This window comes from Camarhynchus parvulus, chromosome 1 (genome assembly GCF_901933205.1).
Source record: "Camarhynchus parvulus chromosome 1, STF_HiC, whole genome shotgun sequence".
In the NCBI taxonomy this organism is placed as follows: domain Eukaryota; kingdom Metazoa; phylum Chordata; class Aves; order Passeriformes; family Thraupidae; genus Camarhynchus; species Camarhynchus parvulus.
The window spans coordinates 112,690,324-112,978,681 of record NC_044571.1 but is presented as its reverse complement, the minus strand read 5'-3'; the positions used below and the strand labels follow the sequence as shown (position 1 = coordinate 112,978,681).

Sequence of the window (288,358 nt, the reverse complement as noted above, 5' to 3'; positions counted from 1 at the left end):
CCACACAAATATTCTCTCTAATTTATCTAGAGTATTTAAAATAGTTTTCCCAAATTCAAGGGAAACATTTTCAGGCTGGCTATTTAAAGACTACCTAGAAATAGGACTTAATTCCTACTTAACCTCAGTATCCCTCATTTCTTAACAACAGTGACCTGTAAGTATTTTTCCCCATGCTCCAGGTACAAGCATCTTGTACCTCAGCTCATCTGCATTATTTCTGTTTTTTTCTAGAGATCCTCTTCTACTGTGGTGCCTACACTGAGTGAGGTTCAGTTAATTTCAGCAACAGTTTAAAAAAAATACAGTAGTAAAGGAGGGGATGTATGAGGTGCAAGGCAAGACTACATGGAACAAGAGTTACAGGCTGCCACAAGGTAAACTCCAGCTGAAAAAAAAGGAGAAAATAACTCTTCACTATGAGCAAGGTGAAGCCCTGAAATAAGCTCAAATATGCTTCATTGTAGAAGTCAATAGCTTGGTTACACTGGACACTAGGCTTCCTGACTTAACTTTGAATTTGGTTCTGCTTGAGCAGGAGGTAGGGCTTGGAGTCCTCCAGCTAACCTTCCTGTACACCCATGAGGTTTATCTTTGTAATTTGCTCATTTTTTCCATCTTCTCTCCTGTTGTGACATTCTCTGATCAGGGAGTGACATCTTTGAATACCTGTTACATCTTTGGATGGAACAAAACAGAATCACTAACTGAGAATTCATAATGTGAAAATTCACAGCTAAAACTTGCTGAAAACAACCTTGAGTTTGCAGTTAGCCACTGAATAAAATATCTTGTTGCCACAAAAAAAAAAAAAAAGAAATACTGACTGATTCAAGGATGGGTGCATCTGTTCCCTTGTTTGTATTCAAAGAAGATTGTTAGTAGTCTGTCATTTGTAGGCTTAAATTTCAGGAACAACTTTGAGACTATGGCCTCATAGGGTTGTACATATAGACTCTTTCTGAATCTAAGTGAGCAAGCTGAACCTTCAGGAATTTTTTTCTTCTGCTGCAAAACCATATGGAAACTTTCAGTCCACATTCACAGAGCCTTTATGAATTTGTGAAGCACCTTGGATGAATTCAAGACTAGAAAAAAGCTCTAGAAGTCTGCTTAGTAGAAGGTTTTATTGCTTGCTCCTATGAATGCAAAAGAGCCCAAGGCTGCCAAAGCAGGATTACACATTGAGTTCCAGGTTGCTGTCACAGATACTGGCTGAGAGGTGGAATCCCTGTGTCCCCACAGCTCTCCTCAGCTGATGGCTGCTTTGCTGACACAGAACCAAACTGGGGAACAAGGTAGAAGAAATGTGGGCTCAGGGTGATTTTTAGCATTGTGCCACAGATGCCAGAGGAGAGAACCCCCTTTGAAACTGGCAATACTCAATGAACATCACAGAATTTCCAGTTAGGCAAAAAACATCTCAAAAATAGCTTTACCTGCTGTATTCCACTTCCTGTCAAAATAATTTTCACACACAACTAACCTAAACCCAAAAATGCCTTTTCTGATAAGGCGCTTTCCTCACTAGGGTTCCAGTGAATGCAAGCAGCACTTCTGTGCATGCCTGAGCTAAGATAATTAGCATCAACTGTGCTGTGAAGTCAGGATCTGCAGAGAGACTGCAAGCTCAAGAACTGAGTCAAATTCTGAAACACAGGAGCTGTTTGAGCTCAGCCATTTCACTATTCTCCAATTTGAAGAGAAAGACCACTGAGTTATTATTAATTCAGCAGTTTCACAGGGCTCCTTTTCACAGTGGGCCATCAATCACAACACCTAAAGTCAAAGCACACTTTCACTAGTTTGGTGTTTGCAATCTTTCACAGCAACTTAATAAAACCAAGAGGAAAAAACAGATGTGAGAGATGACTCCTTCAGGAGATACTGTCTTTCCTTTTGCTTTATGTCCTCCAATTGTATAACATACAGATCTATAATTCATAGGCACCAGTTAGGCACAGTATACATTAGTCACATTATACATTAAATACTAATAATAATCCATTAAAATATTTGTTATTTTCTCTCACCAAAACTGTAGTGCTGCTGAAGACTAACTTTGCAGGTAACATCACTGATGTATTATTAGATTATTTGGTGTAAAACAGCTCCATGACAAAGTTTATGAACACTCCCCCCAAACCTACAGTGCACACCTTTTATGTTGCTTTTTTTCGCTAACAAAATCAGCAATCTTCATAGCCAGGAATGGTTAAAGTAAATCATCATATATTTGATCCCATTTATAAGAACAAAACTTTTAGCTGTACCTCTAGGAGCCATCACCAGTTGGTGTTCATACCATGACCATAAAAAAGCAGACCAGAAAATCCAAACACAGCTAAAACACTGAAGAATAAAAGTACTGCAAAGGTGAGGATGAAAACAAGACACTTACACTACCAGAAGTTCAGACTTCTCAGAAAATCCTGCATCTCAGACTTCAGTGTCCACTGGACAAGTTAATCCAACTCCAGATCTTAACACCTTTAATGAAAAATAAAACCAAAACCATTAGCTACAATAATATCTGAATCAAAATTTTTCTTCAAGGTGCTCATGTGGGCAGAGTTCCAAGAGATAATTCTTTCAGCCTTAGCTTGTTCCTAAGGATACATGAGGCTTCATTGAATTAATTTAGGGGGCACCTGAATAAAATGTTTATCTGTGGCAGAAATATCTCTATGTTAGAATAAAGGTAAAGTAACTACCTCCACTGCAGAATTAAATACTAATTGCTGTTGCCAGGCAGCTCTACATTGATTCTAGGCCATTCAAATTTAGGTTGTCCTGGACAACTCTAAATGCCTTATCAAAAAATGAAAATTCATGTATTCAGCCAGTGACCAGCTATCGTAAACCTGCACATTAGGGTACATGGGTGGAAAGGAGCTTAATTAGCTTTCACATAGAGAAAACAAAAGAGTGAATGTTGTCCCTTGCCCCTCACACAAGACACCAACTGAATTGATAGCAGAGTCACAACTGACATTGATATCAGTCCCTTACCTAAAACTCTCATACCTTCTCCCTGATTGACAGAGGACTCAAAAACCTGATGCTGAAGATAGCAGCAGGCACCAGCAGTTTATTAAAGCCTTCATACCTTTTATCTGCTGCAACCCCACAGGCAGGACCACCAACTCCTTCCTCTCACAGCAGGACCCACCAGATCCAACAACTCCACCTCTCTTCTCCCAACTCTTTAAACCTTTTCTCTGCCATGCACAACACCTGTGTGCCCTTTTACTCTTCTGGGATTGGCCAATGCACATCAGCAATCCACACCTCTTCTCCTTCAGTGCTGCTCACCTGCCTTACACAGCTGCACTCCATTAGGGATGAGGCTCAGCCACAGCCCTGTTCCTAATCTTCCATAATCTGTTCTCCTACAAGGGAATGGCCATGGATGCTGTCTAGATAGACCCCAGTAAATCTTTTGACGTGTCTCCCACGGCAAGTGGCTGCTTATTGTTTGGACATAAAAGAAAGAGTTTTTGTTAAAAATGTGTGATTTGTCCCAGGGTTAGCTGGGACCATTAAAACAAGCATCAAACTCCACCTCAGTATGTTGCACCAGCCCCCAGTGAACACACAGGCATTCCCTGGACTCAAGATATTAACAAGGATAACTTAATCTACTGCTGTACCAAAAAGAAGCTACAGCCCTATTACTCCTCCCTTCAATTAGCACCAGGGAAAATGTTGCTTTAGGTCAGGTAAACTTGATTTATTTCTTTTCCACATAAAATTCCAAGGAAGACACAAGGGCCACAAGAGAAAATACAGGAACCTTGTTAACATCTTAGGCAGGGACACAAATAAAATAGCAATGTGAATGGAGAGATAGATATTGAGCTAAGAGTTAGAAGATAAGAGTTTCTACCCAAACCCAACCACTTCATTCAAATGACCTTGAGAATGAGTTCTTCTCTCTGTGCATCTGGCTGCTCATCTGCATAAGCAAACAACAATGCCAACTCCACTTCACAAGGTAGTGGGAGATCAAGGCATTATTGGAAACCAGTTTAATGTCTGTACCCAGGTGACATAACTCAGCTGGAATGAAATTTCCTCACGGAAGCAACTAAATTTACAGACTAAATTTACAGACTTTAAATCTAAATTTAATTAGATGACAAAACTGATTCCTCTTCTCCTAAAGTTTGAGGTGAATAAATTCAGAAATAGCAGCTGGTCAGGATGAGGTTTAGTCACACTTTTAGAAAAGAGAGGTTTTTAGAAATGTTATGGAAAAGTTCAGCAGCTGTATCCACAATCACTTTGAATGTATCACACTAACTAGATCATCAACAATTTCCTTTGGCTTTTTAAACATAAGACAGGCAGAAATAACCTGATTTACATAATTACAATTATACACAGTAATGAGATTCCATCTTGTAGATATAACAGCTTCCCCAAACACAAAGGAAAAGAGCAGATCTGCAAATCTAATCCTTAAAAGAAAACATTCTACAAAATAACAGTTAATGTTGCTATATGTACTATAAGATTTAGAAACCTATCCAAATGCCAGATAAATACAAAAATTCTATTTATTCTGCATGCTAATAATTTGGACATCAGTAATTTTGCTGAAATCCTCAAAAAGAGCATAATTTGCCTTTTTATTTAAGCAATGACCCTGCAATCTACAATTTTCTTTCCCTAATCAATGTCAAACTTTGCAAAGATACACAAAGGGAGCTAAAGGCTCACTTATTAGTTGCTAACCCTATGTACCTGTTGTTAAAACTCAAGCAGGGGCAAGCTATATAATTTTTAAAGTAGTTTTGTGGCTAATAACTGCTTAGGAATAGAAGTTTTGATTCAGGGTTCATAACCAAAATGGGCTTGTCCTGGCTACCAAAAAGGGTTGTCTTGTTAGATGGAATCAGAATAGATAATGCAGAGGGGAAAAAAGAACATTTCCCTTTGTGCTCATCTCTAGAAATACTTGGGGATATCATTATCAGTAAGGGCTGCTGGGGTTTGATCAGTTCAAGGAATATATTGTTGGGTAATATTGAGCAGCTGACAGGTTACTACTCCATGAAATGCTCTTAGCCCACCTCCTGGATTCCTCTTCCTCCAGCTCTTGTCCCTTTGCCCTTTTTAGTTCATCTTGTCAGAAATGAGAAATGGCTGCACTTGGTTTAGTCTGTGGCAAACAAGAAAGGCAGTCTACATCTGAACTTGAATTTTAGGTCATCATAACATTTCTTCACTTTGAGGATTTTCTGTTTCATGAAGTGGACACCTTTGTTGAAGGGAATAAAGAGACAGGGCTTCACACCGAGCAGGGACTGATATCATTGGAGAACAATGCTCCCCACAAACCACACATTGTACAGGCACGCACAAAATGAGCTTTCATGCAGCTTCTGTCAGTGCCACTCAGCCCTGCCTGAATGGACAGAGCTCTTGTGATTTATCTTCCATTCAGCAGGCAATACCCAGTAGTTTTTCAGCAGTGATGGATAAGATCTCTTGCTAAATATACTGCTGCTGCCTGCTGAGCATTGTTGAGCCTGAGAACTGAATGGGAAGGAGAAGCTTAATCTATCTCACACATGGAGCTGCAGGTTAGGAGAGTTACAGGAGGTTTAGAAAAGCAGCTTAGAAAAGCACCTGATTAATTTTGGATTTTTCAGGTAGAGGGAATATGACTATCCTATTATTTTTGTATTACATATATAATGCAGTGTTTTAGCTGGCGTCTGTGCAAGAAGGATGTATCTGGGTTTCAAAGCTGTTCTGATTTCCTAAACCCTTCCAAAGCTGCTGTATTTGCAGGACATTCAACACACAAAGTGTAGCCCTCTATATTTTCATATTTTAAGATATTGAGATATTTTAAAAGATTTTATGTACTTACTGTGTAAACAGAGACAGACTAGAATAGTATTTTATAGCAGTGCCCATTCCCCCAGCACAGGGATGCTCAGCAAGCCACTCAGGCTTCACTCCTTCACATCACCTGGCTTCTGAAATACAGCATCCTGTGCTTTTAAACTCAAGCCACAAAACAAAGGCCTCCACCTTTTCAGAGCAACCAATTTATGTCACATACTTGTGGCCTCTGGAGTGCAATATAGGGGAAGTGGAAATACTTGTGGGCAGAAACTTTTCCCTCTCCTTTTAAAAGAGGCTCTATACTCATATTTTTGGGGTGAGCTCACATAATCCTACATGGCAGTAGGATTATGATCAAACCAAGAATGTTCTGAGCAACAACTTTTTAGATGTAAGGCTGGGCATGCAAGTGGAAACATAAGTTTCAGAGGGTTGAGGCAAATGCACAAAAATTACTTTCTGACTCAGCTCTGATGTATCTTATTAGCACCTTGAGCAATAGTGCCTCTTTTAATTATTTAAATAGAGGGACTAATCTCTTTATGGGGGAAAATAGCAGTTCAGTTTGGGGGAAAAAAAAGAATTTAATAGGTGTATCCTCTCCTGAGGGACTTGATAACCTCAGGATGCTGAGAAGGGTGCAAAGGGAAAGCAGAAACTTCACTTTGACCTGCTTGTCAATGCCCCTGAAACATCATCTTTCCCAAACAACCTAGGATTTTATTCCTTAATTGTGTGCCTAAGTTGATTTTGCTCTTCATAAATAATGCCAACATTTAAGCACTGCCCCATCACCAAAAATTGTGGACAGGAGCTGGTGAAATTAGAGCTGACTGCTTGTTCCACATCAGTTAATATATTTAAGAGCAAAAGCCCATGCAGAAGAAATCCCCAGTCAATGTGGGTAAAGAGATCAAGCTGTGCTCTGGGTGAATCTCTCCCTTGGCTTTTTTTAAATTTTATTTCCAGGAAACTTGAACAACAGTGTCAGCAGTCTGCTAAGAATTTCAAGGTAGTCAGTAGAATGTGCTTTGAACACAATTTTTTAAGGTACATAAATGATCTGAGAAACTCAGATTCGTGGGCTATAGGTATTTATTGCCAATTTTAAGAGTTCATTTCCAGCATTTTATCATAGGACATAGGACACTGAAGTAACTCTAATAACCTCTTGTAAGGAAAAGAAGGGAGAAAGGTTTAAAAAATTTCTGCTGACAGTAATGTCTATTTCAGATACTTAAATATAATGATGCCAGTAGGTGATGCTTTAATATTGCCAGCTATAGTCATTTTGGAAGATGTTCTTTTGTTTCAGGAAGATCATAAGTATGGTGACATGTGATATATTTAGTGCAAATGAGTACTTAAAGAAGCAGCTGTTAAAAGATTAAACAGTCACATAAAAACTTCTTAGGGTTTTATAGAAATTAAAGCTGTCTCCAGGTAATCTAATTTTATATGCACTTCTTGTTCCATTTTTTTTAAGATTTTTTTTTTTACCTTGGAAAATCAGCCAGAAATGTTTAATGGTAAAAAAGAGGCTTCTTGCCAGAATAGTAAGATTTTCTGCTTCAGGTCTTTTCTTGTCACTGACTGAGTGGAAGACAGCCAAAACCCACATTCTGTTTGGTCTTTCTCCTGGGCTTAGGGTAGATTGTGATCTCTTCATCATCTCTTTATATGGACAAAAGGGAGGCCTCAGATAAGAGAGAGCCACTGGTGGCACTGTCAGGATTGTCTTTAACGCATGTTTTTGTCTAAATTGTGTTGTAGAGAAATGCCACATGTAATAATCTCCTGCTCCAGCCAATTTAACTTCAGAAAGCCTGTCTGATGAGTACTTAAATAGCCTGAGTTTTCGAAGTCTGAGCATCTTGGGGTGAACTTCCAGTACCCTCTTCCAGGACAAAAATTCCCCGAGTCTTTCTGAATGCATACCATTTGTCAGGGCCTCCACAGTGTGGGAATTTCCAGATGGGCAGGAGTGACTTTTCAGAGCTTTCAAGGTTTACTGATTATTCATATTCACCATCTTGAGGGCAAATTTCATCTGAAAAATTCAGAATTTTGATTCAGTATGAAAGTGGATGAGGTTTATTAGTTAGGCAATTAAAATATCACAATTCCCAAATGGAATTTTAAGTTATTGGATATGTTTCAATGTTTTGTTTGGAACTGGTGAGCCACATATTTCTTAAACAACAAAATAGAAAAAAAAAATAGAAGATGAATATTTTTAACTGCTTCCTTAAGAGATAACTTTGTAATCTGCAAGGGACATTGTCACTGAAGTTGGGACTGTCACCCACATTCCTTCATCTGCAGGGTGCTTTAGTGGACAGCTACTTTCATGGGCTTAATATTTCAATTTAAAATGTGCTTTATGTAGTATATTCTTACGCCTTTCCTTCATGGACGCAGCAAAGGGGTTCTAGCTGTTTTCTGGTTGAGGGTTTGGGTTTTATTTTTTCACTCTGGATTATCTATCTGCTTAATTGGATGAGGGTTGTGCATGTTGTTTCAGTGAGTTAATTTCTGGAGCATTAATTATTTGATAAGCTCTAATGAGGATTTAGGCTTGAAGACTGCCATAAATTTGAATATTAAAAGTTTAATAAAATAAATCCAAAAAGTTAGCTTTTCTTTGTTTTTGACAGCTTTGGCAAGAAGGTGGGTAATTAAGAGGAAAGCATTCCATACCATTTGCATGAGAATAGAATAGACAGAGAGAAGGATGACATATTTGTCCTCTGCCTTCAGAAATTAAAATCTCAGGGAAGGGAGATTGCATGGCTATTGAAGCCACCTCTTGGATATGATTTCCCACATTACCCCAGTGTAAATGAGAGGACAAATCTGCTCTAATTTTCTGGGCCTCTTGGGTGCTGCCCACCCCATCTTTTGAATTGCTCCAATCCCAGCCATATTCCTGGCAGACTCGTGCTGAGGCTGGCCAGAAACCTGCACAGGGCTAAATAAATATCCACATCCCAACTCATTTCAGAGTGTTTCAAGATGAATATCTGCACCTTTATTTTTTGTGGCCTTGGTCCTGCTGGAATCCTTGTCAGGATTTCCACGAATGTACTTTAAACTGAGATGACAAAGACTTGGGTAGGAGAATTATTCCCTTTAGGTCTCCTGTAGGCAGAAGTTTGCAGACTGTTTGCAATCATCTCCCTTTGAAGTTCTGAGCTCTTTTTGCTGAAATGGGGAGAAACAATTGCAGGACTGCACGTTGCTGTAATGAGCTCTGCCAAATATTCTAGAGAAATTGTGCCAAAATCTGAAAGTTTAAGGAAGGTTCAGTTTTGCAGCAGTGTGAGTCTGTAAATAAAGTTTTATTTCATGGTGTTTTCCTGTTTAGATAAATGCTAACAGTTTCAAGTCTCCTTGGAATGAACAGCTGTGTTGGAACCATTCCACCAATTAAGCTCTTCAGAGTAGCTCCTATGCCTTGATATTGAAATGGTTTTATTTGGAATATGGCACTAGACTGTGATTAGTTAGTGGCACGGAAATTCCATGCTTTAATTTGAAGTAAATACCTGCCATTCAGGTGGTACATTTTCAGCTATGATTATTAATTAATTAACAGGTTTCCTCATACTCCTTTCATTGTGTTGTATTTTCATGTGGGTCACCATCCCAATTAAATATAGAGTGGTTTAGAAGAAGTAGGTGATAACACTGAATCTTTGCAGATGGATATATCTGATGAGACACTCAATTTATTTCTCTTTCCTGGCAATTGGTGACAGCTTTACAAAACCAGACCACTTCAGTATTAATTACACAGGTACTGCCATGGTTATTTTTTCCAAAAAGAGATTCATAGAGCCACAAGTTTCACTGTTCTTGTTATTCTTCATTTATTTCAGTTGGTCTTACACATTTAATGTTTGGTGCAGAAGATGATTTACAAGGTGTACAGGTTTATCCTTAAACATCCAAACACTCAAAAATGGGTAAAAAAAGAGAGAAATTAAGGAATTATTGCTTCTCTGAGACATAGGTTGTCTTTGCATTGCTTTTATATTTTTATGTGAGGGAAAGTTGAATTTGTCCTCAATGAAAATAGGTGTCTTGTAAGTATTACTGGGTTTGGATATGACCTTACAGATTAAAATTAGCACCCTCTCTTCTAATTATTTTTCATCTATTCTGTTGGTTTTAATTTTTCTCTCTTCTGAGTTTATATTTGATTCAAAGAAGCCCTTAAAATTAGATTATTAAGTAAGTAGTGTTTACAGACCCCTTACATTATGGAAATGGCTGTCATGAAGTGGTCATGCAAAGTAGTAATAAGAAAAGAGTTACTCAATGCCTTTTCCAAAGCACATGCTCAAACTTTGAGTGCTCCAAATTAACAACTGAACTTTTATGAGGATTTTTCCTAGTAGAAGAACAATGCAAATTTACTTCTGTCTAAAGATGATTGTGAAAAGTTTCATTACAGAAAAGCCTGACACATCCTTCCAGGGAATGTGCACTTGCTGACCTGGTTTCTCTTGCTGTTCTGGCTGTAAGGTTTGGAAGAGAAGATCACAGATACACGGAAAATGGACTTGACATGCAAGTGTCTCTAATGTTTATTGGGCATATCTGTTTATAATCTTTTCACTTTTGGGCTTTATGTTGCTCAGGGAAAAAATCATAATCGTGTCAATAGCAATTGTACATTTGGAGCACTGTACAACTCTGCTTTTAATCATGAAGTAATTGCAAGAAATAAACATTTATAAGTAAACTTGGAGTGATTTGTCTATCATTGATATGCCTTTTGATGTGTCTGACCTCCCTTAAGAAGAAAATATCTGAGTCTTCCTTGTTATGTTCCATCTATTATGACTAATTTCTGCTGTTTGAGTTCAGCATCCACGCTGCTTCTTCAAAAGCTTTGGTGTTTTGGCAGCAAAGTCTGAATTATCTCTGCAAGTTCAAATCTTGGCCACCAACCCACCAGCCTAAACTACATGGAATTCTGGGCAATGTTAAATTTTCAACAGGAACAAGACTGCAAAAGGACTCAGTTTTCCTTCCCCTCACAGCTTTCTGGAGGGTCTGATAACCACTTCTCAAATTTCAGGCTTTAGTTTAAACTTACCTCCAGTTGCTGTTCTTGTGAAACAGTCCAAGTTAGGAGAAGACTCTGAATAAATAAAATAAAACTTTATTTTATTTAAAACATAATGTTTCAATATTCAGGTGCTTATACACACCGTATCAATCTCTAATCATTCAGATTTTTATAAATTTGCAATCAGTTTATGGCTCCAGCTCATCACCATCTTCTTTTCCTTTATTTAAACATCATCTACTGATGGGACCACATGTATTTACTCATTTTGTTAGAGATTATGATGTATAGAAGACAAAATCTCTTTTCAGTCTAAGATATATGAGGCAGTCAAAAGTCTTAACCCCCTTCTTATGTGCAGGGATTCTGAAGGGAGGAAAGTCTTGTTTTGAGGGAACAATATACTCAGTGGTCAAGATTTGGCTTTACCTGCTTGAGTAGCTTCATTACAAAATCAAAAAAGTTCTATGCTTTCCTTCTAAATGTTAATTTAGGGTACTAAAAGTCTTTCATAAATATCACTTTTATTCCCTTGAAGCTCACCATCAAATAGAAATATTTTCGGGAAAAAAATTTCCATGAAAATAAAGTTTCTACCACAGAAACATTTTTTCAGTTATAAATTTCAATTTCCTCCAATCAGATTTAACTTTAGTAGTTATATTTGGATTGAGTACATGGCGGTAGAACTCTGCAGAGACAGCTACTGGTTCTGTAATCACAACTTGCTCTGATTTTCAGGGGGAATTTGATCCAAGTCATTCAGGGGTGTATTGTTTTCTCTGCTGTGCTCAGTTCTGCAAGCACAGTTTCCCTCACTCCATTGATAACAATGAAGCATGTGAAAGGAAAGGCCTGTGGAGTAGAAAAGATTTCATTAATCATGAATCATTACATTTGTCAGTTGGCAAAGGGAGACTTCCTCCTTTATCCCTTGAATGAAATTAGGTCTGGCCTAGCTGCAGTTAGAAATTCAAAATTACCTTGGCATCTCTCTGTTGCTGTTTATATGTCCACCATAAAATGGCAGACGGCATTTTATTAATAGCAGATGAGCTGAGCCTTTCAAGCTACCTTTTTTTCTGAGATTTGGTTTCTTTGAATTTGAAATGACACCTACCTACATGATTTTGTGGTGTTTCTGTATAATTTTCTTATTTAAAAAAAAATAATATATGCTTCATGTGGTTTAACTGCACCTGCCACTCTCTTCCCACATCTGAGGTGGCTAATAAAAACCATAATAAAGATGAAGCTTGAAGAATTCATAGTTTTTACCTCCTGCATACTTTGTTTTTGTTCTGGGGGTAGCAGCAAACAGGAAGAAATTGACTTGATACACAAATTCTGACTTTTATTGTAGATCTAAGTTTAAACACTACCTTGGCCAAAGCAGTGCAAAATATTACTGATGTTTCCAGGCCGTTCTCTTTGGAAAACCTGAATGTCAACCAAATTAAACACATGGAGGGAATCTGACATCCATATTATTTGTTTTCTTTTTTTTTTTTTCCATCTCTCTTGCTTAATATGCACACAGCAGACACTTCCAAAGGAACAGGCCATGCATACAAAAATACATACATTAGTTTTGAGTGACAACGACTTAGAATTTACTCACTGAAGGGACTACCACTAGTCATAAATAGTTACACCCACTAGATGAAGTCAGATCTGTCCCTGTGATAGCCACATCAAATTCTGTACAAGTCCAATTCCCCCTCCCACAGGCAGGTTATTGACACTAGAAGCTGTAGTGTCTTTTTTTCCACAGCATATAGTTGGAGTGATGTTAATTGAAAATCTTATTTTTTCCTAGGCCTGCTATGGATGTTCTCAATTCCACCCGTATCTGGAAGGTTTCTATGTTGCATGAGTGAGAAAATGATTTTGTGTTGATTTTTTTTCAAATTTACAGTATCATACTCCTTTGAAAAGGGAAGAGGAAGTTCTGCAAATATCTTTATTTTCCCCTTGCTATTCCTGTAGCAGCTCAGATAGAGCTTGTCTGTTCCAGGACTCACAAATCAGTAATTATCTCTGTTTGAGATGAAGTGCTCTGTGCTATCCAAAGTCCTGCAAGGTAAAAAAAAAACCCCTATACTTAGGATAAGAAATTCTGGAAAAGTGGTGAACTTGAAAAGAAAAATAATGACAGTATTTGGTTCAGCATATTAGACCATATTTAGTGTGGATTTAATAAGGCAGATGGAGTTCAGGGCAAAATACACGTAAGATAAACTATTGCATTTCTCTGAGTCAAAACTGAGTCTGCAAAGTAACCAGGACACATTGGAAATGCTGCTCTCATATCTGGTAATATTTCCTAAAACTAGAAGACATTTAAAGTCAGTGGAGTCACAGACTCCTAGGCCTTTATTGTACTGGAGGAGAACATACCAATTTTATGTATCATTAAATGGGGAAAAGACCCCAAAGAGCCATCACATGTCAGAATGTTGACATGAGATTTGCTTAATAAAACTCTTTTCATTATCAGTACTGTTTTTCCAGCTTTTTATACCACAGAAAGAGGCAGTTCAGCCACCTCTGACAAGTTTTAGATAATTAAATAATAACTAGTTAGGGTATTCTAAGATATTTACTTGCGTAATGGAAATCTTACAAATGTAAAGGAATAGCTTGACTGTGCTGATCTTCCCTTCTAATATTGTTGGATTAACTAGTGTTATATCATTGTTTTTCTGTTTTTATTATCACCACCATCATCTCATTTTCCTCTTGTGGGTGCAATCTATTCCCATTAAGTGACCCGTTATTTTGAATTAATATTTTATTGTCTACACACTGCTTTCAGGCTGTCTGCCAAACCTATAAGGTACCATCCTATATCCTAAAGTGCTTTAAATCATTGCTTTTTTTCGGGTCATTAACAAACTAATAAGCAGACTATTTAACATTGATGCTAAATGCGAATTGTCAATGACAGCAGCCAGTGGTATCCTGCTGACAAGTGATAATGTCATTTCAACGTGTCCTCAGAGCATGGTAATTACTGCTCTATTCATGAATGTATATGGCTTGATGTTTACCTGATTTGAATATGAAAGGCTTCCTGAAAACTTCATACGTGGTCTCTGCATGCTGAATGCACTGGATGAAACAGATTAGGCCTAACAGTCTGCAGAAAACAATTAATTCAAATCCCTGAGTTGACCTGAGGCTGCCTATTGTGGTCTCCAGACAGCATCAGCATTGGTCTGCATTGTTAAAATGTTGCTCTGGATTCTATGTCTCCAAGATGAAATTGATATTGAGCAGGAATGGCAAAAGAAATTAGGCAGGACATAGATTGCAAAGTGACCAATAACCCTTAATGTTATTTCCTTCACACTCTGTAGAAATATGTCCCACATGACTGATGGTCAAAAATCTGTTGTTTTAAAAAGCAATTTCAAAATATGCACATGAAAGTCAGCATTTCTCATTTTGGTGCTAGATAATTACTAGTTCTGTACCAGTGTTGGCTCTATTGAAAGAGAAGAAAATATTTCAAATTGTTTTTAAACAAGGACAGAAATAACAGAGCTGGCAAATCTGGCATTCAGATTTTAGCAGACAGGGGTTGGGAGGACTCTGAGGCCTTGGGATCTGAAGGAATGAAACATGGATGCAGTAGGATGTTAAGATTTTACCTTTTTATCGTTCTGGATTTATTTTTGCATCATTCTGGAGTGCTAGAATTTCTTGTAGCCTCTCCATGGCAGCTGTTAGAAATGCTTCAAACTGTACAAATGCAACTTTTTCTATCTATGCTTGATTTCTGATGAAGAGACAATAAAAGCATTTCACGCAAAATATATTTGACTGACATTAAGATAAACTCCCAAAATACTCAAAGCTTTCCCAATGTTGAAATAATCAGAACTTTCCTAAGCAAACAAGGAAACAGCAGAAATTAAATGAATTACAGTCCGTATTCTATTTTTGCCTCACCAGGAAAAAAAAAAAAGGCCTGAGGAAGCAGATTAAAATCTAGTAAACATCAATTTATTTTTTAATTGCATTCAGAAAGGATGCCTTAGAAACAGATCTAATTTGCTTCCTTGGAAAGCTGTTCTCAAACCTCATTACCTAGTGCTTATATACCTTCTTTTAATTTCTGTTTTGAATATGCTCATGACATCCTTTGTTCTTGAGTTGGCTTTGTCCTTTTACACCCTGGCTTTATTATACTCCTTACTCTGCTCTTATTATATGTAGAGACAGAAGTCCCATTCCCTGTCAGCTTTTCATAGAGCTGAACAAACCAGCTCGTTTCACCTCTCCACATAAAAATCAGCACAGCCTTTCCCTGCAGCTTTTGCCCTCCCTGTGCATGGCTGGCTGTGATTTATCTCTCACTGGGCCCTAGGATTGCTTTCAATTCCTCCTCAGACATGTCACGCTCCTGGTTCATAATGCCATGTGATTGAGGAGCATGCACAGCCTTGTCTTCATTGTTTTGTGCTGATGGCCAAATTTGTTGGTCCCCAAAGGCACAGCCCTTCACTTTGTTTTATGCAGTTTCTTTTATTCTCCTCCTTAAGACCATGCAGTGCTTCCTGCAGGCCCCTGGTAGATAGCATTTCCAAATGTGGAGATGCTTGGTTAACATGTAATTAATGATCCCAGCAAAATTTGTCCCCAGATTGCTCTGTGAGGAGCTGCAGCACTCAGCTCCCTCCAGTCAGTAGCTCTTCCCTTTAACGTTATGGGGGGCACAATCCTCCTCTTGTTCTCTTAAATTCCAGCCTAGCAGTGACTTTGATGTGCCAATAAGTCAAGATGCTTTGCTAAATCCCAATAGAGGATCCCTTTGTTCTCTGTTCCTTCTAGGAAGCCAGGTATGCTATGAAAGAAAATATACAAGGTCAGTTAGGATCAAAATCTTTCTTCTACATTTGGCTGTACTCTACCCTTTCTTCTTTAGGGCCTGAGCCAGAGTTTTATGTGTTATTAAAACTTCAGTCATCAAAGCATTTCCTTTCCAAAGTTACTGCATTTGCAGATTTCTAATTACAGGCAACTCCACGCATTGTAATACATTACTTAAACATCCTTGCTACTGTACATACAACTTCATATGCAGCTTGTTCCAATCTTCTAGACTGGATATTTTCCAGTCCCTCTGGCTCACATCAAGCAATGCTGTTACCAGTTGTATCTCTGTTTCCTCTTGATATTCTACTTTAAGCAGTCTGGCACTGATGCTGGCTCTTCTTGCTTAGTTGTTGGATGTCTTGATGTCCAAGGCAGCTTTGTCTGTCTGTGGAACTCTTTTCTTCCGTTCTGTATAGGGTCTCAGTTTGCTCCCAGTTTTCTTCTTGAGATTTGGAATCTTTCCCATCTTTCCCCAGTCCTTCCTCACTTTACAAATTCTTCGTAATTGTAGCATCTTTCCCTAAAAAGAGCCAAATCCTCTTGGAGATTCATGTGCCTCGACTACTCCAGCCTGGATTCAGCTGAATTCAGAGCTTGGTAAATTTTTAGTCTTCTCTTTTCAGGACCAGACCAAAAAAGCGTAATCTGATCATTTTTCTATTTAGGATGAACTAATTTCCAAGAGCTTCATTCAGGGTTATTCTATAAACTCTTAGAGGAAGTGCTCAGCTGCTTATCAAGACAAGATGTCATCTCTTCACACTTCTTTTTGGCAGAATATTTCCCAGCTGAGCTCTGCTTTTGTGGGCATGCATCTGGGGGAGCTGAAAATTTCCTTTTGTGAGGCAGAACTTCGTGCTGTTCCTCTCTGCTACAACCCGTCCATATCCAAACCTGGCTTTGGCACAATTTGTTCCAGGTCTACCAAAATGACAGCACCATTATCAAAGTGCCCTTAATCTAAATGGATTATTTTATTCATTTTATTACAAATGAATAAACTTGTAGGAAACTCAAGCTTAAACAAAAATGAGCTTTAAAAATTTTTTCTTATGATTTTTTATGGACTTAATTTTAACTTTTATAATTCTATTTTACATAACTGTGTTTTTCAGCAGTGTTCTGAATTGCAGGTGGTATTTGTCTCTTCTAGATCACTGCATCATTTTCAGGGAAAAAAATTGGTTTAATTTGCTTTTTTTTTTTTTAAATTCCATACAATATTTGCTGTTGCCAAAACAAGCTATTGTGAAAACAGGAGCTACAATTTCTTTCTCTACCCCTCTCTTCCTTTCTTCCCTCAGCCCTCAAGTCTGGACTCTGAGGAAAGAAAATGCTTCTTTGTACTCTGTTTTTAGGTGGATGTGTAGCCCATTATAATCTGATCCTGTATGATCAGCCCATCTACTGAGAGACTCTGTTTATTCCAGATGTCAGCTCATATTTTGTCCTGGCTCTTAACTTAAGTCTCTGTCATTCTTCCTGTTATAACAAGCCCAATCACATATTTAAATACCAAATCTGCTGAGAGGAACATCTCCTGCAGTGGGATGTGCTGGCACACTCCAGTTATTTAAACAGAACTGTAAAGGCCTCTTTCCTCTCAAAAACTGTTTGGTGGATCCAAATAATCAGGGATTGATCTATACTTTTTTTAAGTAATGGAGAAAGGGGCACTGAGAAAGCCTGCAGGTTAAGATGTGACTTCCATAGGAAAGAGAGGGAAGAGAAGGAAGGAATGGTCAAAAAAAATTTAAGAACTTGAAGAACTGTGCACCAAAGTTTGTTCATGAGCAATTTTTTAAACAGTGAGAAATGCCTGGATTCCAGGTGTCATTATTACTGGCCCATTTTCCAGATACTACTCTTAAGAGTCAGAGCTTACTTTTGGGGGCAGGAGGGGAAAAAAAATCTCCTAAGGTTCTATCTGGCAAATAGTTTTATAATCTTGTTCCTGGTGAAACACAGATGGCCTTTCAGCAGCAATCCAGATGCTCCTGCAGGAAGCTCAGGCTCTCTGTGGAGCCATTTGGAGGGTATCCGTGGGTGCTGCTGCCTTGGAACAATGCAGCATTTCTTCTCTGAGAGATGAGCTGAAAAAAGCAGGAATCCATTCCTGCATGGATGGGGAATTAACTTCTGACATGGGAAATAAATTCTGTTCACACCTGGAGGGGTGGTTGGGTCCACCTATGCAAGAGCAGGATGATGCATGTGGATTTTGGGATATAACCCTTGGTGTTGCAGGCACTCAGCAGCCAAAATAATGCATTAAAATGTGGATTTTAGCCTGGTATTGTATCAGTTTGCACAGAATATGGTGCAGAGTGCTGCAAAAAAAGCATCAGTTTATACTAAATATAAGTTACAGCCTATTGAAGAAAGCAGGGCTTAAATTTATAACATGGATAGCTAAAGGCATCTCTTGGAAAACATATGTAGGAAATGTGCTCATTTTGCCCTGGATGCTCAAATACAGAAGGGAGTAAAAGAGCAAAGTAGACAGATAATAGAATTCAGGAACATTGCTTCAATGAGACTACTAATAAGCATGAAATTGAACATCTGCTTAAGTGCATGTCTGGGTTATAGCATAAAGATAACTCTCATAATTGTACCCTGATATTTCCATAGCAGAGATTGGAGTGCATGATAACCAGCATAATGCAAATATAAATGTTATACTCTGGAAGAAGCTGTACAATTATTTTACCTGTGATTGATAGGAATGGGAAAAAAAAAAATCAAGGGTCCTGTAGTTTACTTTTTTTTGAAGAAAATCCTTTGAATATATTAAATATTTGGTGGAAATGCTATCGTGACCTGAGCACTAAAAATTATGTCAAAAAAATATTTTCTGGTCCCATAGTGACTTGTAGTGGTGGTTGGTCTCTGAGTATTTTTTTCCCCATGAAAGAAATCTTATGCTGACAGTTTAGTGTCCATGCTGTAGAAAATGTCTTCTACAACAAAGGAAATAATAATGACAACAGAACCAACTATTGTACAGTGATGATTGTTTTTGCAATCATAAATTAAATAAACTTCCCTAAGAAATCTTTCAGATGAGACAAGATGTCAGGTAAGCTTCTGTTGCTCAGATGGGAAAGACCTGAACTGAAAATCAAAGTGCTATGGCAGAAAGAGACTTTGTGCATGGGAAAATGAAATGTTAGTGATGTAAAGCAACTCTGTAGGTAGATTTAAATAATTTTTTGCCTCACTATGCTGGTTTTGTATTAATCTATAGAGATTTTGATGCTTTATAATTTGAATTTCAGGTCCTGAGCTTCGCATAAATGAAGTATTCCTTATATTTTTGGAACTACTTTGCTTGAAATTCCTTAGGCTTGGTGACTACACTGAGTAGATAATGTAAGTTTGGGTCTTTTATTTGTTTTCTCCCAGTAGAATGCTGCTAAAAAGGGCTGTGTCTGTGTGAGACCTCATTGTCATTCTGCCATGTATTGCTTTGGGGCAGCTGCTCTATTATAAGCCCACATAGTTATGAGTGAGAGACTGCAAATTTATTCTTCTAAGGGAGATGCATTGTTTCTGACAGATACAATTAATAACTCTGGCTTTTGAGATGGGATTTTTTTGTCTGTCTGGTATGGGGTTGTTTGTTTGTGTTTTTTTTTTTTTTGTTTTAATTGAAAGGTTGGTTAAGGTCTATGAAAATATTCTGTATTTTTATATGGAGGATACATGAGTTTTATCATGCATTTGCTCTCAAACTTCTCTGAATGCTATGAATAAATGTAGGAATGACACTTCAGTAAGAGAGTTTCTCTCAGTTAAAATAATCCAAATTAATCAAAATTAGTGGATTGGCATTGTTCTTAACAATGACCATCTTCAATATACTTTTCTCCTCTAATGTTTATTTTTAAATAAAATTATTCTAATACAGTATTTTATGGCAAGGTCATCACTGGACACAATCAAAAGGAAAAGCTATAATGTATAAATTAACATGCTCTGCTTGGGAAAGCAATGTCTGCTAAATAATTATTCACAGGACACAACAGAAGGGAATATTTCATTGACTAAATGCAGATAGAATCTTAGTTTGCACAGAAAAACAACAAAAGTTCTGTTTACCACAGACCTTGGCTATTAGGACATTGAAACGGATATTCAAAGTGCTTCCAGGTAAAAAATTTTGTAAAAAATCACATGCTTCTATTTTAAGGAAAAATTGCTTTGAAGACTGAGTTGCCTCATTTTTTGAGAGTAATAAACTCAAGAAATACAGGCTTAGGATCACCTGAGCTGAGTTTATTGTAGTGTGGAAATAAACTGTTTTATGTTTTAATGCAGTTGTCATCAGATTAATTTCTTTGGCTCTTCTCTGGATATTCCTGACCTTCATCCAAAACCCAATTGCTTCTTTATCTCCTCGTGGTGGGACTACCCTCAGGGCATGGAACAAAATGTGTGAAATTGTATCCAGAGAGCCTCTTTTCACGGTGACCATCCTCTGTAAACTCAGCCTCTGATTTTATGATAGCAGTTAAAGGAGCACCCCAGATGCTCTCTGACCCTCTTAGGTGGCTTATGGGGTTTTAATAGGACAGCTGAGAATTAACTCCCCAGTAATCATCACAGGGACATTATGGAGTCAGAATCATGCAAGATTAGACCTTAGGTCACCTCACTATTGGTAATATTTTCCCTTAAGTGTTAGAGAAGTGATGGGAGTAACACTTGGAAATGCTTCAGAGAGAGGCTGCAGCTGTTCTCAGAAAGCTCTTTGTCATCACTGTAACCACCTCCAAAAGCTGAAATGTTCCCCCAAGCTGAACCCAGTTCTTCCCAGAACTGTGATTTATTTGAGTTTTATCCAGGTTAAATCAAATAATTAGCTATTTGTGGTGTGTTGGCTCTGTCTGAGCACAAAGTGACCACCAAAGTCACGCTGCCACTTCCCTCCTCAGATGGACAGGGGGAGAAAATATCACAAAGTGCTTGTGGATCGTGTATAAGGACCATGAGAGATCCCTCACCAGCTGCCATCATGGGCAGAACAGCCTGGATTTGGGGAAATGATTTAATTTTTTACCAATCAAAGCCGAGTAAGGTAATGAAAAACAAAATCTTATCATCATCTTCACTCCTCCCTCCTTCATTGGCTGAGGAGTGAGAAATTTCACTATGAAATCTTGATCTTCACTGTGTTCACCAAATTTGCCTTCGTAGCTTTATAAATGGAAGAATGTTCAAGTTTTCTCACAGCTGACTGAAATGCTGCTCCCTGGTGCAGCTGAGCAGGTTTGCTTGATCTCTGCTTCTGTCCTGAGGTTCCTGAGATTAGCTCTGTTTAGCAGAGATGTATGTTACAAATTTACCTCACTACTGTGACAACAGGTTTTGGTGTGGCTTTACAAAGCCAATTAAAGGATTTACAAGTCCTCTTTGCATTAAAACTTTGCTTTGCCTTGGCTTCCAGCTAGAAAAGCAGAAGCAAACCATGGGTTTTTCCCCATAGCTACTTCTAGATTACAGCCATGTAATTCAGTCTGTGTGGTTTACTTTGGAGTGCTCAAATCTCCTAAAAGTTCCTAAAAGCAGCAGCTTTTCAAGGGAGATGTCTCAAATCCATACCAGCTCTGTGGTCCAAAATCTTCTTTGCATTGCCGGAGAGGGAAAGGGAGAAGAGAATGAAGAAACAACTCCAGGGCCATTCTGAGCCTTCCCTGAGTAAAGCTCTGACTCTGCTGCCTGTCCTCCTCTAGGGATTTGTGTTGTGTAGAATAAAATATCCTAAACCTCAATATTTGCAAAGATCTCATCCTATTTGCAATAAATTGCATTCCTCCTCCTTATTCCTTCCCTCCCCATTCAGAGTATGAGCTGAAGTAAGGTTCATGTTTAAAATAAGTAACATAATTGGGACTACAGACAGTGTCCTGACACTGCTCAGGCAAATCTTGGTAGTCTGGAGATAGACTGAGGACTTTCTGACATTATTTCAAATATGCAAGAAGGAGAATTCACCATCAGAAAGGCCCTGCTTCCATTTTTGCCCTTTGGAAAAGGTCATCGATCTCAGGATGGCCTAAAAGGCACTAAAATTATTCTATTGAGCAAAAATCCTCTTAAAATGCACCCTAACTCGAACTTTCTCCAGTGTATGGAATTGGGAATAGCATAGACAAAGCATGGCTAACCTTGCCCACATTTGGGCAAAGTAAATTTTTATCTCTCACTTTTAGTTTATCCACCTTCAATATCACAATGTGTATAGAGATTAGTAATTTACTTTTAAAAAATGCTTTGGGTTTATAAAAACTTTAAAAATCTCCTTTATTCGCTGTATTATACCACCACCACCCTCACCTTATTTTTTTCCCAACTAAATTTCTGCATGTCTTCTAAGGAAGAGTGCTTATTTAAATTCCCAGGGAAAATCTGCAATCTTGTGCTCATGGATGTGTGGAAAGCATACATTTATCACAATCAAAGGAGAGAAGGGAGGAAGGGAGGATACTGTCACTTTATTTTTTCTTCACCATTAACCTCTTAAGTCTTTAGTAAATTGGCTGTCCTTTAATCATGTCCTTAACAACCCCTGATTAGCTACTAATTGTATGTGCACTTGATCACTTGCAAAATCCCCTTGTACTCTTTTTAGCTTCCTTTCTCTCAGATTATAGCAGCAAGAATTTATCTGGAAATACTTCATTATTTCACTAGTTCTCATTAGGAGTCCAAAGGTCATATCCCTAGACCAATATGAAGTTGATTTTTCCATTTAGTCAAGGTAACTTCACTTAATTTAGCACATAGGCTCCCAAAGATGACATTTTGTTCCATTTCCTATCTATTCCTTTTGTTCCCCAGAAGTTTTTATTTTTCTTCTGAAAACAGAAATAAATTAAGATAATAGCTGGCAAAGATTCATGTTTTTATTCTTCTTCTTTGGATCTTCATATTCAAGTTATGAAAATTTTACTTTATATATATTTTTTTTACTAAGAAAGAATAGCACCTTATTACTTGTATCTGGTTTATCTTCCTTATGGAGATGATGATAATTTCCCAAAGTTCATGTCTATAGAAATCACTGCTTAAAACAGCAGCTTTCTGCCTGCTCAGCTTTGTTCCAAAGGCTCTATTTTTTTAAATTGGCAATTTAATAATACCCAGAGAAAAAATTCTATCAATTTGCATGGCCAACTGTTACCTCCATATTTAATTGCTGTCTAATATTTAATCCGTTTCTGGTTTTTCCCTTTTACTTCCTCAGGACTACAGTGGAACAAATCCAGTTTATTCTCTCTTTGAGCAGCTCCTGTACTGCAATTTCAGTGCTGTAGGAAACAATGCTTTTTTATTATTGTTTTTTTAATCTTCTGCTTTGCTAAATACATTATTTGACTTTTATCTACAATGAATTTATCCAGAGCTTTTTCAGTACAGAAATTTGTAGTATGTGTAAAAAGAGGCCTGCCTGTGGTCCTGGTAGTTTGTGTTGTTCTATTTTCTAGATTCTCCTGAAAAAAAAACTACAAAAGAAGAAAAAGGAAAACCATGCTGGTTTAGTGAGAGACAGCCAGAAATGGTTTGATATGAAAATTCATTTGATCTGCATCAAAACCCTGTCTGGATGAAAAGGATGTACTTTGTACACCACTGAAAGTATGTTCCTTGTAGGATGTATTATTGCCTGCTGTGCCCATCAAATTGAATTAACACTCAGTGATCTGGTGAAAAATGGAGCCTGGATCAATTGTTTTGGGGATGGCTGAAGGAAAAGTGATGTGCATTCCACCCGCCTCCCCAAAAATCAATGAGACGTAGCTGACTGTGCATCTGCGTTGTCATCAAAGCAGCTCCAATTCAGATTTGTGTTTAGTGTGCACAGAGGAGTCAGCACCTACAGGACAATAACTGCTATTTTTAGCCAAGATTAGCTGCTTCCATACCTGCTTCAGCCATGCAAACAGATCACCTGCTGCACAGTGTCCTCTCAAAAATAAATTGATAAATAATTTTTAAAGTTTTAGTAATTAGGAGTTTGTGTGAGTGATGTTCCATGAGTTTTGGCAGGAAGCTCATTCCCACCAGTACCATTTGTCATACCCCAAGCTCTAAAACAGTCTTGAAACCTCTCAAGAAATGAGGAAGGGGGAAATGAAGCAACAACACGAGACACAATTTGTAAAGAAAGAGCAAATGATTAAAAATTGCAAGTCAGATCTATTCCATAACCTCAACGAAACTCTCTATGACAACATTGTTTAATATTTCAGCCTCAAATAATAAATAATTGTTTACAAAACCTGCTGAAAAACCCCAAAACAAACCACACCATCATCCAATCTATGAGAAATGCTTTCTTCAAAATCTCTGCATAAACAAGATATTTACCATAATTTAGAGAGACAGAAAAAAATTATTCCAGAAAATAGATTCCTCTTAAATTAGGCTTGAGATTTCCTAATTTTTAAGTCTTCCTTCTAGCTACAGAAATGAATATTTTCTACCTACATCAAGAAAGCTTTTCTCGTGTGCTCTTTCTTCAGTTTTCTCAGCAAGGTCTTGAACAAAGACATCATTTTGATATAGAGTTGTACAATTCAATTTAAGGGGTAAATGTTCAAAAATTTTATACTATAGAAAGAGTGTAAATATATAAGAATATATAATATAAAAAATATAATATATAATGGTCTGGAGCAGACCTGCCATATTTTTTAAAGGTGAAGGAGTTACTGCAGATTCGTTTTGTAGGAGGAATAATCTCTTATTAGCCAATTAAACAAATGACTGATATTGAGTACACAAGGTACAAGCTCTCCTTTTTCACTGATGAGGGAAATACTTTATCACCCAATTGATTGTGACTGAATGGATGAGGTTGTGCATTGAGCAACTGCAAAAAGGAGGAAAGATGATTACACCACTTGAACCAGGCTCCATTTGCAAAAATCAATTCTACCACGAGAAAAAAAAAATATTTGTTGCTTTTTATCCTGGTGAAGGATTGATACTTAATATTGCAGAAAGCACCCAGCCCCTGGCTGGCACTCAGAAAATATGTTACATTTGCTTCAGCTGTTGTGCCATTCCAATATTGCATGTAAACAGAAAGAAATTATGTACATTAATTTCTTAGAGGTGAGAAATTATAACACGGGGTGATGATTACTCTGCTAATGTGTATTTATTTATTAGACATGTCAGAACGTGCTTATGAGTGATATCAGCAGGTAAAAATATTTTGTGTACCTCAATCCAAGGCTGCTAAACCAGGCAGTGCATCTCCCTGTTTAAGCTGGTTTTGGAGTCTACTATAAGAAAATTTTCCTCGTTTATACAACCCATGGACATGAATTGTGGCCTTGGTAAGATTTCAGTGATTTCTCTACTCTAGCGTTACACTCTCAGTATTCAGTATTTTATCCTGCAGTCAATGCAAGGTGACTTAAAAATATTTTTTGTTATAGTTAAGGGGCAGAGTGTTAAAATATACTTCTAGCATGACGATTGAAAAATCAGTTAATTAGGGGAGTCTGAACTCCTGTGCTTTAAAACCACTTGTTACTGACTAAAGTGTAATCAAATCAAAATTGTCAAGCCCCTCCATGCTCTTAAGTGACCAAACACTGCAGAGAACGCCGGACTCCTCCCTGTGCATTTGCTCATTCAGCTCTCAGATAACCAGTGTAAGGGAACAGAATATAAGTACATAGAGGTAGTATAGAAAGTAATCTTACCCCCTAAAGAGTTGCAGCTGGGTTAATTATTAGAGATTGGGAACAGGCCTGATGTTAACAGGCCACACCTGTAGCCAATAAGAAGAGTGTTATAAAAGAGTGGATTGGTAGGAACTGGAGTCAGTTAGCTGCTGTGAGGACAAGGAAGAGTCAGTGCCTGGAGGAGCTGCCTACAAGAAGCATCAAAGAGGTATGAAACTCCAGCAGTATGGAACCCTTGTGATTTAAAGACAATAGAACCCTTGCATAATATATATGACAACAAACCAGAGCGGTCATCACACCTTTCCAGTCTCTTCAAAACAAGCCAACAAAACCCTCTCAGGCAGCAAACAGCACAGAGTATTTCCCCTTTCTGGCTGAGTGCTGAGCAGCATCTTCTTCACGGACACCTTGAAACAGAAGGTGAGTTTCTGGTGTGTGAAAAGGCAGGAGAGGAGGCAGACCCAGCTTAGGGCTGGCTCACTTTTTTCCCTTCCAAATAGTTTTGATCCACCTCTGACCTCACCCCTGCACACAGCAGTGTGGCTATCTCTGAACTCTCCTCCTCCAGATGTAACAGCCAGCTGGGGTTTTCCCTCCCTGCTTCCCCAAAAATAAAACTCATCCTTGTTTCCTAACTGCCAGCAGGAATAACTCTACCTTCTTCCACCTCTGGAGCTTAGGAGAACAAATAAGAGAGGTAGAAAACCAAGTGGGAAGAAAAGAAAGGGCAGGAATGCCTGAGGTGAGAAGTTTTTTTTATTTCTTGTAGGGAAAAACAGTGGTTTTCTGCAGTGGGCAAGTTAAATGTATTTAATTGTGAAGCACTTTAATAGTTATGTGTGTTTAGTGTATTTGAACTGGAAAGGGCTATTATGCTTGGCCATAATATAAAAGTAAATTGTAACTTTTTTTAATCCAGAAAACCGCTTAAGCTATTAATATTGGTCTTTATGGACCCCAACAGAGGTGTGGAAATCTCATTAGGAATGTAAATGTCAGGTAGGACACTTAAAAACCTCATTATGGAGAAGAACCCAAGTACCAAAAGTGACATAAATTACTGCCCAACCTGAATATTGCAGAAGAGCAATCCTGCAGAGCTCTGTTATGTCGTTTGATTGGAAGGACAATTACTACCAGCTTTATCTTGATATAATGAAGATGAAATGTACATTTAACTAGATTTGTGCTTAAACTGACTAAAAAGAAAGTAAGGTAGAGAAATGTAATAAGTCTCTTTAAATATTGAATAAATCTCTTAGGGTAATAAAATCCTTTTGTAGGAGTTTTGTGTACTTTAATGGTTTATCTGTTCATAGTAGTGCTTCAGATTGGCATGTGGTAGAGAATTACATGGATATGTCTATTTCAAATCTGAAATTTAGCACTGCTCACCAATAGCTCCTTTCTTAATATAAAGTTAGCTATTAATTCTGTTGGTCTCCATAGTTTTGGTTGTCCAACACTTCCCTTGGCTTTGGGATGGAGAAGATGGGCTTTGCCTGGCAAGAGCATGAGCCAATACCAGGTGATAGTCACAATGTCTCATCCAATGTCTTGTGCAGAGGGTTGGGCTGGCACCATCACACATCTTTAAGTGATTTCAAAGCCAAATGGCAAGAAATTAGATGTTGTTGTTGGAAGATGAACACTCATGACCTGTTGCTGTAGTGACGGAGATTGGATGGTTTGGTAGGAGGAAAGATAAAATGTGGAGGGATAGAATGTAAGAAAATATAGTGCAGAAGGTAATCTCACACCTGAGGAGTTGCAGCTGTACTAATTGCCAAAGATCAGGAACAGGCCTGCCCTTAACAGGCCACAGCTGTGTCCAATAATGATGACTGCTATAGAAGAGTGGGTTGGCTGGTGGCGAAGAGAGCTGGAGTTTGTTGGCTGTGCTGTGAAGAAGTCAGTGCTGCAAGGAGATGCCCATGAGAAATCACCAAGAAGGTATGGGAGCTTTGCAATAAAAGGGCAACAATAAAATGAGGAATTCACAGGAGGTATGAGTTCAACAAAACTGCTTTTGGTTGCTCTGTACCTTTCAGCTGTGTCCTTGCTCTGTCTTTCTCTCTTTTCACACCTTTCCCCATTACCAAGGAATCTTTGGAGTACAGAAGGATTGGCTCTTTGCTTTGAAGTAAACAAAATTATACAGGACTGCTTGCAGGTGATCAGTTTTGATTATTTTGATTTCTCTTTATTTAAAATGCTCCCAGAAATCTGATCGTGTCAGAGGCTAATGAGAACACAGGGATTTATTTTGTCCACCATATCAAGATTAGCCACGAAGTGATAAGGAAAAACCTACCCAGACTCATTTTTATGCCTAACAGGGGCATAAATATCCAGGAAGCATCCTTACACCTTCAGCAACTGAGCTGTTCTGTACAATCAATGGCATGCATTTATTTTCTTTGTTTATAACTCAGTGACAGAAAATCTGTCCAAACAAGGCATAGTAAGTATGTTTGGTGGGAGAGTTTGTGGGGTTTTTTTGTTTCTTTTAGAGTGAAGGTGTTGTTGGTTTTGTGCGGTCTTTTTAGGAAAGAAAGCAGAACCAACAGGAGATGTAAGTAATGAAGGTACTGGGCTGAGTTTGTTATACCCATAAAGCATAAATTACTCTGAATTTAGCTTTAAATATTCATTGGATTTGCTCATTCACTGCTGTCCATAAAAACCCATCATATTGTTTAGCACAATTAGGCCTGATTGTTTAAAGAGTCTGGACTGAAATAGCATTAATTAGCTATGTCATGCTATTATTCACTGTCCATAAACTTGCTGTTACCATTCAGATCATGCTTGGATTTACTGGCAGAGCAGAACCCGGAAAAACATAGCAGACCGTAGACTTTATGAAGCTGTTTTGTTTTTTGCTGATTGTTTTTTGATGGAGGACCTATTGCAATGTTATCTTCATAATCAGGAAGCCTTTCTATTTTTCCTTTTTTAGTAGTCCATATTAAAACTTCAACCTTGACTTTCTGGGTGCACAGAGTTGGTCTTTGCCTTTTCCAAAGATCCCATAATGGCAATTTACAGGCACAAGACATACCTTCCTTCTCACAGATGTTTTACTTTGCCTTGCTTTTACATTCACTTTTCCCTTTTAGCCCTTAAAATGAGCACATATACTGAAGCAACACAAAATACCTTAAATATCCAAAGATTTTAGCAGTTCATTTAAAGCAACACAAATTCAAATACAGAGGAACAAGTGTGCCATGCTATGATTCAAGTCACTTTGGAAAAACCAAAGCTGAACAAAAATGCAAGCATTTACGTTTATTTACATGAACAAGTGCCTGTTTGTGTACAGTATGCTGGGGATTAAAAAAAAAAAATTAAGAGGTAATTTTCTAGTTGTAAACCCCAGGCATTATCAGATCCCTACACTCATCTAATGGCAATATCTCTTTGTGCTTGGATGGAGCACCAGCTCGCTCCTTTGGTGTGAGCAATTACTGTCATAAGCCATAAATCTGCCTCGAGAAGTGACAGTTTAAGCTCAGGATTGTTAATGCTGGCTCTCTTAGAATAATGGTTGCTTAACATAACACTTGGAGCTTTACCCATGTGGATCAGAAAGAGGGTTTTGAGTGAAAAAAAATTGTTCTGTCTTCCAGATGAGCCTTTGGCATTATGCTGCATATAAACTGCAGTTATTTCACTCAATACAGATACTTCTACTGAGCTCATGTCAGGTCTTCATTTAAAGACACCAAGAAGATAAGAAAGAAGGTATGTTTGCAGTTTAAGGCAGTCTTCTCCTCTCTTAAAATGGTTTTAATATCTGAAAAAACCAAACAACAATGGAGAGGCATAATGGTAAACATGAAATTCCTCCTTTAAGAAATGAGCCTTCTGCATTTGCTGGGAAAGCTTTCTTGTGTTGATATATTTGAAGAATACATAAATTTCTTCTGCATTTCTCTAGTATTTCTGAAAAAAATTCAGAGGGGCCCAGTTAAAAAGCAGGCATCATTGAGAAACTTCATCAGTCCCTATGTAGATGATACAATGAGGGCAGATGGAGTGTTTACTCTTCCAGTTTTTTGTCAGGACTCTGGGATATGCAGATTTTTATATAACTGTCATTATTGAATCCTGTGGAAATTTCCAGCTGACATAGTCCTCAAATTCTAGACTCAGCTTGTTTTTTGGCTTTCTGATAAGCCTGGCAACCTTCACTGTCCTTCCCTAATCACAGAGGAAAAATATTGGCCTCTTGAGCAGCTGATGGAATTAATGCCTGATGATTTCACGATTAATGTAATCTTTATGCAGCAATTTCCACTGTTGTCCAATATCCACAATGAATCTCTTCACAGCAGCCATGAAATATGTTAGAGAAATTGTAACTTAGTGGAGAACACAAGATACACATCTAATCATAACTTTCTGAATGTAAATCATATTCATGCAAGGCAGGCAGATTTTATTGGTAGGAGAAGTCAATAACACTAACGAGGAAAAATTCATTCTGTCAAACTTGTAGTACTTTTAATGTGCCCAATTTTTGCTGGGTGCTCTTAGGCTGCCTGTTTAATTTAGATTTCCAGACACTTCTAAACCACATCCTGGATGCAAACACTACCACAGCCACATGTAATTTTAAATCAGAAAAATCCCTCACAACCATAAAGGGCTACAAGGAAATCTTTCTTTCATTTCCTTTCAACACTATTGACATCCAAGAAAGTCTCAGCAGATGTGGTTTAGTCAATAATTCCTACTGGCATTACTGGTATGATTTAGAAGGGAGAGTGAGTTACCTACCCAACATAATAACTGTGTTAGGAAGGATGCTATTTGTCACACCGGGCTTTGCCTGCCTACACAGCAGGAGATGAGAAGGCAGCTTGCCTGATTTTGGGATTTTTTCCCCTCCTTTCTCTAATTTCTCTAAATCTAGTTCTAGTGAAGGCAATGGAAACACTCTACTCTTCACACAGTCTTCAGCTTTCACAATTTTCTATTTCTGTATCTAAGACTTCTCTTCATTCAGAAATCTCAAAATATTGTAAAATCCGTAGAATTTGAACTCATTTTTAAAGGGAACCCTCCAGCATCTCAAAAGCCTTCAAAGCCTGTAATTAGTATCTGAATAACATGAAGCAGACATCTCAGAGGGAGATTTTTGAAAACCTGGATCAGGACAAGGCTCAAATATTCTAAGTTTTTGTGAAGGCTGATAGGAAGAATGTGTTATTTCCTCCTCTCTGCAGTTGTCCCTAATAGTTTGGTGTGGATTAGCTTCTGCAGGCTGGCATATAAACCCACAGCTTCACCTCATTGAGAGTTAATTTTTATATCTCTAGGATAATTTTAAATTAGAATTCTCTAGGATAGAGGAATTCTAAATTAGAATTAATTCTATTTTGAAATCTAAATTAGATTTTAAATTAGAAATCTCTAGGATAACTTTAAATTAGAAATCATCTCTGTGCTCAAAGTCTTTTCCCCTGTTTGTGCTTTAATATTCCAAATCAACCAAAGACTCTTGCTTTGGTGAATTATCCTTTATCACCTTGATGCTGGCATATAGGATGGGGTGAGATAAACAATGGATGAGCTGCCACATTTCTACAGCTGAACATCAGTAAGATGGAGGATTTCCTGCCTCAAGGTCTCCGCATTAGCTAAAAAAGAAATTTCCTTTAAAGTCACAGAGGAGTTAGAGCAGTATAAACAGTGAGGCTGCCAATTCATTGCTCTAGACTTCTGTCAGGAATCTGAGTGAGCTTGGTACTTGATTTTGACGTGCATGTTTATTTTACACCACAAGGTTTGCTTTTTCCAATCATACTTCTCCTCAGGGTTTATTTAGTTTTGCCAATACTAACAAAACTATTTGTGTGGTACCTGCTGAAATATTATTGAAGACATCTAGCAAGTCATTCTACACCCTCTTCTTAACATATTTTTAACTCTACTGCATAAACAGTTAACTTATTCCTGAAGGAACGGCCTTCCAAATCCCAAGCCACTTAAGCATTCTCTGATTATGTATTTGCTGGATGTCACTTGCTAAATTCTGCTTTCTCAACATTATTTGAGCAAAATGCTCTGGCTATCAGAACATAATAGGGGTGTTTCATGTACTGCAGCCATCTTACACTTGTCTGAGCCTTTCATCCTTCTGGCACTGCTTTTCCTTGTCAAAATGTTGGTTGAAGGCAATCATTTGCTAGACGTTTCATTTGGTAATGGCTTTTTGGGGGTGGGTGTGTGAGGGGGTTGGTAATTGGCCACTAACTTTAAAACTGAGGACTCCTGAGGTGGACAAGCAGGATGCTGTTTCTGTTGGATAGACCAGAAATACCAGTTCAGTGCAGAGTGTCTCTGCATGCTCTTTCTGCTTTAGGGTACTCTAAATTTACGAGGTCTACAAATTAATCTCATTTTGAAGTTAATATTCTTAACAGTTTCTACTCCCTCTGCTTTCTTTTCTTTTGGCTATCATTGATCAGTGCTGAAAATTCCTGTAGACTCTTGTGTGCTTCAGCGTTTTTTCTGCCACAACTGTTACTATGCATTGTGTTTCCCAGGGACCGATTTCACATGGGATTGGTGAATCAATGTTTTCTGCCAAATTCCATGAGTGTTTGGAAAAGTGACAGTATTAATTGAAAAAAGCTGCTGGTAGTTCAAGCCTGTTTATGTAAACAGGGGCACTTTTTCTTTCCAGCCATGAATCCCAGTCATTTTACGGTGGGATTTTAGCTCCTGGCCACTTGAAAGCTCTCATTCTGAATGTCAGGTAAGTCTTTCTTCAGGAAGAATATTAGTTCCATTCCAGGTGTGAAAACATTAATCTGAAAGAGGTCAGCAGAAGTTATCACCCTTCTCAAAAAGACTCCTTTTGATTTTTCTGATTTGGGATGAATCTTGGAGAAAGGAGAATAGATAAGTTTTTGGTTGAGTTGAAGTATTCCCAGGAAAATCAAATAAGTGAGGACATAGATAATTTTTCATCACCAGCCTTATATATGGATCCCCAAATCTTTGTATTTGCATTCCAGGTTCATCTGCTTGGAGGACAAGTACAGGTCTATAAAATATTTCAGGCTTAAGTGATTTATGAGCTGTATGATAGAGAACAGTGGGTAAAATTCACTTGAGTGAGTGAAAATGGAGTCTGTCTTTAAGTTGATAAACAGACTTCTGCTGTAAAGCTGTGCTGGTTTTTTAATATTTTTCCATTGGATAAAATATTTAAATTCAGGTTTGAAAACATCAGAAGACCATTTATTGTGAGGAACCCTGACCTTCACACAAGAGTATTTAATTGAGAGCCTGTGTAAACACTGCTGTATCTCCTTCTCATCTATTTTCTGGGACACATGTGCAGATCCAATGGGGTTTTTCTGTCTTCTGCAGTTTTAGGAAGAAGGAATTACATCTGGGATGAGCCCAGAATATCCCTTTTTACCTGCTTTGGCTCTGATAACCTAAGGCCCTGATGCTTGGACTCTGTCCTCCAGCTGAGTTGGTTTCCTTGCAGTGAGCTGCAGCATTTAAATCCAAGCCACCTGGTCAGAATATTTTAATATTTGGCACTGAAAAGCTATTTCTAGTTCAGGCCAGGCTTCTAATTTAAAGTGGCCGTGCTGGTTTTGATGGGACATGGCAAACACTGAAGTTCTGCATCAATCCAGTCAGTCCAGATATCAGCAAGGAGGTTCCAGCCAGAACTCAGGATAATGATCTGTGTATTTATGTGGTGGTGGTTTGTTTTATTTCCTTTTCTCTTGCCAATACCTGAGTTCAAGATCTTCAATTTATCCATGTAAGGGCACCTTTGCTGCAGTCATGCTGCTGGCTCTGGTATAGACATAGCCTGGGTCTCGTTTTACATAGGAAAAAGCAAGTTTTCCTGGCATAAATAGGGTAAAAACTAATGGTTGCATTCACTTTTCTTCATTATCTTCATCATTTTGCTGCTGCTCTTAGGTAATGTGTCAGCATTTAATCATAAACATCTCTGTAGAAAACGTGTGCTGACAAACATCACGTTATACTGCAAGTACACATCACATTTCTGAGCAGGTTTTTTTTGTTTTTTCCATGACTGCAGGATTTTTTTTCTATGGGTGATGTTACTTACTGACCTCTATCTTTACTTTTGTCCAGTTTTGGCCCTTATTTTAGAAGTAAACCAATCTGCACAAATTTGTTTTGGGTATAAATAGTGGGGGTGGCTGGTAAAGAAAGCTTCTGTTTGTGAACATCGCGTGCTCAAAAAGGAAAAAACACAGATCTGGTGTTTTGGCAGTTTTATTTGATGAAAATAGATTTGAATACAAGATTTACTAAGAAAAAAGGAGGACCATAACACTTGCCTTGCTTGTATGAAACCCTATTTGTGGATAAATTTTCAAAAATTTGATCCTTTTTAATTAAGCTGTGACTTGGCAATTGAAGGGGAAAGAATAGTTTGGACTAAATTGATTAAAAACATAGAAAGGGCTCTTATGGAATTTTCCCCTGAATCTAAACCTCTTGATGTATTTGAGTCAAGTCATTATGTGCCACATTCACAATTTATACCAGCTGACTTTAAGGGTGCTTCATTAGTGCAATGCCAGTGAGAATTTTCCATTCAGTGGAAACCTAATGAATACAGAAGATTTAACAACTTTTGAATCCCCATTAATCTAGAACATGAAGAATCATAAATAACAACGAAATTTTCACTTAAAATGTAATTTATCATGTTAGTGAACACACAGGCTAGAATTGTTACATCTTTTTGGTATATTGGGAAGAGTTAATGAAGGCAATTTATATGTAATATATTTCCTCCAGTAAGTAACTATTACTTATTGTACACCTACTGGAATTGATCCTAAAAAACCAGCAAATTTACCTAAATTAAAATCTAGTTCTTCAATACCACTGTCCTTCAGATGAGTTTTGCATGAGCTTGAATAAAATTTTGATATATAGAGGCAGGGTGTCTTTTTTATGCAATGCTTGTAGTAAGTTGTTCCTCTGTAAATCATGAATGGATTCAGAGTTTTTACCTTATTGCTGGCTCTAGTAATGAATTTTGTTAATGGGAGCTGTTGGAAGAGTTCTCAACCTAAAATTCTTGAGTGGGAAATTTGTTTTTAACATTCCTAGATAAATGATCTGATTCTGGTCTCCTACTTTTTTATCCTTGAGTGACTCCAGTGCTTCTGCTTTAGTTTTTATGCCATCCAAAGCTATGACTTGGCTCAATGGGAAACCAAAGACCTAAAGTTTAAATAATTTGCACTAGTTGGGCATTCTTTGGGGATCTGTAATATTTCAATATTTTTAATCTTTATATCCAATTAATTAAATTCTATTAGGAACCGCCATGACTGCGGGAGTTGTACTAATGCTGTTATGTTATGAGTTTGCATCCCAAGTTTAAAGCCAAGTTTGAAATCAATTCCTGTCTGCAACTTTTTTAGCAGTCAGACTGAGTTAAGATGGTTGAATAAACCCACAAATGTCAGTAAGTAAGGACAGCTTACCATAATTTCTTAAAAAAATCCTAATGTTGCCAATAAGGAAAGTCACATGCTGTGGACACAGAAATCACAGAAATTCATGTACTCTTCTAAAAGCCTCTAAAGTTTCTGTGCAGCTCTCACACTGCAGCTCCATGAATATGTAATGGAGTTTTTCATTAACATAAATCTTTATGTATTATGATGTCAAATGAGTGAAGGTTCCAGCACAAAAATTTTAAGCATTTTGGAAGGAGAGTGATTTAAAAAGAGATGACAGACGGGAATCTCAGCCTCCAGTCTATGTATGCTCCATTAATCTTAGGCAGTAAAATAATATAAATATAGTGACAGGAGAGCCAAATTTGGATTTCAGTTCCATGAAGGAGTATTGAGAATGCTTTCTGTCATAAGCTAGGCTAAAATGGAGAAATTTTTGAGTCTACTATGTTTGTAGAATATTGTATTGGTTTCCAATTTGTAGCATTATTGATTTTATATATACAAATATATATGCACACATTTCAAAAAACAAGTAGATTTTAGGGAGTGATTCAACTGTCAAACCACGCTGATCTGACATTTCTTTAGCAGCATTCAGGTGCTGCTCTGGAAGTGTGGGGCCCTCAGCCAGGTGTGCTGTCCCAATATCCATGTTGAACCCCTTAGGAGGATCTAAGACAGCATTAAATTCATATATTTAGGCAGCTGAGCACCATTGTGGTAATCATATGCATAATTTCTATGGCTTTCCATTTGTATCTCATGGAAAGAATAAATTTTCAAGTTGTAAAATTAATTCTATGAAGAACTTAATGAAGTAGAGCATTTAATTATTTAACTCAGTTACTTTCACTTTGTTAGCTATAGAAAATTTCTTAATTTTAGTAGCTCTTTGTAATGTCTTAGATATTTCCAATGGCAGAAAGGATACCAAGTTAGGTGGTTTAAATTGCTGGGAGTGTTAATAAGAGGAGTAGTTCAAGAAATTAAATTCAGATACATTGAGAAAAACTCATGCTTCACTGTTTTCAGATATAATTTTTAATGCTGTAAAAATGATACACTGCACTGAGCAGGTAAGATATGCAGACATTTAGTTTCAAATAGGCAGGAAAATGAGGATGCTTGTGAAGAAAACTAGCGCTGAAAATTAGTAAAAATTATTAAAATGCAATAAGTGAAAAAGATCTAGCAGAGCTGTGGTCTTACAAAGAAGGAAATGCAGTAAACCACGAGGAAACCCAAAGAAGAAGACAATCAGAACTGGTTCTCCCCGGTGAGGAAGAGAAATACTGACAGAAGGAGGTGTGACAGCATGGCCAAGTCAGCAGTTATCAGCTGACTGATATATGATAATCAAGGTATTTTCCTTAATATTTTGGGCACTAGTTTCCCCAGTTTCCATAGTTAAAGCATTAAAACTAGAATGGAGTAAATGCAGAACAGGTAATTGTTTGGGTATGTACAATTCCTGTGTTTTCTCTTTGACATGGAGAACACATTGTGGTAATGTTCTTGTTGAGCATTACTGACAGAAGCTGAGGCAGACAAAGCAAATAAATTTAACATGCAAATGGAGGCTCTCATGAGTCAGCCCAGTGTCCTGTTTGTCAGTGAAGGGAAAATACAGTATGGGAGATACAGGAAATCAATGCAACTGCAACACCTTAACCACTCTGAGATTCTGAAGGTCAGACCAGTCTGAGTTTTTTGCATTCACTTCTGCTACAGTCCTCCCTGATAGGGTTGTCTTACAAAAAGAGAAAATTCCTTAAACTTGCATGATTTTAATTTTGTAACGCTGCAACTTATGGCAGCTCAATAAATGTTTTTCCTTAGAAATATGTGATGTGATTATTATCTCGTGAAATCTTAGTATGAGCAAGGGTATTTAGAAAGGAAAATCATGCTCTTCTAGAAAAGAGAGCAGAAGAAAAGTGATGATAGTTTCCAGTTCACATATGAGACTGGTTCCATAATGGAAAATCACAGAAACTTTGCCTGGAAGGGGCCTGTGGAGGTCCAACCATATGCTCAGTGCAGGACTGTCACCAATGGGCAGGTTACCTCAGCTGTGGCTTTGTCTAGCTGAGCCTCAAAAACATCTGAGGTGGTTCCAACATCTTTCTGGACAGAAAAATGAAGAAAAAGTTTGCCCATAAATCAAGCTGAAGCCAGGTTATGAGCTGCTCTTCTTCAGCCATTTCTTTGTGCAGAGCTGAGAGAATATGGAGCGTTATAACTGATAATTTCTTTATTCTGTTTAATTTTCAGATATGTAGATCCATATTATGTTGCTGAAGAGCTGCGTTATTTCAGCACAACTCCACCTCTTCACTGGGTGATTTATCCACAGCAGCAAAAGGCACTGTCAATAAGCCACAGGTACAATTTGGATGAGTAGGGGAAATCTTGGTAGAGAGTAATCCTTTATGCACTAAACTGCTATTTTTCAGGAAGGATTATTTTCATACACAGCTGCACAGAGTAGATGTCAATATATAGAAGAGAAATATGCCCATTTCCTTAACAAATGAGATTTTCCTTGTACTTTTCATCTGGACAGCAGACCTGAAGGAGCTAAGTACAGCAGGATATGTTCCATATTGCAGCACTGCTGGATCACTTCCCTGTTTCTCAGTTACCTGGGTGCGTGAACACGTGCTGAGAGTGCAGCACTAAGGTTTTAGTGATTGATGCTGCTGAGAAAAAGCAAAATGTGTCAGTTTTCTCTACACCTGGTGCAAAATAGATGCAGCATGAATGCCTCTACAGAAATTTCCTGAGGGCTTCAAAAATTGGAGTGTGAGGGATAGAATAGGAATATGGAACCTATAATGTCATAAAGCAGATATTTTTCAATGCTATGATTGCTTTTCTCTCTTGGCTTGCCCAAGTCAAGCACTTGCACAAACAAGCACCTGCTTGGTTCTGTTTGCTGTTTCTGAATGCCGTGGAATTTTGTTGCAGAACAAGAGAGTTCATTTAAATGGTGGTCAATATTTCTAAATAGTTGGCTGCAGTTTTAAAGAGCTACATAGGTGCTGATCTTACATCATTCCTGTGAGACGTGTGCAGTACAAAGGTGAAGCAAAATGTTTTCATGAGAGTAAAGCAGAGTTGTTGAAGGAAATTGATAAAGTTGAGGTTTCTTGTTGTGTGAACTTTGTCTTGCTTTATGTTTGTTAACTTGGAAAAATTATTGTCCAGGTGTGGATTCTGATGTTCACTAGAACAGAAACCACCTAATTTCCATAAGATTAGGATGATACACAAAGCAGAAGGTGACCGAATTATCACTAAAAAATTCAAATTCTAACTTGGGGCTTCTGTGCCATCACATCTTGCAAACACTACTAAGCAAATCACGGTAATATTTAGTACCAGTCTTGCTAAAATCTGGATAAAATAATCACCATAAAGCTATTTGTAAGTTTTCTCACATTTCTAAGCTCTCAAGACAATTGTTAGAGGCCAGGAGAATTACTGAGTTATTGATGCTATGAACACTAACATACACCAAAACAAACAACAATTTAAAAATCCTTCCATGTCCTTGGAGGATAGAAAATATTAATTCTGCCCTTTTTAGCATTTCTGTAATGTTTGGGAGTATCACAGGACATATAAAAATGAGGCTCTACCTTGTGATAGTCAAGCCATCCTCAGCCCAGAGATGGAAAAAGTACTGAAGATGCAGTTTTTAACTATATTTGGGTTTTTTAAATAGCAAACATTCAAGTCACAAGTGTATTTTGGAATTCCATTTTCAGTATTTCTGGAGTTGCCTGTTTACAGTCCAAGTTATCCCTTGGTGGTTGCAAAAAGAAGGGAAATTATGTAAATGTGAGGGAATACTCACATCCCCAACTGCTTACTGACTGAAGAATTTTTAAAAAAATTTACGCATTTAAATCTGGTGTCATTTTTACAGAATTGCTACTCTAGACTAGTTTGAAAGTGGTAATCTGTCACTGGAGTGATATTCCCAAGTTGCTTCATATTTGTCTTTGTTAATAGGATTTTCTAGAAGTGAATACTTAGAGCCCAGCCCTGTGTTTGCTTCAGGTTGGACAGAAAGTTTCACATGAAAGGAACTGGATCTTCTCATGGTTTTTTGGGAAAAAAGAATGCATGTTTTTGCTTCATCTGGTTGCACTTAAGTTCATTAAGCTGAAAATGAAATCTGTCAAAGAGAGTCATGTGTAGCTTTGTTTGTTTATTTGTCTTTTCCCTAAAAATGCCTGTAGCAGGAGTTTTAATTCATCTGCAACCCTCTCCAAGCTGGGATTTCTCTACAAAAGTGTGCAGAAGTTGTGTTTTTTTCTTTCTTAGTTTTAGTTCTTCAGATTTTGCAGCATTCTCTCTGTTTGAATAGCAAAGCAGAAAGTCAGCCCTTTATAGCATGTAATCAAGCTTTTGATATGCTGAGCATTTTTCATTAGTATAGGGGGAAAAAAAATTGCTCCCTTTGTGTGGTGTTTTGACAGTAAATACAGTGAATACATTTCTTTCATTACTCCAGGTAGACTTTTGTGAAACCAACACTTCAAACAGAGATTTGCCTTTCTTTGCAAAGGACACGGGTGAAGTATAACAGAAAATTAGAGGTGGTCTCTGATGCAAGGGACGTAACAAAGATCACATTTTTGCTGCACACCCTTGCAGAAGTCTGTGTGTGACAATTTCTGACAATCAGTGCAAATCAAGCAGCGTGCACCACGCTGAGCCTGGAATCAGCATTCACCACACAACCCTCAGGAGAGAAAGAGGTGCTGCTGCTGGGGATGGAAACTGATGTGGATGCAAACTCGGAAAAGTAGAAAAATAGATCCCCTGATGACAAAATCACACCTGGTGTTAAAGCCTAGGCTCTCATTAAGTAATGATTATTGCCTGCTGTGTATAAAAATAGCCAACACAAATAGCAGAGCTTAGCAGTGCTAATTTAATAGTTGACTGTGCTTACGGGTGTTCAGTGGAGCAGAGAGAATAATCTGCTGAGAGTTGTATATTGAGAGATTTCAGTCCCTCTTTTCTGCTTCTGGAATAACCACAAACAGATCACAATTTCCTGGAGTTCATCTCTTCAAATATCTTTTATTAACAACTTTTGCCAGATACAATTGACTGGGTTGATTGATCATGAATATTCCCAATTCAAACTGCTGTGTGTGCTTGTGGTTAATCAGATAAGTCATATTTTATCATTTTTGTTGACTGGCTGGGTAAATTCACAACAGCTTTCGGGGAGCTGAACCCAGCCATGTGTTAAAGGAAGCAAATGTAGAAAAACCACACATACAATTAAAGTATATTTATCAAAACACATTTTCATTAGTTATATTCAAATTTGATAGAAAAAGGTCATAACAATGTGCATCAACGATGAGGAGAATGGGACCTGCAACTTTGCACTTCATGAAAAGTTACATTTTGCTACTGCAGATGTGTATTCTAGTGGGTAATGTGTATGTTATATTTCCTCCACAATTTAAGGTGAAATAAAACTTATCCACTGCCTTTTCAAAGTTGGAAGGAAATGTCATGCTGGAAAGGCATAGAAGACTTAAATACTGTATCTTTAAAATGTAAAATGGTAACCAGCTAATGCCACCAAAATATAGCACAGTTTGGGATTTTACAGATCACTCTAATGCCCTTATGTGATTTATGTATGGTCTGTCTCACAGAGGAGCAAGAATTTTGAATATAAATTTTTCAGTGCTTGGACCAATGGGGAAGCCTGCGAGGTGTTAACTTGTTGCAGATCCAATGTACCTCAATTATATTTAACTTGTATATGATCACTGCTGAATTTTATCTCTTGTAGCTGCTAAAGCTAAACCAAACTTCAAAACTCATCAGATTCTATGATTCTATAGGTTATCCTGTGGTCATGCATTTGTTTGTGGGTGCTGGAAGACAACAAAGATGAAATAAGAAGTGAAAATAATCTTGGAACGTAGGTGGTATTGATTGTCTCATTTAGTGTTTTTCCAAATCTTTCTATACCTAGAAGTTGCTTTTTCCTTACAAGAAACTAGGAGTCAAATTAGCAATAGTTTGGAAACAGTAAATGAAAAGGATTCTTGAAAAAAAAGCTATCAGAATTTAAATACTAATTTGTAAAACTGGAAATTCCCACTCTGAAATGAAGATAAACACCTTTTTCTGGGAGCAATTTTTTATTGATAGCATTTACTTTTGCTTTTCTCCATTTGCTTTCTGTTCCTCCTTTTAAAAAGAAAAAAAAATTAGATAAAATATTGCAAAAGAGCAGATGCATTTGCTGATTCAGTTTGCTGAGGGAGTAACTGTCAGCCCAGCAGGAAAGAACAAGCAGGAGGGGATTCATCTGCTGGCTTAAAATTGTTCATCAGTGTTTCTCCCAAATCCATGAAACCACAGCTCTACACCTCTGATGTGAGGTAGCATAAGAAAAAGCACCATCAAATGAGTAATTGGGACAAAAACTGAATTTTTATACCCAGAGGTGCTAAGCATTTTCATCACTTGGTGATTCACTGACAAGCGTCTGCATTCCATGCTGCCTAATCCCAGGCTGCTTTTATTTGCATGTTTAAATTTGAACATAACATTTATTTGGCTGCAGAACTAAAAATTTACCCCAAAATAGATCTTCAGTTCCAATTATGGCAAGTGTGTCTTTAAAACACATCTAATCAGGGCCTTCATTGCTTGGAGATTTAGTACAACAGCTTAGTACATCTTGTTTATTTAGGGAACTGATATGGTTTTCAAAATATGGGTAGCAAGGCATGGATGCAGCTGACTTAATATTTTTTTCTGTGTCAAAGATACTGTTTGACATAAATAATAATATTCTCAGTTAAATAACAACAATCAGAATTACTGTATGGTCTAAAATGCAACCAGAGGTGCCGGAAAGCCTCTGTCTCAGTGAGCTCAGTTATATTCATGCATCATCTTTTTTTTTTTAGATGTCCTCCAGTCGTTCCCAGCTGGGTCTCCTTCAGCCAAAGCTGCTGGGAACTTGAGGAGTGAACTAAAAAATGCTCTGTTCTCTGCTATCCACCTTAACTAGAAATGATTCGAACCTGTTTGATTCAGCACAATGTGCTCTCTCCTTTACCCCTAGGAGGAGCATGTTTTCTAAGGATGGGTGTTGGATGACATCACTTATTTCTTGGCTTTGGAGAGACTTTTACTTTGTTTACATAGCTTTCCTTTAAAGCAGAAACACATCCAGGGCTATGTGGGTGCCTTTCTAAGTGACTTCTGCAGAGGCAGATATTTGATACAACTGGTCCTGACTGGGTTTTTTCCCCCTTGGTCTTTTTTCCTTCTCCTTTGTACGCTCTTAAAATGTCCTCTACTTCACTAAATAATTTTACTCAGTAAAGTCCCAGCTTGTGTCTGTCTCAGCTTTGTTTTGTCTCTTTGGACTCACATTTACCTCTGAATCTGCTGTGTTTATTAAAGACCAGAACAAACCTGCCTGATTTTCTGAACTGCACCTGTTGGCTTTATACAGATTTGACTTCTATCTTCAAATCTGTTGAAGCAGTGGATTTATCCAGCAGAATTTGTGTACTCCTTCTTCAGGAAGACAGCATCAAGGTTACAGAGACATCTTTAAGACTTAATTGCAAGTATCAGGATGAAGACAGTGATCCTTCCTTGCATCTTGCCAAGCCATAGGTAAGCTGTGATATATGACAAATATTGTAGCCAGAGATGACACGCAGTTCACTAAGGAAGATTTAAACACTGTAGGGTGATGTAAACACAAATGACTGTTTTCTGGAGTCACAGGGGTGATTTATGACATCTATGATTTCTAAATAAAGAAATGAGAATATTTCATGGAAAGCTGTCTTCCCTCCTCTAATTGAGTGACAAATGGAACAAAGCAGAGAGATTCCCTGTCACCACAGGTATGGGCTGGCCTGAACTTTTGCTCTGTGGACATTTTAAAAAATTCCCAAACCCCTTCAATAATCTCCTAGAGTGTTTTATGTTACACTAGTTATATTATTACTATTTAATTTTCCTGAGCTGAGAGCTCATTGGTGAAGTTCTAAACCAGTGCTTCATTATATTTTCTAATTATCTATAACAGTAGCTATCTAGCTGCTGTTATTTGGCTAAAAATGAATTTCAGTATATGTTGGGGAATAATATTAACAGCAAAAAAAATTGGGTTTTTTTTAAGTTATTAAATTTTTAGATTGACTGAAGTGAATTAGGAAAAAAAAATCTGAAAATAGAGCTTTGACTCATATTACTTGATCTGAAATGATCAGTTCATCCTGCTAGGTAGACCTTTTATAATTTGACCTTGAGTGAAAGAGCCTTCATTCCTGATAGAAACTAATTGTATGTCTGGTGTTCAAACCATAGTGTTGAAATTAAATTAGCACTGCACAGGAGGGGATCATACAAGGAAAAACACACTGTCTTAATGGGCTATAAACCTGAGTGAAGCACTGTTTTCAAACCAATGAAATAGCTATAAAGTCATCTTTGCTCTTTATGATTAAATATACTCCTGAAAGTTATAATTTATACCTTAAATATATAAACCACAGAGAGTGAAAAACTGCATGTTTCAGAAACATGACAATAAGCCCTTAGTTGAGTTTTTTACCAAATATTTATGCTGAGAGTTGAAATGAAAAGTTTTCTATATGTTCTTTGAAGGGAAGTCAGGTTTCATTATATTAGGATGAGCCTTTGAGCTGTGCTTCTCCTTTTTAGGAGCACGTGTTTTAAATTAATGCGGTTTCCATCTCCCTTTTTTTGCAGCACGCTTCACTTTCACAGTGCACACAGAGATCTGATCTCAGCTTGTTTGCTCTGAAGATAATGTAAGTTTTGCCAGTGACTTTGACAAAGAAAAGCACTTTGCCCAGTAATTGCTTGTAATATGCAGATATAACTAGCTATAATAACATGTGCTGTATTTCAAAAATGGAAGGAACAAGAAATGTAAAGCCATAATACTGAAGAATTCTGGGGCTTTGCAACACCCCCCTTTTATACTGGTGACCTCTGGCGATGTACAGCACCCTTGAAATGATGTAACTATGAATTTGGGTCATTTCAAGGTTGCTTTACACAATGTAAAGAAGCCTTTGCATACCAGGGGAGTGGTGTTTGAGTATTGTCCTCAAACTCTTCTTCTGTAAAGAGCAATATGATATTGAAGACTCCTCCAGGAAAAGAAACACAGCTTGTGGTTGTGGCAGTGAATCTGTTCTTGCATCAGGCTGGGATGGTCTGTGGTGGTGAGCAGTGAGCACCATCACCAACCACATCCCCCTGTGTTTGAGCTGGGTATCATCCTGGACAGTGCTCAGAGTCAACTGTTCATAAACATCTTCATGAACCACTGGAAAGAGTCTGTAAACTGAAATTATTGTTTGCTAAACCTCATCAATGAGTATGAAAGCCTTCCCTAGTCTAGATTTGGGACTAAGAACCTAAACTGATATGATCTTTACCTTCTCCTTCCTCTGTTTTGGAAATGCTCTTCAGCAGGAGGTGATGAAACTTCATCACTGGAAGGTGCTGAAGCTTGTGGTGCTTCTGGAAACAAATTTATCTGTGCAGGGTGAAGGCAGCTTTCTAGAAATGCTAAAATTCAGTCATTTCTGCTATTCTGCCTCCAAAGACATTTAGAAAGACACAAGAATTACACCTGCTGCCACTCCTGGGACATGTATTTAGTGGGAATTCACACCCCACACACCCATTAAAGCCACATTTCTGAGTCTACTTGTTAAGTGGAAAAGTCTCAACTTTTATTTAACCAAACTTCTGTTTTCAGAGATAGACTTGTAAGTGTAAAATCAAACTGAAAGGAAGAAAAACAAACTTCCTGTCTTGGCCTTTTGTGGAGGTTAGTGAAGGAGGGAATCTGTTCACCACTGAATACTTTGGATGCCCTTTTTTACTTTAATCAGGTAAAATGCATTTGTTTTCTGAGAGTAAAAAAGCACACAAAGTAAATGAAAGCACTTATGGCATGACTTAAGGATATCCATGTTCACTTACAGCCACTTTTTAAAATCAATAAAGCAGATCAGGATCCTCTTCTACTCTTGTAGTGTAATTTTGATGTTGCAAATGTATCTAAGAAAGAGCTTTGCTTATCAAAAAAGTCCTGATCCTGCAAATTTTTGTGAATGAACAATCGTCTGATCCTCTTGGGTTTTTTCTGGCTGAGTAAACTGAGTAAAAAAGGCTGCACCCACCTTAAAAAAGTCAGTTTTTAACTATATACATTCCAATTCCTTTGTTTTTTACAGCTGAGAGGATTTGTAGAGAGATTTTGATGAAAACTGTAAAATATTTGCTATTAACATACAGCATCTAACAGAAAAAATGTTACTCAAGTACAAACTGTACCAGTTCACACCTCTGGACTCTCATTTCTAATTTATTTCTTGTCAACAGAACAAAATGGATTTGGCATCTTTGTTTAATGTTCACACCTCTAAACTGCTGCTGTGGCTCTTTCCAGCAGGCACTGGAGTTATGCTCCAGTGAAATTAAAGGAATTTCATTTGCTTCTATCTTTGGCACCTGAACAAGGGAGTTGATAAGAAAAAGTTTTTGCCCATGGTCTCCCAGCTCAGCAGTGACATGAGGTCGTGTCTGTGAGGTGCAGCTGTGAATCAGGAAATGATTGAATAGATTCTATTTTTCTGCATTAGAGAAAAAGCTAACAATTTTTTCACAAAATTCAGAAAATTTTACAGGCCCTACTGGACAAAAATTCAATTCCATTTCTGTGTTGTCTCTGTCACTTTACAGTGGATGGCTGCTTTTTAGCACTGACTAATAACTACACAAGACAAATTCAGCAAACATAATGATATTGGCTTTCTCTGTTATTTCTCTAAAAGCAAGGCCTATTTCTTTAACTTACAGAAGCAAAAGCATCACTGTCAGTAACCAAATCATTTACATCAAAAGCCACATTTTGAAATGCCAGAAAAATCAAGCATTCTTTGTTTCAGACTGAAGGTTTTCTTAACTTTCACAGTGCTGTAAACTGTTGTTAACTCCAGTGGGATCTGAAGGTATGTTTTTGCTGTTGGTTCCTGTTTCAGAGTGTTTGAAGTGAACTGTGATCAGTGTTCATGTTGAGAGGAAAGTTGTCTGGGAGTAAGGATGTGACTGAACCACTGTATTTTCAGACAAAGTTGGGTTTTTTCCCATGGAAAGTACTGGAAGTATGTAATATTTAATTACATGTAAGAAATACTTTCACTTGGTCATCAGATAAGGACTACTGTGGAAGCATTTAGGGGCTTGAAAAATAATATTGGCAATTTACAAAAAATATCTTTCAAGAAGCATTTGGCAAAACCCCAATCCTATTCCTTAAAAAAACAAATGAGCTACAAATATTGGGTTTGATGCAAATTGACAAATCACTCCAGCAGATCTGAGCATGAATATTGGTATGGACAAACAGCTTGGCTGGATAAAAATGAAAATGTGCATATTTTCAATTTATAATGAGATCTAGAGAATACAGATACCCTCCAGACTGAAGTGCATGGGATGAAATTTGAAACACGTTTATGGAAAAATGCAAATATTTTGCGCATGAATTATAATGTGACTGCAACCCCGTTGTTTATAGCTGAGAAGGAAGATACACGATATACCCAAAGTGAAAACACTTGTGAGTTAATGGCAAGTTTTTCATCATTCTGCAGAAATTTAACATAAATCCTGACAGTCCTTGAATTTCCAATCCATGCCCAGAGCCATTGGTCCAATTCAGGTTTCACTGATCTGTTGTACCCTGAGCAAGGGCGATGCAAAAAGTCCTTTCCAACAAAGGTTTCCATTGTATGGCTTCAGCCCAAGGGTAATAAATTGCAGCATCAAAATTGGTGATGATTTTTGGAGGATCAAATCAATTGTACTTGAATTTAAAGGTGATTGATGTAGCAGAGAATCCAAGCCCTGTTATTTTACACAGTTAATTTTGAATTAGTTGAAACCTAAGGGTGGTACCACTTTCTTAGAGATCCACAAATAGCAATGCACAAAGAGAGGTTTTCTCCTTTTTGTTCCAACAGTGCTCTTGGCTAGGAATCTTAAAAGGAGCAGCTCTACACTTTTAACACTGTATTTTGATTTTTTTTGTTTTGTTTGGTTATGATCTGAGGGTAATCTGACATCTAGATTGGCTTCACACTTTTCTACAGGCAATGAGTGACAAGAGAGGAAACTGAGGAGATGGGAACTTCATCTAAATGATATGGAAAAGCAGCAAGACATCCTAATAAGCCACATTTATCCACGTCAGAGCAGTAGCAATTATAATTGGCACAATGTTAACTCAGTTTCAGAGTCTAACGCAGCACATGTTTTGTCTCTTTTCTTGAAGGAACAGAAAATCCTCACCAGTATGAATTTAGTTATAGCACATTATGAACTTTTAGGCAGGGAAACATGTCCAGAACTTGGTGGGAGTCCTCAAAGGGAAGTATTCATGACTTTTTCAATTTTTTTTTTGTATAATCCTATTATGTGAAAGTGAGAGATTGCTGGAAACATTTTCCCTCGAAGAGGAAAAAAATTGTAGTCACTTTCCCTTGCAGATGGGAGGTATCAGGGAAGCGGCTTTAACCATGGAAAGGGAATAGTTTTGCTGCAAGGAGTAATATAAATCAGATGCATCTTCAAAATTAATTCTACTACAATTTTTGTTTTTGCCACTAGTTTCAGAATCTAGGGAAAATAACACATAAATAAATGAAAATGTGGCTGCTTTCTACCTTAGGGATATAGAATGGATTAATTTAATTTAATTAGATGAATGTGCTGCTTAAGTGGAAAACATTTCCTTGGTGGAGTAAACACACAAGAAGGCTGAACTTCTGAAACTCTGTTGAAGTTCAAGGTAAGCTCCCTAGAATAAGTTTTCCTTTGATTCCTTTAGAAAGAAGAAAAAAAACCCCAAACAACAAAGCATATTATTCATTATCAGAAATGAAAGGATTTTTCCTAATTTTATAGAGCTGTTGCCCTGTCACATCTTTTGGTTTTCAAGTTCAGATTGTATCCAGTTTTAGAATTGATTTTTTTTTTCCCCATCATAGTCACATCAACTGTTTACTGTCCTTCTTTCCAGTAAAAACATGCAGGATGGTGATGAGTGTCAATATTTGCCAAGACTTCAAGTTTTTCAGACAGGAGAAAATTCTATGACCATGTCTATCATGCCCAGACCATAAAATTAGTAGTTTTTCACAAAACCAAATGGGGAGAAATGTGAATTTACCAACAAAGACATTGCTTACAGTATGTGTGCAACTTTCCTCTTTGCAAAATCTAATTATTTCTTATTTCTGAGGTTAAGGCATCATCCAGACTAAAAGTCCCAGTTTGGCTGTGATTGTGTGTAATTGTGATTTAAAATTTCATGTTCTTTTAGTACTAATGAAAAACAAATGGCAAAAGTTTTGTTTTCTCACACACAAACAAAAAGATTTTATCTCTGCAATAAGAATTAGGATGATTTTCATTCTCTTACCTACTTTATAGGTTTGGTTTGTTTATGTAGCTGATTTTTGTCTGCTCAAAGCAGCTCTAAAACAAACTTACTGTGTTCTGCCTTCTCTGTTAAATCTGGCACAGGAGATGAAATCAGTGCTGGGAAAGATTATTTCTTGCAGGAATAATGAAGCCATAGGAACATTGCTGCCCTTTTTTTCCCTCCTCTCTTAGAGTGGATTTGGTTATACCCAGTGGTTTGAAAAAATCATACTCTGTAATGTCCCATGAGGAATTACATGCCTATTCTTGGATTTATTTGTAAATACAAGCTCAAGTTCTTAAATTCAGTCTGTGGATAAGAAATCTCATCAAACAGTAATTCCACTCAGGGCAGCAGGAACTGTCCACACCTGACTCACTGCAGGCAACAGGAGTTACAAAAGAGAAAAGACAGAGATTTAAACTTATAATTTAGGGGTATGGATGATACTGCCTGCTCAGGAAGAAGTTTTGAAATCTTTCTCTGAGAATCATTTCAGGTGTAGTATTCCTTGATAAATTATTCACTGTATTAGTCACAGTCTCGCTCCTCTTCCTGTGCCCATTATTTCATGTCTCTTTCCCTTTTTTTCCTTCTCTGATTCTCTGAGCAAATGTCTCTTGGACTTCACTGTTCTAGTGAGAGTTCATTTATGTTCACAATAATTATCTTGTTATACAAGTTTATTTTAAATCACACCTGCCAAATCCCTACCACCTGTGGTGGGGCTTACAGTTACCTGGATCTGCCTGAGGCTTTGCAGACCTTCACCCAAGACTTTATTGAGTAATTAAAAGTTACTTTAAAATTGATTATCACAGAAGAGAAAGCATTGTCACTGTGGGAATGTGCAGCTCATCTGTTCTTCTGACCAAAGTGTCACGTGGGTACAAATTGTAAATCTGAAATCAGTTATTGACCTGCTCTGGGTGACTTAAACTTTCTGCCCGGTGAACCCTTCACCAGAGTTGTTAGATCATCATTATTCTAAGCTATATGACTTGTGTGTGATAGGGTTTCTGTGGTATCAGAAATAGTAATTAAATAATATTGTGATAACCTTTGCAAATGGGCTCATTTGGATTCTCAGAGCAAATAGCACCACTGCAGACAGTGTTTGCATCTCGCATGGCTGGTGCTTTTCTGACTGAACCACACAGATTATCAAAATTCACTGTTTAGCATACTTTCCTCAAGAATTCCAAGTGGATTTTTGTATTTTTTTCAAGTTTAAATTCTTGAAGTAAATTTATATTTAAAAAAAAATTACTGCTGGGAAAAAGTCTGGAAACTCATGTTTGTATTTCCAGATGTGAAAAAACCCAGAGAGAGGTGTAGCAAGCTTCCACTTATAAAAGTTTGAAAATGAGCTAAGGAGAATGTAGAACTTTTGGAAGGTGTCAGTGTGGTTCAGTGAGGAACAAATCTTGCAGTTGCACAAAGCAGACAAGGAATTTTGCAGATTGGCTTAAAAAAAAAGTGGAGTTGTACCATGTAAAAAGTGCTTGATTTCTGCCTCAGAACAAAGCGATATTTTGGTCCTTCACAGTGTTCCTTGTTGGTATTATTTGGGTTAAGAACATTTTAGGACAAGGTTCCTTAGCTACTCTCTTCCTGCTCTGCATGGTGTGAAGAAGTCAGAGCTAATAACAAATGTGGTGTCTCTCTGCCAGACTCTAGGTGTAACATGTAAAATGTGGGACATAATTATCTATACATCTACTAAGCATATGTGCTCTCTAATTTCTCTCTTGGCAGCTGCTAATGTAATTTTGAGCCATGGTGGAAGGAGTATAATCACCTTGGGGTCAGGGAAAATGTGCATTTGAGTGACTAAATGCCCCAGTTGGATCAGGACTTTATTTGGCTGCCCTGCCTGATGTATCCCGAGGTGCAGAAAGGCAAACGAGGGTCATTGTCACTCAGGGCTCTTCAGTCCTGGTGGCAGGTGCTTGGCAAGGGACAAGACACAAGCCTTGGGGGCATTTTGGTCATTTGCTTTCTGGGGGCTTTTGGTGCTTATGCTTTTTGTCCGTCTTAATTTCATTCCTGACCTGTCTATTTTTAAAAAGTCCTTGCAGTTCCCCATGGTGGAACGTGGCGTTCTGTCGTGTTGCTGATGAGCAGTGACAAAACAAATCTCAGCTCTCTCAGGGACTCTTGGTGCATCTGAGATTTCACCTCCTTGAAAAGGCTTAGGAGGACAAGCCATATGGATCTTCTTCTACACCTGCCCGCTGTGTCTCACAGACCTGTCTGTATCCCTGTATAAAATTGTGATAACTCCAGCTGCAGCTGCTGGGAATTGACTCAGATGCACTAAAGACACCTGTGGGCCCAAGGCTCCAATTTCAACAGTGAATCCTGACTTCACTGAACACAAAGTAACATATCCCTAGTTAGCATTGCATCTGTATCCAGACAGAGGATGCCCAACTTTATGGCCACATTTCAGAACATGAGAATTCCTTTATCCCATGGGAGAGATGTAGAGGAAAGAGGAGACCCCAAATCAATGCTACCTTGGAACAGGCCTGGCACAGCAGCCCAGGTTCATATTTTAGAGTGCGAAGAGCAGCCTCCATCACCTGGCTGCTCAGTGTCACATCCCTTGAAGCTGGGGCAGCCTCTGCAAAGCTTGGCAAGAAGCTCCTACCTTTCCTGGAGCTTGGGAGAAGCTGGGAGCCCTGATGGCCTTCAGCTGGGCTTCCTGAGAAAGTCTGGGATCTGTGCAGCTTTGTCACCTCACCGTGCTGGTTCTTTCTCCATGTATGCACATTTTCACCTCACGCCCTGCTAAGGAGGTGGGCATTGCAGTAACAGTGGATTGGGACTGCCAAGCTCTGTCATTGCTTAAGGCAGGCAACTCCCTCACCTAACAAAGATTTTTATTGCAATCAGATGGGACAGGGAATTAAATGGCCAAGCAGTTTGTCAGCAAGTCATGATGAGTATGACAACTCTGCCTGATTACATGGAGGGTAGAACTGCTCAGAATTGCTGTTGTACTGAGGAGCAGATCAGAAGAATAAGTGCAGCTAGGGGTTTGATACCTGCCTGTGCTGTCTGGGAAATGTCACAACTGCAAAGAAGCACGGGAGGGACACTGCAGGAGCATGAAGGAGAGGCAGAAGAATCAGAGGACCCGATAACTGGAAACTAAAGAGCCTGGCAACTGCAGATAAGCAGATGCTTATTACTTAATCTGTGAAGAAGTGTCATGAGACAGGTAGTGGTGCTGACGTGGTACAGAATTTATTTAATGTGTCCTTTTTTGTTTTGCTTCTCATTCCTCTTTGGAGCTTAGGGTTGTGCTGTTCCTGTTGGTACAGGAATGCACTGATTTGAGTGCGCTGGTCCTACAAAGCTTCCAGACTTTGCAGTTAGTGGGCTCTGTAATATCTGCAAATCAAACTGAAATGTTGGTTTTTTGGATGCTGAGCCGCTGCTCATGGTCCTTGTTGAACAGATCTCAAGGATGAAATTCCACTCATTTCTGCAAACCTGACTTTTTTCAGGACAGCTGCAATGCGAGCTGAAATAGAAATATTTGTGCCATAGAGCTGGAATATAGCGTTTAAAAAAAAGTCTCTTACAAAATCTGATGCTCTCTAATAAATATAGTGATAACAATAAAAAAGCTTGATGTAATTATACTTGATTCAGGTCAAAACTTCTTTCTGTTGACAGAGACACAAAGGACTTGGTAGCTGTAAGAAAGCAGATGTTTAGAGGAGAAAGATTCAAAGACTGCAGAGAGAGAGAGAAATAAGTGGATAGAAAGAGAACACATTACAGATTTTAACCACAGAAGACACACTGGAGTATTCAGCCCCAGGAAATTCAAAGAAGGGGGTATTTACTGCAAATTTAGGAACAATGTGGTTACACTGTAGTTTATATCTTGTGGCATTCAAGAAAAGTGGTTAGAAATTATGTATTCTGTGCTTAATGAGAAAAAAAGGTTTTGCTTTGTGCTTTGTAATGTTGAAAGCATTAGGATCCATAAACAACAGCATAGTTTAATCAAGTTTTACCATTAACTCTTAGAATTATTCCAGAAGTTCCCAGCATTCTGGCAAAGTTTCCCCTCTGTCATCTGCACCCAGAATCTTCAGTTCTCATCTGATGCTCACAAGGAGTCACCACAGAGATTGTAATTTCCCTCATCGCAGTTCTGCATGGTGAAACTGCTTTTTAGTATGAACCAGTCTCAGCTACAGCCTTTTGATACCATCATCATTGCCCTAAAGTAGATTTGGGATGGTGTCTTTTAAACTTCTGTAATCTTGAAATCATCCCTATTTCTGCCTTTTATGTTTTAATTGTAAAGCTAATTTGTGTTTCATATAGAAACATGAAGCATTTTATTCCAGTACAGTTTATTCTCAAAATATCCACATCCTGAGGTTTGTAGTTCAGTTTAGTCACGCTTTCGTTTGTTCAGTTGTCTTTATCATGCAGCATCTCTAGGGAGTACCTCTTCTGGAACATTCTCAGGTCATTTGGAAACTTTATCTGCATCATCATCATCAAAAGTACTGATGCTAGAGAAATGTCATTTCACTGGTGAAGTGCTGACAACTGCTCAAGATGTTGATGATAGTCTGTATTTTACTGATTTAATTTTTTTTGGGGGAGAGAAATTTCCATTTATAAGTAAGGAATAAGTATGCTGGGGAGCTTCACTGTCAGACTTTGACTCGCAGCATTTCCTGCAACACCACAGTATCAAGGTTTGAAAAAAGTCAGTTCTTAATCCTTTATCAAAGTTCTGACAGTCCATGTAAAATGCTTTGCATCTCTTTCTCGGCTGCATGATTTGGTGTTTTACATTTACACATAAAACACATTTTTCTAGTCTTAAACTTTCCTGAAGAATTTGTCTACCAAAACAAACGTTTTGGGGAAAAAAAATTGTGTATTTCCAGTAGAAAGAGTTGGGTTTTTTTTCCCCCTCAGTGTTTGCTCTGTAATATCTCTGGTCTAGCGCAGGTGTTGTGAGAGAGTTTAATTCTTTGCTGAATGAGGATAGTAGTTATTATCTGCCCAACCATAGCTTTAATTTTGCTGTGAGCACTGTAGTTAAATGCTTCTTAAATGTTTTCATTCAGAGAGCAATTTAAATATTATTGTTTAAAATTAGTGATTGCTTTACATTCTTAAAACCTTATTCTTTTTATTCCTTTTTTGAAGCAGTGAGTATGAGAAGATGATTTTGGACCTGACCAAGAACTTGTATTTTATGCACAGGGTCAGAATAAGTTTGCTTTTGTGTTAATTCTGGGATAGTTTCTTGGCTGGAGAGATGAAAACAAATATGATATTAAGATATAGGAACAAAGGTTTCTAAATCAGATTACTTTAGCATATGTGTTCTTTTAATATAAAATGGAAAATATCTGAAAATGTCATTATCCAAAATACACAGCAAATGTTTGGATGCCTTCATTGCATCAAGTCCTTATATCTATGTCAGTGCATCCAGGAACTCCTTTCTTCCCAAATAAGCTTTCAGGCATCAGAACAAAGCAGCAAAAGCCTTCCCTCTCATCTTTCTTCTTGCCCCCACTGTTTTTAATAATGTCTGTCTGACATGCCAACAATCAGGCACATGCTCTGCTGCTGCTGCTGTCTCCTCTCAGCTGCCTGAGAGGGATGAGGAGTGGAATTGCACATCAAGGATCTCTTTTGTTGGTGGAGCAACCAGGAGAGCGTTTCCAATTTGCAGTTTGGCACCGGCGCTTCAGAAGCACCAGGGATGTTTGATACCCTCTTGGTTGCCTGCCACCAAACTTGGGGATCAATCACTGTGTTGTGACAGGATGCAGAAGGAAAAAAAATCCCCAAAGCACACATGCACATAAAACAAACAAACAAACAAAAACAAAAAAAAAAAAAAAGGAAAAGGGAAAAAGAGTGGGAGAAACCCAATTTTTGTTTTGAAAATAGTAGGACATCTTACAGATAGAGAATTTTATTGCAAAATGTGAAGGAGGAGCAAGTTTGTCTGTGAGTGTGAACATATATATTTCTCTTTCATAACATCTCACAGACAAAATATTTCCAAATTTGATTCCACTGACAGTTTTTGAGTTAAACCAGGGATTGCACTCAGCCATTCTTAGGCAACCACTTCCAAGTTAGTCCAGGACTTCTTGTGGCAGATCTGCATTCTTCTTAATCACTTGCAGTCAATCAGATTTTAATTTGTCTTTGTCTTCAGCCCTGCAAAGTTTGGGCCTGAAATTTTTTCTGCTTCAAGGATCAAAGAGTGTTTTCCCTGTGTGTGTCAGGCACACTTATGGAATGCTCTCGTATGTTTATTTAGCTCCATAATTATTCCATATTAACAAAAGCAGATTGTTTCAGGAATGTTTTTCAGAAGAGCCTGTTTGAAATCAGGCTTTGTTGGAATTATGGCACCTCCAGTTCTGCAATTTTCCTTTTGAAATACATTGTAGGAATTCACTAGAAAATCTATAATAACCCCATTCAGGGATGAATGGCTTATTCTGCTTCTTATCTTGTTAATCAATATTGTTAACTAGCTGTGATGGACATAATTAATGGAATGACCCTAGCCCCTCCTAATTAGAGATAATTGCCTTGTTCAGTCACATTCACTCTCCAAAATATAAGTGTGTGAGCATAAATGTCATAATTTATTTTAGATTCTGCCATGATCATTATGTATTCTGTTTTCTTGTTACCAACTCATTTTAATTCTTGCTCACCCAAAAAAGTTGAAAGCCATGAAAGGGCCCTCTTACCTCTCTGAGCTGGATGGCCAAATAACACATTATTCTATTGCACACTTACAGTCAGGAGGGTAAAATGAGGAGGGTAAAACCAGAATTCCACTGCTTGGCTCTGGCTTCCATCCATTGCCCAACAGCTTCTAAAGATGAGAAATGTCTCAGCTTGAAGTTAAATGGTGCTTGCATCAGAAAAAAACCCTGGATTTTGGTATGCATTTCATGTAGCCTTTTATCAGCTTTATTATTTGTTATGCTTTTGCTGAGCTTCCTTGAAGAAGAACAAAAGGGTACACTTATTATGCAGCTATTTCATGAGAGCTATTTAAAATAACATTTGAGGAGGAAAAAACAAATCAAAATGAATAAAAGCCTGGCAAACACATGATGAAACAGAATGAATATCAGAGCTATTAAATTAATAAGCTTGCAAAGCATTATTTATGGTATCTCAATGGAAGTTTAGAAATTGATAGTGACTTCTCCAAATTAATTGAGTACCTTTGTTGTATTTCAGGAATACAGATTCAAACTCACCATGCCCGTTCCTTGTGGGGAAGATTGTTCCACCTGCCAAAAAAACCTCAGGAGTTTAATCTGATTTTCATCTTCTCAAGGTAAACAGTGGAGGTATTGACTCAGGATGGCATTCATTCAGCAAAGCTGTGCAGTCTCAGATTGTCTGCACACAGTTGTCCTTGCTGTCACAAGCTGCCCATTAAAGGAGTGTTTGAAGCAGCAGCCTGAAGCAGATTTGACCTCTCCATGGCCAGATCCGCACAAGTGCAGACACAGAATTTGGTTTTAAGGACTGACACGTTCAGGATGGACTCAAAGCTCCTGCCAGCTCAAAGGCCAGAGGAGTTTCTCCTGTGAGGAGCATCTCACATGCTTGGGGCTGGGGGACGTCCCTCAGCTGTGTCCCCAGAGCCCTGCAGAGCAGCACAGGATCAGGCACATCTGCACAGCAGCTGGAAGGACTGGAGGGGCAGAGGATGGAATTGTCTTAGAGCTTCCATGTACAGATTTTTTGGATATTACCTTTGCTGTGTTGATTAATATTCACTGCAAATCAGACAGAGGTAAAGGTGTCCACTTCTCCAAAAAAAGGGTGTCAACAAACCAGAGCTGCCTGCTCAGAGTTAGCTGGCTGCTTCCTGATGGCTTTGAATTGTGGTGAGTGGCTGAAATTCCAGTTCTTCCAGCTGTGGCTGGGTATCCTCCTTGAGTGCCTACATTTCACCATTAAAAGTATATCTGCTAATTCTTCCAAGATTAACTCCTTCTGTACAACACTAGTTTTCTCCAGATTTAACAAATTTGGTTACTTCTGTTATAGCTTCTCATGGAGAAATGACAGCTGGAGAGACCCACTGGGAAGTGAACAAGGAAGATGGAGGAGCAATGACAGAAACAATCCCACCCCTGACATTGTTTCACTTTGCTATTCCATTTCTCTTCCCTCATTTTCTTCTTCCCCTTTTCTCTGATCAAGTTTTTCCTGGAATTTAATTTTTTTCAGTGACAGCTCTTTTATTTTTCTTTTTCAGAACAATTCTCCTGTGTTAAAAATTTGTCTAAGCAATGGTTTCCAAGTCCCTAACAGCTCAAATTTTACAGTAAAATAAAAATCCCATGTATAATGTGGTGAAGGTTTTAACTTTGTATTGTTTGGCTTATTATAAGGGTCCTTCTCTTGAAGTGCTCAGCTTGCAACTGGTGTGATTTTGCAGAGAACCAGGTCCCTCCAGTGTGAGCTTTAAACAATATCTTGGATGAGAGCTCATGATTTCCAGAAAACATTCAGTGATATGTAAAGGAAACACTAGATTGGATTGAATAACAGGACAGGAGCAACCAGTTCTGTATTAAATCTTTCTTGCAAATCTACTTCTGCAGGTGGATTTTCAATTATGCCAATTGCTGCAAATGTTGTTTGCCAGTACCAAGCATCAGTTCATGGTAAGCAGTAAAAGTTCATCAAGCTGTTTCTTTTTCCCCTCATTGTGCCACTTAGAATACTGATATCTTACCAAGAAATAGTAAAATTTCCAACCAGAATTTTGAAGCTTTGCTTCTTTGGCTGGCAGTCATCGCCTGGCAGGTGTTTCACACAGTGAGCAAGGCCATCCACCCATGTCCCCCCTGCTCAACTGCAGAACCTTGTGGAACCCTACTATAGATAACTACCAAAGCTTTGGGCTTCATTCCTTTCTTCTGAGGTATTATCAAAGCACTGTTTTCCCTTTTCATATTGTCCATGTTGGCATTTTTGTTTCCATTGAAATGTTCCTACCTTGAGCTGCTGAGATGAGCAAAGGTTTCATCTGCTTAGGGTTTTTCTCGGTAAGGGTGGAAGACCCAGTGATTTTTTGGGCTGAAGGAGGCAGAGAAGGGATTTTTCCTGATCCAGTTTCTATCTGTACATTAGGTTTTGCTTCTCTTGACTTCCTTTCATATCTTATTTGTTTAATACCAAGGACTTCATGGCTCAAGACTGTATTCTCATAGAGCTTTAAAGGACATTGTTCTTAGCTGGTATTTCCAGACACTGCTATAATGCAAAAATAAAAAAAAAAAAACAAAAAGAAAAGGAAAAAAGGATAAGATTATATGTGCTGTTTATATTCATGTTTGTACCTGTAGGGATGTGTTGATGGGGAGGTGTGGTGAAATGATAAAAATGTTATGAAAGACAGTTATTCCTTCCTGTGAAATCAGGAACTCCTAAAGGCACCAATTTAATTCTGAGAGTGAAGTGAAAAGGACCAGGACGATGCAAAGGTAGCACAAAAAAAGGAATTGAAAAATTATAATGGAAAAATCTATATTTCAAGTACTGGCAGGAATATATTTATGCATGGAGAATATTCTGTGATTGATCTGCAATAAAACTGAGCAAGACACAGAAACAACACAGAGATGTTCGTGTCACTCTGCAACATCCACTGGAGATAAATATGAAATACACTCATATTTCTTGGGAGATCTATTTTAAACCTTCTTCCTTCCAATGTGCTCTTAACTTCAGTAGTGGATTTGTAACAAATTCCTTGCTTCTGATGGAGTCATGTTCATCTTCTTGACCCATGAAATGGCTTGAGAGTTCTGTCCTCAATATTAAAATGGTTACCTTAAACCAAAAAGCCTACAGTTCCCAAAATACATGATGAGAGACAAGAACCCTGATTTCTCTCAGTCAAATCTCTTGATCCCCTATTTTCTGTTACACAAAGAAAACCATCTGTCACGTTGTCATTAAACTTATTTTTCTATTAACCACAAAGTAGAAAAATGCCTGGTAAATTGAATTTGCCTCAGTCTTTCACTGGGTTTATTATTTTTTTAAATAATTGGACTTAGTGATGTTAAAGGTACTTTCCAACCTTAATGATTCTGTGTGTGCTGGAGGAGAGGGGGTAGAGAGGATTTTTACTTTCTCATTCTTAATGTACTTTTATTTGAATGCACAAAGAATTGACTGGAAAGAAGTACTGGAAAATATATTAAGCAAAACCACAAGGTTTCTGAAATTCAGAAACCAACAGCCAGTATTACCATTGTGCCTCCTGAGTTTGAAACACCAAAGTCACAATCCTGCCATCAAATTTTGCATCACCTACCTTGAATTTGACATCCTATGTTACTTTAGGGAACTCTGTAAATATTATATTTCTTGATAAAGGCTTGAACTCTATATTATTTAGTTACAGTTGTTCTGATTTGCTGTCAAAAAAAATTTAAAAAATCATTTGAAGATATTATTTTGCTAAATTGCATTGTCCGTTCAGGCTAAGGTAGATAAGGTCCAGAAATGAGACACAGGTCAAAAAGAACTTTGCATCTCTTAATTTTCAGGGCCTTACAGTATTCTTTAGTGGAAGGAAATTAGAATCATTTTCAGCACATGGAATGGAGAGGAGATTAAAAATCAGGAAAGAAATCTTTCCCTCCCATCTTTTGTGGCTATCTGATATATCCATAGTTCAGTAATACCAGTATTTTCTTTTTTATTTCAGAGCCTATAAAAAATTAATTTAAAAAAACCAAAACAGAGGTGGCCAGGGGAGTTCAAGTGAGACTTGATATTTACACTCAAGATTGAAAGTCCGAAATGAAGAGCTGTGTAAGGTAGTAAATGGTATCCATGATTCATTGCCCAAAATAACACCTTGCAAAGGAGATGATGTCTGAGATCCCCCAGAGACAAAAGGAAAATCTTCTGTGATATGATTGGCCTCTGCCTCTAGAAAACAGCATGATTTATAAAGTATTTCTTGCTTTAAGGCAAGTGATAGCAGAATCGGGTGAAAATAGTGGCAAGGCTTTATGATAGAAATCTTATTTTCTGTCCTGGCTTTTAAGATTAAGGCTCAAATTTTGTGACACTTGTGTCACAGGACCCCATCAAAACTTTCAGAGGAAACTGAGTATTTGGCAATGCAGAAGGCAAACTGAATTCCCTTCTGAGAATATGCAGAAGTCATTGGGGTGTCTGCAGGCTGATAGACACAGTGAGGAGAGTCTCCAGAATTAAGAATTAGTTAAAACCCTTACATTTATTAAATCATATTCTCTAAGATTCACAGATTTGTTCAGCTTTTGGAGGGAAAAAATCACAAATGAGATAATTGTCCTGCAATTATTGACAGAATGGGATACTCAGCAGTAGGAAAACTAATCTGGAATTCAAGTCAGGGTAAGGGAAAGTCATTAGCTATGCTGTGTAAAGCAGACATATACAATCAATGTGTGAATGTCACGTTTGTCAGGCCAAAGTGATGGGAAAAGACTTCTACTAAAAGAGAGAAAATTGAACACATCTATAACAGTGCAGGATAGTTCATATCCTGTTGTAATTGCAGTGCACTTCAAGCAGAATGAGAATAGCAAGGCAGGGGGGAAAAAAACCTCTCCTGAGCTTTGCAGCAGCACAGGAACGTGTGACAAAGGTAAGGGCTTGGGAGGTGATGTTGTGAAGAAACCTGAGGCCAGCCAAAGAAGATCGGGAAGATGGTGTGGGGGAAAAAAAACAAAGAAAAAAGCAAAAAAACCAAAGCTGAATTGAGCTTTAGGCAGCCAGGGAGAAAGTATCTGTAAAAGAACCCCAGATGGTGCCAGAAAGAACTGATGGTTCTGTTCCTTCTGTCTGTTAAAATGTGTCAAATGTGCAAGATCAAAGTGCACATGGTGATTTGATGGCAAACAGAGACATGTTAAAAAATGAAACTACTGTGGGAGCTGGGATATGCATTATTGATAGGTGTTTATTGGGTAAGATATTTAAATATTGCATATTCAGTATTGCTGCTCGGTCTGGTGGTGTGAGGTGACTGATGTGCCACCAAGGGCAATCCTTCATGGAGTAAAAAGTTGAAAAAAACCCCCAAAACTGAAAATGGAAATAATACTACCTCATTACCAAGCCAGGAATCCCAGATTTATTTCAGGCTGTGTCAGGTAAAAAGTCTGAAAGCTTCTGAGGGTGCACAGAAGAAGGAAAGTTTGAAGGTGTGAAGTAGTTCTTGCTTGAATTCCTGAGGTATTCTAGGTACTGCAGTCATTGTCACAGATTCCATCATAATAATAATGATGATAAATAAAAATTGTGAAATAAAACTCCAAAGCACCAGCTCACTGCATATAAAGCAAGGGCAATAGCAGGTACAGGCTTGCCAGCTCTGTGCAGGACTTTGTGAAGGGTCAGAGGCGGGGACAGTTTGCTCCAGTGCCACATTTCAGACTGCTGTGCTCTCCATCTCTGGTGCTGCTGTGGGTTAATCTAAGTGCTAAAGGAGCTGAGAAGTGGTGCCAGAGAGAAGAGAATTCTGTATTCCTGCAGTCAGTTTGGGAAAACCTCTCCCTTCCCTCTCACAGGGTACTCCAGAAACACAAGCAGCAGCAGCTTCTCTGTGTTAAAGGGATCGAAACAGTAAATTTTACAGCACAATTCATCAGTGGCGTCAGTCAGATTTAAGAGAGAGAGAGCAGGTTTTAGAAAAGCTGCACAGATTGCTGTAGCTGAGGTCAACAGCAAGCTCCTGGTGCTTTTAAAAATTGATTTTACTGAAATCTTACTCAATTTTCTTAGCAATAAAGGCCTCCAAGGATTTAAACTGCTGTAAGCAAGAGCAGTGTTTGGCCCTGATCTCTAAGTAGGCGTGGCTTAGCTCCATTACAACTCCAACTCAAATAATAACATCCTTTAAAAATGGAGCGCCCTTCCTAACATTTTAGTGAGCAATTTTTTCTTTTCTCTTGTAAAAGCTGGGAGGTCATAAGCTTAAACTCCTGAAGTCTCCAAGAAACCTATTTGCCTCCTTTGCAAAAAGGCTAACATGAAATCAGACAACATATGTGGAAGGAATATAAATATATTTGCTTATCTAACAAACCCAGCGCAGATTGCTTAATAAAAAAAAAAAAAACAACCAACAAAAAAACTCCCCAAAACATAAAAACTTGGCAAAATCAGCATGGCTTGGTTATTTAATTCTAGACAAAACATTTGAGACTGTATAAAGTAATAGAAAATACTGTCTGTTATTCTAGAGCTCACAAGAATCTTTTGCAGTCTTCTTAAGGAAAACTAAAGGGCAGGTAACTCAGCATGTATAGGTCTGAAACTGATATAAAAGTAAATTATTTAGAAGTAGGTGATAACTTGGATTTTAATTAAAAAAAACCCAAAAACCTAGAAACAAAAATTAAAAAACATCACCCAAACAGCAAACAAACAAACAACACTCCCAACCAACCCAACAATCAGAACCCATAATATAAAAGATCCGTCCCTTTTTTTTGCCTTCTCTGGGTCACAGAGCTCAGGCTTTTGCACTTTGCTGGAGGTGTTTCCAAGGTTCTCCATTCTTAAGCAGGGATGGAGGTTCTGTTCCTCCTTCCACTTTCCTGTGATTTATCTCAGGGTTCTTATTTCTGTAAATGCTGCAGTTTTTGTTCTCTCCTGGGCAAGGGTAATAATTCACTCAGCTGCCATCTTAAACTAAAGCATTATTTAAAACAAAGTCCCATTAAAGGGAGCACATCCATAAACCCAGCAGAGTACACAGGGTTTGCACAGCTTGGGTTTCAGCAAAACCTTCCCCTCCATATCTCTGACAAGTCCCTGAATTTCTTTCACAGATCCACTGCAAGGCATCTCCTTTTTTTCAGTTTATGTAAAGGTCTAATTTTATGTTACTTTTGATGAGTGTCCTCTTTTCTTGAGAAATGCACTTTGATTCTAGTGGGTTTTGGATTTTTAGTTTTGTAGCTCGGCATTGCCAGTAGCGTAAGATCATTTTAGGAACTGAATGGGGAACTATTTTCTGCTAATTGTCTCCAGCTTTTTCAATAATTTGGGGGCTTTTTTTATTGTTCTTTTTTATAGTTTTGGGGGTTTATATTACGGTTCTTTTTTCTATGCATTTTCTACAGCTGCCTTTTCAGCTAGAACCTTCCATGCATTTAGGAAAATCCTGCAACTCTTTGTAATAAATTTCCCCCACCATACTGTATGAATTATTTGTTACTTCTTTCTTTTAATCCTGCTGCTACTTCCCAGTTCCAAAGCTGATGCATCCAAAGGAAACGATTGAGTACTCACTGGCTAATTTCTCTCATTAAAATCTCTAGAGAGATGACTCATTTCAATGCTGGTAAACCTTTTCCAGAAACTTTAGTTTGGTAACACAAATGACAGAGACTTTCTTCATTTCTGGTATGAAAAAAGTAACTCGCACATTCTTCCAGGTTTTGGTGACAGCTCAAAGAAATGAGGGAATTTCTTTAAGCAAATATTAAAGCCAACATTTAAGTCATGAACTGTCTGTCTCATGACAAATAACCCTGTGAATAAAGGGGTTTTAAAGATTGAAAATTTAGTTCAGATAAACCAAATCTGATATTGCAGTGGGAAAAGCTTTTTTTTCATGTTCAAGAGGACAAGAAATCTTTGTAATACATTCTACTGACATAGACAGCACATCTCCTGCTCAGAATAAGAAATGTTTGCATTTCCAACCCTCTTTGGTGAGTTAGAAAGGTTGAGGAGCTCCACCCTTCACTGCAGAACTGCAGCTGGCTGCAGGACTGGAGGGGAAAGCCTAAAATATCATAAAATATCCCATTTAATGGATAAGGGCTGGTTGACCCAAGGTTGACAGAATGTCCTGCTATGGGTCAGTTGGGCTAGGAGACTACTAATGAGCCATAATTATTTATTGCATGTGTTGTCTAATAATTATAAAGAATAATATTTAGATAATGTTAGCTTAGCCTTCTGCAGAAACTGCAATTCTTCATTGCCCAAGTGGCCAAGGAGATTAATAAAAAAGCCACCTCGTGCTTTCTGGCAAAGTAATTAACTCATTACAATCAAGAAGAAAACACTGGAAGATTTGAGAGCTTCTCAGCACGCACAGGGTGTGCTGGGGTGATGGGTCAGGAGGATGGGGACGTTTCACAGAAGCTGAGCTCATCCAGCAGCACAGGTGTGACTGCTGAGAACTTGTTTTGCACCCAGCTGGCTGCAGCTGGGAGGAAGGATGCTTTAGGGGGCTCTAATTAGGGGCTACTTTGGCTTTTCTGGTGTATTTCTCCTGTATTGTGGTTAGAGGCTGAGAAATGTTGGTACAAGTTGGGCACGTGAGGAACGTGTCTGTGGAGGAACTTCTGAAGCACCTGTGTACCCTGACAAATTCTGAGCCTATAAAGCTAATAGCTGATTATTATATAGCTAATAGCTAATTATATAGCTATTATATACTAATAGCTAATTATAGCTAATTATTGCATATGATGCTCTCCTCAGTTCCCAAGCTCTCCCCAAAGTCCTGAAGGAAGCAGATTTTGAAGCAAACAGGAACTGTCTGTCCCCATGCAGGCACCAGAATTGGGAACAAATCTTTGGAACCTGGTTGTCCCCTTTTGAAATGATTTTTCTCTTGGGTGGAAGCATTTAGTTGGGAATTAGTAACCATATGTACAACATGCAATCAAATGCCCACCTTGCTGTTATGAGCAATAATTATGAATGTAATATGTATATTATTAGTATGAAATGATTTTGTGCTTTGATGCTGGATGTGAAGTTGAGGGTTCTAGGATAATTTCACTTTATGGTCTTTCCCCCATCTTATTCTATCCCCTGATGCTTCCCTGGATATGGACAGAAGTCATGGTGCCAGTTCCATGGGATAGAAGAGGAGAAAACTTTGACTACCAGGGAGGAGATGAGGTGATTTGAGAATAAAGCAGCAAATGACCAGAAAATACTGAAGTACCTCAATCATCTCCAAAATCTCAGGTATTCTTTACTGAGGCAATAAAAACCAAAACCAACAAACGTAATCAACAATTACATGCAAAAAGTTCCCTGTGGAAATGAAACTGTTAAGGAGTTTCTCACATGTTGTGAACATGAACTCTTCAGAGTGTTTGCATTCTGCTGTTTAAAATTGCAGTTGGCCATGAGTATATCTCTCTGTTTTTTAGCTGGCAAAAATAGACGACCTATTTTGCTGTCAGTGTGCAAGCCTGGCTCTGCAAAGACAAGGGAATTCTTCCAATCCAGCTCAGCCAGATTACAGAATTTTGCCCGTGTGCTCTCCAAGTGCATTCCCCAGATTGGAAGTTGATCCCTGGTATTACAAGCACTGTCATATTTATTTTAAAATGTGTCTGCCTATTTTTTGTCCAATCCTGCCTCGCACTTTCTTCTGGAGGGAAAAAAAAAAGTCAGTGAGTTGAAATACATGAGAATAAATAATTCCATTTCTTGGTTGTCTTTTTTTTTTTTTTTTGCCTCACAAAAGAAATTTCTGAACATTCTTTGTGACCTGCAAGAAGAAAAACAAACTGATCCAACTTACCATTATGCACCTTATTGGAGGTCTGCCAGTGTCTCCATAATACAGTCTGGTTTTACAGGATTCATGGATTTCTACTGTAAATGCTCCATCCTAGAGCTAAAATTCAGCAAGCTCTTTCATGGTAGCAATACTCTCTCCTGCACATAAATGTTGCTTTTCTCTGAAAACTGGCAGTAACGCTGGTGAAGCTTTTCTTTTATGGCTTCTATAGATTTTTGTTTACAGATAGGTAAATTCAGTGTAAGTGCTTGGACTGTCACCTTTTTATTGCATATTTAACAAACGATTCAGACTTTATGGGGAAAACTTGCAGCTCAAATGCATTTGCATTTTGCTTTTCTACCCTTTTCCATCTCCACATTTTTTTTCATTATGGGATTGGAGTGCAGTTGTTTCATAATTACAAGTTCAGCTTTGTTGCTGCTCAAAGCTGAGTTTTTTATGCTGTCTAGTTAATCCATTTGTCTGGATTTTCACATAATTATTATGTAAGTATTGATTGGAAAGGGCTATAGCTTAGCTTTACATGACTTATTTAAAGTAACTTTTCACACTTCATTATCATTTGTTTTTATTGCATCCTGCCTTTTGCTCTTTCACATCCTGCATTTCCTCATCTGCTTGCATTTTCAGGGTGACACTGTGCATTAGGAGACCTTGGAGTTATGCTGTAAAACCTCTCCCAAAGAATATTTAAACTAAGGAAATCTACTTGGTGGCTCGTGGGAGAGTTTTTCTTCCTTGGTCACCATCTCCGAGAGTGGCTCATGTCAGACTTAGGATGAACTCAAGCAGCAATGCTTCAATCTATAATATTTTTTACCTGAACACTAAATGTTTAATATTAAAACAGATGCATATATATATATGTATATGTATATATATATATATATTCACACATACATATTTACATATACATGTATATGTATATGTACTAAGGTGGTTATTTGGAAGCCTAACTGATTACCGAAAAAAGCTGTCCCTGTCATGATTTATGTGGAAAAATTATGTCACTGCAGGTCTGTGTGAAGGGAGGTGCATCCACATCACAAACAAGAACCTGCACAAATAAATCCCAGAAATTGAGGGGGAAATGTTCTCACGCCTCCCAACAATCCCGTGGAGGCACAGGCGAGGCATCACTTGGGGACCATTGTTCTGCCTCCTCCCTGAATAAATAGGGGACTGTCCAGCCACCTTTCTTTATGAGTAGTGAACCTGTCATTAATTTTTTTTTGTTTGTTTTTAAGGAAAATACTTTAAATCTCTAAGATTAGAAGTTTCATGTCATTCAATTAATTAAACGACGCCACTCAAGAGCCATAAACATTAAAAAGCTTCTTGGAAGCAGGCTGTGGCCCAGTCCATTGGATAAATTGATTGATTACTTCTGTGGCTATTCCTAATAATCTGTAGCATTTTTTCATTAGGCAGAAAGTTGTTTTCCTATTTAGTATGCAAACGTGGCATCCGGAGCATTCTGCCCATGTGTTATGATTTCTTTTTTCCATTATACAATCACAGAATGTGTCACCTCCCTGTTTACAAAAGAAAAATGTAAGAGATAAAATTTGTGTTTAGTAAGGATTTTGATCTCCAATATATTAAAGAAATTAAAGCCCAGGCTTGGCAGAAAATCATAAATCATAGTTATGTGTTTCTCCAGAAGGATTTTATGGATGCTAGGGCAAAGATATTACCATGTGCACTCTGGTTATGTAGAAATGCCACTAGAGGCTATTTTCTTTCTTCAAAGGTGCCCTTTAAGCTCACAGAAAATTACTCTTAATAGAGTAAACATGCAATTCGCACAAAACTAACACAATGTGCGTCACAGAGAAAAAAGCCTAGTGAGAAATTTGTAATGAATTTAATCTTTCTTTCCTGCTGAGAATTTTCCCAGGTTTGTGGGGTTTTTTTAGTGAGGTTTTTTAAAAAATGCATTCTTTGTTTCAAATTTTTCCAAGTATTTCTGCTATTCATTTTTTCACTTGGGAGGTTTTCTTTCTGGAAAGTTTGATACTAAAATTTGTATTATATGGATTGTGTTGATAATTATACTTTTCTTCCTATATGAGATGGGTTCACTGATGCTGACATATTTACAAATTTGGAAAGTGATTGCTATGAGTAGCCTCAAAACCTCCCTTCTTTGGAAATATTTTTTTCCACTAACTGAAACCAGAAGTTTATTGGGTTTTGGGTTGATTGCCATCTTTGTTCTTCCCCACTCCCCACCGCCTAGATTTGTTCTTTCTTTACCCTTTTTCTTTCACCTTTTTCTCACACCTTAAAAAAAATCAACCTGAAATCATGAAAGAAAGATGCAGCTTCAGAACTAGTAGTCCTGAGGACTTATTAGGGGTTTAAGCATGTATCTCTGTTGTATGACAGAACTCAATGAAAAAAAAGTTGTGTATTATAAAAAAGCTGAGGAAAATGTTGGCAAAAAACTCCTTCAAACTAAAGCAAATTAGTTTTTAATATTAGGAAAAGTTATATTTTGAGAAATGTGAATTTCTGGTCCTCTTGCTGTGGAAAAACATTTTTGTCCAATGAATGAAAAGGTGTGGTCAAATGAGATTTGAGAGGGATAAAGGAGGACAGGAGATGTTTTTCTCTGGGCCACACATGGTTAACTGCATGACCAGACCACCCTGCTCCTCCCTCTGCCCTTGCAAGTTTCCTGCTCAAGAGCTCTGGGCATTTTTTCCATCTTTTGGAAGTTTGACCACAGAGGAAACAGGGTAGATGGTAAATATGAGTGAAAGGAAGGGTTGGAGACATGAAACAAACGGTATTAAATTTGATGATTCTTTAATTTGGTTGATTGAATAACCAAGCCTGGAAACAGGAAAGGAGATTAATATGATGTTAATTTTCAGTATTCATGTCCTCCCCTGTGCTCTCCTGAACCAGTAACCTGTCTGAGATGACTTCTCACAGCCTTGTCTCTGCTTTGCTTTGGTTTCCATACATTTCCAACCCCTTCAGTGCAGTGTACAGTTAAACCAGATGTTTGGGGGGTGCCAATACTGTGCAGGAGAGACCTTGGCATGGGTCCTGGCTTGCAACAAGTCCAGCACCTCCTTTTCTGCTGCAGGGAAGCTGCATCGCTGCTGAAGCAAGCTGGTGATTCTGGGTTGTTTGATGAACCTGGAGCTCAGGTGCTGCAGGCAGCAATTCCCAGCTGTCCTGCTGGCACTGGTGACCCTGAGGACACCAGAACAATGAAGAAAGAGGCTGTTCAGACGTTTGCCATACTAGTTTGAGAAACACTGGGGATTGGTTTCTCTGCTATCAAAGGTTTTTGATGTTGATTCTGAGATGTAGTTCCACATCTGTTGCCAGAGGCTCCTCTCCTCCCATCCTGTTGCTTGCTGGGTGTGAGTTAGCCTCTGTACTATGAGGATGCATAGCTTTGGTTTGGAGTGAAATATTTATTTGACCTCAGTATTATTCAGATATTTTCCCATTTTCCACAGAACCATGTTGGGTGGCTCTGGAGACCTGAGACGAGTCACTTGGGAAGGAAGTTGTCCATATTCTGAAAAAAAAAAAAACGGTCTGCAGAAGGGGAAGCTTGGGAAGCGCTGCTCAGCAGTGATTCCCCCTGAGAGCAGCAGAATAGCAGCTCTCTGCTCTGTATTCTGACAGGTACTCTGGGGCCTCTGATGGGCTGCAAGGGCTGAAGGAAAGGTGCAAGGATGAAGAAAAAACACTCATTTCACACGGCAACTTCTAGAGTAGAGCTACGCACTCCTACAGAGAGCAGCTCTCGGCTGGAAGCCCCTGCTCCAGTTTGCTTTAGTGATGGCAAAGCCAGCCCGCTCTTGGGGCCGGCCTTGTGGCCCCGCGTGGTGCGGGCTGTCACCGCGGGCAGCCAAGGGACGAACGATGGAATTGGCGTTCGTTCCTGCACGGCTGCAGCCTCAAACTCCCGAGCTTTTACCGCTGCTTTGCCGCTGCATTCCTCCGGGGCGAGCCCGGTCATTGGACACGACCGGCTCGTAGCTGGCTGCAACACCCACCCGAGGCTCCCGAGTTACGTGACTCGTGTCACCCAGCCCTACTGCCGAGCCCCGCTCCGTGTGACGGGGCACCTCCCGGGGCCGGGCCGGGCTCGGGGGCACCTCCCGGCGCTGGGGGCAGGCTCGGGGTTATCTCCCGGGACTTGTGGCGGACTCCGGGGCATCTCCGCGGGCTGGGGGCGGGCTCAGGGTTATCTCCCGGGGCTGGGGGCAGGCTCGGGGCTATCTCCCGGGGCTAGCGGGGCATCTCGGCGGGCTGTGGGCAGGCTCCGCTGTGGCAGGCGGGGCGGGGCGCTGGGCGGGGCGCGGAGCGGGGCGGGGGCTGCGCGGCGGCGGCGGCGGCGGCGGCGGGGCCGGGCGGGGGCGGCCCCTCCCGGGCGCAGCGCGGAGGCGGGCGCGGGGCATGGTCCCGGCGCCGGGGCCGGTGGCGGCGGCGCGGAGCGGGCGCGGAGCGGTGGCATGCGGCGCGGAGACATGCGGCTGTGCCTGCGCTCTGCCCCGCCGACATGGACCGCCGCCGCCGCCTGCCGCCACCGCCGCCGCCGCTGCTGCTGCTCCTCCCGCTGCTGCTGCTGCTGCTGCTCCGCGCCGCGCTCGGCGCTGCCGGCCGTCTGAGCGCCCGCCCCGGCAACGAAGGTGAGCCGCGGCACGGCCGGGTGACCCGTTTCTTCCTCGTTCTTCTTTTCCGCTATTCCCCCCGTTCTCTATTTATTTTTCCTCATTTTTTAATTTTGGGGTCTTTTTGTTGTTGTTCCCCCCCGTTATTCCTCCCCCGCCCCGCTGCTCCCCGTTAAGGTGGTCCCGTGCGGCAGCGGCTCCTCGCCCCGGGAGCGCGGGGCTCGCCCTGGCACAGCGCGGCCGTGCGAGGGATGGATGGGTGGGTGGGCGTGGATGGATGGATGCATGGATGCATGCATGCATGCATGCGCGGGCAGCCGCCCTACGGTCCCCCGAGCAAAGCTGGCGAGGGCAGCGCAGCCCGTGCCACCCCGGCCCTCCGGCAGTGATGGGCAGCCGGAGCCGCAGCCCCGGGGCGGGGAAGGGGCAGCGGCCCGGGACCCGCAGCCCCGGCAGGTGCCCGGGGCGAGCCGCCTCTGCCCCAGCCCCCGATCGCTCTCAGCCCGGTGATAACTCCGAGCCCTTACTCGTCTGCAGGGCTGGTGGTTGCGCTAGTCGTCCTGCCTTTCAAAACTTTTAATTAATCCGCAAAAGAAGCTTGTTGCCCTGTAAAACCTCCTCCTGGTTCCCTAGTGGGTTTGTGTCAGATCGCGTTGTTTGTATCGGATGTGTTGTCAACGCGTTAAAGTTGTGTTTGTGTGTGTATGTGACTGTAATTTTCCGAGGAAAAAAGAGTGAGTGGTTTATTTTCTTTTGGTGTGTTAATTCCTAAGATGACACTTGCTGAAAACCCATGCTAGTTTCAGGGAAAAAAATAAATAGTGACAACCAGACACTGTGAAACTGATTGAAATACTTGAAAAAAAAAAACCCTAAAAGACCCCTGTCCTTTCCTTACTAAAAAAAAAAAAAAAAAGGAATGGAGCTTTTGCTTGCTTGCAGTGAAGGCACTCGGCATGACCAGGTTGTCCAGTGCAATTATCTTTCGGGATAACATCTAGAGGGCAAAGATTGTGAAGAACTTCTTGCACCAACAACCGTGTAAAACTCACACCTGCTTGAGTTGGATGTTGTGTAGAGAAGCTCTGAAACCTGTCAGAGCAATTATTTATTTCTCCCTTACAAATAATGCTGATGTAGTTACTGATATTCTGGGTGCTTGTGCGATAAGGCAGTGAGATAACAACTTTCCATGATTTTTGGAAGGAAAAAGAAATATAGTAAAAAATAACTGAGGAAAGATGCAAAGTCCTGGGTAATCTTTAATCAGTTGGTTTCATTGCTAGGAGGTAATTACAGTGCCATTATACAAGAGGAGCAGTATGTCATCTGCTTGTATGTTTTATGCAAATTTGTTTTGTATGCAGTGCTTTATAATTTTTTTTTAATGAGCGTGCTTTCCACTTTTAAACCTCCAGATAGAAACTATTTTGTAAATATTGTCATCTCTCAAAAATAATTTTCAGAAATGAAAGCAAGAGTGTGGGTAGGGGTTACTGTTGTCTTATCACCATTCCTCTTAGGGAAGGGTTGCGGTTCTGTCAGTCAGTGGAGCAGCTCTGCCTCCATGGCAGTGGAGACACATTCTGCAAACTGAGAGTGACTATGCCAGAAAGATATTGGAGCGTTCCAGTTTGCAAAAAAACCCCACTTTTTGTGTCTTTGTTTCGAGCCACTGGCGCTGAGAATTGAGAAAGGAGGGAAAATATGGGTATCATACGGAATGCATGTTAAGTACACTTGTCCAAGTCAGCTTTCAGCAAATGCTGCCTCCCTTCTCTCTCTCAGCTTCAAGAGCTTGTACAAGATGAGCAATATTTGCAAAATTGGTAGTGAAAACAACAGTAAAAATGCAGTTACAGGAGAGTAACCTGCTTTTGAGTGGCGTTTTTTTTTAAGTATGTGTTTTGCTCTGCTTTTAAAAAAGAGAAATACTTTCAGTTTTCTTTAAAAAAAAGAGATCAACTTTTAAGGGCTTTTTAGTTGGTTTTTTTTTTAAACCCCATTTAGGAAAGCTCAGTAATCCTTTTATTTATTTACATTATATGGATTGATCATGTGAGCTTAGAAATCTTAATTCTTATAATTTGCTGACCCACTAATTTGATGAACGAGTGTTAGCGTACAGCTTTAAATCATGTCAGAAGATGACATTTTTCTCTATTAAATAATCTTTTTCTAACCACTTCATTTACATTTCTGGTGTTGTTCCCATACATTTCCTCCCAAAACTAGAGATAGATGTTTCTATATTTCTCTGGCGTATTTAGAAAAGTTTCCTTTTTCCACCACTGAGAATAAAAAAAAATATATTTTGGACATCATTTATTAATGTAGGCACATAGATAAAAATGTCTACCTTTTCCCTTACATTTTATATTAAAGCTACTGTTGAAATTCTCCCCATAAATTGTTTTAAGAGTGGATGGAACTAATTTCTGGTGGGTTTGTGTAGCTTAGTCTAACTTCTAGGGGATGTAAATGTTGCAGTGGGCACGTTACAAGAGTGTGGGCAGAGAAATAGCTCCTGAATTTATTTGACTTGAAATAATATTTTTTTTTAAATCCAACTTCACTTAACAATTGTAATTAATATGAAAACTCGTGACTGTTGGTGGTAATACTACAGTGGCAGTGGATGGGATGAAGGGAGAAAAGGATGAAAGAGGGGCTGAAGACAAACTGCTGTCTTACTGCACTTTGTGGTGCTCAATGCTTTCCTTTTTTGTCTTTTTCTTAGAGAGCTTGAGATTTTCTTAATTTGCTTCATCCCAGAGAAATTTTATTTAGGAATTTTTCTGGATTAAAAGTAAAACTTTGCCCCAAGTTTGTTTTCAAACTCTGCCGTGCTCATGAGAAATTTTCCCTACACAATCACAGGAGCCCAAGGAGTTCTCTGAAGCTCAGATTTATCTGTGTTTGCTGGTAAAAGGTGTGTGCTTTTTTTCTGTGGGGCACGACAATGTCAGGAAGATTTAACATCCAACTTTTCCAGTTTGGAGTTTGCAGACTGAGCCCCGTAGGTGCACAGAAACCTCAGGTTCTCCTGTTCCACTCTGCTGGCTATTCTCTGCTTGCTGAGGATTGTGTTTCTTTTTTTCTTAGAAGGATGCAGTTCTCTTTCTGAATAATTCCTGTGGTATCAAGAAATCGAGTGAGTTCTCTCGTTCTTTAATTTAATAATTTCTCCTCGGTCTCTTCTGTAACTATATTGCCTGCCTGAGGGTACCAGCCACCTTAATTTCGCTGTTTTATAACCCACAACAGTTAACACTTGACCTAGGTCATTAACAGGATTATCAGCAAATTTGTTTAAGCTTTTACTGACAACCTGAATTGCTTCAATAATATTTTGACTGTGCAGACAGGAAACTTCTTGTAACCTCTCAATCTAGCATAAAATTAATTTCTTGTGAGCACAGCTACCAAAAGATCAATATAGGAAATCTGCTTACAGTACTTGGCTTCAAACAGTGCCTGTTTTGGGTTTACAGTAAGAAGGTTCCAATCAGCCTCTCTTTTCAGTCTGGATTTGGAGCTGCAGTTTCATCTTTCGAGCATTGATTGCCATCTCAGAACTTTGCAGAACCACACAATTATGCACCGTTTTTATCTGAGCGGGTCTCTGTTAACACTTAAAATTGCTAAAGACAATTTACTGTGCCTTTGTAGTAGTGACAGCTCTTGGTGTGGTTTTGAAAAATGTGCTGCTTGCACATGGAACAAAATCCTTGCCCAAGTCTTGCATGTGATTTTGGGGAAGGCTGACAATACTGGGAACTTCTCAATAGAATCAGAAGGGGGAAATGCTTTTCCCAAATCTTACTTTGCTCTATGTCATGTATCGTTAGGTCAGGGTAAGTCTTCATTTCTTGTGGCACTATTCCTGCTGCTGCCCCTGGCTTGCAATTGACTGTTTATCTGCAGAAGTTAAAAGCAGGTTTAGAAGTCTGAATGTGATGCCTTTTAAAATTTAGTTTCAGAAAGCTCAGAGTCATGGGGGGCTAGACAACTGTTTTTCATACAGCTGTGTCGTATTCAAAGCTTCTGTGCTTAATCCTAAACTGTGTCATTGGACAAATAATAAACATGATTCACACCATGGTGTGATGGTTTTAAAGCTAGGAGAAGGTGGATAAGTGCATAATTTTCTGTCAACGTTTTTGATAATAGACTGTAACATGTGGAATAACTTATTTTCTTTACCGTTTGTCATTGGGCTTTTTTTCTTTACTTACTGCTATTTCAGCATAGTGTATTAAAATGAAAAAAAAAATCTCTCCATTGGTTATGGCAAACTTAAAGCAGGTGTTTGAAATACAAAGATGTGCAAATTGGGCACAGCAATTAATTCATATTGTAGTTAATTTGGACACAACATACTTGCTGCCCAGCAAAGCACTCAGGGCAGAGAAATGGGTCAGAACTCTTCTGTACCCTCAGCTTCAGCAGAAAGGCACCACCAGATGGGCAAGCATCGAACAGATAATAGGCACACCAAGTTTAACAGTTGTTTACACAAAAGCTTTGCAAATCAGGAGTGTGTTCTAACTGAACTTAAATTTTTCATTCCCACCTGGGAGGATGTACAAATTAGTTTTAATTTTTTTTTTTAATTATTCTCTGCTGGAGTTAGGTAAATTGCTATTAGTATACTTACTTTTTGATTCTGTTGGAGAACTTGGGAGTTTTCCTCCAGGAAAATGTCTATAATTGCTCTTGTTCTTGTAATCCCCACTTGATGAAAGTTTAGAAATACAGATGCAGGTGTTCCTTTTCTCGTTTTCAGAGCTCTGGATTTTATCACCAGTGAGGGTCACTACAGAGCTGTTACCAAATACCACAGTCCTGTTTGTGGAGTTTTATACAGAGCCTGAGTTAGTGCCATAAGATACCTGTAACTTGTGTAGCTTTGTAGCTGCTCTTTGATTTTTCTGGGAAAGAAAATAAAAATAAAGAAGTAACTGCTGCAATAATCATGCCTTTACTTACGGTGAAGTTCAAAGCTCTGCTCAGTGGAGCTGGTATTGAAACCCAGAAGGTAATTTTGATACCCTAAGGTGCAAAATTGGATGTTTCCAGAGTTGTTAGATAAATCTCCAGAGGTGGGGCAGAGGGTTTTCCCTAACCCCCTGCCTTTCTAAAGCACAATTTCATCATCCAAAGAGTGCTTTTTCTGGAATGGAACATTTCCTTTCTTTTGCATTGTTAGATTTGTTGAAACATTACTGAAAATATATTTTCAGCGAGGAGGAAAAGGCTTGTCATAAGAAATGATAGAGTGAAATAGAAGACTTTTTAGTTTACAAAAGCATCTGGCTACTGTAAAATGATTGTTTTTCCTAAAAATTCACCACAGTGGGGTAGCCCTTATTTCTGTAAACACTTTAGAGCAGTAGTTTTTTTTTTTTTTTTTTTAAACGTATTTAAACTTGTTCTAAACAAGAACTAAAACTTAAAAAAAAAATAGGCTAATTCAGAAGATTAGATATGAGCTCCCAGGAGTGTAATTTTGGAAACAGAGTGTGGTAGCAATTTGTGGGCTCAGGATTGTATTCCCCAGCAGAAATCTTGTGTCTTTTAGTTTCCTAGGCACTTTCTAAATCCAAGTGCAAGTTCTCATTTTGCAGTGTGAAACAGATGCAAGATTAAAATTCAGTCCCTTCAAATTTCTGCAGTGAATGAATGAAAGAAATAAAGATGTAGAAATAAAGATAATCCTGCCTGAAAGAAACCTTGGGATGGTGACAGAAAAGTTCCAGTCTGTAAGAGTGAGCGGGAACCAGCACGTAAAGCTTTAAATTTGCAGAGATGTTATTAAATCAGACACATTGTAAGCAGAAACATTTGTACCACTCTCCTTTTTTTTTTTTTTTTTTTTTTGTTCATTTAACTACTGTGTCCTGCTGTTTCAGGCAAAATATGGAGGAAAATCCCATTAATCTACTGGAAAAATATTGATGAAAGAAGAATAGCAGAGCAAACGAACAGTGGTTGAAACTGGCTAGCAATTAAGAGAACAATAGGTTGAATGTTAAGATTCAGTCAGGGCAGTTTAGTGTAATATGGTGTGGGAATGGGGCTTTTTTTTATTTTCAGCTGGTTTCTCATAATGTTTTTATATCTATATTTGGATAGAAAGATTTGCATGGCATTTTTTTAAACAATAATTAAACCTGCTAAAGTATAGCTGCCTCACCTAAGAGGGCAGCAATTAAAATCTAAAACTTTTAAATTGGTGCCTAGGAATGGAGGGGTTTGTAGAAAATCTAGAGTGACAAGTTATTCTTTAAATAAATTACAGTTAAATCACAAAAATATATTTCGGTCTGTGGTGGGCTTCCCCACAAACTTCGTGCAGTAACAAATAATAACAAGTGACATGGGATTGCTTAATTTAGTTGCTGAGAAGTTAGAAAGCAGCTAGAGGGGGTTTGTTCTTGATTTATTTTTTTTAAGAGGCCAGGCTTTTTGAGAGACCCATTTTAGAAGGGGAGAAAAGGATTAAAGGAAGAGAAAAAGTATACAGAGATGAAGAAAATCAGATCTGAATATTTAAAAAATCCAAACTTCCCCTGATTACTGACAAAGTTAGGGACCCAGCATTCAGCCCTGAAAGGGATCCAGAGAGTGAGCAAAGCACAAATTAAGAAATTCCTTGCCTCCCTGAAAGTCTGAGCTTTGTTTACATTAGTAAGCTTCGTGACTCTGATTTACCAGTGGTGAATTTCAACAGAGGCTGCAGTTAAGAAAGGGTAGAGGCATGTTCACCATTCTATTTAATCTTGCTCTGACAGTGCTTTCTTTAAAAAAGAGAAAAAAAAATAAAAGAAAAGAAAAGTAAGGCAAGTTATGTCTGCCCAGCCTTAATGTTCATGGAGAAAACTGACGTGAAGCCTTTAGGTTCTGAGATGGTGAGGGCCTTACCCTACAAAAAGCTTTTCTCCCATGATTTACCCCAGAGAACAAATGTCCTGGCAATGCCTGAGCACTCAGCATTCCTGGAGTATGTGGTTCCAGCTGTGGAGAATGTTCTGTCCTCACCCAAACTCTCCAAAGAAAACCCAGCTGTCGGGAAAACTCATCATGTTCTTTGTTGTGAGCTCACCTGCCCACCCTTCCTCTCATGGCGGTGCCATTTGGTTTTTGTCCCTTCCCTTCCAGAAATCAACATTCAGCCAGAAAGAGTCGAAGGCAAAGATCTTTTTTTTCCCCTGATTTTGAGGGCTATGTGCCCAGTCCTCTTTTTACTAAAAGCTGTTTACCGGATGCTTTGACCCTGTGGATGCCCAGAAGAAAAGGCAAAAGAGAAGAATTAAATGTTTAATGACATTGCTTTTCCTGAAAGGTGGGCTAGAGCTAGACATAGGGTGTTCAAAGAATTAAAACAGAAGTTTTCCATGCAAACCAAGGACAGAAACACTGGAGAAGAAGCGTGAGGAACATGCTTAGTTTATGGAATAGGATGGAAACTTGATCCCTTTGTGGTAAGGTGGTGGAAGCAGAAGAATAAGCAGAAGGCAGGGGTCTGAAAGTGTCTTGTGGGTAGATGGGAATAGAGCAGTCATTTACCTTTGTTATAAATATTTGTGTTTCTCACATATGGAAATAGTGAAAAAAGATGTTAGTGGGGTTTTGGTTGCAAAGGCAGCAAATGAAGTCGGGGCAATTCCATTTTTCATACAGATAGCTCAGCACACATGTTCTGCATTAATTACCTCCATAAATTCTGTTAACCTGGCAAACAATGAAAATATCATGTTGGTGACATCACTGCATTGGAAAATAAAAATGGGTTCAGCATCTTGATTTTCTCAGCATGACATTTGAGGAGATTTCTTATGCTATTGGCGTTTTACTCCTGCAATTTGCACCATGGTGTTGAGTCATTTGCTCTGTGGGTTTATTTTATCTGTGGGGCAGCCATGTAAGGGCCCAAGCATTCCATGCAAGCTGGGGATCTTTATTCATGGAGGTAGAGAAACAAAGCTTGACAAAGTTATCAGGGCACACTTGAGCATGTGGCTTTCCAAATGTAGTGCTTCAGGATTCTCAGAATTGTTTTACAATTCTTGACTTCTGTGCTTTAAACTTAGAAAAACAAAACTCAACCGAGCCCAACCCAACTCTATTTATTTTTGTTTTTCTGTGCCCCATGCAAGGAGTTCCTTAAAAGCCAGATTTTTTTCTGAGTTGTGGCATGCTGCCAGTTGATTCACTAGGGGGATATCACAGCCTTTTTAACAAATGAATAGCCATTTCCTGGACTTATGCTCTGGTCCCTGTCTCAAAAATTTCTGTCCTCCAAAGGGGTATTGATCACTTGCTGTGGATTTTGTTGATTTCTGCGCTTTGAATATGTTTGAACTGCAGTAAAATTTGTGAGAACCTTGGAACTTTTAGTTGTGGGTGTTGTGTGTGTCGAAGAGTCTTTTTTGTGACACTTCCTGGTGTCTAGAATTCCAGAAACTGAGCGTGTCAAAGTAGGTTTGGACTTCTCAGCTTACCTTAAGTGAACTTGGACACCGACTCAACATTTATTTTCCCCTTTAAGCTGCTAAAAGTCTTCCCGAAGGGGATCTTTGTCACACTCCAAATCTACCAGACCTTCGGAGAGCTCAATTCTGTAAAACCAGTGAATACTGGAAATTACTTTTTGTTTCCAAGGGAATGTAGAAGTAAAAAGAGTTAGATGTGCAGTGTGGTTAAAACTTTCTGAGAAGTGCTTTAGGACTTACTGAAATGATTTGAGTAATGTTTGCTCCTGAGTTTTGGCTAGACATAACGTGGTGCCATTTTATGTGCCTCAGGGTTTGGGCACCCAGTGGGACTGACAAATATGACACATCCTACAAGAGACCCACTTCTATTCTGGGCTGATAAAAGGCAGGGATTGGCAGGGTTTAGGTAACTCAATCTCATCCATAGTTTCTGGATTTTTTTTTCCTCTGAGAGGAGGAAAATAACTTGGGTTTTAAAGGGAATTTAAACCCTTTCAGCACAGTAGCTCCCATTTTGCATTTGCATATTTAACATGGTGCCTCAGTGGTATCAGATTTAATGCCAGAGTGGTGGAATGGAATGAGATCTGTAGGGTTTGTATCTGAATGTCAGTTCAGCTAAACTCTAATTCAGGTATCCTGAAGCTTTCTGCCTCTTGCTTTTTGTAGGAGGCACTGGAACAGGACCAATTGGAACTGTTTAAAAAAAATTGCAAAGAAGCCAAGGCGACAGTAATTTGGAACCCATTAGGTTAATCAATTTTTAATTTTTATATCCTTGTCTTAATGAAAAGGACTGGCACATATCAACTTACAGGAAATAGCCTAATAAAACTGAAACCTTATTAGGCCCCTTTGATAAACAGTGCATTCCAGCCCACCACCAGTCATATGTTTTTGCATACTTGGAAATTGAGCTTTGTGCCACTTTAACCATATCAAGAGAACGCTCATGTTTCAAAGCAATAAAAAAGAAATAAAAATCTGTTTTGCCTATGTTCATCACTGAGAATGGGTGGATGGTTGTCCCTTTTCCACAGGCAGGCTCCATGCTTAGCAAAATGAGGAAGACCACTGGAGAGCTTCCACTTAGCATGGAGTGCAGGTGATGTTTTTTATTTGTAGGCATTCCTGCATTGCTGATTTCTGTCCTGCATTCCCTCCTTCATGGCAGCCTTTTGAGAGAAACCTGCAGTGAGGGGTTGCTGCTTTGGCTGCTTCTTCTTCTTTTTCAGCTGTAGGAAAAGCTGAGGTATCTAAATCTGGCCTCAGATGCTCTTGGGGAGTGCGTTTGATAAGAAAAGTAAAATCTGGGAGGAGGAAAATTAAATTCTTCCTATTCAAAAACTGCGGGAAGCTACCATGAAATTAAAATTTGCCAACTCATCCGAGTTGATGGTGGAAGCTTTTATCTTCTCCAGAAGCAATGTTCTCTAGGGTAATTTGACACAATTTACTAGTTTTTTGTCTTTTCATCTGATATTTGTGACAAAATCTCATAATTTTGGAAAGTTTTTACTTAACACTTAAGTGAAAATAATGGAGGCTTGGTCTTTCCAGTATTTTCTGAATATTCCTGTGTTCAGTATTGCAGCAACTGTTTTTTAATTCAGTTTGGTTTTTGTTTGCTTGTTCATCCCTTGCCCTCACCCTGCTGGAGTCCTTCAGTCAGCAGTTTGACCACAGATTGAACATGACAGTTGCCAAATTTGGAATGTTCTGCACAAAATCACATTTGTGTTGTGCAGTGTCACAGCTCAGGGAAGGAGGGCTGGAAGTGCAGACCCCACAGGGCTGTGCCTCTCTCAGGACTGCAGCCTGGCTTTGGGCTCGGCAGAAATCTCAGCTTCAGGAAAGAATTTTTCAGTAAATGGGCCAAACTGTTGGCGTGTGGGTTGGGAAAGTGCTGCGGAGTTCTATTAGCTGTTTTTATTTTATTTTCTTCTGAGCAGTGCTAACATCCTCACTAAAATCTTTGAGGGAAAATGCAGGACCATAAAATCACAGGAGGCTTGACTTTTATTATTAAACAAGCAACAAATCAGACTACTTAAAACCAGACTTCACTGCTGGACACCCTTTTTTATTTGTTGTCCCTTGTCCCTTCCCAAAGGTTTCTTGGTCTGCCTTAGCTGGTTTCATGGCAACACCAGCATGACAGCTGATCCTAGCTAGAAATTAAAATTGCATCAAGGTGCAACTTTGGCCTGAGTTCTGCCCGCCTGTCTATAAATGTTGGTTCTAGCCCCAGAATAATCACAAAAGTGATCTGCTGCCGCTGCTAGGATAATGGAGAGTTGGGAAGGCTCAGATCTGTGTTCGTAGATGGATGAAAATACAGGTGCAAGCCCCCTTTGCTGGGAAGGGTTCACCATTCCAAATATGTTCATCAGGCTTTGTGCTGACTCCACTCTGTCCCACCCCAAAACCAAGTTCTGGCTGACTTTCTGCCACAGAGTATTTTCTTTGCTGCTTGGGATTATATGGCACATTTCAATTAGACAGTCACCAGTTTTTAGTTTTGGTTTTGTTTTGTTGCTGCTGCATAGCAAATTTAATTTTTCCCATTTGTTGGCATTTTTTTAATAACCAGCCAGGGTAAAAACTCAAAGTTTGTTGCCAGACAAGAGAAGACAACATAGTGATGTGAGGTTTTTTTATGCATTTTTTTAGTATTAATGTAAATGCTAATTAGCTGAAAAAATATTTAAATATCTCTTGACATTGGCTATTGCTCTGTATTTTCTATTTTTTCACTGGTGAAGTTTGTAGGTGGTTCTCTAAATATTGCAAGTTGCAGGGTAGTGTCCCCTAGCAGGCTTTCCTCATTTCTTCAGCAGTGAGGGGAATCTCAGAGTGATTCTACCTGGCGCAAGATTTGTTTGTTTACTTTCATTCTTGCGGGAGGTATTTCTACTGTATTCAGCTCATTGTGGCAGTTATTACTCCACGTGTTTCTGGAAATGCTGCAGCTTTCAAACTGTGTTCAGGAATCAGTTTAGTTTTAGGGTTCTTTTCTTTCCCTGACATCCCTCCTGATGAAACAAGCTGTTAGTGAGCCCTGGACCATCACTCCCAAATCTGGAAGCAGTTTCTAGTAGCAGGAGTGTCATGTTCCACCCAAGCCTCCATTCATCTGCTGCTGATGCTGCGAGAGGAGAGTGAGGGAGCTTTGTGTTTCACATCCACATCCCTACTCCAGTTCTGGGGAGAGATTCGATTTACCCTCTGGAAATCCTCATGGAGGGAGCCGATAATGCTTTCTCCTGTGGCTGTGCATGGGGAAGGCCAAGAGAATCAGGCAGGAAAGAGTCTCTAGAAAGAGAAAATGTTCTTAATTGGCATTTTAGGGATGTGCTGCATAGGCAGAAATACTGCATTGTAGTGTGGAGAGCAGGGCTGTTTTACAGGAGGACCAAATCACTGATTTTCAGAGTCAGAAGTCATGGCTGCTCATCTTAATACCAGTAAATTCTCCCTTAGAATTACCACTAGCTTTAAATCAAGGTAATTACATGATGGGAACCAGTGCAGGACACCGAGCTAGTTAGACAGCACTTTATTTATTTACTTAAAGTTGCTTTATGAGAGCTCCTCTGTGTCTCCTCAGCACAACCAGGAATCTTTTCCAAGACATTCTGTTGGAAAGAATGGTCACTAGCAAAGAAACTGTTCAGCTTTTTTTTAAGAGTTGCCCCTGGTAACTGGCTGGTCAACCTGAGGGATTTTTGTAGGAACCAGCTGAGTGATGGTCACACAGTTTTGCAGGAGGAGTTGGTACAAGGAGAGCAAATGAGTTGTGTGAGAAACTCATAAACTTCTTTCATCTAGTAAATATATGGCTGTAGGCATTTGTAGGCTATTTAAGTATTGGCTTTCATTTAACTTTAGTAGTATATGGGAAAAAAAATGAGGATCACACTGAAAAATGCCTGCCAGTGAGGATCAGACTGAGTACATCTTCATGAAACACTTCATTAATTGGTTCACAAAATGGACCTGACCAAGTGGTGTATTTTGTTACACTAAAGGATCTATCAGGATTAAAAGAAGTTGTGATGAGCTAATGTAGGAATCGAGTCCTTGGGTGAAGTTTTCCATTTTTACTTTTTACCTAACTATCCAAATCCATGAAGAAAAATAAATCAGGCTATGAATTTCTAACCCATTCTTTATGTATTTCTTATGCCTTAGTGTAGGGAAATGCTATTTTCTCCTCCAATTTCCAGATTAATAGGTACTGCTAGGACATACAATGACAAAATGAACCATTGCTTCTCCCAGTCATTTTTGTCTAGAGACCAAGATTGCATCTTCTAAGTTCTGCGTTATTGTTTCCTCTCTATCAAGGTGTGCAACTCTCATGAAGTCACAGGGAAAATGTGTCCTAGAAGCTTTTATCAATAAAAAGGTGTTTTTTTTCAAGTTACTACTTGAAAGGAAATATGTTTTTTGCATTTTAGATACTATTAAAGAACAGCGCAACACCCATCTGAACCAGAAGCTTCCTGTAGCCAGTGTCAAAACCTCCCTTGAAAGGACTTCTAAAATGTAGTGAAACAGGTTTGAGCATGGAAAAGTAGTGGTTCCAGTCTGAAGGAAATGAAGAAAGTGAAGTGAAGGAGAGAACTGAAAAATTATTCTTAACTTCATAGATTTGATCCTGATGATATCAGGTTGTCCCATGGCTGAGGCACCTGCCTGTTGTGGGGGACATGGAACATTTAATTGCCATCCATGTCCTGTTGTGATGCCTGGGATGGCAAGCTGGACCTGCAGGGCAGATCTAGAGAGGGGGAATTTCCACCAAGCTGTGGATCCATTGCCTGGATGTGTTTTGCAGATGAAACTCAGTTTGGACTGAATTAATCAGTTTCAGAGCGGCTGCAATCATGTTTTCAAGGAGCTTGTCCTGAAAGAATAAATAATATATAACTAATATAATAATATATTCATATATATTATTTATTATATATAAAATAGATCACTTAAGTTTGCTCCTGGGTGATTTGCCTCAGCCACTTCTTGCCAAGTGATTTTCCTCAGGAGTCACACTCTATTCAGCACTGTGCAGTGCAGATGCATGGCAAACAGATCTGTCTCATCCCGGGAGATCCAGAATCTGTGGGAATTTCTACTAACAAAAAATGAGAAGTGCACTTTTCCTTTTGAATTTTTATTGCTGTTTCCTTTTTATGGATGCAAACCTTGCTGCAGAGTTGCCTGCCTAGGGCCCTGTGCACTCAATAAAGGACTGACTGATTTTTCTTTGTCTACATGATTGAGGACTTGTTTCAGAGCTAAGAAATATGTAGCACTGGATTATGTTCTTTCTGTAAGATTAGTAAAGATATTTTGTTCATTGATGTAGATAAAACAGTGCTATTGTTTTCTTTTAAAGGGGAGTATAACTGCAGGGGGAAACATTTTTCTCACATAGATGGCAGAGCAGCTCAGTCCTGGCAGTAGAGCAGTGCACATATATCCATACAAAACACAAATATGTATGCACAAAAATGTAGAAAATATGTTTATTTATGGTTCTTTATAGCACAGTCTTATTTCTAATACTGTACACCTGCATCTCCTTCTGCACATTCTAATTAACAGTAAAAATAATGCCTTCAGAGCCCTTTTTTTTTAAAGTGGTGTCCAAAATTAAACAGCAGTTAAAAGGAGAATGAAGAAATAATACAAATAACTTAACTCAGCTGATGCATAGACATTGTTCCTCATTTTTTGTTTCCTGTTCTTCTGTTTACTTGGAACACCTATGTTCAGGCCATCTGGTTCTAGTGACAGTGATAACCCTTCAGGTTAACAAATAGAAGCAGAAGCTGCTACAGTGGCTACCTCTAATAAATCTGTCATTGTCAGGTGTTAAAATGTCCTAGCATATGCTGAGATTTATTTCATTTCTCATTATCATTATTTCCACACTGAAGGGGGAAAAAAATATAAAGGGGTGTGAGGGGTGGTGAACACACCCAACAAAAGTAAGCTCAGATTGCAGATCATAAATATTACAGTGTTGCTATGAAGTATTAATACTTCATTAGTTGATATTTATATAGAGGTTATTTTCTTTTATACAGTATTTAGTATAAATGCACCTTTTCTGCTTCATGTTGATAAAGAAGTGGTTACTTAGGGAAGTGTGTGATCAAGCACTTGGAGGGTGTATGGCCAAGATGAGGAAAATAATTTACTTTTGTGCTTGTAGGAAACAAATAAATGCCATAAGAAGAATATCCTTTAATTTTGATATACATATTTATTTTAAATACCCGTTGTGTTTAAAATAAGGTGTAAATCCACTGAGATTTGATTGACTGGAAAATGCCTGTGAAACTGTTTACAAATAAAATCTTCCTTTTCACACTGAAAATTGTTGCATGACTCAACAAAAACCCCAAAAACCAAACCAGCAAGATTAGCAATCGATTGATGGCCCTCTTTAAAGGCAGGTTTGTCTGAACTTGTAACATTGTAAATAATTACTCTTGTATCTAATGTGTTACACATGACATTTAGCAAACGCTACTGCAAGACAATTTGAGAACAAATTAGATCAGAAGCAAGAAAGAACTGCAGGAAGGACTTTAATCAGCTTTCATTATTTATTCCTGCATTCTGAGAAGATTATAGATGCCAAATGGATACCTTTAATCAGATAATGATTTAAATATTCAGATCTCACCATTTCAGTTAGATACAGTGACCCAAATTTCAGACATCCGAGGGGAAAACTGTGGTTTGTGCAGCTGATAGAGTTCTGTTCCCACCCCCTGCTGCAATTAATTTAGCCCTGATCCCTTGTTTGTTTTTTGTCACTTTTCTGGTTTTCAGAAGTTGCCCTGTCTGCTGTTCATAGTGTTTTAAGCTAAAGGAGATGATCCTTTTCATTTGTCTGTCTTTTTCTTCTGTACAGCTTCACCGCCTGGCCACCTGAACAAATCATCTGCTCACAGGGTCCTCAAATAAACACAGCTCTGGGTGTGGGTAACTGAGGTTAACTGGGCAGAGGCAAAGGAAACTCACTCCTCTTCCTTGTGTCTTCTTTTGTAGTTAATCTGCTGGATTCAAAAACAATTCAAGGGGAGCTGGGCTGGATCTCCTACCCGTCACATGGGGTGAGTTCACTGGAGTGTGAAATGGGAAAGTGCTGCTGCAGACCAATGTGCTATTTAACCATTGTTTCCTCTTCAGAGGACACTGTGCAATAAGGCTGGGGTTTTGGAGATGCAGAAATAATCTGCTCTGAACTTGCAAAATATGGCTTACACAGGTGTGGGGCCTTCTCTTTAGAGCACCCATCCCACTGCAGGTAAACCCCTGGCAGGGCTCGTTCCTTGGGGAGAAACATGAAAGCAAGAGGTGCACTGAACAACAGCAGCAAAAAGTTCTCTTTAGGTACTGCTCCTTCTCTGTCATAAAGTGTATTTTTAAAAGAGATCATGGCTCTGCTTCATGGTGTTACTTGCTAATTTGCTCAGATGGAAGTGGTGGGAGGTGAGAGCTGTGGGGACATAAGTGGCTGATGTAAGTACTTATTTGTAACTTTTGTGATGCATTGTTGCTAAACTGTTCAAGTCATGAGATAAAGTTTTACTACAGAAATGTCTACATAATGTTCTGGAGGTGGTTGGTGGTTGTTTTGTTTACCTTGTATCCAGATCTCATGAAAGTAGGTGTTCTATTGGAAGATTTAGAAGTGCAGTCTTAAAGCACCTGTGCTTTCCAATTTGCTAACTCCATCATTTCTACAAAGTTTTTCCCAGCAAGATTCTTTAAAAAAATTTTTTTAATAACATCATATTGATGACTAAATGGTTCATATCTATGTAGTGAAGCTGATATGTGTTCACTCCCCACCTCCACGTCTCTGTGGAATGTGTGTATGTGTGTAGGAACATTCCACCTCTCTCTTTCTGCATTACATCATGCAGATATCCAGGATGACTCTTGCATTCCTGCATTCTGTTTCCCCCAAACACACAAAAAAAAACCAGCTTGGCAGTTGAACCCCCATGTCCAGAACCCCCATACCCTTGCCCCTTGCTCTCAGAGAAGGCTGAGCCATCAAGTTTTTGCTGAAAGAAAGCACCTGTGAGACTTTCTTTTGCTGTTCTTTGTTCTTTCTTTTTTTTCTTTTTTTTTAAAGCTTTGGGCAAGCTGTTGATTCACCTTTATCACTTTTACAGAATCAATGTTAACAGTGCCTTTGCATCTCTGCCTCATGGGATTCCTTTGCTAATGTTTAAGTTGTGCCTTCTTGATATTAGGCATTAAGCAGGTGTTTAGCAGTATTTAAGGATGAAGGTTTGGTTCATTTTTTGAGTTTATGCATGGATCTCTCTCCGTGTCTCTGGATAAAATTGCTCCATTCTCATGGGAAAGAAGTGGGAAGAGGGTTCAGGTTTCCTCCTAGTGGCTTTTTCTGCTGACTTTTCCCAACAAGAAACATCTCTAAACAGGATGTCCAAGAGGGAACTCTCCAGCAATTTCTAGTTCATCAGTGTGGTTTTCTTTTTTCACTTGCATTTTTTTTTATGAAGCCTTTCTCTCCCAGCTCCCACTGCTCCTCTGCTTTGCTCTCCTGCTCTGCTCAGCTCCTTGCAGCTGTGCAGATCTGCTGCTCTGCTCCCTGCAGCTGTGTCTCTCTTGCCTTGGATGCCTTAAACAGTTGGTAGGGAGTGATGCAGGGTATCATGGGGGCTATAAGGAAAACAGATGTGCTGCATTACCCCACCAAAAAGGGCCCCTGGATCTGTCAAGGTCAATTTTATTGGCTTTTGCAAGTTTTTGTCAGGTAAATCCAGCCCAAGTTGTTGTTTGCGTGTGTTTGTACATGCTGTTCCTATTTACTGCCATATCCTCGGATATAGAAGCCAAAGTAAATCATGGAATTTCACTGATGTTCTTGTAAGTTAATGAAATTCCTTGTTAAAAATTGCGTGGCAGTAAATTAATGTAGATCATATGCTGTGACTGTTTTTGGAAGAGAGTGGAGCCTCTAGACTGTAGTCTTCAAAATACCTTGAAATTTTAAGCTTACATATTGAAATATAAATGTAAAGTGTAGAAATAACAATGTTTATCCTATCCCAATTGGCATTTTGCTGTAAAATGGTGACAACTTGAGCATCGTGTGAGAGAGGCGCCTTCTTCTTACAGCCCTTTATTTATAGTCAATTAATTAAACCTGGTAAATATGGCTGTGTCTGTCTCTGAGCTAAAATATGAACTTAAACTTCAGTAGAAAAACATTATAATAAAGATGTCACATCATATTGAAAGATTGCTAATAGCAGAGCAGTGATTTAGAAGGTAAAGCTGATAGAGCTGCACTGGAGGCTGTGACTCACAAATGAGAATATTGGTGTCGTGCCAGTTCCTCTCGAGCGTGCAGCAGTGTTCACATAAATGTCAGGACACCAAAGCTGGTGACTTACAGAGTTTTTAAAAATAATTTAACTGAAGTGTTTAACAAACCTCTTACTAGGTTAATAATTTTATCCTGTTGATACATGATATTGATTGATTTCTGGCAAAATGACCCGAATTGATTGGTTCTTCTTTATTTCTGTAAGTTCTCTCGACTTGGGCATATGTAATAATAGCTTTCCACAAATTCCTGAATATTCATGTTAAGGTTTGTAGCTCATTGGTATTCAGGGGTTTGTGTGTCCCACATGAGCACGCTGTAATGGCAGTGGTTTAGACTCTGGTGAGTAATATCACCCTGGAAGAATGTGATCTCTCCTTGAACCATCCCACACAGCCACAGCCTTGGCTCCAGGAACACTGATCTGGTCAAGCTCATTAAAACCCTGTCGGCACAAAGCATTGGCCCCTCCAGATAGCAAGGCACAAGAATTAAAAATATAATAGCAGGTTTTGCTGATGCTTGAGCATGATTGGCAGCAGCCACAAGGCCCCTGTCCTGTGCCACCATCCCCAGCACCTGCCCAGGCAACCTTTTTGTGATGCCAATCAGTCAAACCCCAGCTCCATTTCTATAGGTTTCATTAAAAGGGAAAGAAAGAAGAGCTACTTACTCTGTGCAGAGTATATTATTGATATGCTGATTAAGCATAATGCAAATGATCATTAACTGTAATTCACATAAATTACAGCAGCACAGATGTGGGGGTTGGGAGGATAAAGCAAGTCACTTTAATAATATACAATAGAAATGTGATGGATAATTCATACAGAACAAAAGGAGTACAGTCTAAACTCTGCTCTGCATATTCATGGGAGGAATTTTATTGGTTTCAGCATCATTTTTTAGGGAGAAAGATGTATCTGACTCCTGCTCCATAGTGGTTTTTTTCAAACTTCACCAAAAATATCATTCGTGACACAATCTCAGTCCATCGTTCTGCAGTCATGCAGCTTGTGACTCAATCTTTATGTGTTTATTAGTCAAATTTATGGATCTGAAATTTTTGGTCATGCTTTTTTCATGTAGTCAGAGAAGAGTAACAGAGAAATCACTCTTATCTTGTTTGGTTTGTAGCTAGAGAAAGGAATGCTGTGGCATTTTTTTTACTGTCATGTAAAAGATAATGGTTCAAAAAAGAAACTAAACCCCATCAGGAAAAACAAACCATAACAGAAACAAGTCTAACAAAAAAAAAAAAAAAAAAAAAAACAAAACAAAAAAACACAAAAACAAAAAAACCACAAACAAACCAAAACCACCCAACCTCAATGAGTTCTGTACATTAAAGTTAGTAAAATGCAGACAAAATTCAAAAGGCTGATTGGAAAAATAATGATGGTTTCTGATCTTGACAGCTTTCCAAATCCCTGAGTTTCTTCAGAAACATCAGATTTCTTTGAGAGCTGGCCTTACTCAGTACCTAAAACTTTTGGGCATGTATTTGGAAATCTTGTGTGAATAACTTGGCTTTTTCTTAATGGTCACTCTGATGGTCATTTGAACAAGTCAAGTTGATCATGTCAGTAATAGAAACTGGTTCATCAATATTTGAGGAGAGAAGGGTAACATTCCCTGCTTTCCTAATAGCTGGTGTTGTGCCAGGCAGGCTAGAGCCTGTGTGACTGAGATTAATGAGAGTTTTTCCATCAACCAAAAATTGGGTTAGAATCAAAATAATCTAAGCAAAAGTGAGGAAAATGCCTCCTTTCTTATATTTCAAAAGCCTGAATGTAGTTTGTCACGTTAGGCTGCATTGCTGCCTATCCCGGCTGCTGGCAGCCTCCTTGGTTTCATTTGTTCTGCTTTCAATAGTTGGCTCATGTGTGGCACTCTAAAAACTTTTGGGTCTTTTCTTTTTGGGGGATATCATGGACAGAATGGCTGCAGAAGAGGCTGACTTATATAAGCATTTGGATGTCCCTTGTGACTAGGTGAAGGTGGAGGAGGATTTGTGCAGGGTACATCCTGGCTCTGATGAAGGTGCTCTCAAATAAATGTTATTCAGAAATCAGTTTCTCAGCCCACAGTGGCTGGAAAGTTTCTCTGTTAATGCAGAAGACATTTTGAAGATTAATATTTCCACGAGGTTTGCTTTCCTGCAGCTTTGTGTCTTGCTGTTAATTGCATCCTGTTCTGTGGAGGGTTTGGATTTGTTTGGTTTTTTCAGTAGGTCCTTAATGCCAGTGGGTTTCCTTGTGCCTTTCCTTCAGCCTTCCCCTCAGCTGGGCACAAAAAACCATGCAAAGTTTTCCTTCCTTTCACAAGTCTCACATTTGCACACCACTGCAGAATCTCAGGGCAGCTGAACTACCACAAAACCTTGAAACTGGCCAACAAAAAGACAAAAATTTATCAAACGCCTCATTTTAGGTTTTTTCTGATGTTGATTGACATCTTAGCCTGTGTTCATTTTTTTGTCTGACACCAAACTTGACAACTTCTAAGCAGTACTGTATATAAAGTGGGCAGTGTTGCTGAAATCACTAAGTGGTTGTGAAAATTAGTTTCAAAGTGAACCCAGTAATATCAAACAATTGGTATAAGACAAAAGACTGAAACTTAAAGATATCTTTGTAAAATAAAAAATTAGGTCCTTGTTTTAAAAATGAAAACAATCATGTTATGCTGTATACTTTCTTTTTCCCATCCATTAGCAGTAGAATTTCCTTAGTACTTCTTAAAACAATGTGTTCTGGTAAAATCAAGATTTATCTGTTTTGCCTGAGCTCTGGTCTCCTTACAACCCCATACTGTTACCCTGCCTTCCGCAATTTGTGTATCATGTCTGAAATGCAGGCAGACTGTTGTGACGGTTGCAAGTCAAATGAACCACTTGGGATTCTGGTTTTGTGATTCATAGGCTTTGTTTCTTCTTACAGTGAGTGGCTGATTGGAAAAATTTTTTTTTGGTTAATATGCTCATTTTTTCCCTTATGTGCTTTTGGGGTGCACTGAAAGTGTATTTGTTTCACTCAATTCTCCTTTTTTCAAAATAGTGAAAACTTTAAAAAGTAAGAGCTTTCATAAAAGTTTTTTTTACCCTCAGTTTTCTGTAATCAAGCATGTGCTGTTTCTCAGTTTTAGATTTCTCGTTTTCTTCCTGCTGGAATAAAACCCTCTAAATATTCTGCTGTAAAAGGAATGATTTTTCTCTGGAGAGGGACAATTAAAAATCTGCCTGATTTCTGAATTTTTAAAGACTCTTCATTCACCCTCAGCCTTGAATCAGAGTGCAATTGTGGTTTCTTCAGTTTGTGGGTGCTGCTTTTACAAAAAATCTGAATTAGTAAAAAAAAAATTGTTCGTATTATACTTTTCCCCCTTTCTGATAGATCTTTCTTGTAGCAACATAAAGGTGAGAGGTAGGCCAGATAAATATGTAAATTCTGTGAATATTGTTATATTTTGACTGATTTTGAATAAATGTGAGTTTTGTTGATATTTTCAGAGGCAGTGTGTAAATAGTCCATGACAGTGTATTTTAACTGGTTTTGACTTGTATTTCTTCTGTGCATTATCTTCTGCTGCTTGCACTAAGCATGCATTTAAAAGGGAAGTTTAATTGAAAAACTTAAGTGGAGTTGACTAAAGAAATAATATAAATGCTTTGGGGGAAAAGAAAGACATTAAACATATTACTTCAGAATTTTATGCATCCCTGGTCTTGTTAGGAATTGTTACCAGAGACAAATGCCTTCCTTTTTAAAATGTGGAGCACTGGAATATTCTTAAGATTTTTTCTTTTTTTTTAATATAATTGTAGTCTGCATTGCATTCATTTGAAAAATTCAATGTGATCATAATGGTGCTGTGTTTTGGTACATTTTTAAAACAGCTTTTAAATTGATCTAAAGTAGAAACTGTGCTAGTTTCAGTGATTATTATTAAGGGAGGGAGGTTTTTCTTTTTTTCTACTTTTTACTATGTTACTTCAAATTATGAGATTTCTGTTAAACAATAATTATAACAACAAGAAGAAAAAGTACAATAAGGGCAATGTCCTTATAACATATTTTATAATGAAAATATGGACACTCTCCCCATATTTCATTAGCTTCATCAGTCCTTTTATTTACTGGTAATAAGGTTATTGAAGGTTGGAGATCAGTTTACTGTGGTTTCAAACAAAAAACAAAAAACAGAAAGAGCAAGTTTTGGCTTTTGCTCCAAGAGTTAAATAAAGATCTTATTTAAAATTGCAAATGGAGATGCTCCAGCTTCCATTTTTTCCTTTTAACTTTCAAAGTTTAGAAGCAACATCATTCTCCTCATGGGCAGAATTTTATTTCTGTCGGCGTAAGTCCAGGCCATTTGTGAGAAGTTGTCTCAAGTGGTCTCATCGCCACGAGATATTTTTCATTTTGTGAAGAAACGCTTACTTCATAATTTTATTCTTTTGTGCTGAATTTATTTGCATAAACCAGAACAGAACAAATGCAGGAACTGTCATGAAATGCAATTTTATTTATCACAGGGGCACACTGCAGTCGGTTTTAAGATTGTTTTTATAACATCAAGTCCACAAGACAAGCAACTCCTGTCTCCAGTTTAAAAAACCCATAAATGTTTTCTCCTGATAGCTTTGCTGTGGTTGTATTTATGGTGTCAATACTTTGGGTAGGTGGTTTATTCTGCATTTTCTTTCTTTTTCCCCCAGATATCTGTAAGCATTCAGTGTGAGATGACTGTAGTTCTAGAAGTGCTTTTAGAAGGTATAAAGTGCTTTTTAAAGGAGTTTGGGAGTGGGCACGAAGGGCGCTGATGGTGCAGGGTGAATGAGCGAGACTCGCAGGATGTTTCAAGGCAGGAGACGTGCGTTGCTTGATTTCCCTCTTCCCCCTGTCTTTTTGGAGTTATTTGTGAAAATAGCCTGAGGGTTGTGGTAATTAATTTCCTAATTTCTCCCGTTTTGTCTTGCCCGGAGCGGCTCGCAAGCCTGGCTGCGGGCGGGGCAGGAGGAGCGGGGGCCGCGCTCAGCGCCGGGCGGGCATTGCCGGGAGCGTTCCCCGGCCCCTAAAAAACATCGCCTGCCCTTCCCCTTCCTGCTCCGACCCCAAAAACATCGCCTGCCCTTCCCCTTCCTGCTCCGACCCCAAAAACATCGCCTGCCCTTCCCCTCCCTGCTCCGACCCCAAAAACATCGCCTGCCCTTCCCTTCCCTGCTCCGGGCACCCTCACCCCGGCCTGAGCCATCGCCGGCCCCGGAGACGCTGCGGCACACACAGGGACGGGCTGCGGCTCGGGCAGAGCCGTGTGCGGTGATGATGATGGAGGAGTAGTGTGGTGGGAGCGTGCACCGCCTCGCTGTTCCCTTGTCGCTGGAGGAGGGTGACGGGCTTGATGGGGAGCTGGGACAGTGTCCCCGTAACACTGTGCCCAGCGGGGATGTTGGTGTCGCTGTCCCGCACCGGCGGGGAGCGGCGGGGGCTCAGTCCGCACAGCCCAGCCCGGCTCGCTCCGAGCGCAGCATCCCTGCCTCCCGTCCCGGCTGCTATCTCCCAAGTCCCCATCCCGCTCCCCAAGTCCCCATCCCGCTCCCCAAGTCCCCATCCCTGCTTCCCAAGCCCTTCCCCGCTTCCCAAGCCCCCATGCCGGTTCCCAAGCCGCCATCCGCCTCCCGTCCCCGCACTGTGTCCCGGCAGGTGGCGATGTCCCTCGGCGAGCACCGGGATGCTGTCCCGCACCTCCCGCCCGGACAGGCTCCCCAGGATTTAGGCAGCTGCTCTGTGTCCCTTGATAAAGCATCAGACCTCAGCCAGCAGCCGCTGTTTTGGTTCTCGGTGCTGTTGTTTTGGTGTTTGGAGCAGAAGGTGTTACGGTGGAACTCATGTTTTGTGCCGATATTCTGCTTTTAATCAGCAGTGGAGGCTGTGTGCTGCTGGGGGCTCTGTGCACCGGGTGGAGATACCATCTTACACATAATAAGGTGATGAAATCTCAGAGTTTCACTCCGTGACATCTGGCCATTTCATCTGCAGCTTGGTTTCTCCTGCCTAACTGCGATTACTCAAACTTTATTTCCAGCTGTTGGGTTTCCAGAGGCCCCGAAGGGCGGCTGAGACACACAGGGTGATTTGATTGCTGGTTGTTAGCACGAGGACAGGGGGATGAGAGCTGTGCTGCGATGTGGTTTGTGTGCTCTTGCAGTAGGCAAGGAGGGGCAGTCAACACCATCCTTTCTCAAGAGCCTGACAATTGATTTTAGTTGGACTCTGGGTGGGGGGGGGAAATTGAATTGCTCTGTGTTCGTATTTTTAAACAAAATAAAAGCCTGACCCCAAAGTGAATCTCTTAAATCTAGAGGAAAGTTTCTGTTTGCAGTAGCTGAAACTTGGTTTCTAAATTGGATGTGTAGGTTTATATACTGCACTTTCTGAGTAGAAAGGTAGGAATTAGTATCCTATATCAATTGTTTATCTTGGAATGTTAAAGGTAGATTTTGACCACTAATCCTTTAATTAGTGCCTGTTCAGACTTCACTGATATCAACAAAAGCATTAAAGTCAATTAAGTTGGTTTAAGTTAATTCACCCAAAAGTTATGACTGATGGGAGAGGGTGATAGTGTTGGTTATGAGTCAGGCTGCAAAATGGCATAAATCAGAATCTACTTTTCACTTGGAATCTCCATTAAAATGTTGTACTGAAATGTGTTTAATTTTCAGAGATGTAGATTTTACCAGAGACAAATTAAAATGTTGTTTAGGAGAGTTGCCAGGAGGCCACCCAGTCTCCTGCTCGGTGCAGGATAATTGCTAAGGTTCTATCAGGTCAGCAGCTCTGGTTTCGGATAGTGGAGTCTGAGGCTGGAGATATAACAGCCCCTCCAGGCAGCCTGTTTCAGTGCTTCTAGTGGGGAGAATTCTGCCAGATACCTAACCTGAATTTCTCAAGACACATTTTGTGGCTGTTTTCTCTTCTTACACCATCTGCTGTTACTAAGGAGAGTTTGTGTTAACTCCCTTTCTAGTTGCAGTCTGTAATGAGATCATTCCTTAGCTTTTTTTCTTTTTACAAGACTGAACAATCCCTGTATCTTTGCAATGTATTTGTCCTCCAACTTGGTATTGAACACTCCTATTAGGTGTGATCCCATACTCACTGCTATCCCGGCTTCCTTAATAGGGGGGTTAATGTGGAAAACCTCTAGTAGGATGGTGGAAAAATATCCAAGAATGGGATGAAGTAAGGATGTAGGTGCTTTATATGTGTAACTGATGGAGTGTTTCAGTCTAGAAACACCTCACAGCAATGCTGCAGTTCAGTTTACATTCCTTTACAACCCGGGGATTTAACAAGTATAAGCTAAATGGGTTCTGGAGGGATTTCTTGGAAAGAAAGATAACAGCATAGTGTGGCTTATTTCTTCACAGCTCCTAAAATTAAGAAGTCTGGCCTTAAACTAACTTGTGATCAAAAAGCTCTTATAATAGGAGGCATGTTTGTCCAAAATCAGAATGCTTTCAAGACCTTTACCAATCTTAATAGCTCTTTCCATGATAGCAGAAAATCCTAAGGTTGTATTTTCTGCTCAGAGGGGAGATTTTGACTGTTTAAGATTCAGTAACAGAAGTGCTTTTTGGAAATTGAGTGTTTTGGGGTTTATTTGTTTGTTTGGGTTGGGGTGGGTTTGTTTGTTTGGATTTTTGTTTGTGGGGGGTTTGTTTGTTTAAAAAACCCATCTTCTGTGGGTAAACAGGATACAAAAAAATAAAAAGAGCTGAGGAAATCGGCAGCTGAACTGAAGGCACTGAAGGTGAGAGCTTTGGGAATAGTGACATTAAACATTCAGCTCTGTGTGGAGAGATATCAGGTGTGAGGATGAGTGAAGAATCCAAGAATGGAGTGAGATCTCCAGAAAGCAACCTGGATTTAAATTGCTTATGGAGCTGTTTCTGCTGCCTTCCATCTGCGAGGCTTGGAGCTTCTTTCCCATGTGACAGTAGGGAATAAAGATACCACAACAACCTTCATGTTCCAGAGAAAAGACAGGACCCTGTGGCTTCTTTGAGAGGGAGAGAGCTTGGGTTAACTCTGGGTTTCCCTGAGACTCTGACTTCATATTTCAGAGGTGGATTCAGTGACATTTGTGCCTGTCGCCTGTTCAGAACTCTGCCTTTGTGCACCTCTGTGAACACTCACTTGGAGTCCAAACAAACAGGATTCCCACTTCTCCACTTTTCACAAGAATTAAAATCCCAACCAGGGCTTCAGAAGTTAATTTTCTTCCTGCCTGTGTAGTTTGATACATCATGTTGAGTGCATTCCATCAGACTTATGGGATGTGTAACCTGGCAAAGCAAACACTGCTACTGGAACTTGAGCGTTTATGTTCCCTGATATCCTTGTGTTACCTGTTTAACTTTCACTAATATTTCTGTGACACTTTATTAATAAACATAATGTATCTGTGATGGTAATTTAATTTTACTTTGAAACCTGGTAATAAATGTTTGAATTGCAGAGCTTTTCTGTAGAAGTGTTTTAGCCTGGAGAAATGTTTAGAGGAGAGGCTGAGCTGCACTTCTGCTGATGGCACCGTAATTCAGCGCTGTGTATTCAGAAGTAAATGGTTTTCAGATTAGAACATCCTCTTACAATGAAAATATCCAGAGGGTGAATGTTAATCAGATCTTGTAGAAAAGTTCTGTGTGGATGAAGGACAGGCAGAGGTGGTGAGGTAATGCACAAAATAAATGTGCAACCCAGGTGGAAACTTTCCCTTTACAATGGGATTGACTTGCCAGAACCACCAGCAGTCCTGAATTGTTACTCCTGTAGACTGGAACTAACTGGAGTATCTAAAAATACTAAAGGCAGGTGTTGGTTTTGAAGCACAGAGGGTATGGTGGGATTGGCAGATCTGGGAACAAACCCCTTACTGAACATCAGCACTGTCACATTTTTAATTCAAAGAGTGTTTTAAGAGAAAGTTGTGCTTTGTCTGTCTTGTGCTGCAGCAAGCAGAGGGTGCATTGTGGGCTGCCCCACTGACTTCCTGAAGAGTTTGGGATTTTTGTATTAAACTACTGATAGAGAAAATGGAAGCAAAAGCTGAGAGAATGGAAAATATTTTGAAAATAGTAAATGTTGAATGTTGGTGTTCTTAAGATTTTTAGGAAAACTTACAGATACTGCATGATACATTTTGAAAATTCAATTTTGCATGTGACTGCAGTATTGCAATGTCTTGATTTAGAAGGTGGAGGGCAGCATTAAACCCATAGAGCTAATTTACTGGGGTAAACCACTATTAATAGAGAAACAAAGTGAAAGGTCTGTAATCTGTGTTATATAGGCTGAAATGTGGTGACTGAAGACAGACCAAAGAAAATACAAAAAGTTTTACTTGATTCAGAGTTATGTTTTAATCTGAAGAATGGCAGGTTCCTATATAGAAGGTGAAAAAGAGGAATATAATCTGTAATTAAGTATATAATTTGCATTTAGTGTGTAATTGTTTGTGTTGTGTCCTTTGAAAAAAAAAAGAGGATTCAACAGTGGAGCAAGGAAGTGTCTGAACTGAAGATTCATGGGTTTGTGTAATGCTGATGTACAAACATTTTGCAGGGTTCTATCTGCCACCCTATTTTACATTTAACATAAAATGTATATTTAATTGCCTCTGAAATGTTTGGAAGTGAACTTTTTAAAACCATATGCCTTTTAACTAGTGCGTGGTAGAGGTGTTTACAAACACTGGCCAAATGTGGTGTCGGTTTGTTTAACCTGCTTCCCTAGTTGAGTTCAAGGCAGTACTGTGACCAAAAGTAAACAGGTTTTGTCATGGCTACTTGCAATGTGTTGTATTTAGGAATCAAGTTCATTTGGTAACTTTTGGCAGGGTTTTATTTCTCTTTGTCTATGCCTTGTTCATATTCAAATTGGAATGGTGCTGAATTTCCATTGTAGCTAAGAGTAAAATATGACTTTGTGTAGGCAATGCTCCTGCGCTGAACATAACAAAGAGATGAGTTAATGTAAAGGTTTTGTGGTTTGGATTTTTTTCTAAATGTGAGTAATGTTTTGTAAATGCATGAACCAAAATGAATATAAATTACATTTTGGCGTCACGTGCTAGACTTTGTGGAACAAAGTCATGGCTGGAAAGGACAGAGGTGGGGTGAGTGTCTGAAGAGGAATCATTGGTTCAATGTGACTGTAAATGCCTTTGTTGTGAAGAGAGAATGAATGCAGAACTGTAATAAGTAACCACTGATGGCTGGTATGAGCAATGGATATGGTATTCTGGGCAACTGGAAAGGTTAGGGAATGGCTAATGGCATTATTAAAATGATAATAAAGTAAGAATGCCAAAAGGTCAAAATAAATAATCAAGATATATTGTATTATCTGAGAGAGAATGGGCAAATAAAAAGAAGAACAAGTGAAGAATCTTAGAAGTAACCCAGAATAATTTGATTAATTTGGAGTTTGCATAAAACCAAAATTAGGTTAAAAACATTGTTTCAGTGTCCACAAATCTCTAAAAATGTGTAAACAAAGAATAGTGCAAGAAAGGTGGTGTTGGGATAACTGACAGAGAATAGTTTAGAATTAGGTTTTTTGGTGCCGCTTGACATTTTGTGCACTGAAATGAACACAGATATAGTGGAAAACAGGAGACCACAATATAATAGATTTTAAAAAGGAGCAAAAGAAGGTGAAACTGAGGGAGAGACCAAGAGGAAATTCAGGAAGAAGGAGAAGAAAAGAAAAATGAAGGGTGCAATCTTTAAAATACATAATAATGTATGAACAAGTTGCAAACTGAGAAAGAGACATGTATGGGTTATAGGTTATTTTTTTCCTCTTGTTTATGAAACTAGGAAGAGAATCCATGTTTACTTCCTGCTCTGGGGTCTGTAGGGAAGCATGGTCCTTTCTCTTCAGAGGGTTGTGTGTTCCTGAAGCAGTGACTCCTTCCATAGCAGCATTTCTCCCTTTTTTCTTTTCTTTTTAAGTATCTTTTTCCATGATTCAGCAGATACCTTAATGGTTAAAATAAATACAGAGTCCTGGTCAAAGATATTATAAGATAAAGCAAAATTCTAATAGTTCTTTGCTTACAATTTTAGGACAGAGAGTCGAAGTTCTCTGTGGTCTTTTTTTTCTATGAATGCAAACATCTTTATAGCCATGCACACACTCTTCTCTGATAAAGTAGTTGAAAATCAAAAAGCTCTACAAATTTATGTACATTTAATACTCTATGCAGTGCAGTGCATATTTCATAGCCTATCTGTGAGTTGCATTAGGTCCTGACTGTTCAAGGTTTTTTATCAGGTCTGCTGTACAAATCTTGTCTTTTCTCTATGCAAACAAGTTGGTATATTTTAGTGTTTGCATGATTATTTTAAAAGTCTTATCCAAAATAAACTTATATTTATTAAACTAGAACTTCTGCTGCTGGTGAATCAGAGCAGCCAAATGCAATATATGTAAACACTTGTGGAAATCAGATTTTTATTTTACTGGAAGTCAAAGAAATTCCAACCCCTCACAAATCAAAGAAGCTTTGCTATTCCCAAAGAAAGCAGCCAGTATTAAAAGAATTCAGTTTAATTCAAATGAAGGCTATAGACCAGATCATTGTATTGATATCAAGTTCCTTGTGATTGATGGTACAAGAGTGAATAAGAAATTAATTTGATAGACATTGATTTTGTACTGCAGTGTATTGACAATGTGCAATGTGATATCTGCTTTACAGAACTTGACTACTTTCTTATTGCTCTTAAAGGTTATTCTTTATTTCTCTACTTCCTACATTTTTATTGCTCTGAAGAAATGAACATTCCAACCTTTCTGTTTTGAACAACTCATTTGGTTTCACTGGCACGCGGTGATTTGGCCTGGACCACTCTCCTCCTTTTGAGAAATTAAGTCTTCATTAAATCTCTTGCTTTCATAGTTTTCATAATAAAATAAGATTTAATGGATGGCTACTTGTACAAAAGTTTTTACTGGGTTTGCAGAGTTAAAGTCTAGGGGATAACTTCCTCTACCTTCTACCATTTAATTTTTTCCTATGTCTTCTTGAAACTCTATTGCCTTTACTCCACAACTCTGAATAGTTTCAGTTTCTTTTGAAAAGTCATCAAACTACATAAATGCAGCTTGTTGCATAAACTTTGGAACTTGGAAAGCATTTGGACATTAATACTGAAGGCAGTCTCAGTTTTTTATATTGCCTATGGCTTTTTGTGCTTGTAGGGATAGGAAATTTAAGAGAGTGTTGGACCTACAGTTGTAGAAGAGTTTTGTGTAAGATATGTCATTAGAACTCTCCAAAGGTCTGTCAAAAGAGTGACTTGCAGAAAAAAAATCCACATTTTTAAGTTTTTGTAACAAATTGGGATCCTCAGCCTGCTTTGCATAAGAGTGTGCCATGGAATTTGCGCAGAGTGGAATACTGGGACAGGTGGAAGCTGGGGACATGAAAAATAAGTTGCAATTTTCAAAAGGCACCATGCTACTTTAGCAGCTGGAAGTGTAGCTGGAATTGACCCAAACCAGAGTTCCAGTTTAACAAATACAATTGTTTGAGTTTGGTGGAATTATCTGAGGAAAGAGCTGGAAAAAGGAGCAAAAATTAAACATTTCAGTCAGTGAGCTGGATCATTTTAGAAAGAACTGCATTTTAACATGGAGGATTACTGTGCTTTTTAAAATGTTATTATGTCACATCTCAACAAAACCTAATTTAACTTTCATTCTTACTTGTGGCTTAGGATCTGTAGGCCATCCACATGATGTGTTTATGGCTGTTATATTTTTCAGCAGTAACAATGTCACATCACATTTTTGAGTTTTAGCATTTTAATTACGCATATTTGACTTGAATTGCTTATGCACCTCCTTTAATGATCAAGTCAATGTATATCATAAATCAGACAGACAAAGAATCATCTTTGGTCTAGTGTCTTTTATGACTTAGAATTTGAGACTAGAGTAATTTTATTCTGTTTTTAAATTTGCATGACCCAGATGTTACTTCTGTGTCAAGAACAAGCATGAGCCTCCCTAGAATATTTCTGTCAGAACAAAATAGTTACTGTTGTATTTCAATCATTTCCATAGCTGGTGAAGTTCATATCATTTGAAAAATTTATGGACAATATATTACAGGAGAGGACTGCAGCGTGATAAGACAGCACAGGATATTAAAAGAGATTATACATCCCAAAAAAAAAAAAAAGGAGAGATTTACTGCACTCAGGAACTGCAGTGTGGATGGGGAAAAATGAGAATGGAAAATTAGCTCACAGATAAAAAACCCCAAACAGTTGAAGGTCAAACACTGACAAATTTTGCATTTGAGTGGAGCTTTGTCCCTTTGCCCACTGTTCTCCTGCCCTGTGTTTCCTGCACAGGATAAACTCCCCCACACCCCTCCTGAGCACTCTGGAGCTACCTTGGGCCGTGGTTCATGGAGGCAGCAGAGCCCTGCAGAATGGGAATGCAATCCTAGAAAAGAGAATCTCAGTCTGCTGTGCTGCTGTGAAATAAGACAGCCGGGTGGGGTGAGGGGGTAGTCTGCTTATTTGTTTCTTTTCACCCTAAATTATGTGTGTTTCACTGTGTGTAATTGACACCATGGCTCACAGCATCTCTGAATTTGTTCCACTTTCTCACAAAATACCTGATACTTCATTGTCCTGGGGTTTTAAGCTTCCTTCCAGTGAATAGGATTTTATTTTTTTTTCCTAGATACTGTTTTGCTCAAAGCAGATGTTTTATGACAAGTAATTTGAGGGTGTAACATGGAAAAGACATGAAATAAAGCTCCTTGAGTGCAGCATTGTCTGGAAGAAAAGAGTAGAGGCATGTGGAAGAAAAATAATGCAACAGCATCTCTGTGATTGTAGTTGGAAAAATGAGTGTGTTTATTTTGATGAAACTTACTGAGAGATATTTATTTAAGATGCCTGTAATGTTATAGTGCAGTTTGTAGTATAATCTATTATATCAATTTGTTTTGTGGTAAGATTTCATTAGTTTCTAAGTGATATGTGGATGTTGTTTACCTATTCATTTTAGTTGTTGTGAAAACTGCTCAAAACAAAGCTTTTGAGTTGTTCATAATAAAAATACTTCTTTGAGGAGCATTTAGCAGTCTATACCTCACACAGAAGGGGCGTGTGATGGACAGAAAAGAGCTGAAAGATGAGTTTATGTCTTTTTCTCCTTGTGGAAAATAGAAGTCGAAGAGGTCACTTAAATTCCAGAACTTAGTCCTCCACGGTAGAATTGATTCAGTCTTGAAGGACCTGGAGGTATCTATTCTGGGGATATCTATTCTGGAGATAACTATACTAGAGATATCTATTCTGGAGGTAAATAATCTACAAATTGCAAAGCACTTCCTTACTCCTTAGAACAAACCCAAGCAGATTGGTAAATTACAAACTTCAGTGGTGGGAACTGTGAACTGACCACTGAAGAAAGTTGGACGCAGAATTGAGGCATTGCTGGTTTTTTTTCTTCTCCTGTTTAGGAAACTTAGTAAACACCAATTTAGGACATGTTGGCTTCCTTTGTCTTCTGCCAGAAGTCTGGTGCTGGTGCAGAATTGTGTGTGTCAGCTTTAGAGCTGATCACACTGTGTGTAATTCATTAATATTTTAAGAACATCTGATTTTAATTGCAGAGCTATTTTGAGACTAATGTTTTAAGAAGCTCTCCAGAAGACAGCTTGACTTCATCTTTTCCTGTGTGTGTTTTCTTTTTAATAACATCTTACATTTTAACTTTTATTTTTTTATATCTCTGCTCTGATATTTTTTATTGTCTTGCTTAAAGAAAGTCACAAAAGATCACGTAAACATATCCTTAGCTCCAAAGGGTTCAGAGCTTGGCTGGTGTGGTTTCTTCATGTCTTCCACTGTTTGCTGAACAGTGGAGTATTTTTGTCCCTGAGAAGTCTGATGTTTGCGCGCCTGAATGGAGGAATTTGTAGATGTTTTTTCATGATTTTTAATTGTAAAAAATGTAATTATCAATAAAAAAGTTATAATTTTTTATTAATATCTCTGGCTACTGTTACACATTTTCTGTGGTGTCAAAATGCAGCATGTGCTGTTCCCAAACTGGAGAGTGGTTAGGAATTATCAGTGGTACATACACTTTTTTTTTATGAGATACATGTTTCTTCCATGGGAAATATTAGGTTGGGTTTTCCTTTTAGTTAAGCTGTTTCTATTTTAAACCTGCAATTTGAATAGTTAAAGATGCACAAGAGCATGGGAGGTACATTAATTACAATGAATGGAACAAGGCTCTGGTTCTGCAGAAGCATCTACATTGTGGATCCCACTGGAATTAATGAGTTTCCTATCTGTAAAATTAAACTGGCACTTTTGAATTTGGGGGACCAAGTGTTTTATCAATTTCTTCTGGTTGTTAGAAAAGTCAGTATTGTCGAAGTTCTCTTCTTGCCTTAAGAAGGAGTCATAATAGGGAAAGTTTTAGGGACTGCAAAAGCTTTAGTTTTGGAGCATCAGGATTTACTTTGAGGTTGAGGAATTGTGCTTTTCTAAGAACCTTCTCCAGCAGTCTCTTAAAGTGAGGTTGCTGACCTTGTCTCTGAAGTTTTTCCTGTTAGCGAACTTGTTGTCAGGCTGTGGAATACAAAGGCATTGCTAAAAAAGAAGGAACCTTGTTGACATTTTATTGGGAGTTTTTAAAGCGTCAGAAAACTTTTAATAGGTAGGTTAAATGTGGGCATTGTATTAGGAAAAAAAATGTAATCTTGAACTAATTTAAAGTCCACAATTAGTTGGGATCACAGGTGGCAAGAAGAAGTTTTAATGATAGCCTGGCCCAGGCCTTGAGGTAAATGATGCATAATTATTCATAACTGCTATTTTTGGCTTGCTTGCATTTGTCCTAGACCTCTGCCTGAGGAAACAATTTGAAATAATTAGTGTGCTAGTGCAGTGACAATGATGAATGAATCAAATGCATCTGGTGCCAAACATGGATCTTGATAAGAAGCAGATAACTTTGGCAACTGTGGATTTTTTGTTTTTAGATTTCTGAGACTGGGAACAGTTTGTTCTTGTTTTGGTTTTTTTTTAGACTGACATGTTCAACATAGAAAATTACCACTCACTGGGCCATGATCAAAGTGCAGGAGGAATTCCAGCACTGTGAACACGAAGCAGGTCTGCACACTGTGTGTGCAGCTATTCAGGGCTGGGAAAATGAAGGGGGGTATTAAGTGGAGCATTTTGAAAACTCAGGTCAGCAGAGCCAAAAGTTAATGTTAAAGCAGCAAGATGCATTGCTTATCTCACACAGGTTGCAGGCACATTTGATGTCAATATTCAGCAGCGTAAATACAGCTGTGTATCATTATCAGAGCAAAGCTAAAGCAGAAACAGAAAGATTGGGTTCAGATTCCTGCATTGTAGCTTAGCTAGTGCTTCTGAGGTCCTCAGAGGTGTTTTCTTTCTCTGGCTTGAATACTCATTTCTATCTGTGTAATTCACTATATATGGCTTTTCAGGTGCAGGTGGATATGAGGCTCTTTTGAAATTAGATGTGTTTAATGAAGAGGGAAAAAGTTAATTTTAATTAATATTCCTTTGTCTTCTGACTTCCACACATTTTTATCTTGTTGGACTAGTGAGCAAATGTTTACTAGTTTTGAATTTGTTCCTAATGAATTGATTAAAACAGGTTGCAAGGTAGTGCTCAGGTCAGTGACTCCATACCTGAGCTGTGAGCAGCAGTCTTTCCGTCCAGAGATTATTTGGCTTCCACTCACAACCTTGAAATTACAACATTGTGAGTAAAGTTCTCTGCAACAAATGTGGCTCTAAAGAAAGATTTTTCAGACTGAAATGCAAGGTATAAATTTAGGGGAGAGCTGACAGCCTGACAGTTGATCTTTTTATTCACTTCTGTGTGTGCTTCAAGTAAAATTGTTACAATGAGGATTTAAATTTTTGAGCTTGTCGACTGCTGCTGCACGTGTTGTGTTTTAAAGGAGTTTCTTGGTGACAGGCATTTCATGCATTTGATTAGACCTTAAACTCTGTGCAAACTTCAATAGAATGCATATAATAAGTTTTCTGACTTCTAGCTGGTCTTTAACCTTCTGCTTCTACATGTAATTAATGTTTTTCTAGTGATTTTTCTAATGCCAATCCTAATATTTCACCAGAAACTTACACCTATTTGGGCAGTGAATTCTATTAGGTTGAGGATGCCTTGGCAGAATATGGGTCTAGAGGAGATTTTAGCCTATCCAAGCAAAATCTCTTCCTGAGAGAAGCTCTGCTGTGATAACAAGTTTGCATGATCAGATACTTTCTCTTGTAAACCTCTCTGAGAGCTGTGTTGAAATCACCTAAAATCACAGAAGGTTTTTGTTTGTGTGTTCTTTCATCTCAGTGGTCTCTGGATTTCCTGCTTGGAACTGATGTGGGATGAGGCTGGGGAAAGAAAACATGGGGAATCACTCTATGTTCAGAGCCTTTAGCCCAGAAACTTAAATAAAAGTAAATTCAAGTATTAAATGCTGATTCACTGCCTATGCACCTTGTTCACTCAGGCAAAATATTTACCTAGCAGGGGTTATTTTTATCTTAAATGCCAAAGATGGCAGAAGTAAAAGGTGAAATGAATGAAAGCCTGAGCAATTCAGAGTCTCTTGAATTGCTGCTCAAATCCTCTCTTGAATTGCTGCTCAGACCTCTCTGAATCCAGAATTCATTCATTCCCATGACTGTTGAGCTCCTCTCTGAATCCAGAATTGCTGACCCAGGTGTTCTCTCTGCAGAACAGCTGTCCTGAGAGAGCTAAGAGGATGCTGCATTCCACTCTAGAAAATCAAGGGGACCCTTGACCTGTGGCCAGAATCTGGAGTAAAATTTTCAAAATCTCTCTCCAGAAGTATCAGAATCCAGAGCAGATCTTGCCATTCATCAGGATTTCCCACTCTTCTAGAAATCAAGGGTCCTATGGAAGAGAAGCATAATCACGGAATGAGGTGGTATCACCATGTCTGTGCACCCTGGAGCACAGGTGGATTTCCACACCTCAATGTAATGAAATGGGAAGCTTACCACATTTAATTAGGTAAATAATTCCGTCTGGAAAGATTCTTCAGTGGTCCTAAAACTAACTAGATTTTTAGGTGGTCATAGGAACAAGAGTAATTTACTCTTTACCTATAAAATTACTCTTCACAAATCACTTCAATATATTTAATGTGGTTTTTTGGGGTTTTTTTTCTGATATAAACTAATCAGGGTGAATGATGTCTTCTGAGGGAAAAAGGTGCTCTTATGCTGAGTAGGAGGAATGTTTGTTTGGGGGTTTTTGTATGTTCTTTGAACAGTATTTCATGTGAGTTTTTCTTTGTGATGGGAAAATCTTTGTGGTAGGTTTTCATGTAATTTGGAGTTATTGGTTTTGTTATTATTATTTTTTTGCAGTGTACTCCTTTCCCATAAAAAACAAACTGAAAATGATAATTTCTCTGAGGCAACAGGATTGAACAATGTACTGGCTTTTCCCAGATGGAAGCAGAATGCAATAAGCCATTTTGAGGAAAACACGTTCTTTGAAGTGAATAAATTTATTTATTGTTAGTATTTAAATCTGTCACAGTCAGTCTATGGACTGAGCATGATAATAGCTGTCTCAAATCCTCTTGTGCATTCCACCATTTGCACAGAGTGTGGGGTGTGTGGAGAGGGTTAGGTAATAGATTTTGGTTTTGGTTTGGCTCTTTTGTTTTCTGGGTTGGATTTTTTTTTTTGTTTGGTTTGGTTTTAGTTTTTTGTATGTTTGTTTTGGTTTTGGGGGTTTTTATTTGTTTGTTTTTGGGGGGGCTTTTGGTCTGAGCTTTTTGGTGTTTTTTAATGTTTTTTTTTTATATGATCTTAAACAGAAAAACAAGGTTGTTCAATGTGTCTCCCTCCTGTTCAGTGCTGTGGCAGGAGCTCCTTCTGGAGTTACCCATCTTCAGGTGTTTTGAGTTTTCTGCTGGGCAAGAGGGGACACTGGCAGAGGTATTCAAGTGTGACTGACACCCAGTGAAATAAAATAGAATTATTTAATCTAACTCAGTGCTGGTCCTCAAGCCTGGACGACAAAAATCACTCTCGTGTCCTTGCTGAAGTTTCATTAACAGAGCAGAGTGCTGCTTTGACACATTAATTGGTTGCCATGCTTTCTTTTTCTCCAAGTCAACCTTTCCTTTGGTCACTTGATTGAAATTACTGATAATTGCAGGGCTGTTAGGAGTCTGTTTGTGCAGAATGGACTTAAAGGGGCTTTGCTGTCCAAGGGAGCAGGCAAATGGTTCCTATCACCTGGGAGCTGCTGGGTTGTCCTTGTCCCACACTCCTCCCCTTAAAAAAAAGGGGCAACCAAGCAGAAAAAAAGCAAAGACAAACCCAACAGAATACCACAAGAAATTACTTTTAAGGAAACCAGTTCTTCCTCACTGGAAAATAAATGAGAGAGTGAGAGTGGGCTGACACAAAATTAGCATAGGGAATATTTCTTTGCCTCATTCCTGCATTATGGAACAATTTGTTGTGTTCAGCAGTTACCAACTTTCAGGAAGAAAAATGCATTTTTAATTTTTTTAAAAAATGACTGCTGAATAATGTATTGTACTCCTGCAGGAAAAGAGTAAGATTTTGGATTGTTTGAAACTTTCTGGTTAAGTGAAACAAAAAAATTGCACAGGGTAATTTAAACTGGTATAGCTTCCTGGATCTCAGGGGTTTTTGTATAGATGTTTAACATTGTGCCATATTTAATATTTTCCTTTCCAGCTGTAAGACAAAGAATCAAATTAATTTTCTTCCTAACAGACTTCTTTGGTTTTTTGTTTCTTAGCCAATGAAAGCCAGCAATGCTTTCCACTAAATGTTCTTATGACACTTTGTTTCAACTTTTCTTCACTACTTCAGTCAAAGGCTGGAATTTCTGTATAGTTTCTGTATAGTTTTGATTGCCCTTTTCTTAGCTCAGGCCTCTATTTTCAGAAAATAATGTCATTAAAAGATGACTCACTCCATTTGTGTGCTCAGACATTTGTATTCGAGTGTTACAGAAAAGTCCACTTGAATTTTCTGGTTTGTAGTTATTTTAAGCCAGGACATTACAGATGCTGTTTAGTCGGATGAAACATGAACTTCTGTTTTGAGAAATGTTCTATTCTTTCTGCTGTGATAATTCACTGTGGAGAGGCATGGGGCCCTCTCTCTCAAATCTGTGCTATAAAATAGCATCTACCATTCAAACAAAACTTATTATGGGCAGAGATGAGTCATTGTTACATGTTCCTATTATGCCTTTCACAATGGAATTGGTCCTTCTCAGTACTACCACTTTTCAAGTAATAAAGGTAGCAGTAAAAATACTTTCCTGAACTTGTCTGCTACAAAAAAACTGCCATTACCTCACTTTCAGAAACATTAAACTTTTTTTTTTTTCTTCAGGTGACCTACTTTGTAGGGTAGATATTTCTGAGAACTCTTCCTTTTTCCACAGCTAATCTGCCTTTATTGTGCAAATCTCAGTTTATTTGTAATTTAGTGCATCCTAAATAATTTCAATCCTATCTAAATTTTCGATTTTAAGGTAGTGCTGTATTTTGTGATCATAAACCAGAAACACTTGCATGGATTTAGGTTGTTTCTGTGACATAGGTCTGTTTGATTCCTTCCTTGGATCACACATGTGCAGTCACCCCAGAACTGCTGTTCATGCCTCAGCTTTTAGCTTTTACATTTTTCAGATTCTGTGCTGCTTTATGGTGTAACTCTGAGCTTCATATGAGGGGATGGTGAGCTCTCTTCACAGAGTAGGGAGACAAAACAATTCCTTCTCTAGCTGAGGACCAAGGACAAATGAGCCAAATCTCAGGCCCAAGAGCACAAACAATGTAGGCTGGAGAGAGAAAAACAAGCAGGATGGGACTGCATGGGCTAAAGCTGGAATGGGACAATGAACTCCAAGATGCAAATATGGAGGAGAACTGATCAAAGTGAGAGACCCTGTGACTGCTTGTGCATTTTGTGACCATTTTGGTTTATCTTGGGTGTAGCCCTGGCTGGGCTCTTTTGCTGCCCAAGGTGGATCCATTGAGGCCTTTTAATAAATCCCTGCTTTATTCTTTAACTCTGTCTAACCTGTGTTCTAGGGCAGCCTTCACAAGTCATCATTGTCATGATTGAATTAACATTGTTTAAATAAGTGGCTGCTTAGTATGGCCTGGAAATAGTTGACAGAGATGGTGTTCCTGCTGTGGAATGAGGATACCTTCCTTGCTGATGGGGAGACAGGGCTCTTAGGGTACAGGAACAGAAAATGTGCATTGGGTCTGCGGAATCACAGAAGGTGTCTGGGAAAGTGCTTTTATGTAGGAACAAAAGGCCTTGCACAGGTATTCAGGACACACTCTGTTTTCTCATGCTTGGCTGGAATGGGAGTCCTCTCATCATCATTTAAAGAAGCAACTCTGTGACCTGTGTGCATGCACAGCTGCTGAGTTACTGATTTAACCTTAAATCACCTGCAGGGCTGGACTGTTTCGCTGTGTTTGTGCTGTGATTGCTGTGCTTTGCTGCTGCTGAGATGGACAATTTCACCTGCACGGTCAAATGCTTTGTGCCACACTCAGGGGGCTCTCCTGAGAATCACCATGAGGTGGCTGTGAATTATGCAGGAAAGCAGCAGTGCTGAATCCTTGCTGCAGTGTATTGAGTGATACCATCCTGGGAGGGTGTCCTGGCTTAGGGCAAATTTGGGAGAAAACCTCTAAAAGGGGTTCCTCTAGAACACAAATTCAAGCTGCCTCTCCGCCAGCTGGTACAGGAAAAGATTTCCTTGGAGAAAAGTGGAAGAAACTGTTTAACAAGCAAAGCATTTACAAGCATAAAAAATGAATAATATTGTACAGTAGAACCTCTGGCTGTTCTGAAGAGATGGCAAATTCAGCAAGTCACCTTTGTGGGCTGTAGTTTGGCTCAGTTTGTTATTGGTCCCTCTGGTGCTGGAAATGCTGCGGCCCAGGCCCGGCCTGCTGGGCCACAGAGGTGAGCTCCCAATGTTTTCTAGGTTTTCAGTCCAGAGCAGGGCTGATCAGTTCCAAGGATGAGATAAACCACAGTCCAGTGAAATTCTCTGCCTCAGCTAGCTAAAACTAACTAAAAGCAAAGGAGAGCTCTGTCCTGCTGTCTGTCCATGCTGCAGACAACACAGGAACATGGAGGAGCAAGTGCAGTTTCTGATTATAAACTCTGCATTTCTTCCCCTCTTCGCTCTCAGAACCAATCTTAAAGGTGCAAAACTTATTTCTGGGCTAAACAGATGAATGGGGATACAACTCAGCATCATAAAGTCACCCCAGGACAGAGGGGAAACAGTCCAGAAAGTAATTATGTGGCTCTAGATGTCTCTTTACCAAAGTGATCATTTTTTGTTTGGGTCATGGTGAGCTGATGATGTGGCACAGGAATCCAGTTTTGCCAAGGAAAAGTTCTGGGTATGTTGTTCCTCCCACGCTTCAAGACTTGGCACTTCCCTTGCTGAACCTCTTGCAGTTCCTCTGAGCCAATTTCTGCAGCCTGTCAAGGTCCCCCTGAGTAGCAGCACGACCCTCTGGCATTTTGGTCACTCTTCCCAGTTTTGTGTCACCAGCAAACTGCTGAGGGTTCTCCCAGCCCCATCACTTAGACCAATGATAAAGATGTTGAACAGGATTGGACTCTTGGGACGCCTCCAGCCAGACTTCGTGATCACAGCCTCCTGAACTTGGCTATTCAGTTTCATTTCACCTCCCCCTGTCTGCTCAACTGTGTTTTCTCAGATTCTCAGTCAGCTTGTTATCGGAGAAAGTGGTGAAACTGTGCTGATTCCTCCTGATGGTTTCCTTGTCCTTTGTATGCTTGGAAGTGATTCCCAGGATTGCTTTTTCAATTATCTTCACGGGGATGGAGGCTGATTCCTCAGGATTTCTCTACTCCCCATCCCTCTCTTCCTGTCCCAGCCTAGGAACTGGCATTAACACTTTGTGATTGTTGATCATAGCAGGCACTTCTGTGTCTTTATTTAAGGCTGTTTGGTTGGTTGGTTTGTTTCCCTGTGTTCTGTTTTGGTGTGTTTTTGCTAGGTTGACATGAAGAGAGATTTTTCCTCATATCAGCTCCCAGAATGGGCGCTTTTGGAGCAGGACAGAGCAGAATCAGCAGTTAAGCTGTGTAGGGCCATGACTTCCTTGCTGTGCAAGTTCAATTTTCCATGTGGTGCTTAGAGGTCAGATGCACATTTCTGTACTCTTCATAAGAAAAATACATCAGAGGGAGAGACCATTTTAGCCAGGTATTCTGTTTGTGCTGTTTTAATTTGCCTTACCCAGACAGTGGTTCTTTCTTAAGGGCGGTGAATTTTAATTTATGTTTTAGAACATCGTATTAGACCATCTTGAGAAACATAAGCTTGTATCCAAAATGTCCCAGACTGAGCAATACAAACAATTTATCATTTTTTATAGAGGTCAAAAATGCTTAATTAAAGACAGAAATTACAATATAAAATAAATATTGTGGTATATAGAGTATGGCCTTTATAACAAAAAGTTATGCTTTACTATTTTTAAAAAAAGAGTTCTTATATTTTTAACTTCTTGGACTCTCTGCCCGCATAATTATGTTTAGCAGAAGTTCTAAGTCTAAGCAATTTCTTCTAAAACTGTGGTATCAGTAAGCATATAAATAATATTTTATTATTTCCTTTCCAAAATCTCTGTATATAGTGAACAAAATGTTAAATGTGTTTAAATTATATTTAGGCATGTGAAAAATGATTTTGCAGCTTTTTCACTGACTTCTTATACTCAATTTAAGTAAATAACTGTCTTACCAATAATGGCAACAAAATGATTTTTCTATTGGAAGTGTTCTTATTTATGGAGTGAAATAAGTGCAGTGTAATTACAGTAAACACAATTTCTCATTTAGTAGAAAATATATTGCATCTAAAATTAGCAGATTGGAATATTCCAGAATGTTTAATGCATAAATTATAAAACTCCTAGGTATAAAGTGTGTGTTTAACATCACCTGCATAAAATACTCCTATAAGTTCAAAGCTATGTTGTGGGGTTTTTAGTTTGGTTTTTCTTGTTTTTCCTGACAATTGAAATGGATAAACAAATTTCCATTTTTGGTATGCTTGGGGCACAAATTGCTGTTTTCATGACAAAAATTTTAGTCTTTACACTTGGAATTTTGGTATATGGAATATGAGGCTTGGTGTAGTCAAAGATAATGTTTATTTGATGGTTTATTTGTTTGCCTGACTCCTTTGCTTTTGGATGCAGCACCACTGAGGTTCATCAGCAGTAATTTCATTCAGTATCACCTCAAAAATAGAACTTCTCTTGTTATTGCTATCAGCTTCCTGTGTTCTCCATCTCTTTTTCTGCTGCTGTAAGTGGCATGTGAGTTCAGTTCAAGCTGGAGTTCTCATTTCCCAAAACATTCCCAGTTGGGATGTTGGCTCTGGGACATGTGAATATGAAACAACTCTGAAATGCACTTCTGGACTTCATTGCCTATCAGTAAATCTGTGTTCCTGCCTGTATTTCATGGGTTATAAATCAGCAGTGATACTCGATTTTTCCTGTTTCCTGTGGCTTGAAGCCCATTCCAAGTGTTTTCATGTCCTGGGTTTCTCACTAGGTCCCATCCATCTTCTAGGGAAGAATTCTGATGCCAGCAATGGAAGGGATTCTGACAGCTCAGGTTCTTTGTGGGTTTTGATTTTCACTCTCACAATGTGTTCAGTTGGACCCTGGGAAGCAAGGGACTGAAGCTGAAGATCTGAAAGAGTGTTGCATACACGTGGTGGCTTGGCTAACCAAGTATATTAAAATGTAATTTTTATCTCTGCTTTATGGGACTTCAAAGACTTAACTCACCCAGAAAGGCTGTGATGGCCTTATATCAGAGTCTTGAAATTGAGTCTTTATCAGAAACATAAATAATTTGACACTGTCCCTGGCCTTGGGGCAGGAAAAGACCAGAGATAGGGGGAAGGTTGGTTTGTCTGTCTGCCTTTGGGTTGTGATTCACCCATTTCTCTGGAGGTCATTGTCAGGACATCCTGGACGGCCATGTGGTTACTTCTGCTAGGCTACCTGGATGGCAAATACAGGGGCTCATTGTATTCTGGTTCAGAGTAAACTTTCACCTCTGGAGCACAATCCAGCAAAATAAATAAAACACTGAAATCTTTGTCTGATTTTTTTTTCTTTCCCTCTCTGCAGTCCCAAATGCAGAGAACCGAGTCAAACATACATTTATTGATGCACATTCCCAGCAGACTTCCATTTATCTTTAGTGTTTTGTGTTAAAAAATAACAAACCTCTCTCCTGTGCAGTTGTTTTCATTTTGAGCTTTTCATGTGCATGTAATCAGTGTCTTATAGAGCAGTGAAAGCTTAACTTTATTTTCTAACAGCAGGACCAAGAAGTGAGGCAATTTTGAATGTTTGAATACCAAACTTGCAGTGCAGTACAATTGAGTGTGTTCATAATCCAACATTATGACAAAGAAATGAAGCTTGAGGAAATAAAAGTAATATATGGAACTATTTTTGGCATTACAGCTAATGAACACTCTTCATCTTTAGGGTAATTCTCTGAACCATGTTTAATCTCTGCAGTAAGGTATTGGTGCCACTGATAATTACTGTAGTGCATTTCTGGAAGCATTTTGTGCTCCACTGTACCATAGTAAGCTAGAAAATGAAATTTAAGCCTCATATTTACATGCAAGGCCTAATGGAAGAATTTGGTGAGTAGAATTATAGTTCAGGAGTTTCTGTTCCTATTGATGTCTCTCAACCTCCCACAGAGCAAGTACACAAATATACCTATTTAATGAGATTTGAATTTGAGGTTCTTTGTGGGCCTTCTCTAAAATATGACAATACCTTTTAGTATTGGATGTGTCCTATTCCAAGAGACATTTGGCTCTTCCTTGGACTTTCAATGACCTGTGACCAGATTTTTTTTTTCAAGTGCTTGTTTGTGTATTCATCAGCTGTTTTAGCTAATGTTCTTCTTTCTGTTTACTCAAGAGTGGAATTGAACACACCTGAAAGCTGTAAAAGTATGATTAACTTTTGGGGGTTTTTTATGGTTGGTTGACTTTGGGTTTTTTTGTTTTGTTTTGTTTCTACAGGTAAAACTACGTATTCTTGTGGCATGCCTTTTTGTAGTTCCCAGTGTGGACAATTTATCAAGTAACAAACAGAAATTTTAGAAAACTATATATCTCCAATTTACTGCTACAGTATAGAACTGTGAACATCAGCTAATGCCATTGCTCCTCAAGAATCTTTGGTTAAAGTCCTGGTTGAGTTACTTCTGTTTATTTATCTCATATTAAATTAGGCATGAGTTCTTCTTTCATCCCTAGCCTGACACAGGAAAAGTAATTGTTTAATGATGTTTTAGAACCTTGAGAAATCAAGAGTGTCTTAGCCAGAGGTTGAGAAGATATCTGGACTATCTCCAGAATTCCCGGTCTAATTACTTTCTTCTTTATCAACTGAAACAAATTTATCTTCAGAAAATATGAAATGTCAATGAAATATATGTTCCTGTATTAAACATATTTTTCAATTAGAATAACTGGAAATATGTGCACAGAATGAACTTTTCTTAATTGTATGGTGAGGAAATTAATTTCCAGTGAGTTACAGTAAAAAGATAATAATTACCACCTCTCTTTTGACTCAGCAGTTGACAAAAGAATAATTACCTTTTTGGAGGTATTTTTAACTTAGCCTTTTAAACATAATGACTCTTGTCTGATTTTAGCGTGTGTTTAATTTTCAAGACCCTATATGATAGCTATATTTAAAAAGTAGTACATGTGCTATTTTTATTTACTGCCTTTTTTTGCAGTACTTCCAAGCAAGGGATTGGAGGCAACAATATGAGTATTATGCTTTTCAGGTACATTCATGACTATTTTGGCTTGTCCTCATTAAAGGGGAGGTATGATGGCTGAGACAGGATTTCAGAGGCTGTTTTCTTCTGTTTGCCTTCTACAGAAATAAAGAGGCAACTTCAGAAGGAAAAATGTATTTTATTGACAACTTAGAAGAATATCATAGTATAATTTAAATGCCTTTACTGAAGAATGCAGTTTTCAATGAAAGGATAAACTCATGAATGAAAAGGAAGCCTCCTTAAGTAGTTACTAAGAAATTATTCTAAAGATGGAAACATGAAGATATGTGAATGTATAGTTGCCCAGCTGAAAATATATAAATAGAGATAAAGAGAACATATATAAAGGATAAGGATAATATATCCTTTATAAAGGATATAAAAAGAACACTGCCATATGAACAGAGTTAAAACCAAAATAACCCAAATACCTTTAAATTATGGTAATTACTCTGAGCAGCCTTTTATGGGATTGATTGTGGGCTCCAGCTGTCATGGAAGTTGTTTGAGTTTTCAGATTAAATTGTTACCTCACATGGAGCTATGAAGCATTAGCTATGTGTCACTCACCCAAATTAAAGGTTTCCATTTCTAGATTAGCTCCCCATCTGGGTTGTGCCAGGGAGTTGAAGATTTCTGTGGAATCAAGGTCTTTCAGAAGGGGCAGAGTCACAGCTCTTGCCTTTATGTGCAGGATTACATCCAGTGTTGGGATCTTCAAGATTTTATTGTGTTGGAAGCCAGAGATCCTGGAGCTTTTCCTCAGCTTTTCCATGAAGATGGCTGTGCAAAATCCCAGCTCCCTTGAACTGGAGGTCCTCTGGAGCTGGAGGGAGACTGCTCCACTCAGCAGGAACCTTTGCAGTGTTACTTTGGGGTGACACCACGCTGGGGTGGCTTTGCCATCATCAAATCTGCTGCAAAGCTGGAAATAGGGACACAAACTTTACAGCATACAACTCTTACATTTCCTTTCTCAGCTGTGTTGTTCTCACCTCCTGCTCAGTACAGGGTTAATCTGCTCCTACAAGAGGGCTAAAATTGTCCTGCACAAGATTGGGAATAAGTTGCACCTCTGGACTGGCTGGTGTGGTGTGACTGTGTTCTGGATCCAGCATTGCTGTTTCTCGTCTTTCTACATTGCCAATTTATTTATTCAGGGCCTGTGCAAGGCACTGGTTGAAGGACACATTGCTCCAGGAGCAGCTGGAGTAAGGATGCCTGGTTTTTTTTTTTTTTTTTCCTTCTGTTCAGTTTTGCACTTAGAAAACAAGCAAATATTGTTTGGATTAAAGGGGGAAAAAAAAGTCTGCTATGTGAAATTTACTCAGAACTCTGTATCCCTCTTTGGTTTAATCATCTAAGAACAAATGAGATTTTCTGTTGGGAAGTAGTTTTATATGGATTTGTGTTCCTTGCCCTTGTGCAGTAGTACTGCCAATTATATTTATTAGCCCTAAATATTAAACAGCTGGAAGGATTCCATTGTATATAAATAAGACATTTGAGACCTGGAAGGTTGCCATTTCTAATACAGCCAGCTGGTGCTTTTTACAGTTACATTCAGCACAACACTACTGAATTTCACTTCCATTGAGTGTTGTGTTAATGACAATAGGAGAATGTGGGGTGGTTTGGGATTTCTCTAGGAAATGCCATTGTGTAAAAATACATTGTTCTGAAAGACTGGCTAGCAGGGAAATGTTATATTATGCACCTGTTTTGTGCATTTTGATGTAAATATTTTTTTTGTTTATGTGTTTTGCTGGCAAATCCAAAACAAGAAACTGCAGGGGCTTTTCAAATGTGAATTTTTAAGTGTTCTTGTGCCACAGATGTTTTTCACTTTCTCTGTTGTGGTGCTGTTTTCCTATTTAAGTAATGGTTTCATTTTTAAAAAATCCTGCTTGCTGATGCTTCTGAAAGTATTTGCTCATTCTTTGATTTTATTTTTTTTAATGCAGGCATCATTGTTATGGTACAAGAAATAGCTAAAATAGTAACAAAATTATTGCCCCATTATTAATTTGTTCCTAATCTATTTGTTAGAAAACTGAGGCATAAATGTGGGTATATATATATATTCCTGTTTAGGTAACAAACAAACAGTTTGGAGAAGTGGATTCTTCCCACTTTTGATTGACTGTGTCCTGATTATTTCTTTGTAATCACTGCCTGTGTGGGTGGCTACATCCAGTTTTTGGTGCTGGGTAGTGCTTTGGGTGAAGCAGAGGATGGAGCTGGACAACCTGATACTTTTTATTTGTGTTAGTATTGAAAATTTACAGGAGCTGATTGTTATGAGCTAAATGTCATGTCTAACATTGTGTGAAATAATTCCTTGAAGACACATTTTTTTCACCAGACTGTCGCATCCACAGCTTTGTGTGAGATCTATCTTGGGTAAATTTCCATCTCTGAAATAGCTACACTTATAGGCTGAATCTTACCTATTTATTCAATGCTTGTGGAGAAAGGTTCTTTTATAAAAATTATTGTTCAATACAGATTTGAGCCATAGGGACTGTTGTTTTGAGAACTTCACAGAAAATGTGCTTAACCTGTGAGATAAATAAGATTAAAACCTGCTTCTCCAGGAGATATATAGTTTAGGGAAAAAATGAACCTGTAAATGCTTTTCTTATCCAAGCTCTGAAGGGGTGTTTGAATGCTGGATTCAGATGTCTGTTAGGAAGTCAGATGTTTTCTTCCTTGTGGTGACCTTTTTACCTCACTGTGATTAAGAGGCTTTTGCTTGCTGATGGGTGAGAATCAGCTGTCCTTACAAATTTGATGATGAAGTACTCTTCTGTCTGCCAGTTAGAGATGGGGGAGAAAAGATGCTTTTCCTCATCTTTCTGCAATTTGGTTTGATCATGAGTTGAGTATTCCCATGATAAGGTATGCACTCTTGCTTTCTCAATATTGTTTATGTGTGCTTAGATTCTGTAAGACAGTTATTTATTATAATATTTATTTTTATTTCGCAGTTCTTTAAAAGTTCAGAAGCATAACTGTATGGAACAGAGATCTGACTGGTTTGGATAATTTGGGATAAATTTGGGGCTAGGTGTATGGTAAAATGCTAGACCTCAGTTTTTCATGGGGAAGTTTAGTATCTGAGTACTCTAAATGAGTTTCTCATGTCGCCTGAGCACTCAACAGACAAGATATTAATATTTTGTCTTGGTTGTAATTCTGACACTCTTGCTTAGCTATGAAGAATCTCAAGTTCTAGGTTGAAGCTATGAATGCACCACAGTCTGTCTTATGAATGTTTGTGTGATGGAAATGATAATTTCACTGTGTGTATAACTTAATCAGAAAACTCTTGCAATGCAATTTATTCTTCCATTTGCAACTTAGAAAAAACTAAAAACCTCTGGCTAGAGCCAGTGGCCTGAGGTAATTTCATTGATTTTTGAATGTCAAATGCAGAAAAAAAATTTCCATGGCACTTTTAAAGTTTCTTAAAATCCCAAATCAGATCATTCTCTGTCCTCTGATCTCAGTTGGTTGGTATTTATGGGCCTTGAATCAGCATCTTTGGTGATGTTATGAGGAAAGTTTCCATACTGATGAGCTGCCCTGGAATGCATCCTCCTATAATATGGTCATCACAGGGTTTTTTTAATAGCAACCTTTCAGAGCTCTTGCATCCTGCTACTATTTTGTTAAGCTTTTAAACAGCATGTGGGGAGGTTCTTTTTTTTATTTAGACTTGAATTATTTTAATGCTCATCTCAATTTGGAGTTTTATACTGTGTAGTTAGTTTTATAGCAATGTGATGCTGACTGAAAAAGGGGTTTTTTTTTTTTGCAATCACACAGTTGCATATATGTTGTATTGTAAATCACAAAATATCCCTCTGTTTCTTATTATAATTCAGATTTTTTTTAATTATGATGAATAAAAAGACACAAAAAGTGATGTCACAGGCAGGATGAAAGAATTGAGATCACTCATGTCCTAGATTCCCACATTGAGAGGGAGCTTTTCATTGAGGCTGCTCATGACATCCTAGAAACGTTCTACATTCACTTCTGTACATTTTCTTTTGTAAAGAAATTGCATTTCCTTTTGTGAAGAATTGCAAAAAATAAACCAAAGCCTTAAGTCCAGCACAGTGCCAGATCTTGGAGAAGAAAATCCTTTTTGGCCCAACTTTGTCACTCAGAGACATGAGTTAGACCCTCTCACTGGGGATCTGGAGGTTTTTCTCCACCACTGAAAGCAATCTCTTGTTTCCTGTCATTAACAGTATCCAAAGAAGATTTTAAAAAGTGAAAAGCAAACAAAAGAACATTTTCCAAAAGCCAGAGTACATGCTGGGAAGGGAGTGGTGCTATGGCACTTCTGGAAATGCTTCAAAAGTATTGAAAGTGCCTGAAGGCATCAGGGGAATATGACATAAATACTGTGTAATAATAAGAATTCAGAACTTGTGGCCCACATCATTCTGTCATAGAGTCCCTGAGACTTTTTGATAAACATCTTCCTAAAAAAATTTGAATTTATCATTCCTATTGGACTTGGAGGAGGATAATCCTGTCATTTCATCGTTCCAGAATTTAGGACTTGCCTAATAATTTCCTCTCTAGCAATGGACAAGACTGATAAATATCCATTAGTTTTGTACAGTATTGAAAGAAAGAAATTCCAGCTGGGACAACTCACAGTGTAATGCTTCATGGACGAGAGCTGCACAAGATTTAGTTTTTATTTGTCACTTTAGTGTCATTTGGTTGATAATAAATTAGGCCAATGTCCCCAGGTTGGGTCTGTTTTGTCCATGGCAGTAACTGGTGAGTGATCTCTCTCTCTCCTTATCCCGACCCACAAGTGTTTTGTTGGATTTTCTCTCCCCTGTCCATCCGTTTTATTATTTTCCCTGCTTAATTCCATTCCTGAATAATAATAACTGTCTATTTGTTATGTTTAAATTTTTTAAAAAGAAGTTTTGTAACTACTATAACTTTGCAGAGCAAGTTGAACACATGAATTGCAAGTACCAAAATAAAATTAAAACAAATATGAATACAGGTGTTTGAGAAACCTTACTTAGTAAAAAACCCTCAATGTTCTTGATTATCTGTTTATCATTAAGATCCCTTGAAATGGCAATACAGAGGTTTACTGGGAAGAGTTGCAATGTATGAACAATGCAAATGTACTGCTTGTTTTATACTTTGATAATGATAATTATTGAATTTCCAAATGTACTCAAATGTTGTACATGTTGGGATTTGAATGCACTTCCTGTAGTTTTGGTGAGTTATTTAATCGTTTTCAAATGAAATAGGTACAAACTCTACAGTTTTATAACTGTTAAAGTATTTTAGTCAAATTAGCACTGAGAGAATGGCATTTCCCTTCAGCAATGCTGTAGTATTAAATGATAGATCTAAAATTTTGTTGTTTATGTAAGTGGACTAACACAGACTTCCAGGCAATTTGATCTTCATTGAAAATTACTGAAATTATTAATTGAAAATTGTGGATGAAGAACATAGTAGTGATACTGCCTTTGTTATGCAAGTCCTATATCTACATTCAAAAGTCTGTTGTATAAGAAGCTTCTGGCAAAAAAATTTATCATGAGACTTGTTCAGAAAACTAACATCTTCCTGTGGAGATGTTTTAAACTGTGCCAGTTCCTGGTTTTGGCTCTATCTCCCTCTGGACATTTAAAATAGAACTGATTAGAAATTATGTGGAAATGATAACCACTGAATGACTTCTGAATCAGTGCGAGCTGCTTAAAATGTCTCTGAAATTTGGTCTCATTATCTAATCCTATCTAGTTTCATTCAGGTGTTGTTACTCAGTATTTACTTGTCCAGGTAAGAGCTGCAGATAAATCAGTGCATCCAGCTTCACTGGAGGCAATTATGGCTCTTTGAGGCATGGTTGGATCGTTGGCTCAGGGCCTGTGCTTGTGCAAGGACATCTGTCAGAGGAGGGCCCTTCACTCAGTTTTGGGAAGCTGGCCGAGGCTGGGAGCCAGGGTCCAGCTGCCTCTTCTGCAGGCGGCAGCTCATCCTTGTGCGGCTGGTGCCAAGCTCTCAAGTGGCCATGGGCTCCAGTGTGTTAATTTTGATTTTAAAAGTCCCTGCACTGCTGGCTCTTTTTGGAAATAGATTCTGTTATGGCATGCTGCAGCATATCAGCTGCTGTAGACACATCCAAGATTGTGTTTTAAACTCTGTTGAACTAGTCAGGAAGAGATAAAACTTGTGTATAGTCAGGTCTGTAAAGTGAATTGCAGTAAACTTGGTTTCAATTAAAGGAAAGAGTATTTACACTGCTTTTATCTGCTGGTTTAATGACATGGTTTAAAATCACATCTTCAGTGCTGTGTGGAGAATTTCATTGTGCAGACCAGCTCTTAGTCAGATCAAAACTTCCTTAAATTAGTGGGTTGAGACTGAGAACTCTCAGATGCTACTCTGATATGTCCATGTTTTTTTTCCCTTTCTTTGTATATGTGTGTGATACACATGCATTGTAACCCAAGAAACTGTAAGCACTTCTGCACCATGGTTTTTGTCTTTATAGTGGGAATAGTTCTTTCCTCTCCTACTGTCTGCATTATAGTGAAGTCCTGTAACAAAAGGTGCTTCTTTAAAACAAGTAATTATTAGACTGAGATCTTAAATACAAAATTGATATTACTTGATTTTTGAGGGAAGATGTTCTTCTGGTAGAAATTCTTCTTTGTCTCCCTTCCTCAGGAGTGGCAGGGACTTCTGACATTGATTCTCCAGTTTTTGTTGTGTGTTTTTCTTATTTTTTCCCATGATTGGGTAAATATTCCTCTTTGGTAGTGTGACTTTGGACACCAGGTAGGACTGGTACATGAGTCATTCTCAAGTAGGAAGCCCCTTCCTTCATGTTTTGGGTCAAGAGAATTTATCAGCTGAGGACTGCTGTAAAAACAAATCATGACCCTGTGTTCTTCCAAAACCATTTCAGTGTCACAGTCTGTGTGGGCCACAGAAGAACCAACTAATCAAGTTATGGCAAATTGGTAGTAATTCTTAGTTCAGCTCAACCCAGTTTCCAGAGTTATTGTTTGTCCAGAGTACACATATCCCAAGGAAAATCAATTGTCATGCTTTGAATAAATGTAAAAATGTAACATTTTATTGCAACTGTATGGAATTTCAGTTGGAGCCCTTGGCTTGTGTTTAAACTTAAAAATAAAGCTGGTTCCAACAGTGCAAATGTGTGTTGTCCTTGAGGATCTCCTCCATCTGAGGTGAGTGTAGTTGTTGTAGAGGCATGGAATTGTGGGTGAAAGGACAGCACTGCTCATTGTTTAGGAAATCACAGGCTTTTAGTAATGCAAAACCGCTGTAGCATCTCTTTCATCCACCTTGAAGTAACTTGGTAAAAACTGACTTGTTAATGGGGAATTCTATGTTCATTTAAGATGTTCCTAGTTTTTATTAAGAAAAAAGTAAGAGGAGGTTCAACCAGGACCTTATTGTTTATTTTATAGTGATGCCCAAGCAAAGTTATTTTTGCTTTTTCACAGCTTTTGGTCTAAACATTATTTTTGTTGGCATAATAATTCATCTAAACACATTTTCTTTTCTTCTTTTTTTTATTTTGTTGATCCAGTGGGAAGAGATCAGTGGTGTTGACGAGCATTACACTCCGATCAGAACTTACCAAGTGTGCAATGTCATGGATCACAGCCAGAACAATTGGCTGCGGACGAACTGGATCCCGCGCAACTCGGCTCAGAAGATCTACGTGGAGCTCAAGTTCACCCTGAGGGACTGCAACAGCATCCCCCTGGTGCTGGGCACCTGCAAAGAGACCTTCAACCTCTACTACATGGAGTCTGACGACGACCACTCGGTCAAGTTCAAGGAGCACCAGTTTACAAAGATCGACACCATCGCGGCCGACGAGAGCTTCACCCAGATGGACCTGGGCGATCGAATCCTCAAGCTGAACACGGAGATCCGTGAGGTGGGGCCCATCAGCAGGAAGGGCTTCTACCTGGCTTTCCAGGACGTGGGCGCCTGCGTTGCCTTAGTGTCAGTGCGGGTCTACTTCAAGAAGTGCCCTTTCACCGTCAAGAACCTGGCCATGTTCCCAGACACGGTGCCCATGGACTCCCAGTCGCTGGTGGAGGTGAGGGGCTCCTGTGTCAACCACTCCAAGGAGGAGGAGCCCCCCAAGATGTACTGCAGCACGGAGGGAGAGTGGCTGGTGCCCATCGGGAAGTGCTTGTGCAACGCTGGCTACGAGGAGAGAGGCTTTGCCTGCCAAGGTAACCGTGCCCTGCGTGCCCGTGGCTCTGCTCTGAGCTGGGGCTCCCCCTGCTCCCTGTGTTGGGCTGTGCTCCTTTTCTCCAGGTTCTGGATCCCTGCAGAAATACCAGTCAGTTAGGTGGGAAAATTGCTGTGCAAATGGGGTTTGGTCAAGCTATGTTAATAACGTAATCTGCTAAAAATATTTGGTAAGAGTCAACAGCTGATTTTTAGTAGCACATTGTGCTGCAAATCTAGCCTCTCATACCACTCTTGGACCTTCTTCCAGTTTACAGTGGTCTTCTTAAATGTTTGTGTCAAAAAAGTGATTTTTTTACAGTGTCTTCTTGTCTTTTATGCTTTGTGTCTTGATATATGACTTTTGCCACTGAGCTCTGTTGATTAATTGGGATTGGTTGGTAAAAAACATGTGGTATTGCTCCTATAGCAAAATTACTAAATGCAGATACATTTGGAAGATTAATAGTTAAAGTTTATTAATAAATACTCATGTATTTTAACTCAATTTTCTCCAAACTTTTGATTTCTGCAGACTGTGGTTGTGTGAACAAGAGTACACTGGCGATTTGGATTTTTTTACAGAAATGCTCTTTAAAATCTTAGAGAAATGTGTGTTGGATTTACTAATTTTAGTATTAGCAAAGATGATAGCAGCTAACATATTTATGCTTTTTGTAAATTTATAAACGTTTTGAAGTTTTGTGCAGATTTGGTCTTTTCACAGTGTGCCTTGAGGGGTGCTGGCTGTGGCAAAGGGTCTTCTGTTAAATACATAAGTAAAAATTAAACAGTACTGACTGGCAATCCCATGGTTGGAAGCAGAATAGCTGAGATGTTTACTGTGGGGGTGTGTGTATGTGTAGAACAGAAAATTTAAAGTATTCTGAGCCTGGGTGGGACAGTCCCTACTCCTTTTTAATTAGTCCTACAGCAATACTTATGTCAGACAGTTAAGTTGGGGGGGGTTACTGAGAACCCAACAAAACATAGCCATGAGTTTTTCTCAGAAAATGACAGGGGGACATCTGGGGGAAGGGATAAGAGTGTTCTTTGATTTTTCTTTTAAGTGGATTTTAAATAATCTTTTGCCCTTGAATAAATTGAGTAGCCAGGTCCGAGGATGCTGTTCTAGGGTTAGATACTGTTACTTATAAAAAACAAAGTAAGCCTGAATTCAGGGGAGGATATTTTATTGTTCAGAAATACTTTCTCCGGGGCCTCCTACAGCACTTAGAAATGCTAAAACATGAGTGAATCCTTTATCCTCTGTGTATATTCTTGCTTGCTGCAGAGCCTCTGTTCCTGTAAATGGTTGGCAGCTGTTGGTTTAGAGTTTCAGTCACATGTGAGCACACACTACAACTGCGCAAAAGTAAAGCTAGATAAATTAAAATAAACTTTTATTAAAAGCAAGTTCTCAAATGCTTGAGGCAGGCCAAGCAGCTCCTACTGAGTTCTGCAGAGAAAATCAGATCATAGAATGAATATATTTTTCTGGTTTGGTTTTTTTTTCTTTTTCACTCACTGTTGATCAAGGGGGTTTTATATGATGAAGCCATTAACAATAGCAACAGGTCCTTCTGGTTTATTCTGATTTAACATAGAATGTTCTGCTAACTTTTATTGGAAGTCATATTGATCAGATCCTTTCAGTGTGCTGTGATTGAAGTAGCTCTTTAAAATCAGGAACTCAAAACCTCACATTTGTTGGCATCGGTGGCGCAGCAGGAGTTGGAAAACTCAGAAAACCAGTTCAGCTTTGACCTCAGGATCAAGGCTGCTCCTGCATCTTTCCTTTTCTTTTTCTTCTCTCCTTCTCTTGCTCCATCTTTTAGGGTGTTTAAGGATTTTTGTGTTTGTTTAAGGATTTTTCTGTTTGTTTGGGATTTTTTGGTTTGTATTTTTGGGATTGAAAGGGCAGTAGAATCAGGATTGTGGCAATGTAACCCCAGAATGGTGTTACAAGCATGGGCTGGAATGAAGACACGGCTTAGGAAAAATAAGTTTTAGTTGAAATCTGAAGGAATAAGTAGTAGTAGAGGTTATTGTCTTCCCAGTGGCTGAAAACATCTAAGATCTCAAGCTCAAGATCTTAAGAAATCACTGCTTGATCCTATGTTCAGACTGTTTCTGATTTTGTTTGTTTCCATAATGCTGGTTTCATAAACAATGTCATTTTGCATTAGCAGGAGATGATCACTGAGAACTAAAATGAAGGACCTTAATGGTGTAAGATGAGCCTATTTAAATTCCATTCAGAACAGCTTTTCTTTGTACTTGGAAAATTAGGCACAGTCATGGCCTCCCAAATAACACAAGTGTCACCAATTTCCTTAACTGCTTTCTTTTCTCTGCATAACCAGGAAAAGTCAACATAAACTCAGACCATTTTTTGTTATTGGTCCATGTTTTTGTAACACATTTATGTGTCAGTTGTGAAAAGCCAGCTCAGCTGATGAGTTCTTTCTGGGTGGAATATTGTTCTGCTCTGGATCCTGTTGACTGATTTTTTTCCTGTACAGCAGCGACGTCCCTACCTGTCAGTCAGCAAAAGAATTTCACTGTGACCATCCTTGTCCTCCCTATTGTGTGTTTGTGGAGCAAAGATTTCCCAAAAATTATACACTTGAGGTTAACAGCTTAAGATTTAATTCCTCCTCTAGTAAAGGCTTGTGCACCTGCTTGGTGTTTTGGAGGGATTAGAGTTTGTCTGAAATAAAGTAGGATGTGTTGGGGAGCAAGTCGGAAAAACCACACTTTCATACCCATTTTTCACCTTAATTAATACATATATTAGTTAATTAAAATGGTATCTATCATACATTGTAGGCTGTTTGTTATTACAGGTTTTTTAGCATCACAGTGATCCTGTCTATTTAATCTTATTTTAATATTTCATGGTTGAATGGGCCTTCTTCCTCACAATGTCTTTTATAAATTGTATTTTCCTGTCACTTTGACCAAACTACATTTTCCTGGCATCTTCTCTCTTAGAATCAGTGTGTTTTAATTATGGGGAAAACCCCCCAGCTAGTGGAACTACACACTAAGCTTAATGCTTTCTAATAATCTTCATCCTCTTCTTCAGTCAACAAGGAAAAAAATCATCATTTCAATTTGTTCCCCATCAAACAGGCAGAATAGATCAGGTTAGATCTGTTTTAATATTCTTTGCCTGACAATGACTAATGGCATCCTCCTAAGGAAGCTGAGAGAAAGTATAAGAAACTAAATAAAAGTGGTGCTTTCTGGGGTAAAGCTTCTCAAAAAGTCAGCCAATCTACTGCTGACTTTTTAAGATTTAAGACACATTTTGCAAAAAGGACTATGTACAATAAGAGTCAGTGACCAGTGTCTTGGTAATTTGTCTATATTTTGACTCATTTATATTTTTAATCTCTTAATTTTTGTGGCAATGAATGTCATATCTTGCCTTGTGTGGAAACCATAACTTCTTGCTGTGTTTAATCCTTCTCTTTTAGAGTCACTGGGATAGTCCCTGTATAGTGAGGAAATAGCTGCTCCCTTTTCAGCTTCCATATGAACAAATTCCAAGACCTCTTTCATGTGTAATATCTCTAATACCTCTTGTCTCAGCTTTTCTCCTCTAGTGGTGCCTTCTTTTTTAAAGGACAGACTGGTTGCTCTGTACCTCATTCTTTTTTGACTGCCTCTGTACATATTCAATGTAAACAATGTTGTTTTTATGAAAAAGGCAGAGTCTTGTGTGCAGTATTTAAGTTTCAAGTGCAGGAGGAGATCAGACAATGGCTTAGAGCTTGGAACAGCCCAGAGATTGAGTTAGAAAGGGGCATTCACATCACCTGCCCAGTGAGGGACCTGTACATGGAAAAGCTTTTATTTTGAATGCTATAGAAAAAATAGATCTCACTCTCTGAAGGCTGGTTAGTTGGGGTATTGATACCAAAATAAATGGGAAAATATAAGATAAATGGCAGAAAAACTATCTGTAGTTCTGTAATGATCTGGATGGCTCCTCAGGGAAATGGAAGCCTCATTTCAGGAGTTTTTTTTAAAGAATTGCAGTAGCCAGATGATAAAGGAAATCCTGCACTAACAGGTTTGGACTAATAAATCTTTTCCATCCTGAATGTGTCTATTCTGGTTCTTTCATGCACTTCATGAAGACCAGTTGGACATGAAAAATGTTATTTTTCATTACAGTATATTTAATTAGCAAGCCTGCAGTGGGCAATTGTTTATCCCTGTGGGACCATGAGTGAGCTTGAATCCTCTTTTGAAGGCTTCCAAGAGGTGACCCTCTAGACCAAAACCAAATTTTCTGGCTCTGTTTATCAAATGAAAAATTTAAATTGGTGGGCCTAAACAGAATGACCCAAAAAGCACAGAATAACATTTTCTGCATGGTGTTGTTTCAAGGTATAGTTCTAAATTTTAGTTGCTGGAATTAAGTAAGTCTGAACTTTAAATGTCTTATGTAAAGCTGTGTAATAAAGTTGTACGTTTTAATCATGAGTGACTGATACATTTTCTATAACAAAGTTAGAAGGAAAAAGAATGTAACCCAACAGTTCCTCCTTATGTGTTTAACTTTTAGCTATTAATCAGATGGATTGAATGAGAGAAAAGGGAGTGAGGGGTAAAGGAGGGAGAGGATAAGTTCACCCACTGTGCCTGCTTATTGCAAAAATGACTTCAGAAAATTTCCCCTAACACTAAATTTTTCAAGGTTTCAAGCTGTGCAGTGAGCATCTCCTAAATCATATTTCTCTCTCTGAGTTTCTGGAGATATGAAAGGAATGCCATCTGTGGCTGCTAAATCTGAACCATCACATCCATTGCTTAATTCTTTGAGTGGAATGACTGCTGCACTTGAGGTAAAAATATGTAAAACATCATTAATACCAAGGAAGCAAATTTCTCCAGACTTCTTTTTTTCCGCTATGCTTTAAATAACCATTTAGTCTCTGCATAACTAAATCTAATTTTTACTTTTCTAGATCAGTAAGAAAAAAATTATGACTTTGCATGTAAAGAGAAAAAGATACTGTGAGGAACTACTGAATTTTGTGCAAGTGAAAACAGAAAGAGGCCACAAATTCTTTTTGCAACTGCAAAGTTTCCCTTGGAATTAATTGAGTGGCTTGAATGTGTTACACTGCAAAAATGTGTGGCCTTAACTCTTAGACTCTGCACAGGAGTAATTATATTTGATAAAATATAGGCACTGATCATATGGAGATCATACAGTATAATAATGGTCCTATCAAAAAGTTTCCTTTTATGTGAAATCTGAAAAAACTGGAGATATAATTTTTTTAAGCAGAGGTCTGAGGTGTGTTTTTATTCCTTTGGTTTGTATTTTTTTGATTTTAAATAGCAGGACAGATGCTTTTTAAAAGGGCTCTTAGTCTTTCAAGCTGGTAAACTAAAATGACAGCAGCTATAAATTATGAATCACTTTATTTGTAAAATATTCATTGTTTTGATCCACTTTATATTCTGTAAGTACATAAACAGAGCACAACAGTGAAGGATTTACCTTCTAGCTTAGAATTTATTTAACTCTTACAAAAGTTATGTTGAGGATGTCCAGATGATTTTTATGGGAGAAGAATTACGTTATATTCAATACTTGCTAAAGATCCCAGCCAACTTTTTATGTAATATTTTCTGACAGTTACAAATTCGGAAAATATTCTCTAGTTTGTTCCTAGTAGATATAAAAATGCAAGTTTTTAAGGCAAAATTTATTGGCCACAAAGTTGTGATATTTGAATGCATTTGTTACACATCCTGAAGAAAAAAACCCCCAAATTCTGAAATTACTGAAAAAGAGATTATTTTTTGATACAATAATATACATATTCTTTCATACATGTAAGACAAGGGTTCTTTTGGCCCTTTTTAATTTCTTGAAAAAGGTTGTGATAGAAGTATTTAAAAACATGATTATAAATATTGATATAAAGTTTTTAACATTCGGTGATCAGAAGCTTGAATGTAATATTACTGTTAAGTGTTCTTAGAAAACTTAGCAATACATCTCTCCAAGTTGTATTGACACTACAGTGTCAATATATGGCAGGACTAGATAATTTAAAATTGAATTTTTGTATTTGAAACAAGGTGGGAAATAGAAATGTTCACTCAGAAATGATGGAAATATTTGCAAAAGCGTTAATGAATTACAAAATGGAACATAACACTGTTGTATGTTTGTTGAATCCAGATATGTCACCACTTTATAAGTGTTTGTTCTGCCACTTTGTGGGTGTGTTGGCAGTTTTTTCCTTGTCTCCCTTACCTGCTTTTCAAGCAACACAGTGACCGCCCCACTCCAAATCCTGACAAGGAGACTCCTCAAACATCCCACTGGAACCCAAACTTTCTCCAATTTAACAAGTTTGTGAAACATTCACTTGCTCTTATCCACACAGAAATATTTGCCTTAATTCTCTGACACTCACCTCTTCAGGAGAACCACCACTGAATTTATGGGCAGGATTTTCCTGCAGGAATCTCCTGGATGTCTGTCACTGAGAATCCTAAGGGATCTTGCTGGCATTTCCTTAACCTTTTCACTGGAATGGGTTCCCTTCTTCGGAGGTTTTAAGATTAAAAGCTAAATAATGAGTATCATCCTCAGCATGTTTTGCTCACCATGCCTTGGGTGATTTTTTAGTTTTGGAGTTGCATGAAGGTTGCATTGTCACTGGGAATTCAGGAAACTTTTTCCATTGAAAACTTTTTCCATTGGTTCCCTGCCACTGGCAGAGTTTATTGAGCCATTTGACAATCCCTTATTAGTTCCAGAGTGGGGCTTATAAAGGCTAACAGGGGTTTGCATTACCCCTGGCAGCTGGCACTAGGCTTTAAATAGAGAGCAATTGCAGCAAGAGCTGTGAGTTTTGATAACACTCAGCTCTGAAAATGCTTTCAGAGTAAGGACCATCTTGAAAGATGAGTACAAGATGAGGAGAGTCTTCTCTAAGTCTGCTGCTCCTCAGCGTGAAGCTCAAGATGTTGTCAAAACACGCTGTTGGCAGACATCTAAATAACCAGCAATTGATAGCAGACTTTATTGAAACACTCAGACTGTGGGAGAAGTAGCAGCATTTGCTGTTTCTTGGATGACAAACTCAATAACATTCAGTTCATTTGTAGTGTCTCATCCTCCTTGCGTTTGAAATTCTGTTATTCTGTCTGAAATTCAGTGTTATTTTTTACGGCGTGCCAGGAAAATAATAACTTGGACTTCACACAGCTTGTTTAGGGAGAGAAAATACAAAGTTCACTGCCTAAAATTTGTTTGTGGCTTCAGCTTTAAGTATCTGATACCCTGGCAATTAGTGTAGGTGGTGTTCTGAGGCAGGGATAGCCCTGAAAGATGACAAATCCTTCCCAGGTCAAGGAGGTGAACTATTTCACCGTCATGGCTCTGTGGGTTCAGTGCCTGTCTACTGTAAGGTTAAAATTTGATGTGATAATTTAGAACAGCTGCTCTTTGACAGGAAGATTCACTTTCAGCAAGGGAAGGAAAAGCCATATGGTAAAAGCTGATGCTGTGCCAGGCCTGAATAGCTGCAGAAGTGAAACAGGACAGTTCTCTTCAACAATATGCTTGAAATAAGGCATTTTGCTTGCCATTGGTGTTTCCAATCCGTGTGCTTTTTTGAATTGTAACTTAATTTTTTAAACTTTTTAGAAGTACTTTTTTTCTAGCTATTTTTATATAATACTTTTAATAAACAATCATGGTTAATTGACAGAAAAGGATGAGGGGCTTTAAAAATACACCATTTATTCATAGCCATATCCAGACCAGTCTTTGTACTCTAAATACATATCAAAGTTTTATAGAATGATTGCTTCAAAATTTTCAAGTAAATTACTATATATTTTTAGAGGTTGTGTCCCACACTTGACTAGAGATGCTTTTAGCAGAGTAATTCACTTAAGTGACACTGCTTTTGTTCACATACTTAAATTTCAGTAAACTGAGCATGTGAAATAGCCTGAAACCTCAAGAAATTAGTAATTCCCTGTGCTCATGCTAAACAGTAGTGGTCAGTAGGAATAGGGTGGTCATCAGGAGTTTGAAATCTTATGGAGAATTCATCTCTCCTCCAATATGGAGGAGGGGAATAATTTGTCACAAAAATTAGTTCTACATGAAAAAAACAAAACACTGACTCTTTTTGATGTGGCAGGAGAATAACAGAATAAATACTTAGAGTGCCCAGCTCTTACCTTGGGAAAATGCCACTAAACAAGTGACCAAAAATCTTCCCTCAGCAGTGCACTCCCATCTAGAAATAAAACTTTTTTTGGTGTATCCCATTCCCCTGCCTCCCCCTATAATGAGGATGGGACAAAAACCTGTTGTTTAAAGAAGAAAAAAATTGTCTTTCCTTCTCCTGGGAAAAAAATAGAAAGAAAGATAAAATCTCTGAGGTGATTCTAGTAAAGCAGTAAAAATATGTTGAAATGGTCATCTGTTACCCAGCTGAGCTAAGAAAAGACCTAAAGTGTGGCAGACATATTAAAGTAAAATATTAAACATGTTCTTTGATGTTTTGCAACTCAATACCGAGGTCACTTAGGCAGAATTTGACCTAACCTGACCAGCCCCTTTATCTCTGTAAGAGGTAATTCTGAGATTTGGGTATGCACATATAGAATTGTTTATTTATAAATGTCTTCTGTAGCAATTTTTTAATGCCACATTAATATTAGGATGGTGTAGAATCCAGTAAGTAAAAATTCCTCCATTGTTTTCCTAATGAAGGGCATAATGTAGTCCTTATTACTATTACAAAAAGAAATACAAGCAAATTATTCGATAATATATAATTCAGATTTAAAAAGAGCATCTCCAGCTGCTGTAATGTGCCTCTTTAGATGCCAGAACAACTTGAACTCTCTGAAGGTCTAACAGGATTTTTTTTCCCTGATTTTAGTAATGTGATCCTAATACTGAGATGACAGCTCTGGGCAGTTTATTTTAAGAAACTACTCTTCAAATCTGTTCTAGGAATTTTCAGGTTTTGCTCCCAAAAGGATAAAATGGAAAACTGAAACAGGGCTGGGGGACTGTGACTTGAAGTGGAGTCAAGGTGTATTAACCACGAGCATGAGATCACGGCTGCAGCTGCAAAAGTGGAGTTACCCTGGGCTGGAGGAGGAGGAGGCTGGATGGGAAGCAGGACATTTTAGCTGAAGAAGTAGCTGGTTAGAAATCTCAGGTAACCACAGCTAATGAACCTTCATCTTCATTAATTAATCAACCATTCCTTCAGCTGCCACTTTCGTGCAGTGTGTAATGTCTCTGGCTTTTTTGATTTTGAGTGTCCAGAGCCTTCACCTCGAGCTCATAGGAATATTTGTAAATGCAGAGGATGGAATTAGGAAAACATGAATTTTTTATGTGTCCATGGCATTTAACAAGCAATGCCAGTCTTGTTTCTCACCCTGTGTGAGGGGATGAACTGGCAGTGAAATTAGCAGTGAAAGGGGAATCAGCTTCTGTGTCTTTTCTCTGCCCACACCAACCACAGCAGATTGTTGAAGTAAGCTAAAAGCATTTTTATAAGAGGGTCAGAATAAGAAAGAGAATGAGAGGAAAGAGACTAGAGAGAAAAAAGTCATCATAATAAGTAAAATACACTCATTTCACTGAAACCTAAATGCTGAAATTAGTATTCTCAATAAAGTTACTAAGTAAGAGGCTCTCCTGAGAAAAGAAGGAATACTGATTTTAGTTCAGACAGGAGTATGAGTCAGTGGTGTCTTTAAAGGAGGATGTAAATCTCTATGCAAGTTTAGTCTGTGCCTAATTACTAAAGATATTAATATTTCTGGGGAGAAAATGTGATGACTTCTTCAAGTCCATGTTTGGGTGGGTCTCTGTCACAGTCTCACATGGAATTGGTCTGCAAATAATAATATTAGAATTGTCATAATGATAGTGCTACATTGAGAGATTTAAAGCTGATGTGAGGTGCAGTAAGCAGTGACACATCTCCTGTGTTTCAGGGAGCCCTGTCTAAATGAAGCTGAACTAGAAAATGTTTTTTTGCTGTTTTCTCAAGAGCCTTCCTCTCAGAGGAAGGCATGAATTGTCTCTCTGAATTTTGTCTGTCCAGCATTTTACTAATGTTTCCCTGATTTTGCTTTGTGTCACTGAATTTCTAAGGGCTCTGGGTGTGTACCTAGCAGTTTCTCAGAAATTATGGAAATAACCTGGGGGGTTGGACTGGAAGATCTCCAGAAGTTCCTTCCAACCCTGACAATTCTGTGATTCTGTGAACTTGAAAGCCAAAAGACTGTGCCTTGTTCTGAACTCAGTGGATGTGGGGTTTTTTGAGCTTGAAAAGCCTCTGTCCAGTGGATTTATCACTGCTCTTCAGCATCCTTAGTAGAGGGACATGAAATAAAGCTCTTTGTCAGTGATGTGACATAGAAACCATGGTCACATCCATGGCTTCCCTTTGTAGGGATGACTCAGAGGTGCAGTTTATCATCCTCATCCTTTGGGAACTGCTGCTTCATGCCATATTCATGGGCAAGCAGCTGCTGTGGCCAGGAAGGAGCTGTGTGTGTGCAGCAGAGCTCTGAGTCCCCCTCTCCTGCTTTCTTTGGCCACTTCTAGAAGGTGAGAGGAGGATATCAGGTGATAGATCCCTCAGAGGCTTGGAGGAAGAGGGTAGCAGTGCTTTTTGGGCTGGGTTAAAGTTAATCCTTGTTTGCCCTCACACTGCAGCCATGGTCCTGATCCGTTCTAATCCACAGCAAATCTGAAATGTGATGGCAATAACACAGCTCACAGGAGTTTTCACTCAATTGGATTTTGAGTTTTGCCTCTGATCCACAGCTGCAGTGTGATAACAACCTAACCTTTTAATTTTTAATCTCTTCCCTGAACAAGTAGGCCCTGCTTCCCCCCAAAAGTTAAATACTAGTCTTTAATTGAAAAATACACAAAGCACTGCCAAATCCTGTGGTAAAAGCAGGTGTTCAGGCACAAGCCTGTTTAGTAAAGAGCTTATTTAAACATGGATTAGAGGCTCCTTTGGAATTGAATGTGTTGTTTTTTTTCTGTGCAATAATTACTTTCCAGAGCCTGTGTGTTTAAATGACTGCCTTAAAACCTAGCATGCCCTCTATCCCAAATTCTCTCATAATTAGGGATTATTTTATAGCTTGTCAGTTATCCATCTGCTGGGAAGCTTCCTTGTCTGTCATCCACAGATTGCATTCATTCAACCTACAGGTGTTTTCTTGGTTGTGTATGGTCTGGAGGAAAGAAGGCTCAGGGGAGACCTTTACTCTACCTGAAGGGAGGCTGTGGCAAGGTGTGGCCTCTTCTCCAGGAAACTGCAGGACAAGAGGGAGCAGCCCCAGGAAGGTTCAGGTTGGCTAGCAGGAAGAGTTTTTCCCTGAAAGGGTGAGCAGGCATTGGACTGGGCTGCCCAGGAAAGTGATGGAGTCCTCATCCCTGGCAGTCCTCCTGAAACACCTGGACAGGTCAATGCCATGGTTTGGTTGGGCTGGATAGTGTTTGCTCAAAGGTTGGACTGGATGATGCTGGAGGTCTTCTCCAACCTTGGTGATTCCGTGATTGTGTGCTCCCCTGAGTTATTTTTCTTAGGCATTGGATTCTGTTTTGTGCTCTTGTCTCCTGCATTCATCTTTTTGCTAGATTAGAATTTTGAAGGTGGCAGGAAGGGGATTTTATCCTGGATCAGTTTGGTTAAGTCTATCAGATTCCCAACCCCCCTGCCCAAACACATGTGAACACAAGGTTATGCATTCATAACCTTGCTGTGGGATTCAACTGATTTTGTGGGATCGTGTGGGAGACTGTGCAAAAAGTTTCTAGGAGTTAGGACTTAAGAAATTCTCTTCACATCTTAGAGGTGATATGTTTTGATACAGTTAAGACTTTTGGTCTTTCCTTGCAGATTATAAATCTGCTTTGGGGCATTTCACTTTGTTTTGTGGTGTCTGATGATGTGTTTGTTGACTTTCTATGGACTGTTTCTATTACTTGAAAATCTGTCTGTGTCCAAAGGTTGACTTAAAAACAACTGGAGGAATAAACAGTGTTATATATTCTCTCTGCAAACAATTTAGAAACACTTACTGGTTTTGGATAACAGTCACATCCTGCAGTAATTTGATAAGGCTTCTAGTTGAGGGAAAAAAGAAAATGTATCCTTTTTCCTTCCACCAGTAATTGTGAAGATTTTTGGAGTGAGATGTACTTGACTGGAGACTCTTGGATGTGAGCAGAATCATTCACACCAGGTCCCATTAGGAGTCCCCTTTATGTCAAGTTGAACACATGAAGAGATGTGATAACTGCAATTTTGTGTAAAGATTGAACAAAAAAAAAAAAGATATTTATGAAGAGAACTGTTGGTAGAAGTATTAAGCATTCCCATTGGAGAGTCATCAAAAGCGTGCCTGCGAGGCTTTCACTGTGAGGCAGGGAAATGTTTCCTAACAAATAAAGGCTTGTTCATTCTGGGGGAAATGAAATGAAGAGAAATGAGTAGAAATGACCAGTGGCTCTGGGAGTCCTTTTTCCCTGAGAAGCAGGAGCAGGTTCTCTGCATCAGAACCCATCCATAGGCTCAGAGCATTCATCCCTCCCTTCATGGCTGTTAACATACCTTTCCACCTCACCTTCTCACGCTGTGATGGACCCAAAGAGCTCTGCCCAGGCTGCTTTTCCTGCCTGTGTGCTGAGTTCCTGTTTTGCTAAGAGGCAGTGGGTAGTGGGGAAGGCAGCTCTCCCACCTCAGGGCTGGCAAGCCCTCAGGCTCAGGATTGATGCTCGTGGCTGGCTCGCAGTGGGAGCCACTGGAAGCAGTGACATAGACTGATGATGGCACACCGGAGCTGCCAGCTGAAAATGGCAGGGGCCCCAATGAGCAGGAATGCTTTCCTCATCAGCAGAGCTTGATTTTTGCCTCCTGTGAAGGTGGGACATTGGGGAATGGCTGCCTGGTGGAGGATGTATTTTCTTTTGTCTTTACATTTCAGATGTAAAGTCTCTAACCACATATCAGGGCTGCTGCGTGTGCTGTCATTGAAATCAGTGGTGAAGTTCTCATTGTTTTAATGGGAAGAAGTCAAGAATTTCAAACAATTAGCTCTTGGATGGATGAGAATGTGTAGCTTTTAGATAAAACGCTGCTCCTCTTAAATAACATATCTCTCTACAGTCAGGAATGCAGTGCAATACATTAGTGAATACATTTTTGTATGTGAAATACAAAATCAAATACAAATCAGATCATGGAATTTGCAAAATTATGAATTAATCGTTCAGTTAATTTACCAAGCAAAGATTTTTAGCTTTGTCAGTGACTCAAAATCACTTCTTTGCATTGTGATTTAAACAAGACAGTTAGTGTGCTAATAATATTAATCAAGTGGGATTCTTTTAGATTCCAGCCTCTATAACTAACATCAACATGAACTTTGAAATATTTCAATGAAATATATACCATTTGTTTGCTGTTAATTCTGGTCAATGTTATACAGTTAGAAAACAAAAGCATTTGGCTGTGTGACTTTACTAATAGCTAGAGTCCAACTTTCAAAAGATCAATTTAATAAACAAATATGTAATTAAAGAGATTCTTTACCACATATTTGATCTAAAAATAGAATCTCCCAAAACAATAAAAAGGCAGCAGCTGAGCTTCACCAGCTAGTATTTGCAATAATTTTCTGTGTTCAAATGTAATTTTGTCCAGCTGAAATTTAGGTTAGACTGTAGAAAGCTATGTACACCCTGGTGTTTTTACAGCTCTCATTATTCAGGATACAGCCCTGCCATTGAGAAATTTAATGCAATGTTTGTACATCAAGGCTTTATAAAAAAAAAAGAAATGTTTTTTATCAGTTACAAAAAATATTCACCAGTGGCCCACACGTTTTGTTACAGAAGAATTATGATAACCTGAAGGCTTTGTTTTTATTGCTTTTGGGTTTGTATTTTACAGAGTCTTCGTGGTCCCAGTTTCATTACAGCTAAATGCATGAAAAATGCTCCAATTAGCAATATATGGAAATGGTTTGCAAATGGTTTACTCGTTCCCTGTAATTTAGGAGTTTGCATAAATTACTGCATTCACAGGACTGAACTTCCAGCATGCCTGAGGGCTTTGGGTCTGGGCTTCTGGTTCAAATCAGTCTATGCAATACCTTAAGAGAAAACCTTTTTCTGCCTTGTTTTTTGATCTTGATGTATATTTTCTTTCTGTCATACCTATATCTCTGTACAGATATAGATATATATATATAGAGAGAGAGAGAGAAGAACTGGAGGTCTGTTCTCTTTGCATGCCTTGAGAGAGCAATTTGCAAAACACAGAACAGGGAGATTTATTTGAAAACATATGGAAACCATGGGGGTGAAGCCTGAAGAGGCCACTTGGCCCAGCATGGGATGCTCCACCTCAACCTGAACAGAAGCTGCTGCATCAGCCTGGGTGACCCCATGCTGGGGCTGGCTGCCTGCAGGAGCTCAGCTTAGTGACCAGGGAAATCTGTCTCTCAGTCCACTGTCCATAAAGCCAAAACTTGCCAAAACATAGAAGAATTTTGCCTAATGCAAGTTATGTAATCAATAAACAATGAAACCAAAAGCAATGAAAAACAGTTACACATTTAATCTAAAAAAACATGGTATTAAAGAAAAAAAAAAAGGGCATGTAGGTGAATTTAATTGAATTGATGAATTGATTTGTTGGTGTAAATAATAATTGATTTTAAATGTAGGAAGTCTGTTTTAAAATTCCGTTTTAAACAACAAGCTACCAAGGCATGTGCAGTGAAGAGAAAGCTTGGTGCATAAATAAAGTATTAGAATTATGTAAAACCCCTAGAAGCTCTTGTGTCTGTAGCCAAAAAAGCGTATGTTTGCTGGGCTCAAGCTGAACTGTGATTAGAATACTTACATTTTGGCTTTTCTTAGGCTGGTTTTCCATGAATAAAGCTCAAAATTCATTTACAGCTTAAAAGTAATTATTCAAATAATGCACTAAATTATTATGATCTGAATGGGTGGGTTTTAAAAATACTTTATAGTTTGTGTCATCTCAGCTTAGTTCATAAGTGTTATGTATTTTTTATGAGAGCTGAAATGTTCTCTTTTTAAGTGGCAGCCTCTTGCTCACTCTCTTTAATTCTGAATTATGAGTTGTTTTAATCAGATGCCAGTTTCTGGCAGATTTCTTGAGCTGAGGTGCTCAGTGTTGTCCTCTGCAGTTTTGTTTGTAGCTGTCTCCCTCCCTCTTCATTCTTTTTTAGTGTCCAGTGGTTGCATAGCTCACCCATACTCCTACTTTTTCTTCCCCCTTGATGCAATATTTTCTTATCACCTGGATTCAGCTGAGCTCAGGACCTGTCTGGGTGTAGCTCATGCTCCTCACTTCTAGAATTTCTGATAAATACCCCTCAGTAGCTTTTCTGGGGGAAGGTGACTCTCTAAGAATAGTGTTGATTATTACTTCCTGACCTTCTTCAACCTATTCCTGATTTAAGTGAGTTGAAAGGATCACTGTTACAGAATCAGCCAGTCTGCTGAGTTTCAGACCTGCTAGCTGCAGACTAGAGAATTCATTTCCCAGTTTTGGGAGCTCTTTTTTGATGTGCTGCCCTCCTGCCTTGTCTGAGTTGAGCTTGCCTTAGTCCCAGGCATGCTGGGGACAGGGCTGGGGACAGTGGTGACACCAGTGTGACCACAGGACAGGGCAGGCAGCACTAGCACTGCACAGGTACTGCTAGAGCAGAGCCATCTGTGAGCTCAAAGGATTTAGGGTACCTGGCACAGTGCACCCCAAAACGGTAAAAAAGGTTAAATTCCTGTAAGGGCTCAAGTTATTTCTATGTCTTCTCTTTTGTTTCTCTATTTTGTAAAATTTGCCTGCCATATAAGGTCCACGCAATCTGGTGGTGGTTGTAAAAAAATGTATTTTTAGTGAAGACAGACCAAGCCACAGCTCTGTGTTATGGAAATACTTTAGCTTTGTTAAATGAGAGATTTCCTGCTCCCCCTGCATCTCAGTGGAGAGTGTCTCATTCATATTTCATCGTGCTGATGATTGTGTTTGCAAAGAAGTCTCTTTGTTTAATGATCAATCAGGGAATTTAATTCATTAATCTGAAAGCACTCTGAAGCACAATAAAACATCATCTACATTTTACAAATAGAGTACTAAAATAGGAAAAGATGCAGTTGCTTGGTCACATAAATCTGTGAGCAGCAGAACTCAGATTTCTTGAGTCTCATCTCTCTGCTTGCTTCATGAACCGTGGCCACCTCATCACTGTTTGGGAATGATAAATGCCTCCCATTTATAGGCACATATGCATGTTCTGGTCATGCAGTAAACAAAGGGGCCTTTCAGTATTAATGAAAGTATTCACAAGAGGCCAAGCCTGTGGTCCTTGTGCAGACAAAACTCTTGTGGGCTTGTGTCAGAATTCTGCTTTGAGTGATTGCTAGACCAAGCTCATAACGTGTGTTTAAACCTTCTCAGGGGAGGAAAAGAGCTAGCATGAAACAAAGCAGAAGTGAGGGTTGGGTTTGGTTTTTTTCTTTCAGAATGAAAAAAATAAATGTAGCATCACTATGGATGAGATCATATGAGAAAGCCCCTTGCAAGAGAAGTGAGGTGACTTTTGCTGTTCCTAAAATGGTTTTCCTTTAGGTCACTGAATAAGTTTTAACTTTCATAACTTATCTTCCCAGAAGACACATTGCTTTTATTTGCTCAAATATTGATGTAATAATATAATGGGTGCTATTTCTTATGATTATCCTTAAGATAAAAGTTTAGTGAAGGCTCTCACATTCTGTGTTTCTGCATACAAATTCATTGTGCTTTGATTTTGAAATTTTAAGTTCCAAATCAAAATTCTCAAAGATCTTTTCCAAAGTAAAATGAGCTACTCAGGAGGAAACAGAATAAAATAAAATATATTTGAAAATAAAAAATTAGGCCATGTATCACAAAGTACTTTCAAAGAGGATGTAGGGAAAGTTTATTCTGTATCTCTAGATTTTGGGTTTAATTTGATTTGTTCATTGATTGCTTGGGGTTTTTTGGTAATTTAAACACACTCCAAAAAATTAGCATTTTTGAAATAACAGGTGGTAAGCTTCCAATAAGCTGATTTTTTAGGATGACATTTATGGATGTGTATGCTACAGCATAGGTGGTTCATTGACTTTCTCAGTCACCCAAGTATTTATGCACATGCACACATCCTGTCACTTTTAAGGAGGGATTTCAGTCTTGATGGACCCGTATTTTTAAACAGAAAATTGTTTGGTGAAGGATTTTCCAATCAGGCTCTAATCTTGCATATCTGAGTAGCTTTGAATTCTTTCTGGTTTTGGAAAAGAAATACCTGTCCTGTTTAAATGCTCCTACTGAAACCATCTCTGTCCAAAAAACAATAGGAGCCAAATTCAAGCAGGGATGACTTCCCTGTTCCTAAAGGTGTCATAGTTTTAAATTGGCATCACCGGTCCCATTAGTAAAGGTGTCAACTTTTAAATTAACTACTAGTGCCAACAAAGTTTGAGGTAAGAGTTTTATCTCCTGGGAAAGAGAAAATTCCCACCTTCCCATTCCCTTTCTATCCTAAGAGTACCAGGATTAAGGATGTACTCCTTCTACTTCCTACTCTACCAACTAATGTAAATTATCCACAGCATGTTAGGGTGTGAGATAATGGTTTTATCCTCACATTTTTAGAGGACATTTGTAGTTATTTCCTTACTTAAGCCTGTTTAGTTGTTGTCTAATTGCACTTTAAGGTGTAGTACTGGCAGCCTTGAGACACTGGGCATGCTGAAAATGCTGTCAAAAATTATTAAATACAAAGGCACCTTCTCTGGCTCAGGAAGTCCCTTTACCACAAATACCTGGAGTGTAGGGAAATATTCTGAGGAAGCATCAAAACCCATTTGTCTTCTTGCTGGACTCTTTTCAGGCAGAGGCAGTTACAAAAATAGTCTCAAGTAACAATAGAATCTCTGTGGATGTCTGCTCTTATTTTATGAAATACTTCTTGTAGTAGTTCTTACACTTGTAAAGGTATTGGCTATGAAATATTATCCATAAAGAAGAAAAATAACTTTGCTTCAAAGTGTCATTGAGAGTAAGCACATGTAAATGCAAAATGGGTGTTGAGTAGAGAAAGAAAAGTAGCACCAGAGGTGTCAAGTCCCAGTTTGTCTCTAAAATTAACTGGTATTTTACATGTTCAGTGCCATGGTTCTTATGCTATCCACTGGTGGGGCCCAATATATGAATATTAATAGGGTAATATTGAACCAGCTCAGGTATATGATGTGAGTTACTCTTCCATTTACACCACTGGGGTCTAACACAGGTGTGAATTCATACTTCCAACATAATAAATCTGAACTTCAAAAACTGGAGACCAAGGGGTCTCCTCCCATCCCCATCTTTTTTGATGAGAGAAGGTTGTGGATCTTGCATGAGCCTTGATTTTGGTGGAACTGAAACCTGCTCCTGCTGTATAAATGTGTTTGATAAATGACTCTCATGCTAATCAGGCACAAGGAGGCAGGAAGGAGGACATCAAGTGAGTCTTTATCAAACCTGCCAATATCTCAGAGAGATTATTTGCTTTTCCCTGGAGCTATAGCAGAGAAGTCTGAGGACAGTGAGAGAAACATCTATGAGGAGCCTAGATTTTGCTTTCATGGATACAGATATAGTAATATTGTATATTATTTTTCATTGTTTTTATTGTGTAAAATGAGTTTTACTCCTTCATTTTTAAACAAACAAAAAATCCAAAATGGTTAAATTAAATAAGAAATGGATTTTCCAGATGTCTAAACCATTCAACTAGCTGGAATACCAGATCCAGACTTACCGAGCTCAGTACTGGTATAACATCTTTTTGTGCCCTTTCTGAAACAGCATACTTAATCAAGGCACTATTTTCTAATAATTTCTGTGCAAAGTAATTTGCTTTGTTCTTGTCTCTCAAGTGACAGATTGCTGAAGTTGAACCTTTGCTCAGACACCTCTTCCACAGACAGTTTCATATTTCAGTGAACGTTTCCCTGGCCTGGTTGACTTGATTTATAATAGCTGAGGTTAGTGGGAAATTAACAATTAATTAATTTCAATGAATGTGTAATCAAGCAGAGTGGCCTGAGCTGTGGAGGTGCTAATAGGTCTCTTCTGGATGTCCCTCTCCAACCAGCTGAGCATTTAGGGTGTGGAACATCCCAGCATAGGCAGAGTCAGGGTTTTGGGGTTGGGTCTCCTCCTGGTGTTGAAGGTTCAGGAAGGAAGTTTGACAGCTTTTTAAACACATTAGTGAGACAGGGACATCTCAGTGAGTTATTTGAGTGAATCTTTGGTACCTGATTTTGGTCTCTGGGGTGCTGTGGTGTGCTCACTTCTATCCCATGCAAGCTACAACCTCTTGCATGGGAAAAAAGTTTAAAGCAGCTCATTCAACAGTTCAAAGGACCCCTAAATGCTCAGAGATCTGAAGTATTTGCAGAGGAATTCATCATAAATTTGAATCCGTTATCTAAAAAAAAATAGAAGTCCCCTTCATATCAATTTTTATATGGTAGGGAGATTATTTTCTGTTAACTTCTCTTTTCAAAAGGGAACATGGGAGAAATAAAACATCTTTTCTCTGTTTTTCCTGTGAGAGGAGGAATTGATAGAAACAATAACTTCAGTGCATTACTGTTATGAGACTAATTTTAACCCTTTTTCAACTTTAATAATGCAATAACTCAGTGATTCTAGCAGCACAGAGTTCCAGAGTGTATTTGTGATCCAAATTGAAGTGGGAAGAGTAGCTCTCACTCAGAGTGATGCTGGGCTTTCTTTATTGGAGCTGTGGCTGGTGGGAATCCAACCACAGCCCCACCTGATCAGCTTTGAAGGTCACTGAGCCTTTGAAGGCTCAGAACAAATGGATGCATTATTAAACATCTCTCCTGTCCTCACACTACACTGCATTTGGTTATTTATTTAAGAATCTGACCAGAGTGAGAAAAGCAGAGAAGTAGTCTCATGTAGCATCCCTTCAAAATTCTCTTTAGTTGCTGAAATATGATTTTTGTGTGCATGTGTGTGTGACTGCACATATGTAAATATTTATATGATGAACACATAAAATTTCTCTAAAACAGTTGAGGGATTTCCTTTCTGTTGAAGGAAGGTAGGTTAGTTGGAGCAAAGCTGTGAACAAAGATATTTTACCTTTGCCAGAGCTGTTGCATAAAAACCATAAGTAGCATTTTTTAGAATATCAGTGTGAAGTATTTTCTAGCCTGTTGCACCCTAAACACTGATTCAGCTATAATAAAACAAACATAAATCTGTGCATTTGAATTTTACTGGAACTAAATACTCAATATTTAAATTTCACAGAATATCTTAGAAGTAGTCCAAGAGCTATAGTTGGAAAACAAAATGCATAAAATATATAATATTTTTTTTTTGGACCCTTATTTCCAAAGGTTGATGGCTGACAGTCAGATTGTGACACCCTTCATTTTTGACTGGATATTTGTCATATATTCCTGAAAACAGAAATGCATGATATTTTAAATAGACTGTGCTAAGGAGTGAGAGGAATTTAGATAACCAGGATTTTTGCAATGATTTCTCGTATATGGTCACTAGTGAAATATTCAGATCATATTAATTACAGTACTATGGTGATTAATTGCAGAGCAGGGACAATTTTATCACTTATTCCATTTCAAGAATGCTCTGAACATAAAATAAGTATATTTAACCATAATGGTTTGGATAAACCTCTTGAATTCATCTGTTTTGAGAAAATGTGGGAGTCTTTGGGGTGTTTTTTCATCTCCAATGCTGTTCCCAGGTGTCATTCAGTTATTCCCAGCGATAATGAAAGATTTATGCATCGACAAGTGTGGAGGTGAAATTGTGGTTAAAGCAGTGCTGCAAGTGATACTCCTGATCCCAGCAGGAGCTGCTGCCATGCTTGCATTTTTTGGAAGGTTTTGCAAAGTTTCCCCTCGTGAATAACCATAAATTATTGCAGTGAGGCTTTTCTTGTGGAAGCTAATGTCACCTCTTCTGGCCTGGAGATTTCTGAGCTGCATAATAGAAGTTAATCCAGTACATTTTTTGCTCAGAGGATCTGAAAGGCTTTTATTATATGGAAAAAAAGAGGATTTGCAGGCTTATGAAATAAGAACAATTACCATCAATTAATAGTTTGAGTGCTTCTTACTCCTTTCTCCCACAACTTTTTTAACAAAGAAAGGAATGAAAAAACCCTACCCAAACAAAGAAAGAGAGGCAAAAAAAAAAACCCCAAAACTTTTCAGGAGTCAAAGTAAGCCTTAGTTGTGTGATTGTGCTGTAACAGCAGTTAATCTCTTGAGAGCTGTAACATGGATTGAATTCATCAAAAAGAGAATGTGTGTCAGAAATGACCCCGTGTATAATGGGCAGAGATCAGGTCCTGGTTTCATGGTGTATTAAAAACTAAAGACCCACAGTTTCGGGTCCCACATATAAAGAAAAGAGGGGAGATTACTGAGTCAAGCAGGGATGTTATAAATAAGCACTTGCCTTGATTAGCCCAGCACAGGCTGCACTTCCAAATATTTGGGGCTTCAAAAGCCTTTGCTGGGAGATTCTCAGAAGAAAAAAACCCAAATCACAAAGTGCAACTCAGAAAAGTTTGGTCTGTCTTTGCAGGGATTGGGGATATAGAGGTAGCTGTAAGAAATAGTTGAATTTCAGGTGGTTTTTCCAGTAGCACTTAAAAAGCAATGGCTATCATCCTATACTGATCTCAGTTGTTTCCAAGGCAGGACTTTCCTCAGAGTGTCTGCACAGAGTACATGTATCTTTAGTTATAACAGGTGGGGAAATTGAATTTATGATCATCTGACCTGCATGGGGACTTTTATCCACAGATTCCATTGACCTAATCAAACCAAAAAAACCACACAAAAACAACCCCAAAAACAAACAACCCAAAAAACCAACCAAACGAAAAACCAAACCAAATCAAAAAATACTAAAAAAATAAGGAAATTTGTTGAATGTATGCAAGGGTGGTTAAGGTGCATTCAGGATATCTCGGAGGTATCAAAGTAGTTTGTAAATGTGATTGTAAATAAGATTTTTATTTTTTTCTTAACTTGTCACTGGCCTGTATACAAAACTATACACACAGCACTTTTTCTACTACAAAATAGAAATAAGACCAAGAGATAGGTCAGTCAATATTTGTTCTTCTGTCAGTCTTTTGGGGAAATTTTGATTCCAACCCTAATTCACTGTTGGCTGTTTCTCTTTTGGAGGTGTGAAGGGCGCAGCAGAGGACACAGTTTGTAAAAAGCAGACAAGTTACCAAATGGAGGTGCTTCTTTTGGGGATTATCCTAAGGGGAATGTTAAGGAGAGGCCTTTTCCCAACATTACAGGAGCTAGTCGCTGAACCTACAGTCAGCCACCCTACTGTTGCCTTCCCCCTGTTGTATTATGATTTGTTTTACACTAATTTTATCTCATGGGGATTAAAGAGTTCACAGATGAAAGAAATTGAGCAGAGAACAAAAAAAGCCTTCTCCAGAGTATTCTGGTTACTTGTGGAGTCCCTCAGGGTGCTGGACCATGAGGAGCTTCCCCAGGTCATCCTCATTTCCTCAGAAGATGAACTGTAGAATGAATGAAAGGTGAAATGGGAGAGAGGATGAGGTGGGTATTAAATTTTTAAACTCTTTCATATCCTTCACTTCACCTATTTGCTTTCCTGCTGCCTGAGAGTTAGGTTTGGGAGACTGGTGTGGAGGCAAAGGCTGTCAGAGGAAATTGTGGGAGAGAGACAAGGAGTGGAACGATAATTGTGGGTTCCCTGTTAACTGCAGTCATTAACAGCTCAAGGTCAGCACTAATGAGTGTTTCCCCAAGGTCGGAATGAAAATTGCCCAAACCACTAAAAAGCTTCTCTATGGCCACAAGCAGGGCCTGGGCACACGTGGTTGGACATGGAAGAATGAGTTGAAGGAAGTTTGGGTCTTGTGGGGTCACCAGGCAATGCCTTCACTGAGCACAGCCTGCTGAAATCACAGGGCACAGGTAGGGTTTGCTGATTTGCCTCATTTTGCAGTTGTCTGTTGTACCTTTGAGAAGAAAAGTTGCCTCTTTCAAGAAAGCTGGGGGTACCTTTGGCTGGCTTTGGTATTTCTGATGTATGGGATGAGGGGAGACTGAATGTGGAGCAGCAACACAAACATGAGAAAACTTGTGTGCTTTTTGTGATCTGGAGTGTAAATAGCAAGTGCAGAAAAGAAGGAGGTGAAGTATGATAATTACTGACCTTGTAATTTGTCAAACTCCCCCATCCATAACATTTTTGCACTGCTTTACTGCCTTGTGGAGATTATATTTTGTTCAGATACTGAGATCCTCCTGCTCAACCTTTAAAGTCCTTCAAGAGTAGTTGACCTTTAAAAAAATATTTAAAACAAAATGCCAGATGAGAGTTTTGTTAAGTGAAGCTCTTGCTTAGATCCTTTTCCTCAGATATTATTCATTGCTTAGACATAGTTTATTCTCTATTGCTACTGCAACACAGCCAGGTTTGTTGCTAGAAACTGAGGAGAAGAGGGGAAAAAATACAATCCAGACCCCAAGACTGCTCTTTTTCTGTGGTAGCTAAATTGCAAATGGAACTGAATAAAACATGTAGCAGAAAATTAGTAGAAATCAAACTGGATCAGTGGGAAAAGGTAACCTTATCCTCAGAATGCCAAATTCTGAGTTACAGAAAATGTTTCAAGGCCTCCAGAAGTAATTTAAGGAGCTGGTGAGCAGCAGCATTGTTTGCTTTGTAAATGAATTCAGTTGGCTGTTTGCTGGCGTGGGAGCTGGAGTTCTGGGTAGGCAGTGTGCTGTGCATTGACTGAAAACGTGTCATTAATTATCTGTGCCGATTTCATGCTGTGGATCAATCAGAAGGGAAGAAATACATTTCCTACAGAATTGGAGGAAACAATCACAAACTGGACAAATGGGGAAGGAAGGAGGGAGGGGAAGCAAAGGCCTGCATGACCTAGGGCTTTTCCATCTCCAGCTTCTATGAATCAGGAAATAGGCTTACTGGGGCCTTGGGATATTAAAAAAGAAAAAATGGAGTCAGCAAATCCTCCATGAGCAACCACACTGCAATTCCCAATTGGAAATCATGGAGGAGGAAGTAAATGTCAGGAACTTCTGGGCTCAGGCCTTGGTGTGCCGCTCACAGGGAGGGGATCAGCAGGACACTTTCAAAGGTTTCTGTGACAAGCAATGGGAAAATACTCTGCACTTGTGATGTGGTGCCCCAGCCTGAAGATCTGCTTTGGGACTGATGTCTGTGTCCAGCAAGAACATCCTGGTCTGTTTGGCTCTGCCTGTTTTTATGGGCTCTGGTTCATCTTAAGGCAGCTTTGGTGAAACTTTCCTTGCTGTTACCTCAGGCCTTACATGAGGCTTTTCTTTTGTACCTGTTTTATCTTCTTAGATCTGACCTGTGACGTGGGTTTTGTACCCATTTCTGAGCAGGGAATGCTCTAAAATAGAGGAAAGCAGAGCAGGCACCACACTGTGCTGAGGTGTTTGTTGTCCTTTCTGTCCCTTTTGCCTCAGCCTTGGCTGCCTTTGGTCTCCCTCCCTTTTCTGGGACACAGAGCCATCCCTAACCCCTTTTCATCCCTAAGCCCCCTATCGCTCTGGGGGCCTCCTGGCTGCAGGGAGAAGGAGCCATCCTGCCTATCCAGAGGCAGCCTCCAGGTTACCTGTTGGACTGTGGCGCCTATGGATAAGGAAGGAGGGACTTAAGTGCAAAACCCAGGGGTTTTCTGGCTGCCAGCTGGTTTCTTTTTACAGATAAACTGGATTGCCCAAAGCCTCATCAGTCAGGAATGTGAAAAATCAAAGTGTTCAGGTTTCACTGCTTGTACACATTGATTCTGTACCTCTTCTTAGTCTTCAGTGGTTTGCAGGAGCGTTGGTGTGAATGCAGGGCATAATTCTTGTATGAAGTCATTGATTACACCAGTTTCAAGATATTTTATAAGGCTGATCCAAATCCTTGAATAAAACCAGAAATGAGGTTGGAGAAAATCTCTGATGGTTTAAGAGTTATGTGGTCTGCATTTTGACAGAAGAATTTCATCCCCTCTTGTTTCTCACAGCTACTCAGGGCTGAATCCACACCCTCCAAATATCAGCCTGGCTTCGTTAAAATAGGTGAGGAATGTTCTTCAAATGGATTTATTTATTTTACTCTGCAAAGAATTTTTTCAAGAACTATTCTCAGTATTTTATTTTGGTTGTATGCATCTGTAGAGATTGTTTAGACATTTTACTGATTTCCTACATGGAATGAAGCTATGAAGTCCATTCAAAAGCAGAACAGCATGCTTATGGCATTAAATATTTAATTTCAATTGCCTCATTGCCTTTCTAATAATAAAAAAAGAAGAAGGAAATCCATAGCAAAAATTTCTAAAGACAAATTTAGAAGTGTCTAAGGTACAGATGAAGCAAGACCTATTTGTTTTGTCTTTCTCAGTGTTTATTGCTCCTACTTCCAGTGAGTTTCTGTGTAATTCATACACCTGAGGCTGGGATGGGGCAGCTTTAAGGCAGGAAGTTGTCTTCCTGCCTTTCTCTGCATCTAGAGCTTGGCAAAAATGCCAACATTTCTGCCAGCAGAATCACTGGAAGGAAAACACTTGAATCCCTTCCCACTGCTGGTATTAACTAGGCTGAGTCAGAAGAAGCCCTGCCAAGCCCTGCTCTCTTTCACTCCCAGAATGGCACAGAATTACCCATTTTTATCTTGTGCTGAAATGCTAATGGCCAAGCTGCTGTTGTTTCAGAAGAAAAGTGCTTTATTGTCAAGGGCTTGAGCAACTCTACCAAATCCCCTTCCCATATTCTACAGATGGTTTTGGTGACTTTTTTTTGGCCCTCAGTATTCCATCCCCACAAAGGAGCTAATGTTCCCCATTGTGGTGAGAGCCCTGCAGTTGCAATTAGTTTCTGGTTGTGATGCCCAAAACCACGATGGACTCACATAGGGGTAGAAAGAGGAAGGAGCTCTATCAGGCCTCTCAGTGAGGATGCTGTGCCTTGCATCATAACTTTTGCTGGTCCCTTTTGCAGCTGTTTTCTCCCTGGTTCATAGAATGTCTGTCTGCTGCTCCTTTTCCCTTTCTTTTTCCTGTACATGTTTCCTTAGGTTTTAAGGATATCTGTAAGTTAATAATGACTGAGATAGCAAAGGAAAGCTGTGTAATGTTCCTAGGCCTTGAATTGCAAGAGAGGAAAGCTATTTTTAATATTTTTGCAGGTGACCCCTTTAACAAGTGAACCTTCCCCTGGAAGAAGAGTTACTTTGCTAAAATGATGTTTTTCAACAGGAGCCACAAAGCTCATGAATAGGCTTTGGCTGTGGCTATCTGTGTGTAGTAACTTAGTGATATTTTCTTTGTTCACACAGCCACATTTTCTATTCCTAAAAGCACTGTAATCTGTCTTGGGCGGGGGGGGGTGTGAGGGGAGGAGAAGTGTGGTATAAATAATCAGGTTCCTTCTTTGGGAACATGATGTTCTAAAGGAAAATTTGTGCAGTCATTGATACTGAACAATGAAACCTTTGGCTCTGTCCAAGGTTTTCAGGAAACTTTTTTTTTTAAGTGAGAAGGGGAAAAGGGGAAAAACCCTATAAACAAATGTTTAGCATAAACAAATTAATTGCATTTTCTTTGCTGGTTTTCTCCACAGTTTTCATAGAGCAATCCTTGATATTACTAAGTGAAATAGGAATATTAAAATTGTGGGATATGACAGTTCTTCTAGATAGCTTTAGCCTTTGCACAGTGATGCTTGCATGTAACTTCAAAATCTGCTGCTTGAAGTCCCAACAGGGCTTCCCAGGGGCTAATAGGATACTTTCACTATTGCAAATGGGATATAGTCTTACATGTAGTCACATGGAAATTCCCTTGAGAACCATTGGACATGGGAAGAAATGTCTCTTTTTCTTTCTTTTCACGGCCTCTCTTTGTTCTGGGTATTGTTCATAATGAGTTCTAGATTACCTTTTTATTGAAGGGATTTGAGAAGCACAGCAAGGCTACAGACTCTGCTTTGTGCCTAATTTAGGGAGGATTAAATGTAGCACTGGAAATTTGTTCTTGTGCATCTCTTGCAGCACTGAGCCGTGCTCAGGAGGCTGCCATTGGCTCATGGGCTCTGTCATTGTTTTGAGCAAAATCGGAGTTTGAACCCTCTGAAAGGAAAAGAGCGCTCTGACGCTCTCACACGTTTTCTCCACTCGCACTGCAGTGTGCTTTTGAATTGCTGAGCAGCACTCTCAGCTGGCTGCCATAAACTTCTTTCCTAATCCAGCCCCACTCCTGCAAATTCAAAGTCGAGATCTGGCCACTTGTTCGAGCTACAAGTGAGGAACAATGGGGTTTTGTGATGGAAATGCTGACCTCCGCCAACCTACAGCCATGAGCATCCTGTGCTGCTGGAAGGGCTCTTGGACAAGGCTCAGCTGAGCCACGTGCCACCCACCCCTCCTGCATTATTGATCAATTATTGATCATCCTACCTGCCCCAGGCTGGTGCTTACAGGGAGGGCAAAAGGGGAATGAATGGAAGAGTTTGGTTTATTTTAATGGTTGCCTGCCAGTGCTGTTGTATGTCTTTTATACCGTGTGATTAAAGCCTGAATAGCAGCACATGCAAAGGTAACTTGTGCTCTTCTATTTTTGACACAGTGGTTTCACATGTAAATTAAAAAAAAAAAGCAAGAGCTGAAAGCAGCAGTGAAGGGTAGGAACCCAGCTGAACTGCTTGGATGTTGTTTTAAAAAAGCCTTATTTTATAAGTTTGATTAAGTAAGAGTGAATTTTCCTGAGCTTTCTGTGTTTGGTGGGAAGATTTATGAGAATGAGCTAAATGGTGCTCTCAGGAAGCCAAAGTTCCCACAGAATTCAGGAAATCATGTATTTTTTTTCTGCAACACTAAAAAGAGCATTCTGCATTAAAAGGCATATCTGTCAGTCACTGATGTTCTGAGGGAGTGCAGCTGTGGTACTAATCCAGACCACTGTAATTTTACTCCCTGTTAGATAAATAAAATAACCAAAGATGGATTTACATATATCTGGCAAATATTTTGCAATAATTTTATTTCTTTTAAACTGAAGAGTCAGTCAAGACAATTAATTTTAATCTATAATCTTTAAATGCTCCCCCTATTGCTTCCCCACATATTGTTTCCCAAATAAGTGTTACAGTTCACATCCACTATGAATATTTCAAAAGCCTTGTTGTTCTTCTCTCCTCCTGTCATCTGACAGGTCTTTGTTTCTTTTTTTTTTTTTTTTTTTAGTCTGAAGTAAAGTATTTGGTCTGAAATTTATTTCTTTCCTCAAGCAATTACAGCTGAGTTTTTACTGGGTGCACTTGTGATGTTGCTGCAGTTAATGGCCGTGCTCTGTCCCTGACGTTTAACAAAGTGCAAGCACTTAAGTGAAATGGAAACTCTGATTTAAGATACGTTATTTCAAGCTTGTTTTCATAGTTAGTGTTTAATTTGCAAAAGTGAACATGGATTGCTACAGGGATTCCAGGAGATCATGTTTTGGTTAAAGTTGTAACAGCAGCTTTTTTCCTCATTATATGCTCTTTCTGCTTACACTTAGTGAGCACTGCATTGAAGGATTAAAGTTGCAGCTTTTAAGGCAGTAACATTTTTTAACTGATTGTCCTATGAAGTGACCTTTCTTCCTTTGGAATTTTATTGGCTAGAATTTGTTGTATAGCAGGATATCAGCAGGCTTGGCAGCTGAGGGGCATCCCTTCCTGGGAAAAACAACCCCTTGTGTTAAAGGGAAGGTCCCACTGTGAATTTTCTAGCTGAGGTATTTTTGTCATTGAATGGGAGGCTAAAAATTGAAATAATCTCTTAAGAAAGTGGATAGAAAATCAGGAGTAGGTTCAGGAACCACAAACCTGGACTGTGTTTTTATTCCAGCTATGAAAGTAATGCTTGTACACAAAAAAACCCCAAACTTTTCAAAGTTTCAGGCTGCTTATTTTTGAGCAAACAAGCAAAACTTAATTAATTTAGAAAGACATAGAAATTAACATCTTTAAAATATGCAGACTCATCATTTCTAGATGAGTATCCTTTGCTTCAGCAGGAAGGACAGGAGGAGCTGTTTAAAGTGGCGTTGAACTCACATCAGAGGACCAAAGCACTTGTCTGGGGGTTTGTATTTTCCTTAGCAGTGAGGTAATGATTAGATGATGAAATAAGAATATGAACCAACAATTTCTCAAAGCAAGTGTTTGCATTAATGTGCCTGTCAGGGTTCCAAGACTGTGGTTACATCTCAGAAAGTGATAATATTGCTGGCAAATAGTTGCATTTAAAATGATCACCTTCTCCTGACTCTTTTTAAATTATGGAAGCATTTCCACGTACCTTGTAGCTTTTCACACTGAGCTTTTTACTGTTTTGCAATAATGAGCTGTCAGCTTTTTACAATTTCTTACCACTTCATGTTTCAAATATGGATCTTTATTTCTCCAGATTCTAAGGAGCTAAGATCAAAAGGGGCTTCCTTTTTAATTTTATTCCTTGAACAGTGACAGTTCAGTCCTGCTTTCCTTTTTCTTCCAACTGTGTAAGACCAGAAATTAAATACCTGTTTAGTTCATCTACATTTAATACTAATTTGCAGTAGCAACATGATAAAAGACAGAAGTTTTTAAGCAGCAGGGGGTTTAGAATGGTCTTGATCCCATCTGAATAAACCCTAAATTAGTGGGATTAACACAATTGGATCTGTGTTTTACCTGGTAAAGACCCTCCAGGGGACAAAAATGGCAGAGAGGAGGGAAAAAGGCATTCATCTAGAATAGCACTTAAATATATGCCTTGCCCCTTAGGATATAGGTACGTGCTTAAATTAAAGTATATTTTAAACACACGTCCTGAATCAGAGCTGTAGAGAGCAAGAGCTCCTGGAGTACATAAATAAAGGTTGAAAAACAAGGAGACAATGAAGTCAGGCAAGAAAGAGAGGAGAATTTAGAATTTTTTAGAACTATGAATAGTATCTGTTACAGAAAGAACAACCAGTCACCCCAGTTCATATTCGCAGAGCTTTGAACTCTTTTCAGGGCATGACACTTCTGTCTGTCCTTTTCTAATGGGGAAGAAAGTGACTTGTCAGTGAAAAATGGTTTGGCATTGAGGAGAAGGTCACAAACCTGAACTTTTGGTAAAGCTAAACACAAACTGGAGAAAGAAATTCACAGAGTCATTATTTTTTTTTTGATAGCCAAATACAATTGATATTCAAATGTTGATATTCTGGAGGTTTCAGCTCAGTTCAAAGAGTTTTTAATCCTTATGTGAAGTGTAGCATCATCTTACTTTTCTAGGTAGCTGTTTATGCTTCGCTGTACAAACAACAACAAAAATATTCACAAAGGGTACTTGTTTTTTGCTTTTAGAAGCTTCATGCTGGGCTTATACTTTTTAAAGTGTGTCTTTGTAACAGCACCCTTTAATTCCCCTAAAACTTTTTAAACTGGACTCTGTCAGCTTTGCTGCTGAGTGAAGATCACCCTGAAGACACATTTGTGGTAACTTTTCATGGCCACCTTTCCCTTTTTCAAGGTGTGTTTCTAATCCCAAGCACACTGGAGCATGATTCAAGACATATTGCCAGATTTTATTCCAGTGCTCTGCTGGTTCCCCAGCAGTATCCAGGCATGCCATATCTCTGGAATAAAGGCAGCAGTGAGCATGTGGTGGGCTCTGTAGGTGGTTTCAGGTTGAAGAAGCTGCCTTCTTTCAGGTGGGAAGTCAGCCTGTCAGGCTGAGTTATGGGAACATGTACCAAGTTCATTAAATGAAAACTTTTGCAGCTCTGTGTTCCCATTGCTCCCTGTTTGTTCCAGTGAAACAATCCAGTTTTTCATTCACTGAGTGGATTACCATGTGTAGGCCCAGCAGGAGGACATTCCAGATTCCCCATTGATTTCCTCTGCCAGAAAGTTTTTTTGTGATTCTGGTTGGTGTCACATATAGAATCTGTATTATCTGCTGTCTTTTGCCATGGTGGATATGAGCAAACTTGTGTTTGGATAAAATGTGGAATAACAGCAGAAATGTGGAATAACAGCAGAAATGTAATGACATGGATATCTCATGTAATGACAAGAATATCTCAACCAAACTATTACAGTTGCCCTTAAAATATTCTGTTCAGTACATTTAAATATGGTATATTTGTAACCCGAAAGGTTAAGGCCCATCAAGTAATATTTAACACAGGATATGATTAAGATTGATAAAGAAGGGATGCCCTAACTCCAGATGTTGCTGTCATTTGCTATTTTGAGCAGCTGAGGAGCTTCCCAGGTGACACACAGAGGTAAATTTCACTTTCTGTCAGCCAGGAGCTGAAACGTGGTACCTGTTCACTTTATCATTGCTGTTTTCTGCCCTCATTCATAAACAAATCTTTCTTTCCTCAGTGATTGAAGTTACTTAGGGATAGAAAAGGCTTCAGGGTCTGGCATCAGCCTTTGTGGGGCTCTGTGATGCAGAGAACATGGTCTGAGGTCATTTCTCCCACAAGTGTGGTCTTGTGTAGTTTTCAGATTTCCTTTTTCTTTTTTAATAAGCAGTTTTATTAAAACTAAAGCCAAACGAAGTGAAACTCTTTATGCAGGCTTTCAAGGGCACTTTGAAGATGTTTATCTGGCATCAATATTCATTAGGAGTGAGTTGCCTGCAGTCCATTTTGAGCCTCTTAAAAGTCAAAGCCTAAAAGGTTTTTGACGAGGGGCAAGATGCTTTCTGTTGTTATTTATTTATATGTTTGTAACTGGGAAGAGTGACCTTCCTAATGAAATGTATCCTTTTCTGTTAAGATAAAAGTGGCCATTTCTGACTAAAAAGCAAACTGTTATCAGTCAGGTATAGATTCTTCTTCCAGCAGTGAGCAATATCCTTAAAATGTTGTGCAGACCTGTCTGCTACAACAGCTTCACTCTGCTTGTCTTTCAGGGACAAGATAGAAAAGGTCAATGAGGTACAATTGCTGTACTATAATATTTACAGATAAAGTACCAGATATGCCTAATTTAGAAAAGAAATGTTGTGAGCTTTGCATCATTAATTCATTTTATATTCTCCTTTTAAGCAGATCTCCATAGATGATTGGTAGGGGGCTTAGAGATTAGTTTAATAAATGCCTAGGCTAAATGGAGCTGAAAATTCAGAGGAATGGCTCAATTTGCTCAGTGTTCAGTGAAATAAGCTGGTGTGTCAGCCAGTTGTACACATAGGATTTTGCTAATTGATCACAAGGCACATCCCACTGTTTCTTAAATGAGGGCATTCATCTTCAGGAGTGTCCTGCAGAAGTGCAGAGTTTTATGTGCAAAAGGAACCTCCTCTGCAGCACACCTGAGGGGTGTATTATGCCTTTTAGGTGCTACTGGCTGTTCTCATTCATTTTTAGCTTGAGCTACATTTAAAGCCTTTTAAAACCAGACAAGATGCCCACACATAAGTACTGAGTACAAACTAAGAGAAATCTAAAAGGTCCCCCTGATCTGTAAATGCATGAAGTGGCATTAAATGCATAATAAATAGCATTACTTATGCTATTTATTATTCAGTCTATGAAAATGCTTTTGGAATTCTTTCAGTACAACATTATATTTCACAAAAAATATATCTGGAAAGTTGAGACCTGAGTAGAGGGGTGAGTGTTGCATTAGACAGCAGGTCTGCATCCTCACAACAGCAGTGCAGGGAGAGCTGCTCAGATTTAATTCCAGATCAATAAGAAGGCTGCCAGGGTCTGGTGAAGCAGACCAGGGACACATTGTCATCTTGTCTCTGCTGTCTGTTGTACAGCTCACACAAATCAAAGCACTTCAGCAGAGACAAGCGATGTTTCTGTGCCCATCGATCTCGGCTCAGGGAGCTGTCCTGGGGGCACTGATGGTTTCCAGAGTGTCAGGTGTCTTTGATTTGGTTTCAGATGGATTCTGAGTCCCATCAGAGCAGCTGTTAGGAGTGGTTGGAGTTCACCTCCCTTCCTTGCAGGAGAGAAAGTGGCAGAAAGCTCACAGTGTGGTTTTGATCCTTTTCATCAACAATCTGAAAGAGGAACCAAGTAAAATTATGTGGAAATTATTGGAAACCACAGATATATTTGCAATGTTGGTGAACCTGACCCCTTGGTTCTTCTTCATGCCATGGGCATCCAGCAGAACCAAATTTTAGAGTTTAGCCTCAAAAGCATCACATGCAAGTTGAGGAAAAAAATTAAAGGTGGGAGAGAGTAAAGCTGTGTTGGTTTTGGAAAAAGCATCATACTCTGCTTTTTTAGCAAAGGTATTCTGACTATCATGGTCTTCCACACCATTTAAAAGACTCTTTCAGATCTTAAATAAGTGATACACCTCCTCCAGAACTTCTCCCAGAAGGAGGATGAACTGCAGGAGATCAGCCTCCAGGGATAAGCTGTTTTGGGAATTTAGGCATAACTTTTTTTTCCTCCAACTATGAAATAGCAAACCTAACCAAACATCAGTTCAGGGGCTTTTTCTCTCAATAAAAATTGAATTAAAGCAGCTTGAGTAAAGTGGAGGTTAAACAAAAACTGAATCAAAAACTTACTGGAACAGTTATCTGTTCTCAGCCCTCCAAAGCTGTTGATTTTTATTGAGATTCACATTTTAATGTTGGAAATTTTCAGCACACAATAAAGGCAGCTAGGCCTTCACCTTGAGTTTCATCTGTGAGTTTCTTACTCACAGAATAAAAGAAGTCTATAATTGAATATTTACCTGCTGTCTTAATATTTTTTATGTTCAAATTACTACCTGCTATGTTGATGTTCAGTTTCTGGTGTTTTCACTAGGAAAAGTATTGAGTGTTGTAATGTGCTAGTAAGGGAAAAGGGGAGAAAAATATTATGAACCTATAGAGATCCAGGTGGGACTGTGATATTCACATGCTATGCATTTTATATCATTATAAACCCCAGGAAGGAGAGAGAGAGAGAAGGGTGTGACACTGGTAATCTTTTATAAGCTGCTTTGCATTCATTTTGCACTGTTTCCAATAGCTATGTGTCAAAGAGCACAAGAAATCCAGCTGAGACCCCAGGAGCACGAGGCAGGAATCCTGCAGCATAGAGTTTGGGAACTGATCTCTAGGAAACTGATATTCATATGCTGTGCAGGTTTTACAATAGCTGGAACAGAGGGTTTGATTGACACTGTTTCTTCTTCACTCCTTATCGTTGGAATTGCATGTAGGAACTGTTGGATTTTGAAGTGTGTGAGGACATCTGTCATGGTAAATTTATTTTTGAACAAAGCCTCTGCGCCAAAACTGTACAAAAATCTGTCAAAGTATACTTCTTGTAAGTTATGTGGTCTCTACCATTAATAATTACTATTTTGATGGGAAATATTGCCCTCAGGACATAGATACCAATGCTGTCATTGTTTTTTGGTGGGGCTTTTTTGGTTTTGTTTTTGTTATTTGTTTGTTTGGGGTTTTTGGTACTGCCTTCCAAGGTCATTATGTTACAATTCCAGCCAGAATGAAGAGCCATTCCTTTTTTGATTTACTAATTTTCTGCGAGCACTTAAATTCTCCTGGAGTCTGGCATTAAATTTTCCTTGGGTATTTCCTATTTGCAGCCAGCTGACTTTTGTGAGCTATTCAAACATCTGAAGCTAAGCTGCTGGCAGTGGTTAGTGCAGCCAGCTTAGAGTGCCTCCAGAAACCCAGTTTTAGCTCTACCATGTAGAAGTGCTAAAAAGGAGGAGGTGGTGAAAAGAGAAGTTGCAGCTGGCAAGTGGAAATAGAGACTTCTTGGATCCTTTGCTCCATCCTTGACTGAATGCATAACCTCAGCAGCATTTTTCATCCATGAGGTGGCTCAGATACCACAGATACACAACAAAGCAATGCCCTCTTGCACAAATGTCCCTGAAAGAGTGACAGAAAATGCAAAGTGGCTTTTTGCAGGTTTTAAAGCCTCATCCCAGCCCCAGAGTTGTCAGCACCCAAGCAGCCTTGCTGCTGTCTTGGGTGAGCAGATGGTCTTTGGTGCTGAAGTGATTATCAAGGGCTCGCTCTTCTCAACTCACAAGGAACAAAAAATGTCCCTTCTCCACTGATGGTCTGCAAGGACAACTCCAGAAATTCCATCTCAGCCTTCCATGTACATTTATTTCCCTTCAGATGTCTGTGGAGGCAGTGGAATTATTGTTTTTTCAAATGTTGAAGATAAAAATGCCTCTGTTGCCACATGTTTGACAGGCACAGGTGGTTGGCATTTTCAGCACGTCCTGCATGGCACAAACCCAGAGTGCTTCAGAGGAAGCAGTGGGAATTCCATGGAGCTGGAGATGCCCAGGGCTGCTGCTGGGAGTGTTCAAACCTTCTCTCCTGGCTGTTGCCACAGTGCCAAGGGTCTGAACATCACTCTCGTGCAGGTGTTCATAACCATGTGTCACAGATGCTGGTAAGGTGATATTTAGGCAGTGAAATACACTTTTTAATCTTTCTTAAGTAAAGAGAAGAGCATGAAAAACTTCTTTAAAGTGTAGGTGACACTGGAACAGGTTGCCCAGAGAGGCTGTGTGTCCCTCACTGGGGATATTCCAGAACCTTCTGCATGGAATCCTGTGCTTCTGGTATGGCCCTGCCTGAGCAGGAAGGCTGGACCCCGTGACCCACTGTGCTCCCCTCCAACCTGACCCACTCTGGAGTTAATTTAGTAATAAATGGAGCTCCTAAAATTATTACACTTCTTTAAAAAAATATTTTAGCAGAAAATATCTACTCCAATATTATACATGAAATTCAGTACTCGGTATAAGTTATTTATTTTAAGCTCTTTCCAAATTTATTTCTTAGTTATGCAATGAGATGCATTAGGATTTCAATATCCTAATAAAATTTTCACTTATGTCTTGTGAAGAACGAATTAGACTGACAAGTAATTGATGCTTCATTTTAAAATTAGAAGCTTACAAAGCTTAATTTGAGGACTGTTTCCAATTTTGTATCCAATATACCATTTTGAGAGAGATATTTCTAGATGGAGCGTCAGTCTGACTTTGTTGGGTGTTTTTTTTTTTTTTTCTTTTTGCCTCTTTTAAAGAGCAGGGTTGCATTGGCTTGTGTTGTCTTGCATCAGAGTCGTTCTGCCTTAGAGGAAGTTTTGATGACTGAAAATTCAGGAGAAAGAGAGAGAGAGAGGGAACAGAATTGTTTCTTTTTATGGGTGGCTTGTAACTTGGTGTGCCAACTTGAGTTTTCCTTTTGTGTTCTATTTTCCAGATTACCAATAAAAGGGAAGTTTCTTGTTCCTAGATCTCTAATTAGGCTTGATTTTACAAATTCTGTTTTTTAGATAAAAGCTGTGAGAGGACTCACAAGGACATGAGAAGAATTGTTATAGACAATCCACAGTCTGCACAAATCCTCTGATTACCCAGGAATTTCTGATTACCCAGTGTATCTCCTTTATAGATATTCTTTCCAGGACCTTATCCTGTGATGTTCAGCAGGCTCTAATGGTTCAAAATTGAAAAATTAATTGACATAAATGCTATTAAAATGGTTTTTAAAGTTACAACTGTATTTGTAAACAGGAACATCTAAAACTGGGAAATTTTAAACTCTAGTTCTTGGGAAACTTTCCTGTTATCAGTGAGTCACGACACTGATAAAATACTGCAAAAAGTGAAGAATGGTGTTTATTTTTCTGATCAAGCCCTGGGTTTAGTTTTGTAATGGCTAAACCACTGCAATTGCAAATAACTTGAGTTGAACAATAATAATTTTTAATTGTATGGAAAGCCTCAATATAGTTTATTTTCCACATGCATCCTTGAGTCTTCTCAATTTAGTTGCCAGGTTATCCTGCGGGAGAGCAAAAGAGAAAGTTTTTTGCTGTTGTCTAATTGTAAACTTCTCAGTGGATTTTTTGATACATGGGAAAGTTTTTTACCATCTCCCTAGGCATTTTTATGATCATTTAAAATATTTGGTTCTGGTATCCGGCTTGATGAACACCTTTGTAATTTAATATGGTTGACATGAGAATCTTCCACTCATCAAAGAGTAAAATCTTTTGTGTTTTGTTTCTCTGAAGTGGGGAGTATAAGATTCTAATGTGAAGTGTGTCATTAGTGATGGTTTGGGGGAAAAAAATAAATTATTATGAATGTCTAGGTTAGCTGTTTAATAATGATGTTATGGTCTTTTTCTTTTTTTCCCCTTTATTTTATTCTTCCTTTAAAAGGAGAGAAGTAGTAGTCTCATGCATAAATCTTTTGTGTGGTTGAGTTTCTGGCTCCCTGGGATCCTTTGGAGAGCTGAATCCCTCTGGCTCTTTCCCAGTGCCCTGACTATGGTACCCAGCTCTTATATGACTGGATAGCAATGGCTTGGACATTAATAGTGGTGTGAGTGGATGCCATTTCATGTGATCTGTACTGATGAGTTGCTTCTTTTCTCTATTCCTGGTTTTTTTTTTTTTATTTTTTTGGTGTGGGAGCATATTCTTAGCACAAGTAATTTGTATGAAATGCAAATGTGCCAGTTGTCCTGGCACTGGTTACCTTACATAACTCCACCAAATGGCCATGATTCAAGAAAAAGCTCTGTTTGTGCAGGTGCTAAGTGCATTTTCAGAAGCCAAAATGTGAAAGTGTTTGTTGTACTGTCAAGAAATCATTCTTTTCACTCGCTACTGAGATGAATTTTAGATTTCCAAACTATGCTTGTGCTATTTGTGATGCACCATCTGCATTCTTCACAGCAACTTTGGCATGACCCTGGCACTGGTTAATAGAGGTTAAAAGGCTCTACCTGTGGTAGCTGGGCTTCAAGCAGGGATGATTTTTGTGTGCCTTACAAAAGATGCCAGGATCTTGAATTGACAGCTTCCATGCTTTGGGTCTGACAGGAGCAGCTAAGCTGTTTTTTGTTGTTTTTTTTTTTTTTCTAGACCTGATAATTATAAATAGAAGATGTCAGATTACAGGTGAGGGAGTGACTCCCCAGATGAAATAATTTAGTGTGGACTTAGTTTTAACAGGATGGAGCAGGGTTTATGGCTTGCTGGGGATGGTGTTGGAACCGTGCAGAGTTCATGCTCTGTGACACCAGGAGAGCACATCTTTGTCAAACCTTGACCAGAAACCAGAGTGGGGCATGCCAGGGTCCTTCCCTTTGCTCCATGAGCTAAGAAACAGCAGAGAATTTCTGGGCTTCAAGGGGCAAACCCCCCAGTATTGATGTGGTTTTGTAGATCCCCATCCTTAGGAAGGAGACAATACTCAAGAGCTGGCCAAAGATCCCAGACTTTCCTTGTGTAATTTACAGAGCTCAAACAGCTTTCTAAGCCACTTCTAACCATAAATATGATGATAACCACTGCAGCATGCCCATATGCTTGCATGAATGCCAAAAGTCTTAACAAAACCAGTATTCAGCAGCAAAGTGTGGGACATTATTTCAGACTTGTGACACTGGAGCTTTGTTCCAGTCCTTGCCACTGCACCAAGTGCAAGGTTTTGTTTGTGTACCAGTTCCTTGCAGAATAAATATTGCTGGTGCAGGCATTCAAGAATATAATCCTGAAAAAAATGGTGCTCATCATACAAAAATCACTGTGTTTGCCTGTTCTGTAGATTGCATTTCATATTTTCTCTACATCTTTTGAAGGTGGCCCATGGAAAGGGCTGTAAATGCCAACAGGCCACAGCACCACAGTGCCTTATTTCTGTCACAGAAGGCATTTTATCAGTTAAATACTGAACAGACCCAGAATTGTGTTTGGCATCCATTTAGGTAGATGTTTAGAATGAAAAGCATGTTATGAATGAGATGCCTCTCACTCCATGACTGCCTATGAAAAATGTGTTAGTCATTAATGGAGGAAAAATGCTATTTTTTATAAATCTGACAGAGTTAGGATGATGTTTTGGGATTAGGGTATGTACATGTCAGTGTGTGTGTGTGCATGGTATAATTTTGAGACCTGTGGCAATGCAGTGGTAATAGAGACCTGAGGGGAAAAAAGAAAAAAAAAAGAAACTTTTTGGGTGGTCTTTTTTTTATAAATATATTTTGTAATTCCTTACAGCATTGAAGCCTTTTTTCTTTTCCCTCGGTGTCAGAGGCTGAAACCTCACTCCACTGTTTAATTTATTGGTTTGGCACCCTTGCTGCTATCACAGGTACAGGAGTCGCAGTGCAGGGCATTTTATCTGCTCACTGGACTACATCAATATAGAATGGATTTCCCCAGGTTTTCAGTTTAGTATAATTCCCTCAGAGTGGTCTAACTGGGTGAAAACTCTGGTTTTAATAGCTGAGAATTACTTGGAAACATTGATGTGTTTTCCATGAGGTTGTCACCATGTACCTTTGGATTATGGTTTTTATGAGGAAAATTAAGTTCCAAAAAGCAGCATGCTATGCAATAGGTGATTTTTAAAGCAATGTTTCTGCAGCAGAGTTGTTGATCTGGTTTTTCTGTGGATGCTCAGAACACCCCACAACCACACACAGGAGTGGTGTCACACCCTAAGAAAAAACCTGTGAATATTTCTTGACTCAGAAATGAAAGTGTGATGTTCCAGAAGCCTTTGAATGTGTGTTTTACGTGGCCTTGCTCTAGCTGACCCTTTAGAGAGCCACAGGGTCTTTCTGGTTTAAATACTTGGTGGAAAATTAAGATCTCAGCTTAAACATCAGAAAACTTGTCATTATGTCAGATGTAAAATATGTAGTGTCAAGAGGTCTGCAGGAGTTTCTACCATTGGCTATGAACTGGGGAAAAGCTTTTAACCTCCTCTTTTATTTTAAACCATTTACAAAAATATAGTGACAGCTCACAGCTGTCATCTTAGGAAGGTCCTTAGAAAGAATTTTAAGAGTTTTGATCAGTTCTTTTTATAAAGACATGAAAAAATAAAAAGTTCTGCCTGTGCTGAACTGTGAGTCTTGTTGAGTTTGCTGGTAAAGGTTTGTATTTTAATACAGGAAAGCTCTGCCTTATCCCCGAGCAAAGCTGAATTCAGGAGTTGAACGAACTAGTCCTATCATTTTTGAAGTTATTTCTTGGGGGATTGGATGGTAGGTTTTCTTTTTTGTACTTGAGTATAATTTACAATTCATTTTATCTGTGATTTTTTTTAAAAAGCATTTCAGCATATTTTTGGAATATGTGTATTGGGTGGATTTCAATAGAATTATTCTTACAAAAGGATAAATGACTTCTCTCAAAGTTCAACTCTGGCCACATGAAGTTTATCATGCTTTTGGTGCAGGGAGCAAACGAACCCCTTAGGTGCTGTGCTGTGAGGAGATACCTTTAGCAGTTTATCTCTAATGTTCAACTGTTGGCACTTGTCACTTCTGGGAGCTCTAATCTTTACCTTTCCCCAAGGAGAGAGCATTTGCAAACATCCCAGTTCCACAACAAACTGTTTCCTTCAGCATCCCTCAGGCACTCAAAGGGATGCCTGGCTTGGAGAAAAATGATGATTTTCTAAACCCACAGAGCTAATTATGCAGAACATTTATGGTGCAAATTCAGAGATGGTAATAAAGGCACTTTTAGCCCTGAACAAAAGCCCAAGCCTGGAGGAAAGGGGAGGAAACAATAGAATATTTCACAGAATATTTGAATAATGAGATCAGTACAAGATTGCACGTTGAAGACACCTTTTAGGCAATTTAGGTACTTAGGCTGAGGAGCTATTATTAAACCACTGAGGACCTAGAAGTGCAATGTTGCATGAGATGATGTGCAAGGATCATTTCCTGCACTTCATAACTCTGTCACCGACTGGCAGCAAGGAGAAAGGAACTTTCTTGTGCATGGCTCAAAGTTTTGGGCTGATTTATGTGACATGGGTGCCCAGCTGGCATGATAGATGAAGACATCTCCTCTCCTGATGAACTTCTTGTTGTTTCACAAGGGCTTTGATGTATTTTGAGCAGGTTTACAACCTGCCCTGTCACAGTTTCAGTGCCCAGTCAGTGGAGACGAATTGGTGATGGCTGGCAGTGAAATCTTAAAAAATGTGCTGACATCCCAGCTGAACCACAGACATACGATTTGATTGATTTTGTTTTGGGTGGGGTTGTTTTTGTTTTTGGGGTTTTTTCTTGGGTTTTCTTTTTGTTCTTTAGTGGATGTAAAGAGTTGCTGGCCCTTGAGGTCTCTCTGCTCTGTTATTCTCAGGAGATGGGGGTTTTTAATTGATGTATGCAGAAATAAATCAGAGTCCCCTTTTTAGTCAGCACTAATGCTTCTGTTACAAAGTTTGCTGGTTTTCTCTTGCTGGGCAGCTCTTTTGGTGTGGTGTGATCTCAGATGCTGGAATATGCAGTCAGCACTTTCTCATTTGTCTCTCTCTGGTGTTAATTACAAAGCCTTTGCAGACTGCACCATTGCTTCTTTTCAACTGTGTTTAGTCAGGCTTATTTCTGAAACTAAATAAAGGAGAAGGAACTGAAGAATTAATACTGGCACCTGCCAGTGCTTGAGTTAATGAGCTATATGAAGGAAAGCCTTGAGAAATTTCTCTCTTTTTTTTTTTCTGTTTTAATTAGTCTGGTTGTCCTATAGCAGCAGTCAGCACTCCGAGTAGTGTTAATTTCTTTGCCACAAGGAACCCCATAATAAAAGAGCTACTTCTCTGTGTAGTTTTAACCCTTATATTTATCATAACCTCTGATGCAAAGAAGAAAACCTAAGCATATGTGCTTCTTGGAAATGCAGGGTGTCACCATGAGATGTTCCTCCACTGCATGCTGAGCATGAAGGCACTAACTCACCTTCACTAAATTTTGGTTTTGGTAATTTTTTTAATAGATATATGACTTATATTTGAGATATAAGAGTGGTTAAATGACACACAGCAAGTTGAGCTGCATTCCTGTCTTGCTGGTCCCTCACACTGAGGTTTTGTGCAGGCTGGACAGTAATAAGCAGCAACTCATTACTGCTGCATGCAAGTGAGTGTCTCCCTTCAAAACATCGCTTGCCTGGTACATGTAAGCAGCTTTTTGAAAGCCAGAGACCAGCACTGTGCCTGTGAAGCCTTTGATCTTAGATTAAAATAATGCTCAGCGTGGGAGGGTGGAACTCAGAATGGTGGTCGGAGTTTGGGAAAGGTGACACAGGAAAAAAGAAATATCAAAAGAGTATTTGGGCCAGATACTCATCAAACAGGGGCTTCATCAACCCAAAAGCCACAAAGAGAGTGAAACAACAGTCACAGGAGGATGCTACTTAGGAGAAAAAACACCTAATTAATGGAAGATATCAGTATATCAGAGTGCCAAAATGGCTGTTTATTGGAATTGCCAGCAGGTCCCTGCTAACTCTTCATAAATGTAAAAGAACTCCCTTCCCATTGTGGAATACTTGCCCAATATTCCCTTTATAGGGGCAGAAAGTACAACTTCCAGACTCCCTGTTTCTAAAGGTTTAGTCTAACTATGGTGTGAGTACAATAAAATTTTCCTTTTCCCATGCCTAAAAAGTAAAGCGCTTCAAATTTTTGAAACATTTTTTAGTGTCACTAAAAAACCACACGGAATAATTTCATAGGAAAAGAGGCTTTTTAACACTTTATTTTTAAAATGGGAATTGCATCTTCTGCTTCTAAATAATTGGTTTTTATTTAATCACTGAAGATTGCCCTTCTCTCCTTGGGGAATAGTTGAGGTTTTATCTTTTGTTTTTTTGCTCTGACACTGTTTCTTCTCCTGTTTATAAGAATTAGACACAAGGTTCTTATACATTAATGGTTTAAAAGTAAATCTAATTAGTAGTGTCATCATAGCAGCCTCTTTCTAAAGTACAGTGGCCATGTAATAAGGAATTACTGCATCAAAAAGGAAATTAATTTTCTTTGTCTTTGCTGAGAGTGGTTAATTAAAAGGAAGGTATTTAACTGGTAAAGATTGGATTGTTTGTGATGTAGGTCTAAATAAAGGGTTTGGGGTTACCTGTGCTGCTGCCTTGACAGCTTTCTTTAGGATAACCAAACACACAAAAAATAAATAATCAGAGGAAGGGAGAGAATTTCTTCTTAATGCTCACAGCCAGATAAAATACTTCTGCTGTAATTCACCTGACTCTTTCACAGCATTTACTTGGGTTTTTTGCTTGTTTTCCTCTAATTTAATATTGGTAGTTAAGACTGAAGCATCTCACTGTCCTCTCTGAAAATAAGAATAGTGGATTGTAGATAAAGCATTGGGCAATCTGAAATCTACCTTTAAAATATTTCTCTTTTTTTCCTACACATTAATTATTTTTTTCTACAAGGATCCAAAGTATCTTATTTTCTTATTTATGGCAATATTAGGATTAAAGGACATAATTAAAGGACATTAACTGTCAGTGGAGTTGCATCACTGGGGCAAAAGGAGGGCCCCTTATCTCTGTGTGGATGCATGAATAGCACCAGTTCAGCATCTGCCACGTCTATTTAAAATAATAATGAATTTAGTCCTTAGGAAAGCAGAAGATTAACAACAACAACAGCAGCTCTTGCCAGGATTAGGGTAGGGAAGTGCTGCAGCAGCATTTCTCAGCCACTCTGCCAAGACACTTGAGTTGTAGCTGGTGAGAACAAAGCTGTTTGAGCCATTTAAATCCCAGTTTGCCAGAGGAGCCTCCCAGGTCCCAGAACACGTGTGCTCAAGATGTGGGTCCTCACCATGGCTCACGGCTTGCTGCTCACACCCATGGCTGACAGGCAGCAAAGCCTTTGTGCCTCTTTGTTTGTAATAAATTCACGTCATGGCAAGGGTTGAAAGTGAGATTCAGGGATATTAAAGGCTTAAAAAGAGCTTCTGGAGTAATTTTGCACTTGGGTTTGTGTTATTGCATGACAGTGCTGCTGGTTTGCCACAGTGGTTCTTTGTCACAGCCAACCCTGAGCCCTCTGCTTGAAATGATCTCAGCATCTCCTTTGCCAAATCATTACGCTATTTGTTTTTAGTAGTTTCCTTTTCATCTTTAAGATGTTAGCTTTAATTTCTTGACTACAGGCATTTTTCTCTTGCACTTGCCTCACTTTTTTTATGAACACTTCTTAGGCTCTTACAAATAATGCTAAGTTTCAGCAGTGTTTTTCCCCTGGGTAGCTGTTGGGACCACTTTTAAAAATTGAGACTCTACACAGGTACAGCATTTTGTTTAGTGGCATTTTCTGGAGGCTGTTCTGAACAGAGTTGGTGGCATTTTTAATATAAACACTGTGCACATGCACTTCACCACCAGGTAGGTGGACCAAATTCTCCCACTGGGTGAAAGATTGGACATGTCTGACAACAATTTTTGTGATTTGCTAAAGACTTATTAACTATATATATATATTTTTAAGATATATATATATATATATATATATACATACACATATGCACACACACACACACATATATATATGTATATGGAGAAATGTATAAAAACTAATAAATAAAATAATAAAACTAATCTTCAACTGAAACATTTCGAAACCAGAAATGTCACCATCTTCTCCCTAAGTCAATGGTATTTTTTTAAGTTTGGAATGTAAGATGTTCTGGTTGTAGCTTCACTATTTCTGTTTCATGGACCAGTTTATAATTTTATTATTATAACTGATCATCTTTCTCTCTCTTGTTCCCTCTCTTTTTAATTATTTTTTTTTTTAATTCTCTCATCCATTATGAATCCCAAAGTTCAACAGCAAAATAAACCAGAGAATGCTGTTACTGTCTTTCTTCTGTGCTGGGTCTTAATATTGGAGGCAGAAAATTAGTGGTAAAGATAATGAAGGGATTTCTTTGCTTCTTTAGCTTAATTAAACAGCAGATAGCTAAAGGAAATAAACAGACTAATTCTGGAAAAGATTGTATTAACTTTCTCATCGTTTTAGGATTATAAAACAGTAAATAATGGAATATGTGTGTTTTCCTCCCAAATAAACTCCCTCAAATAATAAGAATTAATGCATTAATTTATTAGTTTTTATAAATTTTAATTATACAATTTTATACATTTAAATTATACTTTTTAAAATTAGTGCATTAATTTGTTATTTTTATATATTTCTCCATATATACACACATATATCCATATATATACATATACATATATATACATATATATATACACACACACACACACACACACACATATATATATATATATATATATATATATATATATATATATATGGTTAATAAGTCTTTAGGAAATCACCTAAATCATAGGAACTCCTGGATACTCTTGTGGAAAGACAATGAGAATGGAAAAATGGGACAAAATGGGACTCAACAGTGCTGTCCTAAAATTTAGAAGCTAAATAATCAAATGACTTCTGTAGGGTTTGTATGGTTTTGGCCTCTCTCCAGGGTGTGTTGGGATTTTCCCACAGAAATGTTAGAAATGCCAGAATCAGTCATTTTGCAATACAGATTTTTATCTGTGTTTATCAGGAAATCCTGTTGGCTCGTGTCAGTTTTTTCTCTTAGCTCTGCTGCTGTCCCAGTTAGTGAGAACAGCTTTATTAGATAATTGCAAACACATATGGGGACATAATTCTGATTTAAGAAACTCTTGCTTGGATTCAGTGCTTATATTCTTGTTCAGCACATCAGCAAGCTGTCTAGCTTCAGATGAGGTTGTTGTTTGATATTGATTTATTTAAGTTTCTGCTAGTCATGTATAGATCCTGGCTTCATTTCAGGCTAATTTGGTTTTAACTGAAATTGATGAAGCAGCTATTTAATATAAGCTGATAGAAATGACTGCTAAGCTAGAGATGTGCAAACCTCCAAAAAACAAACAAAGAAAAACCTCAAAAAGCTTCTTCTTATGTGTGCATTTGAAGTAATCTTTTGAGCTGCTGCAAAGGGGGGGGGGGGTGATTTTTTCTTATTGCCAACTACAAAAATACAGAGTTTCAGATTAAATTGTGAAGGTATAGCTAAGAAAAATATCAGTGCACAGAGATTTTTTTGCTGAAAGATAAAAATAGACCTCGTCTAGTTATATTGGTGTAATTCTATGAAATGTAGGGACTCCTACAGATGGGAGATCCTGCCAGGGGTAGGATGGGGACAAGTGGTTCTCTAGTCCTGTGTTCTCTTTCTGACAGTGAAGAATCCCAGGTGCTTGTTGTCTGTGGTCTGCTTTTCTATTTGTGAGTATTTAATAATTCAAAAGACTTTTTTATGGGTTTTAAAGGCCCTTCCAAGAAGCTCCTGGCCCTTGAGGTGGCCTTTAAGGAAGGACCTTACTGCAGAACTGCTGGAGTGGGCAGGGGGGATCTGGAGGAGACTCCCACTCTCTCCCCAGAGGCAAGATCAACTTTAACATCGCTTTTCTCATGCTGCCTGGTTACTTTTTTCTCATTTATAATCTGATCATGCTCTCTTTCATCCCTGGAAACAACCCCTTAAATGTTCCAGAGTAGATTTTATTTCCCCCACTTATTCTTTTATATTTTCTGTTCGCTTTGCCCCTGACTTAGTCACTGCTTCAGTAGCTGAGGATCTCTTGGAGTCAGATTTGAATCCTGTTTTCCATATGTGGGCAAGAAAAATGGCCTGTTCAGCAACTTTTTAATAACTTTTTCCATTATTCTGTATACTAATTTTACCAGTCTCAAATATATAATTAGATAGATAAAGTCTACAGATAAAGCCAAGCCCCTACTAATCTCTTTTCACCACTCAAAATTCCTGCAGTCAAAAGCAGGCTACGTAGAAGCAAATGCAGTTCCAATTTATTTTAATGGGAATTCAGGATTTTCAGATCGTGGCTGATTAGAACTGCTCCTGATACCAATTTGTAGTAAATTATTCTTGTTTTGCATAACCCCCAAACATATTAATTTGCTACTTAAAACTGCTGCTGCCTGCTGCTAACAATTAGATAACCAGGCTGTCAGTCCAAGTTTTTCCCCACTGAACTTGGCAGGGTTTAAGTGGCCCTTTTCTGCCTCACCTCTGGGAGTCCATCCCCAAAGAGCCAATATTAAATTTAGCAAAAATGAGGACTGAATAATCACATGGATTCTGAACTGCTCATCCAGGCCAACTCTGCTCCTGCCTGAGTTGGAACTGTTTCAGGAGCACTTATGAAACGGAGTTATTTTAGTAGGCTGGAATGTTTGGCTGTGAAAATAACATAGTCATTTTTTCCTCTGTATTGGGAGGGACATCACTTAGGTATTGCACACAGCTTCTACTTTTTACTTGGACTGTGGCATCTTAGTGCAAATGAATGTTGGGGTAGTAGACTTATTTGAAAAGAAAAGGAATTACATGACAAAATGCTAATTAAAAAATTTTAGACTCTCCTCCTATTGTTTCATGATTGTTTTCTACTGTTTTCTTTATATCCTTAAATATTTTCTTCCCTCTCTTGATGGTCCTGTAGTTAATTCAATTTGGTGTTTGTTTACAGGCTTTAGTTTCAAATTGTTTTGATTGTACAAAACTTTTCTGGGGCAGAAATTACCTAATCAAAAGTAGCCCTTGGAAGGGCCGTGAGTTTCTGGTGTAGGCCTTTTTTCAGAGAAATTTCTCTGTAAAAACACCTGAAAAAGTCAAATGGTAGGAAAAAAAAATGGAGAGGGAGCTCCCCTGCATCCTTTCTCACATGTTTTAGATGCAAGGGGAAAATGGGTTTGGTTTATTTGGTGACTGCTGCCATTACAGCTTCCTTAAAATGGTTGGTTATTAGCTATACATGAAGAATCCACCATGGATAAGCACTCCTAATTTCTGAGAGATTTATTTTCCTTTCTCTGCTGCTTTGGAGGTTTTGTGATGCAGGTGCAGAGGCTTGGAATCATTGCCTAAACCTTGTGAGGTGTTCCCTTTGTAAGCCAGGAGTTTTAGAAGAAAGGAGGTTTTGTTAATAGAAAGAAGTTTGGGGGTTTTTAAAATAGAACATTGTTCTTTATTACTAGATGAGCTCTAACGCCTATTCTGATTTTGTTGTGCCATAAATGTAAAAGATGCAGAAATTACTGTGATAAGAATGAGGTAAAAAATATCCATATCTTCCTGGAGGCTTTGGAGAGTGCAGGGGGCAGGGAGAGATTTTCAGTGTTATGCGCCAATATAGGATTTTATAATGCAATCTAAAAACCTGATATTTTCAAGAGGGTTGAAAGAAATGCTGACAGCAGTTTCATTTCTTTAAGAAGTAATGTCTGTAAAACCAACTTTCTTTTCAGGGCTGGCAACACTGCAGGTATACAGAGACTGACAGGTATTAATCATCCTAAAAGCCACAAGTCTAGAATTTCTGCGCCTGGCTGCCAAGCAGCTTAATGTGAAAGGTGAATTTATATAATTATTTTGCCCCCTGCAGATTCAGAGATTCAGAGTGAGAGAACTGGAGGGTGCAGAGGAAGTGCTCCACGTGTCCCTCTGTACATCTGGGAATTACTCCTCCTTCATGCCTGTAATCATCCACTGAGTTTAGAATTTACTGTGCCTCTCAGGTGGTGTTAATCAATAACTAAATATTGGAGGATTCTTCTCTCAGGTATGGGCTATTGAGACAGAGCTGGAAGAGTGTTGACTGATGAGCCATCCATAATTTTTTACTCTTAGTGAAATCATTAATGTTTATTACCTGCACTGCTATTTCTAAAAAGATCACTCATATTCCAATGTCAGTGTGATACTAGAACAAATATTTGGAAATTAGATAAACTTCATGTTTGTGAAATGCCATAAAGTCAAAAGAGATTTAGAGAACAAAACATTTCAGTTCATGTCAGGGATTGACCGAAACAATAAAGTTCTGTTATTTTCTTATTAACTTCTTTCAATCTCCCTGAAAATCTTCTTTCTTTCTCCCCTGTACTGCAAGATACTAAATTTACACTAAAACTAGAGTTTTGAACAACTGTTGAACTTCTCATTTTGTCTTAGTAAAATCCTCTTAGAACTAGAGAAAGGCCAAATTGTTTGTATTTTGTGCTATGAAAATGTAGTAGGGAAAACTATCTATAAAATATTCACTTTGTAAAGACTTGGCTGGATTTTTGGGTGCAGCTCATGTTACATGCAAAGAGTTCTGATGGAAGGTTTACAAAGTTATATATAGTGTGAGAAGAAAGATGACTCTACTTATTGTCATTAAAAAATGCCCAACAGATAAAGCACGAGGAAGGTGCCACCAAGCAAGCAGGGCAGAAATATTTCCCACTTGCCGGGTAACAGGGAGGACTAATCTGATTCAAGGCAAATTTACAAGCATTGCCTCACTCTTTTCTAAACTGGGGCTGTTGGCAGCTGTTAAATCAATTGTGAGCATTACAGCTCTTAAGTTACATTATTCATCAAGAATAACAAGCCTGCTTGCTGCTTGCCTCTTCCAAATGCTTGCTGCACACACTTTTAACCCAGTCTTCACTGCAGCCAAGAGAAGAAGTGGAAAAAGAGCAAAATGTTCTTTAAGAGCAAATCCTAATGCAGGAGGAAAGTTTTCCTTGTTAGGGAACAGTTAGAAAATGCAAATAAGTGTCCCAGTTCCCAGCTGGGCCTGAATACAGCAGCTCAGAATTCCTGTCCCAAGGGGCACAGAGCAGCAGAGATAATGGTCATGGTGCTGGGGGAAGCTCCCTGGCCCTTGCACTGCTGGCCATGCCCAGACAGGGTATTCAGGATTTATAAAGCAGTGCTGAAGGAGGGTCACTGCACAGATTATAATTTATAATTATAAATTAATTTATATTTTATAATTATAAATTAATTTATAAGGGGGGAGAAGACGAAGCGAAGGGCTGCGTGTGCCATGTCCTTGGCACCAGGTGGGGTTGTGAGGGCTTGATGTGAGCTGCTGGATCTGCAGGGCCAGGTTTGTAACTGTGAGAAGCTGTCACAGCCTCACTTTGTGATGTCAGGGCAGCAGAACACAGCACTGATGGCATTTGTGTTAGTGGGAGATCATTTCAGATTGCTTAGGCTATAATGGGACATTTTGCTAATGCATTTTGACAGCACCTTCAAAATACAGTTACACTTGCCTATCATAATCACTTGTTGTATATTCCTAATCTGACACACAGGACAGGCAGCAAGGAGAGGAGGAAGGGAAAAAAAAAGTAGAAATGCTTTAGTGACTTACATGGACATTATTACTATTACACTTTAACTGGATTCCTGTCTGAAGCACAGAGCCTTTTATAGAAGAAAAACTTTCCATGGGATGCTCACAGCTGACATGTACCCTTTTTCTGTGAGTGTGGTGGGGAAATGAGGGCTCATGAGCTGCTGAACCATGGCTTTGCAGAAAAACCCAGTTTAAGGAACTTCTTCTAGGGTTATCTTCTAGTCCAGGGTTATCCCAAGCTGAATCCTTGCCTGCCTGTGGTACACATTTTGTCCCAGCACAAGGCTGGGAGCTTCATTTGTGGCTGGAAAGCTTATGTGGGATCTCACCAGTCTGCAAAGCTTTTGTGTCAGGTGTAGAGATTGATCCATCAGCCCTGGGCTCTCAGAAATGCACCCGGTTAGCAGTGAATGTGAAATGTGTAACTGCTTAGTCAAGGACAAACCTTTTTCCAATTCTGCTCTCTATATTGGCTTTTCAAATGTAGTATTTAGTGAAAAAAAGGTCTCAATGGCAAGTATGCTGGAAACTAGTTGTCCCAGTCAAAGTTACATCAATAAGAAGGTAATTATTTCTGTTACAACTTTAGTTTTCAAGAACAGATTTTCTTGACTTGATTGCTTAAAATTGTTTGGGTTTATGTGCTATTTTGTACCATTTGTACCAGTTTAATGTTTACAGCATTCTTTTTGCTGGAATCTTTCTTCTTCTTGAAACTTAGCCTACAAAAGAGAAAGCCTTTTTTATTGTCCTGAGATTTGTTCAGAAAAAGTAAAATAGATCTTTTGGAAACAGACCTGTGATCAGAGCTTTGCTAAGCAAAGTAACCAGATGAAATTTGACTTCCCCATTATCTCTTAGTAAACTCCAAAGAATTCTAATGGGAGTAGTTGAGAATATTCCTAGTAGGAAAAAAACCCCACCCTATTCTGCGTCGGTTGGTCCTGATAGATACAGAATGTCAAATCTCATGGTGGATTCCCTAAATGCTTCCATGTTTTGAGGGTTTTGGATGTCCTTTCAGCCTCCTTGGTTTCTGCTTTTGACTGTTAAAGTAAGAAGTGGGAAAAAAATTAATAGAAAACCAATGTTGTAGTTAAATCCATGGTGTTTGCAATATTGTTCCTTCACTCAGAAAATGGCATGGTGTCTATATAGTAAAACCTTTCTTATAAAACAATGCAGAGTCATAGAAGGCATTGTAATTCTGTTTTGTGGTTCTTTTCCCCATAAAGTCCAGTGGAATTGCAAACTGTTAATTGAACACGTGGCATTGGATATCAGCACACAGTATTATTTGTTAGAAAAAGCACTGAGCAGAACAATGCAAACTTAGTTTCCTGTCCCTTCTGATAAATTTCCTGCATTGAGAAGTGAATGCTGTTGGAGAATATTGAGTTCTTGTTTCTGTTGCTGATTGTAAGGAAGGATTTCATTCTGTAGCAAATACCCTGTAAAATGCAATACATCAGATTCTTTGTTTTCTAAACAGCTGAGATTCTGCCCCCCTTGGATTCACACAGGTAGCAGGCAAGGGAATGAAAATGCTGAACTGTGATTTTTTAAAAAAATTTACATTTAATTGGATTTTTATTCAGCAGGTAATTGCTTACCCTGCAAACTCAGACTTTTTTAACACATGCACACAAAATGCATGTTAGGTAATTAAGAAATTTATTTTTAAAAGGAAAAATACCAAGGAAGAAGAGGCAAAAGCTAAGGCACACAATGCAGAAATGCACTTGAGTGTTCAGATAGTTTTTTGCAAAAGCCTTTCTTTTCAGCTGTGAGAAGATTGTCAGCTCACAGATGTCCCCAGGGACTGGAACTGTTTAATTTTCAGGCTTTCTGCTGGAAGGATGAAAATACAGTCGATGAAAAAGGAACACAAAGAGAAGAGGATGTTCTGACAATGATGAAGCTGTAATGTTTTGGGTCTTCTGTTTAAAGCTTTTCTTTAGAAATCACTGAAACCTCTCTTCACATGACAATATGTGTTTATATGTTTAATGGCTTTAGATAAAATCATCCTCCTTTTGCCAGATTCTGACAGCACAGAGATATTTGAAGGCTGGCACTCATGGCTTAAGTCTACATTAGCAAGGAATGTGGCCAAATAGGAGCATTCAGCAGTGGGAATTAAGGACTTTGTGCTCATACCATGACGATCTAAGCATTTAAGTTTCACTTCAGAAAATCTCTATCAGGTCCTACAGACTTCCTGTAGCAGGGAGAACCTCTTCCAGTATACCTGGAATAGATGTATTTGTGTGGTCTGGACAAACTTTATGCTGTGAATCATATGACAAGAGGGGGAGAAGTGGGATTTTGCTTTAAAAGTGTGGCTAAAATATAGGTGCAGCCATTAAGTGATATTAACAGCATCACTAGCAAAGCAATGGCTGTTTCCTATACACTGCTGCAAATTACAGCCATTTTTTGATACCCTAAATTATATCCCAGATTTAATGATAGTGTGTTAAACCTTAGGGATTTTTTCCCTATAGGTTTAAGTGCTTGCCATTGCAGCAGCATTTCTCTTCTAAAGAGCTTCCCTTTCCCAGCACCAGCTCTCAGTGAATTCAAGAAGTAATAAGTCAGTGGTTGGCGGTGAAAGTAGCACTGAACAAGGCACAGACACACAATTTCAGCTTCAATTTCAGCTTTTCAGCCACTGTTCACGTGAGTGCTTAAAAATGTGAACTGTGGTTTTGATTTGGGTTTTTTTTGGTTGGTTGGTTGTGTTTTGGAAGGGAGGATAGCAAAGTGTTTCCTTCCTAAACTTTATGTGCCTCTGACCATGCCTTGCCTCCAGTGGTTGAATTCAAAAATGCAGTAAAATTGGGAAAAAGAACTAGCTTTGAGGTATGAGAATTTGTGGGAAATGAATGTACAGACATTCTAATCACTGGCCATTAACTAAGCCATTCTATTTTTATTTTATCAGCATCTGGTATATTTAGTGTTGTGAAATTGTCATGTTTAAGCCCAGCTGACAACTAAGCCACTCACTCCCTCTCCCCTCATGGGATGTGGCAGGGAATCAAAGGAGTAAAATGAGGAAACTTGTGAGTTGAGAGAAAGACAGTTTGGTAGGGAAAACTAAAGCCATGCACAAGGAAAACAAAACAAGGAACTGATTCCCCACTCTCCATCAGTAGGCAGGTGTTCAGCCATCCCCAGGCAAGGTGGGATGGAACATCCCTTTGGCCAAACTGGGTCAGCTGTCCCAGATGTGTCCCCTCCCAAATCCTTGTGCACCCCCAGCCCGCTCAGAGAAAACCTTGACCCTGTGTGAGTGCTGTTCAGCAGTAAAAAATAAAAACTTGGTTGAATTGTCAACACTATTTTCAGCACAAATGCAAAACACAGCCCCATAGCAGCTGCTATGAAAAAAAAAAAAATTAATCCTACCCCAGCCAAAAGCGGCATTAGAAATAGATCGTCTTTTTTATGTCAGTGGGCTGCTTGTGACAGGTAATGAGTTAACAGCTCAAGAAACCAAAGTCCTCTCTTTTTTACCAACAAAATAAGTTCAGCAAGGGTGTGAAGAACACAAGCTTCCCCCACACTGCTCGAGCAATGTGCCTCAACCCTGACCTGAGAGCAAATCTCTGAGGGAAAAGGCGTTTGTTAAATTTCTTTTCCAATTAATTTGACAGCTCTGCTGAGACTCCTAACAAAAGTACTAATTCATGCAAATTGCAGTAGTGGACCTGTGTCATCAGGGAGCTGGGCTGGGCTCTCTGAAACATCACACAGGCCACCAGGCAGCATTTTGATTAGAAGGTGACACTGGGTTTGGAGCCTGTTCTGCATTAATTTTCTCCCAGGGACAGCAAAAGATTCCTGAATGTGCTAACAGAGGTGGGAAGTTGCAAAAGAATATTCAGCCTCAGTAAATGCATCATCATCTTCCCTCCATCCCTGAGAGAAAATTTATATCTTTTATATGTCTGAATTAACTGTTCTGACTTGGGATCTGTGCATTGCCTGGGAGATGCACAGGGATTTTCCATGGGTTACTCAAAATAAAAACCAAAACCCAAAACAAAGCAAAGGCCCAAATGTGTTAGAGAGCAAGATATAATCTGTGGTCCAATATATAAATCAATTGGTTTCATCAGAGATGTCATGGGAAAAATAAGAACATTTTCCACTGTGTAAATGACAGTGTAGAAACAGAGATAGGTATGATCAAAGGATCAGAAGATATTCCTGCAAAAGCTGATGGAAAAGTTTGTGTTTGTTCATCACAGAAAAGATAAGCTCATGATAGATCTTTGTAAGATGAGGAATGCCTTTGAGAGGACACATCAAGAGCAGCTGGTCTTCCTGTCATGTAATAAAAACCAAGGGGACATTGATTTGGTGAAAAAAGTAACAAATTTGAAGGTAAATTGAAGGTAAGATGAATTTTTGTACTTCATATCAACTACCTAAAGTGGAGCAGAATGCATTGCAACCAATAATTTGCAAAAAAACCCCAAATATTGGATGGTCTGCATGAAGGGCAGTACAATGATGATTAACATAACTATCTTTGTTAAAAAATAAATTAACACATATCTCTAACCCTATATTTCCAGGTTTTTGAAATAGTATTTGAGCTGTAGGTGGGAGGGTGTAACAATTTATATGGCAATTTATAAGCATGGGTTTATTAAATTCCTCTTTAAGGAATACCTGTTTAAGTGATGCCTGTTTTAAAGGTTTAAGTGATCCACTAAGATTTCTTTCCCCCAAAACTGACTGCAGAGAAGACACAATGCCTGACACATTTTGAAACCAGGTGCTTGCATGCCCAGAAGTGGGAATCTCTTTGCTGTAAAGAGGTTTTAGGTCTGTTTTAGGTCTGCAATATTTGACATTGCACTTTAAACAAAGCTGCTGGCAGCAATCCTGGCTGAGATGCACTGCACAAAAAGAGACACAGAAGCCCTGCAAGGCACAACGTGCAGCTATTACAGACTTTGGGTTTTTTGTGGTTGAAAGGTGCAGTGTTGTTCCCTCGGGACAGCGCTATCTCTTATGTACATATAATTAATATGTCTGCCAGTAACAGTTATTAAACAAAGGAACAGGAATTGTTTCTGCTCAATGGCTTGACCTGGGAGTAAAGCCAATTTAAGAAGCATCTGATTAAAATATGTTAAGGTCACAGATCACTATAAAATATGAAGAGGGGAGGAAAAAGGCAGAAATTTGCTCATGAGGAAGATTAAATGCTACTGATTTTTTTTTTGTGCTAGCAGCAGCTTTCAGGTGTAAAAAATGAGAAGTGCTCATTCTGAGGAGTGTTTTCCTAGAGACATTTCAGTGTCGCATTGCACTGAATACTTGCTCCATGCATATCTCATGGATGATGCAAGAATACACATAGTAAGATCATTTGTGAATTTTAATTTCTTCAACAGACAGAATAGAATCCTACAGGCAAGGAGAGAAAGTCAATATCCTTTCCTCTTTCTGGGGATATTCTTAGGGTACTGGTGATGGGGTCCAGTCACAAGAAGAGCTTTTATCCCTCATTAGAGCCTTTTTCAATCTTATTTTTCTCTTCCCTCAGGTGCCAGTAGCACAGCCCATCACAGAGAAAGCCTGCTCTGCATGTACAGCAATAGCCTTTAGTTTTGAGGGCTGCTCACTTAAGTGGTGTCTTTTTATTCAGGTCTGATGACAAAAAGTGTGCCTGAAGTTCAGTGGAAATATGAATCAAAAATACAGTCTAATTTTTAGAAGCCTTTTTGGGCTGAGTTGGTGTTCAAGAAGTTACAGAGAGGCTCAGGAGAGAGAGAGGATGCTACAGACATGTGGAATGCTGTAGAATTTATGGCTTTTCAAATAGTGATAAACAACCAGAGCTGCTGAAGGTGGTTTCGTTGCTCTGAGGGATTTTGAAGGAAATCTACTTTATAAAATCTGCTGGTGAATGGGGCACCATAGTGGGAAAAAAAAGGGGGAAAAGCTGTGTAAACACTTTCAAAAGGAACTGGAGAACAGTTCAAAGATGCAGGGCTGTGTGTGGACATTGAGGTGAGCCAGTAGCATTTTAAGGAAAGACTGGACACAGCCCAGTGCCACGGTCTCATTGACATGGTCGTGGGAGGTGATAAATTGGACTTGATGGTCTCAGAGGTCTTTTCCAGCCTAATTGATTCTGTGATTCCCTTCCCAACACACCTGCCCAGCCAAAGGTCATTCTGTGATGACCAGGTCCAGCTTCAGGCCTTTGTACCTGTTAAAACACAAGCAAATCTATGTCCCTGCAGGGACTGGAGGACTTTCTCAAAATCCTGGAAGTGAAGAATGGGCCCTGATATGAGAAATAAAATACTAATTAGTTCAATTAACTCACCTGCTGCTGCTCAGAGGACAGTGGGAATAGTTTGCAAAGCCCCTCTAAGAGTGGCCACTTCATGGGGAATGCTTCCCTGTCCTGGCACAGGAGGTTTGTCCTGAGTTGCTCTGATTTGTCTCGTTAGTGCACACTCTGAGGATGTGTTATCTGTGAGCTGCACAGGTTTGTGACTGAATTCTCTTCTTGGTAAATGCTGTGCCTTAAAGCCTCAGTGACATTTCACTCCCGGGCTGTCTTAATGAAGAGCAGAGGAAAAAAGAGAGGAAACAATCAATGGGTGGGTGCTGGTCAGCCGTGCCATGGATGTGTAATCCACTTCCAGCCTGTTGTGATGCTCCAGCCCTGCCTAAAAAGCACAAAAAGCAGAGCTCCTGCCGGGCTGGGCAGTGCCAGGCAGTTTCTAAATGAAGTTTCCCTGACCTTGTGCAGGAGATGGGCCCTGTCAAGCCTGGAGTGCTGGGGCTGGGACATCCCCAGTGCAGGCTCCACTTGTTCCTTGGTGTTTACAGCTGGGAATTGCTGAGATTGCTCTGTGTGCAGGGGGCTGCAGGACCTGAATGCTAAAATGCTTCTATTTGCCAACAGATTTATGTTTTAATTTAAAATTAATTCCAGTTTAAATTAATAATTTAACCCTTAATTAGGAGCATGTTTTCATCCCAAGCAGATTAGTCAGGCTGAGGCAAAATTCACTTTGCTGCAGAAAAGACAACCACATTCCTTTAATCAGTAGCTACCACAGACTGTTGCATGCATTTGTTTTCCTCTCACTGAATTAACTTTCTCTGCTCTCTGTCTCTGAGACAGACTCATCAGTTAGAGCTTAAGGAAGTTCATTTTCACACAGTAACAAGGACAGCCAGAGTCCTGAAATTCTGACTAACAGGTGACTCAATAAAGTCATCCTGGCATCACAGCCAAACAAAAGAGACTGAAATCAGAATAAATGCAGTTTTAGAATGCTGCAGATGGGAGTTACCACAGGAGTCACCAGAGACACCAGGCTTGAGGAGATCTTCCTAATAAAGCAAAACCAGCCAACCTTGCTCTACAGTTTATATCACATATGTAGAAGCTCCCAAAGTTTCCTTGACTCACTTTTAGTGTGCTAACAGTTTTTTCTTCCTGGCCCATTGCATCTACTTCCTCCTGCATTGTTCCCCATTGAGAAGGAAAGAAAAAATGCTTTGTTTTTGCAAGAAGTTGTTGAGTAAAAGCAACTGCTGTTCACAGCTGGTTTCCATGCTAAAATTAGAGATTTTGTGAAGACTTCCTATGCTAATTCCTATGATTTTTTTCAACCTAATGAAACCAAAGCCATGGTACTTGCCTCAAAAAGCCAAAGCTTCTTTTATCAGTACATGTAATCCAATTTGTCTGACAGAGAAATTAATGCCTTTTGAAGTAACAACTTTATTTTTTCTCGTATATCAGAATTTTTTAAAAAAATTATTAGAAAAGGAATAATTACAGGAAGTACATTGACAATATTTTTCATTGGCACCTCCAGTTCTGAGCTTCAGTTTCAAGTGTAAATGCTTTTTTTTTTTCCTCCTTTGGGCTGCAGTTGTGAGTAATCTGAAATTGGTCTGACAGACAAAGGCAGAAAGTGCAAGACAGCCTGAGGGGAAGACATGAGATTGGGATGCCCTTGCTAGGGCACATTGGGACAGCAGGAATCTGACTGGCTCACCCCCCTACTGACCATCACCACTTTTTCTTAAATGAGGTCCATGAGTTTTCACCTCAGGGATGAAAGAGACATTGATTAATGGAGCAGTTTCTCTTCTTCACCCTTTTGAATCTGTCTCTTCTAATGCAAGCTTGCTTACTTGTGTTAAATTAATTGCTTTTATTAAAATACTGATTGTAGGGTCTTTCTTTTTTGTCATTGCATTAAACTAGCAAATATATTTATTAAAAGATTCTGTTGTATAGAATCATAAATACATCACTATCTCATAAAGGTAAAAGTGTCCCTTCAGGCTGGTTAAGCAAAACCATTGGAGTTTAATATCTGGTAGCAAGTTTCCATGGTAAGTTTTGATGGAAGTTGTCTGAATTAATGAGGGAGCTGAAGTGTGATATTTATTCCTTATTGTGTTTGCTTAGTTATTATTGCTGGTAAGAAGGGGATTGGCCTCTTTTCTGCCTGGCTTGCTGTCTCAGGGCTGGGAACAGAAGCAGTAAAGTCACTGGAGGTTCCTCTGTCAGCCCGAGGGGCTTGCTTGAGGTGCCTCATGGGCAGCACATGGGAGGGAATGGCATTTGAGTCGTGAAAGGCTGCAAAAATGACAGCTGCACAAAGAAAAGAACCCAAACCCAATTGTTTCCTGCTGCATTTCTTCCTAGTGGAGGGGTGTAAGAAGGACTTACTTAGGTTTCCTTTATTTCCTCCAATTAAATGGGAATCCCCAAACCCGCTGGCAGCCTTTGAGGAGAGGGGAACACCAAAAGTGCCAGCTGGACAGGTCGGGCAGGTCCACACTGCTCACACAAGGTCACTTGTAGCAGTTCTGCTTTTCCTTAGCAATTCTTACAATTCTGCTGTAACAGATTGTCTGCTGGGGCCTTGACTCAGAGGCTCAGACTCTGGGATGTTTCCTCAGGGCTTGCAGGAGAGAACTTGGAGCAGGAGCTGCCTTTGGCAGCTGCTTTGCTGCAGCCTGGAAGTTGGAAGGAGCAGCTGCAGCCAAGCACTTCCCTTTGCCAGGGCTGGGAAGAGCTGGAGGGTGGCTGAGATTGGCACTTCCCTGTGAAACCCTTCGTGCTCCTCCTGCTGTCCCTTGGTGGAGGAGGCTGTCTCTTTTTGAGATGTTTCAGAGAAGAGCAGTGTAGTTGTTCTCTCAGCATTCACCAGAGCTTTTCATTCAGGTGTTCAGCATCAGGAGCTAACCAACAAATCTGCCTTGCCCAGGTGTTTATTTAGGTTTTGGTGATAGACAATAATAATTCCTCCCTCCTCCATCACTTGAAAAGCTGCTGGAATATCTTTCAGAGCTTTTTCCCACCTCAGGCTGCCCGTCTAAAGACTTTGCTAACCCAAAAAAATCTTTCTTATACAGGTCATGCAAGTTCCTGATAGCAATCATTCAAAAATGGAAAAGATCTTTCTCTGTTCAGGTTATTTTCTTGGTTTTGACTTGCTTGCTCCTGACCTGATGAGCTGAAGAGACGTAGTTTACAATCAGTGTGTCCTTGTAAGAAAATGTTAGCAGCAGAGGGAAGATAAAGTTAGTTTCTTATGCAGGGTAGGGCCAATGTTTTGGTAAGTTAAGCAGAAGAGAAGGAAAAGGAGTGAAGTTCTCAAAATGAAGCGTAGAAAATGTTTCTTCTTAGTGGTTCAATAGATAGTTTTGTTTTCCAGGGAAAATTAAATGCAAATCCAGGCTGATGCATGAACTCCATTCTACCAAGACGTTTTATTTCTGTCAGCTCTGATTATGAGAAAAATCTGTAATTTTAGACCATAAATGTCTGCAAACTGTGATCCCCATATGGGTAGGTTCCAGGGCACTAGTCACATGTTAGAATCAAGATGCCCATGGAATTTAAAATTCTATCCCTGTTACTTTGCAGCCTGTCGAGCTGGGTTCTACAAAGCCTCTGCTGGCAATGTGAAGTGTGCCAAATGCCCCCCTCACAGCTCCACCTACGAAGATGCATCTCTGAACTGCAGGTGTGAAAAGAATTACTTTCGCTCTGAGAAAGACCCTCCATCCATGGCTTGCACCAGTGAGTAGCTCATTCTGCTCGGGGCTGTCATTCTTGCTGCTCCATCTGTCCCTCCACAACAGCTCGCCTGCTTGCTTCCTCTCATGTCCCACTGCAGTCAGCCATCCACTCCCTCTCGTGTCTTCTTGAGTGTTGGACAGGCTGCTGGAAATTGGTGGGCTGGGTTTGTGTCTTTTCTGATTTCATTTTCTCCTTCTTGTACCCTGTCAGACTCGAGAAGGAGAAGTAGGATTTTTTTATTGCTACCACTAGTCAGCCCTCAATCCTGAACTGCACCCTGAGGGAACTCTCTATTTATAAGAAAACATGGTTCTTGTTACCCTAGGTCTGTAATCTAGTGAAATATTGCAGGAGTCTCCACAGGAAATAACGAGAAGAGTTTGGTTATTAATGTTTTTTTTTACTTTTATATTTCTGCACCCTCGTTGCTCCCATTTTGGAGCACCCTTAGGGAGAAAATCTCACTCCCTGCTTTCCCTTTCCCAGGACCACCATCCGCCCCGAGAAACGTCATCTCCAACATCAACGAGACCTCCGTCATCCTGGACTGGAGCTGGCCCCTGGACACGGGGGGCAGGAAGGACGTCACCTTCAACATCGTCTGCAAGAAGTGCTCGGGGGCGGCCGGCTGTGCGAGCCCTGCAGCGACAACGTGCGCTTCCTGCCGCGCCAGAGCGGCCTCACCAACACCACCGTCACCGTGGTGGACCTGCTGGCACACACCAACTACACCTTCGAGATCGACGCGCTCAACGGCGTCTCCGACCTGAGCACCCTGTCCAGGCAGTTTGCTGCTGTCAGCATCACCACCAACCAGGCTGGTGAGTCTCCCTCTGCTTGTCTTTCCTTTGAAGCTGCTGGGTTTTGTGCACCTATTGTGTTTGTGGGGTTCCCAGATGAAGGGAGGAATCATGAATCTGATTCTATGTGGTATTTTCGGGGTCCACTGTTGTGGGGATGAAAGATGAATCTGACTCCATGTTTTTAGAAGGCTAATTTATTATGACATGACATGATTTGAATTATATTATATAATGCTATACTAAAGAATAGAGAAAGGATACTTACAGAAGGCTTAACAAAATATTCATGAAAAACTTGTGACTCCTTCCAGAGTCTGACACAGCTGGACAGTGATTGGTCATTAAGTTAAAACAATTCACATGGGTCCAATCAAACAACCACCTGTTGGTAAACAATGTCCAAACCACATTCCAAAGCAGCAAAACACAGAAGGAGCAAATGAGATAATATTGTTTTCCTTTTTCTCTGAGGCTTCACAGCTTCCCAGGAGAAGAAATCCTGGTGAAGGGATTTTTCCAGAAAATATGATAGTGACAACTCCATGTTCTCAGAGGGCTAATTTATTATTATATTATATTATATTATATTATATTATATTATATTATATTATATTATATTATATTATATTATATTATATTATATTATATTATATTATATTATATTAATTATGCTATACTAAAACTACACTAAAGAATGGAGAAAGGATACTTACAGAAGGCTTAACAAGATACTCATGAAAAACTCGTGATTCCTTCCAGAGTCCAACACAGCTGGACAGTGATTTGTCATTAAGTGTAAAGCAATTCACATGAAACCAAGCAACCTTGTTGGATGAACAATGTCCAACCCACATTCCAAAGCAGCAAAACACAGGAGAAGCAAATGAGATTTTATTGTTTTCCTTTTTCTCTGAGGCTTTTCAGCTTCCCAGGGGAAAAATCCTGGGCGAATGGATTTTTCAGAGAATGTGAATGCCACATGCACCTTTGTTTCCTCTCCCTGATTTGCAGGATTTGCTCTGTGCCGGGGTGACTAATTGTCTTGGATATCCCTGTAAAAGTAAAAGTAGAAACAAACCCAGTGTGTGTTTCTGTCAAAGAACCTGGCAGCATGACTGTTATGATTAACTCCCAGTTCCAAGTTAATAGTCTCTAATAGCAGGCTCACATGATTCCTTAGCCAGAATGTGTTTTATTAATAAAACCAGATTTTAATAAAACACTCATTTCAATAATCTCCAACGTAAATTACTATAGTAATCTTAGTGATTAATTTTGATTAAATAGAAGTGAAAAAAGGCTTTGATGTTAGATGCATAAAAAGCTAACATTAGAGAGGTTGAAAACACGGCTTTTCTTTTTTTTTTTTTTTTACTCCTTTACAAGTTGTCTCACCAACTCTGTATTATTGCCAACATGATGGGGGTGTGGAGCTGAACACTGAATTAGATCGTGGTGTCGCAGTTGATGTGATACAAAAGGGCTGCTCTCCTTCTGTGGAGACTTATTAAAGCCTTTGAGGCCCTGCCTGAGCACGGCAGTGTGCCCTGGCTGTTGGATCAGAGCCTTTGTCATCACTGCACTGTTCTGCCATTTGCTTCTCATTTGACATGGCTCCATTTATCTGAAAGTTGTGAAGAATCTAGACTCTTCCCTGGCATTTGGTTGGGTGTGAAATTTTTAGGAGCAATGTGTGCCAGTGAAGAGAGAGACTAGATGCTGCAATTTCTGTGCTTGTGCTCCATGCAGCTTCCATCAGGAGGCTTTGTACAGAAAACATGCATGTGTTCAGTAAGCTTCCTCCCACGCCCTCCCATCCCACACCATGTCCCCAAAATACTTCCAGTTCTGTCTTCCTGAAACCACAGACAAGTTCACATTGTTCTAAGTAGGCATCCTCCTGGTGGGCTGTGTTATTGCAATGTTTTTCACTGTAGAGGGTGTATGTTTTCTCCTTAAATCACAGATCAGCTGTAGTGGGAGGCATAAAAATGTGAGAACAGGCTATTTCCTGACCCCAGTCACTACATTTCCCAGTGCTCTGGGGGGCTGTCTAACTATGCAGTAGGCAGACAGAGGTGAATCCACCCAATTCAGCCCTGGAACCTGCATTTTATGTCCGTTCAATTTGTTGCTGTTGTAGTTCATTATTTTGGATTTTTGGATCAGTGACTTGGAGCGTCCTTGTTGAGTTGCCTTCTTTTCTCCTGTCTCTCTGATCAAAGGTGTTGCCTTTCAGCCTGTTCATCAGCACAGCAGTTAGAAATCACCTGAGGACAGTCCACAAAAAATAAACTGTCCAGGATCAGGGAAGTTCTTTCTCTGCAGAGGTTTCTTGCTTTGCAGCGTGCTTCCCTAGGGCCCAGAGCTGCTGCCTTTGTACTGCAAGGTGGATTTTGATTTTGGTGTGGAACACACAGTACCGGGATGTGGCAAAGTCAGAAGCATTTCTGGCAGTAGCAGCTCTGTTCACTGTAACCCACAGGCTGCTTAAGCAGTTTATTTTCTGCTTTTATGCATGGTCCATTTTTTCTTTAAGTACATTTAGGTGATGTGGGTTAATACAGGCTTAATTGTGCTATCTCTTGATCATGCCACTTGGTTTACTGTGTTAAAATTCCCTTAGAAACTCTGCAAGTTGTTAAAATTAGACCTTAAGTATGTATATAAGCAGTCTCTTAAAGTATAATTACAAAAACATAATTGCATTCCCTCACTGGTCAGATCACAAAAGGGATATATCAGAAGCACATTTTTAGCTCTGTAAGGTCTAGAATGCTGTCCCAAGAGAGCTTTTCTACAGCTTTATCCTTAATTTCCATGTACCATATCCAAATGGGTCTGGGTTGCTGTGAAGGGTCACAAATCCAGGTTAGACCAGAGGGGCCATGGGGCAGAGCAAGCAGAAGGAGCAAAGTGAAAACCTATAGAGGGTAGATGGGAACAAGAGGGTCAAGTCTATGACCCTCTTTTTGCAACAGCATTTTCCTGGCAGCTGCTCTGCATCAATCTGAATATTCTGTCTCAAAATACCAACTTTGCATGTGCATCTTCCTGAGCTCTTACCCCTTCCATTATTTAGTGATGATTCAGTGTTCATGCTTCCAACAAAATTATTATTAACATCAAATTCTAGTGAAAATAATTAAATTTTCTGTATTTCCCCAATTCACCCATGCCATTCCCCAAATATTTTCCTTATTTTCCCCCTAATACCTCAGTTCTTTATTGCATTGATGAAAAAATAGATGGGGGTTTTTTTTATCACTGTAACAGCTTTAAATGGAGCTTAGTTCTTGAGGACTTCAGGCCTTTTAGCCCAAGGTCTCGACAGGGCAGCTGCAAAAGGTGGTAGCAACTAAATTCAGCTACAATAAGGCAATGTCAGCACTAAACCAATTCCAAGGAGTTTTGTGCTGTCACATCTCCTGGCGTCAGCAAAGGAACAAATGGGACGTGCTGTAACAAGAAACTTCTTCAAATTCTGTCCTCAGCTCACCACAGGTCTTCCACGCAATTCAGGCAGGATGCAGATAGGTGCCAAAAGTAAGTAAATTGGAGAATAAAGAGGAATCCCTGCAGAGGAAACATAGAAGGCTTTTTGTGGGTTAAATTTTGGCTAGAAATGTCAGTTTTTTCCTAATTGTAGAAAGTGATTATGCTTCTCAATTGAGAGACTAAAAGTGCCTAACCCTGAGTTTTGGCCCCTCCACAGGTCAGTTGTACACCTGCAAAATTTTGATTCCTTTCTCTGTCAGAGACTTTTCCTAGTGGAAGCTTAGAGAGCAACCACCCCTGCATCCAAACTGAGGCATTTATAATGTATGCAAAGCTATATTATAAATAATAACAAAACCCCAGATCTACTTTATATCACCTCAAGCTTCCCTTGACAAGCAACAAGTTTGATTATCTAGAGTCTCTTTCTTTTATCTTTTATACTTCTAAAAGCCAGGAGGCAGAACAAGCCATGTAACTTGTTTAATAATCATTGAACCTAGGCATGAAAAACAAAGGAAATCAGTTTGTTTAAGGTGAAGGTAACCAGTAAAGCACTACAGAATTTTTACAAGAGTCCAGAATGAAAATTATTTAAAAAATAACCTTTTGAACAAAAGTAAGGTAGAGATAGAGAAATTAAGATCATTAGGAGTGTTGAAGGGTTTGCAATATCTTGATCTTCCTGTGCGGTTTAAAATTCCAAGCCATGTGTTAATTTCAGCTTGGAGGGATAAACATTTACAATGGAGAAAGAGCCAGTCAATTTTTCAGTCCTGTTTTAAGTAGAGACTTCTGTGGCTTCTTGGAAGGCTTGTTAAAACCTCCTCAGAAGCAGAATTTTATTTGCCTGAAATCTCTGGCTTCAAGGGAATAAGTTCAGCCCCAAGCTTTGTTTCAGTGTATGTATTTGATTATTTGCAGGTACTTTGATGCTATTTATGTGCTCAGTCTGCACTGCACTGTCTTCAGCAGCTCACAAATGATGTGTGATGCTCCCTGTTTAAATAAAATCCATATTTAGAGAGGGTTGTGTGCACTTACAACCTATATCCCAAGGCAAGTCCCTTAAGTAGATCTGTCTTCTAAGAGAGACAATTTGAGTGAGGCACAGATGTTTGGGGGATGATATATTTCTTTCTTTCCCTATGGCCCTTATAAAAAGGACAAGAAGATAGACTTATTAAAAGTGAGCTAATGACATGATGCAGGGAGTCTCTGGTTCACTGACTGTTATTACAGCTGTGCCCCATTACGTACTGAATACCTAGGACATGCTTGTTTTCCTGAATGACATTTATCTTTTGAGTTTCAAACATTCCTGGCATAAATAAAGATTTTACGCTCTTCAAATGTGTTTTACAGTTCAGCCCAGAGGCTATTCGAGGATCATTTTAACTCAATAAAACTCCTTTAGGGATATAAAAGGGAAGTGTTTTTAACAATGTCACTCCATGCATAGCCTGTTATTAGCTGAAGATGTTCTGCCTGCAAAGTCTTTGATCCCTTTTCCCCCTGAACGTCAAGGAAGCTCTGCCAAGGCTTCAAAGTCTGTGACACACACACTGGGCTCTTCAGTCCTCATGTGAACGCTCCTGACCTGACAGAAAGTTCACAGGTGAAGTTTGTGGCTCAGAGAGTTTCTCTTCTTCCAGAGCTTTTAGTAGGTTTTTCCACAGATCACAGTGAGATTTTATTCAGCAGTCACTGGATAATGGTTTTCTTTGCTTGCTTCTGTTAGTCTTCTTCATTTATTATCTTAGTTTGGTACAAGAGTAAAAATGAAGAAATGCAGGTTAGCAAGATGCTTAGTCCTCTGTTAAATAATAAACCTTACACTTGTGTATTTCTCTGTTATCTGTGCTGGCATTCTCAGTAATCACTGAGGGAAATTGTGCTCCTCTTGATTGTAAACACAGCTACCAATTTGCTTTCTGAAGCAATTCCCTCAAGGCAATTTGAAAGATGGAGAGAGATGGGAAAAATTGTTTCTTTGGGTTTGGGGACTGTTCCTGCAATGGGAATTATGAGCATAATATGTGTCAGCTTCTACAGCAAAAAGAGTTTTTTAGCATTCCTTTTAGTAAACTATATCTCTGTGTATATTAAAAAAAATCTTTTAAATCAAACAAAAAATATTAAATAATCTGCAAATCCAAAAGCATGTGAAAGATGTCAGCACCTATCAAGTCTTTTCGGTCATAGGTTCTTCTTTCCTGATGAACCTCCACAGAAGCAGCTGCTCCAAATGACAGGGCAAGAAGTTTGAGAAATTTTGTTTCTTTTCCTGTTCTGAGCAGGTGGAAAATACTTACTGACAGACCAGTTCAGGAGCTCTTGGTGATTATTTAAAAGGAGAGAAAATATTTTGTGTCATAAATTACTTATTTGAGGGCAATTGTCTTCTCCAGTTTTGGATAATGGCTTTTTCAGAGATAGTTCTTAAGTATATTCTTACATTGTGCATGGGGTTTCTCTGATTGAGGAAATAATCAAATTATCACAGAGAGGGAAAGTCTGCTCAGCACCCGAATGTTGATGTTGTGAGCATGGTGAATAAATTTTTGCTTCTGAACACTTCAGGAAATGTGAGGGTCTAAAATCCTCTAAGGTAATGTAACAAAGAGGTAGGGAAGGCAAAGAAAAACAGTTTATTTAAACTGATAGGGTCTTAACACATTCAGTGAAAAATATGAACTATTGCAAAGCTCCCACCATCACCACCTCAACAGAGAGCAGAAAGAATAACATTTGTGTTGTGAGTACCTTTGGGATGAATCCTTATGAAAGCACATCCAGCATTTATCTCCTCTCTGAAATAACAGCTGGGAATGCCACAGCACCATAATTTCCAGTTTCTGAAGCGAGTGCCTTGTGCAGCCTGATCCTCCCCAAATAGACATGGCATATCCATGACTTATTGTACATGTGTTTAACACATGAGCAAATCAAACCTTTTGTTTGCTCTGGGGAAGGCATTTGCTCTCTCTTTTCATAAAAAGAGGGAGAAGCAAGAACACGATTGCGCTACGCTTAACGACGTTTTCTTTTAATTTAGAATTTATTTGTAAAAGTGAGAAATGATCTCTGATAATCACTTGTCCAGTGACAGCTGCTGCCCAGAAGGTTGCCTTTCTGTGCACTTGAGAGGGAAATCAAGCAGCTGCCTTTTGGTGTAATTCCTGCTGAAGCTGCTTGTTTCCCCCTTTCCAGTTCCCTGCAGTCTTTCTTCCTCAGCACCTGTGAAATGCCTGCAGCCACTCTGGAGTCTGTAACCACAGGCTGGAGCCTTTCACAGATGCATTTGGGCACTTCTGCCATAATGCAGGCAGTCATCCATCAGAACAGCCATGAACAAACCACTTTTTTTTTTTTTTTTTTCTGTTTCTGGGAGAAATGTGCCCAGCTTTGTTTCATCCAATGGCAGCCTGCTTGAGTTTGCCTTTGAAGTTTCATTCTGTTTCTTTCATTCCCTGTTTTGACATGTGCAAATGTGATCTTGATAGTCCTTCTCCCAGAAACTGTGAGCCTTTTCACCCTCTTCCTTATGATGGAAGCCTACCAGGATCCAGCCTGGGGCTGGTGTGAGGGGCTTTTTGCTGATGTGAGATGAGTGGAAGGCACATCACCTTCAGGCTGATGGTCACCCAGTGATGTTACAGAATCAGGTGACATTTTACAGCCCAGGTCATAGAAACAGATGGAGCCTGCTCCGGCTCAAGGAAAAGGTGCAGGAGGACAAACACAGGCACTGTGCTGGTTTAACTACGTGTCCTGAAGATTAAAGGGCAAAGGGCTGTGCCTGCACGTGCCTTGAAGTGGTGGAGAGTTGTATCTGGAGGAGCAGCATGGAGGGTTTAGCAGGTTTCCAAAGAGTTGTTAAAGTGGGACTGTTTCCTCCTCCTCCTCCTCCTGCCTCCTGGGAGGTACCTGGGGACCTTCTTGGAATGTGCCCCTGGGATGGGGCTTGCTTGCTTCAGCACAATCCTGTAGCAGTGCTTAAGAGAGAAAGTGAGTAGGAGTGCAGCCAGAGGAGGTTGAAAACAGGGCAGGTCCTGCTTTCTGTGAGCAGGACACTCTCATAAATCCCTTCTACCCTAATCCACGGAATAGATGCTGGAGGTGTTAAAGATTCCAAGTAAAAGCACAGCTGTTCACAGACTTCATGTTAGTGTGACCGTGTCATGGAGGTGTGACATCATTACAGGGATCTGTGAGTCAGTGCTTGGGACTCTTACAAATCGACTAGTGGAATTGATGGATAAACCTAGAAATAAAATGTTGGTTCTCAAAAAATCCAGATGCTGGGTGGTTTTGCATTAATCCTAATCCAAATGTGTGTGTGGAGCATTATGAGCAGCACCAGAGCCAGCACCATGGTGAGTTCTCTCCTGTCCTGACTGTGGATGTGGCTCCAGTGTCCCAGAGAAACTCTCTTCAAGCAAGAGATCAGTTTGTTCATTCAAACACTGGTATTTCTACTTTAAATTGCATGATAGTTTTGTGGCTTGGATGCTGGTCCTCTAAGACTGGCAGATTTAGGTTTGAGTCCCGGTGGATCCTACTTTGGATCAGAGAATGCAGATTTAATTTTCAGGTTATGATCTTTATTTACTGCTCTTGTTCCACATTACCTCCTGAGGGTATCATAGACATTAAAGAAAATTTATAGGTTATATCAGATTACAGTATTATGATTAGATAATAAAAGCATCAATTTTCTAAAGAAAGGAGAAGGAATAAGCCTTCCCTTTTTTCAGCAGGGCAAAAGTTAAAAATTGAGTAGAACAGTCAATTCTGCTTGGTCACCATCTTTCAGCATAGTTTGGAAAGGCAAAGCATATTTTACTCTTGTTTGCAAGCAAAAGCTGGAAGTGAGCTGTGAGTCATTTTAGAATTAAATCCTTTACTAAAATGTAATTTGTGACCTAGAAACCTAAGCCAGAAACAATAGGACTCTAAATGTTTCAGCAGTTGTACACATGTGCCTTCGCAGAGTTAATACTGAGTTCTCCCTTTCACAGGACAGGGAATTTTCTTTCAGTGCATTTATACATCTGTAAGCCAGTCACATATGAAAACAATAACCAAGGAATAAGGAAAAAGTCAATAAGGAAATTTATATATAGCTGCTATTAAACTGGAGGAAAACAAGTCATCTGTTGGGGTCAGTTTCAGTGGGAAATCAATTTGAGCAGAGTTTTATTGTCGTCTCTGCAGATCCTTCATGTTATTTGCTTGCACCTTTAATAGTCATGACTAAGGAGGTTTTTACACTTGAGCCTGAGCTCCCTGAATCATTGTGTTTGTTACCTTTTCAACATCCACATTCCCAGTTGTCACAAATGCTACCTAACAACAGCGAGCGCTCAAAGTACATTTCCCCTCTTAGCTCCAGGGAGTTTTCAAGGTTCCTGTTAAGTGCTCAAAGCAGTTAGGCTGCAGTGCCAGACAAATTCGAACCATGTGAAGTGTAAAAATGCCTCCCTGTGCAATGCATGGGACTGCTGGGACTCAAACTCTTCATATATGTCCACACAAGCCTAAAGTTAGTCAGAAAAGCCCAGCTGCTATTCAAGTGAAGAAGTTGAGTGCTAATACATTAATCAAAATATTGATAAAAATGTAAATACCTGGCAGCATACAAGACATGGGATTATTTTAAAAATCACTGAAACATCATCTTAGTCTAAAAAAGTACTCTCCTTAAGTTTTACCTTTAGGTGCAAGTTTTCTAAATGGTGAACTAACTTAACCTTTGCATGCCTGTTGATACTTTCATATAGTTTTTAAAATTTCAATTCATCCTAAAAAGCTTAATAATGTCTCATTATTTGCTAACCCAGTTGTTTTGTCAGCGAGAGCCACAGCTTTAAAATAGAAATTTAATTTTTAATTTTCAATTTAAGATAGAAAAATAATGGAAATTTGATGATAAATGGCTGTTCTAAATATCATATATTTCTCTTCCTTTTTGTAGCCTGATTTTGAATTCCATCTTCGTCCTATTGTGGTTATTTAATTCTCTTTAGGAAACTCTTGATTCTCTCTCCCTCATATGGAGAAATAAAGTCTAAGCATTGTTGCACATGGTGATGCCTTCACTGTTTATTGGTTTATAATGTTAACTGCCTTTACTTTGATTTTTCTCTTTGCTGCATTTTCAGACACTTCCAATTAAATAGTGAAATACAGTAACTGAGATGCTCTGATGTTACAAAATGAAAATTAAGGCTGACTTCTGTTTATACAGTATTTAGAACTTATTATTATTTAGAGCTTATTAGTATTTAGAACTTATTAGTATTTACAGCTTATTAAGTTTTACATTGTATTCTAGGTATGGGTACAACAAGAAATTAATTAAATGGTCCAAATGTCAGGTTATTTCTCCGAATTACACCCCAGCCCTGGGTTGGGGCCATGTTCAGGTTACCTTAACTCTTTCTTAAATTCATTGATTGCAGTAGATTTAAGCATAAACTTGTAAGTTATCTGAACAAGATATTTCTTTAATTGGGTTCAAGATTTCTAGCACTTTTCAAACCCACTCATCTAACAAGTATAGCAAAAAAAAAAAATGCATTAAAATTTAAAACTGTGACAATCCAGCTTCTCACTAAACTGCAAAGAAAGGTTTTGTGCTGGGATTTTTTTCCATTTTGTCTCACCTTGGTGTGGGATCAAAGGTGGCTGAAACATGATGTTCCCTTGATTATTTATCTCCCCTCCCTGAGCCCATGCAGTGGGATTCTGGTTTGCCAGACACTCTGGATGTCTCATTTCTGAGCAGCTTTGGGAACCCTGGGGATTAGGGAAGGTATATGAATGTTTTATAATGTTATTGATAACTGCAGAGCAGATGTTTTCTAATAAACTGCTGCGAGATAAGTTACTGGTAGCATCTGCAGAGATGTGTGCAAATGAACTCAAAATAATTAATACTGTGTTAGGAGAAAGCTTGTTTTTAAAAGTTTGTCTGTATTGGAGCATGCAAGATTGTTTCAGCCTGCCCTGAGAATCTTTTAGAGCAAAATTACCATAATTTATTAGGGGAAAAGCCATTTCTGTTAATCATATATTAATTATTCATAAAATCAGTATTAATTTTACCTTAATGGGAAGTGTTACCAGCTGGGTACTGGGGTTGATAATCTATTCACATAGCAAAAAAGAAAAAAAGAGGGATAAATAGCTTGACTTGAAAAGAAGACATAAAAATGACTTAGGAGAGCATAAAAGCAGCAAGTATGGATGTATGAGTTCCCATGGAGCTGGCTACAGCAGGGAAGTTCAGCCTGCTAAGCACTTTGTGTTTTGGCTCCGACACTGCTTTGTGGGATTCAAGTGGAATTGCTGAAGGATGTTTGTTGCACACAAATCCTGTCTGCTTCTCCCAGACTGATTTTAGGAATTTAAATTCAGGATAAATTCCTCCTGCTGGAAGAAAAGAAAAAAAAATTGTCACTTTTTAATATTTTGTGAACCGTGTGAAATGTGAAAATGCAGTTCAGAGGATGTGTTCAGCCTGGAATGAACATGAAAAAGTAGATCCTCCACTATGTTAAAGGAGGAATTCAATACTTAGATTATGACTCAGGACTAGAAAGTATATTTTGCTGGAAGTTCAGCAAAATCAAAAACAGAATGAATTTTCAGAAATTAATTTTAATTAAAACCTTTCTTTTTCTTTCATTTTCTTTTCTTTTTTAATTTTTTTTTCTCCTGACTTCTGAAAGTTCTTTTGCAAAAATGAGAACCCAAATAGGGCATTGGCTGAAGCATGCAAATATGTCATGCCTGTAAAGTGCAGCTAGTTTTATATGAACAATAAAAGCTTCAGAGGATTCAGCCGATACTAAATTGTTGAGATCAGCTCTAGAGCCTTTTTATTAGGATAGCAAATGTTGAACTTATAAACAGATTTTATTTACATGTTAAGATAAAAGGCTGTTTATTAGTAAAAGATTTTTTTTTAAATGACAGTTACAACCTCCAGTGTGTGATCTGTAAAATACAATCTGATGAATTTTAGCCAAAGCCATGGAAGAGAAGCATTTGGAGTGGGAAGTCAACCCAAAAGAAACAAAACAAAATAATTTTTAAAAATTGCACGGCTTTCAGTGAGTCCAGGAAACCCAGACCGGGTCTTGGAACAACTTATGGATCTGGGTGGTCTAAAATTGAACCAATGTTCAAGAATCTTAAGTAATTATTATTTTTTTATGTGTGTGTTTAACACTGATACTATTTCCACATTGTGGGTGGTGTGTGAACCTATGGTATGCAATCAATTGTCGTGCCTAACCCTGATCAATGCACATAAAAAAAATTATGCTATTTTGCAGTTTAGGTTTTCCTTTTTTATGAATTTTCATTTTCAAAGAAATGTGGTGAAAAGTGAAGAGTGTATGGGAGCAATTTTCCTCTGAAGAACTTAACCAAATAATGATGCCAAAGAGGCTGAATTGTGCTGATGGTTATTCCCAGCCACGAGTACCAGGAGCTCCTTGTACTTTAATGCATCCCAGCACCCTTTTAGACTTTCTTATCAAAATGTTAGGAAAGTCTAAAGTCAGAGTTCTGCAGAGTCTGGTAATGATAATACCTCGGCATTATAACAAACAGGTACTGCTGCTATTTTACTCTGTATTTCCCACTGAATATATTTCATTGCTTACACTGTAGTAGCAGATCAAAACCATCTGCTGCCTTGCCACCAGTCCTCCTCCAGTGGAGGAGAAAATCTCAGCTGGTTTTCCATGAGGCCAGGGTGCTCCAAGGCAGGAGTACTACGGCTGCAATCCAGCTGCTGCTGTCAGTGCGGGGCCAGACCTTTGCTGGATTAAATGAAAACCTCACTCTTTGCCAAAAGCTGGAACAGAGATAAACTCAGTTTGCTTCTCTCCCTCCCCTCTCCCCCTGCCCCCTCTGCAGCTCCATCCCCCATCACAGTCATAAGGAAGGACAGGACGTCCAGGAACAGCGTGTCCCTCTCCTGGCAGGAGCCTGAGCATCCCAACGGGATCATCTTGGACTACGAGGTCAAATACTACGAAAAGGTGGGAAGGTCAAAGAGGAGCGGTTTGCTCAGCACTGCTGGGATGAAATCATTGCATCTTGCCTGTGTTAAGGGTTCAGAAACACTCAGGTTTGTACAGCCTGCCTCAACAGCACTGAGCATTGGAACTGCTCAGTTTTTGGTGATGAGAACATCAGGAAATGCAAAGCGAAATCATTGTGCTGTCTACCAAGTTCACAGAATTCACAGACTAACTAGGCTGAAAGAGACCTTCAAGATCTCTTGATCCTTGACGCTTGATCTCTTCAAGACCATTGAGTCCAACCCAGCCCCAGTACCTCAACTAAACCCTGACACCCAGTGCCACATCCAGACTTTTATTAAACATACCCAGGGATGGGGACTCCACCACCTCCCTGGGCAGCCATTCCAGAACTTTATCATCCTTTATGTAAAAATCTTTTTCCTGATATCCAACCTGTATTTCCCTTGGTGCAGCTGGAGGCTGTGTGCTCTGGTTCTGTCAGTGCTGCTGGAGAAAGAGCCCAGCCCCAGCTGAGCACAGGCACCTTTCAGGAGCTGTAGAGAGTGATGGGGGCAGCCCTGAGTCTCCTTTTCTCCAGGCTGAGCACCCCCAGCTCCCTCAGTTGTTCCTCATGAGGAATCTCCAAGCCCATCACACAAACACAGAGTAATGCAGTCAATATGTAATTCTTTTATTTTCTTATTTTCTGAACTAAAATTTTGTTATTATGCTGTTCTATCATGCTGTCAGTGTCCATCCATTTACCCACATGCTGGTGGCACTTCCCTGTAGCATGAGCATCTTTTACATGAAAATTTTTTGGAAAATGTTCGCTGGCCTACTGGGCTGGTTTGCACTGTGAAAGTTGTTTTTATGAATGACTGAATTATTCATAAATTGCAAGCAAATGACTACAAATGAAAGAAAATCTACTTTCTGCTTTTTATTGGCATTTTCTTTTATTTATGACTGTTTATTTAGACATCCTATAGAGATCTATATTTACAAAAGAAGTCTTTGTAACAGAATGTTTTTAGGAGGTCTTACTGATAGAATTGAAAAGACCATAAATTGTTGTGGAGATTGAAGAGTGTGGTCTTAGCCATTTTTTCATAGATCTATTGATAGGTCTATTTGATATATTGCTCCTGCAATTAACAAACTTTGAAAAAAATGCCAGAATTTTGGTTTAATTGAGCATTAGCTAACAGTCTTTATATCTAATAATCAGGCTTATATTTCATACATACCAGTGAAGATGTAGTGATAATATCCTCTAAAAAATGCTGTTAAAAATACTCCATGAGTATTCAGTTAATCTTTAGAAATTTCTTTTTCATGGAGCTTTGGAGTGGGATAATGTGGTGTTGGTAGCTCATGCCTGATCTTCAGATGAAGAAAGAGGATCAGAAGGCTGGATGCTGAAAATATTTCTCTCAAATTTATGCAATCTGATTTTGGGAAGAGTTTTTTTGCTGAGCACTTGAACCTTCAAAGACCTTGGTAAAAATCTAAACATACCATGTGCTGGTGATAATGGGGGAAAAAGAAATCATCCAAAACATTTCAACTCAGTCTTATTCAATGGAGCAGCATCTGTGGACTTATACATTGTTGGTTTTTCTTTAATTTCAATTGGGACAGGATTAATTTCAGTCATCCCCAGGAAAGCAGGGCTTGGGAAGACAAATGCCAACACTCCAAATATCCCCCTCTTCCTTCTATCCCAGCCTTAGAAGCTGAGCATGGTGCCACGTGGGATGGGGTATGCATGTGCTCAGCTGGGATCAGCTGTCCTGGCTCTTTCTCCTCCCAAATCCTTGCTCACCCCCGGTCTCTTCTTTGGAAAGGTGTAAGAGGCCTTGACACTGCAACCACTGCTCAGCAATAACAAAAATATCTCTCTATTATCAAACCTGTCTGTTTTCAGTGCAATTCCCAAAGCTACAGCTGGATATTGTGAAGAAAATTAATTCCACCCCAGCCAAAAACAGCGCAGGTGATCTCTTGGGTTTTACTTGCCCCAAAGGGAGAGATTTTTTCCCCTGCTGTGCACATTCAGTTAATTTTAATTAAATCACATATAAGTTGTATTTGTGTTGGTTTGAGATTTTTTGATCATCTTTCTACACCGAAATTGGGGTTTTCTGTTCACAAAAATTGCTATGCAGTGCTGTTTTATGCACAGACAGAGCGCACAGCTCCTATTCCCACCGGGTGTATCCACTCTCAGGGAGCACTTGGTTGTCAGAAGACAGCTTTATAAGACAACCCACCAGTCTTTGGGGGCTGATCTTGCACATGTGTTTCTCCCCTTTGAAGTCTGTGATCAAGAGTTCATATGCACCAGACAGTTTTCTTAAACCAGGGAGCCAAGTGCTTGACAATGGGAGCCAGACCATTTAGAGCAAAAGGCTTTTAAAAAGCCAACCTTTCTGGCACCAGTGCTTTTAATATGTGTTCTGCAGGCCCTTGGGGACTCAGAAGCCTATTCCTCAGGGTTTATGAGGGGGAAAAAATTAAAAAGCAAATCTGTTGTCAGGAGACTTGAATCTATGTATTTTTAAGCTTTGCAAATAGGTTCAAAACTAATTCTCTGATAAACTTGCTTGAGGCAAGAGCAGCTCATGCAGAATTGTTACTCTTCATTCCTCCGCCAAACACCTTTGAAAGATGCTGTTTTTCAGTCTGGCATCTCTGAGCATGCTTCCTTCCCTCCTCTTTTAAGAGGAGAGGTTTCTTTTCAAACTGGTCCAGTCCATTTGATTTTTCTGCTTCAGAAATCATCTTGGTTGTGCTCATCAGAAAATCCACTGCTGTTAAGTGGAAATAAACCCTTCAGAGTTAGCAAATCTGGGTATTTCTCCTGACAAGTCATACCTGATTGCTGGTAGATGGTTTATGTTCAGCCATCCTTTTTCATCCTGCTTGTTTTCACTTGATATGTCTTTTGTCATCCCTTAGAAATTAAAAGACAGAGCATTAATAGAGCAATGCAGGTCAGCCCAATTCTGTCATATATCTTGTTCGTGGCATTATTTTGCTAAGCTGGTCTTAAGGTATTTAGGATATTACAAGAGATTTGGAATAAAAAATACAATGTCACGTATATAAATTGTAATGTCTTGCAGTTTTTTTCTCGTGGATTATTGTCATAAAATATGTGAAATACATTCAGTTTCTCAAGGGCAGTTAATTAACCTGCTCATTTGGGGTTTTTTCACCAGTTATTGCCTTTGTGTAGCTGAAAGAGCAGAACTTTATCTGTGTCTAAAGAAATTAGTTGCTACAGCTTTAGGAAACTATTTGAATTCGTTGGAATTAATCAGAGTGGCCTGGGTTGGAAAGGAACTTTATAAGATCATCCGTGACCCCCTGCTATAGGCAGGGATAATTTCCACTATCCAGGTTGTCCAAAGCCCCATCCAACCAAACTTTGAGCACTTCATAGCATGATGAACTGAGTGGCAGTTTTTCAGAAGCAGTATTTGGAATAGAATTGTATTTTTGAAAAAAAATACAATTTAGAGCTTTATTATGAAGCCCCATCAATGTTTATTCAAAACATTTAAAAGACACAAAATCTTCTTTCAGAGGGAGACCATATGGAATTTTTAGGCATTTATTTTATGGTAAGGCGTAACATTTTATGTTAAGTTAATGGTACTAAATGACACCTCAGTTTAGTTCATCCATATAATGCTGTGTTGAATTTTAAGTGTCTCATCCATCACAGTGCATAAATAACAAAGCCATGTTTTTCCCTTGCCCAAGCCCTATTCTTGCCTCCTCCTTGTCCTTGTTCACATAATCATGTTCTCTTGAAGGAGTATCTTGTCATGTGAAGGTACAGAAAAAAGCCATCTCTTAAACATCACTCATAAACTATTAATTGTTACAACTAAATATGTGGCTTACAATTAAATCACGTACTCTTTATTAAGATGGAGTCTTCTGCAAACAGTGATTGAAATTCAGCTTCAGGCTCAGGTTGCTAAAATAGATTTGCTTTTGCCATCATAGGAATTGTGTGATCAGTGGTTACAGCCAACACAGAACTCTGCACTTTGAGGCTGAAAAAGTGCATTATATTCAAATCACTTTGTTGATTTTCAACTCTAATTCTTCTGGCTTTAAGTGCAGGTAGACCATGAATACACCACAAGAATTGTAGGAAATGTCATATCCATGCAGAGCTCACTTCTGGCAATAAGGAAAGCTGTATCAGGGCTATGGTCTCCTCCCAGAAATGTGTACTCAGGTTTTGGCCTCTCAAGTGCACATGAAGCTGATGGAAAAACTATTTTTCCTTCTATAATATAAGCACTTTCTGTGCTTATCTGGAAAAGGGCAAACCATTCACCCTTCCTGGTATCAATTTAAAATGTCTCCAAAATATGATTTTTGTAAAACAAAGTGTAAAATTATAAAATGTCACTTGCAAATGAGACCCTAACAGCAGTAGGATGTGCTTCCCAGCAAAGGTTGTGTCTGATAAACTATGCAGAAATATTCAGGAAGAAATTGCTTTGTGCATCCAAGCTCAAATTTATCCTCAGAGTGTTTGGTTGAAGTTCTGCTTGGCAAGGACTGACTCTCCTTTTTGTGTATTCCTTCTGCTTATGGCAGCTCTAGTGCTGTATCTCTGAAGTTTTCCTTTATCCCCAGGAAAGATAAACTTGGGCTTTTATGTGGTGTTGCACTGATTTGATTACTACTAACATAAAAAATGACTTACAAAATATGTGTGTAAAAAGCTTCCCATAAACTAGAGATACCATGACATCCTCCATACCATTGTTTTAAAGGTTTATTTTCCAAGTTCCAATGTGGATTATTAACAGACAGGGCCATGACTCTGTTTTCCCTTGCACGTATGTATCTGCACCAGAAAGAAATGTTTGCATTTCATAAAAGCAGCCTGAAGCGAGATCAAAATGAATGTTCAGTCATAGCATACACAAAAGATGTTGTGTTTTAAAGACAAGATTATTATGTCTTTGAAATTAAAATAGTTGCCTACATCCAACTGAATGACGAGATAAGGAAAGCCTGCAAATTATAATACTAGGCCTTTGTTAGTTCAAAAATAAATAATTTTACACAAGCCTGTTAGCTCTTTACAGTGCCTTCCTGTAAATTTGCTCCCCTGAATTTAGAACAGAGATCTCTTTAAAGAAGTATTGGGAAACTCTGAGGAGGTCCAATGCTGATTTCCTTTTTATTTTTACTATGCAAAGAAAATGGGCCATGGTTAACATTTTTATAGTCATTCTTTGAAGACTGGGTCCAGCTCACCCTGTCTGAGGTTTAGATTCTGGATGGTAACTTTTAGGCACAAGCTTAGCTCCTTTTTCTGTTTTCTTAAATTTTTTTTTTCTTCCTTTTTTCCTTTCATTGTGATTTCTCACAGGCATAATGTTGAATACTACATGGAGATTCTGGCAATTTTCCTAACCATGGTGTAAATGTTTCTGTTTCTGTATATCAAAGTACTGCCAAGAACAGGGCACTTAGGCTTCTTTAGCACCAAAGTGAGCAGTTTCTGATGTTCACCTACTAACCTAGAATATCCTGACTCTATTCCTGCAGACAGCAGAGCAAACACACTAAAACAACTCCAGTCACTTGAACTTTACACCTGGAGGTGAAATGGCAATGAGTGTGTTGGGTGTTTTCCAACCCCTGAGCTCGTGCATTGGCACTGCAGAGTTGTCAGAGTGAAAATGTCAGCCCCTGAGCAGCTAATGCAAAGCCATCAGACATGATGAGGGTTGGGTGAGATGCTCTGCATCCGACGTGCCTGCGCTGGGCTGCCGCTTTCAGCCCGACAGGATTCAATGGCCACAGTGTTCTGCATGGGGCTCAAAGCAAAAGGGCATCACATGAAATCCCCACCACCTCCAGAATAAAAAAAAAAGTTCATGCTGTGGAACCTAAACAATTGAGATTCTCACAGTTTCCCACATGTGTGGCTGCTGGCCAAGAGGGTTTTTTTTCCTGAGACAGTTCCAGCTGCCATATTTAGGAAGCCAAAAATGCTCTTTTGGTACAAGATGGCTTTAGTAAAATAAGCAGTACCTCAGGCCCCAAATGCATGCTTAGATGTTAAGATTATGTGCTTACAGTGGGACAGAGACATACTTTTGTCAGGATTAGCTTTTTACACAGTGTGAAGTGTATCCAAACTTACCAAATTACAAACCAGTCCTCCTCTTATTTTATATAAAAGACATTATGTCAGACATAGGTGACTCTCAAGCAGAGGGGGTTTATGAACATAGTCCAGGATTGAGTTCAGTGTGGTTTTGTCCAAATGAGGATGGACACAACTATCTCATAGTTTTTATAGCATAATAGAAAATCAGCTAAATCTGCCTTTTTGCTGAGCTGAGGAGCCTGAGTGGGGTTTCCCTTCTGACTGTTATAGAGGCAACCACTGTCTTGTAAAATGTGAAGCAGTAAAAACTGCATCCTGCAACAGCTCTGCAGGGCCCTAAAATGTCTAAGTTGGGCTGTTACAACTTCCAGTTCAGTGCAGTAGGCAAATCTGATTTATGTTTTTTTAAATAATCTTTTAATAATTTTCTTGTTGTATTATAGACCACGGACAAAATTATGCAAAACCATTTAATAAAATGTCATAAACTCAACATGTCTAGTATTCAATTTACAGGACAATACCATACCATCTGATGATTTAAAGTATCTTGTTAAAAGATGATTGAAAATGAATGTTTGCACAAGTGTTTGTTAGGCTATAAATATTCAAAAATACACCAGTGGTCTCCAGGATGTTTATAGTAATTCAGAACCAACCAGCTTTTTTTTTTTTAGGGTGTGGTTTTAATCTGATGTCTTTTTTCAAAAGCAGGAACAAGAGACAAGCTATACAATTCTGAGAGCCAGGGGCACCAATGTGACCATCAGTGGCCTCAAGCCTGACACCACCTATGTCTTCCAAATCCGAGCCAGGACTGCAGCTGGATACGGCACCAGCAGCCGCAAGTTTGAGTTTGAGACCAGCCCAGACTGTATGTATCTGTTCAAAAGGTTTTTGCTGACATCCTGCCCAGTTCCTGACTGATCTCAATGGCTGCTTTCACTCCTGCTATAGCTGAGGAAATGTGTCTCATAACTATTTATGATGTGTCTTTCTTGGTAGCACTGCTGGATAACTTTATGTTTTATCACTAAACTTGAAACAGGCTGTAAAGAAAGTTCCATCCCAGAACTATCACAGATGGTGTTTTCTTCCATTCCCTACCCTACTTCTACCTCAGGCCAGATCTGATGCCTTGCTAGACCGTGGCTCCTGCTGAGGGAGGAGGTGTGATAGAAAAACAAAGAGTAGTGTCAAGCCAAATCTTTCACCCTGATTCTGTGTATATTTGAGATATGTTATGTATTTCATCCCCACTTCTTCCTTCTCCACCCCAGCTCTTATTCTGAAAGACAAATAAGCTTCATGTTTAGAAAAAAAGAGTTAAAAATTGCTGTTATGGTGACTTGCAGCTTTGGTGTTCTAGTTGAAACTAGAACTCAGTATAGGACAATTACAGCGAGGAGGAAACAATCAGTTGCACAGATAAAAAAAATGAAGTTTAGAGGTTAATGAGTTTTCTCTGCAAAGTAATGTTACCAAAAGAAGGGGAAATTGAAAAAGTAAGAATGTGGAAGGAGACTGGGGTGCACATCTCAATAAGAAGCATACAAATTACACAGATGACCAAAAAATGGCATGAGTTTCTTGCTTTGTTACCGCGTTATCCTAAATCAGTGCAGCTGTGGGTAACAGGCACTGATGGGGATGGTGTGACCCTAAACAGAGGCTCTCTAACCCGTGTGGGCCAGGAATGGTAGCTGGAGACTGGCCCTCACGCCAAAGGTCTAAAGCCATCCTGTCATTTTGTAACAGTTCATTTTGTAAAGTTCCATGCTCAGGGACCACAGGGAGATACCCAAAATAAGGCAGAAAATAGCCCTTATTTTCCCTGTAGACATCTATGCCTGCATGCCCTGGGTTTCTACAATCTTCATGTGGATATTGTCAGGCTTAGCTGGGAAATTAGCTCCTAAAAACACTTTCCATCATACAGAAGAGGAAGTGAAGGTGATGATTATTGGATTTCTTGCCACGGAAATTTTCCCTACTGAGTATGACATAAAGTATGTATGGCATACATGACATGTATGTTTGTATTTATGTATATGTTTTTATATTAGCATCAGTTTGCCAGCAGTTGCTACAATTAGCAAGAGTAAAGATTGAGAGTAGCAGAAGCAGCTTTGGTAAATTGGCAAAGATGGCTGGAGTCTTAAGTTTTCTTCTCTTGTATTTATTTGTTTGATGAGAAATTATGTCCTGGATTAAATATCTGCCAGGAGACCAAATGTTATACAATGATGCCTGTCCCCTTTGTGCATGTAAATTCTGATGTCACCAATGAGATGTGTGTGAGGTTATTTACACGTTTTTGTGTTGCCTTTGCAGCCTTCTCCATCTCCAGTGAGAACAGCCAGGTGGTGCTGATTGCCATTTCAGCAGCAGTGGCCATCATCCTCCTCACAGTGGTGGTGTATGTCCTGATTGGGAGGTGAGTCTGGGGTCTGATTTGCACGTTTTCTCCTGTTGCCACATCCCAGGGGGGCCCTGGTGACAGTGGCACATGGAGTGTCATGGTGTGCTTGTTTTTTAATCCTTTGTCTGCTGCCCAGGAGCTCCAAACACTGCTCTCAGTCAGTAATGAGCCCGCTCACATTAGCAGCCCAAATCATGCAGCAGTTGTTAAAAAATGCTATAAACACATTCTCAGGCAATTGTAAAATTAAACTGTAGGGGTCAAAAATCAACAAATCCTCTCATTAGCCAATTTCCTCAAATTCCCTGAGAACATCACATGCCTCTATAGGGCACAGAGAAAGTAAATATCATTAAACTTTCAAACAGGCTTTTAATTGTGCAGGGAAAACATTCTATTCTGTTTCCACCTGCAGTTAACACATAAAATTCTCTGTATTAATTTTTTTTTCTCTTTGCTTGTAGATTCTGTGGATATCAAAAAGTCTAAACATGGCACTGATGAGAAAAGGCTGCATTTTGGGAATGGCCATTGTAAGTTACTGAAGCCTTTTAATGCTTCTAGATCTGTTGAATTCCTCCCCTAGGTAACTGATATTTTTCAATTAAAAAAAAAAAGTAGAGCCATACCTCACTTAAACCAGGGTGAAATTAGGAAGAGAATTATCCCTTCTCTTGTGGGTAAGGGGATTTTCCCCAAACAATTATTCTTTGTTTCAACTTCTTTCATCTGTGTTCAGGTTACCAATGAACAAAACATCTCTGTCTATGTTCAAACAATGCATGTGGTTGGAATTGTGATATTGATCCTGCTGTGCAGCACTGAAATCCAGAGTACAACTACAGCTTCCTCATTATATAAAGTCTAAGAAATATATTTTCCTTTCCCAAAGCAAAATATAAATAAATTAAACCCATCTTGATGAACACTAAAGCTGCTGTGAAAATTACTTGATTGAAAAAGTTCACCTACAAATAATTTTAATAATCTGATTCTGGATCCCCTTTGCAATGTGCATAATTTTGTTACACTTTTCCATAGCAGAGCTGTGGATCCTGAAGGTTGGCTCACAGGCAAAGCTCCATCCATACACCCTTTAAAACAGGACAAAAATTAATTTTGGAGCAGGAGAAGCTGAGGGGAAAAGAAGGTGATAGCCTAATTCCTGATCAGGAATGGGAGGATTACTTGGTTGGTTTTTCATTTAATCGCCGTACTTTGGATTTTTAAATCTTTACAGGCAAAGATAAGGCCCCTAATAGACACCAAGACAAGAAAATCTTTTTTTTCACCCACATAATTCTTGATGTCTAATGAGGCTTTGTTTAATAAGAAGCAATAGCTCATCTTTGAAACTGTTTCAACTCCAGATGAGTGTCCTGCTACACCCTGTAAACCATGGTTGAATCATGTATTTCTGTGGTTTAGCATGTTGTAACATTAATATCTGTGGGGTTTTTTGCACACAGCATTGGCATTCTACTGTTTGCAAGAAAAGAGCTGTGGGGTTTTTTGCACACAGCATTGGCACTCTACTGTTTGCAAGAAAAGAGCTGTGGCCCCTCCCACATATAAGTGAATTAACATTTTAATGAGGGATTTACCTGCAATAGCTGGAAATTAGAGCTGCTTCCCAATCCTCGTGACAATGGAATAACTGTTCTCTGACTGTTCAAATTATTATTCTTTAAAGTTTCCTGCCTCTTCTTATCTCCAGAGAGCCAAGAGCAGGAATATCCACAATTTCTGTCTCCTTCTGTCAGGGGATACACAAGCTGCAGCCCAACAACTGCTAACCAACTATTCTCAAAAAAATCTCTAAGGTTACATGTGGCCCATAGAATTAATGCTTCATCATCCAAATTTAATGAGGTTATAAAATAAAAGCAGCCAGTAAAATAAGTGTCACAGACAAATAACAGGTCAGAATTTGCTCTCCTTACTCCCACACAATGGAAAGTTGCAATCACTATTCTTAAACATGGCAGTGCTGTTAAATTCCTGTGGATTAAATTGCTTTTAATTTGGCTTTAGATATTTATGTACTGGTTTCTGAGTAGTGCCATGCTGATTCACTATGCAGTAAGACCAGAGCCAATCATGGGCCTGGTATATCTGTTAGAAGTTCTTGAAAATTATTTGTTATGGATTTTGCAGATATTTATCTGTTAGAATTTGTAAGTATGTACGTGTGTGGCTGTTGAAGTTTTCAATCTACCAAATTACAGTCATTCCCAAAGAGTAAGAAAATTGCTCCTATGAACTAAAAAGGACAAAGTAACTTCCATGGCTGTCGTAAACTTTCAGCATCTTATACATAGCAGCTGGTTTATTTCAGTCAGTTTACTCTGAATTACTTTTAAAAAGGCTCCAGCCATGAGCTATTCCCTGCAGCCTTATTACAAATCCTATAATATTACTTCAAAGGAACAAAAATGTTTCACCTCCTCAGATCCTCTCCCTTTGCCTCCTCTGGCTGGGCCTTTTTATTTTTTGCTACCTTTAGGGCAATTTGTGCCGTTAAAATGAAAATGTAAATTATTATGTTTGCACAGAATGAGCTGTAAAGTAGTGCAGCTTAACACATGTGCACGTGTTTATTATCTGTATTTCATGACAGAACCCAGTTACTGCACAGGCTGCCCTTAATTATTGGTGTGAAGGGATTATTCTCCTTGCAGCCACCATCACCTGATCTTGGGAACCTCTGGGGTCAGCATTAAAAATCCCAAGCCAAAAACCCCACAGTGCAGAAGCTTTTAATTGTTATTTTTATTGGGGATGTGAGGGGGCCTGTAATGTACATTCAGCATGGACGGGAAGGAGCATTTACAAGATTTTTAACCAACAGCAATATACAGCCAATTACTTTTTGTTTTACTTGCAGGTAATTCTGTAATCATCAGGCTCTTGAAGGAAGCACAGTTGGCTTTTAAGGCTGTGCACACACAGCCCTTGGGAGCATGGCTCTTACTTTGCTTTGTTTTCAAGGCAATTAGCTTGGGAACTCAGTTTTATCTTTTTTTTTTGTTTGTTGCTGTGTTACCCAGTTATCATAACTGGTATGATTATAGTCTGAGGCCAATAAATCCCCATAAAATTGAGGGGTTTTTTTCTTTTTATACACACACTTTCATTGTTTGATAAAACAATTTTGTGCTCTCAAGGTCCGAAGGTTTTTTTTCCCCATCTTTGCAACCCCAGCAAAAAAAGGTTTAACTATTTTAGCAGTGAAAAAATTGCTGCAGTATAATAATGCTAAGCTGGAAAGGATATTACTGAGTGGGTCAGAGCAATGTTTGTTGAAGGAGTTAATATCTTTTACAAGACCTACTGGTGCAGTTAGGGAAAGCTGGAATACATGTCTGGGAATGTAGGGTTTGTGTCAGAAGCAGAAAACTTCGAGCTGGGTATTCCACTTTTTGTTAATAAAACATATTCCTGTTGTAAAATGAGTACAACAGAGGCAAGCACAGAAGGGACTGGGTGCAAACACAAGCAAGGCTTTGAGCTGGGCAGGAGGAATGAGGCTGTGCTTGCTTTCAGCGTTTTTGTTGGAGGCAAAGGTTGGCAATGATCTCTTCCAGCAATCCCTAGCCAAGAAACTCTAGAGGTGCCCAAAATAATAACATGGATGTATGGGGAGCAAAGCTCTAGAACCAGCCTTTATTCAGGACAATTATCTGCCATCCTTGAATGTTCTGGCAGAGAGATTGAGGCAGGGGTGCATTTTTTTAATGTATAAGTTTCTTATTATGCGTCTTGTTGATTGACTTGGATTAAAAAAAAAAAAAAGAGTTAATCTGATTTCTTAATATATTCCTAAGAACATGTCAGGTTGACTGTAGCAACACATTTTGTTCCTTGCCCCTTTTTTGTTACTTTGGAAGGGTCAATTTAAGGCAGCATCTAAATGTTGCCTTAAATTGCGGATATTTGAAATGGGTTGTCATACTTCTCTGCACTACATTAGTGTCTGGTTTCATGCTGCACAAAGATTCTGAAGACCCACAAAAAACAGTTTGGTTTGAAGAATTTCCTTCTTCAAAGGAAATTCTTTCCTTCTTCCTTCTATTGATTTGGTTTCTGTTGTCTCATGAGCTTTATTTCAATTCTAAGTAACATTTTCTCTCTGAATTTGTTTTTACACAGTAAAGCTCCCAGGTCTGAGAACTTATGTAGATCCACACACATATGAGGATCCCAACCAAGCTGTGCATGAATTTGCCAAGGAACTGGATGCTTCCAATATATCCATTGATAAAGTAGTTGGAGCAGGTAATGATCACCAGATATACTGAACTAAAGATAGATTTTTGCTGGGTATGTACTGTTTTATGTCTTTAGGTTCATAGTTGTGATTGGAAAGAAAATGTTTTAGAAAGTCTTCAAATTAGCAAGTCACATTTGCAGCTGATTTCAGTGCAAAGTTAAGGGCATACAATTTTCTATTTCTTTTTTTTCCTGAAAGAAGGGAGACAGCAAGACAGCTTTTCAAAGGACACCAAGCCTGTACTTGAGTGCACCACTGTTGGAAGGGAAAAGATCATTCTGCCTCACTTCTATGTTTCTCTTTAAAATCTGTCAGCACAGAAAATGTTATCAACTGTGAAGATGTTTTTTTTTTTTTCCTCTTTCCCCATAAAAGACTCTTAACTATTATGCCTTGAGTGAAACCACAAACTCATTTCATAGCAGTCACCACGCATCCATCAGGCTGCAGTGACCTTTGGCCATTGGATTGATTTTGGTCACTGCTTTGGATTTGAATTATTGATTTAGGAGGAAAGGGTTGTCTATCCAATAACTGGTTGTCTGAGCCATAAAGATGCCACAGGTTGTTGGATTTACAGGAAACAAGCTTGTGAAATGATCAGATTTTGTATCAGAGGAGCCAGATTACAGAAATTCTCATTACACTGAGTCTTGCAATGGAGCATGTAGTTCCTGATGGAACGTGTGCTTGCTCCTTGAAGTGAAGTGGCAGATTGTCTCATGGAGCCAGAAGATCGTGGAGTGTTGCCTTTCCTTCTATATTAAAGCATTTACGGGGAGTACTATTGATTTTTAATCCATTGAAAAATACTTGTTCCTTTATTATTGATTTTTTTGGCTTCTCTCTAAGTATATGGTTTGAATTAAAACCATGAGATGTGAGAGACAGACTCTGAGTGCACAGCAAAAGATCTTCAGCTGGAAAAAGTGTAGAACCCAAGGTACTGTACTCAGTGCATCTCCTGAATCACGCAGCAAACAAAAGGAACAGTTTTCATCCTCTCTTACTGAAGCTACTCAGCTTTGTTAGTTTGAAGTTATTTTATGGAAAGGTGGAATCCATGTTCCTTGCTGGTTTTAATTTTGCCCCACAAGAGTGCACTGTTCTCCATCATCTTCAGTCAAGGCAGCAAAGCTCTTCTTTCTGCACATAGCAGGGAATTTGTGTGAGGATGGAGAAGAAGGAATACTCTAAATTTAAGTCCAGGAGCAGTGTGTTTCCTTGTAAGACTTTCAGGAGCCTCACAAATGCAAACTTTCTAGTGTGCAATATATGAATCTAGAAAAGGAATTCCTACGATCGTGCCATGTTTTACAGCTTGATTGTTTTGACCTGTTTTTAATTAAGATGCATAGCAGAATAAGAAGTAACCAAAATTTGTCAAATATGGCCTCTGGAAACAGAGGAAAAAATTTGGAGAGTCAGATGTTTTAAAAGCCTCCCTGCTCCACTGCAGTGAGAATCACAGGTTTTTCTGTGTTGGAAGGGACCCCCCCAAGGATTGTGGAGTCCAGCTGTCAAATAAATGGCCCCCACAGGGATTGAACCTGGACTTTGGCATTACCAACACCCTCCTCAAACCAACTGAGCCAAGGGGCAGAGGGTTCCTACAAGCTTTTTCATTAAAACTTGCACTCAAGCTGTAATAACACCCTTTTTTTGGGCACCATAACTCAATTCATGTCTGGAGTACATAAGGCATTATAGTTAACATTTCCTCTTAGCAGTTGCTTGAGATGCCAACAAGAAGAGCAAGGAAGGGAAGAACAGATGAAAATCAGGCCACAGAGGGCTGGGAGCACCCAAAATGAGTTTGTGGCATCACATTACCCTGCTGTCACCCCCAGCACATGGTAGCTTTCACATTCAGAGTGCTCTGAGGCAACTTCTTCAGGAACACTTCTCCCCAAAACCAGAAAGGCATTTCCTGCCTCTTACTGAGTCAATGACTTGTTTGAGTGAATGACTTGGTCTCTTCCTGCCCTTGTCCTTTGCAAGTCAAGTGTGGATGAAATTATAAAAAAAAAAAGACCGGGATTTGAGAAGAAGGGATTCATTTAACTGCCCTGGAGTGTGACGTAAGTAATGAGACCTTCAAGTCAGGCAAGCAGTCTCGACATTCTGAAGTGCTCTGAGCAGTTTTTCACAGCTTTAGCCAGAAGTCTCTGAGAAGAGAGGGCTTTCAGAGCTTACATTGCTTTGAAAACATACACAAATGCAATAAGGAAATATTCTTATCCAAAAGAACCTCAAGAAAAACACAAGGGATTTTAGTGGGAGGCTAAGTATAAGAAAATCGAGGTCAGAAGCCACTTTTTCAGACTTTTCTTTACAGTAATTTTTTTCTTTTAAAATAACTCACTTATTTTTATGGATTCAGTTCAACAAACCACTTCAGATGTTTAAATCCAACTGGGCAGTAGGAGAATGCTGAAGAAAGTACTTTATTGATTTGGGGTAGATTTAACTATGTGCTTTGTTGAATAAGAAAGCAAGCATTTGCTTTTCTTCCAAAGAAGAAATATACTTGTAGCACAACATCTTGTTAATCAAATTATTCACAAAATTCAGGGGCTAGCTGTCTCTGAACTTACTGTGAAGGTTTGCAGTGTCCCAATGAATGTGGCTGATGTTCCCAAGGTTTATGAAATGTTGAACTTTGGTGCCTCTCCAAATCTAAGTGAGTTCTCTGCACAGATTTAAAATGCAGCAAAGCAGAGGGAATAGCTGATTTCACAGAATTTTCATTTACTGTTCCCCCGAGTCTAAATGCACAACAAACACCATCCCCTGATGTACTAAATAACCTCTTCTTAAAGAAATTAAGATATCCTGAAGAGAGATCTTTGTACCATGAACAGCCCTCCTAAATAATCCCTATCAGCTTCCCACATGCAAATAGACACACCAGTCAGCAGGGCAGGTTATTCAATCTTTATGTGTGGGGTGTAATTAAAAATAAACACCTCAGGAAGGCTTTGTATGAAAAGCCGTCATCCTCCCATCTTACAGTCAGTGCCAGGTTTTCCACTCAAGCACAAGCCCTTGTTCCTCCTAAGCAGTGTCTGGTGAGACCCAGTCCATTTCTTACTGGGATCATATAATAATAATTTGCAGGAAAAATTGTGGTGTAACTGCATGGGTCACTAGGGGTGTTGACCAGATAAATGTATTTAGCATCCATGCTGCCCTGGAGATAAAAAATCATAGGTTAATGTAGTTGGGCTGCCTGGGGAGCTCTTTCCAATGAAATCATTTTCCAAGAAAGTGAACCTGCTTTATATCATAGACAACAGCAAACTTCATTGCTAGGAAGAGTCCATCTTTTATTCTCTTGCAGCATCTGCTGGCCTTGAGGTACTTTTGGAATCTGATTAATCACTCAGGCTCTGGATCATTCAGCCATGGCTGAATGGGGCTGTGTTGATGGACATTACCCATAACCTTTTCCTTCCCAGAAGTTAAACAAATATCAGATACATGATTCCAGCTTTAAAATGAAGGATTGATTGCTGGGCTGCTGGCTGAAATCATAGCGAAAGTCTCCATTGACAGTAACTGTAAAATAGTTCTAAGAGCTTAGCTTGTTATAGCTTTTTGGACCATTAAAACATCAAGAAAATGGAGTTGGAAGCAGGGTGCTACAAGATTTATTTCAAGCATTTTTCCCCCTTCCCTCTGTTTTCAAGATGTGCTTTGGTCTTCCTGTTTTGTTGTGCTCTGACAGTATTGAGCTGGGGTTGATGTTTGAACTCCTGGTGAAGTATAATGGTCATTTGGTCTTGCAGAAGTTGAATGCTTTTAATTAGGTCTGAAAAGAACTCAACTCCCTTTAGTTACTAGTAACAGCTTTTAAAATTTGCCTGTCTTGGCAGCCTGAAATACAAACAGTGTTAGAATCAAAGGATGTAATGTCAGTGCTTTTTAGCAATATGTATGTACATAAAAATATATCTCCCTTTGAGTGGTTATTACCTGGATAGTACAGTTCTATGCCTAGAGGATGAAGCCGCTGGTGTAAGATATGGTGATATTAATTTCTATGTTTTTGACTCAAATCTAGCCTGGGTTAGCAACAGAGAAAAGTCATTGCCCTACCACACATTTATTCAGGCCTTTTTTGATTAATTTGGCTGTCTGAAAAAGAAAAATATTCAGAAAAGAAAAGCTGAAAAGGGGCATTGAAATCAGTTGCTGCTCAAATAATAATATATTGAAACTTCCTTATGTGATCTGTGTAAAAATTATTCAACAGAAAAGAAATTTCAAGTGAGGTGTCTTTTTCCAATAGTTTTCTATATATTTAATACTTCCTCTTTTGAATGCTAAGATTATTTTCCTTGTGCTCTGCTCTTGCATGTTGCAAAAGGATAAACCAGTATACAGCACATTCCAGGGGCTTTTTTGAGTGCTGATTCTTCCTTGAATCCCTACAGAATAACCACATTTCAGCTTTCATCACTTTTCCACTCTCTTTTTTTAGGAGAATTTGGAGAAGTGTGCAGTGGACGCCTGAAGCTGCCTTCTAAAAAGGAAATTTCAGTGGCCATCAAAACCCTGAAAGTTGGCTACACAGAGAAGCAGAGGAGGGACTTTCTGGGAGAAGCCAGCATCATGGGCCAGTTTGACCACCCCAACATCATCCGGCTGGAGGGAGTCGTCACTAAAAGTAAGGAATTCCAGCCTGAATAATTCTCTGTTTTGCTGATCAAAGGAGAGAAAAAGTGAATTATGAATGAAGTCATCCAGGTTTATGCTCTGCAAAAAGCTCAATAATAAATTGGCAGGTTTAATAAACTCTGGAGTGAGGAATTGCTCCAAAAGGGCCAGGAGGCACTGGGTGATGATCTCGTAAGGACTCGTGGAGACTGATGAGAATTCGTAATTGCAATGAACTTCACTGTGTTCTGCTTTCAGCTAAGTCATTAGATTTGTCATTAGCACTAATTAATGAGCAGCCTACCTGGTACAGCAACTGGTTCTAGTGAATCATTAAATAAAGCCAAACTCTTTTCCTAGATGGTTTTCATGCAGAGGAAGTAATCCATGGGATATTCAATATGTACCAGCACAAGGCATGTTAAAGCTCTAGAATTCAAACATCTTGGTAAAAATCTCAAAGAAGAAGTCTTGAGGATTTAATCTGTCAGCAGTAAAATTAATTTTATCTCTGTCCTTACATATATATTCACTTAAATGCCTTTTCTAAATCTGCTTTTGGGTGCTTATGTTATGTGTTTGCTTGGGATTTTTTGTTAAAGCATGTTCTTCATCTTTGTTTATGATAACAAATCACCTTCTCTTTTTGAGAGCAAAAAATTTAACTGAAACCTCCATGTACATGTGGTACCTTGTTGGAAAAGTAATATATTTCAATAACCCTCTTGAGCCACATTTTCTATATTTCCACTGCAGAATGAACAGATACATTTATCAATCAAATTTATCTACCTACATTAGTTATAAAGTGGGAGATCAATAAGATTTTATATGAGGCAATCTTAAAAAAAAAAAAATTGAGCAGAAAAAATTGGTGGAATATTTTCTTGTTCATCCCAGAGGACCCTGCTGGCAAAGCAGCTCTTTGCCATTTCAGGGATCAGCTTGGAATTTGCTGAGGATGTTTCTAGTTTAACTGGATAGAAACATGCCAAACACTTTGGGTTTAAGTAGATGGTTTTATTAGTTTGAAGAAAATTTTGGTTTTTAATTGTGTGATTCAAAGTTTCACAAGGATAGGCATGAAAAAATTCATAGCATACTGCTGAAAAGTATAAGAAATTAAAACCCTACGAGAATATGTCTAAAAGTCACTAGTGAAAGGTATGTAAAACACTACATGTTATGAAGAGCCACAATTATAATAATAATAATGCCTTCTCTATGTGTGATTCATGAAATTCTATTTTGCTGATTTCAATAACAAAGAAATTATTGTTTATCTTAGGTCTCACAGTCCTATTAGGAAAGGTCTGCCTGCATAAATTGAGGTTTATCTCCTGCTTTGTAGTGACACACATTTTGTACAGTCAGAATAAGATTTGCAGTCACAAAATCACTTGAAACACCAGAATCAGCCTGCACACAGCTGAGCTAAAATCTCTTTTGTTACATTTTGTATTCCTGGAGCACTTGAGACAATAATTTAATTGCTGTACAGGCAGGAATTTGTGCCTTGCTCTTGAATGTGCATTACTAATTCTCTCTGTACTCTGTGTGAGTGACTTTTGGTGAGTTTTCCACTCAGGTGCATTCACAGCACTGCTGTCTGCCTTGGGGGGCTGGGGGAGGAGGTCAGGAGTGCCAGCTGCCCATCACATCGATGTGTGAGAGAGCAAACTCTGAATATCCCAGCTGAAGCCAATAAAACTTCAGTGGTACAACACCCTCTGCAGATAGCTCCAGAAGAGGAGCTGAAAAATCTGCTCTGGAGCTACTTTTTACTGGGCAAAAGTATATGGCACAAACTAAATATAATAATAAATATAATTATTTGTTCTATTGGACATTCTGCAGAGTGATAGAAGGACAAGAAGCTTGGGAATTTGGAAGTTTTTGGTTTTTTTTGGTTTGGGTTTTTTTTTTTGTTTTTTTTTTTTTAAACAAATCAATCACCATATCAGGCTTTCAGCCTTGCCTCCAGCACAGAATTGTTCCTCTGCTCCTTGTGGATTTCTGCATTTCCCAGCTGCTGCCCTGCGCTCCTGGGCACACTGCAGGCAGCAGTCTTAACAACCAGCACACATGTTCTGCTTAGTTTACTAATAATTTACAGCAATTTGCAGCCTGCTATTCTAATAAACCTGGGCAATGCTGTTGACACAACTTGTTATCATTTATAAACGGCTGAGCTTTGATAAATGGATGCAGAAGGTTCTTTTAAAACTTCAGAGCGTGTGATTCTTATTATGGGCACATTTCCAAGTGATTGAGGGTGAAACCCTGCACTTAGACTTTTGGAGTGTGGGTGAGCAGGGCAGGAAGATGCTCCTGTAATAATTTGGAAGATATATTTCTTACTCTAATTTAGGTTCTTCTGATAAAGTCTCATAAAATTGCCTGAGTTTGTACAGAAACCAGGCACCTGTCTCCTGGCTTCAAAGCGCTGGGCAAAGTAAATCAATTTATCATAGAAAGTTTTGGATAGCTCTGTACTTGAAAGGTCCAGCAGCATATTTTGGGTGTTACCAGAAATCCCTTTGAATTCATGTTACACACAGAGTGCAAGTTAAATACTTTTTCTTTAACTATGTATTTCTGGCTAGCAAGACTAAGTATGAATAGATTTTTTTGTTTGAGCTTTTACATTGTTAGATCTCTTATCTGTATCATCTCTTACATCATTCAAAATTAATATTTTGCATACAGTATTTCCTACTGGTGAATGGATGAGAGTCAATTAATTAGTCATTAGTGTGACTCCCACAGTATAACACATCATTTGTACCACAGAAAGAAGATATTTGAACCCATTAATTCATAATGTTCTTCTCTGTATTAAACTCATTCTTTGAAATTACTATTTCTCTTCTAAGATTTCTATTTGGTAGAAGCTGTACTTTTTGAAAAGCAAACAGAAAAAAAGTTGTTACCATTGACTTGGCTTTTTTGATGGCTTTCTTCTTCTAATTAAGCTGGGTACCTTTTTCAAGCCTCATGCTGTTCAGTTTTAAAAGCTAAAATTTCACCATGCCCATATACAATATGCAGGCCTTTTGTCCTACTTTTATGGTCAGATGCCTTCCTGTATTTTATGTGCAATAATAATTCATCCCCTTAAATAACTTCATGGTCTTACCCGGCTTTCTCTCTACCACAAAGAGAAAATAAGCAAAGCATTAGTAAATATTATGAAATAATAAAATCCATATGATGGTAAAATTAGCAGGGCAATGACCTTGGTCTGAAAACTTCCCTGTCATCACATGAATTTTTGCATTACTTTCTCTCCAGCTTGTCAGAACTGCATAGAAAATCTTGGTTGTGTCACAAAATGCCTTAGGGTGGAGGGAATGGTTTCAAAAACTGGTCTGAATATATCTGGATGAGTTTTGGGGAAAAAAAAAGGCTTTTCAAGGGCTGTTTCCTTAGAGCTTGCCAGTGCCCCATGGGTGCAGCATGTTCAGGTCCCAGCTGTGTCCAAGTTTGTGCTGTCAGGGATCCCAGCACAGAGAAAAAGGAGTGCCTGGAAGGAGGGAATGCCCATCTTACAGCTCTGCTTCTCTTTCCTGTGCCCTGTGTTTTACTGTGCACTTTCCATCTGTATCTGCACCCAGCCTCAGTTTGCCCACACGTCTTTTGCTTCCTTTCTAAATGTAAAGGAATAATGTAAAAATTATCCTTGGGTTAGGAAGATTTGGACACAATCCTGAAATGTTTGGGTTTGCTGATGGTATTCCAATGTGTTCCTTTGAAAAGCCTGACCCCTGTGCTCTATTTTCAGGTAAACCAGTTATGATTGTTACTGAATATATGGAAAATGGTTCCTTGGACAGCTTCCTACGAGTAAGTGCAACACGAAACTAAATGGGGCAGAAGTGGCTCTTGTTCTGGACCTGTTAGGGGTCTACTGCCACTCTGCACTGATTCATCATCAGCCCTTGTGGCTTGATATTTTTTTAGTTTCATTTGGATTTGTGAGTGTCATGATGTGCTCAGAAAGCCACTTAGGGATCTGCTGGTCCATTTGCAGTAAGTATTATTCCAAAATTAAGGCAATTTTGGTTGCATTAGTGTGTCATATCTATTAAAAATGAACAAAACAAAGCAACATTCTGGCACACAAAAAATGAGAACTGTTTTTCTGGAGGCTGAATTATGACTGTAATGCAGTTATGCTTATTGGTTGGCAGTCTCTATGTCTAAGCAAGAGATTTTCAGAATGAATAGATTTGTGGAAATTTTATCAGTAATGAAAAGTTGAAAGAATAGCTCCATACCTGAGGATGTTAGAAATGTTTAGCTAGCAACGTTTACTGGCCTGTTTTCTTTTTCCAACCTTAGACACACTAATGCTGTGGCTGATTTATCTTTGTTTTCTGTCAAAGTTGGTAGTGAGCCTAAAAAAATCTGAATGCTCCCTGCGTCACCAAGATTTACTTGTGGCAAAACAAGGAGTGCAGGAGAAGTGAAATCCCATCTGAGGGGAAACACTGGTTTAATTTTAATTTGTTAGGGCAAACTCAGCTTTGGCTGGGAGACTGCTTTGGTTCTGCCACGGTTGAATGACATTATCCCCCAAATTCATAACATTGAACTAGACATTTAACCCCAAAAGGGGATAGATTGTCAACCTTAGTTTCTCTATGTACTATATATGTTATGGTGTCCACTGGAGCATGTAAAATACATATAAATAATGTGTCAGTATAGCTGAATGAAATATCTCTGTACTGAACTCTATATATTTTGTTTAGACTTGAAATCCTTGAAGAGAGCCCTGAGGAAGGGAGAATAATTTCTGACTGCACAGAACAGTTGTTCAGCTTGTTCTTTCATTTTACTGTGATTTTTTTTTTTTTACTACTGTTATGTGGAAACATAGATAAGAACCTTGTGACTCTTTAATATCACAGGCAACTCAGGCCCTATAACCTTTTTATAAATGCCTTTTGGAACTACTTAGTTTGCTTTCCTCATTGCCATTGAGAGGCTGTCTGAGCATCTGATTCTGTTCATGGTTAGAAACCTTCTGGTTTTTAGCTAAATCTTTTCCAGAGTCTATATAAAATTCTCTTGTGTTGGCTCTGATAAAAAAGGGACAGACAACTGCTAAGAATATTTTAAAATATTAATTTCTTCATGAAGGGGAATTCTGAGAGACTCTTTAAGTATCCACTGTGTCATATATTTGTCTAATGTTTCCAGTGCTAATATCACCCCCAAGTACACTAACCAAAAACGAAAAATGGATGCAATCAGTCTGGCAGACTGATTCATGTCAGATCACCTCATGTGACAGAGCCAGCTCCCTTGTATTTAATAAAACTCCAGAAACAGCAGCACGAGGAGCTGGAGAGCTGCCCATGAGGTTACATTTACAGCACAGGGGAATTCATCTGAGAGCTGCACTACAGCAAATGCTGTCCTATTGTCCGTACATCCATATATCAATATCAAAAGTAGATGTTAGCAAACAGGATTAGTAATAGTTGGGAGATTTGAATTATGCCTTGAAGTAGATGATTAGAAATATATCCAACCAAAGGTTTCTAGGCTAAGTCATAATGTGTTTCAGTAATTTTTGAATTTTTGAAATGAGTTTAAAACTAACAGAATTTGAAAGCCGCTGACTCCGATCAGCATTTGCTTTTGTTAAATGAATTTCTTGTGTAATAGAAAACTTTCATTAGGCCATTGGGGAAGGCTTGGATTTTCACTAGAAAATCCTGTGGCCTTGCAGGGAAGTTGGACATCTGTTTCTGTAATGTTCTGACACTCCAGTCTCAGGAGCACACACGACTTAGATTTATGTGCTGCTTTCACACGTGCCCCATCTAGGAAATTAAAACTCTGATGACAGCAAGAAGGGGAAAAACGAATTTTTATCTGAATTGCAAATCTGTCCCCTTCCCTCAGCTGACTGGGAGAACAACTTGTGGCATTTAAATCACAACACCTGACTCATGAGCTCTTCATCTGAGGAGCTTCCAGGCTATTTATGAAAAATCTGTGCAAGAAGGAACATGAGCAATCCCTGAGATGACATTTCCAATGTTTTCCAGAAGCATGATGCCCAGTTCACAGTCATCCAGCTGGTGGGCATGCTTCGAGGGATCGCATCTGGCATGAAGTACCTGTCGGATATGGGTTACGTCCATCGGGATTTAGCTGCTCGTAACATCCTCATCAACAGCAACCTGGTCTGCAAAGTCTCAGATTTTGGTCTCTCTCGTGTACTGGAGGATGACCCAGAAGCTGCTTACACCACAAGGGTGAGTTCTGTGTTCCTTTACCTTTTTTAAATTCTTGTTGGTTGTGGCAAAGACTCAAATCTGATAGAAATCTGAAGTCTGAGGCTGTGTTGCAGAGGGCAGTCTGTCTGCCCAGAGATGTTCAATAAACCAGCTCATCACAGTTATTTTTAAATTCATGTCCTGGAGAAAATAGAAAATGTCCATACAAAAGTATGGTTTGTGTTGGTAGATTACTTTCCTTAGACTATGCAAAATTCTTGGCTCTGTTTCTTTCTCCTGGCTGTGTAAGGGAGTGAATACTACAATTAAAGCCTGAGCTCTTTTGGCACACAATAATTTAAGCCTTCACGTGTGCTTTGAGAAGTTTTAGTTACACTGCTGATTTAGCTCCCACACAGTAAAAAAAAATCCTACCCATCGAATTTTGGTGTGTTTTCTAGCATGATAAGACATATGTCTGACTGAGGCATACTGCAATCACTGTTCTTCAAGGGTGTGTCATTATACCTGCTCTTGTACCCCTAACTGAGTAAAACAAAAAAATGCACATCTGAATATCACCCTGAATTACACTTCCATTTTTTGTGGAAGCCTTCAGCTTTATGTATATATGTGTATTAAACTTGGATATCTGGTTGCTCATTTTAATGCTATTTAAAGTGGATTTTGTCAGCTTTACAGAAAGTGACATTAATATCCAATATCTTAGTCAAGTGTAATTTGCATTGCTCACAGTAATCACCTCATCTTCACTGTACAAACCAGATTACAATGTATCAGCAGAACCTTAATGTGGGTTTTCTACGGTTTCTTTCATTCCTGAACACTGACAGGAGCAATCAATAATTTTAATAGTTTACAAGCTGCCTTCTTCATGATTGAAATAAAATAACGTGAGAAATGAGTGAAGAAATGACAGATTCCTTACACATTATGTACTCATACATTGATAGATACATTTATCATACCTTCATAACTTAGCAGGCATAAGGACTCTATTCTTTACTTGACCTTTCAGTGTTTTCTTTGCCCTCTGATAAACTTTGCCATGGAGTTAGAAATATGCAATATATGGCACTTTAGAAAACTGTCTGCAGACATCTGCAATGGTTAATATGAGGAGACATTAGCAGGAGAAAGCAGTGTTCATTCTCAGTAGTGTTACAGCACTAATAAATAAATATTATAAATATGTTATTATTATTAATAATTATTATTATTAATAAATAGGTGTGTCAGATACTTGTTTGCTCTCTTAAAATCAAGCTGAAAATTAAGCATTGGATGAAGCTGTCACATCAGTCATGTGTCTGTGGGTGTGTGAATCCAGTGTTCTGTGTGAATTTCCTCTTGTTCTCCCCCTGCCACCTATCTTCTGAGTCTACCTGCCTATTTGCAATTAGATAGTGAAATCAGATGGAAAGAAACTATTTTGTGAAGTGTAATCATCTGTGTTCAGTAAACTCCATCTGGCGTTTATGGTGTGTGTGCAAACTGCTGCAGGAAGATGCTCAGATAATTAAAACCTTCAAATACAACTTAGGGCAAATCTAATTTTTTTTTTCAAGAGCTGTTGCTGTGAATATACCTGTGCCACATGTTGGCTCTGAGAGAACAAGGCTATTTGATATTCATCTTTTTTGCTCACATCTCCCTTTGAAGTGAGTCTTATGTTGATGTCAGGGGAGTGTTTCAGGTGGCATGTTTGATCCCCAGCTGAAAAAAATGGGGATCACAGATGTGAAACAGAGCTTCACTCCACTGGTAGAGACATGAACAGTTCGTGTTCCTGCTGCTTGGATATTTCACAAAACACAGGACCATTTCCTAGGCTTAGCACATTTTGCAACCACTAATTATAGAACAAAAATAGTGCCACTTTAAAAAAAAAAGCATCATCTCAAACTATTTCATGCCTAATAATGGCATTGTCCCAAACTATTTAATGTCTTTAAAACTAAAGGATGACAACAAGATATTTTAAAAAGCAACAAAAAAAATCTAAATTATAACTCAAATTTCAAACATTACAGAGTGTGTGTATTGTATTGATGTCCTCCTGTCCTCCAGCTCTTCCTACTCCAAGTTGTCCATTTGGTATCAGTGGTGCTAGGAAATTTATACAGTTAGCTGCAAAGATGGATACTTTATCTATTTAGGCTCCTTATCTACCCCTATTTTCCACCTGTAAATGTCAAAGCCTGAGAATGATTTCGCTGCTTTAATTCATAACTGCAAGTCAGGATTGACCTATCCCCAAGAAGCCCAGCCAGGCTTTCAATACTCAGCACTGCCTGGGTGAAATTTTATGGTGTGCTGCTCTCAGAAGCCATGTATGAAGCTTTGCATAAAGGCTGTGAACATGTATCCTTTTATACATCAATAATTTATGTATTCCTTTATATATCAATGCACAATCTGTGATATTCATGCTATTGTACCAGAAGCCTGAAGGACAATGCAAAGATCACAAGTGTACATGTGAATTACAGGGAATCAGGAGTTGTAAGGAACTTTCCTACCTGAGAGGGTCATATTTTTACCTCCTGAATTATTGTCACTGCCTTGATACCACAAAAGGCCTTTGGCAGCCTGGGGTCTGCCTGCTTACAGAAGCAGAAGCCAGCATGTGAATCAGGCCTGACTGACTGTTTGGATTTTTTAATTTTTGCACAGAGTCTTTGTGCCTGAAGGGATGTGCTGTAATTATCCACATTCTCCATATCTATTCACTTTTAATTGAAACACTGAGATTGTATTAAAATTGTCATTTTCAAATGGATCTGGTTTATCCTTATTATTTTTCAGATGTCTGTATGACAAGTGGGTGGACTAATGACACACTATGAAGTGGAAGTGAATTTAAGCAATCACAGTTGTAGAGGGACTGTAATTATGTCTCTCAAAGACAATATTTGGGTAATCTGTAGATGAACTTTGACTATTTAAGCACATAGATACATCACCAGTATTCATGACATTTTAATGTAAATGCAGTCTGTGCTGGACAGAAATCAGTCGTGTTTTCCCTATATATGCAAAATCACAGTGATACAATCTGAATGTATTGAAGGGTGTGCTAAAAAGGGAACCAAAATCCCATAAATTCTCTTGCCCCAAAGCGCAGAGGAGAGGAGCAGTGCTCTGTCATCACTGGCTACTCAAGGAGGGGATGATTTCAATATAATACATGTATTAGTAAGGGACTGACAAGCAGCATCAGATAATGTCAGGTGTGTAAAAAGGTAAAACTGGCTCATCTCACTCCCATGAATCTCTTCTGTTCTGTGCCATTAAGATATCTCCTGGCCTCTCCTAAGTCCTGGTATAATGAATGAAGGTCAGGCTTTTACTTTCAGCTTTTTCTGCAAACTCCTACTAGTAATTCAGTTACAATCCATTTTTCTTGATTCACTCCTCCCCAGGCCTGTGGCTTAGGTGCCTGTGTCTGTCACCCTGTAACAGATTATAAATCAGAATATTGGAATGGGTTCTGAAGCGCTGGAAACAGCTGCCTTGTGCTGGAGTGCCAGACGTGCTCGAAATAAATTGAGGACTTCATTGACTTCAGATGAATTATGTTGGAGAGACAGATACTGCAGGAATAGCAGCTCCATCTACAGAAGATAAGACTTTTGGTTACTGCTGGCTCACTGATTTCCAACCCTGAGAGGTTCTCTGACCCAGAGTGCCTGGGATTTTGAGCTGAAGTAACAAACTCCTACAATTTCTAACACCAAAGATGTCTTTCTACTCAAATTTGGGGAGCTGGGCTGTATGATGGGCATGTCCTTAAAGGCAGACCATTACAAAAATATATAAAAACTGTACTTATCTTCAGAAAATAATCAGTAAATGTATTGCTGTTCTTGTTCTTAAACTATTCCAAAAGAAGAGTCAGCAAAATCTCTTTTTAAAAATAATTATGACATTTTTATGGCAAATTGAGGAGCAGAAGAGGAAAATTACACTTTTAGACTCTGATCACTGGCAGTTGATTTCTTTTTTTAACTACGTTTTAATTAATATTTTTGACTTATTTATGGTAATGCTATGTGGATCTGCAGGTTTGTATAGGATTACAGCTGAGACTTAGCAAAGAACATTTGAAAGCCACTGACTCATGCTCATTTCAGTAAGGACCTGGGTAGATGCACCTTCCTTTTTCAGTAAAGCAAAGCCAGAAATTGTTTAATTGTTTCATTGAGTTTCTAGTCTTTCTTCAATAAAGCAGTCCCAAAATGTGAGGAGACTAATTAATGTCTTTTTTTTTTTTTTTGTAAAAGTGTTTCTTCAATTGCATAAATGACTTTTTACATAAGATTGTAAAGACCTTCTATCCAATATGAAATTTCTGCCCTTGTCTAGTGGGAGATGTTCGATCCTCTTCGTGGTGGTGGGGTCTTTGTTGATGTAAATTTAGGATGTGGCTTTCCCCCAGGATTCATGTTCTTTATTGAAAACCAGGGCTCACTTCTAGCATAGAAAACAGAGAGATTGATTTCTTTATCAGCCTCACATCTAAAACTGTAAGTGGATTTCTTGTGAAAACATGAGGCTACAGGAGAGCTTTCCTTGTTTCTTGGCTGGGCCTTGGACTCGCTGAGGGCCCCTGGACACTTGTAAAGGGAGCTTATTAATTGAGTATGAGAAAAACAAAGTCATTTTTATGCTCTTGGTACTGTTCTGGAGCAGCACTGGGAATTGTGAATAAAGTTATAAAGCATGGAAAATACAACGTACTTTTTGTGACTAAAGACCATCATCCAATAGATTAAATTTCCAAGAGAGAGAGGGAGATCAGGCTCTTCATCTGGCTTCAGTGATAAAACAGTGGTTTCAAACACTCCAGTTTGTCTTCTGTGTCCTCTTTGCTGGTCTGCAAGTGATGTGGAAATTCGATATTTACCTGATTTTAAGGGTTGTGTGTGAAATGAAGGTTTGTCTTTTGGTAGGGAGCTCTGCTAAACAGAATGGAATCCATGAAAACCATACGCCCAGACAATCCCCTCCCTGACCTTTGCTGAGCCTCTAAGGCCTATCCAGTGACATTTGGGAGGCCTAAACTGTAGTCTGAGTCAGGACTGCCTGTGTTGTTTATACTAATAATACTAATAATTTATGCAATATTAGCCTAGAATTAGAAACCTAAATACACTCTAACTACACTGAAGCATCTTCATTTTCATGAAGATGCTTCAGTGTAGTTAGAGTGTATTTAGGTTTCTAATTAACGCTAATGCCTGCATTTCTGTTGTTAATCAAGCTAGTGAGTCTAAATCTGGTGATTGTACAGCTACCCTCAGTGCAGGTACAGTTTATGGGAGTGTAGACAGAGCAGTAAAATATTTAAATTTTTTTTTTCTTGCTGGTTACTCAGTGGAAGTCAGAGCACTCTCTCCCCACAGAGGTGGTTGTGAGGAGAGGTGTGTGACTGGAATATAATGGAGGTGTCAGAAGCAGTGCAAAAAGCTGGTCTGGTGTGAAATCTTCAGAATATATTCTGTACATGTTATGCATAACTGGAAATAACTTTAAACTCTCACAGTTTTCTGTACTAAAACACATTCACTCCAGAATTGCCTTCAGGAACAAGTTCTGCACTGCTATCATTTAGAACTTCATTTTCTCATGTGTAACTCTCAAAAAACTCTGTCAAAGCTGGCATCACCAGGAATTGTCTCTTTCCTCTAATTCTCACATTTTAGAAACTCAGCCTGAGGTTCCATGTGTGCATTTTAACTTGACCTACAGCACCAAGTGGTGGCCATGACCAGAGAGAGATGCTCTCCTACCTATCATGTTAATTGTACTGGTAGCTTCAATTCTCTTCAAGTTTTGCATTTAATGGTGGCTTGCTTCTCTTATGACTGTAAAAAATGTCCAAAGCCACTCTCCCAGCTGGCATTTTTTCACTCTTCCCTCTGCACAGGTGACCCCGTCTGAATCTGACTTTCTGTGTTAGCTGGAGGCTTGGCTTTAGTGAAGTGAAGCAACATCATGGCCCCTTATTTTCCTTGAATGTCCTAGAAAACGTGGTGAAGCCATGCAGGGAATTCACTTCAATGCCTTAAAATCAGCCAAATCCAGCTCCCCTGTGCTGTGCAAAAGGACCTGGGTTATAAGCAAGGACCTTGGAGTGGTTTTTCACCTTTAATGCTGTATGACTGTTGTGGCAGTTTCCAAACATTTCATAACTGAAAATCAACAGACTTGATTTATCATTTACTCTTATCTGTGTGAATTATGCTACACACACACACACACACACACACACACATATATATATATGTGTGGCTACAAAGTATGTATGCTATAATGTACTATAAATCTATATTGTAGATAGATAAATCTATGGTAAATCTATTAGATATCAGTAGATGTTGCACTGAAATGTATTTTACTCTCTCTTCTGCTCTTATGACAAATGGCAGCAGCGTTTTCCAGCTTACACTGGTTTTTCTTACACCAATATCATGATAACTGAGACTCTCAGAGATAAAATAATCAACCACAAGAAATCATACTAGTTGCAGGGCAGTCAAATGGACTCTCTGGTTTTGTTTTGCTCCCAGGGGGGCAAGATTCCCATCCGATGGACGTCTCCAGAAGCTATTGCCTATCGGAAGTTCACGTCAGCCAGTGATGCCTGGAGCTATGGGATTGTCCTCTGGGAGGTGATGTCTTATGGGGAGAGACCCTACTGGGAGATGTCCAACCAGGATGTGAGTAAATTGTTGTCTGAGTTTTGTGTTCTCAGATAAGCGATCAAGCTGTAAAAGGAGGCCAAGGGCAGGTGGCTCTGAGTTTTTGATGGTGACATTGAATAAGGTGTGGAGAGGAAAACTGCCAGATCTCCCTGGTCAAGTAAAACGTTCATCAGAACTTAAAAATCCCACCATCTTTATAGCAGAGTGTTTTGGACCTCTGAAGGAGCAGAATACAGTATTTTATCCCATCGGTGGTTTTCTGTAAGATGATGCAAATAATTCCACTGCAATGAGGTCATTGCCTTTTACATTCTTTAGCTCGTTGTTAGAAAACCCTCCTAAATTTTCTGTTGATCCCCTTTTGGTTCCACTTGTATAATATCCTATAGAAGTTTTCTGAAAATGTCAAATGCACAGAATAAATTGCTCTTGGCACTTGTGAAAAAGAGAAGCAAAGCATTTCTGCTAAGAGTTTAATGAAACCAAAATGCTTCTGGAAGTAATCAATGGATAAAATAGAGAAGGAGAGTGATCTGATTAGACTTCCAATACAGGTTTTTTTGTAACATTAGTAAACTGTCCAAGCCTGCAATCCAAATGATTAATGGAGCTCTCCCAGTATTTTTAAAGAAGCATAACATTTCCCTAAAGAAGATTTTTATTATGTCTATTTTGAGTTCTTTTTCTGTTGTTTTATTAATTTTAGATTTATTCCACAGGAGTTTCTTATGGAGTGCAGTCACTCACACAAACAGACTTTCCAAGGAGATGACATATACTGTTACTAGTTCTAAGTTAAAATAAATAAGTCAGTTACATAGTTGTAGTCAAACATTCTTCTGTACTACTTTATGTTAAACAGGAAAAAGAGAAGAAAACTTCCTTTTAAATGCGTACCTCTGCAACCCAAATCTCTGCAGAAAATTATGCATTTCTTTTAATTGGTAATGAATGTTTTTGTGGAGATTAATGTATCCTGTTGTGCAGACTGATATATTAGTGGAATGTCTTTAATAATATCCCATTAAAATCTAAAATGGAAGGATTAACCTATTTGTGTACCTCTCCTTCATGGCTGCTTAAAGCATTAACTGTTCTCTTGTCCTTGTTCTGATTCAGAATAGTTTCTTCTGCTTTTCAGTTAATTGATCCAGATGAAAAGGAAAGATTAACAGAATATGGCTTTATCATTTTCTACATAGAATTTTCTACATTGTTTTTTTAATTTATGGAGCAATAGATACTGTAGGCCTGATCAAGAGGGGTTGGATTCTAGTGAAAAGGCTGGATTAAAAATCTTCTAGACAACATAAATTCCAAAGTAATCTTGGTTTTGTGTGTGTCCATCCAGAAAAATTACAGAAAACCTAGACAAATTGTATCAGCCTTGGAAAATTATAAGGAATTGGGCTTGCACTGCCTAGTCGAAAATGTATAGCTATCCATAAGTTTTTAAAACATTTTGTGGCCCTGTGACATCATCCACAAGACCCTTTGTCTGTTGGTTCAGGATGGCAGTGAGGGGCAGGTTGATTTTTCAGCAGGGTACACTGTTTTTCCTGTTGGTGTTTTGAGTTCTGCATCCACTGGAGGATGTGGAAAGGTTTTTTCTGCTGTTGGTTTGGAGTTCAGTGTCCACTGGAGGATGTGGAAAGCTTGTGTTTCTAAGAGTAATCAGAGGAGAGATATCCAAGACTTTTTGAAGTCTGGCATACTTAAGCAAGCTCTTGCTAACTGTGGCTTTTGTTTATGGATTTATTTCAAGTGAGTGTGAGTTTTTGAGATCCTTTCCACACACTCACCTTCTTCAAAGTCACACACTGTATCTTAACTCCCCTTCCTGCATCCCTAATCGACTGCCTGGTTTACTTTGCAGATAAAGGAGAGACAATTAGTGAATAAACACGTTTGTTCAAACACACAGTGTCCACGTTAACGTTCTCACAGCTGATAAAAACCCAAGTTGCTGTAAAGTGCCTTTAAGTTTGCCCAAACTTTTCTCCTTGTGCAGGTGATTAAGGCTGTGGATGAAGGGTACCGCTTGCCACCTCCCATGGACTGCCCAGCTGCCTTGTATCAGCTGATGCTGGACTGCTGGCAGAAGGACAGAAACAACAGACCCAAGTTTGAGCAGATTGTCAGCATCCTGGATAAACTGATCCGTAATCCCAGCAGTCTGAAAATAATCACCAACGCGGCGGCAAGGTGACATACTAGATCTTGTATTGCTCATGAACCTCTTTGATTCCTTCATCTCCTGTAATTAGAATTTGTTTGCACTCTTTACCATCTTCTCTCTTGAGAGAAGGTTTTAATATTATTATTTTTATCATTGCTGTGGTTATTTTATTATTTATTTGCTATTATTTATCCAATTTGTGAAAGATTTTTATGCTAAGGGTATGAAACCCGCTGTAAGACTGAGCAGAGTTTTTTTGAGAAAAACACAGCTCGCCGATTTGGCCAGTGTGGGATTTTCCTTTTCCTTCTGCCCTTTGGTGGTGTTGTAAGTGCTTAGTGTTTCACAGGTTACAGCCAGCCACGTTCCTAAGTATCTTTCTGAATTGGGTCCAAATACACTTAGGCTCTTCTCTGACAAGTCATGTTAACTTTAATCATCTGAGTAATCTTTTTTTTTTTTCTTTCAGTAGTGCTCACAGACCTAAAAATGCACTTACAATCCCTCTTAGATCAATGTGTGAACGAGGAATTAATTTTCAACCTGTGCAATGTTCCTAATTGCATTTAAAACCTTCATTTTTAATCCTGGGTTTTCAACACACTCTGGAACATCATCACTATGATGAGATAAGAATTATCTCATTGAGAGAGAGCAGCTGAAGAGTGTGTTGACACCTAAGGGCATAATGAAGACGTGGTGAAAGAAGAGCTTTAGTTAAGTAGTGTTAAAGAGACTCGGTTTGTACAATGCACAAAATGTCATACTCTCACTGAAGGAGTGTAAAAGTATTTTTAGCATGAATGGTAGTGCCAAATCCTCTGTCAGCAAAGCAGGCAGAGTCAGAGAGAAAAGCATTCTGCTCCTCTGCTACTTCAGAGCCGGGCCCTGGAGGGTGCTCTGTGTGTCACTGGGCAAGAGACCAGAGCCTGACACCAGGCAGGTTTCAAAAGGGAGCACAGAAAACCTTGCTGTCAGACCTCTCCTTGTGATGCAGCACGCTTCCCACCGTGGCAATTGGATGGGAAGGCTGAGGGAAATGGAGCAAAGGCAGTGGGGAGAGCTGCATTGATCCTGCAGCCTGCTGTGCGACTGCCATGGACCTTGCCTCCTCCTTCCTGGCCCTGGCTTTGTGCTGCATCCTCAGCCAGGCGCTGGCCTCTCTAATTGCGTCCTGCTGCCGTGCCAGAGGGCAGAAAAAGAAACAAAAAATGGGAGGAGAAAGGCAGGCATACTGATGGGCTCTGCTTTTAAATTTATATATTGAGAGAGGATGGCTCGCACAAAATTATGTTTGGATAATTTTGCTTGGTGAGTGTTTAACATGTAGGAAACCAGCATGCTGGCAGAAGCAATTATTTCTAGGAGGTGACAGAAAAAAACAACAAACAAACAAAAAAACCCCACAACACATTTTTGGAAAAAACTCCAAACTGTTTAACACCATTTTCTCAGTCAAGCACATTTCTTCCAAAGACCTTGCACCACTATGTGGCAAACCATTGGTGCAAAGAATGATTTTATAGGGATGTGCTGCAGCAATCTGATAACTAGGGGAGTTGGAATTCTTGTTTGGGTTTGGAGACCTGATTGTAGAAACCAGGGCTGCATGTTTTTCATTCCAAACAGAAGCAAAATGTTTGTGGTCTTGTTTGTGGTCCTTCCAGTTACAGATTTGAACTGCAACAGAGCTAAAAACTATGTGGAACCATAATTTCCAGTTACCTGTTCATAGCCAGTAGAAGCTGATATCCTCTAGTGGGGACCAAATTCAGTCTGAGCACTGTTTCCACCTGCTGGGTTCTGTGCAGGGCCTCCACAGGGGGATATTTATTGTTCCCTTTTGTCTCTCCTGTTCCACTCTGTGCTTTGTGGCACAGAGGGTGGCAGAGGCTGCACATCCCTAGCACAGTGCCATGCTCTCAGCTCGTGGGGAGGCAAGGAGGGAAGGAAGGAGGCTGCCTGCATGGTAGGGAACCTCTCTCAGCTGCTTTAGGTGAGCTCTCAGTGAAATGCTCCTCCTGCTGCTGCTTGGCTTTGATACTGAGAGCATTTCTGAGGAGGGCAGTATCAAAGGTGATTTTATTCCTTCTTTCTTTCCCAGTTACCCCTCCAGTGCCACATCCCTGCACATTGCTAGGCAGTGCAGTGTCTCTCCCTCACTGCCTGCTGACACCAGGGCACTGTGGGGTCCCAGCATGGGAGTTCCCTCTGTGGAGGAGCTTCTTGCAGCTCAGGGAATGTATGATCCATGATCTCTCCATCTCCTCTGTCAGTGTCTGCAGGCCAGCCCAGGCTGTCCTTAAACACAAGCATGAGTAAACACCAGTGAGGGGTGCTGGGCAGCCCTGTGCCATGAAATCATCGTCCGAGCAGGCTAATCTCAACCCTTGGACTAATTTCAAACCTTAGACATGGCTGGAAATCTGCAGCCAGCTCCACAGCCCTGTGGCGTCATGCAGAGAGGCACTGGTGGCAGGGGACAGCCCCTGGTGCTGGTGGCCAGGGACTGAGCCTGGAGGTTCAGCAGTGCTTTTTGACAGGCTGACAGAGAAAAATGAGACAGAAAAATGAGAAGTGAGGCTTAAAATGGGCTGGGGCCTTGCCGTAGCCTTGTGTGCAGGAATGTGTAAGTGATACTGAAGGGCTGTGGGTCAGGGCAGCTCCTGGAGAAGGGGACACAGTGGGATCCCAGAGAGGGACAGACATCAGAGCAGGGGAAAGCACTCAGGGACTCAGCCCTGAGGGCTCTGGGAGTGCCTTGGCTCAAGTGGCTGCTCTCAGTTGTTATTTGAGGCCACAGCACTCCCACACTGTCTCTCCTCCTACCCATAATAAGCAATTAATCTAAGTTATAGAGGTCCCAGCTCTCTTCTAGCTGTGTCTGTGCTGCTACTGGAGGAATGCTAAAGCTTCATGCCCACCATATGCTTGTAGGTGTTCCGAATATACTCGCTCAGGGGAAAAAATGTTTAACCTGACGACGTCTGGTGCTGATGCAAAACCTGTCTCTTCTTGCAGATTTTAGGGCTGATGTTTGTTTAAAACAGTCACAGCACCGTTGTATCCTATTTAAAAAACATATTTCTGGAGGTGCATAGGATATCCCTGTCCTCTGGGTGCTGGTTGCTGTTAACTGACCTCCACTGGAGGATGTGCTTGGCTGAACATCTGATTCCAGGCCACAGCCCAGGCACGTTCTGCACTAATACCTCACAGAAGAGGAGTCAAAGCCTTCAATTCCCTCTCTCCTTTAAAGTTTTCTATCCCTTCAGGCCACTCCATGGTATCTAATAATTTCTTGATACCCAAGGGGATGTTTTTATCCTTATTGATCATGGCTTTGCAGACTGTTCTACGTGCCTTTGAACCTCACACTGACAAAAGGTTTTTGTAGCCTCAGCACAGCAAACGTTTCATAATACCTTTCCTGGTGTTGTGTTTCATCTCAGATTCATGTACAAATTCCATTTTTAGTCCTTGTAAAGTACAGAGTATGGCTGATTTCTTTCTTACCTGTCTAAATTCACTTTTTAATCAGGTGGCCACCCCGAGCTCTTGCAAATAAGACCTGCACTGGTTCTGGACACATGGGGTTTTTTGTGTCCCTTAGGCTGCCTGGAGTTAACCAGCTCTGTAAGGGGCTGTTGGAACAGAACTCAGTGCAACCCATGTGGTTTTATGAAGCACAATTTCATGATATTTTTATTTGATTTATGTCTTGCTGTTCTTTCCTGTTTTCTGAACACGATGTTCATTTTTCTAACAGAGTCCTTTGGTTGTTTGGATATCTTTAGGGTGGGAGTGAGTTCATCGTTCTTCCAGTTTTGATCAATTTCATTATTTTTCCTCTTGAGCTTATTGTTTTTTCAGCCCACTGTGTATTACTTCACATTTGTGAGCCTTTCATACAGATACAAAGCAGATGGAAACTTTTCTCAGCTTGGGCTGGGGAGTCAGAATCACTTCACCCACCTGCAAGCAAGTTGGTGAGGCTGAAATGGCTCTTTAGCTGTTGTTTCATTTCAAAATTGTAACTTGAGTCATGCAACTGGAAGTACTTTGTGTACACTGCAAATCTGAAATGGACTCTTGAAATTTTTTTTTGATCCATTAAACTTTTTTCACTGATTTATATTTGTCATTTTTTAATATTTATGGAGTTTTTAAATTCTTACTTAAATTTATGATTCTCCACTTATATGTATACATATATACATGATATATATATATATATATATTTACAATGTATATTACCATTTTATGTATATGAATCTTACTCTTACATGGCCATTTGAAAAAAATAAATTTAAAACATAGTGTGTAATTTAATATATTTAAAGGCTTTATGTGTCCCAAAGCTGTCATAGTACGGTGTGATCTTGAGGTATAAAGGTTGTGACATGGGATTCAGGGAGCTCAAACGTTGTGGCAGCTTTCCCATATCTGCTCTGTGTGTTCACATCTGTGATGTAGGGGGGACTGAAGTCATTTAGTCTTCATGAATCTATGGAACAGAGTTAATGCACAGCCCTCATCTGAAAGAAAATTGAAATTTGATTTTAATTCCTTTAGAAATCCTGGATTTCTGCCAGGCCTCTGATTGATTGCAAAACTGACACAGAATCTGCATCAAAAAAATCCCAACCTGCTTCTGCGTTTGCTTTTGGTAGTGTGAAAATCTATTTTTGGTAGTGTCAGGTGTTGCTGTTGTTGTTTTTCTTTACTGCAAGCACATATTTAGGAGAAGAGGAAATAATTGTATTGCAAGGAAGGGGAGAAGAACACCTGAAAATTCAGGATATTTCAGAAAAATCATAACTGAAATTCTTTTCATATAGCCCAGAAAATTTAGGGGGTCAGGGTCAGTTGTTCTTCCTGATGAAAAAACATGTATGAATAATTAATTCCTCATACATTCCTTTACATGGTAGCAAGTTATTTGCAACCCTGCCTTGATTTACTTAAATTTTATGTGTAGTTTGAAACACTGGCTTGTGTAATTTCCTTGAGCAATCTTTGGAAGGGCTGTTCTTTGTGAGTAATTGTTTGCAAGGGTTCACTGCTAAACACCTTCAGCTTTGCTGTCTCTCGCTGTGCTGCTCTCACTGCTGTCATTCTCAGACATCCAGGGGCAGCACTTACAATTTAAAATTTGAATTTTAAACTTTGCTCCTCACAAAGTTTATTTCCATTTAAAATCTGATAATTCGGTGGAAACACTCTGCATTCTAGCTTGGTAGGATTTTTATGAAAATCAAACTCAAAAGGAGCAGTGTACAGGGCAAATAAAAAATTCAGACTTGCTCCTTTTTGCAGGATAATTCAAGCCCTGTTTTTTACAAAAATATTTGCAATTAAAGTACTGTTTAGATTGGCTGAATATTTTGTTGAGAAGTCCCTTTTTTTGCCATTCAGGTCAGAAGGCTTCAGATGCTTGACATATAGTGCTGACCTGCTGTAATATTGTTTGTTTGCTTCTCCCTGTTAGGAACTTCCAGGATGGAAGAGAGGAGGAGATTTCAGTTTTCCTTGGATGTTGTCAGGGTCTTAACAACAGGGTTTGAGTTTGGCCATAAAATGTGTAGGGCATGATTCTGTGTGGACTTTAAGCTTCATTTAAAATCCAGCAACAACCTAATCTGTGTCCTAAACCCAGACTGTTGGCTCTAAAAGAATTCAAGTAATGTAAACTTAAAACTCCAGCTCTCTCTCTGAAGCCTGCTAAACATAAAATTGTGAATTTATGGAAGGACAGGGGAAAAAGGAGACTTAACTGCAAATCACAAAATGGAATGCAGTAAGTCCTACTCCTCCGTGTCTAAGCACAGTTTGGCTTGAGGGGTTAGGCTGAGGAGGATTTTGGGGACTTCATTCAGCTTTTCAGACAGAAAAGCCCTGTTTCCACCTGATTTTCCTAGTGGTAATTATTACTCACTCTGCCATTGTCCCTTCAAAGTGAGGGGTTGGAAGTGAGCAGGGCTGGCTGTTAACAGGGACAGTAAAATATCTATTTGCACTTTCACACCTCTAATTCCGTGAAACTTGGGCAGGAATTTACTGTGGGTTGGGATTGGGTGCTCTGTAATTTAAATAGAAAGGCAGCTGGACCAGCAGGTGGCCTGGTGGGGAGGGGAGGTTTTGCTGTTTATTGAGATTTCCGAGGAGTTCTTGGAGCCCTCGTTAGTGGTGGTGGCAATTCCACACCGGGAATGCTGGAAAGAGGTGACAGAAGTAGAAATTCACAGTGGTGCCTAAGCTTTTTATATATTTCTCATATATTTGTAGTTTGGTAGATTGCTAATGCATGCCTGTAGTACTTTTCCTACTCTTTCCCCCTAGATTTTGGAACATATCCCTGAAATATTGTTTAGATTAATAAATAATCTTTATTGCAAGTAGGAGACCTACAATAAGAAGTGGGGCAACTCCAGGGGTGGGTTACTGGGGCAGCTGAATCTCCTATTGGATGTAGCTGTTAAATATTTAACCTTAAATTAATTAACCTTATAAAATCACAGAAATTTGATTCTGGGTGTGCCCATCACTGCTGGGACATCTGGAAGCTTCCAGATAAAGATCTGCTTTTAACTTGACTATTCTAACACTGATGCAAGGGGTTTTTCTCTTTTGATTATAGGCAACAGCAGTGCAGCCAAAGGTGAGATATAAAGGGAAGCTCTCCACAGCAAATGGTAGATTGTAAGCATTTTGAGAGCTTTATAAAGCTATTTTCTCTGCCTGTTCTGAGGAGCTTATAGACTGTCTTAACAATAATGAGTGGTTGGCGTTGAGGGTCTGTCAGCCAGCTACACATCCCAGGAAATGGCCGTGTGCCTGTATTTCCTTAAAAGCACAGCTTAGGCTGGGTTATGAGAGGGGAAAAACCAAAATTCAGCAACATGCTGGGGGGAATTTTTGCCTTTAGTGGTTTGGTGTTGGGAAGAAGTAAATGAAGGAGCATCAATACGCCCAGGCATGTGAGTATTGATTCATTATCCCACCAAGATGCTGAAAAATAAAAGTACATTGAAAATCATGTTCTGAGGGGCAGCTAAAGGATTAGGGAAGACTGAAGGATTGACCTTTGGGGCAGTTAAAATTTTCTTTGCTTATTATCCTAGTGAAAGCCGTGGTAAGTAAGGTTGTTTTGGGGGTTTTTTTTTGTATTTGGTTGTTTGGGGGTTTTTTTGGGTTTGGTTTGGTTTTTTTGCCAACAATGGAGCTAGAAAACAAAAAATATTGGCATTTAGAGAGGTGTACCATTTTTGCAGCCTCAACTGCATTGTTTTTCCCCTTTGGTAATTTGTGTTGCCCCTCTTGATTTCTCCAGCTCTCCTTTCACTCCAAGGAACAGCCCACAACATGATTATTTGGAAAGTATGAAAACAACCCAGGAAGGCCCTTGGGAAAAGCCCATGTGCCCCCTTTAAGAGCTGAATTGCACTTTAGGGACTAAATTACCAATTCTGCTCAGAGCATGTTAAAAATGGGCATGAAGAGATGGAACTCCAAAGATTTTTATCTTTAAGGTCCAGGGATAATCGAGTAAACAGAATAACTCTACTTCTCCGTGGCATGTCATTTATTTACTGGTTTCCTGTTGATACACATGTATGCATATGACTCTGATTGCTACAGAAGATAAAACTGAAATTTGCTTTCTGTGCCACCTGTTGGTTTTGGGGTTATTTTTCTCTTGAAATAAAATTCTTATTAGACCCCAACTCTCAGCTCACCATAATCATAAAGCCCGTAGGATCTGAGTTCCAACCAGGCTCATTGGGAGCAATTTCACTTTACAAAATCAGCTTTTAATTACCTAAAATTTGCCACAGGAAATTACTTTATGTTTTTGGGGATTTTTTTTTAATGCTTTCCTCTTTAAAAGAAATTGACTGTGGAAAGGAAAGTCCAGATTTAAAAAACTGAAGGTTGGTTGTGCTGTTTGGAGAAAAGGATGGAAAGAGAGAGGCTCCCACAGTACAAAGTCTGGCATTGTGTGTGCACAGCTCCTGTGTGCATTTGCAGAAGAAGTGGCAGGACATTTTCAGTTTCTTCGTCTCAATTCCTGGATTTTACAACTTAGTTTGTCTTTTTTTCTCCCCAGACAGCAGCCAACCAGAGGTGAGATTTTCATGCTGTATTGGGGAGGGTTCTAATGATGTTTTCTGTGTTTTTTCTTGCTAGTGCAGCAAAATTTTCCTTGTGTTGTGACAAAAAGCTGTCCTAATGACAATACACCATAGTGCAGATAGCTCAAAGGTTAATTCCAACTGTTAAAGTAATGGACACATCCAGAGAAAGCTTCCAGCCACAGGATGTTTTGTAACTGGCATCTCACTGTTCAATTTGTCTCTCCAAACTGAGTCTTGCTGTTTGTTGGGTTTTTTTTAGGGCACCACATGTCAGTATATACTACTTTGTAGGTGTAGTAAATACAACAACAGCCAGGGTGAACAGGATAGAAAATCTTGCCATGACTGTCAAAAGATGATATGAGAGAGTGTATCATAGTTAAAGCAACAAGGTAAAAAGAGTTAAAGAAAGGAAAAAGAAAATAAAAAGGAGGGGAGAGAAGAAAAGATGGAGAGAAATGTTCTATTTCACTTCCCCTGAGCAAACATGTAATTTCCATGATTTCTTTTTAATGACTCTCTCCTGAAGCTGGTAGGTACTGATTTATGAAAAGCTGTAAAGGATCAGGTGGAGCCCTGCAGGACGTCGTTTACAGCTGCACGGACTGCAGCCCGTCTAATTTGTCTGCTAAAGTGTGAGCTCATGGCACACATCACCCAGACCATAAATTCCCTGGTCAGCCCTTCTGTCTAGGGGCTGGGGCAGGGGGAGAAAACCTGCCAGGGTGTGCAGATGATCTGCAAGCCCAGCTTTCCCCTGGTGCACACGAGGAGACAGCACAGGCTCTTCGCAGCGCGGCGAATTCCTGCTCGTTGATAAACAGTCCAGATGTCCTCTCTGAGGAGGAAAGTAACTAATTTCTGTTTGGAATCCTGCAAGAAGAAAAATGATACTTTACAGTGCTGGTTACTCTGAGGTCACTCACATTAAAATTAGGTCATATTTTTTGTCATGATGATACTTTGATCCAAGTAATAAACATAAAGGCTCTTTTGGGCCACTCTAATTCCTAATCCTAGAGACCTGTTCTATTTCAACTTGTTTATACTTTTTTTTTCATTAGTGATTCTTGAGTCAGACCTTGTTTTATTAGACTTAAGTTAAAAAGGTGTACTAGGCTGGGGGAAAAAAAATCTGTGTTTTATCACTAAGAACACTTCATAAATACTCTTAATTAATATCTTGGGATTCCAGACACTGTACCCAGAAAACTATAAATAAAAAACCATTGGCTCTTCACAGGACAAACAGTAGTCAGAGAAATTCAGGCCTTACAGCTACTGATTAAAACTATCTTTGGCGTGATTATCAAACTGAGCCTTTAAAGCTGGTGTCACGTGGGTGTCTAAGATTTGGTTTGACCATGGCACCAGCACATGAAGTGAGCTGCTGTTTTGGGGACAGAGCAGGTTTCTGTGTCTTCTGTTGCTTTTCTTTCCATGGGTGGCTGTTCCCAGCATGTGAAGTCCAGAGCTGGTGTCAGTGGTCACAGTCCTGGCTGGGCTCTGGAGGGAAGGTAGCCGGGCAAAAGCTGTCCCCATCAGGGGCATGTCAGCTCCTCTGGGACCTGGTGAAAACTGCTTGTGTGTGTTTGGAGTTAAGGTTTTCAAGCATCCAAGTAGCTCTTCAATTATGCCCTGCATTCCCAGAAGGGAAAAAAAATACTGTATTAACTTTCTGAGCCTGAGAGAAATCAGCTGATTGATAACAATCAGAGTAAAAGGAGCTGTTTAAGATGTGGTCAATACTAAAAATCATTGTTCTTTTTTTCAAAAGTGAAAGGTAAAAGTCTTGATGTAACTAATGTTACTTGTGTAACTGATGTGGTATCCCCTGATTCCAGGGCAAGTCAGGTGTACTGAAAGGATGTGATGTTGTAGTGCTGCTGATTTTGGTGAAGTTTAAGACATACTGGAATTGAGAAGGATTTGGAATTTCTAGGCTTCTTATGAGGTTGAAATCATTATGTTTAAATATGTGGTTCTCTTGGTGCCTTTAAAATCTCCTCCTATTTATGTTTGTTCCATTGATGAACAGAGATGACTTGGGCTTGGAGTGAAGAGGGTGTTTTACAGCCCAGATCAGTTCTCCACTTCCAGTAGCTGTCACCTACCTGTTACACAGTGTAATCACTGCCTTTAAATTATACTGTCAGTCCAGCCACCTCTCACTTTCACTGCTTTCAGTGACAAAAGTCACTTCAAATGGGTTCAGCAGCAGTAGTCAGACTCCTGTGCAGGTTGCTAGAGAGAAAAAGAATTCTGGGGCAGAAAATAGACTGTGAAGTTGCAGAGATAACTGCTTTGAACATTCTCTAGTTCGGTCTCAGGCTCAGGCACAGCCAAGCACATGCTTGACTTTAAGCCTGCAATAAAACAATAAAAACAAGGTACTTTGCTTATTTTTGAAGCTTCTAACTTAGTAGCAACATTTAGGGTTTGTCAGTGGGCCCCAATATTCTGAACATTTGATATGACCAAATTCTACCAACACACTCGGCTTGGAGCCTGGAGTGTGCATTGTCTGTGTGATGTTTGGGACTAGGTGATTCACATAAATATAACCTAATTTAGTCTTTGTTAACATTAAAATGGGAGGTCCCAATGCACTTTGTGAATGCTGCAGTGATTTAAACACGGGCATGGGAAGCTGGTGCTCTTCAGCAGGATGATTACACAGCATTTGTCAGAGCTGCCAGCACCAGTCCTGTGGTGGCCTCGGCAGCTGAGATCTCCCACAGACAAGCAGCAAAGCCACATCCACTGCCATTGCTGAGTATAGACACAAAATAAAGCTGTGCTTCTCCCTGCTCCCTAAATTCCATTGCATTATTCTTTTATTTCAGGCCATCAAATCTCCTCCTGGACCAAAGCAACGTTGACATTTCAGCCTTCCGCACCGCGGGTGATTGGCTCAATGGATTTCGGACAGGGCAGTGCAAGGACATCTTCACAGGGGTGGAGTACAGCTCCTGTGACACCATAGCCAAGATTTCCACAGAGTAAGTTGCAGTCTGATGTGGGTTTTCATCACAGCTACAAGTTCAAACATAAGCACAAACATAAGCACTTTTATATGGTGTTCCCAATTCTTAGCTAAAATTTTCTTGCGTTTAAAGAGACAAATGGGAATTATTTGTTGTAGTTGAAATAGCCACGAAGGAAATCTGTGTCTGGTGACTGTGTGAAGGCCATTGTCCCACAGCATTTTCTTAATACAAGGAAATTCCCAATTTCTTCCAATACAGTAGCACCATGCATCATCTGGTACACTAGCATCACTTCCTTTCACTGAAATTTCTCTGTTATTTTTTAAATACTGTATTTTACATGGGAGTTTCCTACAGCTGGCACATTGCCAATCTTTCCCTTTATTGCCCATCCCATATTCCACCAAAGCAGGTGAAGGGGCAAATTCTTTGTAGCTGTTTTCCTCCTCCATGCTAATAATTACTCAGGAGCTGAACTCCCTCCTGCTATGCTTGGAAGTGAGCAAATGGCAAGTTTATTACGTTCTAAATGCAATCCATCTTTGTTCTAGTGACAAGTAGGAGTAGGGTAATGTTCTTTCTGCACCTGAAAAGGCATCAAGAACAGTTAAGACTTTAATGCCAAAGGAAATCTTAATTCCCAGTTTGGCTGGCTGGATGCATAACAAGTTATGGAGAAGTATGCAGCAGCTGTGCTACCAACAATTAAACACATCAATGCCATTAATTAGTGTATTACTGCATCTATTAAAAGGGTGCTAATTGCTTTTTGTAACAATTACCCTCTGGGGACAGTGTAGAAATCCTCTAGGAATGCCCAATTTCCTGTGAGCCCCTGGTTAATTAGCCCCTCACAGGTGTTAAAGCACCTCTGTGTTGCACAAGGAACAATGAGGCTGGAGATCCTGGACAAACAGGAGGGGAGAACCAGGGGAGGCACTGGAAGCTTGGCCATGGACTCCTTCACCTCAGTGTTGATAGCAGAGCTCAGAGGACCATTCAGAGGCCAGTGATGTGTGAGCACTGCCCAGGAAAAGACATCAGATTGGCAGAGGGGTGGAGGTGTTGGAGAGGCTCAGCTGATCCAGCAGTGACCCCCTTGCTCCAAAACCCCAAACTCCAGTGCTGGCATCACTGGAGAATGATTTCATTGCCTTTACTTCCATGTTTTCCTCCACAACAAGGCTAAATGAGCTTTCACTCTATTTTTTTGCAGCCCCCTTGTCTTTTCAGACAGTTGCTCTCTGGTTTTTTTTGCAGCAGGGCTTGTGTTTCAGCAATACCCCTGTACCTGGAGGCTCCTGCAGTGCAGCACTGGGAGATGGGCAGGTTCATTGCTGTTTGCTGGGATCAGTGCTGTGAAATTCAATGTCCTCACTCACACACCTCCTCTTTTTTCCAGTGACATGAAGAAAGTTGGTGTTACAGTGGTGGGCCCTCAAAAGAAGATTGTCAGCAGTATCAAAGCTCTAGAAACTCATACAAAGAACAGCCCTGTTCCTGTGTAAGGTACCAAAATGATGTTGCTCAGGAGAGGAAAACAAAAAAAAGGAGCAAAGTTGCATCGCAGGTGAAAAGTGATGGCTGACAAACGGCAGAATTTAAAGGAGATCTTGGCAACAGCTTTGGAAACGCAATGGTTGAGATTTCAAACCCACAAGACACTCAAATACTGAGTATAAATGCCTTAAAAATAGGAGCAAACTTGTTTTCTATCTGTTAATCCTAAAGGGTGGGTGCTCTTGACTGACTGTTAATGCAGATAGTAAATATCAAAAGAAAAAAAAAAAAACATGTGAAAAATCCTTCCAAGTAAAAACCAGTGTTACTAAAACCTAGAGCCATTTGAATATTAAGTGACTGAATAACAGAAAAAAACCATGGACATAAAAGCTGTGTATTTGATCTATACAGCAAACAAGAAGAAAGAAAGACTTGCAGTATTTTTATACAGAAGAGATCTGTAACAGGTATTTTATTTCTTTAAAAGCAAGGAAAATAGAGGACTATACCTCACAACCTGTCTGGCCATATTTACTATAATGTCATTGTAACATGCTATTTCAGCTTCAGGAAGGAACACAGAAATAAAGTTTGTAGTGACTTTGAGTTAGTTGACAAAAGATTTTCACCATTATGTTAGCTTCCCTAACTGTGTTCATTTAAATAGAAACAAGTCTTAATTTTTAAAAGGCTTATTTATTTTCTTGGTTTGGTTTTTTTTTTTCCATTATTGTTTATATTTATGCTTAAATACCTTAACCTGGCTGTATTATTGCCAAGTGCCAAATGTTATCCAAACTTCATTGGTTCAACCTGAGAAATTGTCTGAGGGTTAGTTACTAGATTATTTTATACTCATAGCATCATGCATGAAATACAGAAGGAAAGAAAGGTGGTCTTTTTCCCAGCACTGACACTATGAAAAGCATCTGGACCTTTTTTTTGGCAATGAGATTTCTTCCATTTACTGTGAGTGGTATTTTCAACCAGGCTGGGGTTTTGGCATTGATCTTTAGATCAGGATCTGCCCCAAACAGCACATCCCATTTCCTACCCCAGGGCTGCTTTCCTGTCACAATAATTTTACTGTTCTAGGGTGGTGTTCAGGTGAGAGATCTGGTGACAAAATAGAAAAGAGGGCCAGGGTTTGTTGCATCCTGCTTTAACTGATGATGCTTTTTGAGTTTCCTGGGAACTGACCCTTGTTTAAAAGGATGACTTGAGCTGTGAGGAGAGGCTTTGGTTTGGAAGTTTACACATGCCTGAGCTAGAAACCCCCCTGTGGAGGCACTGCCATCCTGTAGGGGACCTCAATTTTTGGCACAGCTTCAGTGAGTACCAGTTCCTTGAAAGAAAGCAGAGGGGAGCCCAAGTCTAGAACATTCACATCTCCCACTGGAAAAAGGAGACTGGAAGGTGGATTTTGGGGGCCCTCCACCATTTTTAGCATCTCCCAAAGAGCTTCCCAACTCCTAAGTTTTTATTCTGGAGCACATCAGTCCCAGTTCTGAGCAGACACCACTCTTTGCTCTGAAAATGAGTGGTTTAAAACACACTGTGAGCCATTTCTTGTGCTTCTTAATGCTCTAGATGTGATGCCAGGCACACAGACAGCAGGCCTTGGTCACCAGGGGAAACCATTCTTGTTCCCAACTTGACATTCTGGAATCTAGACCTGATTCTGATGATGAATCCCTAAAAGTCCAAGACTGTGTGAGAGGCAGATGAAAAAATGGCACATTGTGTTTTCCCTGTGAATGCAAAACCAGGTGACCACTTGTGCTTCCTTCTGCTGGCTTGGGTTTGGAAGCTCCTTGATATACAAGTGAGGAAAGAATCAGTTTCTAGGATTTGTGGGGCTGAAACTGTTCTGCATGAATCCAGGACTTGAAAAATGTCCAGGCACAACATTTATCACACATTGCTAAATAGAAGAAGTGTTAGAGGCTTTTTCATGAGTGCTGGTAGTGAGCATGCTGTAAAGGACTGGGTTTAAAACACACTCACAGCATAATAATTAGTAATTTTCTCTGAAAGAGAAATGAATGGGTTTTAAAATTGAAATTTGAAAATGAAAATAGAAGAAAGGAAAAATAAAGCACTTAAGCAGTAAAGAACACTTCCCCTTATCTGCCCCAAACTATCATGAAATGCAGCAAGCTGAACAGAAAAGCTGTTTTGTGTTACTTAGTTCATTCAGAATCAATCTTTACTTTGGGTTGAGATTGCTCTAAATCAGACACTGTTAGTGAATTTAAGCCACCAAAACCCAGTGGCAAACACTGTCTGTGTGGGGACAGCTTTTTGTGACATTTCTCCTCAGCTTCACCCTGCTGCTGGAGTGTGGGGACCAGGGGCTGGGGTGGGGGGCTGATCTCTGGAGATGCTTCTGGAGACACAGACCCAGTTCTTTAGACACTTGAAAACTTTGCACCAACCACCCTCAATTTCCTCCTGTCATGTTCTTGCCCACTGTTCAGGCATGCTCAGCATAAAAGATCCAGTCTCACCGAGGGGAAACAAAATGAAGCAGCTGGGTTTTGCTTTTCTTTGCTGTTAGGAGTTGAGAGTTTTTAAAACCCGTTTGATTTTCTCTCCCTGTCAGAAGTTGATTTGTACTGTAAGTGGCCTCTGTTGCAAGCATCCTGTACTCCCTGTCCCCCTGTACATATGTAAACATAGCAGTGTACAATTCTTCAGTGTGGAGTAGAGAAATAGAGGTCGTGTGGCCATCTGCCTGTACAGGTTATGGACATCAAGCAAAATGCAAACTGCTCATTAAATGACACGCCATATTATTGGGTTTGTACCTTTCAATATAGTTTCCATTTTATTTATTTCTGTTAACATAATCTAGTTTTTGTGCTGTAACTTAGCATCCAATAAGCAATGTATAGATGTGATTTGATTGGCAATATGTATTTACTTTAACTTGTATTTCAAAAGCATTACTTACTCATTTAGATTATATATTGTGCAATTGTAGATGGCCTCTTACTAATGTAAAATGATTTGTAGTGGAAACATTTATATTTTTATAATAAACATAATGAAAGTATTTTTTACATACTGAAATACTGAGGTGATTGCTTGGAGGACAAAGTAAATTTATTTGATTAGTGTGATAAAATTGTAATTAAATATGGATAAATTCTGAGTGTTAAAGCATGGGTCTGGAGTGAAAGCTAGATATTACATATATTATCTATTGAAAGAAACAAGCAGTGCAGGTTTTAACTAAACAGACCAGCATTTGTGCAAAACTGACTTACATCAGTCAAAGACTTTACTTTCTCCATGGATACTGGAAAACATCATCTTCTACAGCCTGCCTACGGGATGTTGAAAAAAGCTGTCATTTATTTTAGTTGTGTCAAGTATTTCCAAACTTTTGCTTTCTTTCCTCCCTCGCCAGTGGACCTATTTTCATCTTATTAATATGTTGAATCCAGTCAAAGATGTACTTTTCAACAAAATAAAATAGCCCACCACGTACTGTAACTTCACCCCATGATCATTTCTTGCCTCTGAGTATCTGTATTAGATAATATTTCGCCCCTGTTTTGTTACATCCCTGCCATGTTGTTTCTGTGTGCTTCACCCAAGTACAGGGTCTTTGAAAATGCCAACATACACAACTCAGGAATCCTCTTCCTAGGAAAATAGGAATGGTTTTGATGCTTGCCAGTTTCTTGAATTTTGCAGGTTCTTTCTGTACCATAACTGATTTTGCATGCTTTTGTATACTACTCTGCTTACTGGTGCAAAACAATGAATGATATACCTGTCCTGGAGTCTGTAAGTTGATAAAATTTATGAATGTGGATGTAGCATACTTCTTTTTTTGGGGTGGGGGTGGAATTTTGTCTTGGTGTGGTCAACAGAAAGGGAAATTACCGGAAAAAAAGTCACCCAGAGCTGGACTTGTCCTTAAATGACAACAGCTGGACTGGAAGCCCCTTGTCCTTCCTGCCACCAGAATGCTTCATGCTGTGGTGGATAAATGGTGTCATTTTACCTTCCAAACAGGGCGTTTGATGCTGTGCTTGAGCACCAGGGCTCTGATGGGATGTAATCCATGCAGATAATGGTGCAAACCATTTTCTCTGGGAATAGGTTTCCCCTCAGCAGTTGTGTTGCCCCAGCTTGTGTCTATCCCCGTGGCATTGCTGGTACACTATATTTGATCCCAGAGGGCACAGTGGCTATTGGTGTTTTTATTGCTTTTACTGTAAAATGGTATTAATTTGATTAATTAACGTAGCCAGCTCTGGAAGGGCAGCAGGATGCACTCACTTAACAACAGCAGGACAAGGAACTACCTGGCAGCCCCCACCACCACAGAATCCCAGAATGTGCTGATTTGGAAGGGATCCATCAGGATCATCGAGTCTGGAGAGGTAAATTGCTGATAATCACTTCCATAAATTCAATATGCCTGTCAGTGCTGCCCAAGTGGTTTTTTTCCACTCTGCATTTCTTCCCAAGGATGATGCCCTCACCCAGATAACTGCACCATTAAAAGCCCAAGCAGTGCCAAGTGAAATCAGAGCATTATTCCTGCTGTCTCACACATGCCACTCCTGTTAATTCATATGGATATCCATGCTATTGACTTCCTTTCATTTTTTGAGCTGCTCTAATGCCTCAGTTCCTTTCCAAGCCATCACTGCCTGGTCAGTAATTCCCTGTTTAATGGGTGTGCAGTCAGTTCCCTTTTCAGTCCTTGGTCCAATCCTTTGGAATTTCTTAATGAATTTTACTTTCCCAATTTAAAAAAAAATATTTATTTTAGAGATATTTCCCTCAGCTTTGATTCATTCCCATATACAAGCAGGCAGATGGTGTTCATGAAGGTTACTCATGCAAAGGTACAAACAGCACAAAACACAAAGAACAGCTTTCCCTTGGCTTCCTCATGATCCTTTTCAGATCAGAGAACCTCTGGTAAATGAAGAGTACTCAGTACATGGGATTTTTCAGCTCACTCTGCTTTCACATTCAAATGATTTCATAATAGCCCATATTTCCCCAGTTAGCTCATGAGAATGTCAAGGGGGACAGCACCAGAAGTCTTAGTAAAGACAAGATAAATCACATCCACTACTTTTTAGATTATCCTGCCACAGAAATAAATTAGATGAGTTTGATGGGATTTGTTTATTCTTGACAAATCTGAGTTGGTTTCTTAAGACCTTGAATCCTCCAGCTGCTATATATATATATATATATATATATATATATATATATATATATATATATATATATATATAAAATCTTTCTGGGTATTTGAGGTTAGCATACCTGCTCTGGAATTTCCTGCCTCTGCTTTTCTCCTCTCTTTAAAGCTCAGGATGATCTTTGCTCCTGTCCAGTTGCCTGGCCTCCAGGATTTCTCCATGAGAATAGCCAGTACTTGGACCAGTCCCTTGTTGCTATAAGCTATGCTATAAGTAAATAATAAATATAAAATATAAAATAGAATAAATGCTATAAATCCCACAGACTCTGAAATCCTGAATGCATCAATCACTTTCGACTGTTAGGATTCCTAATTATGAAACAGAAATAAAATGCACACAGAAAAATATTTTGGTGCATGACCAGGTTCTGCTTTGAGTTCTTGCCATCAAGCAATGACTTAGAGTCATCATTAAGGGAAGATTTGGTTAGCAAATTTCATTATTTATTTTTAATTAGATTCAGCAACTAAGGTTCATCACTGATATGTCAATTTGAAGGTAGTTGAGGTTTATTAGAAATCTTTCAATTCACTCTATTGCTCTCCATGTAAGGGGAGAAATTTCGTTTATCTCCACTCCTATTTTATCCAGTAGTCTTAGAAAGCTCAGTTTTTAAGTTTCTTCAGTAAAGTGAGCATCTACTCATCATGGATTTGTAATTAATACTGAGTTTAGCTTTCAGCCTTTAAAGAAGTGTATGTTTGCAAGAGAGTGTGAAATAACCAGAGCTTTTTATTCTTAATTTTTGGGGATTTAGGAAAGCAGGCTTTTGCCTTCTTCTCCTGCCTCAGGGCCTGTAAGGACAAAAAAAAAAAAAGAGTGTTTAGTCTCAATGTGTTCATGGGAGCGTAGAGTAAAACATTTCATTTTAAGGCACTGAGATGAAATGAAGCCAGTAAAAAACACAGAAATGCTAAACCCTATTTGTTTAAATGAAAAAATAAAAATTAAAAAAAATGGAAGTCTGGTAGTTTTGCACCATAGTCTGACCAGGGATTCAAATAAACATCTCTGATGTCAATTTTCCAGTCCTTCCCCCTCCCCACCCAGCAGGAAATTGTCCTTAGGTGTAGTTTACATTTTATTTAAAATTTATTTTCATTTAGTTGAAGGATTTTATTTTCACGGGGTGGTTGGCTCTTTTCACCTTCATTACTCTCAGAGCTCGTGCAGGCCAAAAGGCTAAAATTGGGCTCAGACCACAGGAGTTTTGTGTGGCAGAGCCCCCTCCTCCTGCAGGCTTTCCCTGGTACCTGCTGTCCCCTGCTGTCCCCACCAAGCATCGCCCTGAGCCCTCCTCTGCTGCCCACTCCCCATCTGCTGTGTCTTACAGCCCAACTTCCCAGGAATCCCAAAAACAAGGATGGGACATGACTTGAGGAGATGTTTTAGAGTCAAAGCAGTGTTTCAGTCCTTGCACTATGAATTGCTTGCCTTGCTGCACTTTCTGTGTAACTCTGTGAATCCCATTTTGATTTGTCTGGGATTCTTTCCCCCATAAATCACCTTCAGTGTAGACATTTTGTCCCCATCTTTTCTGCATTATCTGGGTGGCTTTTTGCAGATCCAAGCCGGATATTTGCAGGTTTTTGACCTGCAGCTTCTCCTCAGGCTGGTTGTCAGCTAATTACCGATAATTATTCCCATTTTCAGTGTGCCCCTTTAAAGTTGCATCACCTTTTATTATTTAGCTATTTTTAATCTCTTTCTTTCACTCTCACAAAACTTTTTTGGAGGCTTTAGTTGAGGACTAAGTCACAATTCCCACTTGGATATACTTTATGAAAAATTGTGCCTCATTTAACTGAGTTAATAGTTGCCTAATTGTACTAGCAAAGCAATAAAATCCAATCCCTACAACAATGTGGTGCTGTAACTTCCTTTCCTCTCACTGATGGAGCACTGGGCTACCTGCCAAGGAAGTCAAATGAAAATAGGAAACAATATGAACAAATAAAATCTATTTCTGAGATTTGGATATAGATATTTTCTAGAGTTTTTTCCTCGGTTTTGGTTGGATGTTTTTTAATATTCAGTTATTACTTGGTTCCATTTTTTTACTTTCTGTCCCCAACTTCTCTCATTGTGCATTTGGGTTTTTGGAGACAGAGGAGTTGGCCCACAGAGAAATTTATTTTCTGCCTCTTTTTATCTCTTCCTCATATATAAGCTGTCCTCTTCATATAAGGTTCTGGAGGGCTTTTGTGAAAAAACAAGTGTAATAGATGCCACCAAAAATCTGTAAGGGAACACCTCCCCAGTAGGGACTTTATACATAACTGTAATTAAGCTATTCTATTCCTTCAAACAAACATAAAATAATGATTAAGTTGAAGTAAACCTCTGTCCCTGGCACCAGCCAGCCTTCAGAGCTGTAACACAGCTTTATCAATTTCCTGCTGCAAGTTAAGAGATCCCATCAGAAGAGGTACAGAAGGCAGACACTGAATCACAGAGCTGAAGAAATCAGAAACCTTTGCTACTCTTAACACCCAAAACTAAGTGCATTCTTTCTCTTCTGGTGTAATTTCTATTCAATATATCCTCTGCTGAACAAGTACCATAACCAGCTAAACTATGCATTTAGACTGTAAAAAACCATATTTAATAGCACCCACACACTAAGCAGCTCCTCCATGATTAAGGTAATGTTGGATGATTGTGATCCAGCTCTCCACAGTGAGATCCAGTGTGTAGATCAGGCTCCATCATCTCAGCATGTGTTTTGAGGCATAATCTATATAAATTTATATTATTGTAAACATTATGGACACAAGCAGCTCTTTGGCCTGTTCTCTCTGGCTGCCACAACACCTACTACTGGTTTGGTTTTCAAACACTGTCTGAGCTGTATTTTTGTGCATCTAGTCTGTTTTTAACCATGACAGGCACAGCACCAAAAAAACCCTTTCCCCCCACTCTGCCTGGTTCAATGTTTTCACTGGGATCTGCTGGGTGCCTTTTCAGAGGAGCCCCTTTCACAGGATTTCTTCCCAAGCCCAAGTCTTTACCTTTAGTCCAGGTGATCCCTGGCTGTTCAATGGCCTCCCAAGGAGTCCTCGCAATGATTTTGGCTATGGCCTTTTGTTGTGAAGTGCCTGCTAGAAGGGTGCCAAAATTACAGATTAAATAATTTGCTGCTCCCAACAGGAAGGTCCTGTGGATCACAGCAGATAGTGCTCCTTGAGAAGACAGAGCAAAAGTTTTCCATCTTGTGGGAAACCAGTGGAACAACCAGCTTGGATATTTTTCTGCTAATCCTTTGGAATTTACAATCTGAAATTTAGATCACGCCCTTCTTTTATCTGTGTCCTCAGTGTCTGTGCAGTATCTGACTGAAAAGGCACAGAGCCAAGTGAACCAATGGTCAAAAATGTCTCAGTGGCTTCCCAAAAGGGAAAACTTATCAAACTTATCTGCTGCTATTCCATCATTTTACCAACAGGACTTCTTTCTCCAAGTAACTATTCTTGTCATGCTGTAAAACATTGAGTTTGCTATGACAGGTCTGGCTGTGTGTAGTTACTGTGATACTGAAGCTATAAAGCTTTTGAAATATTATTGAAATATTTTAAAAACATTTAACAATTAAAAGTTTTATGGGCTTGGATCACCAGGTATATGAAATCTGCTTGATGTTAGTCCTGTATCTTGAGGGAGTGGCTGCCATTACTATGCAGACAAAAACTATATCTTCCAGTACAAAGGAATCTGAAAAAGCTCAGAAGGCTTGTCAGAAATTTCACCTACAGTTTGTGAAAAGCTGATTAATTTTCCAGTGGGAGAGTGAGAGGGGAACAAAAAAAAAAAAAAAAAAATCTGGTTTAGTCCCTGAAATACCAAGCTCAGTAATATCAGAGGCAGGAGCAGAGGACTCAGGGGAAGCATTCCTGTTTCCTTCATTTAGCTTTAGCAGGGTTTGGACACAGGGCTAAAGTTACCCCTCTCTCCAGAGATGCTGTGCAGGGGCTTGGATGTGGAATGGGAGCAGTGCATTATAAATCTCTTTGCAGAACATGAGAGTGTTAGGTTTTTGGAAGAAAAATACCTCAGCTCTTGTGTCATTTGAGGGTTGTGGCACTTCCAACCTCTCAGTAATTGCCTAGCTCTTTACATTTGTGAGAAAGCAGAATGAGATGCCTTAAAAGGGGGTTCTGCATATTGTAAAAGTCCAACTGCAACTCGGAGAAGCACCCCTGAGACTTATTGCTACCATTAGAAGCTTAGAGTAATGTGCACATATTTCTCTTTTTAGGCCATGCACACTTTATCCAACCCTCAGAGGTAAAAGAAAAAAAATATTAAAAAATGAAAGAAAAATGAAAAAATGTTCTATTAAGTATGGGGGGTTTTTTTTTTTTACTTTTCTTTGATCTTGCCACCACATCCCTGGCATTACACCCCGTGGTGCCACACTCCCTGGGGATCTCCTGAATGCCACAATTTCCCTGTGGTGCTGTGATTTCCAGCTGCAGAAGGGGTTGAAGCAGCAGCTCTGGGTGAGGCAGGAAGGAGGGGATTTCATTCAGGTTGGAGACCCCAAAACTCAGCTCCAGGCTTCCCTGTGGATATCAGCACCTGTCACAGCCACTGCCCAGCCCCTCTTGGGGCACTGCCAGATTTGGCAAGGCTAAATGGTGGCGGAATTTCCTTCATTAAGGAAAGTGCTCATCATTGGAAACTCATTGCATTTCATTCTCTGTGTATCTGTTGTGCCTCAGCAACAGGGGAGAGCCAAGGCAGAAGCCTGACTGTGTTTAGTGCCTCGTTGGCTTTGGTTCTTGTTGGGTTTGTCATTGCATTTTAGAAACTCTCAGGTCTACTTTGTAACCTTAAAACTGGAAATTTTCTCCTTTCTGCTGAAATTTCTTAATGCGCCTTATACAAAAGAGTGAGAATTTCATTAAATCACAGCAAAGAGGAAAACAAATACAATCAGGGGTGCAGCTGTGAAATAATTCAGAAGTTTTCACTTTGACACTATCTATGCCCCAAAATCAGCAGCAAAAACCGGTTTGAAACTTTGTCAGCAAAGGCTTTCAGGAAAATAATCTGGTCTGGCATCCCACAGAAATCATTTGGAATGGCCTGAGGCAAAGAAACCTCTCAGTCTTTTCAGCTTCAGAGTTCATTATTCACGTGGACTCACACAGCTCTTCCCATCCCTATGATACCTCAGATTTTAGCTTTTCTATTTTTCAGATTCTGTGCTGCCTTAGTGTGGGGGTCTGAGCTTCATATGAGGGGATGGTGAACTCTCTGCACAGAGCAGGGAGACAAAACAATTCCTGCTCCAGCTGGGAACCAAGGACAAATGATCCAAATCTCAGGCCCAAGAGCACAAACAACATGAACTGAAGAGAGAAAAAAAGCAGAATGGGACTGCGTGGGCTGGAGCTGTAATTGGACAATTAACTCCAATATGCAAACGGAGCAGAATTTATAAAAGTGAGAGACCTCATGACCTTGTCCATTTTGTGATCATTTTGGTTCATCTTGGGTGTAGCCCTGGCTGGGCCCTCGTGCTGCCCAAGGTGGATCCATTGAGGTGATCCTTTTAATAAATCCCTACTTTATTCTTTAACCCTGTCCAGCCTCTGTTCTAGGCCAACCTTCACAAGGAATCATCAACACCTGAAAAATCTTTGTCCTAAAAGACAAATCCCATTTTTCCCCTCTCCTTGTTGTGCTGGGCACAGAGAGATGACAGCACTGTTAATATTTCTGCTGCCTGCATCAGGGCTGGTCCCCACCCAGCGTGGTCCCTCAGCTCTGCCTGTTCATTGTCACAAAGCCCTGGTACACTGAGAGAGCCACAAAATGAGGGGAAAAACCCCAAACTGCTCCCCTGCTGCTCATCACCCCCTGGCTTTTCCCTAACTCTGCCCTGCTCCTCCTCCTCAGCGCTTGAGGAACAAGGGAACAACCTGTGCAATCTGCTCCGTGGGAGAAGAGCTCACACAAGGACAATTTCCTCCCCTCTGCTGTTGGATATGACCTCCCCTGGGTAGGTGGGGATTTTGGCAGCCTGCACAAAGGCTGACAGAGCCTGCAGCAGGAGCTGGGATAGAGCTGTTATGGCTTGACAGCCCTGTTTGTAATGCACCGGGGGCTTTTGTTACAAGTCAATTGTAACTTCAAGAAATTTAAGAGTATGGCATCAGCTTGTACAGTTTTTTTGGTTTTTTTTTTTTTATGTTTAATACATGAAATTGCAGTAGATTTTAACGTGGAGATTATGGCTGTAGCAGGCCCGGATGACTTAATAAAAACTAAAATCAATCAAACAACTTGATTTTGTTGGCGAGATTTTGCTCTGTAAGTGGAAATAAATGTTTTTGCAACCCTGATAATTTCATTCTCATTTTTTCAGGCAGTGCCAAAACACTGTGTTTATACTGCTTGCGGAGTGGATTTTTTCTTTTCTGAATTTGTGTTTAAAGAGCACACTGTTAAAGACCATTTAATGTAACCTTTGTCACTACAGTGTCTATCAATGATGACCAAAAGCATGAAGGAGTCCTGTGGCTTGAGAAAAGACTTTTCACCTCCCCACTCTCTGTAACCTTTATTTTTCTTGAATTAACTAACTAAGGGACATGATGAAGGCAATTAAAGCTTCAGATCACTGACTCCATGTGGTCACAGTAGAGCTTATTTTTATTGTAAGATAATGATTCACAGGGAGGGAAGGAAAGGGGGTAAGATTTTGAACAAAAAGATGCAAGGAAGGGATTTTAATTTGATTTTAGTGGGAGCATGGTGAATAAAATTACAGAAACTATATAAAACTATACATGGTGTTTACTCCTTTGACCAATGGGAGGTAACCAGTGACCTATAATTGGAAGAATATTCAGTTTGCATCTAGTCTCAGTCCTTCCCTGGGCTGAAAGACCCCATCCTTCAAAACTAGGTAGATACAATGGCAATTATAATCTCATTTTAGTGCTTCATGTTGAGCTCTGTACCTTGCTGTGCTCCCACAGAATTCAGCTTAGTGCCTAAGCCTGGCTTAGTACCTATGTCCTCATAGAACCTCTGACATTTGCATTCAAAAAAATCTCACTTGAAAAAAAGAAAAAAAAAAAGTGTTTTATTTTAATTATTCTTTTATGAAAAAAAATGCCTGTGTGTGCATTTGGGCACTCAGAGTAGATTTTAATATAATTCAGAGATCAAAACAGTGACACAAAAGTTAAAAATAAACCATGAAGATTTTTTTCTCTAGTGTGTTTTTTTCTTGCCACAGTTAGAAGCAAGACCTCTTAGTAGATACAATCTTATAAAATATTTTATACTCTTGCTGGCAGTAGTCATATTCCTCCTCTTGGGATATGATTCTTAAGCACCATTTTAGAGAACCTGTTGAAGCAGCTGTTCAAATCACATGAAAATTAGAGGGGATGGCTTCTCCAAAACCTGAAAGTTGCCCTCCAGATAAATTAAACTGGAAGAAAGCCACGTGTCCTGTTGCTGGGGGTGGAAAAAAGATGCCAAGGAGGAGCCTTGCACAGCTGGAAGGCACAACCACCCCACCGAGGGTGCTGCAGAGGCCAAAGGGAGGTGAAATCCCAGCCTCTTATCTTTTTTCCATTGTTCAATGAATGGTTACATCTAGCTGTGGATTCCACAGCACTACCCCTTGGAGGATTTTTTTTGGACAAATCTGATTCTCAAGGCTTTGGGGGTTTTCTGGTCCATGGAGCATAAAATCCTGAGGAGGCCAGAAAAAAACAAACAGGATTCACAATCCTGCTGAAGATTTGAAAACACCTTTCTGGGATGGCTGCCCCTACACACAACTCCTAGAAGCCCAAAAGGGGAGAGTCTGGATATCCATGCCCACCTGCCAAGAAATGGGAAATTTCTAGGCTCAAGCCAGATGTGTAGCTGGAGTTTATATGACTTCCTGTGCTCTCTCAAATCCGTGGCTTTCTGCTCTATAAGTCCTCACAGCAGAAAAACTGAGCTCAGCACATCTGTAGACTTATTAGCTGCTTATTGGGTTGCTTTGGGGATAAATGTTTATAGATTTTTCATAGAATAACTGGAATTTCCACAAATGAGCATTTTTCTACCTAGAAAGTGTTCTCTCAATGCCAGCAGTCCTGAGCAGTGCAGGTGCAGCCAGTGGAGAAGGGATATTTTTAAAGAACTTTTTAATGGGTCAGGTAACAAACCCAACAAACCCAATCCATTTTCCTTGGTGAGCATCTTAGGGAGGATTTTGTTCTCTCCTGGGTGCAGTGTGCAGAATAAGATTGGTCTTGTTAAAGCCTCTTGATGGGCAGAAGGGCATGAAGGTTTTTATGTCACCTGTGCAAGCTTTGATGTCATGCCCTGACCCTTTTCTTTTTGTCCAAACACGGAATTTCATGATCTACAAATATTATAAAAGATTTCATATGTAGCCTTGAACTCCTTTCCTCCTCATTAGTTTTTTGACAAAGAGGCCGCAAAACCTTTACAGCACAGTAGCCCTTGGGTGTACGGTGGCCTCAGAGGTTGAACCAGAAACAACATCAGTGGTGTGCTCACACTGCAGGTGTTTCTCTGGAGGTCTTGTGAAATCCCAATTCTGCATCTCTGTGGTCTGGATTGCACCCCAGTTCTACCTCAGCTGCAGATTCTGAGGGAGAATCAGCATCCTGTTTGTTACCTGTGAGGGGCTGGTGCGCTGCACAGCCACAGGGATGCTGAGAGCATGAGCTCCTATTTATTGACTGAGTGATACCACATGTGGAGTCACTGGATGTTTACAGAACTGCCTGGGTGGCTTGATCAAAAAAGCAGGGCTTTTCCTTTGGTTTAATTCCTGTTAACTGATGAGAGTGGAAAAAACACCGACAAATTAGATCAAAACTAACTGCGCTGCATCCGAACAAAAAACAAAAAACAAAAAACAAAACAAACAAAAAGTCCACAAAAAAAAAAAAAAAAGAAAAAAAGAAAGATGATCAAATTGTATTGTGCTTTTATCTTGGTTTTTTGAGGCTTGAATAGGGAGATTCTTGTCCTCTTTCTTGCTATTCCAATGCTGGAAGGAGCAGTGCCTTGCAGCTTGGCACAGCTGGAGCCCCATGTCCCCTGGAGACACCAAATGACTTGAGGATTTATCCCAAGGCAGTTAAGGGATTTCCCTCCTTCCAGAAACTGCTGAGGAAATGATACAGAAGAAGTGGTTTAATGTAATGACATGCAAGAGAGAAATATGTCATAGCTTCAGGGGCCCAAAATGCATGTCCCAGCCATGCAGATGGATATTCCCTGGTGTGGGATGTGCTCTTCTCCTGGACTCTGTGGTCATCAGGGAGCAACACTGAAGACCCAGAAACTTGTCCTACTGTCACAGGAACCTCTCTTTTTGTTGTAGGAGCTTAAGCATTTGGCCTGTGCAGCTTGAACTTTTTCCTTTCAGCATGCACAGATCTTTAGGGGAAACTGTGTGCCTGAGTTTCTAAATGGGATCAGTAGCAACTACCTGCACCTGCATCCATCTGCAGTGAGTTAATAAAGACAGCTTGCATTTAGATATAAAAGTGTGCATTTTCCCATGCTGTAACTTGATTGTCTTCCACAGAGTTACACAAGGGACAGATTTGGATAAAAGTAAATCCAGTCCAACCTTTTACTCAGGGCAAAACTTATATTGGGATTAATAGGCTATTCTGGTGTTCTGTCCTGCAGAATCAATTAAAAACATTTATAAAGGAAAAAACAGACCACCCCTGGGGTTAGTGCACCTATTTTTTTTATGGCCTTTTATCATGTATAGTCCTCAGCACCTGTTTAAAATGCTGTGTAATCTGAAGAGAGCTTCATTGCTGGGGTGTAAATGGAGGTTCCCCTGTCACAGCTGTGCATACTTAAAGCAGTGCTTAAAGCAACTCAGGGCAAGTGTGTCTGGCTCTTGCTGATGACCAAGCACGCCAGGACTTCCTGAGGGCTGCAGTCTGCTGGCTGGCAAAAGGTAAAATAACCCCTGATATTTTTGTGCTCTCAAGTTTGAGGTAAACCTAGAGCTGTCTTGGGTTGGTTTGTAAATTATCACAGGTTAAAATCTGGCTTGGAAGAGTTTTCTGTGGCAGCTGAGAGGGAGTTCCTGGTGTGGCTGCTGTGCTACAGGGGACCTGCAAGGCCCTGAGAGAGGGAAGGAATTTATTTTCATGGAGTGCCCCTTGGTGTGGATGCCTTGTGACCTTGGGATGCTGCAGCCTGAGGACTCTGCTGTGCCTTGGGGTGATGCAGAGATGGTTTTTTTGTGGCTTGAGAAGTGAAAGTTGGTGGACTGAAACCAGGAATGGTGGTAGCCTTGTTTTGTGTCTCTGCTCTTGTGTGATCTGCCTACCTAGGCAGATATGCCCTAACATAGATGCTTGGCTCTTCTCTAAAGTTAACTAGACCCAAAGGCTCCTCTTTTTATTAAATGCACTATAAACGGTAAGATTATCAGGTGTGATGGCATGAGTGCTTAAAAAAATGATAAAACTTCCTGTAACATTTATTATCTGCCTGGTGGAAATAGAGCTGCCTTCTTTCCTTCAATTCCAGGCTTCCTCTTACCACCCTTTTCTGGGTAGATGGATACTGGCCTAATTTACCATGAGGATGCTTCCTAAACTAAAGATTTATGTGATGGAGGGGAGGGGAAAAAAATTTATGCTTAGGGATGGGTTAAGTTTTAGAGGCATCTAAGAGACTAAAGTGAGCTTCAAAAGTGACAGTCTCGGCTATTCTGCACTCTTTGAGCTGCAAATCTTTTACTGAATTTGAAGTTTTTGCTATAGATTGATTTACTTTTATTTTATTTTGGTTTTTTTACTTGGGGTTGGGGAAAAGAGGGGATTGAGGTGGAAAAGAAGTGATGCCCATTGCTCTGCTGAGGCAGCACTTCACCCACACCACCGCTGCGAGCAGGGAGCATCATCTGCTTTATGCTGCACGCCCTGTGTGAGCCAGAGCTGTGGCTGCCAGACCCAGGGATCAGGGAAGAGCTCGCTGGTGAATGGTGCTGGCAGACAGAAGGAGCAGCTCTGTGGTGCTCAGCCACAGGAGGCATTCCCTGGGAGGTTGTGTGGGGTAACTGTGCCGAGGATCACGTTCCCCACGTGCCCCGGGCACCAGCACTGCCTCTTGAAATGGGAATTCAATTCCAGGCCTGAAACTCAACCTCCCACCTTGACAAGTTGGCTGCGAGCTGAGCATGATGTGAGGCACTCCAGGGCAGCTTGGCTGCATGGGTGTCACCCCTTGGTGCCCTGTTAATGGGACGTGAGCATCAGGCAGCTCGGCTAAAGGGCAAATGCTGCAGAGCTCATGGCCACATTGTCTCCCTGGTGGTAAATAGATGGTGAATAATTGAATAATGCTGTAATAGGGGAGGAAGATCTGCCTAACATAAGGCACAAATTATGCTTCTCTCTCTCTCTCTGCCCTGGCTCAAATGTTTGAGAATCCTTTTTCTTTGCCATAATTGGACGTAATCAGTAACACAGTCAGCGACTAAAGGCTGTCTGGTATCAATTCCCGTATCCAGCAACCACAACATCTAGATTTTGAGAGAGTTAATGTTCTCTATTAGTTGATTAGTTCAGTTAATTTGTTCTGTCCCATGGTGATTGTAAAGTAAATACAAAAGGGAACTCTGTTTTAAATGTCTTCCTGCAGCTCTGTGTGTGTTATGTATGTGTGATGTATGCATCTGTGTTTATCTGCAAGTTATATCTGCTTGAAGGTGTGGAGAAACTGCAGCTTTTCCTGGCTTCAGAGGAAGCTTCTAGTTCAGCATCTCCTAAAGAAAAGTTGTCCAAGAATACTTGGACAAAGACTTGTTCCATGGAGCAACTCAGAAAGAGAAATGTGTGTGACTTAGAGGAATTTATCTCAATTTTACTTCTAGATATAGCCTGTGTGTCTTGTTTTCTAATGGAAAGTCTTTGGGCAGGACTATTCTTCAGGAATGTGACTTTGTGATTAATTAATAAGCTTAATAAAAATCATCCTTCCCCTTCTTCTTAGACAAAGCTCATTTCTACTACTGCAAATATTACTTCTTTAAAGTATAAACCATGGGTAGACAATTAGTTGTATATTTTCCTATGACCTAGCAGATTAGTAATGGATTTCTGAAGTAGTTCTTTATGTCCATCCATGAAAAACACTGCATCTCACTGCACAAATGCTTCTGTTACCTTTGACAAACTGCTGCTGCTGGAAAAAAGGCAGCATTTTTGCAGTGGCAATCTCTATGGATGTGGCAGGTAAGAAGGTATCCTGTTGACAAACAGCTTCCTAGGGTAAAATTTCATTTTTCTGAGGATTCAGAGTGAACTAGAGAGAGAATTTTGTACCACTTTGGCTTTGTACCATGGAGATCTCCATGCCAGCAGTTCTGCATCTTCAGAGCAAGCTGAAACCCTCATGTGAGGGTGTTGCTGGGATATCTGTTCTCCAGGACCATTTGCTTCCTCCTATGTCCTGCTAGGCACCAGCAACTTCCCTTGGCTTCTATATTAATCTTGATTCCTGAAAACAGGCAGAGATGGCATTTCCCACCCTGTGACAGCTGTGATGAGGCTCATGATGATGGGCCCAAGTGCAGAAGAAGCTTTCAGCTTGGTGGGGAACAGCACCTTGTAACAGTGCCATGATTAAAGTGTCAGGTTACTGCTCTTTTGTATGTTAGATGCAGACTGCAAAAGATTAATGCAGGGTGATTTATCTTCCGTTGGATTTGCTTGACACTGAATGAGACTGTAACCAATTTGCCTGGAGCAGGAGGGCTCAGAGTAAACCCTGAAGGTTTAGGGGGGTGGACTGGACAGCCCTCTGTGCCCTTCCTCGTCTTGGGGAAGTCACTTATGAAAACCTGCAGCATTATGTGGTCACTTAAACTCTTGAACCTGAGTGTTTTGAAGCTTCAAATCACCTTTTCCACAAAGCAGAATCCCCCCTAACCAGCAGGTCCCAGACCAGATTTCAGTTTGCACACACTCCTGCAACTCCCCTGTTGCCTGCATTTTTTATCACTGAAAGATTTCTGAATGAATTTTTTTGTTGTTGTTGGGGGTTTTTTTTGGGTTTTTGGTTGTTTTTTGTTTGTTTGTTTGTTTTTGTTTTCTGTTTGTGAGCTTTTTTGATCCTTGGTCTAAAATTTGCCCTTAATCCTATGAGGTGTGGAGTGTCATGGGAATTTTGTTCCTTCTGGGCGCCTGCAGTCTCTGGCTCTGCTGGGGGAAACATCCTAAGCCTGGCTGGTGAGCAGGCTGCGAGCACTGCTGCCTGCCTGCTGTGCATATTTTGTACTCCTGGTTGTTAAATTGGGATGTATAAATGCAGCTGCTGAGTGGGGAAGCACTGCTGATTGGCAACCTGCATTAGCCCAAAGGTCAGTGCTAATTACTCTGCCTGGTTTGCATGAGGAGCTTTGAAAGGTGGAGAAGAAAGTGTCTGTGGCATTTTCTGCCAAGGAATTACAAGGCTGACAGGAGGATGTCAGTGCTCATCAGTGCTGATAGACTAAGAGGGGGTACTTGTGCAATTAAGCAGGGTAGAAATCTTGCCTCAGAGAGTTAACTTTCTGTAGTAATTACTGTAGGTGTCAACACACGCCCGTGAAAAGGAAGAGGATGTATTTACTAAATACAGGAATCCAGATTATGAGTGATCAGTCAGTTGTTTGAGATGATCACCTCTGTCTCCAGCCTGTCCTTTCTTCCTCTTGTTTCTGCATGTTTTTACTGCCAATTACACCAGAGAAGGACAGAGGGCCACGTCTACGCTGATTAGGCTCTGCTGATCAGAGTTTTGACTGTTTCTCATCTAATTGAACCTTGTGAGCTTCAGTGTGAAAGATTAAGGGGTTTTTTAAGCTTTGCTGTACAGACATAGCCTGCAGTTCTGGTGAAGAACTGAGCAGAGCTGAGGTTGAAGCAACTGAAACAGTAACACAAGGGAGGTCTGGAGGAGCCAAAGGAAAATCTGACTTTTGGAAGAAATCTGAAGGCAGGAGGCCCTTAATTAACAAGATCAGTGGCTTTGAATGACTTGGGTTCTGCATGTCAAATTTCCATTACCAGAATTTCAGTGGGGGCAAGGAAAATGGGCTGTGGAAACAAAATCCCTTAGGAGTGTCTGCTGATTACCTGAAGGTGAAGTCGATCAGGACCAATTTTAGGATGTAAAAACATTACTTCAAATGAAAGCTTTTATTCAACAGCATTGGTAGCATGAGGGGGCTTGGCTCCAGCAATTAAAATATTGCCAGAGATACGTCCTAGAACATGCCAGGTCTGGTCTATGTCTGTGTCACCTCTGTGTATCTGTGACTCTGGGAAACACTGCTGAGCCTTTGCTGTTGAAGAGCCAGCATTTCCTTTGGTGTGAATTGGGCAAATTCAGTTATTTAAATCTAAATGCTCTTTTTATTTTCCCTAAATAAATCAAAGTGGAAAATAGCAGTAGCTCCTTGAATTTGTCAGTTGAGCTGACATATTTTTTCCAACTCTGTCCCTCGCTTTTCTCTGTTATTGTTTCATATTTAAACTGGCTTCAAACAGCCTGCCTACCCAGTTATTGAGTTAGAGGCTTCAAGTTCTGCAGAAGCCAAGTGCCCAAGCCCTGCTGTCACTGAGGGACAGACAAATGTGGGTCCTTTGTGCTCCTTTGAACCTCACCACCTTTGTGCTTGTGCACAGGACACCAACACCAAGCCTAAAACACAGAACAAAAACCCCTCTCACAGAGTGGAGCAGTGGCTGTAGCCCCACATAAATCAGGGCTTTGACTTTGCAGAACAGAAAAATACCCAGAGACAAAGGGCTGCGTGTCGTCCTGGGAGACAGAGCAATTTGTCACGCCTTAGGGTCCTGTATGTGGCCAAAGGCAAGGCTCAGCTGAGCAGGATGATAAAAACCCTCCTGTGGCACCTGTGTGCCCATGGATTGGGATTGCTCTGTGGGTTTTTACCTTCTCCTTCTGGGTGTGATGGGGCAGGTGTGGTGTGGAAACCCAGCGCACTGGGAATATTTCTCTGTCTGCTCTGGGGTGCCCTGACCCCCAGGGCAGCACTGACTTTGACCCTCATTCGTGGAGAAAGACTGGAATCCACAAAAGTGTGAAAAAGATTAAAGAGAGTAGTGTAGGTGTATCACTTGCTGAGAAATTGAGGTTTTGGGGTTTTTAGTATGTTGTGGATGGAATAAGATGGAGGGCACAGGGTGTCATCCTGGGTTTCTTCTTCATGCTTCTTCCTTCTTCTTCATGGGTTTGGGTGGCATTTTGTAATTGGGCAGAAAAATCCCCATTGCAGCTCTGTGGGATCAGTTATTGGGTTAAAAGGGAAAATAATCCAGGTGTCAGTTCTTCATTGGATAGTTTAGTCTTAAAAGACCTTGTAGCAAGAGATTGTTGGCCATTTTGTGCCTTCTAATGAAAAGCTGCTGAACTCACAGTAGTGAGACTCTTTTACTGATAACAAATAATAAACACTTGGGTCTGAATATGAAGTACTGTCTCAAGTGCCTTCAATCCAGACCCAGAGAAACCCACAACAGTGCGGCATCTGCTCTAGAGATATTTTGGGGGCATCACATGAGAAGGATTTGCTGCACCTCAGACCCTGCACCTTTTTTCTGGCACAGCAGCACTGTCCCATGTCACCAAACCAAGCAGAAGCCAAGGTACACCTCTTGCTTCCTTGCAGGCAGTTTCACAGCTGATTTAAATCCTATTTCAAAGCTGCCTTCTGAGAGGACCAAAGCAAAAGTTGCTGTCCCCTGCAAACCATCCTTTGCTTGGTTGCATAAATTTTGTTGAATGTTTGGTTTCATAGTTGTGGTTATCAGAGACTACTTGTGTTTAGAAATTGAATTCATACAAGGTTTGAACTGTAGGGCATTGGGGTGGTCTGAATGGTTAATTCAAAGAAAAAAAATCCTCAGATAGTGGGGGGTAAGTAATGAGAGACTTGAGGTGAAAACCTGGAGCTGGGTCAGAAGTAGGAGGGCACAGTTATTGTCCCCAGACTGGGATGATAAACTGTGAATAAATGGCAGAAAGAGGAGGATGAGAACAAATCTTGAAATAAGCACTAAGGATAGAGAGGAACACCTTGATATAAGGTTTTACACCCATAGTTTACACAGCATTTTTAACTTTGACTATGCTAAGGCTTGCTAAAGATTTCCAAAAATCCCCTGTTTAGGCTTTTATGTTTGGTTTTCTGATAAACACAAAGGTGCAAGAGAGAAGTTTATAGCAAGAGATAATTTCCAGATGGAAAACCTTCCTAGCTCAACCGCCTGAGAGGTCTGTGAGGTTTTAGTTCAAGTCCCTCCATAAACTAAAAGGTGCTGCTTACAGTATGCTTATTTTCATATTTGATTAGTAAGCACACTAAAAATGTAGCAAAGAGCAGGACTCTGCAGGGAGGCCATTTCTCCCCACTCCATGCTATCATTTGTCACTCAGTGCTGTTAAATTAAAAGCAGCGTGGCTGCAGCTCAGCTATTACCTACAGCCACTTAAAGGCCAGCAGTTTCAATTTTAAAATGTTTTACATTTCTGTGAGTCTCAGTAACACATCTTCATCCGTGACTGCTCAGCTTTTTATTGACTCTGAATGGAAGAGAAATGTGAAACCACTTTTGCTGTGTGCCTTGAAGTGCTCCCAGGAAAAGGGAACAGCCAGTGTGTCAGGTTTGGGTCTGGTTTTTTGGGGTTGGGGGATTTATGTTTTTTCTTTCTTTTTCTTTGGAGTAGAAGTGGGGATGTAGTAGTGCCTTGAGTACACAGGAAATTGTTCCCTGGTGGAAATGTGGTGCTGGAAGGTGCCTGAAGTGTCTGCTACAGCTGCTTGTGTTATCATGAAACTACTTTGATTCCTTTGCCTCTAAATGAAGTGATACCTCTGATTACCTGAACTAATAAAATTAGCGTGCTGGTGGGGACATAAAAAGCTTCATTAGAGGGAGATCTATAGAAGATTGATATCACTCTTTATCTTACCTTTTCTATTTTTCAGGTTATGTAATAATTCTTAATTCTAAACAGTAACAGCTGATGGAGTCTGTGGGTGGGAGGTTGTCTGCCCAAAACCTTGGTTACCTGTATTCAATGAGGGCCAGAGAGGGGAAAATAGATGAAAATCCTGCTGGGTTACCTTTCCCCATTCTTCCATATCTCTTTAGTCTCTCCTGGCTCCCACTGAACAACCACAAACCAACAGAATAATTCTTTATTGAGCAGAACCAATTGCATTTGAAATGTCTCATGGCATGGCCTATTTTAATGTGCCACAATGAAACTTATGAAGAGCTCATTACACTGGCAGCTGAGAGGATACAATGAGGAAATATTTGATATTTATATATTTCAGGACAGAAAGCAATTTGCAGAGACATGACTTAAAAGAGTTGATACTCCTGGACAAGGAGATCTCCCTCAGTTTCACCTTTCCAGTGACTGGAAGACCTCACAATGTAAACACTTCTCATAAATTATCAAATCTCACTGTATGGTAATACTGACAGACATAAAACTCAGCTGAGGGAAGAATAATCCATCTGGCCTTCAGATGATTGTGCAGTGATGCATAACTTTTCTATTAAGAGCAAATAAGCCTTCAAAGTAGGGGTACTGGCAACACTTGTTGGCAGAATTGGGGAAAGTAGAAAGACACAGTTTGATAGAAACAGTTATGCAGCCCAGTGTCCTGATATAAGGCTTTAATATTTATTTTCCTGAGGTGTGTTCTATGAGAACAAGAAAGATGATCTAAAAACCCCCAAACTCATATTAAAGTAATCATCTGGAGATGGATATGACTTACTTTTTTTACCTAACCAGTAAAGGAATGCCTGAGAGCTGCTACTACATTCAACTTCCAGACCTTGCAGGTTTGCTCTGTAAAGAAAAATTCGTTGCTGTTTCTTGTGTGCTTTGCTCAGTTTGAAAGATGACCCAGCCGATCTTTGAATCTGACCATTGGCTGGTTGCAATGAGAACTGATCCTGGGGCAGGAGAAATACCTGAGGACAGTCCAAGTCTTTAGGAATTTAGCCAGAAGTCTCAACATTAATGTTTACATCTCCCCCTGCCAGGAAGATGTCTCTGAAGGAGGCTGTTGCCATCCTGTACCACTGATTTGAGCCTTACTAAAATATTAGGAGAACAGCATCCATCCTGACAGGGAAAGGGGAGCTTGAGGGTAACTTCATAACTCAGCAAATGCCAGCAGAGACAAAAATTAATGTTACGTATTAAATTATGAATTAACCATGCATTGGAGAAAAGGTTCATATAGATGCTGAGGCTGTGATCACTGACAGCAGACACCTGGCAGCTGAAATGCTGGAAGACACATTTCCAAACTCCTTTGATTCATTTGTACTGTGTTGGTATCCAGAGCTCCCAGCCTGCTGAGAGGGTTTCTGCAGGGTTGTGACATCTTCTGCAGTGAATATTGCCTTTCTGGTGCTGGTGCCTGCCCAGCCTGGAGCCAATCCTTCAGACAGAGAGCTAGAAATAGGAATTGTACAAGTGCCAATTTGTATTTGAATGTGGAAGAAAGGTTAATATAATTGTGAGACTGGTTCAGCATAACCTTAGACATTTTATAGCTGCACTGCTCTCACTTAAGAAGAGCTTCTGCATTGTAAAATAGTAAAAATGGAAATCAGTCAAAGGCTACTTTGGTTTTATTTGGTTTTGATTTTATTTTTTAGTTGATTGGTTGTTTGTGTTGATTTTTTTTTAAATTTGTGGTCAGTTTTTTGCTTGTTTGTTCTGCTTGGGTTTTTTTTTTAGCTGAAATATCAGTGATGGGGAAAAAAGATAGGGAAACTAAAAGGGCCTCTTGGCCCTCCTTGCCCTGAAAGGGATCTCCCCACCACAGCCCCAGGAGTCCTAACCTGAGAGCAAAGCCTCTCAAAGGTGACACAAGGCACTGAATTTCCTTTCAAATAGGCATTTCATGGTCCAAAGTGTGAGTTTGAGGGAGGGGGAGCAGTGAGGATCCCTTCTTTGAGAGAGAATTCATGTTGTTTTCATAAACCACTGGGCTGACAAATCTGAAATGGTTGCAGAGATTCCTGAATTGCCTTTAAATTGGAATTTAATGTCACTATATTCAAAACAAACAGATTCCTTTTTGTTTTTCTTTTGTTTTCTCCAACCTCAGAGTTTGAGTTCCTGAATGTTTTCTGTATCAGTTTGAGCTGCTGTGCTTTTGGCTTCACTGCCTCTGAGGCTGCAGAAATCTCTCTCACTGTAGGGAACACAAAGCCCTGGGTACTGTGGTGGGTTAGAGCTGCTTCTGCTGCTTCAGATTTTGTGATAAAACAGGAAAAGCCATTAAAAACAACCCTAACCCCCAAAAATCCTAATGCATAATTCTCTTCTTTTGTGAGTGGTGATAATCATCAGCTTTGTTTAAATCAATATATAAGTAGTGCAGAAGCCAAAATTAGTTGAGTTGATGATGATTGTGGAAGGAGCCTCTGAAAGCCACATTGTTTTCTCACATCACCTTCCCCCAAGGAAACCACCTGAAAAATCTTTCTCAGTGCTTCTTCCTTCTGTGAGATTTATTTTTGCTGACCTTGCTTGTACTGGATCATTCAGGCTAAAGCTCCACCACTCACTAATGTTTCAAAGAATATTCAAACCTCTAATTAGCTGGGGAAAAAAAAAGATATTTAACTCATTATTCTGTTTCAAAATTCTAATGGAATGGCACTGCTGCTACTGTGATACATTCCATATTCAGAGAAAAAGTGAATTTCTGAGACATGAGAAATGTAACATCCTGGCACCCTTTTCAGGGCAAGAATCTGATGTTAACACATCTTTGATAGAAAAACCAAAGGGGGGGAAAAATTCTTTTGGCTGCTCTGCAGTGATGCAAGTACTTTTACTTCTTTCAGCCTGATAGTGTTAAACCTACAATATTCAGGAAAAAAACCCAACAAATCTCAAAGCCCAATAAAACTTCCCCAAAAACCTGGAAAACCCAGACCCAAACATTATCAGTAAAAATAAATATTAGTGAACTTCCATATATCCATATATATATATATGTATATCATTATCAGTAAAAATAATTATTAGTGAACTTCCATATATATATATATGTGTATCATTATCAGTAAAAACAATTATTAGTGAACTTCCATACACATATATGTATGTGTGTGTGTATATATATATACAAGAGATGGAGAGAGTGATAATCCTGCTGTTACAAAAGAAGATAGGGTTTTAATGCATGTTTAATCTTAGAGGAGTGCAATTCTTTTGTGGTGCTTTGGTTTTTGGGAAAACTGAGATAGAATCCAAATGGCAACATTTTGAGTTATGTGATGAAAATAACAAAGCAGAGATTAAGAATAGTGAATATTTACAACGCTGATGCCCTCAGTATAGCTCCAGGCAGTTATTAAATAGCAGATCTTTCTCAAAGTAAAAAAAAAAAAAAGAAAAAGATAGTTTTCATCTGTGTGATAATACTGTAAACAATGGATTTTAGCCTACAGGACTTTGGTGTTTAATGCAACATTTTCATTGGGTTTAATAAAATGTGTTTGTGTCCTGTGTGTGACTGACAGCATTTAGTGAGATAAACAAAGAAATCTCACATTGTCACATCCCCACATCACATTCAGGTGGGGATGCTGGACGAGCCTGGATAATTAAATCTAACATCCAGAGGCCCCAGTGCACCTTGAAAGGATATTGGAGCAACCTATGGATTTTGTGTCCTGCAATCGTGCTTTGGTTCTTTGGGAACAGAGTAGGAAGTGTTTCAATTCTCTGCAAAGCCAAAACTAACAGAAGAGGTTATGAAATCATATGATCCATCTGCAGTGGCTTCCTCCAGACATCATTTTGGTGCCACTCACCTGGAAAAGGCTATGCCAGCATTCAGTCTTTCCCAAGGACAAGGTCTGATCCAAATGCTGGAAATCAAGGGTTCCATTGACTGCAGCAGGAGTCTGTGACCAAATCAGTCAGCTATCAGCAATCTCTTCCTGATGAGTTCACAACCACCTTAATTGTGCATTTTTAGACACATGTGTTTGATAAATATAGAACTTTATAAAATAAATGAGCTTTTTGATCAGGTTACAAATCAGCATAATGCAAATACAAGCCCTGAAAGAGCAGCATTTAAACATTTCAGTTTTGAAGGATGAGAGTATGTAAGTACCCTCCCTGAAGATTTTTTCCTTTTTTTTTTTTTGCCCCATGATTAATTCTCTTTAATTTTCTTTAATCTGTTGCCATGTGCAGCAAAAAGACAAATTGTGTTTACATTACCTTGGTCCTTCCCTTCATTTCCAAAACAACTGCTTTTATGCACTTCATGCAGCTCAAATCAGGCCTAATTACCAAGCCCTACATCTGCTTTCAATCTGTGGGCTAGCACACAAAGTTGCTCTTGTTTTGAGGCTTGCACGGTGGTTCCACTTGTTTATGTTTTGCTTTAGAAATGTATATCTCTAAACATCCACAAGGACAGCAGCATCCTAATATTTGACATCCATCATGCAACAGCAAGGGAGGATTTCTACTTGGGTTCTTTGCTGGCTCCTCAGGACAGGCACAACACTCTAGACCAGCCAAGATCACTGAGTCCATACTGGGGATCATTATGATCCTCTTTTTGTTCCTTTTCCATCAGCTGCCTTTGGTTAACAAGCTTCTTAAAGACTTTCATAAAAATGTCCATCTCTACCTTTTGGGTTGTTTCCCTCCATGATGGAGAAAGTTTTAGTGAAATTAAAGATCTTTTCTAAAGGCCATAGGGAGGAAAGAGATCCATTCTGCTTTGTGTTGCATTCATCTCAATTTTCCTTGGAATGGTTGTACATGAAACAGTAGAAAGCTGGTTCTGAGAATTTCTACATTAAACTTTAGAGTAGGTGAATGGCAGAATAAGCTTGAAAAGACAACAATTACTTAGAGGGTCATTCTTGCTGCAAGAAACAGCTTGTGAGTCCATGATAAGTTCACTTTGTGCGTGAGAGCAAATACCAAATTTATTTAATAGAAAACCAGGATTATGTGATATACATTGTATAGTAGGCAGTGGTAGGAAAGCCCAGGAAAACACCAAAATAAGAACCAACAGAATCTCAAATTTCACATATGATCCAGACCATGATATGGAACTACAGTTGATATTTTGATAAACTATTTTCTGTGCTGGGGCACCAGAAATGATGTGAGATGAATCTTCTTTGAAATGCTTTATCTTGTCTCTTACACATAGAGGAGAAAGGAGCAAGCAGCAAGCCTAAGGTGAGATTTCTGTCATAAAATGCTGTCAGGATTTTGTGGTTTATTCTGCCAATATCTAAACCAGTTGTATGCTTAATGAAATATATATACATTGCATGCTGGTGCCTTCTCAAACTCTAAATGGGCCACCACTTATGTGTTGAATGTTCTAATATTTTTTTACTCTTTACCCCGAAGGTGTAAAGCCTTTTAGAGCATTTGAATGTTTGGTTTGACCTCATTTGATTCTTTGATATATTTGTGAGCAACAGTGCCAGTATTCCTTCACTTTAGTGAGCCATTTGTGTTTATTTTTAAGTGCAATATAATTATTGATGATATTATTACAGAGTGCATCTGCTATAGAATAGCTCTCCTATATCTGTTTTATCTTGTGTAGTATCTTTTACTATGTAATAAGACTGAATAGAATTGAGAAGGCTCCTTTGCTCCATTCAAATTGCTGTCTTGACATCCCATTCTTCATTTCCTTCATTTCCTCAATGACTTAATAAGTACTTAAATTAAACAAGAGAGGTGTTCTAACACAGAGGTGAGGAAATCCAGAGTTAAAGCTGCTACTCTGCTCTTAATTCACCCAGTGGTGCAGAGGCACTCTATTAAGAAAGCCACAGAACAGCAGGTGAGCTTTTATCTCCTGCTTCTGCAATGTATATTCCATATGTGCTGCACAGGTCACTGCAGATGCTGTGTATGGTCACCCACTGCTCTGGACCCCTGCTGCCCCAGCCTGCAGCCAGGTGATGTAAGAGGATGAGGAATGACTGCCTGATTAATATATCCCTGTTTTGCTTGATGATCTCTCTGCTCACAGCACATTCTTTTAGTGGAGTGGGACCCAAAACCATCTTTCCCCTGCCCCCTCTGTAGCCTCCTGTTCTTTCTTTCACTGCTTTACTTGTGTAATGTGTGGAACATCTTGTTGTGGTCTTCAGCTTGTTAGAAACAGAGGCCCTTTCCTCGAGTAATAAAAGCTCAGGAGCCTTTTGGATTTCCTAAATTGCTCTTACGAGTCAAGAAGTGAGTCCTGGTGTGTGCCAGCTTTCATATTGCAGAATGTTCCTGCAATGGCATGGACAGGGAATGCCCAGAGCTGCCTCTCTTCTCCTCTTACCAGGCGCATTTTACACTCTGGGTGAAGTTGATGCTTTCCATGCAATACCTTCTGCAAGTTATTACACACCTAATGTTAGTTGTTGGTTCAGGTAATTCTTTCTGAGGGAGCTTCACAGGATGCAGGGCCTTAATCTTCAGTAATGCCCTCTTAACATGTTTATTTAGACCACAATTATTCTGTGGGAGGCTGTTTTAGTCTGATTCTCCAGCCTTGGCTCCCCATGAGCCTGGACCAGTCAGGAGCAGCTGAGCAAGTGTGTTCTCTCCCCTGCTGCTCCATCCCCAGGCTGAGAAATGCCACGAGGCACAGAGGGAAGGCTGACTCCCTGCTGCATGCAGGGCACCAGCAAAGCTGTTGAGCATCTGTGGTGCTCCACATTGCTCATTCCTAAGTCCCTGACTGTCTTCTGAGGCAGCAAAAGCCAAGGGGAGAGGAGGGTGAAGTCAGAGAAATTCCTGTGCCTGCACACTTTGGGAGCTGGCTGTGAAACCCGTGTAGACACCCTGCAAGCTGCAGCTCCCCTGGTTGTGGAAATGCACTGATCAAAGGCACTCTGTCAGTATCTGATTAAGAGCCATGTAAGAGTGCTGAAGACATTTCCTTCTGGCTAACAGCTCTGATTACAGGGGCTCCTGGAGTGAATTTCCCTGCTAGCAGACAGCCTTGTCTCCAGGCTCCACCTGACGCTCTAGGGTTTCTCAATGCCGTGGCTTCCTGTTGTTGAAGGCTACTATTCATTCACAGCTTGTAAATCAGTGGCTTGTAAATCAATGGATGAAAAAAACTACTGTTAGAGAAATGTTCCTCAGCAAATTCCTCTCCCTCCCCCAGATATTTGTTTTCCCAGGGTGTACGCTCCATGATCATGGAAAAATATTTTAAAATTCAACATCTGTAACTAATGATAGAGGTGGAAATGAAGGACCATACCTTCTTCATTACCTAGGAAATTTGCTGTAACTACTTTAATGTGATTTTTATTTTATATTTTTTTTTTATTTAGGATTAGGTTTATTTTATAGCAGAGCCAAATTAACTTTTTTATTGCTAACAAGCAATAGACTCTCATCTTTACAGTAACCTTCAGAATGGCTTAATGTAAGCAAGAAGCAGAGGAGAGATTTGGGGTTGTTTAGCACTGATTTTCCTGCAAAAATGATTGAAATAGTGTTAAGGAGCTCTACCCTGATGAATGCATCCAGGTGAGCACCAGCAGCTGCTACTACTGCAAAGAGCACAATACATCCAGTGAGGATCTCTCAGGGGCTGGAGAACTCCAGGAAGCAATGATAATTAGAGGATAACATTTGGTAGCCAAACCTCGAGGAGCACACACCCTTAGAAACAGAGCAGGCTCAAACTGAATTACTGCCAGACATGCTGCTTATCTGGTGTAACACTGAGAAATGTGCTGTGCATGTCATTTTTTAGTGTTAGCTCCTTTCTGTGTCAGCAGGCGGAGTTGCCTGTGTGGCTGGTGGTGTGTCTGCAGAAATTTTACTGGGGTAGATTTGGAGAGATCTCAGTATTTAATCCCAGATACAAAGCTGAGTTTAGGGCCTCCCTGCCCCTCAGCACAATGTGCTCCTGTCCTTACCCCAACCAAAGTTGGGGTGCTCCTCTCTTCTCAGGAGAACCTGGACCTCTGTGCTGTGCTCACCTCAGGCACGGTGCGGATGCAATCCTCTGCAGGGCTTGAATAAATTCTGCAGCTGGTGTTCTCAGCTTCCCTTTGCTTTTTAGCCAGAGTGGCCCATCCCAGCCACAGAAAAAAGAGTAATTTTCAATCTGAGCTCATTTAACATGTAACAGATGGGGATTTTTTGGTACTGAGCCCTAGAACAAGGCAATGACTGGAGGAGGGCCATGAGAGAGAGATAAAGAGAGATCTGCTGCAGCCACAGCTCTGAAAGAATCCATGGGATAAAGATGGCACAGAGATCTAGGGAAGGAGCTGAGGCAAGACTTGAGGGAACATGTGAAAAGTAGTAAGAACTGATGTAAGAAAAGAGAAAAGTTTGAAAAGAAATATCATTTCTCATTCACTGAAAAACTAAAATATGTGACTTATCTTCCTAGAGGGCAAGGGAACAAACTCCTTTTTCTATCAAACTAGATGATACACTAGTCGAAGAAACATCTGAAAATGTGTAGGGCTGGAGTAAAAAAGTTGATTAATTCTGCTTTTATTTTGACTCTAATCATCACACCATCAATTCCGAATTTAGAAAATCCTTGCTGTGTTATTACTCTTAGCTGGTTATGCGCGTTGTGTTACTTGCTGCCATGAGAAAAATCTGGGAGTGTGCTCTGAAGTAAGAGCTGAGATGCAAGAAAATGTGTTTCCTAAAATGTACTGACAGCTTGCAGAAGAGACTGGGCTAGCAAGAAAACCTCAGCTAAGGAAAGAATAATGTGCTTAATTTCACAGTTCCTGGAAGTGCTGTCTCTGAAAGAACTTTGTCTGTGCATAAGGATAGCCTGTATGGGAAGTGCATAAATCTTTTTGGATTCATGTTCCTAATAAAAATGAGTCAAAATTATTTTCTTAAGTGAAATCAGAATTGAACTTGGTGCATAAAATAGATGCATGAGGTTTTGCTGTTCTCTGTAGCTCCTAATTTTTATGCTCATTTCCACTTCTGGGTTTTAATGAAGAATAATACAAAAATGCTGAAATGTCTTAAATTAAGGGTTGCATTTGCAGTATTTCCATTAGAAAAAAATAGAAATCTGGTGGCCTATCCAGCTCTGTGTAACTAAGAGGGTGCCTCAGCTTCTGGGTCTCTACACATACAAAAATCCCAGACTCTGAGGTTTTCCAACCACTACAAATTGATGGAGATGATTTGCTTTCTAGTTTTGTCCCCTTAGCTTCTCAGAACTTCTGTAAACAATTCATTTCATTGCTTTCACATTTAGGAGTTAAATTTCCATAAGTTAGGTATTTAAAAATGAAGTTGTAGAAGAGTTAACCATAAATTCTGTGCAATACTGCTCAGATGAGCTCAGACTGCAAGCCCTGTGCCCCCAACCCTTGAAAGTCTGCTGATTCACCTGAAAATGCTGACTTGGACCCAAGCCTTTTTTTGCTGTCCCAGTGAAATGCTTTGCTCTTCTCAGGAATGCTGCAACTTCTACCTGAAGCTTCTGTTACTTTTCAAAATTGAACCCCTGGACATAAATTCACATAGAAGTAATTTATTTTGAAGCCATTTTAATAGGCTTAGGTACTAATTAGTTTCGATTTCTTGATTACGGTCTTTAATCATTTTGTGGCTGGTCACTTGACCCTAATGACTCAATCTTTCTAATTTGATTAGGAAACTGTGGGCACTGCTAGGATGAGTTGTCTGGATATAAACTGTTTCTGGAAGAACCTTTAGTAGAAATGTCAAAAGAATAGCTGCTCAGATCCATCATTTCTCTCTTATTCGTGCTTGACTCTTTCCTAATTTTGTAACCAAGGGCTTGTAGGAGACCTGATGGATGCTCCTTCCTTTTTGATGTTGTCTGGGCATGACTGGAACTTCATCACTGAGAAGGAGACCTGCCTGTAATTACTGGGCCTGTCCTCATGATGAAATTGTCCCTAGAAAGGGGCCTTAAAACAAAAAAGACAAACTTAATATCAGTGAGCCACTTTGGTATGTCCATTTTATTCTGAGAGTCACGATGCAAACTTCATTCTGCTCTGTGTGACTTGGGAAGAACTCGGCATTTAATTTTCCCCTGATTCCTGCTGCATCTCTTATTTGTGTAAATAGAAGGCACAAAAGAGCCCAGTCAGATTTTTTTTTTTAATCAAGTGAATTGATTTTTCATTTCTGTGTGTTTCCATCCGGTTTTTTTTCAGCTTCTTCTTGTATGTGTGTCTTTTGCTTTCTCATGTCTCTGCTTTTTCCTTCTGTCAAGCACCAGTTTTTTTATTTGTGTCACATTTCCTTCTCCCTCCTTTCTTGCCCTCTGAAGTCTTCACTGCTTTTAACCAGGGTCTTGTTTCATCATTATATTAGTCTCTGCTAAGACTTGCATCACCGGAGATGATCTGTAGCATTAATGGCAAACAAATCCTGTGATGTATCTCACTTTCCTTTTCTTTTGCTATTGGAGCTTGGATGTGCAAGGGTTGGAAGGATTTACCCCAGAATATCTTGTGCTGACCTTGCAGAAGTTTGATGAACTTAAATGTATTAGGAAGTGTTTAAATCCAGGCAAGGCTGTGAAATCTAAGCACTTGTTAAGAGACAAAGAGTGCTAAAGCCTTTAAAAAATTGCTGCTCTTTAAAAATATTATCTCTGGAATGTGATTGATTAGAGTCTCAATAATCATTTAATAAGTAATTTCTAAGACTTATGTGGCTGAAGATTTTTTTCAGGGGTACCAATTGCCTTAATTTTTGTCCAAATCTCTATTTAAAATGTTAGTGAAGAACCTGAAAGCTGCAGATGAAGACATTTGATTTCTTTCCTCCTAGCTGGTGTGGAGGCAGTAATCTCTGAAAGCAGGGCTGAGGAATTATTCCACACTATAGCTAAGCTTAATATCTCCCCAGTTGTATAAGGAGAGAAAGAGATACAACCATTAATTGGCTAGTGGTCTCTGTGGTGTGATAGCCAAGATGAAAAACTGATTATAACTGCAAATTGGTGTTGGGAGCCACTGGGAGGTATGAAACACATCACATGTTTTCCAAGGTGCACAAGCATGTTTGGGCAAGGGGTGTGTGGGTATCTATCTATCCATAGATTTTCCCCTCTATATTTTTTCTGTTTGAAGCTGAATCAGATGAAATGGTGATGAGAATGTGAAGAAATATTGATCAGTGTTCACAGAAAGAATTCAGATGATTGGGACTCTGGGCACTGGGTTTTAGTTTTGGTTAAATGCAGCAGTAGTTGAAACAGACTTGTGGGTCCTGTAGGAAGCTTTAGGAAAAGCTTTTATAAGGAAAGAGTTGCTAAATAATTGTTCTATGATAATGAAAAAAATCCACAAATCTGCTGTGAGCTAGAGAGAAACTCTCTGAGGGGAGGAGAGACACTGTCACCTTGGATATGTGAAATATTAATGCCTGATATATAAAGGACACCATAAATGTTGATAAGAATTCATGAAGGTAATAAGTTTTCCTTTTCAATCTTATTCTATCTAGAGAAAGAAAAAATATTGTCACACTGACAACAGTGTTTCCTCTATAGGTTCCTCATGCTCTTTTCAGTGCACAATGCTTATTTATCTCTGCAGTTGCTTGAGCAACAATCTCTTGGCTGCATCAGGAAGGGTTCTCCCCTCTCTGGAGCCTGCAAGTCCCTGCACAGCAATATTTGTTCTTCAGGTGCACTCCTTTCACAGCCCTTCTTCCTGTCCCCAAAGGCTTCTTGGCCTTTTTCTTCCTCACCTGCTCCCCTGTATCCCCTCATGAGCTCTGTATACCTTCCAATAGTTGATTGATTTTTTAAGTGGGAACAAAACTCTTATTCAACCTATTCCTAAATTAGATCATTGAGGGAGGAGGAGCAGGAATTTCCAGCTACTTATTCCAAACTGAAGTGCCTTTTTTTTGGTGTATGTGTGTAAATTTAAATGTCATTTATCTGTAGGGAATTACAAGCTATTTCTTATGAGAGGGCAGCTCCACCTCTAGGGATTAAAACAAAGATTTAAAGTATTTTCTATACTTTTTGTTTTGCATAACTTATATTTGTTCTGCATTTTATTAATCAGTTGAAGATCTTATAATGAGACAGTGAAGAAATCAGTAGAGTTAAGTCTTGAGTATGTGAAGTTTCCTGGCTTGGCTATAACCTGTTGTGTGGCTTCTCACAATTTGTTTTTCTTCCTTGTGCATGTTACAATTAGCATTTCACAGTCTTTTAAGTTTTCTCTCTGAAAGTAGTATAGAGCACCTGCATGTTGTCATAAGAGAAAGAGAGGGAGTGACAAAGCTGAAAAAAGTCCTTCAGTGTTGGGAGCAATGTGGGTCAGCATCCTCTTTTCACAGAAGGATGGGGCAGCTATTTGTATAATTCTTTTGTTTGATTTTTTTTTTCTGTGTATGCATGTTGTCCATACTATATTGCCAAATTTAAAATTTACCCTCAGCCTTGTTTCTGAAGGCACTGCTAGCAGTGCTTTCAGTTGTGGTTTGTTTGTTTGACTTGTGGGTGAAACAACAGGGAGCCCACAGATGGCATCTAATATTTAGGCAGGAAGAAGTCAGCACCAATGTCACAGAGAAAAGTGTTATAAATAGAAAATGTGTCTGCAGAAGAGCTAATTAATTTACAGTGAAGACACTAAGCAAGATAACTGGTGCCAAATTCACGCAGGAATATTTTAAACTGACATTTTTCTCAGCCTTCAGAATAACTTCCATGCTGCTCCAGCATGAGGGGGTGTAAAGAAGCTGTGGGAAGTCTGGTGTGTGTTTCCAGCTTTTCTGAGCACAGGTTCCTGCCAAGTGGAACTCTGCCTCAGTGGTACAGCCTGTGCTGGCAAGGGACAGAACATGTTCAGCTATCTCTTGGCTTTTGGTGGCAGAAAGCATCCCCCTCACCCCTGGGGAAGTGCAGGGATGCAGTCCTGGTGAGAAGCTGCAGCACACTGTAATTCCTTCAGTGCTGAGGTGGGGCTGCAGTCGAGTTAAGCAGCAACAACAGATGGGTTTGTTCACTTCTTGGTTGGCTTTTTGTGTTTTTTTTTTTTCCCTTGGCATGCTTTAAGACCTGGATTTAACATCTCTGGTTAAATGATACTTCACCTTCTCTCCCACATCTGGCCCTTCCCTTTTGTGCCCTGGGTGCCGATGAATGCCTTGTCTGTTCCCTGTGCCTCGCCTTGAGCCTCAGATCTGTGGCACAATTTGGCTCCACTTTGATAAGATGCAGACACGAATTCAATCTGCTGTAACTAAACCTCACCATTTATAAATCTCTTGATGATACTGAGGCTTTAAGCAATTTTTCCTCTCTCTCTGATAGATGGGGCAGAGGCAGATCTGGTGTGAATGCCAGCCAAACTGTGAGAATGGAGCACAATGCTTGGGTCAGTTATTTTTTTATATTTAAGTTAAATCAACACAAATTTCTTTCACTTTGCCAGTGCTCTTCATTTTTATGCAGTTATATATTTCTTTTTCATGTTGACTTCAAGTATCCAGCTTTAATATCTAGAATTTTTTAATTCCCTATTTGGTAGTGGGAGGCTCTCAACACTTTTTCAAGGTATGGGTTACATGATTTTGGAATATCTGGGGAAACTTTCCAGAGCAATAAATCTCTTTCTGCTTGGAATAAATTCACTTATGGTGTATTGTCCTGGGTCTTGCAGCAACACAATCTGGTAGCTCTTGAAAAATAGCTGTGTGAAATATACAAATAAAGAGACAAAAAGACCTTGAAATATAATATTCCCAATTTGGCCTGTAAGGATTTTTTTATTGTTTAATTTGCTTGGTCCCCTGACTTCTCCAGGCACTGCAGTGAGCACATTAAATGCAGTACCATTCCTACTCTCTCTCTTTTAGCCCTTGACAAAATTGCTGCCTATTGGACTTATCTCCAGAAATATCATTCAGGCCTCCTTATGCAATAGTCTTGTTCAAATATATATTTTCTCTCGTAGTTTTTGGCCTCACAGAAATTTTCCCCCTTCTTCCCCTCCTTTGTCTATTCTCCAGCTCCAGTCTAAAGCCATATGGACTCCTTCACTCTGAGCACTAACCTTTGATGAATTTGCCCTTTATTGCTGCTCACTCCCAGAGTCTGCAAGGAGCAAGACTGATTTTGCAACTGGTTTATTTCATATCCTAAAATCATCCTGGGTAAGGAAGGATCACAGAAGTTCTGCATCTGAAAGTTGTTTTTCACCCCATGAACAAGTTCAGCAGAGTTAATCTCTTCATAAAGCCCAAACCATTCCTTACTAATGAGAACCACGTGCACATCAAATAGCACAGGTCCTGGAGAAAAATACTTTGATGCTCCAAATACAGAACATCTTCAGGTTAAATGCTCCAGAAGACCCAGGGTGGTGGGAGAAAGTGGAGGTGCAGAATGGAAATGGGGTTTTGGGGATCAGCACCAAAGTTTTGGGCAGGGAGACAGGAGCAGATGACAGCTCAGGTCATTGTGCTGGGGCTTTGTGCTGAATACAGCCCCAAGCTATCACCAGAGCAAAGATCTCATGTGAAGTGTATCCTCTCTTGCAATTGCAGGCCCAGAAAATACCAGGGGTTTGGGGAATTGTTGAAGAAATGTTTCTTGCATAATCTGAGTTTTGAGGCGCTATTAAAGCTGATGTCATCGCTTGTGGTGTCACTCAGCTCTATTTTGCATTCAGATTGTAAATCAGAAAAAAAAACTTGCCTTCAAACTGAAATTGACTGGAAACTCCTTCAGTTTGGAGGAGTTCAAGTACCTATCTGTGTTTGAGGGATGGAGGAAGGATGGAATAAAATCCATTGTGACCTGGAGCACAGGAGGGGAAATCGCCACTGCAAGCAGACCATGTGCTGTGGCTGGGGGTAAATGTGCAGGCTTTTTGTGCATTTCCAACCCAGATTAATTACATCTGCTCTATTACTCTCTGTGGCATTGCAATGAGCACACAGCTTCACAAGTTCACCATTTGTGCATCTGTGTGTTTACATGAAATGTTTCAGCTTTAATTTTTGCAATAATTATTCTTTTGCTTCTAAGGACAGCTCAGATGCTTATGTCTGTGTAAAAGGATGCACTCCCATTTTCTTTCACTTCTACTAGTTAGACCAGGAGCTAATCTGTGTCAAATAGTTCCCTGCAAATGGATCACTTTTCTGCTTGTCCTTAGCTTTGCCTGGGGTGATTTCTGAAGTGCTTGTCCTCCTCACATATCGAAGGCAAAAATAACTGTGTGGGTAGAAATGGCCGTGTTAGTGCTGAATACTCAGGTGTATTAGAATAGAAGATGCACATGGGATTTTAAAGGTGCTTTTCCACTTATTCAAGTATTGAGAAGCCATTAGACCCCTGCATAAATGTTGCTGGTGGTTTTTTTTCTGAAAGGCTCTGTCCAGCAGAGCAGGGTTACCAGCACAGCCTGTCTGGCTCAGCTGTGCCTTGTTCTGCAGAGGGGGATGAGGGTGTGGATGTGGAGTACATGTGCAGTGCTGGTTTTTTTGGACTATATTCACCTTGGAGTTACTTTTTTGCTGCAAGGTTTCAATGTGCAGTTAGCCCAGGTCAGGGCACGGCTGATGCTCTTCCTGTGAGTCCCTTCCACCTTCCTCTGCCTCCTGCCACTATCAGTCCACCTAAGGGAAAGAATTCTGTTAGCTGCAGGGTCCTAATCAGAACATGCCCTTCTGATTGTCATAGCTCTTCTTTGTAATTGTGCTGCGTGCACCTGTGTTTTTTGGTTTTGTTTGAATCAATAATCAGGGGGTGTTGTCCCCTCCTGATCCCTTGCTGTGTCCCCTCCTGGGTTGGATGCAGTTCAGACTCCAGAAGCTCCACCTGGAAGCCATCCTGCTGCTGCTCCCCCTGCCTGCCCCGCAGGGAGTGATAGCCTAATGGTTTACACGTGTATTTCAATTATCTCTTCCCTGCTTTCCAGCTCTGGTACCTGCCCTGCATCCATCACTGTGCAGCAGCAGCTTTGGGTGTAGCACCCAGGCTGCATTAAAGCCCTGCTTGATGGATTCCTTATAAAGATTAAGGCTGCTGACATTTTTGTGCCCCAGCTCAGATAGAGCATGCTGGCTTTGATTATTCTCTGTTCCACCCCAATATAAATCTGAGTCAGTGGAGTTACGCAGATGCAAGGGGAAAATCAGATGTGCTGCCCAGGCCTTTTGATGTCACCAGCTGCCTGCTCTGATTTGCATCCATTGCTGCAGAAGGAAAACAGGAGCTCACCTTGTAAGCAATCACCCCAAATTCAATAATTAATCTAAGAGTGCACAGTCTATGTCATAGCTGGAATTATTGTGCCAGGTTTCATCACCCTGCCTTCCTTTGTATCTCCCTGGTAACTGGCTGTGACAGGGGAAACAATCCATTGGTTTCCTTAACCAAAATGTTCAAATGGGAAACACATTAAGCTTTAGGTGCTAAAAGGGTTTCTGGGGTGAGATGGGGAGGAGGAAGGGTGTGGAAGCCTTGAACCAGTGATGCTCACTTTGACAACACTGTTTTTATGCAAGCAAAGCTCTCCCAAATTCATTTAACGTTTTTGTCTTCCTGCCACTACAAATAATTTCTTTTTCTGTCGCTGCCCTATCCTATATAGAAGGGCTTGTTCTCCAGCCCTTTCTTTTCTCTTTGCAAGAAAGCAAAGCATGTTTCATTGGGCACCTCAGTTCAAACCTCTGCAGTGGTTTGAACAGCATTAACATTGATGTCCCAAATGCCACTCTAGCTGTGGATCCCAGGCAGAATACTTCTACTGGTGTTTTCCCCTCAAAGATAAAGGAGGCCACCTTGCTTTCCTCTTGTGGCCCAAGAAAGATCTTAAGGAGCCAAAGGAGCTGAGGGTTTGAGCCACAGGAAAGCTTGGGCACTGAGAATCCTGGTTTGAGTTCTGTGATGGCTGTGATGTCTCCTGGGGACTTGCAGAGAGGTCTGAAATGACCCTGTGGTCTAAAGAGGAGCAATACTGTTGAAAGTTTGGAGAGAACAGGTGAAGGTCTGGTCTAGGACCCGGTGGTTTTGGTCCACACCAGTTAATTCAAATGTTTCACTTTCAAATGAGAAAATAAAATCCAATGTCTATATCATGGGTTTTTTTGTTTGGTAGTTTTTTCTGGGCTTTTTGGTCATTTTTGTTTTGGTTTGGGTTTTTTTTTCAATAAAGTAGCAAGGAACCAACTTCTGTAAAGGCTGGGACATCTCTGTATATGTCTGAAGATATAAACATAAGCCTTTATAGTATTTTTCACTCTAAAGATAAAACCAGAAAAGGCTGAGGAACAGAAACTCTTGTTTGAGCCACAGCTAACTATGACATTTTAGGCCCCCAAGTTAAATTTGGTTTGTGGGCATTTAGAAAATGACTTATTTTGAAACCTGGCTCCTGAGGGTTGCAGGAGCTGGTGATATTGGTAAGTGAGCAAAATCTGCCTGTTTGCTCAGCTCTCCCTCATTGTCTACCTTTCTCCTCTGTCTTTTCTGATTCATGTTTCAAAACACAAATCATACAGAAAGATGCCCTCTGTAGGTCACTTTATAGAGCAGTGATTTACTTGCAGATGCTGCCCCAGGTGCTTTTCTGTCAGTGTGTCTTAAATCTCATGCTCGTGTAGGAGCTGCAGGCTTGCAGCTCACCAGTTCCCTGCCATGGGCACATCTGTGGCTTCTGATTGTAAACCTGCATTACCATATTCTGTGTAATAGTTGCTTTTCATTATCTCTTTGCAATTTTCCAGCCCTCTACCCACCAAGAAAAAAAGGAAAAAAAAATCAGGTCTTCATAAATTGTGAATAAGCTCCTGTCACTTGTGATCCATTGGTTTGTAGAAAACCATTAATTGTGATTCCTCCTCATTAATTCTAGCTATGAAGATCATGCAGAGCCCAGTGTTGCATTAAGCTTTTTATTGTTGAGAGACAGCAGTAAGCCATGACCTTATAAAGCCTAGCAGGCAGTATTTTTATTAGTATATAAGATATGATGCATTATACCTGCCATTTCTGGGATTTTCATGGATGGTTCATAGCTCTTAGGAACTCGGTACTTGACATTTAAGATGGATGCAGCACCAATTAATTTAAAAACACAAACTTCCTGGCTATTCTCATTATTGAATTAGCACAGTATTGTGAACCACATTGCTCCTGTGTGTGAGGAGCAATTCATGAGCAGGACATCAATGTTAATGCTGTTTTAACCTTTGCTGGTCTGTTTAGGGATGGAACACTTGATGAGATGTTTACATCTTCTAAAGAAAGAAAAGTGCTCATTTCAGCCAGCTAAACTGGCCTGCTTATTAGTAAAGTGATGGGGAAAATGTGCTTTGGGTACAGGTTACAACCTGGACATTTTGGGATTCAAACTTGCTTGGAAAAGGAGGAACCTGGTACAGGGATGGGGTCAGGGTAAAATCTACCCCTAGCCCCAGCAGCTGGAGGTTAGTGTCAACCAAAAGAATTATCCTGTTGCTTAGAGAGCATACTTGGAAATGTAATTAAAACTCTAAGCTGAGCTGGCATAGCCCAACCATTTTTTAAAAAAATCACTTTTCTTCCAGTTTTGCCCCAAACTCCGCAGGAATCTGTTATTGTTCCCACTCATGTCTGGATATGAAAAGTTCTCAGTACTGAATTATGTCCCCTCAGAGAGGACAAGCAGCTGCATGAGCTACCAAACAGCCAAGAAGTTTTACCTCTGTGTACTGTGCAAGAGAGAAAACAGCTTTGACACACAATAGATAAGAGAGAGATTGGTTATTTTAGTGCCTGTGTTTATCTTTGAGGCTGTATCAGCAGCCCAAGAAAAGTTGACTCTGCTCTCAGAGTGAGCCCTGCAGCTGCAGGCTTCATCCTTGGAAACCATTATGGGCTTTACCTTCTCTGTTGCTGCTTGTTTGAACTTCCTAGAAATGTTTGAAGGTATTGGAGGGGGGATCTGGTGCAGAATTTCACAAACTGACCTCAGAAAGCTATCTGGAACTGGAGGAGGAGCAGCAGCAAAGTTTTCAGACCTGTATTTGATTGTTTACTTTGTGGTCTCTTTATCAAGAATGAGACCCATTTTAAAGAATGAAGCTCCCTTATCAATCATTTGGATGAAGTTTTCAGAATCAGTGAAGCAGCTCAGATTTGGATAATAGCACAAACTACTGTGGAAATTGTCGGGTTTAAACTGATCAGGATTCAAACACTGTTAGTTTGAAAACCAAATAAAGGTTTAAAAAGTGCATGCTAAGCCACCAAGCAGGAATAACAATCATAAAGTGGCATTCAAATAGCTCTGCTGGGGGAAGCTGCTAATTGTTCCTCTTGGGTAAATAGGTAAAGGAAGACAGTAGCCTCAGGTTAAAAATTACAGCCTTAAGCCAGACAGCAAGAGACCTTCTGGGTGTCTCAGCAGCTGCTGGAGGTTTGGGTCCAGCAGTGCCAAAAGGACAGGGGGGTGAAGGGAGGTGCCTTGAGGAGAAGCACTCTGGGCAAGAGACAATCCTGATATCCTTAAACTACAAACAGCTTGAGAGATCCTGGTCCTTGACAGCAGGCTGCTCCTTAAAATTGGCAAATAAATTAACGTTATCAGGCTAAAATGTAAGCTTTCTGTCATCTTTTGGTGTCTCAAGACGCTTTTTGCTTTTATTTTAAAAGGAAGACAAGGGAAGAAATAACTTCTAAGAGAGTTAGCACTGTCTGTGCTGAGCAATGTAAAAGTGCAAGATCCATTATATCAACACTGTAAGTTTGGCCTGCTATGTCTCTGCCTTTAAATTCAGTCTAATCTGGTGTGATGTATTCCCTAGATGCCATATGAAAAATGAAGAATTTGCCTTTTTAGAAACTGCTTCAGACCTAAGCCAAAATATCCATAAAGCAGCAGCTACTGTTTTTCCACTTGCACAGAAGCCTCCACAATGTTTTACACTTCTTGGATCCAGTTACAACAAATGTCACAAGCTGAATAACAAACCTAATTCCCAGAGCTCTGCCTTCATTATTGATGGTGCCTTTAACAAACAGGAAAACAAGTGAAGAGGGTGGGAGTCTGACTGCACTTTGATCTCAATGTGCAGTGAGAAAAAGCATCAGCCAAGCAGAGGGATGGATGGAGGAGGACATTGGCAGGACAGCTTCTGACCTTGTGTCCAAAGACTGCCAAAACTCTACAGGTTTTTTTGTTGTTGATAAATGAAATAGCTTTTAAACACACTGCTATTGCCATTTATTCCCCTTGCTGTTGCCTCACACCAGAATTGTGGCAGCTTCCAGGTGATTTCTCTCAAACACTGGAGGGGAAGTCTCTGCTGATGGGGAAATCTCTGCACTGATTCATTCCCTATAATATTCATACCCTTCTGATCCTCAGGACTTACATGAACCTTTGCTGGCTCTTCAGCCACAGTATATTGTGTTAATCTATCAATCTAATTAGTGCTTTATATGGAGGTTGTGTTTGGGAGCAAGGAATGGAGCTGGGAGGTGAAGTGGGAGTTGGACACAGAGCTTGTTCAGACAGCAGAAACCAAACTTCGTCTGTTCAGGGAATGTCCTAAAACACCCCAAGATGTATATGTGGGACTTGGTTCATGTCAAACAGCCAAACTGCTCTGGCTTGGAGAGCAGCAGGTGCAGGGATTGCTGTTCCTGGAAAACTTGATGAAAATGTAGGTTATTCTGATTTCATCTGAGAAGCTGATGCCTGACCCTGGGAGGGCTGGTCTGAAGATCCATTTCTTTCCTCTGCTAGGAGGTTTCCGGTGTAGAGGTGTGGGGTTGGCTTAGCACTATGTGCTCTTACCCTTCTGGGCCATTCCTATGTAGCACTTGAACCTTTTGTGTTGGGAAATGTTGCAAAAGCCACACAGATATTTATGGCCTACAGTGAGCTGCTGATTTGTCTCTTCTGTCTCAGCTAGAGCTGTCTCCATGGTGCTTACCCAGAATACTGGAACATAAAAGAGATGTTTCTTCTATTTGTTGCAGCAACAGGCAATTGAAAGACTAAAATAAATGTAATATTCTCAAAATAAATCTAGTGAAAACCAACAGCCTATCTTCAGCATTCTGGCAGCCAGTGTTGTATTTGTTTTTCTTTGCTCTGAGTCAAACTGTGACTTCTCTCAGCAGAAGGAAGCCAAAAGCTTATATTGGGGTGGTTCTGTGAATAGCTGAAGCATTGATGGCATTCAAATAAGTGTGTTTTGCCCAGCTGTTTAGGAGAATATGCTGCATAATTGGTGTACCATAAACAAAGTGATTATTGGTGAGCACAGCTGTCATTTCTATAGTCAGACTTGATGGAGAATCTGGGAGTCACATGTTATGAAAATCTGGTGGCTCTGTTTTGTCATTATTAATTTGTAGGCTTCCAGAAGAATCTAGAAGATTTTTCAAACAAACATCATGTGCTTGTCTTTTGTGCAGGAAAAGCTGTAATCACTTTCCTCATTGAGATACAGCACTGATATTTTTTGTGGGTGCAAGGGAAATAATCAAAGCAAAGTTAATCGGGGCTTCTGAATGTGGGCTGGGGATCTTTGTGGGGTTTTTTGTTTGTTTGTTGTGTTGGTTTATTTGTTTTAAATGGCGATAGAAAGTAATTTTTAAAACAAGCAAGTAGCTTTTTTTAAAATCATATTAAGTAATCACATTTTGAAAACTTAATGTGCTGAAAGGACCAGAAATAACTTCTTGGTCAGAAATAGCTTCATTGCTAGGGATGAGCTGCTTTGCTGAGGCTGTGAAATAATAAGAAACTGGTTCAGGGTAGGAATCTGTCCAGTTGCAGGAGCTCCCTAAACAGATATGCTATAGAAATCATCATGGACTGCTTCTGCTGGTGCTGTGATCTTCCAGCCAGAGAAAAAGGGAGAGAATTTCTTGAGAGAGAAACATTTCATCAAGGAATGGATGGAGGAGAACTGACTTTTAATGGTATGAGGGGTCTTCTATCTTCGATAAAGTCTGTCCCACTAACACCTCTGGCCTCTTCAAGAGTCTCCCAATTAGACAGGTTTAATTTTTGAATAAATGTGGTGGGGCTTGAGCTCTGTTAGCTGCATGTGCTCAGGTGCTCTCCTGTTCTGAACTCCCCAGGGGAAATTAAAGTCACTTCCAAAAGTGAAGAGGAAAATATAAGGTTTAACAGTTTGTAATTCCTTACCATGGTCCCTTTGTGTCCAGCTGAGACCTCTGCTGGCCCCAAAACTACAAGTAAGAGACATGGGGAAAAGGGGAAAAGACTCTTCTCCCTAGGTTTCTGTCTAGGGAGGGAATGTCTCTCTATTATAAGCACCATGCAACAGAAATAGGAGCAGAACAACACCAGACACTGTCCAGCACAGTAAGAAATCCTGACTGAGGATTGTCTTCATCTTGGGGGTCTTTGTTGATTTTTTGTTTTGTTTTGTGTTTTTTTTTAATCAAAGTGTAGAAGAACTTGTAATATGAAGCTAAGCCATAACTTTTTGTTAAAAAAAACCAAAAACCACACACTCCCACGAAACCCCCTGAAAATGTGGAATGGGACTGTGAAGAATTTTAATGTATTAGACTTCCCCTGAAAGCCCACAGGCAGCATCCCAGGTAGCTGTGGAGGAGACCTGATGAGAAACACGTGAGGTGAAGCTCTTTGAATAATGATGCCATCTGCAGGAGGTTCCCAGCCATCAGCCCTTGTCCCAGAAGACCATTTGTACTTCTCAGCATTAATATTCATTAGGTGTAACACCATATGTTGCACAGCAGGATGCATTGCCAGCAGACTGTTTGTCATAAAGCCAGATTTAATAAAGCATTGTAAAACAAACATTATGATGATAAATACAAAATGACAGGCTAATTAAGAGAATCTTAATTGCCATTTTTCCGTAATAACATTTGTTTAGTGTGTATCTGTCTTGTGCTGGTACCTTCCTTGTTCAGCTTTTCACTTTGTATTAGTTCCATAAGGGAATCTGTGCCCTGGATGTTTTAGGGCACTTTAATGTTCTGTTGCAAGAAATAAATTCAAGATTAATGAATTGTTGCTAGACTATAGATGTGCACAACCATGGACCTCCAATCCTGACGAGAGCAAAGAAATCCAGCCCTGAAATGTAGATTTCAGAGGGGTGTGAGTTTGCTGGGGACAACTTAATGCCCCCTCTTGAGGGAATGATTTGGCAATGCAGCAGTTGCATTTCTCTAGAGAGGCACCATGCAATCCTTGTACAGGAGGAGTGCTTTTCAGGGAACAGCTTAGGTGTCCATGGCAATTTTCACATTTCATTGTGCAGACTGAAAGGCCTCTTTTTTGCCTCCTTCACTAGAGTAGAATTTCATTATTGCTCCAGTGCCTACACCGGTGACTTCATGGGAGAGGAAGGGATTTAAAGGATGTGAAACGATATTGTGAATTAATGCAGGGAAGCGACACCTATTTTTCTTCTTGCTATTACCTTTTTATCATAGCAGTTGCTGCCAGAGTGTCAGGAAATTAATAGATCCATCTTCAAAACTGTCAAGGTGGTGAGTTAGAAAACTTTCAGAAACTCTTGGAAAAGGAAGATGGAGAAATAAAATCCTGTACCATACAATGTGTATATTCAGACAGGTGCCTGATTCTGTTATATGATAAAGAAGATAAAAAATCATGAATTCAGAAGGCCACAGCAAAACTCATATGGGAGGTTTGCCCATCATAGTTGGGCTTGTAATTGGATTTTAGTGTTCATCTTAGTGAGATCTCTTCCAGGGATTTAATTTTTACTGTAATGTAGATTTGGGGGTTTGCCTCTGTGTACTATTTTGTTGTTACCATGACCAAAGCCAGGTACAAAACTGAAAGCCAGGGGAAGGAAAACCCCAACTCTTTGAATATAGTGGCATACTTTGATTTTTACCACCA

General features: G+C 39.5%; 1 protein-coding gene across 1 annotated transcript; it reads left to right on the top strand.

Annotated features, from left to right (window-relative positions):
- The first annotated feature begins 69,635 nt into the window (after positions 1-69,635).
- EPHA3 (EPH receptor A3) lies at positions 69,636-245,928 on the top strand. The gene is given in 19 exon segments (XM_030945987.1): positions 69,636-69,882; positions 85,434-85,498; positions 122,442-123,102; positions 183,342-183,497; positions 183,984-184,112; positions 184,115-184,318; positions 196,736-196,860; positions 203,717-203,879; positions 205,340-205,442; positions 205,892-205,904; positions 205,906-205,960; positions 209,580-209,705; positions 214,187-214,372; positions 218,147-218,208; positions 220,428-220,637; positions 227,195-227,344; positions 229,341-229,534; positions 240,493-240,648; positions 242,039-245,928. Coding segments are annotated over 19 exon segments (2,994 nt in total). The 5' UTR covers positions 69,636-69,752; the 3' UTR covers positions 242,145-245,928.
- The last annotated feature ends 42,430 nt before the right edge of the window (positions 245,929-288,358 follow it).